General features: G+C 51.7%; 10 protein-coding genes and 3 long non-coding RNA genes across 24 annotated transcripts; 7 read left to right on the plus strand and 6 right to left on the minus strand.

The window, feature by feature from the left end:
- Window positions 1-2,247: 2,247 nt before the first annotated feature.
- On the plus strand, window positions 2,248-15,692 carry LRRC59 (leucine rich repeat containing 59). Its single transcript, XM_019730942.2, has 7 exons — window positions 2,248-2,591; window positions 4,326-4,385; window positions 6,047-6,205; window positions 6,434-6,538; window positions 9,932-10,004; window positions 12,105-12,278; window positions 13,706-15,692. Exons 1-7 carry the CDS (start codon window positions 2,487-2,489, stop codon window positions 13,948-13,950), a joined length of 921 nt encoding a protein of 306 aa, XP_019586501.1. The 5' UTR covers window positions 2,248-2,486; the 3' UTR covers window positions 13,951-15,692.
- EME1 (essential meiotic structure-specific endonuclease 1) lies at window positions 15,446-20,995 on the minus strand. The gene is made up of 9 exons (XM_019730940.2): window positions 20,886-20,995; window positions 18,825-19,618; window positions 18,617-18,744; window positions 18,247-18,336; window positions 18,033-18,154; window positions 17,710-17,836; window positions 17,373-17,488; window positions 16,408-16,597; window positions 15,446-16,147 (listed from the first exon to the last, which is right to left on the minus strand). Exons 2-9 carry the CDS (start codon window positions 19,591-19,593, stop codon window positions 15,971-15,973), a joined length of 1,719 nt encoding a protein of 572 aa, XP_019586499.2. The 5' UTR covers window positions 19,594-19,618; window positions 20,886-20,995; the 3' UTR covers window positions 15,446-15,970.
- On the plus strand, window positions 20,949-25,875 carry MRPL27 (mitochondrial ribosomal protein L27). Its single transcript, XM_019730943.2, has 4 exons — window positions 20,949-21,032; window positions 23,179-23,310; window positions 23,734-23,801; window positions 25,464-25,875. The coding sequence occupies exons 1-4, from the start codon at window positions 20,993-20,995 to the stop codon at window positions 25,668-25,670; spliced, it is 447 nt and encodes a 148-aa protein (XP_019586502.1). The 5' UTR covers window positions 20,949-20,992; the 3' UTR covers window positions 25,671-25,875.
- Window positions 25,876-31,733: 5,858 nt separating this feature from the next.
- XYLT2 (xylosyltransferase 2) lies at window positions 31,734-45,462 on the minus strand. Of its 2 annotated transcripts, none has more exons than XM_074320282.1 (11): window positions 45,244-45,462; window positions 38,492-38,984; window positions 38,040-38,215; window positions 37,563-37,765; window positions 37,052-37,132; window positions 36,644-36,878; window positions 36,382-36,558; window positions 35,868-36,127; window positions 35,390-35,585; window positions 34,401-34,734; window positions 31,734-32,900 (listed from the first exon to the last, which is right to left on the minus strand). In XM_074320282.1, exons 1-11 carry the CDS (start codon window positions 45,376-45,378, stop codon window positions 32,578-32,580), a joined length of 2,613 nt encoding a protein of 870 aa, XP_074176383.1. In that variant the 5' UTR covers window positions 45,379-45,462; the 3' UTR covers window positions 31,734-32,577. The 2 variants fall into 2 exon arrangements, with proteins under 2 accessions (XP_074176383.1, XP_019586498.1); XM_019730939.2 differs by having other exon boundaries at window positions 36,644-36,860; window positions 45,244-45,461.
- Window positions 45,463-52,960: 7,498 nt separating this feature from the next.
- LOC141568939 (uncharacterized) lies at window positions 52,961-78,445 on the plus strand. Of its 3 annotated transcripts, none has more exons than XR_012492278.1 (6): window positions 52,961-53,161; window positions 53,990-54,204; window positions 54,431-54,575; window positions 57,783-57,921; window positions 69,044-69,126; window positions 77,481-78,445. It is a non-coding gene; the product is annotated as an uncharacterized LOC141568939 (long non-coding RNA). The 3 variants fall into 3 exon arrangements; XR_012492279.1 differs by having other exon boundaries at window positions 69,054-69,126; XR_012492280.1 differs by lacking the exon at window positions 77,481-78,445 and adding an exon at window positions 70,437-70,779 and having other exon boundaries at window positions 69,054-69,126.
- On the minus strand, window positions 60,916-71,527 carry LOC141568938 (uncharacterized). Its single transcript, XR_012492277.1, has 3 exons — window positions 70,931-71,527; window positions 66,778-66,973; window positions 60,916-62,009 (listed from the first exon to the last, which is right to left on the minus strand). It is a non-coding gene; the product is annotated as an uncharacterized LOC141568938 (long non-coding RNA).
- A 10,522-nt stretch (window positions 78,446-88,967) lies between the features above and the next one.
- TMEM92 (transmembrane protein 92) lies at window positions 88,968-108,224 on the minus strand. 3 transcript variants are annotated; one of them, XM_074319718.1, is made up of 7 exons: window positions 108,065-108,224; window positions 107,192-107,521; window positions 96,700-98,001; window positions 93,215-93,240; window positions 92,293-92,367; window positions 91,961-92,156; window positions 88,968-91,754 (listed from the first exon to the last, which is right to left on the minus strand). In XM_074319718.1, exons 3-7 carry the CDS (start codon window positions 96,766-96,768, stop codon window positions 91,641-91,643), a joined length of 480 nt encoding a protein of 159 aa, XP_074175819.1. In that variant the 5' UTR covers window positions 96,769-98,001; window positions 107,192-107,521; window positions 108,065-108,224; the 3' UTR covers window positions 88,968-91,640. The 3 variants fall into 3 exon arrangements, with proteins under 3 accessions (XP_074175819.1, XP_074175818.1, XP_074175817.1); XM_074319717.1 differs by adding an exon at window positions 102,091-102,200 and having other exon boundaries at window positions 107,192-108,224; XM_074319716.1 differs by having other exon boundaries at window positions 107,192-108,224.
- Window positions 108,225-116,650: 8,426 nt separating this feature from the next.
- Window positions 116,651-130,752, plus strand: LOC141568842 (uncharacterized). Its single transcript, XR_012492066.1, has 3 exons — window positions 116,651-116,733; window positions 123,215-123,309; window positions 130,593-130,752. It is a non-coding gene; the product is annotated as an uncharacterized LOC141568842 (long non-coding RNA).
- Window positions 130,753-142,754: 12,002 nt separating this feature from the next.
- On the plus strand, window positions 142,755-159,107 carry COL1A1 (collagen type I alpha 1 chain). The gene is made up of 51 exons (XM_019730938.2): window positions 142,755-142,979; window positions 144,496-144,690; window positions 144,816-144,850; window positions 144,960-144,995; window positions 145,084-145,185; window positions 145,971-146,042; window positions 146,298-146,342; window positions 146,499-146,552; window positions 146,722-146,775; window positions 147,294-147,347; window positions 147,477-147,530; window positions 147,863-147,916; window positions 148,006-148,050; window positions 148,168-148,221; window positions 148,337-148,381; window positions 148,566-148,619; window positions 148,875-148,973; window positions 149,060-149,104; window positions 149,202-149,300; window positions 149,429-149,482; window positions 149,648-149,755; window positions 149,834-149,887; window positions 150,162-150,260; window positions 150,457-150,510; window positions 150,599-150,697; window positions 151,284-151,337; window positions 151,497-151,550; window positions 151,667-151,720; window positions 151,825-151,878; window positions 152,361-152,405; window positions 152,501-152,599; window positions 152,873-152,980; window positions 153,425-153,532; window positions 153,738-153,791; window positions 154,006-154,059; window positions 154,280-154,387; window positions 154,476-154,529; window positions 154,652-154,705; window positions 154,834-154,995; window positions 155,081-155,188; window positions 155,337-155,444; window positions 155,552-155,605; window positions 155,725-155,832; window positions 156,250-156,303; window positions 156,418-156,525; window positions 156,864-156,917; window positions 157,244-157,351; window positions 157,444-157,726; window positions 157,861-158,051; window positions 158,349-158,591; window positions 158,711-159,107. Exons 1-51 carry the CDS (start codon window positions 142,889-142,891, stop codon window positions 158,855-158,857), a joined length of 4,383 nt encoding a protein of 1,460 aa, XP_019586497.1. The 5' UTR covers window positions 142,755-142,888; the 3' UTR covers window positions 158,858-159,107.
- Window positions 159,108-168,682: 9,575 nt separating this feature from the next.
- On the minus strand, window positions 168,683-179,065 carry SGCA (sarcoglycan alpha). Of its 4 annotated transcripts, none has more exons than XM_019730934.2 (10): window positions 178,908-179,065; window positions 177,859-177,978; window positions 177,602-177,756; window positions 177,351-177,423; window positions 176,835-177,033; window positions 175,437-175,599; window positions 174,239-174,447; window positions 173,985-174,011; window positions 169,141-169,333; window positions 168,683-168,815 (listed from the first exon to the last, which is right to left on the minus strand). In XM_019730934.2, exons 1-9 carry the CDS (start codon window positions 178,942-178,944, stop codon window positions 169,153-169,155), a joined length of 1,164 nt encoding a protein of 387 aa, XP_019586493.1. In that variant the 5' UTR covers window positions 178,945-179,065; the 3' UTR covers window positions 168,683-168,815; window positions 169,141-169,152. The 4 variants fall into 4 exon arrangements, with proteins under 4 accessions (XP_019586493.1, XP_019586492.1, XP_074176030.1 ...); XM_019730933.2 differs by having other exon boundaries at window positions 168,683-168,857; XM_074319929.1 differs by lacking the exon at window positions 178,908-179,065 and adding an exon at window positions 178,466-178,603.
- A 13,245-nt stretch (window positions 179,066-192,310) lies between these two features.
- Window positions 192,311-208,803, plus strand: PPP1R9B (protein phosphatase 1 regulatory subunit 9B). 2 transcript variants are annotated; one of them, XM_019730932.2, is made up of 10 exons: window positions 192,311-193,990; window positions 198,180-198,312; window positions 199,607-199,727; window positions 201,481-201,585; window positions 202,590-202,725; window positions 203,329-203,481; window positions 203,592-203,645; window positions 206,312-206,541; window positions 206,870-206,966; window positions 207,174-208,803. In XM_019730932.2, the coding sequence occupies exons 1-10, from the start codon at window positions 192,617-192,619 to the stop codon at window positions 207,225-207,227; spliced, it is 2,457 nt and encodes an 818-aa protein (XP_019586491.1). In that variant the 5' UTR covers window positions 192,311-192,616; the 3' UTR covers window positions 207,228-208,803. The 2 variants fall into 2 exon arrangements, with proteins under 2 accessions (XP_019586491.1, XP_074176194.1); XM_074320093.1 differs by lacking the exon at window positions 206,870-206,966 and having other exon boundaries at window positions 192,483-193,990; window positions 207,174-207,343.
- Window positions 208,804-212,286: 3,483 nt separating this feature from the next.
- SAMD14 (sterile alpha motif domain containing 14) lies at window positions 212,287-226,719 on the plus strand. 2 transcript variants are annotated; one of them, XM_019740618.2, is made up of 10 exons: window positions 212,287-212,614; window positions 215,987-216,044; window positions 221,161-221,327; window positions 221,770-222,058; window positions 222,833-222,920; window positions 223,019-223,093; window positions 223,199-223,358; window positions 223,873-223,992; window positions 224,079-224,234; window positions 225,056-226,719. In XM_019740618.2, exons 2-10 carry the CDS (start codon window positions 216,002-216,004, stop codon window positions 225,209-225,211), a joined length of 1,254 nt encoding a protein of 417 aa, XP_019596177.1. In that variant the 5' UTR covers window positions 212,287-212,614; window positions 215,987-216,001; the 3' UTR covers window positions 225,212-226,719. The 2 variants fall into 2 exon arrangements, with proteins under 2 accessions (XP_019596177.1, XP_019596178.2); XM_019740619.2 differs by having other exon boundaries at window positions 212,478-212,614; window positions 221,161-221,322; window positions 225,056-225,402.
- Window positions 226,720-226,989: 270 nt separating this feature from the next.
- On the minus strand, window positions 226,990-242,981 carry PDK2 (pyruvate dehydrogenase kinase 2). Of its 2 annotated transcripts, none has more exons than XM_019740621.2 (11): window positions 242,727-242,981; window positions 240,805-240,946; window positions 233,846-233,917; window positions 233,267-233,451; window positions 232,923-233,012; window positions 232,660-232,737; window positions 229,861-229,937; window positions 229,670-229,768; window positions 229,405-229,512; window positions 228,657-228,770; window positions 226,990-228,092 (listed from the first exon to the last, which is right to left on the minus strand). In XM_019740621.2, exons 1-11 carry the CDS (start codon window positions 242,842-242,844, stop codon window positions 227,952-227,954), a joined length of 1,224 nt encoding a protein of 407 aa, XP_019596180.1. In that variant the 5' UTR covers window positions 242,845-242,981; the 3' UTR covers window positions 226,990-227,951. The 2 variants fall into 2 exon arrangements, with proteins under 2 accessions (XP_019596180.1, XP_019596179.1); XM_019740620.2 differs by having other exon boundaries at window positions 229,861-229,940.
- Window positions 242,982-246,518: the final 3,537 nt, after the last annotated feature.

Genomic DNA, 246,518 nt, shown 5'->3' on the forward strand with positions numbered 1-246,518 from the left:
CCCAGCACAGTGTCTCACGGGGGGCTGGAGGGATGTGCACAAGGATTTGTTTCACAAGTAGGCCATTGCACTGACTTCATTTGGCCTTCACATTCCCCTCTGAGATAAGCCTTAATATCCCCATTTCAAAGATGAGCAAACTGAGGTTTGGAATGGGTTAAGTGCTTCACTCATTCATTCAACAGACATCTGAATGAGCAACTACCATGCATCAGACACTCAGACACCGGGCATACAAGATGAAATCCCTGTCCCGTCCCCCAGTCCAGAGCAGAGGGCAGACACATAAATATAACACAAGTCAGATTATGAATTATAGGTAATATTTATTGGGTATTTACTAAGTGCTATTCACTGTGGCAAGCTTTTCCTGTGTTTTACTCATTCAGTCCTTGTCGTGTGGGGTGTCATTTGGGGTCTCTGGTCCCACTTCCCACATAAGAACACAGGACATGGTAAGGCCAAACAGGAACACCCATGGAGCCATAGATAGGAGAGTCATACCACTATATTCTCTCTGGTGGCTGGGTTGGAGACACAGGAGGCAGGAGCCACACTATCCACAACTACTTCTCTCTGCCAACCAACCTCACTTAGTTGCTGCAATCCACCGTACTAACTGCAATCCGCTCTTGCTAGCTCAGCCACCATCTTCTTGCTAGCCCCCATTTTCTGCTAGTGTAGCCACAGCAGTTATACTAGTGGCCAATGGCTCACTGGTTACAGCTGATGGCCAACTAGCCACAGCTGATGGCCATCCAATCACAGTTGATGGCTATTTACTACCTGAGCCAGCACCTTTCTATGTGAGGCCAAGAGCCTAGAAACTGCTTTCTGGGGCTCTCTCCCCACAGTCCTCCCCAAACTCTTATCAGCTAGGTACCATTATTATGCCTATTTCTCATGTATCCATAAATATGGCATGGTGATTACTTAAGGTTTCATAAATAGCAAGAGGCAGAGGCAGGCTTAATACTCAATTGGTCCAGTACCAGAGGCCCCACCTTAGCCACCAAATTCTACCACCTCTGATAATAAGGTAGCACACAGGGCATATCAGATCCCCTGAGGGAGGAACCCCTACCTCAGTCTGGGGTTCACCATTGTCAGGGGAAATTTTATGAAGGACCAAGAATTAGCTAAGCAGAGGTGCTGGGAGAAGGCAGGGCCATTCCAGAGAGGGAAAGGTGAGGAGGCCACCTACTGAAGACCTACACAGCATCCCAGGCAGGTACTGGGGCTTGTGAGGAGGCTGCAGAAGCCGGCAGGGCTTGGTACAGAAAGGAGAGTGATCTACATCCTAGAGGTAGCTGGAGGTTTGAAGGGTTTTAAGTGGAGGAGAGAGTTGGCTAGATTTTTAGAAACATCACCTGGGCACCTGGGTAGAGGTGGATAGGAGGAAGAGAGACTCAGAATAATTCCAAGCACGAGTTGATGGCAGCCTGGGGCAGGGGAGAGGGGTGTGAGGAGAAGATAAGAGAGATTCAGAGGTTAAGTTTTCTGGATGAAGATTTGGGGATTGTTAACTAGAGGACAGGAAGCAATTTTGAAGGACATGCAGTTTCGGCTCAGAACCCAGGGGAATGAGGGTGATCTCATGAGGTCAGTTTTGGATGCTGTGGAGACAGAGTCCCAGAGAGCAGTTTCCAGGCTTTCGGCCTCACGTGGAAAGGTGCTGGCTTGGGTAGTGGATGGCCACCAGCTGTCACCAGTTAGCCATTGACCACTGATATAACAAACGTGGCTGAGCTAGCAAGCGCAGATTGCAGTTAGCAAGGGGTTGGTTGGCCGAGAAGTGGACGGCGGATTGCGGCTAGCACGAGCAGTTAGCAAGCTGACTGTGGATTGCAGATAGTATGGAGCCTGCTTACTGTATCCCCCACTCTGCCACCAGCGAGACTATAGGGGTATGAACCCCCTATCCATGGCTCCCTTGGCTTTCCTTTTTGGCCTCACCATATCCTGCGTTCTTGTGCGGGGAGTGGGACCAGAGATCCTGCATGACAGATGCAACTCAGGTCTTCTGGCCCCCAATTCCGTGCCCGTTAGCCTCTTCGCACTGCAGTGACGATGCCTGTGGGAGTGCCCCTTATGTCACTAGGGAACGCAGCTGCCCCGCTCGCAGCTGAACTTGGAGCTTTGAACTCCACCCGTCTGGTGTTGGCAACGACTGCAGTGCGCAATCCTCGGCGCCAGAGGGCGCTCCGACACCTGCTCGGGCCGCTCTGGCCCAGCCCGTCTCAGTGACCGCGGAAGGTGACGTGGACACGGAAGTGGTCGTCGTCGCGGCGGCACCGGTGGGAGCTGGGCGCGGGGATCCGAGTGCGGCCGGCGGGCGGACGGGCGGTGACGGTCTCGCACCTGCGGCGGCGGAGGACGAAGGTGTTGTCGGTTGGGTGCGAGTCCGCTGAGCCCACGAGCGGTTTCTCAGGCCTTCTCCTGCCCGTCGGAGCCCCGGAGCTGGGACCTGCTTAGCCGGCGTCACCATGACCAAGGCCGGTAGCAAGGGCGGGAACCTCCGCGACAAGCTGGACGGCAACGAGCTAGACCTGAGCCTCAGCGACCTGAATGAGGTCCCGGTCAAGGAGCTGGTCAGTACAGTCCCGCGAGGCCCAGGCGCCCACTGGCGACTGGCGCTAGCCCTTGCGTGGACCACCTTCTTTCCCCATACCTCAGTTTCCACGTCTTAAAAGAAGGCGGGGAGAATGGGACTGAGTCCCTGGGGAGGCCTTGTCCGGCCCCAGTGTTCTTCCTGGGATGTACACGTGTCATTTTGGCACAGTTCCAGAAGATGGGGGGAACTGCTTGACCGGCCATGGGATTTTTACGGGTCAAGAGTGAATCGCCCCACCTTGCATTTGGGGGGCTTTCACAGCGCTCAGCTGCATGCCCGATCCCAAGTAGGTACCCACGGAGCGGTTGCTGGATGCTTCGGAGAATGAATGAACAAATGAATGAATGACTAGGTCTGAGAAGTAGGCCTCCAGGTAGACCAGGGTGTGGCCCGGAACAGGGGTTTTCTAGGAAGCTGGCAAACCTAGGTGACCGCTCCATCCCTGAGGCGTCATTCTTGAAGAAGGTGAAGTCTTACTGGTTGGGTGGCAAGGTCTCTTGCCTACTGCTCTGAAACTGGCAGGAATCCCACGCCACTGAGGCCCACCTTTCTAACCCCCTACTCCCACACTCCCACCCAAGAAACTGAGGCCCGAGGCCCCTGGGAGATTACACAGCTAGTTGTTGCCAAAGTGGAGTAAGGTCGTACATCCTTGCTTTTCCCACCTGGTTCCCCACCCAGGCCTTCACCCTCCCTGCTGGCCTTACTTTGGATGACGTGCCCTTTCCTCATTTCTTTTGGCACTTGGCCCAGTCTTCCCTCCTCCTTGGTTGTGTAGTGTGGAGGTTAGCGAGGGACTCCCAGTTCATATCTCAGCTCTGTTGCTTAATAGCTGAGTGCCCTTGGCAAGCTAGTTAACCTTTATGCCTATATTTCCTCGTTGATGAAATAGTGGATGATAATAGTTCCCATCTTATAGGGTTGTGAGGATTCAATAAGATTGTAATGTAAAGTACTTGGCAGGTAGCAAATGCTGGTGCGTGTAGCTATTATCATGGCGTTCTTCCCACTGTAATATCTAAAACGTTTTTAGGTGGACAAAGTTCATTCTTGGGAATGTCTGACAATTGGCAAGTGTAGGTTGGCCCTGGGTCCTTAAATGAATATTTGGCTTCTTCTCCACCCCAGGAAGATGGCCAGCCTTGTTTCCTCCCAGCCTTAGGACTGCTGTGTGACGCCGTTTGCTCCAGGCATCTGGTCAGCACAATATTGCCCCTGTGGAAAAAGAAGGGGCAGTTTGGCTGAGCCTCTCCAGTCCTGAACCTCAGGGGGAAATGGAGATGGGCAGTGAGGGCCTTGTTTTCACTCTGATATTCACTCATTTACTCATTCATGAATGAATGAATCTGCAAACACATGTGTATAAAGTGCCTGGAAAGCCTGAACTGGGGCATATGGAAATTGCAGAGCTATGTTAAAAACAGTCCCTGCCCTAAAATCTAAAACAGAGGGGTACTGGAGAAAACATTAGAAGGCAGAATTTCTAAGAAATTCTTGGATGTTCTGTAGCCAAACCCCTACTCTGCATTCTTCCCTAGGTTGGGTTGACTGGCTCATTTTGTCTTCTATCCCTAGGAACATTATACTTGAGTGCTTTTTTTTTTTTCAAAGTCTTTTCCTAATAATGGGAGCTAGAAAATGCTTCCTTAGCAGATGCCACTGAATCGTTCCATGTGTTGGTTTGACATTTTGTTCTCATTCTCTTTCCTAGGCTGCCCTCCCAAAAGCCACCATATTGGATCTGTCCTGCAATAAACTGAATACTCTACCGGTAAGATTGGCAAGCAAGCACAATTCCTTCTAGAGCCCTGATGCTTCTCCTTCCTGTTTGGGGGAGTTGTGTTATAAGGCATAATTTCAGAATAGGTCTGCAAGCGAGCTTCAGCTAAGTCTGAGTGTGTTGGGAGTGGAGTGGGGTAGAGTTGGGTGGTCTCAGTGGGATGGAAAGCAAGGTAGGGGCCTCTTGCTTTCCTAGAACAGTGAGAAAGTCAGGCCACAGAAAACTCAAGTCAGCAGGATGCTGGCTGAGTCACTAACTAGGCTCATCTTTTTTTCTCCCTTATTTTATTACTTTGAAAAATAGTACTTCTCTATTGTATAGAGGAGACTGGAAACCTTCGGAAATTGCTCTCATTTCAGGGATAAGCTGTTTATAAACCTCCTTGTACATAGTTTGCTGGGGAACAGGAAAAAGTGTGGTTTTATAGGACTACTGTATCATAATCCTCCTAATATTTAATTACTTGAGATACTTTTTTTGTTCAGCACATCCAATCTATGGTCAAATCCTCTTGCACAACTTCTCCCAATCCCCCTGTTGCTTCACCTGTGTTGGTGCTGGTGTCGTTCAGCCCCCTCATAGTCTCCTGGGTAATGGCTACTCTCTCCTCCATAGCATAGCAGTGCTCCTTCATTGTCAGGCCTAAGTTTGTTGTCATTGTTGCCTTTCCCATCCGTTACCCAGGCCAGGTCACTCCTTGCCATTCTCTACTGGACTGTGGCTTAAGGATTGAGTCTCAGAAGTTGGCAGTTTCTTCGCTGGATCGTTAGTCCATTCCCCTCTCAGTATTCTCCTGGACCTCATTCATTGTAGTATCTTGCTGCAGCTCATCAAGAACCATTTCTAACGCTGAAAAAAGCATTTGAGATCCCACTTTTTCTAGGAAGTATTTTGTGTCTAATTAAAGAAGGGCAGCAATTTCTTGCAGCCTGACACCTGCTTTGACACCTGACACTTAGACAGTCACTCAGCGCCCCCAAGTGCACTTTTCAGTCTGTTTGTTCAGTTGTCTTGACTTCATCTGCAGTGCCGGTCCACTGGCATTTACAAGTCCCCGAGAACACAGACAGTGCTTCATTAGCGGAGGTTGAAGCATCACTTCAGATGGGTGCTGAGCAAAGACTTAATAACAAGAGGGATGTTTTGAACTGTACTGAAGAAGAGCCAAGATATGAGTAGGATGGACCCCAGCCCATTCAGGCATTCAGAGAACACTCATGGAGTACCTGTGCTAAGTACTGTGTTAAGTGCTGCAAAGAACAAAAGAGAATTACACTGGGGATTCAAGGGACACTTGATATTAGGGAAATGGATGGTCTCACTATGTTTTGACAGCACCTGTGAAAGGTGAATGTAGGTTGCTGTGGGAGGACAGAATGGGTAGCAATGTGGAGAGTGGGTTGGAGGGAGAACTGAGGGTGAAGGAACCCACACTTACTTTGTGCCTACTTTGTGCTCAGCCTTTTGCATACACATCGCACTACTTAACCACCCGGCGTGATGCTTGTTATATCCATTTTCATTCGAGGTAGAATAGCTCGTAAGAAGTAGAGTCAGGATTTCCACATAGGAGCCTCTGCCTTGAGGGCTCCTGGACTGTTCCATCAAAGTGTGTGAGCCTAAGACGTAACTGTTCTCTCTTTGGGTCCTAGTCGGAGTTCTGTGGCCTCACACACCTGGTGAAGCTGGACCTGAGTAAGAACAAACTGCAGCAGTTGCCGGCTGACTTTGGCCGTCTGGTCAACCTCCAGCACCTAGATCTTCTCAACAACAGGCTAGTCACCCTGCCTGTCAGCTTCGCTCAGCTCAAGGTAATAATTCATGAACCAATGTGTCATAGCCAGGTGTAGCAAAGGGCTCAGGGACCAAGGGACCGTCGCTTTGAGAAAGGCTGACCGAAATATGACCTTGTTGGTGTTGCTAAATGGCTTTCCCTGCAGCTGGGACACAGGGGCTCTCTTCCTGCTCATTTTGTTCCACTTTGAGGGACTCTGTGTGTGAACTCAGGCTTGGTCAATTTTTCTGCCGCATCTCTTTAGAGCCTGAAGTGGCTGGACCTGAAGGATAACCCCCTGGATCCTGTCCTGGCCAAAGTGGCAGGGGATTGCTTGGATGAGAAGCAGTGTAAGCAGTGTGCCAACAAGGTAAGCATGAAGCTCCCCGAGGTCGCCTTTACATACTCCCCTGGGACTTACCTCTGCCTCTTGTTTTCCTTCGCAGTACCCATAGATGTGTGTTGATTAAAGCACTAAGATCTCAGTGACATAGGTCTACCATGAGCCTGGCAAGCATAGGGACCTTTGTTTCTGTGTTTACAAGTAGTGGAATAATACTGTCTACTCTACTGCAGGACTTCTTATGAAACCAGGACCTTTCACAATCCAAAATTTCATTGTCAACTGTTGTTTGAATGGGACAAGAGGATTAGGGGCTGTGGCCTTTCTGACTCTCAGTTATTGTAAGAATTTTGATATTAAAGGTGTTGTTGATTTTTGTGAGTTTATAGCTATAAACAGACACATCCTTTGCAGATCTGGCATTTGACTTGTCAAGTCATCTAATATAGTGAGGAAATAAAGTCTGCATGGAAGGCAAACATTGCCAATAACCTTGAAGACGCCTTACATTGCTCTTAAGAACAGCATGTACCCATCTCTCAAAAACTCCAACTATAGTTATCCCCCGCCCCGCCCCAGCTTTAGAACAGATTGCTGCTGCTTCAGCTGAACACCAGATGCCTTACGTGGCTATGTTTAGGGGGCATGGTGGACAAAAAGGACTTAACTGTAAATGCTAGAATTAATGTTAGTGAAATGTGTGTATAATGGGTCTCTATATAGAATCGCAAGAGTACTGGCCTTATTGGTAGCTGAGGGCTTCTTAGATAGTCTCACCATCTGTCACCCATTGTTATAAGAATCCAAGAACAAAGTCAAGGCAACCGTGTAACCAAGGCAACAGTTTGCCCTTAAGTGAGAACAGTACAGGTGATCAATGAAATCCTGTTTTGAAAACTTGGTGCTTTAGGAGTGATGTCAGTTCCGGAAGACCAACAGTAGCTACCACTTACTACTCTCCCTTTGTCCTACATGCTTTACGTGTTTCATCTCATAATCCTCATAACCCTGGGAAGTACGAATTACTTCATATCTGACATGAGAAACCCTCCTTGTGCACACGCCTGTCATTTATCCATTTATTCATTCAACAAATAATATGTTGAACCATATGGAATTGCTGATGTTCTATTTTTTACCTATAAAAGTAATTTTTATTGCATCTAAAGGCCTTTAGTACTCACATATACCTTCTAGAGAGAGCACTGTGGATGTGGTAACGAAAGTCGTGCTCCCCGGCACCGCTGCCCCAGAGCTGTCTCCTGCAGTGCACCTTTAGGCATTATAGGGGAGTGCCGTGGAACAGTCGGAATGAGGTCACTTGTCTTCAGGAGTTATTTTAGGTCTCACCAGCTCTGACCTTGTGGAAGCATGGGTTAGTCCTAGTAACTGATCAGCCTGGTACATAGTAAAGCACCTTTTAAAAATAATTTGTTAGGGGCGGCCTGTTAGCTCAGTTGGTTAGAGTGCAGTGCTCATAATACCCAGGTCGCCGGTTCGATTCCCACATGGGCCAGTGAACTGCGCCCTCCACAACTAGATTGAAAACAACAACTTGACTTGGAGCTGATGGGTCCTGGAAAAACACACTGTTCCCCAATTAAAAACTAATAATAATTAAAAAAAATAATTTGTTCAGTAGTATTCATCAAGTGCTTACTATATGTTGTGGGCTGGGATTAGGTACACAAAAATCCACTCTCCAGGGGTTCACAGTCTAAGGGGTCTCCCATTTCTGAACTTGCTGTGTTTTCAGATAACTAACTCCTGCTGTATTGTGGCCAAGGTAAAAAGGGACGTCTCTTAAACCTCCCAGCTTTTTATTTAGCCAGCTGTATACCCCCTAAAATCAACTGCATGGTTGGTGCTTATTTAAAATTCAGAGTTCAGAGTCACACAGGGACTTTGAACTTGGGCTGCCTGTCTCCATCATGCTTGACCTTCCGCCAGATCCTGCAACTCCTTGTTGAGCAGCCATTTTTTTAGGAAGCTTGACTCCCTCTAGGGAGGTGCCAGCAGGTTCAACTCCTGGGTTACTCAGGACAGGGTTCCTTGTGGCTTCAAACCAAGCTCTTAGAGGGAGCTGCTGTTGTAGGCCTTCTGCTGAGCTCCTCCTGTCATGAGTGTGTGCATGTCTGAAGTTTCCACAGAGTGAAATAATTACATTTGAATATACGTCTGTCCCAAAGGGTGTCTAGTGTGGTAATGAAACAGACAATTTGCTGTTGTAGTTTAGAATAGTTTAGGTTTTCCTGCCTTGTTAATGCAGTAAAGAAGATGGAGTAAAAGAGCAGCAGTATTTATGAAGCACATATAGTGCCAGGAACGACATTAGGCAGCCAGTACAAGTCATGTAATTCGATCTTTGCAACAAGCCAGAGAAGTCTTACCTCCGTTTTCCAGATGAGAAAATCGGCTCTGAAATTCAGGTTAAGTCACTTGCTGAAGTGACACTGTTAGCAAGTAAGTGGTAGAGTCAGGATTGTTGGGCTCCAAGCTTACACTCTTGTCTCCTACATCCAAGGAGTACCAGCTTGTGAAAAATACAAACCTAAAAAAAGTCTTTACCTGCTCCCTAACCATGCCCACAGTGAGAGTCTCTGTGGCTGTTTTTGTCAGAGGTCAACCATTACTGAGCTGACGAGGATTCGAGGGGCTCATGGCGCCAGTGCGTCATGTGGCGTTTGGGCAGAATGGCTCCTTCCCTTTCTCCTGGAGCTCTCCCCCTCTGCACAAGGAGTAAGTGGAATCAGCTGTGGTCTGGGAACTCAGAAGACCTGTACTCCTAGCTGTGCTGCTTTCTAGCCCTGTAACTGGACAAATCACCTGATCAGAGTCTCAATTTTCTTCCTTTTGAAATGCGAATCCAGTCAGTTGTTCATCAAACGTGTATTGAGTGCCTGTGATTAGCTAAGCTCTGTGCGCACCTACAGACAGGACAGTAGTCCCTATCTTTAGGAACGCACAGTCTTATAATTGAGCTACATAAGGAAACTCCCCAGGACTGGGAGGAGGAGAACCTGAGGTAGCCAGAGGAGGTGAGGTCAGGGAACCGTCTTGGAGGAAGTGCTATCCCTGCTCATCACAGACTTGCTGGGAGGAGTGTATGAAATCGTGCACGTGGAGCCACTGTAAATGGCAGGATTTTTACACACACTAGTTGGCATTGTGTTCACAAACCTTTTCCCTGATAGCTTTAGTGAACTGGGCTCGTATGCCTCTTCTGTAACTGAGCTTCAGCAGTGAGTTAGGATACAAAGAGAATTAACTCGTTAACCTCTGCACTGCTTCCGGGGCCGGGGGTGATCTGGGCTCCTGAGAAGAGCAGTCTCTTGAGACTCCCCTGAGCTTCCCCGAGCGACACAGCTGTAAAGCCTGCTTACTGCGTGCAGTCGTCCAGCGCCCTCCTCTGCCTTGCAGGTGTTACAGCACATGAAGGCTATGCAGGCGGATCAGGAGCGAGAGAAGCAGCGGCGGCTGGAGGTAGAACGAGGTAGGCGGCCATCCCTCATCATCTTCCCGCCCTTCCTTATCCCGCAGCTGGTGCTCATGCTTCAGGAGCTGGAATCCCGTGGAGGAGTTGTGAAGAGCAGTGGGCAGCAGAGTGGTAGACGGTATCCCCTTTGTCTGATGGATCTCTCCAGTCCGGGCTTCTCCACCGAGCTCCAGAGTCGAGTTTAACTGCTTGTCTTGTCTCGTTGGAGGGTTAATAGGCATCTCAAATTAAGCATGGCTGAGACAGATTCCTCAGCCCCCCGCAGTCACTCAGGCTAGGGAATCACCGTCTGTGCAGTCATTCACGCCCCGAGTGGGAAGCTGCCATGATTCCTTTCTTCTGTTAGTCTCTGTCCAGTCTGCCAGCACGTCCTGTATGGGACTTTCTCCACCACCAGTGCCACCAATGTATTCACGCCTCCATTCTGTGGACTGCCACAGCACCTCCTGACACAATGCCCTGTCTCCATACATGTGCCCTCTGCAGTCATTCTCTACACAGCAGCGTAGACGGGAGGTCTTTTTAAAACATAAGTCAAGTATGCTGCTATTTGCTTACAACCCTCTAATGCTTCCAATTGAACTTAGAAATTCACACTCAGTGACATGGTTGACAAAGCCTGCCATAGCCCAGGCCTGTACGCATCTCTGGCCTTGTTCCACACACAGGCAGAGGATGAACTTCCCTTCAGCCACATGAGCCTCTGCCGTGGCTTGAACACACCCAGCACAGTCTCACTTCGGGGCTTTGCTTGGTTTCCTTTCCTCTCAGATTTTTCTGTGGCTGCCTTCATGTAATCCCTCGTGTCTTCGTTCAAATGATGCCTTAGGTTAACCATAACCCTTTCAGAACCAGCCAAACCAGAATAGCCATCCCACCTATCATTCCCATCACATGCTCTGTTATTTCTTTTATGGCACACATCACTGTCTTTTTTACTCTTTGTTCACTTTATTGTGTGTCTCCTTCTCTAGAAAGTAGATGACTTGGGTACTAGAACTGGCTTGTCTTCACTGCTGTATCTTGAGCACTTAGAACAAGGCCTGGCACCCATAGGCACTCTGTCGCCTGGCTGGCTGACTCCTGAGCCCCTTATTGGAGGACTCCTGTGGTTGGAGGAGGGACGTATGTGATACTCATTACAGGCAGTCCTGGAGATCAGGACTGTCGAGTTACGACCGTCCCTTAGATATGTGCACGGCTGCTGTGATGCCCACGTTTACTCTGACCACTGCTGCTGTCACCGCTTGACGACACATGTTCTCTTGGGGCTGAGTGTAGTGTGTTCTTGGCATTCTCAGTGCCCAGCTGGAACTTGGAGCTTGTTTGTTCATCGAGAAACAGTGGAAAGCTACAGTAATTATAGCTACTATTCAGCTACATATGGTTCAAATAGGCTTTTAAGCCCTAAAAGGACATTTAACCACCATTTGTGTCATTCTGGCTTTGGAAAAATGTACTTCAGATTTCCAAATAACTAATTTGGAAATGCATTTTTAGAACCCAATAATTTGTAAGTTGGGTACCACATGTAAACATCCTTGAGCTGTGAAGTAAATTGGAATGTGTTGCAGAGATTCCTGAGTTAAGTCTACATATTACAAACGATTAGTCTTGCTTTTTCAGGAAAACATTTCCATCATCTCTAACCATAAACCTTAGTGCTCACTTTCTCCTTACTTGCCCTCCGCATGCCACATTCCTTTCCTTCGCTTGGGGAGATGGGAATCTCATAGTCTCAGCACGTCCATTGTTTCTTTGACTGAGCTGTATGAGGCTGTCAGTGGCTCTGCCTCTGAATCATACCTACTTAGAGAAGAGCTCATCACCACCCGTGCCTTTCTTATGCCCCTCTAGTTACCGCATCCTCCTCTCTGCTGCTTGTGGCTAGGAGCCCATTAATAAGAATCCATTCAGCAAACCTTGAGAGCAGCTTATTGTATTTTAGGGAGGGCAGAAAGACAGCTGTTTCCTTGTATGTATCCTACGAGTATGTGGCATAGGAAAAAGGAGGCTGACTCCATACTTTTAATTACTTGGGAAAGCACCTGGAAGGTGTGTGGGAGAGAAGCCATTTTGGGGTCTGTTTTCTTGTAGAGGCTGAGAAGAAGCGGGAGGCCAAGCAACGAGCTAAGGAGGCTCAGGAGCGGGAACTGCGGAAGCGGGAGAAGGCAGAAGAGAAGGAGCGCCGGAGAAAGGAGTACGATGCCCTCAAAGCATCCAAGCGGGAGCAGGAGAAGAAACCTAAGAAGGAAACAAATCAGGCCCCGAGTAAGTTTTCCCTCAGCTGTAAGGTTCCGGCAGTGGGGAGACTCAGTGTTCAGGCATGGGAGAGCGAGCGAGCTTGCACACCTCGTCAGATGCAGTGAACCCTAAGGCCTGGAGTACCTTGGAGGGGTTGCTCACAGGAAACGTGGGGCTCTGCTGGGAGCAAGTGCCCAGTTGGCTTATTTCCTCAGAGCCGCATGCTTATGTGCAGGTGTTTTGGTCAGACGCGGCTGAGAGCATTCCCAGAACAGCAAGGTGCACTTTTTCTAAGACTTAAGATTCTGAAATCACTGAGAAAGGCCAAGGCTGCATATGGGCCAATGACTCTTAAATGTCCTTCACATTATTAGTGAAGAACACTGGCCGTGTTTTGAGTGCACGGTGCCGTCTCAGTAAAGCCAGCGCTGCCTGTGGTTTTCTTTCCAATTTGGAACCGATCACTCTTTCTGCCTGAACACCAGGGGAATCATTTGGCCTGTGTTCAGGGAGGCCTATTACATAAAAAACACGTTAGTGTTTTGCCTGAGTATGTCCAGTGAAATTGTGTAGTGATGTGGCTCCATGTATGTGGGAAGTTCGTATACTCTCTGGGCCAAAAACGTGCCCCTGAGGAAGAGGCACCTGAGAGGGAAGGGACTCTGGAGGGAGGTGGAGGCCTGTGGCCCATCTGCTCACCTTCGCTGGCCTTGAGCCAGTCGCCTGACCGCACCATCATACCTCCTTACAGGGTAGTGATAGGATTGAGAAAACCTGTGTGTCAGGACCATGTAGTTCTTGGCATGTGGGTGCTCAGTCAAGCTTTTTAAAATTTTGCCTAAAAATCTCAAAACCAAGTTTTTTTTTTATAAATGTAATATATGTGCTCATTGCAGAGAATTTAAAAGTTCTCTCTCTTCTCTACACACACACACACACACACACACACACACACACACACACACCAAAAATTGGTAGTCACCTCTAAAATCTCCCATTCTCAGCAGTAATCAGTTAACAATATGGTGTATTACCTTCCAGGCTTTCTATGTATCTTATATAATGATGGTAACAATATTCATAAATCTCAAAGCCATTTCCCCAAACGGGCAGCACACTACCCATGCTTGATGCCCCCTGATAAGCCCCACCCCCGATCCCAAAGGGCCTGGATCATTGTCGTTACTGAGGAGAACTTAGGACCCTGGGGACTGTGTGGGCCACGTGAGATGTCCAGAATGAGTTCCAGTTTCGAGTGTCCTCCTTTGAGATCCAAGGAGAAGGCATTTATATTGCAGTCTCCGCATAGCAAAGTTTTAAAGAGCTCAAATATGCTTAACACAGTTTTGTCTCCAGGGCCCGGGGAGTTTTCACTAGAGGAGAGGAGTGTAAGTGGGGAGAGTGTGGGTCTCCTCACACTGACTGAACTTTGTCTACTGTGACTGTCCCTCCAGAATCTAAGTCTGGCTCTCGGCCCCGTAAGCCGCCGCCCCGGAAACACACCCGGTCCTGGGCTGTGCTGAAGCTGCTGCTGCTGCTGCTGCTGTGTGTGGCTGGCGGGCTGGTGGTTTGCCGGGTGACAGAGCTGCAGCAGCAGCCCCTCTGCACCAGTGTGAACACCATCTACGACAATGCGGTCCGGGGTCTGCGCAGCCACCACATCCTCCAATGGGTCCTGCAGACCGATTCCCAGCAGTGAGCTTGTCCTCAACACCTGCTGCCTCCCAGCCTTGGAGCTTGGATTCCTATGGAATTGGGTTCTGCTGGACACAACCTCTTTAGGGTCAGACCTACCTGCCATCATCAAATGGCTGCTGATTGGTACTTGAGACCTCGTTTGTAGGACTTCTTTGTTCCTTAGTCAGGGTTCCCTGGTGGAATGAGAAGTAGGAGGTGGGGAGAGGAACAAACCTGCATGCCTAACGGAATAGGCTTGGGGGTGGGGAGAGGAACAAGCATAGCCTTTTCTAGTTGTTATACAAAGCTGTGTAAAGGCAAGGCTCATTTCTACTAAATGGTCAGCTGTTGACATTTATACTTTTGTATGTCACAAACCCTTTCTTTCATTCCTTCCTGGGGAGCCAGGGCACATCAGGAGGCAGTGTGTTATTGGGGACTAGGGGAGCACCATACTCAGCAAATCTAGCCTGAATTGGGGGGAGGGGCATACCTATTTTCTTAAAGACCTCAGACATTCATTTTAATGACCATACAAAATCTCAGGCTCTGAAAGGGACTTCAGGACCATCCAGTCCAATAGGACACTCGCAGATGAGGAAATTGAGGCCTTCCATGACTTGCTTATGGTCGGTCTCCCAGCTAGTTTGAGGCAGAGCTGGACTCCCACTCTGGTATCTTCTTTCCTTCCCATCATTTTGCCTTATGTCCTGAGAGAACAGAACACACAACAGAATTGAGTCTCTCTCAGCTGGAGTATGAAATCTTGCATGTAGACAGATCCATGGCCCACGAACAGAAATCTCATAGCCACGAGGGTCTCGGGCAGCTCCTGAGGAGTCCTGCCCCAGCTTGTGTGGCTTCCGTAAAACTGGGATGGCCCAGGCTCCTTGCCTCGATTTTAGAGCATTAACTTCCCAACTGCCAATAAACAAGGCAGACCCTTGCAAAGCCACACTGTGACAGCTCTGTTAGTAGTTGGTGTGACTACCTCAAAGGCATCCTGAAAACTCGAGTATCATAGACTGAGGTTTAGAATTATTTGATTCTAGACCTAGGATTACACCCTATGCAGTGAAGGGAAATAAGTAGCATCATGGCGTTTAAAAACTGCAGGAACTGTAGTGACTGGGGCAACTAAGGGCAGGACTGCCATTCTGTCTGCCAGAGTAAGCATTTTCTTGCTCAAGTGGCCTCCTCTGCCTCATCTTTTCACAACAGCTGAATGAAGGGATTAGAAACGGCCATGTCATGGTGCTTACTCACTGAAATCGCCCGATTGCAAGCTCCTTGCCTCTCCCCCAGAAGAGCAAGAACCTGTCATGGTTCAGAGATAAAGAGGATGGGGTCCAACTTTTTTAGCTATAGTGGCTCAATTGGGTAGGTAGGACTGCCATGCGTAACTGTCCTGATACTGGAAGAAACGACTTCTCCCCCAAGGATAGCTCTGCTGCAGAGGCCCACACCTCACTCAGAATCACTACATATTCCTTTAGTCTTCCTCTAAGCTCCAGAGCCATTGGTACAAATGCTTTATTGAAATTAAACACATAATATATAAAATGAGATTAGAATGCAGAAATCGGCATAGTGACCAGACCCCGTTCCCTGGCTGGCTGAGGCAGCCTCAGTGGGCAGAGGGGAGCTGGAGCATATCTAGCCTTGTAAAGCCAACCCACCGAGGGCAGTTCATTCATGATCTCAAGATTTGATGCTGAGGTTCTTTTGGATTTCTACAATGATTAAATACGTGTCTGAGTGGTCTGTCTGTGCTCCTTTTGTGTTTTGAGGGCTGGCTGGGGCAGGGGTAGGGGTAGATTGTGCATGGCAGTTGCTTTCTGCCAGGAGAGGAACACTGAATGCTGGTGAAGATAAATGCAAGTATCTCAGCCAACTGACAGGGAGACTTCGCAAATAACACCCAGGAAAGAGTCTGTTGTGGGCCTGACCCAGGCTTGTGCTCCAGGAGGCGCTTCCAATCTCTCCACTGTAATCACGTTCCCAGGTGGGTGAGGTGGGATCCTGCCCGTGAAGGCTAGCCATCAGTCTGCACTGTCTAAAGAGAGATCTGGCTGCAGAGTAGTCATCTGAAGGTAGATACGCCGGGACAGCTCTGGTCCAACACGGCGGGAGGTGGATGTCACACCTTCCCCACGGCGCACCTGTATGTCTGCAAGCAAATTCTGGCGTTCTTGCTCCGAGGAACAGCGCCGGTAAGCCTGAAAGTGGTAAACGTTCTCTTAATACTGTACCATCCACAGTCATCCCTCATCCATGAACAAGGAGGTGGTAAACTGGGGTTGGGGGATTAAAAACCTATCCTCCCAACCTGGGTCAGTGTTAACAACTCGGATTTAGCAGAACTGCTCTGTTGACCTCTAAGGCATTCTTGGGCTCTCACCAGTGGTGTCTGTGAAAACCATCTGGGAGACCCACCAAAGCCACAGGGCACTGGGCGATGGTCCCTGGATTAGCATACCTGGACCAGGAGCTGCGGGGAGGGATAGGTGGCCACAACAGCACTGGCCATTTCCAGGCTGACTCGGTTCAGCTGCTGAATCTGTCTCCTCCAGACCTGAGCAAGTCCTCTGCCAGCACGGTCCACCTTCATCCCTCTGGCCCAGTCACTCTCGAGGCAGAAGGAGAAGCTAGTTTGATCTCGGAGCTTCCTGCAAACAGCACAGACGAAGAGCTGAGTCACTGGTTACTCTCCTGCACCTGTCCTCTTAACTGGGAACTTAAAAGCCCTTCTTCCAGTGACCTCAAAAGGTGGGCACAGTGTTATAATCTGGCCTATTTGAGTGCTTGCTTTGACCCCAAGCAGTACTAGTTGCTGATTCCCTTAAAAATGACATTAGTCCTTTTCACTAAAAGAGAAGGTACCAGAAAAATACCAGAATATTTTATGTTGAATTGGGCTGTATTGACCAGAGAGGTAGTGCACAGGGCCAGACACCCCGGATTGGCTATCAGGCTGTGGAGTCTAATTCTGTTTCTTCTAACTTGCTAGGAGCTTGGATAGGTCAGTCTATTCAGGCCGCAGTTCCCTCAGGTATAAAACGAGGCACTGAGACCGGATTGTCTCTGAGGTCTTATTAATTTTAAATTCTGACTGAATACTCCTTAAGCTAAGTAAGCTAAAGGTTTTATTTTATGAGAACTTATCACATTGTGACCTGACCTGTAATGAAATGAATCCTAGTAATTTGGCCTACTGGTGACCCAGCCTGGGAAACACAAACACATAAGCTAAAGCAGAACATCGGAAAGGGATTGGGCTTGAGGGCTCGTCCCAAGAATCCCCAGCGTGAGGTCTGCTCCTGCTTCAAGCTTGAAGACAATGGACTGACAGCAGAGTTCAGGGGAAAGGGACATCTTTGGGTACCAGAACCACCGTAAAGGACAAGACCCAGCAGTGGAGCTGGGACTCGCCAGGGCACTCACTTGAAGGGTGCCTCAGCCACAGCCTTTGTGAACGTGCACGTGAAGTCGGCCAGCTCTTTCCAGCTCTGCACAATCCGGGCCTGGGCATGCGTGTGTAGCTGCAGATCCACCAATGCCTAAAACCCAAAGGCAGATGGACTGGAAGGGTGGCGAGCCTGCTCTGAAGCTCTCCCCTCACTGCTCACCGAGGCTGTACCCCAGCTCCCTTGGCTCCTGCTCTCTACTCAGTACCAAGGCAGTCAGTTCTGGCCGGCAGCCATTTTACTCTTTCTCAGTAGCAAATCGGGTTAAATGAGAGTGGGTACCAAACCTACTTCAGGCAACAGCATGTTTTTACCTCCTCCATGTCAACCCTGGACACCACAGGTCCTGTGTTGGCCTCTGGCGGTCTCTGCTTCTTTTTCTCCTTGGCCTGTTCTCTGTTTGCCAGTCCCTGTTTCCTTCTCCCTGGAGTTTTCGGAGCACTGGAGCAGGGGAGGAAATCAAAGGGGGCAGCTCCAGCTGAGCTGAGGCAGAAGAGATGCAAGAAGACTGAGAGCCTCCCACAGGGGTTGGCAGGGACGCTCTGGCAGAGGGACTCATATCCAGGATGAATAACTTCACCCCTATTGGCCCAAGCACTGCCCCTTTTGATGCTAAGTCTCAAGGACAAATCCAAACCTGAAGCATTTCTCTTGATCCATAATCGCCAGTGACAGAGCCTTCCCTGCTGTCCTTGCTGTGATGTCAGTTACAAAGCTCCGAAGTGTTTCCTTCCCTTTCTCACTGCTGCCCAGACTTCCCTGCATGAAGGGGCAGAAGCTACATTAATACTTGCTCTCCAGAGCCAGCCCCTGACCCATGCCTCAGCACCCACCCCTTTGGCTCTGCCTACCTGCTTGAAGTTGTAGATCATGGACACAAACGCCTCTGTCAGGAGCAGCACCAAGACCTGCGGCTCCTCCACCCAGCTCTCCTCTCCATCCTGTCCCAGGACCCGGAACCCAGCAGAGGGAGGCAGCTCAGCAGGTGCTTAGCACCTGCGAGAGAGACCCAGGCCTTCTGGGTGAAGACACTCACCCCGTCAGGCTAGTCCATTTTGCATTATTCTTTTTCTTCTGGAATGAAGTCATGGTGGCAAGAAATAATAACCCATGATCTTGTCCCTGCCCAGTCCTCAACTGTTCAGCTGCTTTCCTGCTGGGGCCCGCACATACATATTAGGGGGAGGTGGGGGCGTAGAGACATAGCCAGAAAACCCCTACCTCAGCCATCCCGGCCCTTCTCCTCCAGGTGATGCTGCACGGCACGGCCTGCGCCTCAATGACACAGCAGCACTCCATGGCCTGCAGTGCTCCCAGGAGCTGGCCCCCACCTTCCATCTGTAAAAGCACTGCAACAGATGGGAAAGGGGCGGTCAGTGGGCGGCCCAGAAAACAGACCGCCGCACAGGGTGAAGGCAGATGCAAGGACCTGGATCCAGCAACACGACGATGTGTTTTAAGCACTCCTCCAGCCTCTGGGCTTTCGGCCTGTTAACCAGCGCTGTGGCCTTCTTCCTTTCCTGTTGTCGCGGGGCGCCTTCCTTCTGGCTTGCTCGTCCCCACAGCTGGCATCCCTGAGAGCCTCTCCTCTGGACCTTCTGATTATGCTTGGTTCTCTTCTGAGGCAGGGGCATGTCAGCATTTGTTTTGGTTCCTGTCGAGCTGTTGCTCTGGACAGGGCAGGGAGCTTGGTAGCCTGGAAGCTGATGGCATCGATTGTCTGCCACAGGGTCCTTGTTATTTGATGCACACCTCTCTGTGATGTCATGGAGGGGAACATCAGGAATCTTTGGAAAGGGCTGCGTTTTCCAATCACATGATGCTCCTTCATTATTCTGATGATTCCAAACTCTTTTAACTGGGAAGCTAGAGGCCTCAGGGCTCAGCTGCTTGTGTGTCAAAAACTTACATGTGAGCCTCTCAGCCAGGGGAATAAGTTCCTCCTCATCTTCACTTGCACTGCTTAGCACTCTGACTGGCTGTGTTTCTGTAACAGTTTCAGCTGTGTCTGGGACACGTGGTGGATCTTTCAACGTTGGAGATGGAGGACAAGAGGCTTCAGAATCTGAGGTGTCAACCACTACAATCTTCTCTCTCTTTGTTGAAGATGGTTCCTTCTTGAGAAAGGCAAATACTGGCAGCAACTCAGAATCACTCTCACCGGATTCCAGTGAGAGGGAGGACTTCTTTAGAGCCATCAACACGTACCATCAAATTAATTCCCTAAAACAGAAAGAAAGATGAGACACAGACTGTAGCATTCAATTCAGTCCACTAGATGTGTTCTGTGGCCAGGTCTTATGGAGATAAACATGGCACAGAGAAAGAGAAATAGGACATGGCCCCAACACATTCAGTATGGAACTCAGAACAGCTATACCTGTGGTCTAACAGGAACACTCCTCAAATACTTTCCAGGTCAAGATGAGATAGAAGCGAAGTGGGGGTTACTAATACAAAATATTAATAGGGTAGTAACAAGACTCCCCTCTCCCCCCCATTGATCTTTGCTTTTGAAATGGAGATGACAAAAGTCACCCTTTTTGAAAAAATTGAGCTATTCACATACCATAAAATTCATCCTCTTAAAGTGTACAGTTCATTGTATATTCACAAGGTTGTGAGACCATCACTACTAATTCCAGAATATTTTCATTACCCCAAAAAGAAATCCCAAAGCCATTAAGCAATCCGTCCATTTTCCCCTCCCCCCAGCCCTTGGCAACCACAAACCTACTTGTCTCTATAGATTTGCCTATTCCAGATATTTAATATAAATGGAATCATACAATATGTGGTCTTTTGTGACTGGCTTCTTTCACTTAGCATAATGTTTTCAAGGTACATTTATGTTATAACATCTTTCAATACTTCATTGTTTTTTATGGCTAAATGATATTCCGCTGTATAGATATGCTATTTTGTTTACCCTTTTATCGCTTGATGGACATTTGGTTTGTTTCCTTTTGACTATTCTGAATAATGCTGCCATTGAACATTCATGTACAAGTTTTTGTGTGGACATGTTTTCAATTCTCTTGCCTATATCCTAGGAGTGCAACTGCTGGGTAAGGTGCAAGAGTCATTTTTTGAGCAAATATTTACTATCACTGGGTGTGACCCAGGATGTGCCATGTAACCTTTCTAGGCCTCGCTTTCTTCTTTAGTAAAACAGAGATAACAACACCTACTTTATAGGGTTGTGAGAAGTAAAAGAAATGCATCTACAGCCCTTAGTATAGTATCTGGCACCAGGTAAGAGCTCTGCAAACTAAGCTGAATGACTAGGGAGGGATCGCATCTGTGCCCTCGCTGGACCTCGGTAGACTCCTGCCAAATGAGGGAGTGGGACAGGCACGTCCGTCAGTTCGTCCTCACCCCGCAGCAAAGGCACCGGACACCCAGGCCACCGAGCCCCTGAGGAGCGGTGCTCAGGAGAAAAGCCCTGCCCACACCCGCGCCCACACCCGCACCGGGGTCGCTCGCTCACCTGCAACTTTTCCCGCTACTCTTTCAACTGCCACGCATGACCTGGAAGTAGATCGCCCGGCAGCGGAAGCAGAAGCTTTCTCAGACCGGAAGTGAGTTACGGCAAATATGGCGTTGGGGGCGCTGGTGCTGAGGTCGCGGGCAGCTGGTAACGGGACGCTGTGGCGTTGTGGGGGAGGGGTGGAGGAGGAGTGGAGACGTTGCGGGGAGCGTGGGGGTGGAGTGGAGGCCGCTCCCTGTGGAGGACCCTGGGTGCGGGACGTGGGGGACAGTGTGCAGGGCGCACGAGGTTTGACGGATGGCTGTCGCTGATCACGTGACACATGTAGGGCGCCGATCCCTGGATGGTTGGTCGAGGAACACGTGTCCCCGTGCTTGGCGTGCAAGTATAGCTTCCCTAGCGGTTGATGAAGTAGGCTCGCCGCTTCCCCTGCCTGGGTTTGTTCGGATGATTCTTTCATCTATAAGGATGGGTTGCTAACATTGGCACACTGGAGCTGAAAAGTTGGTCTGTTCCTTCAGCAGATTGAGATTTTACTTTGTGCAAGACCCTTTGACGATCTCAGCAGAGAAGACGATCTCTAGACCCTGAACGGCTCTCTCTAGTGGATAAGCCAATAAATGAGCACATAAATAAAATGGGTTATACATTGTGACAGGTGCTGTGAAAGAAAGCGTGTGTGTGTGTGTGTGTGTGTGTGTGTGTGTGTGTGTGTGTGTCTTTTTAGGTTCGATGGTCAGGGAAGCCTGGGGTGAGATGGGGGGGGGGGGTAACATCTAAATTAAGACCTGGAGGATAACAGGAAGCTTAGCCCTGTAAAAGCGAGGGGCAAGACAGTGACTTCACTCAATTTTAAATTTCGAGAAGCAAACTGTTGCTCTTATATGAATTTAAAGGGTGGGGGTGGGGGGTAGTAGTGGAAATGAGGAAACCAGATGGGAAGCTGGAGTAGTAGCCCTCATGAGATGATTTAGCCAAGATGTTAGTAGTGCCCGTGAACTTGGAGACAAATGCATGGATTTGAGATCTGTTTTGGAAATAGAATCCACAGAGCTTGCTGGTGAACTGGATATATGAAGTGAGCACAGGGAAGGGATCTGCAGTGACTCCTTGATTTCTGCCTGAGCAACTGCATGTGTGGTAGCATCACTTACTTTGAGGAGAAGGCTGGGGAGTAGGGTGAAGGGCAAAGATTTGTGAAAGAGATAATGTAAGTAAGGCAAAAGCCTGGTTCTTGAGTTTAATAAAGGTGAGTGAATGAACGAATGAATAGATGTTTAAAGGTTGCTAGACCCTTGTGCTGGGCATTTAACATGTTGTGTCTCTAAGTCCTTATCTCTGGCCCTTTACCCCAGCTAGTCTGTTATTAAAACGTCAGAAACCTAGGCTTTAGGACTCTGAACTTACAGGCTCCAGAGACCCACACGGCTTCTCTGAAGACCCTGGCATGGCCCTGATTACCCATGGCTGTGTCTGGAGACCTGAAGGCAAGGACTGCCATCCCTGGGCTTGTCATATAGCAAGGGGCTTCCATCTTAGTATGAATAGTAGGTCACTTTCCTTTTTAAAATAAATGCCCTTGAACACTTTGGAATGAGTATAAAGAGGTTAGATTAACAAGGGCAGGGTTTCAGTCTTCTTGGTCGGACCTGTGCTCGGTGGGCTTGCTAAAGAAAGGGGCCAGCCTTCTAAAATGGCCAGGAGCCTGTGGGAGAGGAGAAGTTGCCCTTTTGTTTACAAGTCTCTGGTGTGCCGTGGGTGGGTGGATGGCTAAAAAAGTGGTGGGTGAGGCCAAAGCGGGAGCCTCTCTCTGGGTGTCCTGTTCCTGGGCTCTGTGGTCTGGCCCCTCCACAGTGCAAGGAGCCTGAGGGCATGCATGATGGTGAGTGAGGTTGAAATAGGCAGCTCTGTGGTGTCCTCTTGCTGGCTTCTGTTTCTGTGGTGTTTGTTTCTCCTCAACAGGACTGAATGTGTCAGGACCTAGGGCACATGGTGTTCTTTTTTATTTTCCATTAATATTTCACTGCCCCCTTTCCCATCCCCTGGCCACACACACCTCATGCAGTGCCAACACCCTGGACAATACAAGGAATGACTTGTCCCCTGTCGTGGAAGAAGGCCAAGGACTTCCATACACTCCCTGAAAACCAACACAGTCAAATAGCATTTCTGCTCACATACCTTCCTCACCTCCCCTGCCACTGCCCCCTGCCACCTTGCAGCTTAGCAGATGGCCCATTGGGGTCTGATTGGGAGGCTCTGTGTTTGGACAACATTTCTGTTCTCTCTGCAGTGACGGCCCTGCTGAGCCCCCCTCAGGCTGCAGCTCTTGCCGTCAGATATGCATCCAAGAAGACAGGTGGCAGCTCCAAAAACCTTGGTGGAAAGTCACCAGGCAAACGCTTTGGCCTCAGGAAAATGGAGGGTACGGATGTGCTTTGGCTTTCATTTCCTAACTGTACCCTACCCTCTGCCCTTGGCATTTCTTTGAAGGGCAGGAAAACCATTTAAGTGCCTGTGCTCTGTGCTTAGCTTACCAGAGCATTTAGCTCCAGGTTAAAGAGGCAGATAAGACCTGAGGCAGAGTGGGCGCCTGAGGTGGGGTGGGGGACCTGAGGAAGCGCAAATAGTGTGAACCTTGGGCATGCAACTGGAGAGAGAAGGCTGCTGGGTGGGGGACAGGGGACTGCTTGTGTCAGACTATCTGGGAGTTGATTTTATCCAGGGGCAGGCTTAGAGGTGGGTGTGCCGCATTTGGACCGGGACAGCGAGGGTCATCGTGTTTTCTTAGCAGTTTCCTGTGCTACCCCATGACTGGGGCCTGTGCACTTGTGGACTTCTCTTCTAGGTCACTATGTTCATGCTGGCAACATCATTGCGACTCAGCGCCACTTCCGCTGGCACCCAGGTGCCCATGTGAGTTGTTCTGTGCCCCCTCACCCATTTCTAGGACCACCTCTCCATGCTTCTAAGCACAGTAATAATAATAAAAGTTACATTTATTGGGTGCTAACCAAATGCCAAGCATTAGCCTGGCTCTTTTGAGTCTCTTTCTAACCCCCAGTTTTTTGGGGAAAAGATGCCTAGTGATTTAAGATATCTTTTGAATCTTGGGAAACTAATTGCAATTTACTCATTTTGCTTTATTTCTAAGAATTCCTCCTTTACATAAAGTTATTCTTAGGTGGCTGAGAAGTAGCTTGAATTTAATACAATAGACTTGAGTGTGTACATCAGAAATTAGTTCCATCCCAGGCAGGAATTTCAGCTCAGCGAGTTGGAATTACTTTCTGAAGTAGGAAAGTTCTTTGTTAACTCAGGTCTATGCTGTACTCTTCACATCATTTTAAATATTAGTTTCCTTTGTAATCAATCTCCCAACACCCTACCCCTTTTTGGGCAATTGTAGTAGGAACAGAAAGACTGATCGTAACCTATGATAATTTCAGAAACGCTACCCTGTATGTGAATTGATTGTGTTAGAGTAGCTTCATCTTTTAGAACTTGAGACATTGGCTATGTGGCTATGTTAACTCTTGGGACTTGCTAAAATTATAATGACAACAATAATAAAAGCTAACACGTTTTGAGCTCGGCAGTATTTTTGGTAGTCTAAACTCTTTATGGTTGTTAACTCATTTAATCCTTGAGGTGACCCTCCCTTTATAGTAGTTCACATTCTACCCATTTTGCAGCTGAAAAAACGGAGACAGTGATGTAAAGTAGCTTGTCCAGATCACACAATAGTTAAGGAGTAATGCTGGGATTTGAGCCAGGCATCCTGGCTCCAGAGTCCATTGTTTTAATCAGAGAAATATTGACTAATGCTGGACTGCCTGCGTAAAAATCGCCACACATTCAATCTCAGGTTTTAAAAGAAAAAAAGCTAAAATATATACAGTTAAAAAACCCGTATATACAACACACAGTTTATTTGATCTCCTTGCTCGTCTGAAAAACAGAGTTAGAAATAGTACCTACTAAACAGGGTGAGAATTAAATGAGTTGGTGGATGTAAAAGGGCTTTGTTATTATATATTTGTGTTATAAAAGGGCTTCGAGCTGACGCACGGTGAGCACTAAGTATTATGCAATATCGTTGTTTTATTAGCATACACATTAGCTGTATAGCTTTAGTCTGTACTTTCCTTAGAGCCTAATCTTGATAGATCACTATATAAATGAAAATGTATGTCAAACTTGTGTTTAATATGACACCCCAGTGTTTTTAAAATCGAAATGAAGCAAGCTTCCAGGGGCAGTGAGTAGGGGCATTTTCTTAGGCCTGGTTTGGGGAACTGTCTGGTGTGGCTTCTGGCCAGACACGGGTTCAGGTGACAGCCCTTGGGGACTGAGCAACCAACCGGATTGGTGGTGGTTTTCTTTTCCTCCTCTGCCATGGAGTCAGTAAAGTAGCAGGCAAGGCAGTACCGAGCATTGGGAAAGGGAATCCGAGATGGGCTCTCTGACTCCTCCCCTTTGGTCCCAGGACCTGACTTCTTGTGAGAAGTCTGTCCTGCAGCCACAGGATGGACCACCTGGGCTTTCCCTGCCGCTGAGCAGGTCTGTGTGTTGCAGGTGGGGCTGGGGAAGAAGAAGTATCTGTACGCTCTGGAGGAGGGGGTCGTCCGCTTCACTAAAGAGGTCTACGTGCCCAACCCCAGCGACTCGGAGGCTGTGGATCTGGTCACCAGGCTGCCCAAGGGTGCTGTGCTCTACAAGACTTTTGTCCACGTGGTTCCTGCCAAGCCTGAGGGCTCCTTCAAGCTGGTAGCTATGCTTTGAGCTCCTGGTGGAGGCCACTGGACAGAGACTGGAGCCGAGGTAACAGGAGCAGGTGGTACCAGAAGTCAGGGGTCGGGGTGATGACAAGGCCTCCTGAGGAAGAAGCCTGCTTCCTGACAACTGCAGGAGGCTCTGAAGTGACTGGCTGGGAAACCCTCTGGGAGATCTGACCTGGGGCCAAAAATAAAGTGAGCTGGAGTCGTGAGTCTGTGCTGTTTGGGGACAAACCTGGAAGGAGCCGCTTACTGATTTGTTGGTCTTTCTGCGTGTTCTCTAGTGCACACCAAGAAGGAAAGAGGCCTGTCAGAGTGACGAAATGACAAGAGGAGACTCAGAGGAGGGGATTGCTTTAGCACCATCCCCCAGAGGGGACGGAAGGGGAGAGCTGGTGTTTAAGGGCATCGCTGCTGTTTCCCCTCCTGGATCCTACAGAACTTGGGCTGGGCCCTGGGAGGAGTAGGTGGGAAGGGCCAACAGAGAAAGCAATGGGTCATATTCCTTTCCTGGAGCCATATTTGGAGGGAGCTGGGGCAGCAGCCCCAGAAATGACCACATGGCGGACCCCTCCCTGCCTCTGCAGGTCCCGAGCAGAGAGGTCCCATCTGCCCTGGAACACTGAGCTCCTTCCAGTGATGGGCAGAGTGGGTGACAAATGGGCTTCTTCCCGCTCGCCTGGAGAGACACAAGCTCACGTTCTTTTGTGGTTCTTGGTTTTTCTCAAACCATAAGCAGCAGCAAAAAGTCTGGCTTCAGGAATACTCAGTCTGGGTCTAGAGTGGGCTGGGGCAGGCCTTCATTGTCATCTGACCCATGACCTTTAGAGGCTTGGCTTCCGGTGAAGGGGCCAGGAAAGAAGTCTCAGTTGGCACTCATGATTGTCCTGACCGTTGGAGGCAAGTGGTGTTGGCTGTAGCCCCAGAGGGGCCTGTAGAGTCCAGTGGCTTCCTGCCAAGACTGTCCTCTGCCTTGAACTTGTCACCTTGTTCTCTCAGGACCACACGTTCCCCCCTTCCAGCAGGTCCTTGGCTAAGGTGACCCTGGGTTTGTTGAGGTTCACTTTGGCTTCCTTCTCATGAGGTCTCATGTACCAAGGCCCAGCTGGGGGAGACTGTGGGGGCATCACCACAGGCTCAGCAGTGTCCCTGCCAGTCCCCTGGAGAAGTGGGAAGGGACAGGATAGAGGAGGTTGTTTCCTCCTACACCGTGGTGTTTCCCTGGGAAGGACAGGTGGCTGCTTTCTGGGTGGGCGAACAGAGCCATGATTTGGTGGTGCAGGCAGTGACCTTAGGGCATCCTCATAGCTCAGTGACATCTGGAGAGGTGGGAGAGCAAAGGCATTAGATACGCACACACACACCTATACACACATGCCCTTTCTTTGGACTGCAGCTTTCTGTGTCTCCTCTCCCCCAGTGACAGTCCTTCCTGGGAACAAGTTGAGTCCTAGAGCTGCTGGCTCCATGGAAACCCTTTTGTGGGAGCCTGTCCTGCGCCCTAAGGGCAGGCCTCCCTGGGCTGGGTCTGCCGTCTTTCCCTGTACTCGAAAGGGTAGTGTAGGGTCTCCAGCCAAATTCTGGGGCTCTCCATCAGTGGCCCTTTTCCTTGTCCTGGCCCAGTGCTCTAATTGGGCATTGTGTGGAAAAGACTAACAAGAAGAAAAGTTCTCCAGGGCGCCCAGGGCTGGAGGAGCTGAGCACTCACCTCTGCAGGCCCAGAGCCTGAAGCGCTGTGCAGTCAGCGGGTGAATCTGCTTTTGCTGCTGCTGCGCGTCCTTTTATTCCTGAACACTGGTAGCTGGGCAGGCAAGAGAGTTGCTCCAGGGGCAGCTGGTACCTGCTGGGCAGCCCCACATAAGACCTCGCCCGCCCCGCCCCACAGGCAGCCCTGTAACCAAGACAAGACAAGGGAGCCAGGCAGTCCCGCATAGCCTTCTCCAGCTTCCAGCTGGAGCCTCTTCCCCAAAGGGAGCCTAAGGTTGGGGTGCTATATGGCCCTCCTCTCCAAAAGTCTCTTCACCCCATCCTTCCTCTTGCCCACTAGGCCCCTGGTCTGGATTCTGACCCTTGGCACACGTCTCCCATTCCCAGGTGGCAACCCCAAGGGTCCTTCACCTGCATCCCCCAGGACTCTCAGCACCTGTCCACTGTCTAGACCTCAGTGGGGTGTCCCATGGTGCTGACGGAGAGAGGGGGGCAATCATGGGGATTGTGAGGGATGTCTCGAAGTGAAACTCAGGATTTAGGGTCAGCCAGCAAGAGAGCAGAGCCCAAACTTCTGTCCTCATGCCCCTCTCCTCATCCCTTTAGTTCTCTCCGCTGAGCCCGAGGACCAAAGCTCAGATCCCCAGCATCTGAAATGCACTCAAGTGGTAAGAGCTTCCGCTCCTTTCTGGCCACTAGCTCATCCTCTCACAATCTGGCAGCCAGCTCTGATGACGTGTGGAGGGAGAGTCCGAGAAAACCTGCCCCACTCCATCCCCTTGTCTGGTGCCGAGGTGGGAGGTCAGAGCCCAAGGAGGCTGCAGGTCAGAAGGTTTACTTTGCTTTCTGTACCCAGGATGCCATATGGTGCCCCATCCCTGGGGAGAGGACTGACAGTACTGGAGTCGCCCCCTCCCTCCCCACCGAAGCCAGGACTCTGAGGGCTGGACGGGGGGCCTCCAGTTCCTCTGAGCTGGGAAAAGACCCTTGTCTTCAGCAGCAGCTCCCAGCACTGGGGCCTGCCTAACAGTGGCCAGTGAGGAGGCTTTCTACACTGCTGTCCTGCCCGGCCTGGAGGGTGCCGTCCAGAGAGATTCCAAAGGCCCCTCCACCTGAATGGAAGGCAGGTGCCCTTTTGTTGGCATTGGGGAGGGGGTGTGGAGAGAAGGGGTTGCTTACATATTGGCTGGGTTTCCGGAAGAAGTGGCAGGAGCAGAGGACCTGGCAGCATTGGGACTCACAATGGTACAGCAGCAGCAGGGAGGAAACTACCCTCCCCCCGCCAGAAGCAGAGGCAGAGGCAGAGGCAGGGCTTCAGCCTGGACCCGGCCAACATGGGCCCATCTCACCTCCCAGATCGGGATTCAGCCCCAGAAGTTGGGTAGGAAGGACCTGGCTGTGTCTAGAACCAGCTTGACCTGCTGGGGAAACTGAGGTGCAGGCGGCTCCCTTTCTGGCTGCTGCATCCACTCCCTGTGACAGATTTGTGACGGAGAGCAGAGTAGCTTTACCCTGTCTCTTCAGCCCAGGGAAGGAGTGATATGTGCAAGTGAGTTTACAGAGGGACAGACTTAGGAAGGGGAGGACCTCGTGGCAGGGGCAGACACCCTTAGAAACAGGACCTGAGGAGGCAGGGGAGAGCTCAAGAATCTGAACTGGACTCCTGGTGCCAGCCCCTCTTCCACTGTCTTAGACTGTGCCATCAGAACCGGTGCCAACAGAACAGGGATCTCAGCACAAACCAACACCACGCAGCGTTCTTCCCAGTGGCTGGCTCTAGGTGACCCTGTGGATGAAGAGGCTGGGCTTCTGGCCTATGGTGACAGGGTATCTGCCCCAACCGCAGGACATGGAACAGCGGTAGCTACTCACCAGCGACTACAACTATGGCTAGGAGGCTGCTGTCCACGGTGACCTCTGCACATGGAGCAGCAGTGGCCGGGGCGCCAAGAAAGGCTGGCCTTTAGCGACCTTGAGGACAGCCAGCAGGGTCACAGAACTGGTTCTCTTCCCCACACTCCCAACCCCCTATCCAAGGCCACCTCCCAACTCAGGAACCCAGGCCCAGAGGAGCAACTTAATTCAAAGTCGGGGCATCTGTGAGCAGCTCTCCAGCTTCTCGACTTCTGCCCATTTGTCCTGGTCCATAGCATACCATGACCTGGTGGCCCATAGATGGCATTCCCCTCTGCAGGCCTGGCAGCCATGAGGGTCCCTCTGCAACCTTCAGGAGAAGGGGTTGGTGGGAACAGGCTTGGCTCCTGAACCAGCCAGCCAGCCGGGGAGGAGCTCCAACTCACCCAGTTCTCTTCCCTTCTCAGTCACAGGTCCCCTCCAGCCCGACTCTGCGCCCTCCACTTCCCATTGGCCCAGGTGATTGGGCTCTGGGTGCCAACTGGCTGTCCTCTGGTCTTGGCTGCCACCTCTCATGGAACCAAGCTGTCCATGGTTACCCTGGAAACCAGGCAGAAGGGCCACGAAATACAAAAGCCTTACTGCCCTAGCTGTCCCTCTCCTTCCAAAGGAACTGTGCAGCTCTGGGGCCCCAACCTGCCCCAACCAGCTCCCCACGCCCAGCCTGGCCAGAATCCTGATCTTGACCCCAGAGGCCCAGCCAGGGGAGAATTTCAAAGAAGGCTCAAAAAACCCAAGCCTCTAGGCTGAGCTAACCCTAAAGAAGGATGGGGACACAGTTGGCAAAGCAGCTGCACTCAACACCTGCCTCAGTGACCTGGGCAGGGAAGAGGACAGGAGCAGAGGGCCTCCCTGCCAAGCTTGCCCTCTGACCCCATCAGGAGTCCTGGAGCCTGGTCCCTGGTCTGCAGTGCTTCTCACTCATGGGGCCAAGACGTGCAGCCCGAGCAGTAGGTGTGGGGCTGGACTTGGCGTTGTCGAGGGCCTGCAAATTCGAAGTGGCCTGGGGCAGCTTTGAACCCGTACCATTGTTGGGTTTCTACCTGAGACCCATGAACTCAGAACCCTCAGTCAGGATCGGGATCCAGTGGCTAAAAGTGCAAATGCAAAGTATTCTCAGCAGGTGACGAGAGTGAGGAAGAGCTGGTGTGCCGTGGTGGGCATGGTAGGGGCTGAGCCAGAGTGCATGTGCCCCTGAGTTCAAAAAAACTGAAAAGTGTTGTGCTAGCCTAACAATAGCATAGCCACAGCCCACACGGAGACTGCAGGCTGGTCTGTCAGTGCTTAGCCAGCAGTCTAAATGTTCTGCTTACTGCCTGGGTCTAATGTGCTGAACCTGGTTATTAATTTTTCTTTTATTTGCCTAAGCGTTGATGAAAAAAAAATTCCAGAGAACCAGAGTAGAGTTTCCGACATTCACTAAAATAGGAGCCCCAAAAAACAGTCATCTTAGCCTGTGAACCCAGTTTTCTTGGAGTTCTTGTTAGCGCTTTCCTGGGTCCCTGACCTTACGAGAGCAGAATGGAGTGCCAGGGTCGCGGAGGCCTGCTCCTTCTGAAGCCTGCTGCCACCACCTAACAGCTAGGACTCTGGGCTCACCGTTTCAGTTTGCTGATGTGCTGAGTGAAGAGAAGTGTCTGTCTCAAAGGGTTGTGAGGATTAAATGAGATGCTGCGTGCAGGGTCAGCTCAGCAGCTAAACAGAAAACCCCAATGCTGTTATTGGTGGTCAAGGGTGCCCTCTCCTGGCAACTAGGAAAACTTGACATGTCGCAGCCTGAACAGGAACTGGGCCCTTTGTTCTGCAAGCTGAATTGACCAGGCCAACGTGACTGGCTGATTAAGGTTTGAGAACCCTTCACCCTCACTCCCACGTGAAGTAAGGTGTGAAGGACTGACACGGAGCCTTAGCTGACAATGGCAGGAGAGTCAGAGGGGAAAGAGAGTGGCCAGGGAGCCAAGCCACTGCTGCTCCTGCCCCTAAAGGGACAAGCTCCAAAGGTAACCAGCAGGCTGTGGCTGGGATCACCTCCGTTCTTGAGAGTGCTCCACAACTCAGGGATGGGCGGCAAGCACAGTGAGGAGGGTTTCTGGGATGGGCCCTGGGGACTCCAAAGGCAGAGCAGCTACCATCTGCCTTAGCCTGGCAGCAGGGGAGGAAGTGCTGGGTCAGGACTTGCAAGAACTGAGCTGGTTCTCCTGCTGGCCTACTGGGTAGCAATGGAGAAGTCTCTAAGCCTCTCTGGGCCTCTCTGCCCCTTAGAAAAAGACAGAGCTGGATTAGATCCGTTCTACCATCCCTTCTGGTTCTTGGATGGATTCTAAACTGATGCCACTCTTGGGAATGAGACCCCCACCTCGTGGCTGCCAAAGTCCTAGGCAAGACTTTCAGGAGAAGGCCCAACAGTCATGGCTCCCAATACCCAGGAGGAAAAACACAGAGGCTGAGCTTAGAGAGATAGACATATATTTCTTCTGTTGCATATTTCAGACTTCACACTGAGCTTCAGGCACAATGCTGCTCCAAGTTCTTCTGAGAGCCCTGACAGAATCTTCTTCCCACACTGCTCAGGAGGCCTCGCCCCTGCTGCAGTTCTGGGTACCTGGGAGACTCTGCATTGGTCTCAGTAGGCCCTGGTGCCCTGCCTTTCCCATCAAGGGACAGAGTATGCTGGAAAGCCCTAGAGCCAGCCCCACCCCCTCTTCTTCGGTCCCCTGGCTACAAGAGGAGAGGCTGTCCCACTAGAGTCCTGCTCTACAGTGCTCCCCCAAATCACGTGTTCTTGGCCTCAGAGCCTGGCATGGCACTTAGAGACTCAGCCATGAGCACCACAGGCCCAGGCTGGGGAACGAGGCCCTAGAGAGTGAGGCAGCCCCAGCCTCCTCCAGGGCAACGGCAGATGGGCTCGTCAAGGCCCTGCTCCCCGGAGCCATGGCCCACTTCCTGGGGCTGCTCTGAGCCCTATTGCACATCTTTTGTTTCCAGTTCCTCTCCCCACCACCCATTTTCCTTTTAAAAAAAAAGAAAACAAAACTAGAGGGGAAGGTTTGGAAGAGCGGGGTGAGGAAGCTGGAGCCCTTCTCCCCACGTTGCTGCCACCCTCTGGTCCTCAGCGGAGCCAGTAGCAGTAGTAAACACTATGTCCACCTTCCCTGCCGTCTTGCGGGTTCTCGATGGCTGACGCGGGTGTGCTGCCTCGGCCGCTGGTGCTTGCCTGTGGGTGGGGGAACACCCCTCCGTTGTCTGTAAGGTGCGATTCCCCGGGTCCTCCGGAGGTGCTGGCTGGGGCCCTGCTACCTGAGTCGCCCGTCTGTTTTGACAGGCCCCAGCTCCGATTTGGGGTCGGGGAACAGAGAGCTCCAGCTGGTCAGTCTGCAGAGCTCCAGGGAGGGGCAGGTGGAGGAGCCCATGGCACACAGTCCAGCCACGGACCAGAAGCTGCTCAGTTCCCTGTCTGTCCAGGCCTCGAGTTCAGGGCCTGTGAGCTCTGCGTGCAGCCTGGCGGCCTCCTCTGCAGGCTCTGGCTGAGGCAGGTTCAGGATGCCGCTTAGGCCCTGGAAACTCTGTTCCATATACTCGTTGTGGGGGGGCCCGGCATGCAGCCAGCTGGCATCATCTGGGGGTGCAGAGCAGGCAGTCAGCATACCCTGCCCAACTGATCCCATGAAGGCCAGAGCCTAGGAGTCAGGTGTGGGCACCCCAGTGCCTGTCCCAACTCGACCACTGAGTCACATCTTTCTGAGTGACCTACCTGTGACCTCGGGCTAACCGACAGAATTTTCTCTGCCTATAAAACAATTAGTTTTATAAAATCAAGACACTAATCCCATAATTCCCCATTTGAGGATTAAGGAAAACAGTGGGTTCAAGGCACATTAGAAAATAAGGTAACTTTCCCGCAATGGTCTGGTTTGTGTCACCCACGCCCACCTCCAGTGATTCCCAGAGCCCTCCAGTTATGGGGTCCTGTTTGCTTCGCCCAGCCTTCCTCCCAGCCTTCTGCATTTTATTCCCCTCCACCCTCTGTTCACCTCACACACCAGACACCTGCCAACTTGTTTCCTCCGCTTAGGATACCCTTCTCTGTCTATAAAAATCCAGCTCATTCAAGGCTCTGCTCCAATACCCGCCTGCTGTAAAGCAGGCCGCCATTCTTCCCGTCTCCTCCATCAGGCTGAGTCCTGGGAGAGCAGGGGTGCAGCTACCTGCTCTGGATTTGCCACAGCCCTCTCAGTACCCCAGCCTCCTCTGGGTTACCCCATCTGACCAACCTTCTCTGTGATAGGATGTGGCCAGAAAAAGGCAACATCTAGCTACCTACTGAGCACCCACTGCATACCAGCCTCTTTTACCCACATATTCGGCCTGAATGTCTCCCAAGGGCTAGTTACTTACATTAGGCCCCCTTTCGGGACCCTGCAGCCTACGCCTGTGCTCAGAGTCTGCTCCCTTGGCCTCAGCCAGGTGGGTGGAGGGCCATGTGACCTTGCCCACCCAGCCACACAATGGACTAGGATGGCCAATCAGATTTGCTGTCCCAGGAATGTGGGACTTAGAGACCCAGAGGCCCTCGTCAGTCTCTGTTGCACTGAGGGGACATGTATCATGTATCGAGAAGCCAGAGCCTGAGACTGACAGAGAGGACAGGATGAGGGACAACATGGCCCCAGAGGGTGAAAAAGCACCTCTGGTTCCCAGCGAGACCTTAGACATTTCCTAGGTTCTATGGGACAGAGCCCTTTCATTCTTCCACTAACTTCCTGAGCTAGTTTAAGTGGATTTGTGTTCCACGCACCCAGAAGGCATCCAATAGTTGTACTCCTACTTTACATGTAATAAAACTGAGGCTCAGGAAGGTCAAGTAACTTGCCAAGGATGAAAGCCCAATGAAAGCATCAGAGCTACGTTCCAAAGCCAAGTGTGCCTTGCTTCCCTTTCTATCACACCACAGTGCGGGGCCCTGGGACGCTAAGGGTTAAACAATCAAGTTCCCAACCTGCCCTTCTCCTACTCTAGGGATGGGGATCAGCTCTGATGGTCAGCTTCTTGGGGTCACCTGCCTGCCAAATCCCATTCTGTCTGGCTTCTGGGCATCATTTGGGAACGAGATCCTTACCTTTCCTGAGAGGTAGTTTGCGGTTGAAGGTCAAGGGCAGCACGAGGAAGCGGGTCTCACCCAGGGGTTCCCAGAACTGAAGCAATCGAACAGTCCAGGCCCCTGGTCGCAGGGGCCGGCTCAGTGGGGGCTTGTACTGCGTGACCTCAGTTTCCGCGTCTACCACGATGTCATAAGAGGTGGCCACCACATAGGTGGGATCAATCCACACCACGGTGGCTGTGAGGTTGGGGCCCCGGGCCCAGCGCTGCATGGCCACAGGCTCATCCAGTGGCCCCAGCAGCCCCCCAAAGTTCCGGAAAAGACGCTCTTTGGGGTCCCACTCGGTGCCAACCTGTAGGAAGGGAGGTAGCTGGGCAGGAGCCTGGGGGACAGTCCTCTCTACCCTGATGCTGCCTCCAACTCACTGTGTGACCTTGAGCTAGTCAGTCTTCTTCTGGGTCTCAGTTTCCCCATGTGCAAAATGAAGGGCTCAGACTAGGATCTCTTTAATATTTGTCCCAGCCCTGAGAGTCATTCTAGTCTTCCGTTTGACCTGCTCTGTAGTGGTGGGGGCAGGAAGGCAGAGATGAGGTTCAAAGTCCTGCCCAGAGACCATCCCCAAACGAAGTCAAGGCCTCTGAGAAAGAGACTGAGGAGAAACTCAAAATCCTAACCTATGTCCTGAATGGAATGTCCAAGTCCCTCTAGACTATCCCTGTAGTTTAGAAGCCGGGGTTGCTTTGTAGTGGAACTACAGTCCCTTCCCTGCTCACTGCATGTCGTGTGTGTACCCCAAGTGAGAGGTGCTCCTCCATGTGTGCATGTGGGGGTGACGCAGGCATGTACACGGGGCATCGCCAAGGCTGCCGTCACTGGGAAAGAAGAGCCCATGAATCCAGTCCTTAAAGGCCTAACCCAGTCCTTACCCCTCCCTTAGTGACCCTTTCTTCCCACTACCCTGAGTCTTGCTGGGGATCAGGAGAAAGCAAGGGGAGGGCCTGTCCCACCTCCAAACTCTGGAGCCGGCTGGCCTGGTCACTGCGCCCCAACAGCTTCAGGGACCCCTGGGGCATCAGCCACATCTCAAGCATCTCTGTCGGCCCCTGGGCTGAGGGCTGCACCGCCTGCGTCACCAGGTAGCCCTGGAAATGGTCGTCATAGAAATACAGGTGCACGCTGGACGGCAAGCCCCTGGGCTCAAACCTAAGGTTCCAGCAGGGAGAAAGGGAGATGCCATCAGCACACCCAACTTGGGCTGGAATCCCAGGGAGGGGGCTCTGGGGAGTCCCATCCCCAAGTACTTCCTTTGCCCCAAATCTCACACCCACAGCACCTACGTGCCTGGCTCTTACTGTCTCTGTTTTATTTGCATTCCCCCCTGCCTCCCACTGGGGGCTCCCTGGGGGCAGGGGCGGTCTCTTTCTGATGGCCCCCCACCAACACCACACCCTGGAGGGCCTACAATATGTCAGAAGGAGGTCTCACCTGCAGAGTGGGGTGGCCGGCGGAGATGCAGTAGAGGCATGGCGCAGGCTGAGGCGGGCAAAGGCGGTGTAAGCAGTGAGCATGACATCACTGAGCCCACTGGGGCCATCGGCCACGTCGTAGGTGTTCTCCCAGTAGGCCTTGAGGGCTGGCGTGCTAGGAGGGTAGCTGCCATAAAGGTGGAAGTCCAGGATTTCCAGAACCTCCTGGTTCACAGTTGACTCAAACTTCCGGGCGAAGAAGGTGGGTCTGGAGACTTGCTGGAGAGGGAGAGGGCAGGAGAATGAAGGGATCTGGAGGTCCCAGAGAGCACGGCAGGGAGAGGCCCCTCCCAGCACTGCCCACAGAGCAGTCTCCAGGGCTTTTCTTGGTGCCACTGCAGCCCGAGAGTCCTGAGGGTTGCTCCAGGTGAAGGCCCCAGATTCTCTGACCCACCCTGAATCCTTTACTGACTCATGAAATGCCAGGGCGAGACCCTAGCAAGGGGCAGCGCCTGGGGGTCACGAGGAAGTACCTGCAAGCGTAGGAAGTCCTGCGGCTTGAAGTCGTTGGGGGAGCAGCCGCACCAGTCCACGATGTGCTTGTACTGGCACTTGCAGCCCAGCTTGCGGTTCCAGTTGGTGACTCGAAGGTTGTTGTCCACGAGGCTCTCGCAGGCCGGGCTGTTCTCCAGCACCGTATGGAAGAAGGACTGCAGGGGGCAGGGCAGGGTGGAGGGTGAGCCATGGGCACCCCAGCATGCCCTTGCCCGGCCCGGTGAGGGCCTGCTCACCCACCTCGGCCGGGAGCAGCGTGTAGGTGTAGAACTGGCGCAGCTGAGCCACGAGCGGGTCATCTGTGTAGACAACATACTCCACGAAGCTGCGCGTCAGCACAAACCAGTCGGAGCCGCCGTCCACCACGATGCCTGCCGGGATCTGCCGCTCGCCGAGGCGCCACATGTGCGAGTCACACTCATGGAAGAGCCGGTCCAGGCCCTGTTTCTTGATGAACCTGTGAGGAGCAGACCAGCTACGGCTGAGGGTCATGCAGGGTGGGGTCCCGGCTCTCCCATCTGCATAGGAACCAGCACTCCTCTATCTGTGACTGGTTTGGACGCTTCATAACCCAGGGCCTGGAGCCCCCTGTGTGGGAGGGGCTGTGATGAGACCCCAGGGTCTGGGCCTCAGACCCCACCCCCTCACCTGGAGTTGTCCCTGCCATGCGACTTGAGGAAATTTTTGTCCCGGTTCTTGGACAGGAAAGCCACCAGCTCTTCATTGGTCCTGGAGAGGGAATGGGGTGTGGGCAGCGTGTGTGAGGGGTTGCTCAGTCACTGGCCCAGAGTGGACTCCCTCTAGCACACTTCGCCTCACCCTTTGGCCTCCTGGCTTCCTGGTTTGTGCTCTGGGGGGGTGGACACCTGAGGCCCCTGAGGAAGACCAGCCCCTCCTCCTCCACCTCTTGCTGTCCGACCCAGCGTCCCCATACACACCTCTGGCTCCTCCTCCTCCCTGGGTCCTTCACTCTCAATCCTCACATCATCTTTCACCAACTCCTCCCCTAAAACATGGCTGGGGCCAAGGGACCACGTCTGGGCTGTGTGGATCCCAGAATGAGGCCTTCGGGAGAGGAAGGAGTCTATGAGGACCCTACAAACCCGAGTGCCTACATGGGCCCCCTGCCATCTGGAGGGCTCGGAGCACCACCCCACACCTGGTTGGGTAGTCGGTGGCACTGAGGTTGATGAAGAAGTCCCAGGCCCAGCCAGGCACCTCCAGCAGGTCCTGCATGCTCCGAAGATACATCCTCAGCAGGCTGGCCCCGCCCCAGATGGTGACCATGCGCCAGGGTGTCACCCGCACATTGTCATACTGCCGGGCTAGCTCCACTACCTCCCGGTGCAGGTAGTTGGAGCGCTGGGGGGAGGGGGCAGAGGAGGAGATACTCAGTAGCCGAAGGTGGACCCTCAGCATTACAACCTCCTCACCCCACCCCAAACATGGGACAAACTACAAGTGACACGGAATGGAGAGAGCACAGGGCAGGGCCATGTCACCTGTGCTGGCTGCTCCCCCATTCTAGGCCTGTTTCCCTAACTCTGGGCGATCTGAGCAGGTCAGAAACCCTGCCTGTCTGTGGCCTTCTGGGCTTCTGCTCACTCAGACCCCCCTGGTCTCCCGGTGACAGTACCTTGTCCACATGGATATAAAAGAAATGCCGCTCATGGTAGACAGCCTTGATGAGCCGCTTCAGCTGGCGGATGGCACGGCCATGAACCACCAGCATGTAGGCGATTCGTACTGGGGGGCCGTCCACGGGCTGCCGCGCCCGGACCTCGTCCCACTGGATGCCGGGGCTCATCTTCCCTGAGAGTGGAAAATGGGCATCAGGGAGGTCCCTCCCCAGGTCAAAGGGTGAAGATCAGATGCGAAGAGGGGGCTGCCTGCCTTCCAAAGGAAGAATCCTAGACTTGGAGCCCAACACTCCGGCTCCCAGCTCTGCCTCTGCCACTTAGTGCACTTATCATCAACGAGGCAAGGGAGGTGGGCCCCTCTGAGTTTTCTTCCTCTGAGAAACAGGGGTGGGATCCCTGCATGTCACCTCCTGGGACTGCCACCTCTCCACCCAGGCCTGTCTCTTACCAGTCAGCTGGCAGTGCCTGGGCACAGCCTTGGGCATGAGGCTCCCGGCCTGGTGCAGGCATACCACGTTGGCGATCTCCTGCTGGCACTGCTTGGAGCTGGCCCGGGCCAGTGCAGATAGCGCGTCCTTGCCCACAATCTCACACTTGGGGGTGAAGCCATTGTCCGTGGGCTGGGGGGCGCCCTCCACACTCCCTGTGTCACCATGTGGGGGGAAGCCAGCCGCCCCAACCAGTGCCTCCCCGGCTGCTGCCCCACTCAGGTTCTGGCGGCCGGGGGCGTCTGGGGGTGGGGCGGGTGGGACCCGCCTGCTGGCTCTGTGCCGGCTGGTCACTGCCCGCACCACCTTGGCCACGGGCACGCCCGGGCTCTCAGCACGGCCCCGCCAGCGCCCATGCCTTCTGCTGGCGCTGCCCCGCCGTCCAGCTGAACTATCTGTGTCCTTGGAGCCCTCGCCCGGGTCCAGCGGCCGTGGCTTCCTCTGCCTTCCTTTCTGTAAAAGAGAGGCAGACACAGGTCACTGGGACAGTCACTTTCCTCCTGCTCTTGAGCCCCTGCCACGCTTTACCTAGGGAAGTTCTGTTCACCTGAGGACTCTGCACAAATAGTATATCTGCTGGGAGTTCTCCCTGACCAGCGGGCTGAGAAGCACTGTCCTCCCTCCATGGCACCATCACACCCACATCCCCCTATTCATTATACAGATCGCGGGGCACTGTGTCTCCTTTGTGCTTTGGACTCAGCACCAAATTGTTTTCAGCAGATGTGAAAAATGAATGTCCACATGTCACAAGAAAAGGGTACGGAGACCCTGCAGAGGACACAAGAGTGTCCATCCAGCATTCCCACCCCACCCTGGTTGGGAAGAGACAGAAGGAAAGCATTCTGCCACCCACAGCAATTCCATGTGGCAGCACCACTGAAGCCACAAAGGAGAGAAGGGGAAAGTCTGGTGGGGAGGATAGAGGTGAAACCTGAGAACCCAATATTGGTGGGTGCTCTGGGGAGCCAAGAGCAAGACAGAGTCAGAGTGCAAGATTTTCATTGGGGTAACACCTGTCGATGATGGGGTACAGGAGTCAGCAGGCAGCTTTCAGACTGCCAAGCAGGGCTGTGCAAGGAGAGGAGGGAGGAAGAGCTTCAGATACAGTACAACTCGGGGAGAGCCTCAACCAACTAACGGAGACTCCAGTGCACAGATGGCCTGTAGACGTGAGCCCTGGTACCACTGCCACACAAGCAATGGCTGGGCTGTCCGGGAAGCGCCCAGCCAGGCCTAGAAGACCGAGGCAGAGCCTGAAGGCACCAGCAGCTGAAGGTTGGCAACTGACCACTTATCGAAGCAGGTTCTGTCGAAGGGAAATGTGGGCCTTCACCGCTGCCATACCCTGCGTCCTGGTTCCTGCTGCCTCTTGTCAAACACTGGCCCTTCCCTAGGTGGCCAGGTCACACTTCCCTAGGTGGCCAGGTCACACTTGGAGCCCAACACTCCTGGCTCCCAGCTCTACCTCTTGAAAGGCATATACACCCACACTCTTCCCCAGCTCTCTGTCCTCCTCCCTTGAACCCCTTCCCTGCCTGACCAAATCCCATCCAACCTTCAAGATCTAGCTTCAAGTCCCCTCATGGGAAGCCACTCCATTTGCCCCAGAGTGGGAAGGTCCTTTAGCAGACTGAGCTCCTGGGGGAGAGACTGTCACGTCAGCCCTATCTGCCCAGTGCCCACTGGAGTAGATGGCACACGGGATGTCTGATTGGTGTCTGGTGCATGAGCTGTGGAAGGGACAGAGGAGCACCAGGCCCTTATGTGACTACTCTGGAGTCCCCAGGGCTCCACGCCTAGCACGGCCGCTCCCCTGCAGTCACCTGCCTTCTTTGAGCATGTTCCCTCAGCTGTAAAATACAGGAGGGAAGTGTGTCACACCAGGAAATGCAGGTAGAAAGAGCTGTCACTGTCAGCACTTCCCGTTCCTTTCTCGCCATTCTCGTCAACCCACTCCACAAGGGCCACAAGTTCTTTCTGGCCTGGCCTTTCAGCAGCAGGACGGCCCGGACCTCAGCCTCTTCTTGAAGCACCCTCCTCACCTAGTTTCCGGGATTCCCTCCCGGGGTCTCCACTGCCTGTGGCCACTCATCAGCATTTTTGGTTCAGCCTTCCTTATCTCGTAAGGCTACCCCGGGCCTTGCCGTGTCCTAGCTCTCCAGGTGATCTGCTTCAGTCTCTAACTCCATCCACTCGCAGGTTTCTCCATCTGGCCAGGATTGCTCCCTTGAGCCTTCAAGTGTTTAACTGCCTGACCCCTTGACAGCTCCCTTGCTCGCCCTCTCAAGCCCACAAGTCCAAAAGTGAACTCCTGGCTTTCCTCCCTAACCTGCTCCTACGTCAGTCCTCACCATCGCAGCTAACGGCAACTCGATCCTTCAAGTTGCTCAGACCAAAACCTTTGGGGAGTCATCTTTTGACTCATTCCCTCACATCCCACATTCAATCCATCATCAGTAAATCCTGTTGGAGTTCCCTTCACACTACAACCAGAATTGGATGACTTCTCACCGCCTCCATCACGGTCACCCCTGCCTGTCCCCTGCACCTGGAATGCTCTTCCCCAGATGTCCCTACAGCTCATTCTTGACCCCTTCAATTCGGTGCTCAGATGGCATCTTCTCAATAAGGCTCACTGTGACACTGCATTTAAAACTCCAGGCCTCCCTCATCCGCTGCTTTAATTTCCCCATAGCACTTAATGCCTTCTCTCATCCCACAATGTATTTATATTGTGTTATTCTGTGTCTCTCCCCTTACAAGAATGTAAGCTCCATGAGGACAGGGCTTTTTGGTTTTTCAGGGTTTTTTTGTTTTGTTTTTTTTAAGTTTTGATAAGAGTTTATTTGAGCCAAAACTGAAGACAATTGCTGAGAAGCAAGACCTCAAATGCTCCAGATTTTTGTTGTTTTGTTCACTGATATATTCCAAGAGCCCAGAAGAATGTCTGACAATGGTAGACATTCAATAAGTACTTGTTGAATGAATGAATGAATGAATATAAAGCTCTTGGCATAGGTTCAGCATTCAATAAATGCTGCCAGCCCTATTCTTATTACTGGAAAGGGAGTAGGAACCAGTCAAATGTGAAATCAGGAGAGGGCCCTCAAACACTTTGGACTCTGTTGGGTTGAGTTTTCTCTGTCCCTCACCTCCCTAGGAACTTCCTTCACTTTCTCTCCCATCAGAACGCGGCAGGTACCTCACATCAGGCTGTCAGCCACCGTAGGGCTATAGCCCCACCCCTCCACCCTAGCACCCATGCCCTCTGTGCCTGGCACCCAGCCACCCCTCTGATCTCTTGAGAGACATCCAAGGAAGCTGGGTGTGTCTATCCCCATTTGAGAAGAGACACCTGCAATAGGGAGGGCAGGGTGGGGAGGAGGCAGCAGACTCCATTCTGTGCCCATGTTGGAGAGGGCACTCTGGACTGGGCAGCTCCCAGGAAAGGTGAATGTCGCTCCACTGGTGATGTCTGATCTGGCCACACAGCCAGCAGAGAAAGACATTCCCAAGCTTCGGTGGGGAGAGATGGCAGAGGAGCTGTGGGCTTTCAGGTGGAAGCCAGTATAAGTGAGTCAGGAAGCTGGTCAGGAGGGCAGGGTCCGGGGCACAGGGCCAGGCTGGCTGCGGTGGGGGACAGGATGTGGGAGGAGACGGGCCTATTGGTGCCCTGCACTGCAGCAGGGAGCTGGCTGACCCTGAGAAGGACAATCCCAGAGGAGGCTGGGGAACCAGGAGGCAGCAGTGAGGAATGGGTGATGGGGGAGGGTCCTTGGTGGGCAGCCAGCCCTCAGCCCTGCCCCCTCCCAGGTATGTTCATATGGGCAAAGCAGAGCCCCATGTTCGTGCCCCTGGAGGAGCTGCCCTCAGTAGTCCCTGAGGTCAGAATCCCCTCTGATTACGGAGGGTGAGGACTGGCCCTCTGACCTCTGGTCTGGATGTGTTCTGGCCTCCAAGGTCCCCTCCTCCCCACTGAGGAGGCCTTTGAAGGCCTATGTCACTTCTGGCCCTGCAGCAACTCCGAGGAGCCCTCTGAGCCGAGGAGACAGAACACAGCACCACACCCCACCTCCTCCGGACTTCTCAGACTGCCTTTAAAGTAAACGGTGAGACGGTGTTTGTGAAAGCTTTGAAAATGATAGAGTGGCTCTGGGGCTGTTAATAATCGTCCCTGGTCTCCACTCCAGCCCCTCCACAGATGGGTGGAGTGCCTCTTAGATGTATCTCTGGTCCCATCACTACATAACCCCCTTAGGTAATCTCCCACTGCACTTAGAATAAAACCCTCGCCCCTCACTGTGGATCTAGGATGTGCCTTGGGCTAACTCATGAACCTTTTTCCAGGGAACACACAACACCCTCTGTTCCGTTTCTCAAAGGAATCCAGCTGAGCCCATTCTCCTCAGGGCCTTCTGCCGAAATTCTGCCCACCTCTTCCCCAGGCGGGCTGGCTCCTTCAGCTCACACACTACTTCCTGCAGAAGCCTTCACCGACCACCTGACCTAAACCAGACCCCTTGTAACTCTACTGAGTTTCCTTTACGCTGTCTCTCCCTGCAGACTGTCTGCCTGTGAGGGTTGAGACCCTATTTTATTTCCTTCTGTATCCCCAGTATTAGCACGGTGCCTGGTACCAAGTAGGACTTAATAAATATTTGTTTGACTGAATGAATGAATCTCTATTCCCAATGTGTAGTGCTGAGACGATAATACGAGTTATTTACTGACGGCTTAGCATGTGCCAGGAGTTCCTGCAAATACTTCCCGGTCATCATTTTCGTTTAATCTTTACAATCACCCAACAAGAGAGGTGCTATTATTGTCCCCGCCATGAGGGGGGATACGGAAGAGGACACAGAAAGTGGTCAGGTGATTTGCCAGTGGTCACACTGCTACTTAGGAGCAGTGCCGGAATAGGACATGAAGGTGAAGTGGGGCGGTCCAACTTCAGCGCCCACCTTCCTAAGCACTGTTTGCTGCCTAGCAACCCTGAGGTCTGGTGAGGTGGCTGCTGAGGTGGTCTAAGCACTGATGGCTGCTTGGATCACACAATCTTTAGGTCATCAGGGATTATTTTCCATTCCAGTCCAGGGATTCCCCTATCAGCTTCTGTTAGGAGGAAATGGGAAGATGGGATTCCAACCACTCTACTGCCCCAGGTCTCCATGCCGGGCTGTGGGCAGGGACCTTGAAGCCTGGACAATCTCTCTGCCCATACACAGTCTAGGGCCATTTGTTTCTCAGAAGTCTCAAATGTTTTGCCATGCCCCTCCCCAGAGGTCACTAGCCTCTGCTCACATACTCCAGGGTCGTACTCCCTAACTGCCTCGGCAGCCCATGACATCTTAGACTGTCTCATCTGCCCAAAGAGTCTTCTTACACTGAACCTGAAGCACTCTCTTCCTCCTACTTATTGGTCCACGCAGACCAAGCTCACTCCCTTCAGATGTCACAGAGCCATCCTCTCACACACACCCCTCTCAGCTCCTTTAGGAGTTATAGTCTCACGTGACTATGTTCCAGCTCCCCTCACCACCCTAGCCTCTTGGTTCTCCCAAAAAAGGCAAGGGCAGCTCTCCCAGTCTCCACACCAGGCCTTCCAGGCTGCCTAGACGCAGGAAGGGGAAGTGGGCATTAGGGTTCCCTTGGCCTTCACCCTGCCAGGTGGAGAGCCATGAGAGGATATGACAAGCAAAGCATCTGACTCAGAACCCTAGAGGCACCAGAACCCAGGGGGTGGGGTGGGTGCAGGGAAGCCCTGCCTCTGGCCCACAGCTTAGGGCCAGGGTTTGGCCTATCCTTCCCCACTTTCCAGGATGGCCTCAGACCCCATTGGACCCTTCCTGACCACACTGGGGAGGACATATCTGGGCCTCCAGCTGAATCCTCGATCAGCCAAGAGTGACTAAGACCCTCAGGGGCAGGGACCTGGGGACTGAGCAGGACGGGTCCGCCCCAGCTCCAGGGCCTCAGGCTCTGCTAAACCAGCTGCTGCTGTCCCCATTCCCTTAGAGTCAGAGGGGAACCCTCTCCCCAATTTCCTAATGTTCTGAGGCCAACTCACCAGCTTACTTCCCCTTACCATCTCCTCTTGAAGACCCATACAGGGTCTTCAGACACCTGGAGTGGCTTGGCTGAGGAAGCCACGCCTCAGGGACACTCCAGGTTTTTCCTTCGGGGTCACTCCCTGTTCCCTCAGTTGGCGGACTGTGTTCCACCCCGAGGCTCCACTTCCCCACCGGCCGCTGCCGGTCAGGAGCAGCTGGACGCAGACGCCCGGGGTCCCTCCACCCATAGAGCGCACACCCCCGCCCCCTCCCAACTTCAGAAAGTTTGGCCTGAGGCTCCCCTCCCCAAAGCAGGTTCAGGCCCAGCCCCACCTCCTGGCCCCGCTCTCCGCGCCTGACCTTCATTGCTCCCCGAGCCCGAGACCACCCCACCAAGAGCAGCTTCTGCTGCTCCGGTCCCCTGCCTGCCCGCGGCCCGGGCCTCCGGGTCACGCACCGACCCGCGCGCAGTCCCCGACACTCGTCTGGGAAGAAGGGGCGCCAGGGGTCGGACGCCCAGCTCCAAGAGGCTGCCCGCGCGCCCCGAAAGCACGCGGCCCACGCCCCACTTCCCCAGCTTGGGCCGCCCGCAGCCCCGCCAGGACCCCGCGCGCCCCCGTGACCGGCCTGCCCGCCTGCTCGCCCAGCCGTCAGAGCACCTCGCCCGGCTCTTCCTCCTCCAGGCCGCTGAAGCTCCACACTACCAGGCCCTGCAGCAGCAGGATGGCCAGCGCTGTGGCGATCGCCAGTTTGTAGCGCCGCACCAGCTTCTGCACCCGCGCGCTCGCCACCATCTTCCTGCCCTGGACGCGGGGCGCGCGCCCAGCCCTGCAACCCGGCCGCGGGCGCGCGCAGGGGCGCGGGCCGAGTCGGCTCCCCCTACGGGAGGCGGGCCGGGCGCGCGCGGGGCCGGGGGCGGGGCCGGGGCGGGGCCTATCGGCCTGAATCGCCGCGCCCCGCAGGCCAAGGGGCGGGGCCTAGGTCCTCTGAGCCTCCCGCGGGGAGGCGGTGGGCGTGGGGCGAGGCGTCGGCCTCCAGTGCCCAGACCGTTCGGTGCAGCGCCTATCCTGTCTCGGCCGGTACCCGAGCTTCTGCGTGTGCTCACCTCCTCCTGGACGGCAAACCCATGGCTCCACTGTGCGGTGAGGTCTGCGGCCTGACCTCTCTCCTGCCCACCGCCTGGTGTTTGGGGTAGGGGGAGGAACTCAGCCCCTCGCGGATAAGCCCTCGGCCCCAAGGGTGCACAGAGAATGCCAGAGCTCCCAGAAACGCCGATTTGGGAGAGACTGTATAAGTGCCACAGCCCCTGCTTTTGTGGCGACTCTGGAGACAACACCCATGGGGCAAAGTCTAACTCTCTTGACTGGCCGCAGAGGTCCTCACAAAGCCTCATTTCCTTTCTCCTAGTTCCTGTCATGTAACGATCCTCTCAGGTCCCTATTAGAGCAGTGGTTATCAAATTCTAGGATGCGTCAGAATCACCTGGATGACTTTATAAAACATTGCTGGGTTCCACCCCCAGAGTTTTTGCTTTGGTAGGTTGGGAGTGGGGCCTGAGAATTAGAATTTTCAGCAAGTACCCAGGTATATATATATATATTTAAAGATTTATTGGGGAACAATTTGTATCTCCAGGGCTCATCAAGGTATTGTTGATGTTGCTTTTCTAGGACCACACTTGGAGAACCACTCAACCTTTGCATATGCTATTCCCTTTGCCAAGTCCTAGCAGGTGTTCCCACCCCTACCCATCCACTCCCCCATGCCCTCCAACCCCCATCCCCCTGCCTTCCCTACTAATGGCATTCTCCTTAAGTGCTTCCCCAGTGTTCAGTAGAGCACTGATCGCGTATCTCGTGATTTCCCCAGGATCATGCCTTATTCACTGTTGAATCCTTAGACTGGCATTGGGCACCCAGCAATGCTCAATAAATGTTCTGAAAGAAAGAGCAGGTGAAGTCCAACTTCCTGTGTAATCTGCTGACCCCAACAATTTTTGAGAGTCATGTTCAAATTCAGCATAGACAAGATCTGAACACCTGCAGCCCTCCCCTGAACCTGGCAGGTGCATGGAGAGAGGCAGGAGGAGAAGAAGGAAAGCAGTGCCCACCAAAAGCAAGGTGCACAGACAGCCAGGGGAATCCAAGCTGCGTGAGAAGGAAGTAATAAAAAGCAACACCAAGATTGAAGATTTAAAATGAAGACTTTAAGAACCACTACAGAGAGGTCGGGGTGGGGGTTGGGAGAATGGTTTTTTTAAAAAAAGGTTTGAAAGCAATGATAAAGGGGCTTGGAAGTTGACAGGAGAAGGAATCCTAAACTGTGATGAGTACAGGAGATCCAGTTATTTGATGGCACTTAAATAAAACCTCCTTTAATGTCTCCTGCCCCTTTGGTATTTGTAATCATTCCATTCTTCAGTTTTTGTTAAATGGGAGGATTGTAAACAATGTTTCAGACGACAGTTTGGCTACTTAAGAGAACCTAGCTTCAAGGATTTTGGAAAACATCAGTTGACATGCCAGCAATTGATATGTTAATTAAATATCGATCTTCTGTGCTCATTAAATCAAGTCTCCTAGGGACCTCTACCTGCCAATACCCCTGCCCCCATGAAAATAGCTTTGTTTCCCACCGATTATATAAATAATATATACTCATTATATAACATTTAAGACATAGAAAAAAATATAAAAAAGTAAGTCACCTGTAATCCCACCCCATGAGATAATCATCATTAATATTCTGGTGACCATCCTTTTCCCCATCTCTATATGTTCGCACCAATGAGGTCACATTACACACATGGTTTTTAAATATTTCCCATTCCCCTTCATGTTAACAGCCTGGCTAGCTTGCTGTTTCCTTCCTTTCTAACTTCTTTCCACCTTTCTCTGTAACAATTAACACACACACACAGGTTTTTTTGGGGGGGAGGATGAGTATCATTATACTTAAAAAGAATCATATTACATACACTACCTTGCATCTTGCTTTTCTTCCTTAACCATGAATACATAGCAAATATTCTCCCAAGTTGGATGGTGCACATCTAACTCATTTTTAATGGCTGCATAATATTCTACTCCCTTGTTGAATGGGCATTCACTTGGTTTTCAGTTTTGCCACTACCACAAGGCCATAGTAAACGTGGTTCTACCCACATTGCTATGAACCGATGCCTTTATTTCTATGGTAGAGTTTCCCAGTAATGGGATTACTGGGGAGAAGAGAATGTTTTAATAGTTTATTGCCAGGTTGCTTTCCCAAAATGCTGTGACAATTCACATTTCCAAGAGCAACGTTTGAAAGTATTGTTTTCCTACATCCCTTCCATCAGCAGGTGTTATCGCTGTTTTTAATTTTTGCTCATCTGATAGGTGAGAAGTGACCTCCTTGGTTTTTTAATTTGCAGTTTCTCTGCTGGGGAGTGTCTGTTAATGGGTTTCTCGACTGAATTGGCTCCTACCAGAACTGCCTCTTCACAATCTTCCCGAGTTTATCTACTGCTATTGCATTATTTGTTTCTTTCTTATCAATTTTGAAAGTTTTTCATCCTTTTAAACTTTGTCTCAACTTAATCACTGTGCTTTGACTTAAGACTTTACTCAATTTTTTAACATTTTTTGGAATAAATATTTTCCTCTTGTTTTATGGTTTCTCATTCGTTCAGTAGATCTCTGGATCTTGGATGAGGTACATAGTCTCATATATTTTCTCCTACAATTTTTGTTTTACAATTTTACATTTAAGTCTGTAATCTATCTGGAATTTATTTTTGTATACGGTATGAAGTAGAGTTGTGGAAGTCTTTATATAGCGTTCATTCCCAGTTACTCTATCAGTATCCATTTAGATTTAATGGTTTAAAACAAATTTGTTCTTGAGGTATAACGTGAATAGATTGATTTAGATTTGACCACATAAAATCCAAGTTTCATTGCTCTTCGCTGTCTCCTATTCAGTTTCCCCTGTAATTTTTACTGTGGTTTCCCCCCTTTCATTGTAGTAAGTATTGAAAATACAAAATGGCTCCTCAGAAAATCAGAACAGAAAGCATTTTTATTTTCAGTTTTAAGTGGGCAGCTTTGTATGATATATCCTTTCTCTAAGGTATTGTCTTTAGAGTCTTAGCTTTAAGAGCTACTTTATGAGGCATGGATGCTAAATGTTTTCAAATGCATTTTCAGCAGCTAGAGTTCAAACTTGGCTCTGGACCAGAGGACATGGAGGCCTCCTGCAGTAAAGCCCCAAGTCTGTGCCTCCAAGCATCTCCCGGGCTCTGCCTTCTTGCCTTTATCTGGTTTCTGCTTCTTGCCCAGTTTCTTGGAGTAACACTTCACTGGGCTGTCACCTAGGCCTGGTGCTGACTTCACCCCTAGATGCTACCTTTGGGACACCCTCTGCCAGCCTACACCCAACCCGGCTCTGGATCCCAGGGCCTCTGCTTGTCAGGAAGTAAGTTCCAACATCTACTGAAATGATCAGATGGGTTTTTCTAATGGGACCTATTGAGATGATAGATTATTTAAAAAATAATTTTCCTATATTAAAACATGTGTGCCACCCTTAGAGTAACTGTATCTGGTCATAGATTTTTTTAAATGTAGTGTAGGTTGAATTGGACTTGCTAGTATTTTACTTAGAATTTTTACATCTATGTTTATAAAGAGATCGAACTATACCACAGGCTGCACACTGGTGACTCATAGGACTTGTTTATTTGACCAGCCCAGAGGTTTAAAGTGATTTTGAATTCCTAGTGAAGGGGTACACACTCTCCAGTTCCTGAAGCTCCCACTATTCCCTGTCATTTCTCACCCAGTCAACTTCATACCTTTATATTACTTTCTGGCTCTGATAGACACCTGTGTTTACAAAATCTGGTCTATAGTTTTCTTTGCTCATTTTTTTTTTTTTTTTTTTTTGGTACATTTGAGAATTAGAGTTATAACAGTTTACGATCCAAATTGAGGGCATTCTTTCTTAATGCTGTGTTTTGAAATATCAACAATAGACACTGCTGCTCCTTCAACATTAGAAAAAGCTTTGCCAGCAAAAGCATCTAACCCTGGAGTTAATTTTTTGGAAACTTCTTTTCTTTCCCCCCTCTTGGTTATTGGTCTGTTCAGAATTGTGTGCTTCTTTTTTGGGTCAATATTGAAATTTATGAATCTTTTTCTGGAGAAGAATTTAAACACTTGTCTACATCGCTCTTATTTTTCTTTCTCAGTTATTTTGTTTATATTGTGTGTCAACACTATGAATTGTTCCAAAACCAAAAGGGTCATATCTTGTTTATTTTTCTATTTAGCCAGCTAAGAGCCCTTATGCAGTATTAGCTTTCTCTTTGGTCCTCTGAGTTGTCTAAAAAGCCTGAGGTTGGCTGGTGAAGCTAGCTCATAAAGGGGGTCAGTTGGGCTTCCAAGTGGACTGCAGAGAGCTCTGCGGGTGGAACATTCTGCTCCTGCAAATCATCTTACTACCACATGGGGTCAGTATAGGAAGCTTGTGCATAATTAGAAGTTGCCCAGATGGGCTTTTACTGGTCTGGTTCACATCCCTGCCCAACCCACTAAGTTCAGACAAAATGCCCAATACTTGAACTCCCAGTGTTTCAGTCTCAGTGCTCAGCTCTTTCACCCCCAAATTCTATTTGCTAGTGTATTTCCACTGTGAGAAGTTGAAACTCCATCCCCAAGTGACTTAAATGCTAAGGAAAGGAAGGTTGCTACACCCTCTATGCTCCAAACACATAACAGTGAGAGAAAAAGTTTTGGAAGGCATTAATAAGACCTAAACAAGCTTAAAAAAAAAACACACAAACAGGATAAACTTCTCAGTGGACTAGAAAGAGAACTGAGAAGCAAAGTGGTGAGTAGGGCCAAAGCCAAGGGCCCATGGGGGTAGTGGGAGCTAAAATGTTGCACATGGAATAGAGGTTAGAGCCAGACTCTCTGGCTGAATCCAGGGACTGGAGTGAAGCTCCCTCATTTGTGAAAGAAGGCTGAAAAAATGGCAACTGACCAGCTCTCAGGAGCTATGGCCAAAACTGGGACTGAAGGAAGCAACAGAGCAAAGACAGCCTCACAATCAAGAACTGGGTCAAGGCATTTTCTAACCTTGTGACTAGGTCTGCAAGACCCCCAAATCAGTGAAGAGCACAAGTTCACAGCTGCCATCACAAGACCAGTTCTGGACTAGGGCACGGTGGATGCAACCACAAAACTTAATCCACCAGCCAAGAAAGGGGAAAGAGAAAAACAGAGCACAATGCAAAAGCAAAAACTCTCAGCCATAATGAGCCTGTAATCCAAAATTCTAAAGCACATGAAGAAATCAAGTGCTAAAAAAGATGACCAACCAACTCAACAACTGAGATACAAACTCACATTTGAAATTAGTTTTTTTGGTCTACTCTGATAAACACTTGAAAGTAAGGAAGCTCAAAGAGATAAAGGAAGACATCGTTTGACAAACAAGAAATTCTGAAACAATGGAGAGCATATAGCTATGAAATATAAACACTATATGTATTGGTGCAAGAAGCATCCTAGTTCATGTATCTTTAGACACTGGTGTCTTTATTTTTGTACGATAGATTCCTAAGAGTGAGATGCATATGTACATTTCAATTTTTAAAACATATTGCCAAACGATTGCAAAAAAGATCCTAGCAATTCACATTTTTTTGAGAATATATGAAAGCGTTCCTTTCTCTAAACCTCTAAGTAGGTGCTTCAAGCTGGATTGTTTTTCTCATTCTTGAGTTTTTGTATCTTACTTTTCCTATGTCCTAACAGACATTTTTAAGTGATTTGTTCAAGAGTACTTGAGAGGGATTATTTTGTTAAACATCATCCACACCTGACAAGGCCTTTTTGTTGCCTTCATCCATGAATGACAACATGGCTTTTCCTTTAAGTTTTTCTAGATCAGTGCATTGCAGAATGCAAGTTACAACCCACTTAATTTAATTAAAGATTGTGCGTGCATTAAAAAAAATTAGTGATATAGACAAGAATAGAAAATATTAAAGTGCATTGAATGTAATAACGAAAATGATTACATCATGCCCGAAGATCTAAGTAAGAGGGAGATTTAAATTTTTGTAACCTTTGTCCTGTTTAAATATATATAAATGGGTTACAAAGTAAACTATAATTATTTCTAACAATGAGTTGAAGTGAAAAAAAAAAATGGACATTTACGTCTCTAGATGTTGTAAGAAGTCTGAAATCATTTTATTTTAGGTTGTTCTTTTTCCTATTGCCTGTAAAATCCTTATTTATCACCTCTCCCTCCCTCCAATTTAAGCTTGTTTTAAAAATTACAAAGAAATAAATGTGCATGGTGTTTTTAAAAAAACAACAGAACAAAGGATATAAAGAAAGGTAAAATCTCTTTCCCCTTTCAGTTCCCTGTTTCGTGTGTGTGTGTGTGTGTGTGTGTGTGTGTGTGTTCCAGACATTTTAACTCCTTTTACTTTGAGAATTCCACTATAGTGTGTCTAAATATGGTCCTCTTTTCATGAACTTTGCTTGGTACTCAGAAGAATACACATGTACTCTCAGTTTCCAATCAGGTTCCTTCTGTGTACCAGACAAGCTTTCTCCTTCCATGTGCTTGATTACTGCTTTTGCTGTATCTATTCTTTTCTCTTCGGAATTCCTATTATTCCCAGGTTATAACCCTGTGCCTGACCACCTGCCTTTTTCCTTTGCATCTTTTTATCATTTTTTACCCTTGACCATGCTAATTTTACTTTCTCCCGTGTCTTGTCTGCTATTTACAGCCAGCGTCATGGGTTTTAACCCAGCTATTGTGGTTTTTGTCTCCGTTACACTTTCTGCTCTCAGACTTCTGCCTCTTTATTATGATCTTTTCTAGTTTTTAGATCTTTTTCAGAGCCCACTATAATCTTATTGTGAATTCGAATCAGATATTCAGATGAAAAAAAAACAAAAAACTTGTGTTGCAGTAAATCTACCCCCTTGCCCCCCACAGAGGCAGCTTCCTCAGAAGATTCAGGGGACGTTTAGCTTTTGAACTGCAGCATCTTTCCAGAGGAAAGCCTAAGTCAGCCCCGGGTGGCTGTTGGGGTAGAATCTTTATTTCCCTGATTACATTTTTCTATGTGGGGGTGAGATTGAGGGTGGTGCCGACTTAGGCCACAGAAATATTAATACTCATGGCCTCTCTGTCGCCCACTTCTCAGAGGAATGTCTTGTCTGATTTATGAACGTGGCTCAGCTCCTGCTCAGAGTGTTTTCTGGGCTGCTTTTTGCCTGGCCAGGCAAATAATTGGCACTATAGGGGGCAGTATATCAGGGGCTGATGGCAAACTCTGTAGTTCAAGAACCACTAGGGAGGCTATTTGTCTAAGGAACTAAAGCCACATTCTCTAGTTCCCTTTGTCAGTGATAAACCTGACATGTTCATCTCCAGTTGCCCAATTCCTGTGACCTATTTCTCAAATGACCCTGCACATAGTGGGGGAAGAAAAGGAAACCATGTTTTACTGATCCAACAACGACTCAAGTCAAGAAGGAAGGGAGCCACGTACAGTGAGAGGTGGTAAGCATTCCTGCCCGAATCTATTTCAGTCATTCAGATTCAGACCAAAGGACTCGAAGAAAATTGACAGAGAACACAGCAGGGAACAATCACTCAGGCATCATCCACAGCCCAGGAGGAGTGGGAGAAAGCAGGAGCTGAGCAACCACTGCTGGGAGATTTAGTGCCTCCTCCATGGATGAAATTTAGAAGAAAAAAAAAAATGGAGTTGTATGATTTTTAAATTCTCAAGAAGACATGATCATCGCAAATAAGTTACTAAAAGGTTTGGGGGAATTCCTGGCAGGATGGTGGCTGCGTGTCTGCTTCATGGAGGTGACAGCTGCGTCTCAGGGCTTCTTGGTGGCTGTGTACAGTTGTAACTAGCCAGGCACCCAGAGTGCACTTGGGGTGATATGAAAGCTGCAGGTATGCAGAGGTGGGAGGGAAGCTTACGGGTGCACTCCCACCCCATCCTGCCCTTGCCTGCTGAGTGAAGGGCGCTCTCCTTGGGTGGGCTGAAATCCTGGCCAGCGCCTTCTGGTGTAATCTGAAACGGGCCCCTTGGTAGGTGGAGGGCAGAGAGAGACCTAAGAAAGAGGCAGCCCACTCCAGATTGGTAGGTGGCGGGTTTAATAAGCAACAGACCTTACTTATGAGGCTTATCACCACATTATTATCTCACGGGTGTGACTCTGGCACCTTCTGGCAGTGGGGAAGGCAAGGAAAGCAGACATTCCAAAGACAGGGAGGGGGTGGGGAGCCTCTGATTGCCTGGGGCCAGCTTGCAGATCAAACCAGCAGTTGTGTCTTTTATTTTTTTATCACATCTTTTTTTTTTTTTTAAAGTTACAGTGTTAAATGTTTATCAAGCTAAATTTCTGCAGCTTTTGTCTCATCTTCTTGATGACCATCTCCATCACCTGGGTAGCCAGTGTGTCCTACTTTGTCCGGAACATGCGACCCCTATCTGCCTTCTCTCATGGATGTCTTCTCTTTGGTCCTACGGGATGCAGTCTGGCAAAAGGTCCTCCAGTTTCCTTGCTGTGGATGGCTAGTTTCTGGTACGCATGCAAGTGTTCCCTGTTTCTGATGGCCATTTTGGGGGTGTTTTATTGGGACAGGAGGGAAGGTAGGCCGAGCACAAGATCCAGAGAGTAGGGTCTATGCCATGGTCCTGCCAGGAATTCCCAGCTAAGATTTGCTCATTTAGTCACAATTCTTATGACTGCTTGAACATATGAAAACAAGAAAACTCATGTTTTTCCTACTCAACATTCTACATTCCAGACTTTTAGGATCATTTCTTTCCCCCAAGTACCACGATACGGTTTTCTGATGATTAAAGGCTAAAGACAGGCTTCTGCCTGAAAATAGTGTCAGATGGGAGACACAGGCCTGGATAACCTCTGACCCGCTCACCAGCTATTGCCTGGTGAGTACTACCTCGTCTTTAAATGCAGCTGAAAGTACCCTCTCAGTCCCCCTCCTCCTGGGTGGGCCCCCCCTTCTCTCCAGGCAGAAATAACCACGTGAGTCCCCCACACTCCCCCTGCACTTACCCACCTCCCACCAGTGTGCTTTCAGGCATTGCTCGCGCACGTGTTCTACTCTGGCTCTATTGAGGTTTTAAAAGGTTTCCTCCTCCCCTTTGATTTCTGATTGTGAAAACACTTAAAGAAATCATCTTCCATGCTTTTAACATTTAAAAATGATCATAGAGAGGCTGAAACAGCTGGAGCCATTCCCAGTTAATCAAGCCTCCCTGGGTGTTTGTGCAGCAGAGGAGATAACGCAGGTGAAAAGCACTTGGCAGACAGGAAGGCTCAGGCAGTGCTGCCATGGGGTGTCATGGGGGGCCTGGAGGCCTTTTGAAACCCCCCGTATGTCTGTGTGTTGTTCAACACTCAAGGATCAGGAGCGCGGAGGCTCTGAAAAAGCTCGCACAGGCCTGACCCTGTCTTCACTCTGACTGACTAAAAAGAAATGGCCTGAAACTGATAAAAAGAAACTGTCTAAAAAGAAATTTGGCAGGGCTGAATTTCGACCAGGCCACTGATGCCGTTGCAGAGTGGTCTTCCCTAAATGCTCATCACTGGGAAAAGTCCTGATGTTGGGGAATTCTGTCAGGGTTGGTTGTGGCTGAGGACTAGACTGTACCCTTGTGTGTGTGTGTGTGGGGGGGGGAGGTTCCTGATGGGGGCTGACAGTTCCACCAGCAGACAGGCTGGAAGAGCTGGGTCGCTATAGAATACCAGAGCCTCAGAGGTGGACCTAACGCTGGGAGGAGGGAACCCTCTCCCCTCTCTGGGACTCCAAGTAGGGAGGATATTCAACATTCAACAGCCAGTGGATTTTAATTGAGCACCTACCATGTGCCAGGCACATTCTAAGCATTGGGATACAGTGGTAAGCAGAACAAAGTCCTTGCTCGCATGGGGCTTGCAGTCTACTGAAGAGAGATGATAAATAAGAGAGCAAATATAAATGAATAAGAGTGATTCAGATAGTGATAGAGGATGCTATGAGGACCGTAAAACAGGCTGAGGTGACAGCGAGGGGCTGGGTGGCTATTGTAGAACCGGAACGAGGCCAGGGCATGCTGACAACATGACTATGACAACAGAGTCCTCACATAGCTGGGTGTCCTGGCTGAGCCTAGCTGAGCTATAGAATTGGTGGACTGGGGACCCTGAGGGTTCTCTTTGTCTGAAACAATACACACAGCAGCATGGGGTTTTGTGCCAAAGAAGGAAGCAGTAGTATTTCTTGGATTCGTTAAATTTTTTCCATTCATTCTACAAAATTTCTTGAACACCTACAATGTGCTAGGCATGTTCTGGGCACTAAACATACAACGGTGAATAAAATGGACAAAAAATCCCTGCCATCAGGAAGCTTACATTCGTGTATATATGTGTACATGCATACACACACACATGCGCACACACCCACACAATAGCACAGAGGAAAATTCAGGAGGGGAGGAAGTGAGAAGAGAGGGAATGCAGTGGCCCATGCCTCCCAGCCCCGCCTGAGGAACTGGTTTAGAACCTTGATGAAGACGGGTGCAGGGCCAGAGGCTGAAGGGTGGGGGAGATTAAACACCCCTCTGCCCCTTTGAAGTCCAGGCGACAGGAGGACGCTGTATGGAGCTGCGGAGGGGCCATTCTCCCTCTGTTCCTCCACCTCCGGGTCTCCACAGAACTCGGCAGCTTTCACAGCCTAAGGGCCCTGAGTGCCACCAGCAAAAACCCAGTGGCCCAGTAGCATCAGGAGAAGCCTTGGTCACTGCACAGCGCCAGAAGCAGTGGTCCTGCTGGGCCTGTCTTTGAGGAGGCATGTGGGCAGTGGCTGACGGGGGAGAAGGCTCAGACAGGGAAGCTTGTCCTTGGGAGCAGAGAGGCACCCTTTGCAGAGAGGCTGGGGAAGGTGTGGCCTGAGGTCCTGCAGGCCAGAGCAAAGAGCTTTTGTGATTTGGGCATTAATGACAATGTAGCCTCATTTGTACCCATAGGCTTAGGCCAGAGGCCTGGTGGACTGAGAGATGTGGGTGCCCCTTTAAGCCAACTTTCTCTAAACACTTGTTAATAGTAGATGGAGGAACAGATAATAAAATCTGTACATACATTCCTTTATACTAAACATGAGGGATTTGTTGCATGTCTTTGTTGCATGTTCTTTTCTGAGCCCTTCAGACGATTTATTGGGAGGCATATTAAGCTGTTTAAATATTAGACAATAAAATAAATCTCTCCTTCTGGGTCAGCAGTCTTCCCCTTGTGTGACTTCGTTTCATAATTTCAGCTGACTGCAGCTGCCGTCTTCAGGGAAGCATATCAGAGCTGCTGGCTGGTTTTAGAGTTGGTGCCGTGCCCACGGCTACACCTCCTGATTTTCATGTTGGTGGAAATACTCAACAGAAATTGTTTGGGGCTGATGAGCAGTCTTATGAAATTTGCACCCAAAGGCATTGCCCACTCTGGCAACAGTGGGGGTAATTCACATCTTGCTCCTTATATAAGAAGTCACTTGTGAAAACCTGAGTTAAACCTGCACCACCTTTCTGATTAACGCCAAGGATGGTCTCCAGGCAACTGCCATGCTGGTCTTCCTCTTAATCTGGCTCTACCAAAACACATTTGGGTTCTAATCAGAAAGAATTCGTGCTGGTTTAAGCTAGAGGAAAGTATAACCTTTCAGATTTGAAAGGATGAGAAGGTAAAACCTTATTATTAGACAACCTACAGTACAGCCAGAGCCTCCAGAATGGTATAGAAAAGTTGACTCCTTTTTCAAATGGACTCAACCCGGTGGGCATCCAAAAGCTCCCTCTCTGGTTTCTCCTCGTTCTCTTCCTCTCCCCAAGCCCCTGCCTCCAACCAGTCTCTGGGTCATTTTATCCCTTTGCTTCCCTGTCCTAGGCTCCCAGACAAATAGTTCTGGTTTTTTTTTTCAATGAAAGTTGAGGTGGTTTGTATATGAGGGAGGTTTTAGTTCCCTCTCAGTGAAACATTCACCAGTCAAACAATTGTTTCTCTTACTAAAATGGGTCATTTCCTGCAGCATCACTTCACTGGATTAGTCTGCTAACAAAGTATCTATCCCTTCTCTTACCAAAGTATTTTCTTCTATATTCTAGCTTGACCGGGAGCCTAAAGATGGAGGAGGCGCAAGGGCACTTTCCTTGGAGGGTAGGAAGAGAAAATCTGCACCTGCTACATAAGGAAACACAGCTGAATGAGTGCAACTGTCCTAACGAAAAACAAGTTGCCTGAGAGGTAATGAACATCTTGTTTGAAAATGTTCAAATGGAGGATGGCTAATTACCTTTTCAGTGAGAACCGGCCTGAAATGATCTCTCAACTCCATCTTAGAAGTAAGAATCTAGGGAAATTTTTCTTGGCTACTTGTCCTCAAAGTAAACTTGTCACTGTCGTTTGGCATCTGCTGTTTCTGCCTCCCAGCACCCTTTATCCCTTCTCTCTGGCCTGGATGGTTCTCATGGATCACATTAACATGTAATACAAAAGTTTCACACTTCGTGCCCATTCCCATGGGCCCATCCACATGCCTTTTCTGCAGATGTCCTTTTTCTTAATCTTGAAATGTTTCTTCTTCTGGGTCCCTGACCAACCAGCCAAGCCATTGCCACTACCCCCGAGTCCATGAACATTTTTACTTCAGATTACTTCTCTGTACACAAAGCAAATGACCAGATGTGCCATCTGGGAGAGGATTCTCCTGCCTGTTCTTTCCCCATCCCAATAGAGCTATGGTTGAGCAGTCCTCTGTTTGTGGTCACCCACATACCAAGCCAACTCAGCCATGAACAAAACTTTCATAAGTTTGTTCTCAGTCCCCCACCCTCCACCCCAAGGTGGTTATAAATGGGGAACTAAATGGGAGACAGTGCGGAGACTATCCTTTAGGTCTTTGAGGATGGTACTAATCGCTGCCATTCCCTCAGGATGAGATGTGGCTTTTGGTTGGCTGGGGTGGGAGGCATTTCAGAGGCTTCCATTTCTCCTGCCTCACTATGATGGCCCTTACCCCACAGACCAAGGAACCAATGCGAGGATTCTGTCAACTCTCAGCTATGTCTATTCTAGTTATGTATTACGAGACCAGAAAAATGACGACCAGGTGGGTCCGTGGACCTAGAGGATCCACTGTCAAGCTGGCCATGGGCTAGGACTACATTTATTACCTGACCCCATATGTCCCTCTAACAAAGGGCCATGATGATGCTTCAGATCCCTGGGGTATCAGTGTCAGCTTGAACTTTGTGTCCAACAGCTCTCAAAATGTCTGCGTAGTCCTTTCTCCAGTGTATGATTACTCAAGTAATCGACCAAGTTCTCCCTTCGGAAGGGCTCGGGAACCTTACCCTATGCATTCGCCAGGGGATACAGGGTCCTTCTTTATTCAGTAGGTTCTAGGTCTTCTTACCTTAGGTTGGAAATTGGTCAAGAGATTATGGGGGTGGCTGATTTTTTTAAATTTTATTTTATTGGGGAACAGGGTGTACTTCTAGGATTTTCTTCCAAGTCAAGTTGTTGTCCTTTCAGTCTTAGTTGTGGAGGGCGCAGCTCAGCTCCAGGTCCAGTTGCCGTTGCTAGTTGCAGGGGGCGCTGCCCACCATCCCTTGCCGGACTCGAGAAGTTGAACTGGCAGCCTTGTGGTTGAGAGCCCACTGGCCCATGTGGGAATCGAACCGGCAGCCTTCGGAGTTAGGAGCATGGAGCTCTAACCGCCTGAGCCACCGGGCCGGCCCCTGATTTGTTTTTTAAAGGTAAGCAATGCTCTTTCTGGCTGCCCATCTATCTTGCCTCTAGGAATACTATGTCCTATTAACCATTTCCATGGCTCTCTCAGAGTCAGGCCCTCTGGCTGCTCGCTTCTCTGACCTCACTGCTCATTATGAGAATCGTGGCCAGTTTCTGAGTTAGGTGTACCACCTGGCCTCTATTATGCAAGGCTCCTCTTATCCCCATGACCATGTTTCCCTGAAAAGAAGACCTACCCGGAAAATAAGCCCTAGCATGATTTTGCAGGATGCCCGTAATATAAAACAAGCCCTAATGTGTCTTTTGGAGCAAAAATTAATATAAGATCCAGTCTTATTTTTGGGGAAATACGGTAGGGCTTATTTTATATTACGAGCATCCTGAAAAATCATGCTAGGGCTTATTTTCCGGTTAGGTCTTCTTTTCAGGGAAACAGGGTACTATCATCATCTCCCACCCTCGGCCCTGGCTTATATCCTCATATAACCAACAATGAACTCGCACTGCTGCAGGGGATCCCTCCTTCTACTACCTGCCACAGCCCTTTGGGTTTTTCTACTTCATTAAGTTTGGGTCATTGCTCTTTCCAAGCTTCTGAGAGCCATCCTAGCACCATCTCCTTGTCAGGGAGTGAAATCCTGTGTCACAGGAGACTGCTCCCATATTAATAAATTCTCTCTTATCACACTTTATGTTCTGCCCCCTTGGTCTTCAGCCTTAGGATCCAGTCTCAGATCTACTTCCCTGACTCCTGCCAGACACGTTGGCAAGTTCTTGAGCTCCATCAGGGGATAGTACAGGCTTATTCCTTCCTTAGCAGCAGGCCCAGCACTTCCCTGGCTTGGTTTAGTTGTGACTTTACTCTAGGTCTTTGTCGGCTGGTCAGGAGAAGGGTGCATACCATCTTGCAAAGTACAGGACTCTGCATCATCCTCCAGGAAAAGGGAGCTTTAAACCTTACCAAGGAGGAGGGGGCACTTCTGCAGGGGCAGAGGGCTCAGTGGAGCCATGAGACTCAAGCCTTTCCAATGCATTGACCCGATGCTCCCATCCTGTCTCTGAGTCCTGACCCTTCTCTATCATGGCATGATCTTGACAGAGCAGACTTGGTTGAGAATTTGACTTTCTCTGGAACTCTATTACTCCTTTTCTTTTCCTGGTGTCAGTTTTCACATTTTTACAGGGGGCCACAGAGAGGGCCTCCTCCCAGCTCACGGTTTCTTCAGCCACTCCAAGCTTGGGCCCTGGGGTTCCTTGGGGTAGCTGGGCAGGTCGGGCATGTTCCCATCATCTTGGAGGGGCACTGGGTAGTGGAGGGTGTGGCCTGGATGGTTGCGATGGCCCACTTGGTGTAGGGGCTAAGTGGGGTCAGAATTATAGTGAGGGCCCCAGTGCCGAAGGATAAGACCAGCACTGGCTCCGTGGCCCAGGCACTCTTGAGGAAGGCGGGCCGTCCTGGAGGGGTGGGCGAGGAGAACATCTTGTTTCGCTGCCATCTTGTCTCTGCTGCAACTGCTCTGTTCCTCTTATAGTTCAGTCCCAGACCTGATCCTCAGCGTTTTCTGCTCTCCAGCTGCAGACAATGAAACTCTCCCTTTACATGCTGCTCAGGAGACTTCACATTTTGCCTTAAATTGATGATGAAGGACCCTCAAATGTTCATTGTCTGTCTTTAAACATTGATAGCCTCCACCTATGTGATTCTGCGGTCCTTCCAGTCCTGCTTCCCTCAAATCTCTCAAATGCCTGAGAATTGGCCTCCACCAGTGCCTTCCCGTCCATCAGTCTCTCATCCCAGTACCTCCCTGAGCAAGTTCTAACAGTTGCACCACTTCAGCTTGCCAGCAGTTTTTGGTGCTCCACCCGCCAGCTCCCAACTCCTGTTTTTAGAGTTTGCTCCCTAAAATCACTCCGAGCCCCAACTGTCACAGGTCTGGGCCTCTGGAAACAGATTCTGTGGTGGAGATTTCCAATCCAGAAATGTATTGGGGAGTGATCTTGGAAATGGTAGTAGTGATGTTGGCAGACGGTAAGAGGGTAAATGAAGCAGGACGAGCAGAGGGAAAAGATGAACAGTGAGGCAGTTGTACCAGAGGCCTCAGCTGGCTCTACGGGGAGCTCTGCAGTGAGGTGGCCCTTTAGAGTTGTCCCAGATATAGGCAAGAGAACCCCGACTTTGTACCCGTGCACTGACAAGTTGTTAGGAGGCCACATAACCTTGGGCGAGGCAGAGGATAGTGTTTGGGTGGGAATAAATAAAGCCTGAGCATTTACTAATATGAAACAATGCCTGGAGGAATCAGCTGTGAGCCCTCAACAACCAATCCTCGCTACAGCTGGGGGAATGAAAGCTGTGGTCCTAAAGGGGATAGAGAGGTGGTGCTCGCAGTATGCACGACCCTGAGGAAGAGTCTGACCCAACAGAGGTCAGAGAGGAGCAGCAGAAAGACACCATGTTCTTGGTGGTATCCTTTCAGCTGCTGGATGAAACCTTGCCTGAAGCCACATTTCCTTTGTACTTTTCATTTAAGCCTGCAAGCAAATTCTCCTCTCGCCAGGTGAGTTGGGCTTTCTATCACCTGCAACATAAAGATTACCCGTGATCTATGAATCCAAGTGCAAACATTAATGGTCTATTGCCTTTTTAAAAATCAGAAGCTAACGTTAAATTTGTGAATTGGAAAATTTATTAGTGAAAAGGATTTCTGTATAAATTAATGATTTTTTGTTTTTTTGGACTGCAATGCTACCTGACTTTGGAGTGGGAATTGCTTACAGAAATATTTACAAGCTTATACTGCAGTATAATTGGTGCTTGTTTGAGCACTTCATTAATATTTAATTTTACTTCATTTCTTGAACTAATTTATTGGCACATTTTCAGCATTCCACTGAGAGACTTAACATACATCACATTAATAATAAATGGCAGCTTTTTATATTTCTCTTCTGAGCTATCATTTAAAGATAATTTTCTATGACAGGGCCTTCTAAATGTACTACTGAAGATAAGGCTTGCTTAACACCTGCTTCAGCGACCAACAGGAAATACAATGTGATTTTAATTATATTCATGTGTTGGATTTTGACACAGTGCTTTCTGTTATTAACTCTTGTGAAGCGTACCTCTTCATAAAGTGTTTTCAGCCACCCATGACAAAACAGGCGTGCTCAGACAAGTACTTGAAACTTAAATGAAACTATAGAAGCAAGGTCACCCGGTGAAGCAAGAAATTTCCTTGTGGGAACTGGGGCAGGACAAGTTTGTCGGAGTAGCAAGGACCTAACTTCAGGTGGTCAATATTTCTGTTGTCAGGCTATCATGCCCCATCCATCTCCTGAAAAACCATGAAATTAACTCTTTCAACAAGTCACATTTGCCAATAAATAATTCAAAAGTTTTATGTGGAAGAGAGAAAATATGATAAACCACTGAAGCATATCTTTAAATGCATGTCAAATTAAGAATTAACCCACAGAATTTCAAAACAAATAAACCTTAAAATAGTTTAAAATTTAAAACAAAACGTTTTTAGCAAAGCACATGGCTATTAAAAATAAATGCAAAAATGAGCCCCTTACCCTGCAATGCTTCTATAACAGTCAAGATTCTTTTGATTGAAAATGACAGAAATCCAGCATAGAGGGCAATGTGGATTAAAATAACTAGAAATGTTTGTTTTGTTACAAAGTAAGACGGGGAATTTTTCCTCCCTTCCCCTGTATCTTATTCCCACTCCCAAGGGGACCCTCAAGGGCTGGGGTAACTATTGGAGTGTGAGCCCATCAGCCTTCTCCTGGTAATAGCACTCTTTTCTAATGGCAGATGCACCCAACTCCCTGTGGTCCTGGTGGGGGTGCTGTCAATCATACTGCCCATCCCACTCCTGCCACTAGGGTGGGCGTGGGACTCAGACCAGACCTAACTGAGCAGCACATCCTCCCGAACCCAGTGATTGTTCTAAGAGGTGGACATGTGAAAAAGATGGGCCAATCAGAGGCCTTCCCTCAAAAGGCCTAAAGGCTGGTCCTGGGAAGTGGGGTTTCCTGAGCAATGTGATGGGAAGTGGAGTGTGCAGGGTTGTGATTAGAGCCCAGAGAGAAGCCAGACCATTCCACAAAAGGAAGGAAGCAACGGAGGGAGGTCCAGGGGAGAGTCAGGACCAAGGAAGCAGAACTGGTGGCCTGAACACTACCAGGGCCTGCCTGCGGAGGGTCAGAGGAGAATCCTGGAGACCCCCCAACACGGGACTGGGAAGAAGGTGGAAGAAGATCTGAAGAGTTTGCTCTGGAGCAAGTGAGTGATGTAAACACCTCCTGTTCCGTTTTCTCCACAAAATATTCAGTAAAATCCACATTGCTCACTAATGCCAGAGAAGGCAAGATTGTCACGGGGCAGCAACAGAGACGACATCCAGGGACAGCTAGCATTGACGCAGTAACCTCCAACACTCACACAATAAGAACAGAAGGCTCCTTCTTTCACATTCGAAATCTCATTCACTTGAAAACTATTGCCAAGACCATATTTAAAAGGGATATTTTCACTGTTATGATTTAACATGGCTCTGGAAGTTCTATCCTTTGCCCTTAAGGAGGGTGACACAGTTGGCAGAGTTGGGAAGCCTCAAGCCCCAGCCCCTTCTGGGGAGGGTCTGCCTTTCGTCTCCATGCTTGTACCCACCAGGGAGACTAGTGGGAAGGGCACTGGCTGCCAAGTTAATCTGAACCTTATTGGGAAAAATTTTCGCCACTGGTTCCATCATTTTGACTTATTCTACTTTTCTCCTTCCCTTGGGGGCCTAGAGAAGAGTATTTCAGTGGGAATAAAGCCTGAGCATTTACTCATATGAAACATTAGATAGAACAGTCTGGTTTTAATCTAGAGGGGGCTAGATTAGAAGGGTCTGGCCACTAAGCTCTGCCCCTGAACGGGGACCAGGAGGAAGGTGCACTTGTGAGCCTTCCCCTCTGAGACTTGGGCGAGAGGCAGGAGGCCACGGCATGTGGCCATCGTGGTAGGGCTGACCCCTGAAGCAATCTGTGCTAACTGGGTCTCCAGAGGAGTGGCTTGGGCCACATCCATTCTGTGGTGTCCCAGCACCTGGCTCAGGACTAATGCAGAGTGATGCCTAGTAAATTAAAATCCACTGTACGAGGCGTGACCTAAAAATTCAGGGACTTTAAATTTAAAAAACATATTGCAATAAAAGACACATTGCCATTAATCCCCCTCACGACACTCCCCGCTCACTTTGAACACACTTATCCCATCGTTCTTGCCACTTTCTGAAGTAGTTCTGGAAGTCCTCTTTCGTGAGTGTCTTTACTTCATCCTCCATCATGACAACACTTGTGTCACACATCGCTTCTGGTACGGCAATTGCTATCAAATAAAGACGTTACAGTGTGTCCTCATCCACCTTATTCACCAGATCTGGCACTGTGTGACTTCTGGCTCTTCCCCAAAGTCAAAATGACCACGAAAGGTAAATATTTTGAATCGATTCAGGACATCGAGGCAGCCACGACAGTCCAACTAAAGATACTCATGAAAGAGGACTTCCAGAATTGCTTCAGAAAGTGGCAAGAATGATGGGATAAGTGTGTTCAAAGTGAGGGAGGAGTATTTTGAGGGGGATTAATGACAATGTGTCTTTTACTGTAATAATTTTTTTTAAATTTAAACATTCACCATATTTTGTTATCACAGCTCATATCTATCATGTGTCTCCTAGAAGGACACAAAGCCCCAGTGGCAGCCAGCCATGCATAAGAAAATAGCCATGTGCGTCAACAAAACCAGTTCACCCTGGATGAGCTAATAGTGGCTGAGCCCAAAACTACCCAATCGGCAGCCTCTGTATTGGATGCTGATGTACTCACCAAGTGAAACCCTCTCTCCTTGGGAAGGTTGAAGGTGAGAAGCAGAGAGACAAGAAGAGGGTGCTTGGGAAGGCTGTGAGAGACCTGGGAAGGAGTCTAGACCCCTGCCTCTGCTTTCCTATTCTGACAATGGCTGCTACCCAGTGCCCACCATATTTCTTACGTTTGTGGAGTCACAACTGCTCCTGCAGCCAGAAAGAGTGGAACCCACACATCCCGTGGTCTCTCAGCCCCTCTCAGAAGAAGGCAGCAGCTTAGCTTGGCAGGGCTCGTCTTAGGAGCCTCTCGAGCTCCAAGGGCTCACTGGGCTTGCTTCTAAATGTGCACCCACCATCTGTTGGATGATTCACGCCTGGCTGGATGCAAAGCTGGGGCTCCATTTGGGTCTTTGGACTTGAATTCATTCCAAAATCAAAGGTGTCAAGTTTAGTGGCCTTAAAATTCTAGAATCCTTTTGGGAAATAGGAACCTTATACAATCTCTTGACATGTCTTACTGTTTTCATAAAAATGGGAAGAAGATTCTGAGAAGCCCCTGAGATGACTCCTTTCCCCTACCGACAGAGGCCCCTCTGGACTAGAGACTGGGCACTAATGGTCAGGTCGTGCTCACACTCTCATCCTCTCCTGGACCAGCTTTCTTCCCTCCTTCCTCCCTCTTTTCATTCCCTCCCATCCTGGTTTTCAACTTCTGGTGCATAAATTTGCATTAATCATAATATGCTGTAGTTCATGGCACTCCAGCATCTGTAGTCCACACAGGGCCCCTCTTGTTTGTAATATTCTCTTTTATCCACACCCCCCTTTGCTGTTCTCCACCCCTTCCCCACCATAGGCAAAGATTCTAGTAAGTGAATCTTTTGTTTGTAGGTATTCTTATAAAAAGAGAAGTGCTGTTTTGTATTTCGTTTTCTATTTATGCATACATTTTAAATGTTCACCAATGGGTTTGGGTTGTATTTCTCATCCTGATTCTCATTTGTCTCGCTTGGTATTATGTTTTTGAGATCTGGCCATGTGGCTCTGTATGCATCTAACCCATTGCTTCTAACCCTGCAAAGTTCTCTAGGCACTCTCCACTTGCCCCTCAGACCTGCTTTCCACCATGGTCTGTGCTCTGGGAAGCTGAACTCTATGGACTGTATCTACCTGCTTCCTTTTCCCTTCCACCTTCCAGTTAGTTTTGGCCTTTGGAAGGTGCCCTCAGGAGATCACAGGGTGAGGTCACATGTTTATCTGGCCTGTTGGGCTGGGGAAGCAGTGGCTGCATTCCTCTACCAACGCCCAAAGGCCACAGCTCAAGTCCAGAGGCCTCCCTGCCCTCGTCCCTTCAGGCACACAGGCTTCTCTGTCCCTTGTCAGTATCTCGAGTGCTGCCCACGCCTTGCACATGATTCCAGCATTGAACTCGCCTCAGCCGCCCTGTTGAACCAGCACCCTGCTTGATTCTGCAGGTACTCACCACATTTGTTCCTCTTTGCTCGCCCAGCGGTGGACTCCTGCATCGCCTCCAATTCCTTGCCACCACAAATGTCTCTGGAATAGACCTCCTCACTCTTTCTTTTCGCCTCTGGTCCTTTGCTTTCCAATTTCAGTGCATTCCCCTAGCTCCTGAAGCTGGAACAGCGAGGATAGTAGTTCTTCCTTGTCTTTCTGACCTGTTAACACAGCCGTTCTTAACCTGGGGTGATTTCACCCCCAGAGGACATTTGGCAATGTCTGGAGACATTTTTGGTGGTCACGATTAGAGGTGAGGTGCTAGGGATATTGTAAGTAAATGTCCTTCCATGCACAGGACACCCCCACACACACACACAACAAAGAACTGTCTGGTCTGGGAAGATCCAGGATGACACAATGGTCATGGCAATGTAATAGACAGCGCAGGGAATAGTCAATACTATTGTGATAGCGTGGTACGGTGTCAGAGGGTTGCTGGACTTATCATGGTGATCGCTTCTTTAGGTATATAAGTGTTGAATAACTATGGTATACTCCTGGAACTAATATAATATTGTATGTTAGCTATATTTTAATAAAAATATTAAAAAACAAGAAAAAGAATTATCTGTTCTGGAATGTCAGTAGTGCAGAGGTTAAGAAAATCTGAGTTAACATAACCCCACTTTAGATAGTGACTTACTCTTTTCTTGGGGTATTATTTGTTCTGGGGGCCGTAGTGGGAAAGCTCCTCCCATCTTGGCACTTCCTTGTGAAAGGAGCTTTGATGGATTGACCTCCTGGCCTCCATCCTCTCCCTCACTCTCCTCAAGGGAGGAGGCGGCACCCAGGGGAAATGCACCATTGGTTTAGTTCCTCCAGACCCTACACTAAGGTGGCTGGCTCTGCCCCTCGCTGGGGAGGACCATGTCCAGCACTGCCTATGATGGGGTGGGGGGGGGGGAAGTTGGCCTGATTCTGGGGTGCAGTATTAGGAAATTGTTGCCGTTGCTTACCTCAGCATGTGCTCCTCCAGCTGCCACAGTAATAAAACTAATGTGTTCGGGACCATCTGCCTAACCTCTGTGCCAATCTCTCATTTGGTTCATTCAGAACTGGGGGAGGGAGGGTGGTGGAGTGTAATTTAGTGGGACCCTTCAAATCCCAACCATCGCTTTCATGTGACTGGAGCTCCCGTCTCTGCTTCAGGCCAGTCCAGGCAAACCCCCGGTAGGCTGATGGGATTGTGGACACCGGCCCTCTCTTAGGACCTCAGGATTCTTCCTGTGTACGTGGTAGTGGAAAACGTCACTCAGTTGGGTTTAGATGGAGAGGAAGGGTATGGGCTCGTTATCTGGTGAGTGTAGGTGGAGCTGAGCACCGGGGCGCGGGGGCTGTGGTGGGAGACCAGTGGAGGGGACCAATGGCTGTCCTCCCATAGCTAGACTTCTCTCTTCTGTGTGGACCAGACTCTCCGGCAAGCCCTTCCAGTGGCCACCGGCAGCAACCAGACTCTGCATTGCAAGTTCAAACCCTTCTGAAAATAGCGGTTTTGTCCAGCATCCCCAGTAGTGTCTGATTCTGTGACCTTGGACACCTCTGTTGCCTGAACCAATGATTGACGTCTCTGGGGAGTGCACTTTTCTGGTCACATGCCCCTCCCCTAGTAGAGTATTAGGGGCCATCATAGTGACATCTTTTACATTCCTACGGGGTCCACCCCATTGCCACTTGGAATTAAGGTGCCAAACATTTCCTGGCCTCTTTCGAGGTTGTCAGTGAAGAAAGATTTTGACTGGCTTCCTGGAATGGGGGGTGGACATGGGGAGGGGACACAATACAGCTTCTACTTTCCAGAAGAAAGTGGAGGGGAAAAAATCACTTAAACCTAAAATCTTCCTTTAAAAAAACTATTCATAATAGGTGGGTCACAGGGGATTTTTAGAGCAGTGAAACTATTCTGTATGATACCGTAATGGTAGACCCATGTCATTACATATTTGTCCAAAGCCATAGAATGTACAACACAAATAGTGAACCCTAATGTAAACTATGGATTTTAGTTAATAATAATGCATCAATATTAGCTCAATTGTAACAAATACGCCACCCCAATGCAAGATATTAATAATAGGGAAGCTGTGGGTGTGGGGGTGATGGGGGTGGGGGGATGGGAACTTCCTGTACTTTGCAGTCAATGTTTCTGTAAAACTAAAACTGCTCTAAAAAGTAGTCTATTAACTAAAGCAAAACAAAACAAATCTATTAATACAAGTTCATATTTCTAGTCTCTTCCAGTTAAAAATCAGAGTGCATGACTACATCCGTATTTTCTGCAAAGAAAACCATTCAACACACAGAAAAAAATGAGGTAAGCCCCAACTCTATCACGATTAAAATCAGTTATATATACACGAGCTGTAAGTGACAGAGACCTTCCCAGATTTACACGCTAAGGTTCTTCCAAAGTTTGCACAAGTGCTTGTTTTCACAATTTCAACAACTATTTATCTTAGAAAAATACCAGAGCCTTGGACAAACAAGCCATATCAAGAGCTCGGAGAAATGAATTCACCTACATGTTCCTGTCTCAGTCTCCTTCCACAAGACACCATTCTTTGCCAAATAAGTCCTGATTCCAACTTGGCAGTGGGGAAGTTTATAAACACACATAGACAGGCAGACACACAAACGCTTCCTGCAACCATACAGTTCACCAGTTAATAAGTCTGGGGTGCTTCCTACCATTCCCAGATCTCTACCCGAGTTGCTTCACCCCACTCTTTTCCCCATTTGTCTCCAGTCCACATTCCAGGGCCCCCTCCTCCAGGCAGGCAGCTGGGGTCCTGTTGCAAGAAGTGGCAGCCTATTCTTTTGTCAGCGTGCCTGTGCCTCTCATAGCGTGGATTGGTGACTTATCCTGTGTCCTCCTGGGGGAGTCTCCTGCTCCCAGCCATCACACAGCCCAAACCCCATCATCCTTTCTTTCATGTAACATTTTGTTCTAACAGCCACTGTTTCAGCTCTGTCCATACTTGGCTAGCTGGCTCTCTGCCATTCATTTGGGGCCCTCAGAATTCTGCTGCTGCTAAAATAGCCCTCTTCCAGCTCTGCAAAGGGGCAGAGGGGGGTACTTGGCTTATAAGAAAGGTCTGAACAGCTGCATCACCACTTCCCCAAGAAGTTCTTCCTTTTTAGAACCTCTACTGTTAGGCCCCTGCCCCAGGTATCACATATTGAGGTCCCAGTGCTGCCTCACGTGTGCCCGCGCCTAACCCACAGATACCTTCCGTCCACCAAGGTCCAGGAGACCATAGGGCATCTTGGTTCCCCTCATGGGCTCTAGGGCCAGGCAACCTGGGTCCTGATCCTGGATGTTTCCAGGTATAGCTGAGTGATTTGGGCAAATCACAGAACCTCTCTGAGCCTCGCGTTCTGATCTCTAAGGTAAGGGAAAAGAGCCACACCCACCACCTACGCTTAAGGAACGGGCTTGCTCAGCACAAGGCCTGGCTCCTGCCAATAACTGGCAGTGACAGTAATGCCATTAGAATCTGACTTGACGGTGAGAGGCTCCCCTCCCTATGTCACCTTGCTGGGCTGAGGGCTGCCCCTTCATTGACATTCCCTCCCCGTTAGCTTAAACACTGTATGCTGCCCTGCAATTTCTGTGCTTTACAGGTGTCTTTCTGAGCACCAAAAGGCTGCCTCTTCTCACCGTCAAGATGGGCCGCCCAGCCAGTGAGCCAAGGGTGCCTGTAGATGGGCTTCATCTGGGATAACTGCTGTGTTGTACCCATGTTTTGCCCTTGTTCTCATGGCAGGGGTGTGGGGAGGCATGGTAGGACCACAGCTGTCTGGTCCTGTGCTCTGTGGACACTGAGGCTGAGCTCAGACCCTCAAGAACATGGCCACACATCTCCATTGGTAACACCCTCTCCTTGCCCCACCAGTGCGTTTTGAAGACAGAACAGGTGGTTGCAGCCTCTTTTGGAACTTAATAAAGACCACCTGAACACATCCCACCTTGGGCTCTTCACAGCTATGGCTCCTCTGTCTCAGACACATTTAGGCATGTGTGTGTGTGTGTGTGTGCACGCGCACACACACACACACACACACACACACACACACAGCCTGGACTTAATAAAATGACTCCATCCTTCAATTCTTACCTAAAAAGCCAGTGTCTGGCAAGTAGTTGGCTCTGACCTGCTTTCCCTTGACATGTCCTGGGGTGTTAATATCTTCCTGACCTGTTAGGAAGGTGGTGAGTATCATGAGGAAAACGTAGGCTAAGAATACCACGCCCGCACTGCCGCTGTACCTGGTCTTGCCCACTTACGTAACTCCCTCAGTTTCCATCAAGGTCTTCAACTTCCTGTTCCCTCTACTCTGAATTCCTGACACTTGGGTCCTTGCCAAGCACCTGCTCTCCTTCTAAAACCTCTGGAATTTTCTGTACATAAGGCAACAGAAAACTCCCCAAAGAAAGACAGACTGATATGGCTACATCAACATGTAAAACTTCTGAAGTTTAAAGAAACAATGAACAAAGGTGAAAGCAAACTACAATCCAGGGAAAATATTTGCTCTAACATGAGGGATGAAAGATAGTATGTTCAACAAATATTTATTCAGGGCCTCCCCTTCCCTGGGCACTGGGAAAGGGAAATGAAGGCTGGAGTAGTTTATTTAGTGTCATGTGTTCACATGCACACTCGTGTACATGCGTGAGATGAAAGTGTCTGGGTGGAGTTCCGTCAGAGGGAACCGTACTTGTGAAGAACTCCACGTAGGATAGAGTTTGGCACACAGGAGGGGCTGAGAGAAGGATGGCGTGTTTGAACCACAGAGAACAAGGTGGAGAGGGACCATCAGCAGGGGCCGGGCCTGTAGTCCTTTTCTTGTTCTATACTTTATTCTAAGAGCCATGGGAAACCACAGGTAGATTTTAATCAGGGGCCACAGGGTTGAATTTGCCTTTTTCTATGCTCATGCTGGCTGGTAAATGGGTGCGTGGTTGAGAGGAGGGTAAGGATAGATGAGGGGGAGGCCTGATAGGACAAATAGCTCTTGTGAGGTCAAGCGAGAGATGGTGATGGCTTAGTGTAGGAGGTGACACAGATGACCACACCTAGTCAATAGCTTGACTGTGATGTCGAGAAAGACTCTGAGCCAGAAGCACCTGTCTAAGCCACTCCCAGTTTCTGACCCTCAGCAACAGTGTGAGATAATAAATATTTGGTGTGTTTTTTTAATTGCTAAGTTTCAGGATAATTTGTGACGCAGTGATAAGTAACTAATATGCCCAGGACCATTATTTTACTCAGGTTTTTTATTTAGCAAATGTTCATGGAGCAACTATTTCAAAAGAGAAATTATCCATAAGAATCTTAAAAAGCAAAGGCTACAAGATAATGTGAAGAACACAATCTGATTTTTGTGAAAATGTGTGTGCACACATAGGAAATGTTTAGAAAGATATTTAGACATCACAAAGTTGATTGTTTTCAGCTCTAAATTTTCCCATATTGTCTGAATTTCTTTACAGTGAGAATTTGTAGAACCTTTCTAAGCAGGAAAAAACAACGTTGTGATTTTTCACTTGGGGAAATACTGTAAAAGCATCTTAATGAGCCTTCCTGGGGAAAGTTGAAAGGCAGTGTGTACAAAATCAGTGCTTCACAAGCTCTGACACACCTACCAATTTCCCGGGGATCTGTTAAAATGCTGGGCCTGATTCAGGAGGTTTCCAGGAGGCCTGAGATCCTGCATTTTTCTAACGCGCTCCCAGGTGACATGGAGGCCATTGGTCCAAGGACTACACTATGAGTAGCCAGGCTGTAAAGCAACCCTGCATTTAGAGCTCAAGGCTCCGGGTTCAAATCCTGACTCTGTCCCTAAGGTGTAGTTCAGCCTTGGGAAAAACACACAACTACCGTGGTCTTGGTTTCCTCTTTTGTTGAAGGAGGTGAGACTAGATGTGTCATGGTCAGAACTCCCTCTTTTGATACTGGGCCTACTCAGGGTGCTGAAATTGGCCTGGAAAGCAGCTTTGCACATCATACCACCTGCCTCTTCAGGGGAGGTGCACTGCTGTCCTCTCAGCAGCTAAGCCCATGTCTCCTACTCAACGGGAAGGGGTCTGAGTGAGTCCTTGCTGCTCCGCCTTCCATGGGTCTCTGCTCCTTCGTGTCCCCGCACTCCCTCTTCTCTCCAGGAGATGGCAGCAGAGGAAAAGGAATCTCTGAGGGGTGGCCTCCTGCCAACTAGGGTGACAAGTGGGCATTTGAAATGTTTTTTCATGTCCTTTCAAATGGTTACAAGATGAACCGAGCCAGTTCAAATTCATATTTTTATTTGTTTAGGATTTAGGCTCCAGTCCCACCCCCACCCCCCCAAGAAGGTTTGAAGCATTACATAAAATGGGAGAATTCCAAATTAAAATTAGAACAGAACCCATGCAGAGCTTTTACTGGCACCTGAGCTGAACCTCAAGTTCGAAAGTTAGTCTTGAGTTTCAAGGCGAGTGAGGTCCAAGGAGAAGGGCGTGGACATTCAGGGTCAGGAAAAGAGGGGCGACCGTGTAATGAGCTGGCCTGGGCGCCAGGCTCGCTGTGGGCTGGAGGTTTATTCTTGCTTTCTAGCTGCACCATCCTGGGGGTTATTACCCCATTTTACAAAGTGGAAACAATTCAGTGAGGCCAGCACGGTGGCCACTGTCTGTCAGCTTAAGTGGCAGAGCTGGGACCTGTTCCCTACATCTCTCTGTCTCCCTTGGGTGACACGATTTTCATTTTCTGGCCCAGCTGCCATCCCCCTCCTTGCAGAGAGGCTTTTCTTTCTTTCCTTGAGATTAAACCCATCAGAGTGTAAAGTGACCTGGGACCACAATGGGCAATGGTTTCCAGGACCGTTGTTCAGGCCCAGACTCTGTGTCACAGATTGGTATGCACTAAACCACATTGAAGGCAGAGGAAAACAGGAAACATTGAATCCATGGCGACTGAGAGAAACTAGTTCAGTTCTATTGTTTTGCCACAATTTCCTCCACTGCAGCCACACTGGCCTTCTTGGCATTCCTCCAGCACACCAGACACGCTCCTATCTTTGAGCTTTGCACCTGGTCTTCCCTAGAAGGTATTTCCTTGACATCATCAAAGCTCATTTAATTGCCTCCTTAAGGCTTTGCTCAAATGACTTTTCAAGGGGCCTACCCAGACCTCCTTATTTACAGTTGAATTGAATCTGCTCCACAGCCCTCATCCGCCTTACTTTTCCCTAATTCTTCCATAGCGCTCATCGTCACTTTCTAGCATACTATGTAATTTATTTATGTATTAGGCTTATTGATTTATATGCTTACTATTTATTATTACATTGAATAATAACAGTCAATTGAATATTAAATTATTATTATTGTGTGTATTGTCTTGCCACCGCGAAGGCAGGGCTTTTTGTTTGTTCACTGTTGTATCCACAGAGCCTAAAATAGTGACTGCCACAATGTAAGCACTCGAGAATGAATGAATGAATGAATGAATGAATACATGGGTTACCCTGATGATTACATGTCAAACACGTACTGGACCTATGAGGGAAATATTACTCAACAGACAAGTGACTTACATGTGAAATGACATGTGGACATCCAGCGGACATGTGGAGGGCATGTGACCCCACATGGCACACACTGAACCAGAACGTGACAGAGCCTTGAAAGGAATGTGCATTGCATGTATAGACACATGTAAACCAAGTGACAGGATGTAACAGACATGAGATGGGAATGCGACAGCACGGACTGATTGCACTGAGGGACAAGACGGATCAGGCAGTACAGGTGGCAAGCACATGGAAAGGGAGGCTTGTCACAACCCTGTAGGAATGCTATTGCCTGGACCGCCTAGGTCTTCTTCATTACAATGCAGAGGTCTCTTTGCATAAACGGAAACCCCTCTCAAACAAACAACTTTTGCTTTTCCAAAACAACAACAACAAAAAAAACACAGAATTTTCCCCAGAAATACCCTTATGCCTTTCCCCAGAGTTCAGAAATACTTAATTTTCAATATTATTAGTTTTCTGAAATCTGCAGGGACTTTCTCAGAATAATGCATCAATGTACTTTAAATATATAAACTAAAAGACATTGGAGCAAAGGAAACAAACTATTTTAAAATGCAATCCTCAAAATATTTGGGAAAATTGTGATAAAATAATGCACATGCTTCCTTAGAAAAATACTAAATAATGAGGTCTAGAAGTGACTCTAATAACTGAATTTTAATATAGTTATAAGTGATACTTCAAGATACTTGCAATGACTGTAGGGTGATAAACAATACCTGTGGTTTCTATGTGACAAATCCAGAGGTACTGCTATACTAACATTGCCGTGGCTTGTTGCCCACATTCATACTAAAAGAAATGTCAAACTTCAGTTAGAGGATTGTGAACATCAAAATGGAATGCCTTTCCCATTTCAGTTCACAGACTCCCTGAATTCTGTCCAGGAATTCTGTCCATTGGAGGTTCATGGACCTCCAGCCACACCACAGAACTGCAGGCAGCTTTAAAAAATGGTCTCTCCTGGTTGCAGAAATTCAGCCTTAAGACTCTTTTCTATCAAGGAGGTAGATGTCTAAATCTTAGTGAAAAGGAACAGCGGATTGGCAAGGCTCGATTTGGGTTGGATTGGGAAGGAGAAAGAAACAGACGGTCTTCTCCTGTCAGGCATTTTGTCACCTGCTCATGGGCTGTCTGGACACTGCTCATTGCAGGAGGATAGAGCCAGCCTGGGGTGTCCTACCCATCGTGGCCAGGACTGGAAAGGGCCCCCAAGTGGAGACTGAGCTGGCGTCCTCCTGAGCCTTGTAGGTCTAGCCCAGAGGGCCTGGTGGACCTGACGCCAAATAGGAGCTAAAGAGGAAGGAAGCCCCAAAGAGGAGCGTGGGCTGCCACACAGGTTGTGTCTCTGAGGAACCTGGTTGGGACAGATCGTTGTCATTGAAGAGTGCTGAAAGCCTGCTAAAAACTCTTGAAACTAAACTCATCTGATTCTCAAGGCTTATTCTTAGGATGCTAAAGGGTCCTTCTCCTACAACTGAGACACGAAGAAGCTACCCTGGGGAGTCCTGATGTTTCCCAGGTAAAGGAGAGCCAAGGAATAGATCCAATTCAGGTGTGAGTGGCGGATATATGGAAATTAGACTTGATGTCAGTACATCCTGGATTCTCTAGGATAGTTCTGATCTCAAAGGTTCTGTGCCATTATAGGAATATATGTCCCAATTTTGAGTCTGGGTCATAGAGTAACCATACACATGGGGCAGGTTAATGTTTTGGAGATGGGGGGACATTTTTTGCTATTTGAAAACTTCTGCTAGGATTTCTGAATTGCACGCGTTGTTCCAGAATCAGGCAGAATTGTTATTAGAGAGACTATTACTATTCAGATTAGAAAAAGAATCTTGAGGAACATGTCTGTTCATGGAAGGCAAGACCACAGAGGAATGGAAAGTCTTCGATAAAAAGAGTTAAAATGCTCTTCAGAGTGGGCTGCAGGCTGGAGTTTGGGGTTCTTCTGGGAACACAAGCAGAGGAAGAGAAACTGAGCTATAGGCTGAGGAGGGAGGGCTGCAATCTTGCGGTCAGGGATGACTATTACACATCATGTATGTGTTTGTGATGTAACCCTCTGGGCAGGTTGTGCAGAGGGTGGGGCTTGGGGCTACTCAGGAGTTGCCCTCTGCCCTGAGAACCTACCAAAGTATTGTTTAACTGGGGGAGGATCTGAGGGTACCAGACGAGAGTGAGCTGGGAGATGGCAGTGTTGTGGCTTCTTGGGTCCCGCCGGGCTCCTGGATGGTGGCCCAGGGGTTCTGCCTGTCCTGGGTAAAGTTCTTCCATGTCCTAGGGTTCACCAAGCTATTTGTTCCCCCGCCACTTCTTCCTGAAACTTTGTCGTCATTGCCTCCCAGGGTTGTAAAAAGCTGCTTTTCATGAGGCAGGTCACTGGGATCCATCTAATGCTGTGGTTCTGGAGACAAGTTCTTGCTTGGCACTTCCAGTCCAGGCTCTTGAGTCATCTATTTAGAAGTGACCACTCTGTTACCCGCATATGTCACGTGGCCCAGGAAGAACCCAAACTCCTGCAGACCTGCCAGGGCCCATCACCCCTCTCTGTTACCCCAAACCTTCAAGGAAAGTCAGAAACATACAACTTTGTCAGCAGTGCCTGGGAGGGGGGAGTCAGGGAGGAGGGGTGTATGTAAGGTGGGGTGAGGGAACAGGAGGAGATTGTCAGCTGCAGGACACTTAACTGCACAACTATGCAGAGGGCATCTGGACCCCCCTTTGAGCCATCTTATTTCATAATAAAGGTAAAGGTGACCTCAGTAGGCTTGGGGATCCCTGGGCAGCTGACACTTGAGTGGGTCTCTAATCTCCCTTTAGCCCTGGTTAGGAGGATATTTATTGGCTCAGTTTAATCCTGAATCCTGCCTAAGAGTTTTGCAAAGGGATGAAGATCTCCTTTGATCCTGTCTTCCTCGTGTGAGAGCTCAGCCACAAATAGTATGGTGTCCTTTTGGTTTTTACCTCTAACAAGTCTGACTTTGTTCTTCCTATTCTCAATTTCCTGTGCCAACCCCCCATGTCCCAGGTCTCCAGTTACGTTTTGATGGTCTTCTGTTTTTATCCTTCCTCTTTGTTTTGTAGATAGGAGGACGTATGGATGCACTCCCTCCAGCTAAGGACTCTGGGAATTTCCGACAGGCTTTGGACATGTCACTTGGCATTGCAGGAACACCTGGGGCCTACAATCAGGAAACTTGAGATTTAATTCTAGCCAAGCCACTCACCATCCTCACAGCCTTAGGGAGGACATAGCCTTTCTCAGAATCTGTTTCTGCATCTGTAAAGTGAGGGAGTTTGTCTAGTATGCTGTTCTGGGCTCTTTTGTTGCAAGTGACAATAAACCAACTCACACTGTCTTGAGTAAAATAGGGGATGTATTAGCTTTTGGTTGCCAAAAAAGGGTGGCATAGCCAGGCTATGGGAAAGGCAGCTGGGCCTCAGGAACAAATGGAGTCAGGCATTTGATGGTCATCAGTACTTTCTCTCTGTCTCCTGTCTTCACTTTCCTCTGAATATTGGCTTCTTTCCTTCTCATTCACCCAGGTGTCTTCATGTAGTGGCTAGCATGGGCCCCAGTGGCTCCAGGCTCTCCATCTAACAGCCTTGCTACCTGAGTAATGTAGAGAATAGATAGAGTCACTGAGTTCCTAATCCAGAATTCTCATGGAAGGACTCTGATTGGCCCATATTTGATCAGTGCCCACGGCTGAACCAGTCAACTGTGGCCAGAGAGGCAGAGCTACTTTGTGAAAAATGGCTGCATCCCACTCCCACAGCCATTATGTGGATGGGAGGTGGGAAGCAGGTAGAGACAATTCCAAGAAAACTCAGGGGGCTGGGCATATGGGAAAATGTGCAGTATAACAAATTTGGAGTTGAATTGTTGGTGCAAGTTCTGCTATTGCTATGTCAAATCGTGAAATTGTCTTCTTGCACTTCCGATCAAAGTTCTTAACATCCTTTGTTCTGAGAAAATGTTGGCAGGGAGCTAAAGCAAGTTTTTGAATAAATTATTGGTCAAATCTCAGCTAGTATAACTGAATTTTCTCAAACAAATATAATTAAAATATAACCCTGCTGAGAGGATTCTGGGGAGATGATGGAATAAGAAGCACCAGGAATCTGTCTCCCCACCTAGACAACAATTGCACTGGCAGAATCTGTCTGATATAACTGTTTTGGAACTCTGGAGTCTATTAAAGGCTTGCAACTTCCAGGGAAAGGTTTGGACAGTAAATTGCAGTTAATTTCAGCTCTTACCCATTCCCCACCCACAGCCAGGTGGCAAGCAGCTGTGCACATGTTCCTGGAGCAGCTTGCACACAGCTTACGGGGACCAGAATGGACAAAAAGGATGTTGTCCTCCAAATATCAGGGATCTGTGCTCTGATTGCTGCTTCTGTTCTCAGAGGTGCAGACAAAGAGGAAGGGAGCCATTATTGTTACCTTCTCCCCTGCCCCTTGAAGTGACTTTCAGGGGATTTAAAGGGCTAGTACCCCTTTCCCACCTTGTCATTTTTCTTTTTTTCCCCTTTTGAGAGCCAGAAATTAAAGACTAGGACATTCAAAAGCAATTGCATATACAGGGGAAATAAGAAGAGACCACACATACCCAAGGAAAGACACAGACTCAGGAAAGACCTGAGAAGACCTTAAGTTTACACCTCAGTCTGATGCTTGGCACATAAACAGCCTATACTAATCAAAAAACCAAAATAATAACAAAAAATAGCAAACTTTGGGGAGGGGAAGAATCTGATTTCCAGAGTTAACACATTATTAGATTCAAATATGCAATTTTCAACAAAATAATCACAAGGAATACAAAAAAACAGGAAAGTATGGTCCATTCAAAGGGGAAAAAAATAAACAGAAACTGTTCATGAAAAAGACCTACTAGACAGATCTGGGCAGATCTGCTAGACAAAGACTTTAAGACAATTGTCTTAAAGATGCTCAAAGAACTAAAGGAAAATGTGGAGAAAATCAAGAAAATTAGATGTAAACACAATGGAAATAACAATAAATAGACAAAACCTAAAAAGAAACCAAAATGAAATTCTAGAACTGAAAACTACAATAGTTGAAATGAAAATTTCACTAAAGGGATTCAAAGACAGATTTGAGCAGGCAGAAGAAAGAATCAGTGAGCTTAAAGACAGGACAGTGGAAATTATCAAGTCTGAAGAACAGAAAGAAAAAGATTGAATAAAAGTGAACAGAGCACACACATTATGCTGTTGCTGTTGGGTAGAGTGTTCCCTACATTTCTGTTAGATCTAGTTGGTTTATTGTGTTGTTTAAGTCCTGTTTCCTTATTTATCAATAGCATACACATTATTCTCAAGTGTACATGGGAAATCATTCAAGATAGACCATTTGTTATTAATGAATTACAAATTAAGTCTCAATAGATTTCAAAAGACAGATATACAAAGCATCTTTTCCAACTACAATGAAATAAAGTTAGAAATCAATAACAGAAACAAGCTGGATAACTCACAAATTTGTGGGAATTAAACAACAGATTCTTAAACAACCAATGGATCAAAGAAGAAATCACAAGAGAAATTAGAAAATACTTAGAGATGAATGAAAATGAAAACACAACATATAAAAACTTATGGCATGCAGCAAAAGCAGCGGTAAGGGAGAAATTTATGGCTAAAAACACATTAAAAAGCAAGAAAGATCTCAAATTAACAGCCTAACTTTACAACTTAAGGAACTAGAAAAATAAGAATAAACTTAGCTCAAAGCTAGCAGAAGGAAGGAAATAATAAAGATTAGAGCAGAGGTAAATTAAATAGAGAACAGAAAAACAATTGAAAAATATCAATGAAATAAAAATTTGGCTCTTTGAAAAGATAAACAAAATTGACAAATATTTAACTAGATGGACTAAGAAAATAAGAGAGAAGACTCAAATTACTAAAATTGGAAATGGAAGTGGGAACATTATTACCAGTTCCACAGAAATAAAAGGATTATAAGAGAGTGCTGTGAACAATTGTATGCCGACAAATTGGATAACCTCGAGGAAATGAACAAATTCCCCAAAACACAAAACTTACCAAGACTAAATCATGAAGAAATAGAAATTTTGAATAGACTTATGACTAATAAGGAAATTGAATCAGTAATTAAAAATCTACTGACAAAGAAAAGCCCTGGGCTTGATGGTTTCATTGGTGAATTCCATGAAATATTTCAATAAGAACAATACCAAGCCTCAAAATTTTTTAAAAAACTGAAGAGGAGGGAACACTTCCTAAGTCATTCTAAGAAACCAGCATTACCCTGATATCAACACAGAGAGACACTACAAGAAAACTTCAAACAAGTATCTCTTATGAACATTGATGCAAAAATCCTCAATACTAGCCAACCAAAATAGAGCAGCATATCAGAAGGATTATGCATAACGACCATGTGGGATTTATTCCAGGAAAACAAGGATGCTTCAACATACAAACATCAATTAATGTAATACATCACATTAAAAGAATGAAGAGAAAAAAATACATGATTATCTTTATTGATGCTGAAAAAGAATTTGACAACATTCAAAACACTTTCATGATAAAAACACTCAACAAACTAGGAAAGAAGGAAACTACCTCAATACAATAAAAGCTATGTATTAAAAGCCCCCAGGGAAACATTAGATTCTATGGTAAAAGACTGAAACTTTTCCTCTAAGATCAGGAATAACACAAGGATGCCTGCTTTTGCCACTTTCATTCAATGTAGTACTGTAAGTTCTAGCCAGAGCAAGTAGGCAAGAAACAGAAATAAAAGACACAGAAACTGGAAAAAAAGAAGTAAAATTATTTGTTTGCAGGTGATATAATCTCACATATAGAAAACCCTAAAGATTCCACACACACAAAAACAACTGTTAGGATCAATAAATGAATTCAGTAACATAGCAAGACACAAGTCAACCTACTAAAATTAATTGCATTCCTTCCTACACAATGAATAGTCTGAAAAGGAAACTATGAAAATAATTTCATTTACAATAGTATCAAAAAGAATAGTTAGGAATTTACCAAGGAGGTAAAAGGCTGGTACAATGCAAACTACAAAACATTGTGGAGAGAAATTAAAGAAGACAAAATAAATGCAAACACATCCCATGTTCATGTTCATGTTCATGGATTGGAAGCCTCGATATTGTTAAGATGTTACTACTAGTGAACGTGATCTACAGATTCAATGCAAACCCTATTGAAATGCCAATGTTTTTTGCAGAAATAGAAAAACTCATCTTAAAATTCATATGGAATCTCAAGGTACTCCAAATAGCCAAAACAATCTTGAAAAAGATCAAAACTGGAGGACTCACTCTTCCTGATTTCAAAACTTATTGCAAAGCCATAATAATCAAAAGAGTATGATATTGACATAAAGACAGACACATAGACCAATGGAATAGAAGAGAGAGCCCGGAAATAAACCCTTGCTTATATGGTCAAATGATTTTTGACAAGGGAGCCAAGACCATTCAATGGGTGGAAAGGACAGTCTTTCAACAGATGATGCTAGGAAAACTGGATGTCCACATGCAAAAGAATGAAGCAGACCCTTACTTAACATTATGTACAAAAATTAACTTTAAATGGATCGAAGATCTAAAAGTAAGACTTAAAACTATAAAACTCTTAGAAGTAAACATAGTAGGGCAAAAGCTTCACGACATTGGATTTGACAATGATTTCTTGGATATGACACCAAAGGTATAAGTAACAACAAAAAATAAACAAAATAAACTTCATGAAAATTTTAAAATTTTGTGCATAAAAAGACAATATCAATGAAGTCAAAAGGCAACACACTGAATGGGAGAAAATATTTGCAAATTCTATATCTGACAAAGGATTAATATACAGAATATATAGAAAGCTCCTAAAAGTCAACAAAAAAGCAAGCAACATGATTGAAAAATGGGCAAAGGACCTAAACTGACATTTCTCCAAAGAAGATATACAAATGGCCAATAAGCACATGAAAACAAGCTCAACATCACTAATCATTAGAGAATTGCAAATCAAAACCACAATGAGATACCACCTCACACTCATTAGCATGGCTACCATCAAACAACCACAGAAACAAGTGTTGGTGAGGAGGTGGAGAAATTGAAGCCCTTGTGTACTGTTGGTGGGAATGTACAATGGTGCAGCTGCTGTGGAATACAGTATGGTGGTTCCTTCAAAACTAAAAATAGAATTACCTGAAGATCCAGCAATTCCACTTGTGGGTATATACCTAAAAGTACTGAAAGCAGGGTCTTAAAGAGCTATGTGTATACCTATGTTCATAGCAGCATTATTTATAATAGCTAAAATGTGGAATCAACCCAAGTATACAGATGAATGGATAAGCAATATGTGATATACACATACAATGGAATATTATTATTATTCAGCTTTGAAAAGGAAGGAAATTCTGACAAATACTGTAACATGGATGAACCTTGAGGACATTATGCTAATTAAAATAAGCCAGACCTAAAAAACAATACTGTTATGTTTCTGCTTATGTGAGGTACTTAGAGTAGTCAAAATCATAGAGACAGAAAGCAGAACGGTGATTTCCAGTAGCTGGGGGAAAGGGAGAGAGAATGGAGAATTGTTATTTAATAGGTACAGTTTTACAAGGCTCAAAGGGTTATGGAAATGGATGGTGGTGATGGTTGCAAAAATCATGAATGTATTTGATACCACTGAACTGCACACTTAAAAATGGTTAAGATGGTAAATTTTATGTTATGCGTATTTGACCACAATAAATAATTGGGGGGAAAAAAGGGAAAACAAAACAGAAACCAACTGCACAAGCAAGCTGGGTAGGCAATAAATAAGATTTATTTATATGTTTTAGTTCAGAAGTCGACAAACTAAGGCTCCTGAGCCAAATTCAGCCAGTTGCCTGTTTTTGTAAATAAAGTTTACATTTTTTCAAATATATAAATATATAATCCTGCACCACGGAGGTACATCTAGAGAACTAAGACACTCTCATCTCAGAAGCCGAGGTCCTCGTCTTGTCTGTATGTCTGTATGAGAGCAGGACCACACACTTAGCTGCAAAACAGTCATGGTCAGGTGTGAAGGAGGGAGAAGATCCATCCAACTTTGCATTCACCACTGCAACAGAACGTGTGCAAATTACAGCCCTCGACACCCAAATTACTGCAGTTTAAATAATGTGCAAATTATAAAAAGCAATAAACTGTTTTGTACTGGGCCCTGGGCACATAAATGGAACCTATATTTGATCTAATGAATTTTAACTATGAAAAGAACCTCTTCAACCTGGAGGCAGGAAACTGATTTTTTTTTAATCTTTTTGTTTTGAAGTCATTATAGATTGAAGTACAAAGAGGTCCCAAGTTCCCTTTGTCCACTTCCTCCCAATGGTGGCATCTCCTGTAATGTAACTATTGGGCATTACATAAGATGCCACCATTGGGAGAAACAGTATCAAAATCAGAAAACTGACGTTGGTACAATGTGGGTGTAGAGTTCTATGTCGTTTTACCACCTGTGTGGATCCCTCTAACCACTCTTGCAATCAAGATACAGAACTGCTCCATCACCACAAAGTTCTCCCTCCTGCTACGTTACAGTCACCCGCTCCCTCCCCCACATCATCCCTAACCCTTGGCACTCACTAATTTGTTCGTCATTATCATCTTGAAGAGACTGAGTTTTAAATCTAACTTCTGACCCTGCCAGCTGTGTGACCTTGGATGAGTCACTTCTCTTTTCTGGACTTTTATCATCTCATTTATAATAAGATAAAGTGGGACTACAGCAGCATTTCTCTCAAATTTCCACAGAATGATAGGCTCTCAAAATTCCACAGCGATTATGAGAAGGAAAGCGGGTTTTATGGCGAAATAAACTAGGGAAATGCTGCTGTTAAGGAATAAGGTGGTTTCTTTTCTGTCAGTTTTGAGCCCTCTAATATGCTAAGCAGGGGTGTCCAAACTGCGGCCCGCGGGCCAACTGCGGTCTGTGGGCCATTTTTTATTGGCCTGCAACAAATTCCAAAACTATATTTAGTTTACTTAAATAAACCAGGTGAGGCAATACGTACTTCACCTCGAGTGAGTGGCCCGGCTGTTTGTGTATTTTACCGCATATGGCCCCTTGGTGAAAACGTTGAAAAAAGTTTGGACACCCCTGTGCTAAAGGGAGTTGTGAATCTTCCAGTGTGAGATGTATATGTAGCAGTTTCCAAATTTATTTGAACACAGAATGCCACTCTCCCCCTTTCAAATGTATGTTCTAGAACTAGTTGTTTAGGAATTATACTTTGAGATCTGCTGTTTCAGAGGCTCTCTGAGGTGCCGTGTGGATGAGAGTATCTAGGGCTGTATCCTCTGTAGTGGGTTGAGTTGTGTCTTCCAAAAGATACGTCCACCCAGAACCTGAGAATGGGACCTTATTTGGTGTAAGGGCCTTTGCAGATGTAATTAAGGGTCAGGATCTTGAGGTGAGATCATCCAGCATTAGGGTGAGAGCTAAATCCAATGAGTGTCCTTAGAACACACATAGACAGGGAGAAAACGCCCTGTGTGCAGATGGAGGCAGAGGTTGGAGGACAGCCAGGAGCCAAGGAACACCAGGGGTCGCTGGCAGCCCCCAGAAGCAATAAGAAGGCAGGGAACGGATTCTCCCTGGGAGCCTCCAGAAGGAACTCAACCTGCCAACACCTTGATTTCAGACTTCTGGCCTCCAAAACTGTGTGAAAAGAAATTTCTGTTGTTTTAAGCCACCCAGCTTGTGGTTATTTGTTATGACAGCCCTAGGAAATGAATACAACCTTGTGAAGAAACTTGGGGATTTTGAAGCACTAAACTCCTGCGCCACTAAGCTCCTTCCCTATTCAGGCCCTTTGCACATGCCGGCCCCTCTGCCATGAACCCTCTTCTCCATGCTCTTTCACATCTGTCTACTTCTCTTCCTTCTGGAATTAGTGCAATGTCACCTCCTTAGAGAGATCATATATGACCACCCGATCTGAAGCAGTCCTCTGCCCACCATGGTTCTCCAATATGACATGTGTACTTTTTCTCCCTTCTTAGCCCATGGTGTAACCACAGATTCACTTGCTCGATCATTTAATTGGTGTCTGTTTTCCATGAGGGCAGGAATGGTGTCTGTTTTGTGGGCCTCCCTTCCCAGGCCCTGGAATAGCGCCTGACACATAAAAGGTGCTCACTAAGTATTCAGTGAAAAAAAGAAAGGAAGGGAGGGAGGAAAAGAAGGAGAGAGGGAGGGAGGGAGGGACGGAGGGAGGAAGGTAGGAAGGAAAAGAATGAACACAATAACTCCTTTTGGATGGAGGGCCTAACATCAACAGAAGGCACTGAGGGGTGTTTGCAGGGCTGGAGAAACTCCTTTCCTGGGCGTTTCTCTTACAGGAATTTTCGGGCTTTGCTTTCGAGGTGGTCATGACCACTGTGGCTGCTGGGAATGAGTCAACAAAGAGTGACACCTCCCATGTGCTAGGCATTGTTCTTGATTCTGGACAGGACAGTGAACATGGAAAATCCCTGTCCCTAAGGAGCGTGGGTCCAGAGAAGGAAAACAGACTATGAATACATAAGCCCTGGGACGTGCTGTGGAGAAAATAAAATTGTGAAATAGAGTGGGACTGGAGGGGCTGCTTTATGCAGGGTGGTCAGGGTAGGCTTCTTTGAGGAGGTGACAGCTGCAACCAGAATGATGGAAAGATGGCAGCCATGTGAAGACAGGGAGAGAAGTTGGGCGTGGGGGTGGGATTCCAAGCAGAAAAGCCCCCAAAGGCCCTGAGCCAGACTGCTCTGGGACAGTTACAGCTCAGAGAAGGCCACTGGGACTGAGATGCAGTGAGGGAGGGGACAGGAAGCGTACACCTTGCAAGTCCTGCAGGCCAGTTCGCGCGTTGGAGTTCAATTGAAGTGCAATGGGCAACCATTAGAAGTCTCCAAGCCGGGGAGTGACACGTCTTATTCATGCTTTAGGAAGACCTGCCTGGCCACAGTGTGTAGGATGAACTGCAGGGGGCAAGATGAGACAAGAGTAGACGCAGAAAACCAGTCAGGATGTCATTAGGATGCCCTTGGCTAGACAATGGTGACTTGGTCTAGAGTTATAGCAGTGAAATGGTGAAAAGCGGACATTGGGTCTATTTTGGAGGCAGGATAAGGGAGTGAGGGGAAGAGAGAAATGAGAATCACTGAGTTTTTTGGCTTGAACAACTGGCTGGCTGGTGGTGTCATATATTTATGATGTGACAACTTGGGAAGGACTGGATTTGGGGTAAGGTGGGGTGACATTGGAGGCTAGTTTGGGCTGTGAAATGCTCATTAGGCATCCAGGTGGAGGTGATCGGTAGTTTAATATGTAAGTGTGGAGATCAAGGGACAAGTCTTGGCCAGAGATTAAGATTTGAGAATCAAACAACAGATGGTCTGTCTGAAGCCACACAATTGGATGAGACCCACTATGGGAGTGAATGAAGGTAAAGACGGGGTCCAAAGACGAAACCTGTGGGTCAACTATCATTTACGGATGCTGGAGGAGGAGGGAAAACAGAAAGAGGCTGAGAAGGAGCAGCCCACGAGTAGGAGGAAAACCAGGGAAGGTGGCCTCAGAGAAGTCCATAAAAGAAAGTTTTTCACGAAGGAGGCAGCGGCCAAGTATGTCAGATGCCATGACAGACTGAGTCAATGAGTCTAGAGAGTTGAACTTTGGCTTCAGAAAGATGTAGGTCACTGGTGATGTGGCCTGAGCCAATTGACAAGAGCCAATTTATGTAATGATGGGGACAAAGGGCTGATTGGAGCCAGATGGAATGAGAGTGGGGAGGAGGAAAGAAACAGCAGCCACAAGAGGAACTGAGTGCCAAGGGAGCGTTTTCTCTAAGATGGGTGATGAGGCATATTTGTGCCCAGGTGATAGGATAAAGGTCCAATAATGAGGGAGAAATTGCTGAAGCAGGAAGAGCTGCAGGAACAAGGTCCTCAGAAACCCCACAGGGGTGGACTCGAGTTAGAAGTGTGGGATGCGGCTTCCACTGTAACCAAAGGTGGGGATGGGGGTTGGTGGTTCTCATGATGGCATCTGTTTTTTTCCTCTAAAGTATGTGGTGCCATCACCAGTTGAAATTGAGGTGGGGAGTGTGGGAGACTCAAAGAGAGGGGGAAGTTATGTGTTAGTCATCTCGAGTGAAGAAGTGAAGCTTCTAAGGCATGGTGGAGGAGTTGGGGGCCTGCTTGAGATTTAGTTTTGATTTTGAATTGAGTCCAACTGCACAGGTTGTGCTGGTTCTTGAGCAAAAGCTGGTTCCGACCAGAGTCTGGGGTTTTGCCCGGTGAGTATGATGGATGGAGAAAGGGTAAACCAGTTACATGCAGAACAGTGATTCTCAGGGTGGGTCAAGGATCCCAAGCTGGACAAGGAGGGCAGAGAGGACCTGACTGAGGGCGCTGCAGAAGGGCTGAGGCCAATGGGTTGGACGTGTCCGTGGGCTCAGGGAATTGCTGGCACGCGGTGAATACAGTACCTGAGCGGGAAGAATAGGAGGTGATATTCAGGGTGTGGGAAGTTGGAGGTTACCGGGGTGACAATATCAGGTATATCCATGTGAATGTGTGGCTGAGGTGGGGTGGAGAAAAGGCCGTAGGAGTCAAGGTTCTCTGAACGCTCTTACCTCCTTAGTCCCGCCCAACCTGGGAGACAGAGCGCGACATCCTACCAGAGCTGGAAGGGGCAAACCTCTTCATTGTACAAACGGAGAAACTGAGACCTGGAGATGTCGGGGGCAGACACTGCAGTGTTGGAAGCTGGAGTTCTCAATCGCAGTCCCCGGGGCTGAGGTTCTTGTTGCTGTCACCCTGCTCCCCACTTCCCACTGCAGCAGAGCTGTCTCCTCCTCCTCACTCGGTCCCTGGACCATGAGGTTCCCCCCCCCCCGGCCCAGCATGCCCCCTGCCTCACGGTGTTTCCTGCATTCTCCAGCCGTCTGGGGAGTCCTCTGCAGATAGAAGTTCATGTCCACAGGCACAAGGAGTGCCTTCTTGTTAACAAAGTTGTATCTTTACACATGTCTGGCGGCAGGCCTTCACATTTGTTCATTCATTCACTCTCACTCACTCACTCATTCATTCATTCACTCATTCGAGTCCATCTTTCATTATTCATTCTTTGGGTTTGAGCTGCTACACCAAGCAAAAGGGATGAATTCTCAGTCACTTTGAAAGTATTTATCCACCCACCCAACCAGCCAGCCATCTTATATACACCATCAGTCAGTCGTGCATGGGTTTGACATACAGGCATTACATGTCCTCACATGTCTGGCGGGCGTCTAGGCTTTCCCATGTCCATCAAGTAGCCATTCCCTGGGTCGCATACACATCATGTGTATATACCACAAGTCTTGAGTCATCTAGCCTGGTCCGCATAGCAGGGCCGATAACACATGAACTGTCATCGATCAAAGTTCCCAAGATGAGTCTTCTAAAGCTTCTAAAGCGGCTGTATTTTCCATTAAATAAATCTTTTTTATTTTTTATTTTATTTTTATTTTGTAAAGAAACCTTTTTTACATTTGCCAAAGCCATGCTAGCTTGTGGTAAAACAAAAAAAATACAAACAATGACAAACCATACAAAATAAAAAACTTCCTTACAACTGGCTACTGCCATCCCTCCACCCCACAGTGCCAACCACTGTTGAAAGTATAGTGTTAAAAAAAAAAAAAGTGGTTTGTGTGGTTTGGGTCATATCCTTCTAGATCTTGTCTATACACTTGCAAAGGGAAAAATATACACACATACATACATATACATATTTATATACATTATGTATGATGTGGTCTATATTTATAAACTGAGATCATAGGCTATTGTTCTGCCACTTGCCTTTTCTCTATAATAATAAATGATGGACACTGTGCCAGGTCGGTGTTTCAGATCCAACTCCATTCTTTCTAGAGGCTGCGCAGTGTTCACAATATGGATGGACCTGGTATAGTTAACAGGTTCCTGTCAATGGACATTTAGGGTGTTTTCATTTACCCTCAGCTAGAAGGCTGCAATGGATGTCTCTTTGAGCTCTTTTGCATGAGCATTTATGAAGAATATTCCTAAAAGTGGAATGGCTGCGTCACGTGCATTTTAAATTTTAATGGCTGCCCAGTGCCAGGCATGGTGCCAGAAACATAGTAGGATCTTTGTAAATACCTGCGGCATGAATGGCTACTGCACGTGTGCCCTCGAGGAAGCTTACACTATGTCCACTCCCTCCAACAGTGAACACAGAGCCACAGAACTAGCCATTTCTGCCACCAGGTCCCAGCAACACTTGGCTTTGCAATGATCCCTTTCCTCCAGGCCACTCTGCTGCTGCTGGGAAGATTTAAAGGCCCCATGTCCTCTTTGATGAAAGGCAGGCAGCGTCCAGGCTGAGGGTGGCCTCCTCCTCCAGGTCTGCAAAGCTCACTGCTTAACATGCTCCCTGGGGTGGGCGTATACCCAAGGGCGATACCAGCTCTGGGGCTTCTCTCATTGGAGTAGCCAGGTTTACACAAAGCACCCACACATCTTCCTTCTGCTCCTTCCCTTATCAATCCCTGAGATAGAAGGGAAACTTCCTATGGCAGGGCTCATTCTACTGCCAACTCTGGCACTATGTGGTCGGTAACCAATGTTTTCCCTCTGGGGTCCTGTCTGCAGCAGGAACTCTCAGCCAGACAGCCAGGTTCCTGAAATCTTTGGGGCTGGCTGTGCCATCCCCTGCACCCCTGGCCCTGACACCTGCCTGGGTCTTGATACCCCAAGGCTAGGTGTTACTGAGAGGCTTGGAGGTGCCATCCTGGCCAGCATACCAGGGCCAGTGTTATCTCTAATCCTCCCAGGAGCTTTGGCCAGCGTTGCTGCTGTGCCCTCTATCTGGGGAGGAAGGCCAGCATTCATGGCTGCAGGGGAACAGTGCAAAGGCAGGGAGGGGGTCAGAGCACAAAGGAGCCCAGCTCTGCCTGACCCCCGAGACACTGGCTTGGGGGGGTCTCTCTCACCCTGCATGCCCCATGCCAGGCTCTCAGCTCCATGCTCTGCTGCAGGCTCCCATGGGACTGATTCCCTGGGAAGACGCTATGCTGCAATGGTGAATGCTTCTTTCCTCTTAGGGGTTAGCAGATGGGGCTGAGGTGGTGGTGCCCCAGAATCACACAAGACGGGAAGAAAAGCTTGGACCTGTCCTCACCTCTCCTCCCTCCAGGAGAATCCAAGGTGGGGCTGATCAAGGTCTCCAGAGGCCCTGCCCGACAGATGGCTATGTTCCCCACTCCCCTCCCCCATGGTGAGAGTAAGAGAGCTGAGCGCTGTCTATCCCCGACAGCAATGGGAGGATGGGGTGGGGAAAACGCAACAGTCACTCCTACCCCATGCCATCTCTCTGTCCAGGCTCTTTACCACCCAGAGATCTCAAGGGACTGGAGGTGAAAGCATCTGTAAAGATCCTCTCCCAGAGGGTGGTCCAGGGATGTACTGTCCCCTTATGCTCATTGTCAACACACTGTCAGCCCAAAGGACTCACCAATGGTGGGCACAGTGACGACCCCCCCCTCCCTTCTAGTCCCCCATGGGCTCACCTCCCCACACAGCCAGAGGCAGACTTTCAGCAACAATCAGCTAAAATTTGGTGAGTGTCGGAGGGCAGAAGAAGGTAGGTGAAGGTCAAATGGGGTCTTCTCTATTTGGGCAAAAGCAAAGGGGGCTCAGAGCTCAGGGAAATCACAGGCTATTGCTCTGCCACGTGCCTTTTCTCTGTAATAATAAATGATGGACTTGTAGTCCGATCTTCCGTGGTATAGCAGTACCCTTCATCTCAGAATTGGCTGTTCAGTGAAGCTTTGCATGCCTCCATAAACGGTCCTCAGAGTACCCCATTCTACTCTCCAGCACCTCCAACTGTTGACATTTTCCTATTGTCAGCCTCAGACTTGGACTGCGGGTGGCGAGGGAATGGATGGACACTGCTGCTCCAGCCCAGCCCTTGGGGCAAGAGAGACGGCGGGGGTGGAACGGGGGCAGGAAAAGCAATAAGTTAAAGCCAAGAATGGCCAGAGATGTGACAGGATAGGTAGGGGCATGCTAGAGACCCCAGGTGTCTCTGGCTTGATCCAGGAGGTGTTGAGGAGGTGGTGGCTGAGGCAGGATTCCACGCAGGAGGGGGCTTAGAAGGCTGGGTTGTCTACGGCCCTGTGGACTCCAGAATATTCTTCAGGCCTGAAGCTGTAGGGAGGGGGTGGCTCGGTGGGAGGCAGACTCAGGACGGGCTTCAGAATAATCTGCAGGGAAAGGAGGGGACACAGAGGTTTCTTAGGACCTAGCACTGGCCATCACCAGCACCAGGGACAGAAGTGACGTAATGCTGGCTGCAGAGCCCTCCCTGAGGTAAGGAGGCCCTCCACTGTCCCTGTGGCTCTAAAAATTGGGACAATAGGGAGGTACAGACAGAAGGCCAAGTAGAGCAGGAATTGGAATTGATACCCACCTCGCTGTAGGAGGGTGGGGGTTCAGGGGTGGGTCCCGTGACTCTCTCTGCGGGGGCAATGGAGGGCCATTCCGGGGGCCCTTCATGATCCATCGGGGGGTCCTGTTCCTGCTCTCTGCACTTGCGACAGAAGCGCTTAGTCAGGCCGCAGATGCACAAGATGGGCATGACGATCAGGAAGACGATGAGAAAGATCCTGGGGTGAGAACCACGTCAGGCTGACAGGCCAGGCCATTCCCACAGCATCTCTCTCCCTCCCATGACCTACACCAACCCCCAGGGCAGGAAGTCCAGTCCCGGCCTGTGTGGACCAGGCCCCTTGGGGGGCTCACCTCAAGAGGCCAGAGAAGAGCTCGTACTCCTGGCAGCACCTGTCACCGCAGCATTTGAATCCTTTGGGGCAGTTACTGGGGATGGAGGCAGAGAGGCTGTTGGTACCACAGTGGGGAGGCAGAAGGATGCCAGCCTCCCCAAAACGCACCCATATATTCAGGGCATAAGCCATAGCCCTAGCGAGTTGAGGATAGGGGACACCTCTGGGCTCAGTGGGATGAACCTGGGACCGGGATCAGAACCTGAGTTCCAGGCCCACCTCACTAGTGGCTTGTGCACTTGTACCAAGTTATGTTCCTACTGGGCTTCACTTTTCTCATCTATAAAATGGGTATGACGAATGTCATGTCAGCCTCACTGGACAGGTGTGGGGATTGAGTGTTGTAGTGGCTACATCACCCTATGGGGCACTGGAGAGTATCCAGGAGCTAACACGAGGAGGAGCGAGTCCTTGCTGGTACCCACAGCACAGAGTAGGACGGGGGAAGGAGAGGGTGTTCCCAGCACATCCAATGCTGACTTGGCAGAAATACTCTTCTTCCCAGAGAAGCATGCCCCTGAGCCCCCCACCCCATATTGTGCTCAGGCTTTCTGGCATTGATATATTAACGTCGTACACTGTTCCCCACCTCCCAGGGGTCTCCTCAGAGGGGAGATGGCCTGACTACATATAGTAAGAAGGAGGGGGGTTTAGGCTTCACATGGCCCAGAAGTATAAAACTGCCCTTGGGGTGGCTGGTGGGGAGAGGAAGCAGCAGAGTCTCCTTCTCTGGGTGGGGGAGTGGGGGGGATGGTTTCTGGCTAGAAGGAGAGTGGGTAAGGATGATGGATGAGGTGCCCCCTTTCCATGAAGGCAGGCAGGGAAGGATTTGGGGTGTCTCCTCCCCAGATTGCAAATTATAGCCCAAACCCCAGACTTACAGGAAGAGGCCACATCTGGCTGCAGTCTGTGGAAGAACAGAGGCAGAGGTTAGGGGTCATAAGTTGGGGGTGGTCTCCACCCAGATGCTGCCTAGATGCCGACAGGTCCCCAGTAGATCAGCATCTTCCCCAAGCCTGCTCTCCACCTCACTCCACCATGTTCCCCAGGTCAGTACTAGGAGCCCCAGCTGCCACCTGGAGGCCCCCAGCCCTCCTGCTTCTCCTTACCACACCCCTCCGTACACCACAGTCTGTCCTCCCCAGGTCTGTAAACCTTCTGTCAACTACATTCCAGGATGCCAGCAAATCCCGTCCTGCCCTCCCAGGTCACCCCCTGCACTGCAGGCAAGTTCCTACTCCATGTGTCTGGTCACTGGCAACCTTGCTGGGAACCCCCTTCAGGCCCCCTGGATCCCAGACCCCCAGCAACCAGCCTTAGCACCTCTCCCGTCGCCCTCTTGCACACACACCCACTGGGAGTTCCCTGAACACACCTGGCTGTTACACCTGCGTGCAGGGGCAGGCCCTCTTCCCCATGTTTCATGGTCTGCTGAACCCCATTTCATCCTTCAGATCCCTCCCTGGGGGGATCCTCGCTCTGTGAAGCTGCCTGGATCCTCCTCTCTGGAACTTGCTCCTCCCTCCCCACCTCTTCTGCACTAGTTCTGAGGGGCACCTGTCAAGAATTTAATCAAATCAACAGGTAGCAGTTCCGTGTATAAGCCCTGCTCAGAACATGCTTCCCCCAGGTATCTGCAAGGCTAGCTCCAGCACCTCCCTCTCTGACCATCATATTTAAAAATTACATCTACTGCCTCAAAGCACTCCCCTTCCCCTCACTGTGCTTAATTTTTCTGCCTAGCTTTTATCAACATCTAACCCATGACATAGTTCCCATTATCTTGTTAATCATCTGTCTCCAAGAATGTAAACTCCACAGGGGAGGGATTCTGGTCTGTTTCATCACTGTTGAGAACCAAACAGTCACAGTATTGGCAGACTGAATGAAAGAGCATTCATTGGTTACTTAGTTTCATTTCTTCCGGACCTCTCCCAGACTGTGTGTGTGGGGGTGGGGGGTGGGGGAGGAGAAATGCGGGGGTGGGAACACAGTGGGGAATGGGAGGGTATCTGTCATCCAGCCTCCTGGGGGCAAACAACCAGGACTCGAGTAAGAAGCCAATTTTGGTGAGACTACCCACTCTTTATACCTTTTCTGGAAATAATGCAGTAACATTTCAATTGCTAATGACAACAACAAACAGTAAAGCTAGGAATACCAATGACAGGCAATAGCAGTTACACTGATTTCCCCTTTCCGTGTTCAGCCCCATATGAGTACCTGCTTCTCACAAGCCGTGCCCCGTGGGGACTGGAGCAGCAAGTTGGGGACTGGAGTTGGCCCTCTCTGGACCAACCTTCGGGGCAGGTTGGCTCAGAGAATGTGAGGGCCACACAGCATAGAGGGGCCACTGCAGAGTTGGGGACAGACCAAGGGGTCCAGGCACTCAGCGGCCACCCCTTTTCCCTCAGATCCCAGACCCTGTCCCTCCTCCCTCTCCTCACCCCCAGCTAAGCAGGACAGATATGAACAAGTTGAATAAGTTAGTATTGAGTTCCTGTTTGGAAGGGTTAGCAGATCTTCTCCTAGATTCTCTTTCCCCATCACGCCAAGGGGGCAGTCTTGTCTGAGCTGGTCCAGAGCCTGAGTGTTTCCAACTGTCAGGATGATCTTGGGGAACCTCAGCTTACAGGCACGTGCTGCATAACCACATTTTGCTCAACAATAGACAGCATATGCAGCGCCATAAGATTATAATGGAGCTGAACTATCCCTATCATCTAGTGAGGTTATAGCCATCACAACGCTATGTTGCAAAGCAGTACTCACGCGTTTGTGGTGATGCTACACTGCCAGCCGTATGAAAGTACAGCACATATTATTTACAGTATGTAATAATTGATAATAATAAATGACTATGTTACTGGTATTTATTATACTATACTTTTTATCATTATTTTAGAGCGACTCTTTCTACTTATAATAAAAAGTTTGCTGTAAAACAGTAGCCGTATTATGCCAGAGCAGTCTCATACATCTCATGTTTACCGTGTCTCTTGACTGCATTTTCTCTTGTGCTTGATTTAATCTTTTGTTGTTTTATAAATCGAGTGTCGCCTAAGTGTACAGTGTTTATAAAAGTCTAAAATAGTGGACAGTTAAGGCCTTCACATTCACTCATCACTCACTCACGCTGAGTAATTTCCCATCCTGCAAGCTCCATTCACGGTAAGTGCCCCATACAGGTATACCCTTTTTTTAAATCTTTTATACCATATTTACACTGCACCTTTTCTATGTTTAGATACACAAACACTTACCATTGTGTTATAGTTGCCTACAGGGTTTAGTACAGTACCCCTCTAGTAACCCTGCTGTCCAGCCTTGTAGCCTAGGAGCAACAGACGACACCATCCGGCCTAGGTGTGCAGTAGGCAACACCATTTAGGTTTGTGTAAGTGCTCTCCACGTTCGCACACGAAATCACCTAATGAGGCATTTCTCAGAAAGCACCCCCATTGTTAAGTGGTGCATGACTGTACTTCGGGTGAATTGGGGATATCGGCAGCGCCTGCCCCCTGGACTTGTGGGGAGGAATTAACAAGAGGACGCTCAGCCTAGTGCTGCCACAAACTGACGGGCAAGTGATTGAGAAGAACTAGGGCTTCAGGAGCAGAGCCACGCTGACCGTCAGCACAGTCGTGTGAACATGGGGAGCCAGCCTGGGACCTCCCCTAGATCTTAAACAGAAGTTTAAAACTCTGTGTTCAAGACTCACGTCCGGTTCCAGGATAATCTTCCACTTTGGGACTGGATAGAACTGCCCCATCACTGGGGGAGGGAGAAAAGAGGGCATGCCTGCCCACTGTCAGAATCACCAATTTCAGAGGTCACCCCAGCCAGATCAAATCCTACCCCTCCTGCTAGAAAGGGACTAAGGAGCCTCCTCTCCCCTAGGGCACAAGTAAATAAACACAGTCCAGAGAGGGCCAGGCCTTCCCCAAGGTCACCAGCACTGGAGGAACAGAGCTGGGAAGACAAGCTGGCCAGGCGTCCAGACCTCAGTCTCAGATAGTCCCCACTTTCTGACGCAGCGGGAAGGAGTGGGAAGGACTAGTCAAAGCTAACGTGAGGGTCGAAGTCCCCACTCACAGAGAGACACTAGGTGTCAGATGGTGGTGGGCGAGAGCCAGTGTCATTACACAGTCCCCCCAGGCTAAAGGAACTTTGGCCTTTTCAGGGCCTCCCTCCGCTGCCCACCCCCCTCCATCTCCCCAGCAAAATGAGAAAGGAAGTTGCTAATAGCGTGTGGTCACGAGGAAATCCTAACAATGGAAGGTGGCGACCCGGCTCCAGAAGCAGGCCCCTGACCCACACGGGGAGGGCTCTGAAAGTTCTACAGCTTTACCTCCCGAGCGCTCACCTGTTGGAGACCGGCCAGAAGGCCGAGCAGCAAGGTGGTTACCAGGCGGAGGACCCAGGCATCGGACATCCTTGCTTGGGGGCCACTGAGCTTCCGTGTGTAAGGAGAGGAGGGGAGAGGCGGGGCCGCAACCTTTCCCACAGCTCTCCACCTATGGGGCCCGCCTCAGGATGGGGGCGGAGCTTATGCACCGGGATGGGCCGGACTTGGAGTAGCGAGGAGGAGGGAAAAGGACGGTAAGAGGTCGGGGTTGGGTTTTGGGAATTGGGAAGTAGCATAGATTAATTGATAAAAATTGTGGGGTCAGTTCTAGACTGCTAAGCTACCCCTTCCCAACCCCCAACTACTACTCCACCCCTAAGTGGTCCCAGGTTTAAGGGAGGGAGTGCTGTGCCGGGCGGAGGGAGAGAGGATGCAGGCAGAGGGAGCCGGACCACTGGAACTAGCTTCCCCCTTAATCTTCTTGGGGGCAGAGGTTGAGGGAGAGGGGAAGCGAAGGTCTTGAGATGGACTGAGGAGTTTGCATGGGGGGAGGTGTCACACACACCCACAATTTTTGTTTGTTTTTTGTTTTTTGGCCAAGAAGAGAGGGAGGGGAGGCCTGGCTGATTTCTTGATAAGGAGAACCAGGACCACAGCACGGGTACATTCGTGTACCTCCGCACCCCACCCCCCACCGCCTCCCTTGAAATGCTGGGAAGAGGTGTTGGTACACTTCCTCTTTTTGACTACAGTGGCAATTAAGGCCCCAGGGTTCAGAGACTTGCCCCGGTGTCCGAAGTGGGGCACGGCGGCAGCCAGGCGAGTTTCCGCGCGGTCGAGGAGGCCCCTCCGGATTCCTGGAAAGACCCCGCGGAGGCGATTCCAGCCGGGAGGGGCTGGATTCCGACCTTCAGCGGCCGCGCCCCTGCCCTCGAGGCGCGCTGTACTTCCAGAGTTCCGCCGGCAGGTGGCAGCATCGCCCAACGCGGGATTCCTCTGGAGCGAGGGGCGCAGGGCTGGGACCTTGGGCTGGGTCTCCCCAAGCTTTCTCTTGGGGAAGCTGCCTGGTGGGCGGGGTGGGAGGCCCTCTCGGAGGGTGATAGGCTCAGCATGAGAGCCAGACGCCCAAACACGGATGAGACATGTGGAAGCCGTGCCGGAGTTGGAGAGATGGAGCCGGGATGCCTGGGGAGGGGGCGCAATGGAGATTGGTGGGTGGGGTGCTACTTCCTGGCCTGAGGAAAGAGGGAGGGCTCCCGGAGATGCTCAGTTCTTAGGTTGTCCGACGTCTCCTGCTGTGTCTCAAATCTGACTTTGCCACTGAAAAACATCCACAAGTTAGCATGACAGGACAGCGGTCTCCTCTGGCTCCTTTTCCTCGTTCTCACCGCTTTCTCTTTATTCCCGTTTCTCATCTCCCCCAGTACTGTTATCTCTGTCTTACGTTTAGCCTCTCCTTATCTTCGCATTTCTCTCAGTCTGTCTTCCTGTTTCAGTTTCTCCCCATGTCTTCCTCCACGCGGTTTATCTCCATGTTTCTGTGTGCCCCTCTGTTTCTCGTTTCTTCCTTAATCTGTTTGTCTCAGTCGAGGAGTCTGGTTTTCTCTCTGTTTCCATTTCCCTGCCTCTGGTTTGGTCCTGTGTCTTCCTGCCTCTATGTGTTTTAGTCACTGACTTCTTGATCTCTCTCTCCTGGTATATCTCTCCCTGGTCTCTCTCCCCCCCTTCCTTTCCCTCCCTCTGTTTCTCATTATCTCTTGGCCCTTTTCAGCCCCTAAGGACAGAATCTTCCAGTCTCCTGATCCAAGTGGAATTGGGGTCTGGCCCTAGAGAATGCCCTCTCTGTTCGCATTTCCTGGTGAAATGTGAATGTGCGTGGGGTAGGGACACCTTTTCCCTCCTCTCCTGCTTGTTGGCTGTGAACTCAGCCTGCCCCTCTGCTAAGGGGGACCTAACCCAGACAGTGCTGGAGCCTTCTCCCAGCAGTGCCCATTCTGCTGACTCCTTAGTGAAGTGATTGCTAACTTGGGCTTCTAGGGCCCTCCTGCCCCTGCCCTGGCCTCACTGCCTGGGGAATCTCTACTGTACCCCCTGCTACTCTGCCCAGGCCTGGAGCCCTACAGAGGTGTGATCTTTAGGGGAGAGGAAGATGGGTGAGCTTAGAGGAGGAGGGTATCCTGGGGAGTGAAATGGGGGTGCTGAGGAGGGCATGGAGAGGCTTAAGGGGTAGGAACTAGAGACTGGGAGGGCTGAGGAAAAGGGACCAGGCAGGCACCAGTGCTTTGAGGATGGGCAGGAGGAGGCAGGAGGCCGGCATCAGTCCCCTCTGGCTCTCTGGCACCCACCTGACACTTATCTAGGTTTGCCAGGTAAAATACACGACACCCAGTTATATTTGAATTTCACATAAACAATGGATAATATTTTTAGCATGAATATGTCCCATGCAATATTTGGGGCATACTTATACTAAAATTTATTTGTTGTTTATCTGAAATTCAAATTTAACTAGGTGTCCTGTATTTTTATTTGTTAAATCTGACAACGCTATCCACATCCCTAAAACGTCATAGGAACAGACATTTGAGAACAGCTACTCCACCCACTGGCCCACATCTGCCCAATGGGAAAGTAAGGCTCATGGGGCAGAGTCCAGAGAGCCTCTGGGACCCCAGTTTTTTTCATGACACCAAACTGCCCTTCTATGTTCCTTCCTGCAGATGGGGATGGGGTGAGAGGCCTGGAGGTGGGGGGTCCCTGCCCAGGCCAAGAACTCTAAACCCTGTTAGCATCCATCATGGTTCCCAGGTCCCCAGCATCTTTGGTGGGTGAGGATGGGTGGGTGGGTGGATGGGGAGCAAAATGGGGTGCTAGACTGAGCAGACAGGGGACTATCCTTGTGTAGAGGCAGGACTTCAACCGTCCACGTAAGGGAAGTGTGTGCATGTATGCGCATGTGTGTGCTCAGGCATGCAGGGGGCAGGGAGGCCCTGAGACCTCAGGCAGTTAGTGGGTCCTTCTAGATTCCACACCAAATTCCATCTGGGGTTTCCCAAGAGCAGCAAAGTCCAAATGTCTTCATACTCACTCGCCACCTCCCGGCCCTTTCACTAAAGAACAAACTGATTGTCTGTGCATCCCACAGGGGCCCAGCTGGAAGGTTCCTGGGAGGTCAGCTGGTCTACCCGCCCCTTCATAGAGGAGCCAACTGGAGCTCAGAGGGGTGGGAAGGCCAAGTCACACGAGACATTGGAACTGAGTCAGGACAAGAACCATGCAGGTCTCCAGACCCCACACCCAGAGGCAGCCTCAGAGGAGGGAGCGACTGCTCTGGGTGGAGGAATCCTCACAGGGCTGGGGTGGGAGTCCTCGTGCAGCCTGGCTTAGTCCAGCCCAAGGGGCCAGGCCCTGGGTGAGGGGGAAGAGCCAGGCTAAGTCCTATTCCTCTCAGCCCTCCCCCTCTACCCCTACCGTACTGTGGTGGACCCTGATACCCATAATGGCTTATGGCTCTGGGCTGAGAGCTTTCTTTTCAAAGCCAACAGAATGTTCTGCGTTAGCCCAGCTCTGCCTGAAGGGACAGTATTGTGTCATGTGGGTAAGTGTGCCGCTAACTGTGGAGTGCTGTGTGGCCAGTCAAGAAACGAAACTTCTCTGTGCCTCTCTAAACTCATCTGTGAAGGGTGGGGTGGAAGCTTCTTTATCACATAGGGTCATTATGAGGATGAAATAAGCCACTCGGGATTTGGAATAAAGTGATGGTAAATAAATGTTAGTTTAATTGATAATAATATGCAATAAATGTTTCATTCCTGCCAGAAGAAAGGGGCCCAGAGCTGCTCTCCATTTCACATAGAGGCGGAGTGAGATGACAAGGAATTAAGGGTCTTGCTTCCCTCTGAGAACTGCTGTCCCCCTCTGGATGGGCAGTGAAGTCCAGCTCCAGTTCCCCTAGAACCCCAGCTCACTAGCTCCCTCTACTGTCCATTAAGGGCTCCAGGCTCCACCCAAGATCTAGGTCAGAGAGGGCTGGTTTGGTGACCTACCTCAGGGTGACCTGGTATTGACCATTCCTCCTACAGGGCCACAGGGGACTGATGTGACAGTGGTGCTGGGACCGGACATTTGAGCAATTCCGTCTATTCCTGGTTTGTACCCTCCTTCAGGCCCCGTGCTGTTCGCTGAGCACTCCCTATGTCGGCCTCATGGTGGGTGCCCACCTCTCCCTCAGGCTGAATGCCCAGGGAGACTGGGGACTGTGCTTATCACAGGTGTCCCCACTGCCACTGCCTCCACAACCATCTTTGTAAGGCCTCCAGCCTAGTCTACCCATTGCCCATGGTGGGGCATGTCACTCTCTTGCTCCCTAACTTCCAGAGACTCCCCACATCTGCCTGAGTAAAGTCCCGTCTCAGGAAGACCTATGGGGCCCTTCCTGACCTGGATTTGCAATGTGCTTTCCCTGTACCGCCCACACATTCTCCAGCCACACACCGACCCTTTCTGTTGCCCTCCTTTCCTCAGCTCGGCAAGCTCTCTCCACTTAGAACATCTGTCTCCAGACCCCTCCCTGAAACCTAACAAATTCTCACTCATCCTTCAAGGTTCAGCTCAAATACCACCCTCCTCCACAAAGGCTTCCAGGGCTTGGATCTTCCTGCAAGAAGTGACTGTCCCTTCCTGCTCACCCTCACCCAGGCTTTCTCTCTGGGCTTCAATCCCTAGATGTGTGTACATGTCCTAATGTTCCCACCAGGCTGCGGGGGCTGGCCCAGTTCTGATTCAGCTTTCATTTCCCCATGGTGCTTTGTTCCAAGTAAACACTGGCTCTGTTGTCACTGAATTGAAGCTGGTTGGAGGCCTCCTGGGGTCAGAGACCAGATTTCTCCACGAGGATTGGGAATGAATTCCCAAAGTCCTTGGTGGGGGGCTCTCATTGTGGGGGGGGTTCCTGACTGACCTGTCTCCCCATCTCCACTGGCTGTGTGGTTTGGGGAATCCACCTCTTCTATTTCCTGCCCCTCCTGAGTGTACAATATCCCCTAAGTGAGTTAGATGGCTCCCTAGAGATCAAGCAACTCCTAGGGGGCATGCTGCAAGGAATGCTTAGCTCACTGTCCACCTTCTAGGAGGAGGGATGCATGTTGGGTTGCCAATAGGAATTCTCGGTCGTGGTACCGGGGTCTGAGTTTCCTAAACATTTCTTTGGAAATTGAAGTCCACCAGCCTCTCACTCATTCTCAGGGTGAGGGGCATGAGGATGGGGAGATGACTTCTGGAGGTGACTCCAGGTCTAAGCCACCAAACTGTGGGCCAGGAGGGTGGAGGGAGGTGGTCCACCTGCCAATTAACGGTGCAGGGAGCTTATTATCCTAATGAGTGGGTTGGAGGAACTCAACTAATGCTCACCTTCCCCGAGGCTTAGCAGAGACAAAAACGGCATTTGGGAGCCATTATCCTTCCAAAGTGTAGGTTTCCGGGGCATGGCCAGTGGTAGAAAGGGAAACACCTCCAAGAAGCTGTGGGTAGAGTCAGGGGGCAGGTTGGGCTAGTGCTTATGGCTGTCTGGGGCAGCAGATGGAGCAGAGCCACTAAGACTCAGGAGGGAGGGGCTAGCCAAGGCCAGCTTAAGGGTCTTGAGAGGCCCCCAGCCCTGGACCCCTCCCTCTAGGGCTCCTCTCCAAGGCTGCCCCTCTCCCTCTCTGCAGCCCCATTCCCACCCTCACTGTGACTCTTCTAGATAGGACCCTGTAGCCAGAGAGAAGAAGTGGGTTGGGGATCCCCTAGGACTCCCACTTTCCAGCTCTGCTCTTGTTGGCCCCTTAAGAGGGGGCTCAACTATACACTGCTGTGAATTCCTGTCTCAGATCCAAATGTTACAGGCAACTGTGGTTAGACTTCAGAAGAACTTCCCAGTCCCAAATAAGCTGGGAGTTCAGGGCAGCCAGTGGAAAGAGTGGCCCCCCTGGGGGCAGGGCATACTGAGAGGAGAGCCTCTAAAGGGTCTGAGGGACTCAGACTAAAGTGACAAAGGTACACTTTGGGACATCCCTGACGCTGATCACTTAGGGACCTGGGAGTCAGGCAAAGAATGAGTGTGAGGAGAGGGGCGGGAGAAGTGAGGTAGGCAGAGATCACATTATTCCACAAATCATAGCTCCCCTAAGCAGCCACATCATCTGGCCCCCAGCCGAGGACAGACTTGGCTTCAGTTGTGTGCACGCATACATGTGTGGGTGTGTGCAATGTGTCTGCATGTGTGTACATACATGTGCACGTGTGTATGCACACAACTCAGCCTCTTGTGCTGATGTGGCAGCCCACACTCACCGCCCCCACCCCCAGCTTCCTTATCGCCAGGCCAGCTTTTACCAGGCTGGATCCAGGATCCCCCTCACCCCAGTGGCCCTGTTAGCACCTCCTCCTTCCCTTGTTAGCGCTTCACAGCCCCTCTTCCTCCTCCGGCCCCTGCTGTCCCCAGAGAGAGGCCCCGTGGCTTGCAGCCCAGTTCTCCTCTTCCGACTCCACTTCAGCTTCTATTAGTTTCTAAAGTTTCGTTCCCCCCACCCCAAAGCCCCTTATCCTCTTCACCCCTCCCTCGTCCACATGGGGAGGTCCTTTGCTGAACAAGGGAGCCTGGGGAATGAAGTTGGTGCCTCTACAATTTAGCGTACACTCCCCTTCCAGGCTGGGGCACAAAGTGACACCCCCCCCCAGCCTCTGCTGCCTACAAGGTGGGAGGTGGCAAGTTTGGGAGCCCTGGATTGGGGGCCACAGGTAAGTCCTGGTGCCAGCTGTGCCACTCTAATCGGGGCAAATGGCCACCTTCTCTGCAGCACTGGAGGGGTGGGGGACAGGGATGGGTAGGAGATTCCTCTTTTGCCCACCCCCTCCAGGACTGCTGTGCCCAACCTGAGCCTCTGTTGCCGAGTGGGACAGGGTGGTCCTCTGCCGGAGCCAGGCTGTCAGGCTGCCAGGACTGCAGGTTTCCTCTACTGAAGGGCCCCTTCCCTGCCGCTTTGATGTGTCTGCAAGGTTAGAGGAGGATGTTTGGCTTCAGGGCCAGGTGCCAGGATAAACTCGCTCTGCCTGCTGGGCCAAACCACTGCCTCCTCAGCGCCTGGCTTGCCTGCCTCCAGTCCGGGGCCTGGCCTCCCCCAAGGCCAGCACTGCCATGCCCACCCAGTGGGGTGGGCACTGAGGGGCCGCAGTTACTGCTACTGGGGAGAGGGTCCTGTGGCCAATGGATGTCCTGTCACAGAGTCTGTCACTGGGACGCCTGCCTGCCTACTAGCTGACTAAGGGTCTGGCCTAGGTGGGAGTTGAGGTACCAGATCTCAGCTGCTAATGAGGGTGGGGGTGACATGCGCTATGGGGGAGGGGTGTCCACGTGGAGCTGTCTGCACAGGCCTCAGCTCTTCCAGATGTGCAGAGGCTCCAGATGTGGGGATGACTCAGCCTGGAATGGGGAGGGGTGGGAGGTCCAGGTCCATGGTAGGGATAGTGAGCAGTGGGAAGTAAAGTCCTGAGCAACTGCCAGCTGCTGTTCCCCTTCCTCTGGGCCCCCCAGTGCCTTCAAACCTGTGAGCCAGTGGAGTGGTAGCTGCCAGGAGCTGCCCAGATGTGCAGCCCTCAAGGTTCCTACCATGTGCAGATGTGGAGAGGAGAGAATGAGACATCAGGGCAAGGGACCCAGCTAAGAGGTCGCCCAGAGACTGGAGAAAGGGGCAGAAGGTGGGGGGCAGCCAATGAGGAGAGGGGCAGGCAGAGGAGATAGGAGGTAGGACGGAGACAGAACGGCAGGTAGAAGCTCAGGACTGAAATGTTAGACCCCCTGTCGGGCTCCCTTTGAGGGTGTGATGCTGGGAGGAGGGTGCATGGGTGCAGAAGACTCCGTGTGCCCATGGGTGTGGCATTGTGCGTCTGACACGTCTAAGATTATGTGCATGTTGGGTGTGGCGACGGGGGGGGGTATGATCTCTATGGTCTGTTGGTAGAGAAAGAATATGGAGACAGCAACTGTACAGTGATTGGTTCTGGGTGGGGGCCTGTGATTGGCTCACGTGTGACTTTGGGTGCTGAACGCAGGTCCCTTGGACATGGGGAGGCATTCGGGCACACAGGCCTGGACTCCAGAGTTCTGGAGTTTCCTCCATCTCCAACCTCCCTGCTTCCTGGAAGGGGGTCTGAGGGGGTGCTTCTGGAACACTTAGAGCTGCCTCAGGCCCATGTGATTTCCTCTTGCAGGGCAGCCGAGGGGCTGCTGAGCTTTGGGAGATCGTGCCCTGTGGGCTGCAGTGTGAGGGCCAGGTGTGCAGCTGGCTCCATGCCCCTCCGTGCACCTCTCCCCCAGCTCAGCACAGCCTCTGTCCTGGCCTCCTCTTTGGCCTCCAGGTGGGTCTGCTGGCCAGGCCTCAGGCCGCTCCCTGGAGAGCCCCACCTGTGCCAGCCGCCCATGCCAGGGTAAACAGGGCACTAAGTATCTGGGCTGGTGCCTGCCAAGAGCTGGGCACTGCTTCTCCATAGAGGCTTGGCTCCGGCCTGTGGCTTGGGTTGCCTCCTCTAGTTAAATGACAGGTTTTATGCCCCAGGCCCCATAAACAGTGTTTTCTGGGCAGGTGGGGGTCCCGGGGACCCAGTAAGCAGGCAGATAATCAAGTTTAATCAGGAGACAATATGTCACCAACTCTAAGGGGAGGATGTTGTGACTTGACACCCCCCCCCCCCATGCTGCAGAGGTCCTTGCCTCTCTCAGGCAGCACCAGTGGAATCCTCTATCCCCACCCCCCACACAGCAACCTCTCCTCCAGGTTTCCAACACAGTTCTTGGCACCTAGAACTGTGAGTACAAATATGTCTCCTCAGTGGTGGCTCAGCTCATCTCTTGCTGTCCTAGTTCCTCTTTTCAGTCTGTGGGTGGAGCCCCGAGGGGCTGAGCCCTATCCCCTAAATCAGCTGCATGAGATATGAGCTTGGATGTGTCCATGGTCCTCCAGACAAAGCAATACCACCACCCACCTGCCACCCCATCCCTGGCCATCTTCGTCCCTCCTTCTGGGACGCAGGCCTGAAGACCTGCCCCTTCTCAGGCTCTCCCAGCCTCTCTACCCCTTCCACTCCCTCCCCTGCCCCTTTTAGCTCCTCTCTCCAACCCTCCCCTGGGCTGAGTCCAAGTGAGAGGAGGGCAACTATTTATCTGTCCCTTTGGATTCGCAGCTGACCCCCATAGGGCAGCCAAGCTAGAGGAGGACCCTCGGCCCCCGTGAAGCTTCCCTGAGGGGCAGGTGGTGGCCAGGCCTCTGGGGGAGTAGAGCAGGCTCCCAGGGGCAGGGGGAGGAGCACTGAGCGGGGCAGAGCACCGGGGAGCAGGGGCCTCTTTCTTACTCCAGGGGAGGGCTGGAGGCCCTTCACCCACACTCCCAGAGGACAGGGAGAGGGGCCGAGGAGCCAGTGGGTAGTAGGCAGGCATCCAGGCCCACAGGTGCCACACGGTAGAGACAGAGTAACACCAGGCCTGGGGCTCTGGAAGCACCTCCTCGTCCTTTCCTCCCCCCACCCCACTCCGTCATTGTCCATCGCTGGGTGTCTCTTTCCATATTTCTGCTTCTCTGTGGGTGCATGTCTCCTCTTTTTTTCTCTCTTGCCGTTGCCCTCCCCTCCCCTCTAATCCCTGAGGAGAGCAGCCGCAGTGTTAGAGCCAGGTTTCCAGAATGGACAGTGGCTTTGTCCAGGGAGGTCCTTGGCTTAAGTCCATGGTCTGAAAATAGCCATGTCCAGCTCCCCGCCTGTGCCTGGGGTTCTCCCACTCACTCTGCTCAGGTGGCATGGGAGGGGTGCCCCGGATTCAGAACTGCTCCCCTCAGCAACCAGGGGCGAAAACAGGTCTCTCCTCTCTCTCTCTCTCTCTCTCTCTCTCTCTCTCTCTCTCTCTCTCTCCCCCCCCCCCCGGGCAGGCAGCACTCTGGAAGGCTGGAGACCGGGTCCATCCCTGGGTGCCCAGATGCCCAGTGTGCCCAGGACAATCCAATCTATGCGGTTTACTGATTGTAATTGTTCACATGGCCCCAAAGCATCCTGATTTGATCTATAAATTCTGAGAGACTCTCACAGCCTCCCCATCTGTTTCCAACTCCCAGGAGAGCTGTGTAGCCTGCCTGGGCCTTGCTCAAGGACACCAAGGCCAGACAGCAAAGAGGGGAGCTATATAAATAGCCCATTGGGAGGCCCCCCAGCATTGCGTATAGGGTGGGTCTGCTTGCTGGAGAGGGAGGAAGGAGAGTTGTGGTTGCCCCCAAGCAGCATGTAATTTAGGATTTATTTTTGGGGCACTCTCTACTGCTCTGGGTGGGGCTGAGGTTAATTTAAGGGTTTAATGGGGTGGAGGATTGGATGGGGAGGGGGAGAGGGAAGCCCTCCCACTTGGACCTGGCTGGGAAGGTGGATCCTTTCCAAGATCCTGGCTGCCCTCTCCCCCTGGGGCCCCCCTCAGAGGCCCTCCTGGACTCCGTACCTGCCTCCTCAAGCAGCAGACCAGTTTCCAATCTCCTCCAAGGCCTGGGTGCAGGTCATGGGCCCCAGCTCTCCTCACACCACCAGGCACTAGGAGCAACTAGGGGTTGAGAGAAGTAATGATGGCTGGAGAGGAAAGGTGATGGTCAGCATGAGGGCAGAGAAGATCCTGCTGGAGAGTCTTTGGGCTGGGGAAGCAGCCGTTCCTGGGAGCTTTCTGAGACACCTCAGCTCTTGCTCCCAGATGCTCCAGGCTCTGTCCTTCGCCGGAGGTGCAGGGCACCCAATCTGATGGAGGAGAGTCAGGCTCTGTCCTTAGGAAGCCTTCAGTCTGACGGGGAGACAGGACACAGGCTCTACTTCCAAATGACCAGTCATTATTTTCTTCACAACCCCTATCATGACCTTAATTTTCAGTCTTCATTTGTTTACGACTTTATAATTTGTGTCTCGTCCAGGAGCTTAGCTCTATAATAGCAGGGACTTTATTCTGTCCCTTGCTGTATCTTCAGCACTTGCTGAGCACAGAGTAGGAGCTCAATCGATATTTCCCAAGTGAATGAATGAATGAGTGAGGAAACAGCACCAGATCCCAAAGCCCCTGGTCAAAAGGCAGCCGTGCACAAAGTCTAAAGCTTTCTCTGTTGGAGTTCCAGGCCCACATGATCTGACCCCTTCACCTTGCAGCCGCCTGCCCACTCTGGCCTCACTCTTTGAGGCCACCAGCCATCCTATTGGCTGCTGCCCCGATGTTGGGTCCCCTTTACTACCTCCATGCTCTTTCTCACCACCTTCCCTCCTCCTGCAATTCCTTTTGCTCCCTTCGCCTCTTGACCAAATCTTACTAATCATTCAAGACCCCATGCAGAGTCACCTCTTCCATGAAGCCTGCTTGGATCTCTCTGCGAGATCTAAATGCCCATAGCTTTTTCTCTGGACCTCTCTTCTCACTCTACATGCGTCGGCTAGAGTCACTGTTTTGCTCTCCTTTAAGCCATAAGCCCTGGGGGGGCCAGGCTTGCCTGGAGCTGGCCTGGAGCCAGGCAACCCATGGCTGCTCAATCAGAGAAAGCTGTGAGTCACCCAAGGGCCAGATGGTGGGAAGTGCTCCTTTCTGCCCCAGGTTCTGGGAATTCTGGGTGATTCTATGATGAGAGGTGTATGTGATGGGTGGTAGTGGAGGGGGCTGATTTCAGGAGCCAGGGAGAGCAACCAGGACTCAAATGGGGTGGGGATGGCATGAAGTTTCCCTTAGAAAGATGATGAGCCTTCATGTTGGAGAGAAGAGGAGGGTGCAAAGACTGGGGAAGAGTGAGGGGCATTGGGGTGGGGAGCCTGGGGGACATACAGTGGGTAAGACAAGACAGAGAGTGGGCAAAGCTGGGGGTCAGAGAAAAAGGAAGACTGTGGGTCAGAGGAGGCAAAGGCCGGTGGTCCTGAGACCCCATGTCCCTTCTCAGGCCACAACCTGCTTCACCTCCATAGCCGTTGAGGCTGTCAGCCATGCTTTCTTTAAGACCTCCTGCCTTGGGGGCTTCAAGGGCCCTGTGCTTTGCTAGTGTCTCTGTTACCTCTCTGGCCACTTTCTCCAGTTCCTTTGCAGGCTCTTCTTCTCCATCTTCCCTCAGGTTTGGATCTGGCCTCTTTCCTCTAAGCTTTCTCCCCACAGGGACCCTCCACATATCTGGCCACCTGGTGGACATCTTCACTTGGCTGCCTTACAGGTGTGTCAGAGTCACTATGTCCAACAGGAAACCAGCCAGCCAGAAGTTCAAACAAAAACCTGGAGCCAGCCCTTATCCCTCTGCTGATCGATCACCAAATCCCGTGACTTCTACCTCCTAAATCTCTGTCAATCTAGCCCCCTCTGTCCACCCTGCTGCCAGTGGCCTGGGCCAGGCCATAGCCTCTTCCCACCTGAACCTCTGTGGCAGTTTCCTAGCGGCCACCCCACCTCTGTGCTTATTACTTTCCAACCCAACCTCCACATTTCACCCAGAAATCTTCCCAAAACACAAATTTGATCATGTCCTCCCATCCGTGTCCACTGAGAGGGCTCCCACGGCCCCCCTTGCCGTGGCTACCCCCTTGCAGCATCCACTCTCCTGTGGGTTCTGTACTAGGCTCTTTCTCACCGCTGGGCCTTTGCAGGTGTTGTTCCCATGGCCTGCAATGCCCTTCCTCGGGACTCCTCCTAGTTGTCACTTACTCTAGAAAGTCTTCCCTGATGCTCTTCTCACCAAGCTTGAATCAGGAGTTCCCTTCCAGGAGTTCCCGTCGCTTTAATTCCCCCATAACAGCACTCATGTTGAACAGCACTTTTCTGTTTACTTTTGGCAACTCCACTGGATCTGAGACTGTAAGTACCCATAACAAGACCTGGCACCAACAAGGTAGGTGCCCAGGAATAATCTGTTGATGGAACATTCATTCAGGGCAGACTTACAGGGCAAGAAGGAAGAAGACACATGGCTTCTACCCTCAGGGCTGAGCCTCTGGAGCAATGGGTTGGGGAGATTTTAGGGCCTGGGGGTGGAGCAGGAGGCCTTGGTTGGGGTTTGCTGGGGTGCTGGCCCTTGGATCAGAGTTGAGGCTGTCCCATCTGCCCTGCTTACCCTGTGGAAGTTGATGTCCCAGGAGACACACAGCATCAGCAGAGAGCTTCAGCCCCAGCCCTAGGGTTGAGAGAAGGCCTCTGCATCGCAGGATGGGCCAAGGCTGCCCACCGGTACCCACCAGCATCTTCAGTGGCAGCCTAGAGTCTAGATGAACTGTCCACAGACAGAGATGGCCAGCATCCCACCCCGGTTCCCAGGAGGGTGATGCAGCCCCCTGGCATCTATGGACAGCCCCAAGTGGCTATCTTCTGAAAAATGCATAGACATTTTCTTCGACCCCTTGCTATGTCCTTGTATGTTTTAATAATCAAACTTACGTTTTAAATCACTTACCATTGGGGGGGAAATGAACACTCTGGGAGAGGAGGCAAATGATCAGCCCTGAGCCGTTCTTGCCTTCTTCTTGGGTTTGGAAAGAGTGTAGGACCAGGAACTGCAGGCTCCGGCCCCAGGCTTTGCTCTGCCCACGCTAAACATGGCTGCTTGTCCACAAAATGGGCGGTGAGCCGGTGATGCTTTGGCTTAAGACAGTGGCCACCATAAAATGGAGCAGTGGGTGTGCAGACTTAATGATTCACACATGGAAGCTGAGGTGCCAGGCTGGATGCCTGGAAGCCTGGCCCTCTCCAGGCCCCTTCAGGGTCTGTGGGAGCAGGAGGGAGCCGCGAGGCCAGCGCCCCCCGTCTGGCCTTCACCCAGCTTCCCTGGAGCAAGCTGAGAGCTGGGGGTCCAGGCAGCAGCTGCCCCCTCCCAGGCTAGAGGAAAGGGTGAGCTCACCCTCTGGCCCAGAGAGAGCAAGCGGGTAGGAGAATAATTAAAATGCCAGAGGTTAGGAGGTGAAGTTACAATGGAAAGAATGAAGCCCCAGCGCTGCCACCGCCGCTCGCTGCCGGCTGCATCTCCCACCCCATTCCCTCTGCCAAGCCCACATTTGATTTTTATTTCGGGAGCCGCCAGCGTAGCACTTGGGAGGGAGCTGAGAAACCTCACTGCTGCTCCCCTGCCACGTCTGGAGCTGGGGCCCTGTGAGGGGGAGGGGACTCCTGGGACCCAGAGGAAGAGCCTAGAGGCCCCACCCCAGGACCCAGCTATCCTCAGGGATCGGGCCCAAGGGAAGGGTGGCATATGGGACAGGAGTGGGATTGAGAGGCAAGGAAAGGAGACCCAAAAAGAATGAACGCTATTCCTTCCTGTTTTTATTGGCTTTTGCCCATTTGCTTCACTTGTTAGAATCTCAGGGAGGAAAAACTCTTCCAGCTTCTGTCCTGCCCCTTTGCTCCAGCTTTTGCCCCATACCCAGAATCTGGGGACTTGCAGCATCCATTGGTATGTTGCGTATATGTGGAAGGGTTCTGACTCTGATCTTGTTCCTCATCTTGCTGTGTGACCCCAGGGAAGACACTATCCCTTTCTGGACCTCAGTTTCATCTGTGAAATGGGTAAGATAAATATTTTCAAACTGGGCTCTGCAGAGGTGTCTGGAGGCCTGAGCCCTGCCTTCCCCAGGACACCCTTTCCTGGGCGTATACCTCCTCTGCCCTCTCCAGGAACTGGGTAGGTGGGAACAGCTGCTGGCCCATCCCCTGAAGAGCACTGAGCCCCCTCTTCTGCAGACAGGAGCCGCTGGGGCCAACTCACATTTTCCTGCTCTCAGCTTTCTCCATTGCCCATAATACACTCCAGATGGTTTCTCCATTGAAAGCAGAGGCGGCAGATTCCAGAGGGAAAGTGGTTGGGCTCCTCTCTAGGCTCCTCTTTCCACCATGCCTGAGAGGGGGCTAGGGCCAGGGACTGGGGTGCTGGAAAGATGGAGTGGGAGTGATGTGAGCCCCACAGGAGGAGGGTGGGTGGAGGGGAGATCTCAGGCATCTCTGGGGACAGTGGGAGAGACCAGGGAAACGTCCCAAAGCCCCTTGTGGATTCCTGCAAGGCTGTCTGCCTAACTGGGCAGCACCCCCAGGAGCTGCTCTGGGGGCTCCTGGCCCTGGGGGACAGGCTTTCCAGCATTTCCAGTGCTGGGGAAAGAGCACGATCCAATGAGCCAGACACAACTGGGAGCATGTCCTGGCTCTTCCAGGCTCTGACACATCGACTGCTTGCAGCCCTGGGGCCCTCACCTGTATAATGGGGGTGCCTAACGCTGCTTGGGGTGATTGTGAGCGGGACACAGATAATGGACAGAAGGACTTTGCGTATCCTCAGGTGTTCAGGAAATGCCCAGCGGCTGCCTGAAATCCCTCTGAACACACAGCTTGAATCCTCCTTCGGTAAAAGCCCTGTTCCAATCTGACTCAGACCCCTCCTGCTGCAGCTTCCCTGTAGTTCCTTCTAGGAGCCCAAGGGGACTTCAAATCACCCTTTGGAGACCGTTTTGGAGACAAGCCTGGAGAGAGGGTGTTATGGGCCTGAGGCTGAAATCAAGCCAGCATTTGCCTCCTCCCAAGACCCAGCACCCCCACCCTACCTCAGCCTCAGGACTTAGCCCTGGGCCCAGAGAGCCACGTAGAAGCAGAGGGGGCTGAGAAGGGGGGCCGGCTCTCCCAGCCAGGCCCCGCCTGCCCCTCAGCCTCCCTGCCAGGACAGCCTCCCAGCCACGCTCACCCTCTTCGCCTCAGCCGTACCAAGGGGAGCGCTTCGATTTTTCCACCAGAAGAGCCAAGAGCAAAATGAGAAACAAATTCAGCCTGGGGCTGCTGGTTCCCCTGTCTGCCCTCTTGATGAATGGAGGAAGGGGGAGAGTGAGCCCCCAGCCCTTCCCTGTCCACACTCCCACCCTCCACCCAGGACGCAGGCCTCCTCCAGGATCCTGAGGGCAAAACACTTAGCTGTGGAGGGGAGGAGAGGAATCTCACTTCCTTACACCCACCATGAGGCTCCCCACTCCCAGCCTTGAAATGAATGAGCAAAGAGGCTGTTTCCTCACTTCCCCGTTCTGAGATTGTGGGCCCATTATCAGAGGAGAAGGGACAATCACTGCTCCCAGGTGCTCCCTTCTAGACAAGGAAATGGGACCTCTGAGCCCCCTCCCACTTAATAAGCCCCCTCTCCCTAGCCAGTTCCCTTCCTCTCATTGAGCTGCCTCCCTCCACCAAGCCCCCTCCCCTCCCCCAGCTGTAGTCACCCCACTGCATCCCACTCCTCCACCCCCTGTTCCCACTGTGGATTGCCCTCTCTGCAGTGACCTCATCTCCAGCCACTCCAGGAAACAGCAGCCCCACAGACAGGCAGGCAGTGTCACACCGCAGTCCTGTACCCCTGGTGGCCCTAGTGTTTCTTCTCCTCACCCTGTGAGGTGGTGCCCCCTCCTGTTCAAAGCCCTCCCGGCCCCTCCCCGCCAGGCTTAGGGACCCTCTCCTGCCCCTGGCCTCTACCTAGTTCTCCTGGTGCTGGCCACACCTCCCTTTTGACAGCCTCCTTCCCAACCACCCACAAACACACACTAGTATCTCTCAGCACCCTATACCCCTGAACCCCCAAATCACCTTCCTGGCTCTCTCCTCTCCTTCCCAGCCACACTTCTCATAAGGGCTGTTGTCTTAGTTGCCATTCACTCCTCAACCTGCTCCAGTCTGGCTTACAGTTGAGACCCTGGAAGGAGATGCCCCCAAGAATAAGAGCAAACTGGCACTAGACCAGCTTCATTGCTTCAAGACGATTTGCCTGTGCTCTATCTGGCTGAGGAAGGCAACAGCATTCTCTGTGGGAAAGACAAATCGCCAGAGCCTCTACATCCTGTCACACACCATGTCCACCTTCAAAAACAATTTCCAGGCAGCTCGCTTCTTTCTCCTCCTCCTCCTCTTTTGTTCTCTGTGCCTTCTATTCCTTTCAAGAACAATTCAGTCTAGAAGCCTCTAGATGGGCCAAGCAAAGTCCGTGTCCCTGGGGTGGGGGGAGGAGGTAGGGGAAATGCAGTGGTCCAGCGCATGGTTTGGGGGTTCAAGTGAAGTAGGAAGGACACCTCCCACAGGCAGCAGTCAGAACAGGGAGAGAGTGGAGGGAGGGAGGGAGGGAAGAAGGGAGGGAGGGGAGTTAGAGGAGGGAGGGAGGGGGAGAGTCAGGGGAGGGAGGGAGAGTCAGAGGAGGGAGGGAGAATTAGGGGAGGGAGGGAGGGGGGAGAGTCAGAGGAGGGAGGGGGAGGGAGAGTCAGAGGAGGGAGGGAAGGAGGGAGAGTAAAAGGAGGGAGGGAGGGAGGGAGGGAGAGTTGAGGAGGGAGGAGGGAGAATCAGAGGAGGAGGGAGGAGGGAGGGAAGGAGGGAGGGAGGGAGGGAGAGGCAGAGGAGGGAGGGAGGGGGGAGGGAGAGCCAGAGGAGGGAGGGAAGGAGGGAGGGAGGGAGGGAGAGTCAGAGGAGGGAGGGAGGGAGAGAAAGAAAGACAGAGCTGAATCATTCAGGTCTTGGCCAGAATGTCGGAGCTTGAGTAGAGAAAGGAGTGCATCCAAGCAGAAGGGCAGCCTGGTGTGGGGTGTTGAAGCCCAGGAAAGATAAGAAGGATATGTCCGTGAGGGCCAGCTCAGCAAGGGAGATTGGACTCTGAGGGGATAAAGGGGACATCTGACCAGGGAGCTGACCAAGCACAGGAAAGTGGAGTCCATGGGGGATGAAAAGAGCATCTCTGATGGGTAGGGCAGGGCGTCCAGAGGGTGTGGGTGGTCAGAGCCTGTTGAGGTGATGAGCACATCTGTGTGGGGGAAGGGGTGGTGGGGACAGCTGGAGGCAGGGTAGAAACTTTCTGTTTCTAAGGATACAACTACTCTAGATACCTCGTACAAGTGGAATCAATTGCCTTTTGTCACTGGTTTATTTCACTTAGCATAATGTCCTCAAGGTTCATCCATATTGTAGCATGTGTCAAAATTTTCTTCCTTTACAAGGCTGAATAATATTCCTTGTATGTGTATCCCACATTTTGTTTATCCATTCATCCATCAATAGACACTTGGGAGATTGTCTTAGTTTTTACCAAATGTCCTTTTTCTGTTCCAGGGTCCAATCCGGGATATCGCATTACATTTCATCATGTTTCCTCAGGCTCCTCCGAACTATGACAGCTTCTCAGACTTAGGGCTCATTCTAATTTTCTCCCTTTCCATATTTATAACACTCTCTGCCAACAGTGAGAAACCTAGTCCATTCCCTCAACAAATTAACTTATTGGATCAGTCCCACTGTGAGTATCCAGTGTCCCATTGCCACTGCTCCTATCTTGACCCTTGCCCTAAAGCAACCACTAAAAATATTTAAAAGAAGTATAGATATTGGACATTAATAGATATAAAAGGAATATTTTGAAACAGCCAGTTAATTCAAAAGAAGGCAGGCAAAAGAAATAAAGAATACATGGGACTAATAGAAAACAAATAGAAAGATAGTAGATTTAAATCCAACCATGCTGATAATTACATCAAATGCAAATGATCTAAATACTCCAAAAACAGAGATTATCAGACTCGACTTTTTAAAAAGGCAAACCCCAGCTCTGTGCTATCATAAGACATAAGACTGACATCTAATATTTCCACAAAGGTGATGGAAACCACAAGACAATGCAATAGCATATTTGAAGTACTGCAAAATAACTGGTAAACTGGCAAATAAGTTAAAATATCCTTTAAAAAAAAATGGAGATGTTTCCAGTCTGGCATATAAAGAGTTTGGAAGTTGTAACTTGATCCTAACAACTGAAAAGCTGAACAAACGGAAAAATCAACAACTCTTGGATCCATCACAGGGCAAACTGCTGCCCCCAAAATTGGAGAGACAGACAGGCAGACACAGAGAACCACAATTTACCTGAACAGAAACCTCTGCAGGAACCAGTGCTGGGGAAGGAACACCTAAACTATAACTGATGAATTACTGAAGGCTCAGTGGGGACAAGTCTGAAGGTTAAAAATCTCAGGGGGACCCCACACTTTTGTGAGTTTGACTTTCAGGAGCTCTATAAGGTTCTCACAGTAAATATCCGAGAAAAATCCCCTCATGTTTCCGTTAGGGGGAGGAGAAAAGTAACCATTTTGAAATAACCAGAGCTTTCTCTACTTAGCAAGGCCTGTCCTCAAGAGAAACTATTTTACCAGAGCTTAAACCCGCTTGGAGGAAAGGAAATACCTCATTTCAGCCCACTCTAGCCATCCTGTCCCACCTAAGGGGTGGGGAGAGACTGCAAAGTGCTTGTGGAGTTCACAGTCCAGAGGCCTCGTCTCGCTAAAAGACTGAGACCTAATCACAGGACAATAGGATGCTTCCCCTCCCCCCACCTTACCACAATATTATTAAAGTCCTATTTATATCAGTCCCTTCTACCAAATACATCTTGTCTGGCTATCAAGAAAAGAAATCCTGAGACTTACTAAAAGGCAGAAAACGCAGTTTGACAGAGAATCAGAAGCAGAATGAGACATGGCAGGGATGTTGAAATGATCAGACCTGGAAGTTAAAACAACTCTGATTAATATGCTGTGATGTTTAATTTTATGCATCAACTCGGCTGGGCTAGCTGATAAAACATAATTTGGAGGTGTGTCTGAGGATGTTTCTGGAAGAGACTGGCATTTGATCCAGTAGACTGAGTAAAGACGATTTGCCCTCACCAATGTAGGCAGGCACTGTCCAATCTGTTAAGGGCCAGAACAGAACAAAAAGGGAAAGGAAGGGCAAATTTTGTCTCTCTCTTCTTGACCTGGGATGTCCATCTTCTCCTGCTCTTGGATGTTGGAGCTCCTGGTTCTAGGGAATTCAGACTGCAGGACTTACACCAGTCCCTTCCCCCCCACCCCCCCTAGTTTCCAGGACTTTGGCCTCGGACTGGGAGTTACACAATTGGCTCCCTGGTTATTGGACTTCAGACTCAGACTGAATTATACCACCGGTTTTCTTGGTTCTCCAGCTCGCAGACAGAGATCATAGGACTTCTAGGCCTCCATGTAAGCCAATTCCTTTAATCTGTCATCTATCTATCTATCTATCTATCTATCTATCTATCTATCTATCTGTCATCTTATGTCTATACTATTGGTTCTGTTTCTCTGGAGAACCTTGACTAAACATTGACTAATACATATGCTAAGGTTCTAATGGATAAAGTAGACTGTATACAGTAGAAGATGGACAAAAGCAGAGAGATGGCAGTTCTAAGAAAGAATAAAAAAATGCTAGAGATGAAAAACACTGTAACAGAAATAAATTATGCCTTTGTTAAGCTTATTAGTAGTCTAGATATGGCTGAGTAAAGAATCTCTAAGCTTAAGGGTATCAATAAAAACTTCCAAAATGAAAAAGCAAAAAGAAAAAGAAAAGACTGAAGAGAAAAAAAAACAGCCCTAGAACACAATATACAAGAATTGTAGGACAATTACAAAGAGTATAACATATATGTAATGAAAAAACCAGAGGGTAAGAAAGAAAGAAACAGAAGAAATATTTGAAGCAATAATGACAAGATTTTCCTAAATTAATGTCAGACCCCAAGCTATAGATCCAGGAAATTTAAAACACCAAGCACAATAAATTACAGAAAAAAATACACCTAGGCATATCATATTCAAAGTACAGAAAATCAAAGATAAAGAGAAAATCTTAAAATAAGTCAGTTGTTTAAGAATTATTTGCCTACTTCTAAAATAATGAATTTATTTATTTTTATTATTCTTCATTGTTTTCTTCTAGGAGCTCTCTTTTTCTTTCACTGTTCACAGTTAGTTTTTTTAGTTGTAGTTTTAAGTTGTACCAAAAATATATATGTACATGGTTTAAGAGACAAAGAATTTACAGGGCAGCTGATTTCTTTCTTTTGGTTTTTTTTTTAGAGAGAGAAATTTCACATATCTCTAAATAACAAGGATTTGTTGCCAGTTTTTGATTTTTCAGTTTTTGAAATTCTCTTTTGACTTCCCAATATGGAAGATGAGGATTTAATTCTTTTTAACTCCTCCCCTCCACCACACTCAGTCACACTTCCAGTCTCACCAACCTCCCAATATTGTTACATGGTGATTTTGGTTAGGCCAATATTTAATGTTTACCCTATCATGACTATCTCATTGTTATTTGTGTCTGAGCTGTGTAGGGTACTATGATCACTTTTGCTTTTTTTTCTCCTGGAAGTAATAATTATCTTGTTATCTATGTTGTTGCTGATGTTCATTTAGTTTTCTGTGTAATGACCACTATTTCAACCCCAGTTGTCAGAATCTTGTCAAGATGTTCTGACATATTAGGTACTCTGTCAGTTTCCTCTTCTTGAAGCAATCTTTTCTGCAGACTTTTGATCGATCTATCCCAATCCCTTTGCTCTCTAGCCTCCACGAACAGCTCTCATGCTGGAATCTCCTTTCACCATTCTCCTCAGAATTCCCTTTGCCTCTTTCTTACATCTGATTCCCTCATTTCCTGAAATCCTCTTTCTTGTATAATTCTATTGTTTTTTAGGGATGCATCTTCCAACAGGTTCTTGAGAAGGTGTGTAAAGGGGGATATAATTCCTGAAACTTTGAACACCTGAAAAGGTCTTTAATTTATCCTCACACTTGATTGATAGTTTTACTGGGTATAAAATTCTAGGTGACAAATAATTTTTCTTCAGCGTTTTGAAGGCACATTTCTATTGTTCTCCATGGATTAATGATCCATCTAGGACTAATTTTTCTGTATAGTGTGAGGTAGGAGTCAGAGAGTCTCTTCCTCTTTTTATAAGTCTTTTTGGATCAGGGTTCCACTCTTATGACCTCATTTAAGCTTAATTAAATCTTTAAAGGCCCTATCTCCAAATATATTGGGGGTTAGGGCTTTAACATGAAATTCAAAAGGGCATAATTCAGTCCAAAGCAAAGACAAATAAAAAAGACAGAGATGCGAGCTTGAAGAGTCTCCAACTGGCAGAATCTGAAAAATCTGAGCATCAAAATAAATAATAATCTTAATAGTGATATAAATAAATGAAGAAATAGGTGAAGAAAAGATAAAGCTTTTCCATTGAGTAGAATAACAGAAGGAATGATGGAATTAGATAATCACTATTTGGCAACAATCATAATAAAAATATTTCAGTCAAGAGACATCAGTGGATGCTACAATGGGTCCAGCTTGGATAAGGAATGGGACTTTACACAGTACTTTACAAAGTATCTTCCCACATACAAAAAAATGTATTAATTATAATGGGAAAAGGAGTAACTTCACAGCAGATAAACCTAGTAGACAGACACCATCTTAATCAAAATATCAAAGTTAACATTATCAGTAATGGAACAAATTGAAATCATACTTCACCTGATAAGATGTACTGTGAACACAACATCACTTCTGTGATATTCCTGCCCAAAATGCATAGCAATTAAATGCAATGCATGATATTTTATTGTGTCTTTTTGCTACAAAGAACATTATTGGGACAAATGTGAAAGAATGAATAAATTATAATAATATATCTATAATTTTTATAGTTGATTTGCAGTTATTTAGGAGAATGTCATTGTAGGATTTACATACTAAAGTATTCAGGGGTGATGGAACATCATGTTGGCAATTTACTCTCAAATGCTTCAGAAACTTTTCTGTAAATTTGAAATTATTTCCAAATAAGAAGAAAAAAATAGTGACAAAAAAGCTTATAAATATTATGTGTAGGAAAAAAGTAGGTGTGTGTATATATGCTAGCAGCCAAGAGGTAGAATGTTTTGGACATCTATTACTCCTGCCTTCCCCAGCATTCATTCCTCCTTCTTCCAGAAACAGCAACCAAGTTTTATTTTGAGGAACTGCCCCTCCCCCACTCTTGGTTCATGAGTCACTAGTGGGCATATGGGCATGAGCCCAGGTCAACCAACATATTTCATCCGCCATTGGTTTAGGGAAGGGCTCAAGTCAGCCCAATATAGGTCAACATTGGGACTTTTTTTCTGAAACTATTGTGAGAGAGGCTCTGTTTTTCTCCAGGGGTTTCTTAGCTTTTAGAAAATAAACCTGGAACTGCCTAAGACCATCACATGAAGCCAGACTGTTCAGGGGCAAAAGGGCATTTCACAGAAAAGCAAAAATAAGAGAGAAACTGACTCTTCTTGATATCATTTTAGCCCATAGATCCAGCTGTACTTGGGCTTTTTGGTTAAATAAGCCAAATATATTTAATTTTCTACTTAAGCCACTTTGGATTAAGCTGTTGGCACTGGCAACTGAAGGAATCATGACTAATGTTAGGAAATTCCTAATTCAGCTGGGCTGGAGTTCAGGGCAGGGGTGGGTGAGGGGGGAGGAAAGGAAAGAGTTGTAGCTGGCAGCCAGACATGGCAGGGCCTCTGAGCATCAGGATTCAGTAGGAGTCTTGGGGCCCTCAGGTGCACTTGAAGGTACTTTGGGAAAAGTAGTGAGAGCAGGTGGCAGGGAGACAATGACCAACAGAAGTCCTTGAGTGATTTTGGACAAAGCTTGGGCTTAGGTTTATCCCCAATCCACCCAACCTCATAACAGCTTGCTGCCCAGCCCAGAGCCCAATGGCCACACTCTTGGCACAGCCCCGACCAGAGATGCTGCAGGCCTGGTCCTGATCCCCACTTCCAACTTCGTGGTGACTGTGCCTTGCATTTCTCCACACTGTCTCTGTTTACAGAGTACCCTCTCTTTGGTTTGTGCAATCGAACATCAAGACAACCCTATGAGGAGGCAGGGCTAGGATTACTCCCATTTTACAGATGTGGACAGTAAGTCTGAGAGAGGTGAAGAGGCCTACCCAAAGTCACACAGCTGTTTAGTGGCAGAGCCAGGATTAGGGGAAGGGGCTCTACACTCCAAGTCCATAGCTCTTTCTAGAGCTCTCTGTGCTTTGGATTTTCTGAGAAAGGGCTGAGGGATGGCATATCTACCCTGGTATGGGAGGTATGATGGGAGAAAGACTCTCTCCCTTTGGATTTTGGGACTGCTCTTAAGTGAGTGGTCAGGGGGCCAGGTTTCTGGGGGCACATGAGCCCTCAGGAGAGGGGAGTGGGTGGGAACTCTATTAGGAGTCAGATGCTAATTGGAGGAGGGGAGCTTCACAGAAGAATACTCAGTTCCTGGGGCAGGACCCAAGGGACAGCCCGATGTCATGCATTGGGCAGGACTCTAGGGAGTCAGGAATTGAAGGACTAAGTTGGACCCCACATCCAAGAAGCCTGCTATTTAGTGGGAGATATGTAGAGGAAATAGTAAACTAACATCACAAATAAGATTAATAATTATTATATATTACTCAATATATAGTGCATGCTTACTGATGCCTGGCACTGTTCTATGTGTTTTAAGTTCTCATAACAACCCTGTGAAAAAGACCTACTGTTATCTAAAATTGTCTAAAGTCACACAACTGAGTAAAGGAGGGGCTGGGATTTGAAGTGGAAGTCTAAGACCTAAGACGGAGGGAAGATCTCAAGAGCTCTACTCTACTGCCCCCACCAGATTCAATGACTATCTACTACATGCCAAGCACTGTGCTAGGATCCCGGATGAGCATGACAGAGGAGATCCGTCCTCCCAGAGCTACTGCATTGGAGGGTGGGGTGGGAGAGGGCAAGCAGCCAAGCAGAGCATGGCCTCCGGGAGGGGAGGTGCAGGTACTGTGGGAGAACCATGATGGGGTGGGTCAGGGACGGCTCCCTGCAGAGGTGGTACCCAAGGTGAGCCCCTGAAAGGTTAGTCAGAGACATGTAGGGACGGTAGGCTGGAGAGCAGCCTGATACAGTAGGTGGAGGAGGATATTCTAGGCAGAGGAGGGGCCCCTGGCACAAAGGCTTCACAGCGGGTTAGACCCTGGGCCCCAGAAGGCCTGGGAGCCCCTGCGCAGCCGGGGGAGGGCTGTGACCGCCTGTACAGGCCAGGCACAGGGGGCTAGGGTCAGATAGGAAAAGACTGCTTTTAGAGACACTGAGGAAAACGAGTCTACAGAAGTGCCTGGGGACAGTGACTGGCAGTGGAAGTGGAAGTTGTGGAAATGAGCGGCGGGAATTCTCTAGGGGGAGGATTCAAACCCGGGAGAAGCCCGGCCCTACTCCGGCAGGGAGCTCACAGGGAGGGAGCTGGCCTCTTAACTGGGCTCAAGAAAGGAGCGCGTGAGAGACCCAGGCGGGCGAGACCCAGGTGGGGGAGACCCAGGCGGGGGAGACCCAGGCGGAACAAGTTCAGAACCCGGAGCAGAGGCACGGGAGCCGGGGAGGCAGGGCCTGGGGGCGGCCGGGGGTTCGAGTCCTCCCAGGCGAGGAGGCCACTGCATAAGGGGCAGAGAGGGGAGGAAGGAGCAGGCACATGTTTTTAGGACCACCTGGCCTTTGGGAGAACTGGTTTCACTGGAGCGAGGTGGGGCAGGGAGAGAAGTAGGGAGGCTGATGAGGAATTCCCAGGGGTGGTAGGACAGGGCCAAGGAAAGAGCAGCTCGGATCCTAGCTCTGGATCAAGAGATTGTAGAGGGGGAGACTCCAAGCCCAAAGCAAAGGCCCTTTGTGGAGATTAAAGCCCTTGACTGTCAGGCTTCAGTTTTAGGTTGTTGTTGCCACTCCCTAGCAATGGGACAGAGGGCAAGTTACTTAATCTCTCTGAACCTCAGTTTCCTCATCTGTAAAATGGAGCCAACTAATGATTGATATAGTTTGTGGGGCTGTTGTGAAGATGGAGACAATGAAAGCATAGGGGCCTGGGACTCAGTAAGTCCTGAGTAAACCGTAACTGTTATTCTGTGGTTTAGGCTGGTCTGCAGACCTTTAAGTGTGGAAGAAAGAGCCTTTCTGGGGGGCATAAAAAGTCTTGGGTTCTTGTCCTAGTCCCTCCCCCTCCCAAGTTAGGGGTCTTTGGGGAGAAGCTCCCTGGACTTCTGGGTCCTATCTGTATGATGGGAACATTAATACCTCCCACATTGGACTTGGAATGGAGCAGATGGGCCATTGTGAGCAGGAGCTTGTGACCCACTGGGAGAGGCTGTGATGGAAGGTCAGTCCAGCTGGCACACAGGCCTGCGGCAGACAAGCAGAGCTGCAAGGTCTTAGGGGCCTCTCTGGATTCTGTTTAGGGATTTCTTTATCTGCTGTGGAATGCGGCCATCTTAGGCAGTAGGAAAGAATGTTCCACACTCTTCACATCAGAAATCCCTTTATGAGCATGGAGCTCACGCACCAATGCTCGTTTAAGCAAATTTAAAAAGAACGTTATAATTCTAAAATAATGAAAATGCATCTTTGTTAAAGTAATATGAAGGATAATTGCTTCATATTAGGAAGAGAGATGTCCACCAGTGTATCTATGCCCTGTGTGGCAAGAAGGAGACATAAGGAGTTTTCACATCCTGTCAGATTCTTTTCTTACTCCTTATTTGTTCTAAATTAGAAAATCCTAAACCACAATTATAGGTCATTAGAAATGACAGCAAATGTTTGGTGGCTCTTTCAGATGGTTGTGGATTTAGACCAAAGAAGAATCCAGAAATCACAGAGCTGTTTCTCCCTGAAGACTATTTTCTACTCTCCTGGACACTAGGTCAACAGGTACAAAGCTTCCAAAAGTTAGAAGACTGAGTATTTCACCAGGAAAGAGAGTGACAAACAGAGCCGTAATCCTCTCTTTGGTTGAATTTGACCTCAGAAAGAATTCTTTAAGTTCTGATGTAATATTTGGATGTGGTTTCCAAATAATCTTAATAATATGTCACGGATTCCTTTCTCCTGCTCCGAAACAAAAATCACTAAGTGTTGAGAAAGAATGAAACTCTCATAATGGAGCAGTCACACCATAGTTTGGTTTTAAGAAATTCTGCTAACTTGATACTTAACAGTCAACATGGTAATAGTTTGGTGATGTCTGAGCAATACAGATATTGAACATATTGCCATCTGAGCAGACCACTTAAGATTTTAGAAGTGCTCTTGAGTGGCTTTATCAATGACATGAAAAAAGTTTTTTTTTTATCTCAACATTCTTTTCAAAACTCCTGTGGGACACTTTCCCCTCCATAGCTAGAATATCTCATGGTGGAAAAGTGGGCTTTTGAACTTCCTGCCTTCGTCTTTGCATAGGATGCTAAAAAGTATACTCAGTGAATGAAATGGACTCAGAGTCACAGTTTTCACTATTTCTTTCAGCTCTATATTGGTAGGACCTAGGTTTGGCTATTCATTACAGAGAACCAGAATAACAGTGGCTTAAAGAAGACCACAATTTATTTCTTTTTCATCTAAATAATCCAGAGACAGGTGGTCCAGGGCTGGAAAGGTGGTTCTTCTTTATTAGTTTGTCCAGAGACCTAGGCTCCTTCTATTTTATTGTTCTGCTACCTTTAGGTCTTACCCACGTCAGCATGATCCAGGGTGGCTCACCACCACATGAGGTTTCAAGAAGTAGTTGGAGGAAAGTGGAGTCGAAAGGCGTGCCCACTCCTTATAAGGACCTGAGTCATACTTCAGCTCACATCCCATTGGCCAGAACATTGTCACATGATGATACCTAGCTGAAAGGGAGGAGGGGAAATGTAGTTTTTATTCTGAGTGGTCATGTATCCAGCTGAAAATTGGGAATACTATTATATTACTACGAGAGAAGAAGAGAAGGAGCCCTGGGGGGCAGGAGCTGACATTGCCAAAATGCTGGGGAAATAGCAGGAAAAAGATAGGAATTGGATTTTAGGCACAACTTCCTTCATCCTTGGAGCGGTGCCCTTTCTGGTGCTCCCTCCGCAGTGATGGCCAAGCCAGCTTTTCAGTTCCTACCATGATTCACAAAATAATCACTTAAGCCAAGAATCTTTTTTTCCTGAAGTATTTGTTCTCAGTGATAAAAACTAAAAGTTATTAAGTGCTTTTTTCCTGATATGTGAACCACACATATGTTAAGTATGTCTGGACTCTACACATCATTGATTCTAACCAACTTCACATACATGGGCCCACATGAATTTTTGAAAAAAGAGATGAGAAAGAACCCTTTCTTTAAGTCATTGATCATGCCCTCGAGAGCACTTCTAAGATCTTCAACAGGTTGCTCAGATGGCAACGTATCCAATATCTGTGAGAGTCCAAACCTAACCTCAGAGGAGCACAATTTTATTGTTTTTAATGAGAAGTATAAGATAGCGGGATTTATTAAAACCAAACTATTTTTTCGTAAGGTATGCCACTGATACTGTGTGATGCCCAACGCTGTCATTTGATAAAGGAAATTTGCCAAAAACTGATTCTGTATTCTCTCTGAGGAAAATGTGCATCATTCATAGGCTGTTTTACAAGCTTCTCAGATAGGGTTACTTGTACCTGTGTTTTACTAAAAGGAGTGCAATTTTAAAACCTACTCGAGTAGCTTTGTTTTACTTCCTGCCTTTAAAAACAGGAGGAGGTGGGGGAATCTCTGAATTTTGTCCTGGAAAGCTTATTTTACTCTCGTTCTGGAAAAAAAGAAAAAGGAAAAAAAAAAACTCTAATGGTTACCAGAAAGGTCACTGTGCTGTGTTTGAAAATGATGTGAAACTCTTGATGGCTTTATGCCACTATTTGACAGTTTCATAATACACACACATGCTGGGGATTAGGAGGGGATGGAGAGTCAGTCCAATGACCTCCAGTGCTGGATAGTCAATATCATACTCATAGTTACACTTTTCTATCTCGGCTGCTTGTGCGAAATCATCATTCATGTCCCAGTTCTTAGAGATTTACATATTTTTGAATTAGATTCTTGTTCGCTATTTACTTTTATAACACTGTTCCCAGTTGTATTTGGGTTACTAGTTTCATTACTTTTCTTAAGCTTTAATGAGACACTCCTTGTTTGAGTTGAGGATATTACATATCACAAAAGTAATAACCAAAACTCATAAATGACTTGAAAATATATCACCCGAGACAAACTGCCAAGACAGACCAACCAAATTCAAACCTTGTAGCCAATGCAAATGTTGAAGAATGTGACCGTGATTAGAAACATAATGGGATTGCTGTGAACATCTTAATTTTGCATTTCAAATTTATGAATAAAATAATTCCATCCTTTTTATCCTCGGAAACCTCCAGCACCTGTGGACCACTCATAGACCTTCATGGACTACCAGTGGTCAATGGACCACATTTCAGGAAAAATGTTACAGCCATTAAGTCTGTTGTTTGAGTCATAAGATGGAGGGGCCTGCTACTCTGGTCTGTGGCCACCTCCAATTGGAAGCACATGTTTTTGGCTAACATGTGAAGTAAGAGGAACATTGATAGACACACACGGGGACATTCAAGAGCTATCTAGGCAATGTAATCACCAGAAGGCTGGGCAGCTCAGTTAGAAGGAGACTCATGGAAACGTGTTGGGTCTGTCAGAACCCAGCTCGTGATAGACTGCTCCAGCCACATTGTCCCTGATGTCCCTGTTTAGGTCCTCTGCCTCTACCAGGGCCCTGGAGCATATAAGAAGCTGTTTTTCAAATAGAATATAATCCTCCAATGCAGATGGCCTTTCTCCAGAATTCTAGGGGTCTAGGTTGTGATTCTCCTATCGAAATGTCAGTCTTTTTTGATGTCACAAATATGTCAAATACAATAGGGTCTACGGGACCTATGGTGCAAGTGGTCACACCTGGAACTGTTGTAGAGTTCTTTCCTGCTCTGGGTCTCACTCAAATGTGGCAGCCTTTTATGTCACCTGTAAATGTATCAGAGCAGTTTTCCTAAGTGTAAGTATGTTTTCTCCAGAGTTGAAAGAGGCCTACCAGATGTCCTTTCTTATTTGTAGTGAAAAATATGAGATGCAATAATTTCTTTTTTTCTGGAGAGCTGTCCGGGCATGCTCCAGACACTAAACCCGTAAAGACTTCACGGGTGTTATGAGCCTCTAAATCTTTGTGGGATTTTTTCTTCCCACCCCCTGAAATGCGTGTGTCTTACCAAGGTTCCCTCCACTTCTTGCTTTTCGGGTCCAATTAACATGATGATAACTGCAGATCATCAAAGTAGTAGATCAGGGCCGGCCCGATGGCTCAGGCGGTTAGAGCTCCATGCTCCTAACTCCGAAGGCTGCCGGTTCGATTCCCACATGGGCCAATGGGCTCTCAACCACAAGGCTGCCAGTTCAACTCCTCAAGTCCCACAAAGGATGGTGGGTAGCACCCCCTGCAACTAAGATTGAACACGGCACCTTGAGCTGAGCTGCCGCTGAGCTCCTGGATGGCTCAGTTGGTTGGAGCACATCCTCTCAACCACAAGGTTGCTGGTTTGACTCCCACAAGGGATGGTGGGCTGTGCCCCCTGCAACTGGAAAACGGGAACTGGACCTGGAGCTGAGCTGCACCCTCCGCAACTAAGACTGAAAGGACAACAACTTGAAGCTGAACGGCACCCTCCACAACTAAGATTGAAAGGACAACAATTGAAAGGACAACGACTTGACTTGGAAAAAAGGCCTGGAAGTACACACTGTTCCTCAATAAAACTCCTGTTCCCCTTCCCCAATAAAATCTTAAAAAAAAAAAAAAAAAATAGTAGATCAGTCTGATATTCCGCTGAATGTCCAGATGATCTAGGTCCCTTCGGACTATATTATGACAGAGTGGGAGAGTAATATACTCTGGGACAAAACCTTAAATGTATACACTACTATCAATCCCAAGTGCATGTAAATTGTTTCTGCTCCTCCCTCCTGATAGGAATGGACCAGTAGCCATATACTATGCACCTCAGGTGTGTGAATCTGCCTTAGTAAAGATACCACGCCTGGCCAATCAGCTGCAATCGAGGCTGGAACTTGGTTGCGTTTCAATAGTTCTATCATCCTCTAGGAGCTATCTGGTGAATTTTCGGTTTTACATAATATATCCACTCTAGTATGCCCGTTTCTCTGAGGTTCTATTGTCTGCTCTGACAGTTCTAGCATTTGTACTTTACCTAATGTAAAGCTGGCCAGTGGATGATTCAGGTCCAAAATCCTACTGTAGAGTCCTCTTCCTTAGGCTATTCCTGACACTACATGTCTTAGGACAGGTTCCCAGAATACAGACTCTGAAATGGGGATTTGTTGTTGAGTGAATGAAGTAGGACGGAGCAGAGGGAGGTCTCTAACTGCAACATTCACAACGAAGGCCTCAGCTGATCCACAAGGAGCTCCGGAGCTGAGATAGCCCTTTAAAGTTGTCCCCCCTTGAGACAAGGGTTAGGGCTTTTGTACTCTCACATCAACCAGTCATAGAATGACCACCTCTGAAGAGGTAGCACGATCTCTGGCAAAATTACTCCGTATGGCTGACAGCAATTCTTGGAGAGGGATAGGGAGCCAGTAGCCACCCACATTCCTATCAGTTGGAGAAATGGGTATCTCAATCCTGCAGTGGGTACCTGGGCAGCACCCCCCAGGTGTGCCTACAACAGAGGCTGGAGAAGGGCAGATTTCGAAGGACTTTCCAGCCATCAAAGCTTCCTCAAAAAAATAGTGATGGGGGGCCGGCCCGGTGGCTCAGGCGGTTAGAGCTCCGTGCTCCTAACTCCGAAGGCTGCTGGTTCGATTCCCACATGGGCCAGGGGCTCAACCACAAGGTTGCCAGTTCAATTCCTCGAGTCCCGCAAGGGATGGTGGGCAGCGCCCCCTGCAACTAAGATTGAACATGGCACCTTGAGCTGAGCTGCCGCTAAGCTCCCGGATGGCTCAGTTGGTTGGAGCGTGTCCTCTCAACCACAAGGTTGCCCGTTCGACTCCTCGACTCCCGCAAGGGATGGTGGGCTGCACCCCCTGCAACTAGAAAACGGCAACTGGACCTGGAGCTGAGCTGCGCCCTCCACAACTAAGACTGAAACGACAACAACTTGAAGCTGAACAGAACCTTCTACAACTAAGATTGAAAGGACAACAACTTGACTTGGAAAAAAGTCCTGTTCCCCTAAAAAAAAAAATAGTGATGGAAGTATGTGAGCCTGAGTCTATCGTGACCTGTCCAGGGTATATAGGAAAAAAACCATGCCGTGGGCAGAGCTTGGCCTCAATGAATGGTTTTCAAGCTGGGTTCCATGACACCACAGGGGTTTCATAGAGTTCTCAGGGGAACCCAGGGAGATTCATATTTAGGCTCCCCCTCACCCCATTGCTGCTGTGACCAGAGCAGCTCCACGTTTATCTGCTCACATACCAGGACTCTGCACAGGGTTTCATTTGAGGAAAAGCTTTTATTACTGAAAAATGACACTAAGAAATTCTACAGAATACCTGACGAGGATCCCTCAAAACTACTAAGGTTGTGAAAAACAAGGAAATACTGAGAAACTGTCATGAACCAGAGGAGACCAAGGAGACATAATGACCCAAATGCAACCTGATATCCCGGATGGGATCCTGGAACAGAAAAGGAACATTAGTATAAAAACTAGTGAAATCTGAATAAGGTCTGGAGTTTAGTTAATACTAATGTACCAATGTTGGCTTCTTAGTTTTGGCAAATGTACCACGGTGATGTAGAATGTTAACATTAGGGGAATTGAGTGAGGGGTACATGGGAACTTTCTATACTCTCTTTGCAACTTTTCTGTAAACCTAAAATCACTTGAAAATAAAAAGTTATTTAAAAAAAAAATAACACTAGAAAATCATCAGACAGATGAACTGTAAATATTTCCAAAAATGAGAAGAAATACAGGTGGGCTTTGCTAGTCCAGGAAGGCTTCCGGGAGGAGGCCAAGCTTGGATTCCCTAGGACTGGTTATTGGGCAGGATCCCTGCCCACTGCCGATTTCTCTGTGGAATGTTGGTTACTTGTATTGCTGTCTTTCCTTATCTCCAGCTGCCCCAGCTGGAAGTAAGGACCCATCTGGAACGGAGGGAGTGGAAGTGTGGTGAACATTAAAGCATTAAAATTTCAATAGGATTTGGAGGGAGATATGGAGAGTGGGGAATTCTTCAGTCCCTTCATCCCTGCTAAATACCTCCCAAGCTAGAGACCAGGAAAATCCAGAGGAAAGAAGAGACAGGCCCTGCCAGCAGTCTGGTGGAAGAAATCCAGGTTATACCTTCAAGGAACCTTAATCTAGTGGAGGAGAAACAGTCCCTGCCCTCAGGGAGCTCTCAGTCTGAATGAAGAGACATTATCCCTACTCTCGACTCTCGAGAGCTCCCTGCCTGATGGTAGGGCTACAGCTTCTTCCCCGGATCTGTAGGGGGAGGCACGAGGCATCCTACACATACAATTAAGTTCGTGAACTTGTTGCAACAATGTTGCTAACCTTTTTTTTTTTTTTTTTAATTGGGGAAGGGGAACAGTACTTTATTGGGGAAGAGTGTGTACTTCCAGGACTTTTTTCCAAGTCAAGTTGTTGTCCTTTCAGTCTTAGTTGTGGAGGGTGCAGCTCAGCTCTAGGTCCAGTTGCCCTTGCTAGTTGCAGGGGGCGCTGCCCACCATCCCTTGCAGGACTCAAGGAATTGAACTGGCAGCCTTGTGGTTGAGAGCCCACTGGCCCCTGTGGGAATCGAACCGGCAGCCTTCGGAGTTAGGAGCATGGAGCGCTAACTGCCTGAGCCACCGGGCCGGCCCCGTTGCTAACCATTTTTGATATCAGAGAGATGATTCATTATGGATTTGTACCAACTGGACAAACAGTTAACCAAGTTTACTATTTGGAAGTGCTGAAAAGGCTGCATGAAAAAGTTAAACGACCTGAACTTTTCGCCAACAATTCACAGCTCTTGCATCATGACAATGCACCAATTCACATGGCACTGTCTGTGAGGGAGTTTTTAGCCAGGAAACAAATAACTGTCTTGGAACACCATCCCTACTCATCTGATCTGCCCCCCCAATGACTTCTTTCTTTACCCAAAGATAAAGGAAATATTGAAAGGAGGACATTTTGATGACATTTGGGACATCAAGCGTAATACGACAACAGCTCTGATGGCCATTCCAGAAAAAGAGTTCCCAAATTGCTTTGAAGGGTGGACTAGGCGCTGGCATGGGTGCATGGCTTCCCACGAGGAGTACTTCGAAGGTGTCCATAGTGATATTCAGCAATGAGGTATGTAGCACTTTTTATAGGATGAGTTCACAAACTTAATTGTCAGACCTCATATAACCTGGAGATATCTAGGCTGACCTGCAGAGATTAGTCTTCAGGGACAGAGAAAGCCTGGGAGAAAGCATTGAGGAGGAGAGAACTGTGGTCCTTTATAGACAGGAGGCCAGTAGGGAGGATCCTGTGACAGACCTGATGTCCACTCTGCTGGTGGGTGACTAAGCCTCTGACCCATCATTCCCACAGGGGCTGATAGCATCTGAAGGGACAGGGAAAGTCAGGAGACAGATGGATACAAACACAGAGAAACACATACGGACAGAATCAGCCAGAGATGCCAGGAGAAGATCCGCGATACAGAGATACAGAATAGATGTGAGCCTAAGACCAGAACAGAGGCAGAAGTACAGAGATGTCCCCGCCCAGGCCCCTGCCCCAGCCCTAGCCCCCAGCTGTCCTACCCCATTTGCATCTCCCTGTCTCTGTGTTTCCATTCATGCTTTGGCACCACCTCAATATTTTCCCTCACTAGGTGTCAAATGCTAACCAGAGCCAAGATCCACATGTCCTAGCTGGCTAGGGAGGAGGCTCTCTGGGAAGGAAGGAGTGTGAGTGCAGGCACAGCCCCCATCTACTGTGTGGTGCTGGGCACAGCAGGGTGGTCAGTAGTGGTTGCTGACGGACTGATTGAATAGTGCCCAGTCAGTGTTAGAGAAAGGGCTATAGCATAGTGGTGAGATCCTGTGTTCAAATCTCAGCTCTGCAACTTCTTAGCTGTGTGACCTTGAGCAAATTACTTAACCTCTCTGAACCTCAGTTTCCTCATTTGTCAAATGAGAGCAAGGACATTACAGAACTTACATCATAAGATTTTTGTAGCCACTCAGTGAACTAACACATGTGCAGCCCTTAGGACAGTGCCTGGCACACAGAAAACACCAAGAAACTTTTAGCCTGTATCATGCAGGTGCATCATTGGTATAATTTCCCTGTGTCAGTTACATGCACGTGTGCTCAGTGGGGATGGGGTTTGTGCAGGGGTGCTTCTGAGCTGGATGACAGTGAGGGTGGCAAGTAGCAGAGCACCATAAGAAGAGTGCTGGCTCGGTGGCTACTCCAGGCAGGCACAGGACCAAATCAGTGGCACTACTTCCTATCTGGGGATCTCCAGCACCGACAGAATGGGTGTAAGACCTTTCTTGGGGAATTGTCAGTGAGGGGGAGCAAAGTACCACTTGAAACACGACTGAGGGCTGTAATTCTTCCCAGTTGCCCGTGGTCTGTTGTACATGGCTATGTGTGTCTAGTGGTTGTGTGGATTTGTAAATAGGGGACGCATAGGGCAATGAGAAGAAGCATGATCTGGCTGTTGGGGTACCTGGGTTCTCTCTCAGCTCTAGGAAGGGGTTCTGAGGCAACGCCTTGATCCTTCTGACTCTCAGGTTTTCTGTCTGTAAAACAGAGGTATTTAGACTCACCTCCCAGAGATGTTGTATTAGATGAGATGACACGCGGTGCTGTCAGCTCACAAAAGTTCCTTGGCAAATGGGAGGAGATGGCCCTGAGAGAGCCTTCCAGCTACAATGGTGCCTGCGACCAATTTCCAGCCATGTGACTGCAATCCTCCCCATACAGGCACACAGATGAAGCAGCATGTTTGTGCGAACAGCCACTTCTTCAGATTAGGCAGGAAGGCATTCCTTGGCATCCACCCTGGGTCTCTTGGACCTGTCAAGAGTAGCGATTAAGCCTGTGGGCTCTAGAGCCAGGCTGCCTGGGTTTGAATCCTAGCTCAGTCACTTCCTAGCTTTGTGACTTCAGGCAACTGACTTAACCTCTCTGTGCCTCTCTCTCTCTTCTTCTGAAACTGGAGACAATGACAATGTCCCCCTCAGAGGGCTTTGTGAGGAGTACATTAGTTCAACCATGTGAAGTGCTTATGGCACAGCCTGGTACAGATGTTTGTGGTTATTCCTGAGTCAGTCTGGGTCTGAGGGGTGCGCTCTGCTGCCCAGTTCCCACGCCTTTCCTGGCCAACAGATAGCTCATCCCTGGAACAGTCCTTTCTGAGCTCTGACCAGATTCCCTTAGGCGGAAGTTCCTAGAAGGGTGCCGCCTGGGGCAATGCAGCCAGCACAAGCTGCTAAAATCATCATGCTTACACGCAGGCCCCAGGATGTCTGTGGGACAGAGATTTTGAAAGTGAATGTTAACGAAGTTCAGAAAGAGAAGTGAGGGGCATGGCCTGCAGGCCCCCAGCTGAGTGGAGAAGAGCAAGCCTTTCTCTGCTCTAGTCCTGCTCCCCCTCTCACATCCTTCGCACCCAGAACCTCAGCAAGAGCCAAGGGACCTGAGGGGGTGGTGAGAGTGGTCTTGGGCAGGGTCAGATGTCTGATACTCTAACGTTCAAATCTCACATCCCACTCTTTCTTCCTTTCCCCTGCCAATGACCTCAGGAGAAAGAGAACCAGAAGGAGGAAATTGTAAAGGGGTGGGGAAGCAGGAGAGGTGTGACAGGAACGAGAAAAGAAGTGGAGGGCTGTTAGAAAGAGGAAAATAGAAAATGTGGGGGGGTTGCTACACCCAAAGCAAGCAGAGGGCCATGTGCACGTGCAAATGTATGTGTGGAAGGGTGTACTTGAATGTGTAAAGGGATGTGTGTGAGAGTATGTGAGTCACTGGATATGAGGGTGTGTGTGTGTGTGTGTGTGTGTGTGTGTGTGTGTGTGTGTGGAGTGTCTGTCTGTCTGACTGAGAAGTCACAATTATAGACCAACCCCACCGGTGGGGACTTTTTCTGTCCAGACACCTATTTTACAGGTGAGGAAACTGCGATGGAATATGAAATGCCCAGTTACTAGGCAAGTTGGGTACTAGACCCTTGGTCTCTAGACAATGAATCCAGGGCTGTGGGGAAGGAAGATGGAGGAAAAAGGGGGACAGGAGGGCAATTGGGGAGGAGGGCATTGGGAACTTTCCCCAACTCCTGCCCTTCCCCTCAGTCTCCCCTGTACCCCCAGCTGTTTCTTCAGGCTGGAGGAGGAGGAAGCAGGACAGGGCTGCCCAGGAGGAGAGACAGGAGAGGAGGAGGGGATGGGGGACAGCCGCACAAGGTGCAGGGGCCCCGTGGGAAGGGTCCAAGCTCCGGGCCTTCCGCTTTCCTACACACGTGGACTTCCTACCCCAGCCAGGACGCGTCATCTTTGGAGTCTGTGGTAGTAGCAGCAGCCTCTCTCCAGCTTTCCTGCCAGAATGTGGGGAGGGCCCTTTAGAAAGAGGCTTGGGCGGCTTCCCAGTTTGGTGATGCTGAGCCCTAAAACAGAGTGGGGAGGAGCCTGAGCCTAGCAAAGTTTCTCACCCTCTCCCACCTGCCCCTCCTCAGTTTCCCCACCTAGGAAATGGGGAAAAGGACAGGAAATTCTATATGTGAGGGACAGGGGGAGTCCTCTAAACCCTTCCCTCACTGTATTGGGAGAACAGTGCCTCACTGGTCTTGACATGGCTTTCCTCCCCCTCCTCCAGAGCCCCTGCCTGGGAGGGGCACCCTTGCCCTTAGCTAGGGGGAGGAGGGGAAAAAGGGTCCACAGCCACTGGAGGGAAGCAGCAGCCAGAGCAGACATTCCCGATGACTCACAGGCCTGGAACGCCCTGAGAGGCGGCCTGGGACAGCCCCCTGTTCAGCTGGGGCAGCTGGAGAGAGGACCCAGGATCTGGGGGGGGAGGGGAGGGAGGCAGAGGGAGGCAGAAGGTCAAGAGGCAGAGCTCAGGAGAGGCTCTGGCCTGGAGGCCGCAGTGAAGGAGAGGTGCCTGGCGGAGGGGAGATGAAGGGCTTCCCACTTCCATCCTAGCTAAGCATGGTAGTTCCCAAGCAGCAGGGCAGTGAAGCCTAGATCAGACAGAGGACACACACGCCTTCAGGGAGCTCCCTTTACTGAGAATGGTTTGAGAACAGGAAGAGGTCCTGCCTCTACCTTTTCCTGGGCCTGCAAGTAACAGCCATCCTGCCCTGAGGAGGCAGAGGGACAGGACAGCTGACATGACTTCCAAAGAGCCCACCCCCCGCCCGGTTTTGCCCACTCCAACTCACTTCACGCCCCTCCTCCCAGATCCCAGTCCACTCCATTTATTGGGCTCAATTTTGGGGAGGGGAAACTGAGGCCCAGCGTAGTCTGGGGGCTCAGGAGACACAACTGTTCCCTCAGGTCCACCTGACCTGGGAGGGCTCTGGGCTCAGGGCACCCATGTCAGTCTGCTCTTCCTCCCCAAGCAATGGATGCAGCTAACGCGTTCAGACTACGTGGCAGGCAGAGGGGGGCCCGCAAGGGAGGGGAGCTGGGAATGAGGTCAGCGGGTTGGATGGGCCAGGCCACGGCTGTGAAGGCGTCTGGGCTGCAGTAGTCTGGAAGGTAGGGGCCTCCAGGCGGGCCACTCCCAGCCCTCACCCGCCATCTACCGCCCACCATGGCCTCTTTCCCGGCTCCTGCTCCTCCTTTCCCTGCAGCCCACACTCCGCCCTGGCCAGATGGTTCGCATCAAGCCTCTTCCATGTGGCAGTTCCACCCTGCCCACCAGGCTCCCTTCCCCCTCTGGCCACATGGCTCAGCTGAGCGTTGGGGAGCAGCTCTCTCACCCTGTCCCCACAGGTCTGGACTGGTGTTCTGTGGGATCCCTGTGTCGTGTCGACTCCCTTCCCCCCCCCCCCCAGTTGCTTTCCTGGCTCCTCCAGCTCCCCAGCCACTCAGGATTTTGAAATGAGGCAAGGATCCTACCTCAGACCCCTCAATCTCAACTGTGTGCCTTGCTCAGGTCATGTCCCTTCTCTGGGCTTTATTTAGTTTTCTCCTCTGTGCAAATTGGGGAGGGCAGGGCTGAATGAGCTCAAAGTTTCCTTCCAACGGAACACCTATTGTTCTATGATATTCCCACCTTAAAACTGTAAAGTTCTGGAATCTATAGAAGTTGAAACCCAACTTCGGAGGGGTCACCTGGCCTATCTCTTTGCCTGCTCCCAAGCCACGTTTTCTTGTTCATCTGAGATCTCAAATCCCACCCACTTTCCTTGCATCTCCCACTCCCCACAAGGGCCAAAGCTTTCTAACTTGGGTTCTTCTGCTGTCACCAAGATATAGGTTCTCTGGGCAAGTCCTTGGCAAAAGGCTCACAGCCACACCTGGCTCAAAAGCAGCCACTGGCGCTCTATAGCCCCAGGTTGATTATAAATTCCTCTCCTAGAACTCGAAGCTTCTAAGGAGGTGGCCCCATTCTACATGTCCAGCCTTTTCTTCCATGTTTGCTCTGCTCAAGACCTTCTCTCTTTCTCTCCCACCTCCACCCCTGGAGAATGAGTGTGTGTGTGTCTTCATTCAAACCCTGTCACCTGCAATCCCTGGCCCAGCTCCAAAGCAGCCTCCTCCATAAAACCTGCCTTATCTCTCGTTGGCTTTCTCATCACTTTTTGCATCTCTCTGGAGGCTTCCATGTAGTAAGCATAACACCGGCCAGCAAGGTGGTCTTACTACTACCCCATTTCACAGATTGGGGAAATGAGGTTCGGAGAGATGAAGCAACTTACTCAAAGTCACACAGCCAGTGCTGACTTGGGCAAGAGACATTTTTGTGTTTATTTTACTCCCCTCCCTGACTCCCCACTCTCTGAGGTCAAGAGCTGTCTTCAGCACAGGGCTGGCCCCAGGAAGTCTGTAGGAATCATCCATTGAATAGAGTCAACTAGAATGTCTGCAGTGGGCACCAAACTCAGGATCTTCTTCCCCAAACAGGTCCTCACTCAGCCTCCTCTCTTCCAGGGTACCACAGCTCTGGTCTCTCAGATCAAAAGACCAGGAGTCACCTGTACTCCCTACCACCACCACACTGCAAGTCCAATCCAACTCCAGTGCCTGTCAATTCTGCCTCCTAAAAGGCTCTTGAATCCATCCTCTTCTTTCTGTTTCCCTTTCTTTCACCTTAGTCCAAGTTTTCATCACCTCTCACCTGAATGCGTACAGCAGCGCCCTTCCACCATGGCTTTCCTCCAGTACCTGATGATCTTGTACAAATGCAGACGTGATTGTGACCCTCCCTGCTTCAGATGCTCTGGGCCCAAAGCTCTAAGGACAAAGACTAACATCCCTCGTGTGGCTTCTTTGGCCTGCCTGGACTTTGCTTCCTGTGTTCCAACTACACTGGCTTTCTCTGGATTCCGTGGGCATCTAGAACTTGCCATACTCCGTCTTGCCCCAGGGCCTTTGCCTATGTGGTACCATTATACCCACCTCAACCCGCCTCCCTGCCACCTACCCCTTACCTATGTCTACTCATCCGTCAACCTATTCAGGGATGCCTTACTGGGCCCCCAGATCTAAGGTGGACTCCCTGGAAAGCCTGCCACTCAGCAGTGTGTTCCTTTCCTGCGTAAACTTTACAGTTGCAATTACACATTTATACCTGTGATTTCATTTATGTCTATCGCTGCCACACATAAGCTCCATGAAGGCAGACACTGAATGTCCAGTGCCCAACAAAATGCCTGGCGTATAAATATTGTCTCATGAATAATTCTGGATCTTTTCTACATCCAGACCAGCCTCTATCCAAAAGGGTGCTCTGTGCAGGGCTGGTGCAAGCAAGCAGGATGGGATCCTCCTTCACCCTCCCACCCAATCCACCCCACCCCAGAAAGTCTAGAATCCTAGGTTTGCCAGGAGGAAGAACTGGTAGCTGATGTAGAAGTGGAAAACACCAGACATCTGTGGCTGAGGTTTGTCTGTGGGGGAAACGGGAGTGGGGGTGAAGGAAGGAGATCAGGGTCTGGACAGGTGCCTCTGCATCAAAGAGGCTGCCATCCCTCACTCTTTTACTTTTTTAATCCAAGCTTCAGAGGAACTTTTGAGTCTATCTCCTGAACCCTTCCACCAGACATCTGGTTGTGATGCAAGCCTTGGCCCGCCCCTCTCAGCTGCTGCTGCTCTCCTGTGGCGGAGCACAGGCATCAGGAGCGAGGATGGATGGAGCACCAGAGAAGTGGGAAGAGAATATGAGAGAAACCGAGGTGGGGGGGGGTGAAGAAGCAGTGTGTGGGTGGAGGGGAGGGACAGCGGGCCAGAGGCAGAGGAGAGAGGGAAAGGGAAAGAAAAGAACCAAGAAAAGGAAGAAAAATACATGAAAAAGGAAAAGGGTAAGGGTGGGGGGAGATAAAAGAATTGGAAAAAGAAAATAAGTGGGGAATGGGATAAAACCAGCATAGTACTGAACCAAACCAGAGAAGGGTAAATGACACTCACTCACTCAACCTTGGATGAGAAGCTGCCCTGCCTCCAGACACAGGGAGGGAGCTATAGATGGAGACCGTGACACGTCCCTGCCCAGTAGCTCACGCTCCAGCAGGAAAAACGGGTGTTGACCCTACACTTGTGATCAGCACGGAGCAGAGCGGCAGACTTGGACCCCCAAGTCTGACAATATCCCCATCTAGCCCACTGTTCTCAGCTGGGACCTGGCTGGGACCTGGTGAGGTGGCTGGACTTGGGCCTGAGGGAACAGCGTTAACATGACAGTCCCAGTGTCACCTATGAACCACATCCCAGGCCTTTTCTCCCAGCTCATCCCAATACTTTCCCTGGTTCCTCTGCCCCCAAGCTTCCCCTTCTTGAATGGAGGTGGGGGTGCCCAGAAATGGGGCAGGATCTACCAAGGCTACAAAGCAAGACTTCTGTTCAAGATCCTGGACTGAGGGCTTGATCTAGAAGAGGGTAAGGTCGAGGCGGGGCCTGGATGTGGCTCTTTAAGGGCTTAGATCACCTGGGAAGAAAAGAAAAGAGGGAGGAAGAGCAAAAACAGGCAATGAGAACCCGAAAAACGTTCCAGAGAGGGGAAGGATGGAGAAAGAAGCAGAGTCTCACTGAGAGAAAGAGGAGGGAGGCAGGGGACAGAAAGAGGAAAAGGAGCAGGGGTGGAGGCAGTGAAGGAAAGAACTAGAGGAGGAAGGGACGAAGAGTGAGGTGTCTGTCTGCTTCCTCTCCGCCCCTTCACAGCTAAACTCCACCTCCAAGTCGCCTGCACTCTGACCCCGCTTCCTAACCTCTCACTCACGCTTCAGCCTGCTCCAGTCTGGCTTCCTTGCCAGTCACCACCTAAACAGCTCACATACAGCTGCCGGGTGGCTAAATCCAGCGAACATTTTCCTTCTTATCATATGAATTATTTCTGCAGCATATAACTCTCCCTCCTTCTAACAGCATAGAACTGTCCGTCTAGAACATTCTTCTTTCTGCATATATGACACCCCACCATCTCTCTCCTCCTTGCCCTTCTATTTCTCTCACTCTTGTCCTGTCTCCTGTGCAGGTTCCTCCTCCCCTGCCAAACCCTTAAACCGTTAAATGCTCAGGGCCCTGTCCTAGCCCTTCATCTCTTCTCCCTCCGTGCTTTCTCTGCAACCAGTTCCGTCCACACCATCACGCTGGGGGTCCATTTGTCTCCTCTGAACTCCACACAAAGACACCAAAAGGTTTCCTCCACGGTTCTGATTGGATGTCTTATAGGCACCTAACATTCAACGTGGACAAACTTAACTCATCATCTTCCCTTTAAACCTAGAAAGGATGAAAGTTGGAGGGAGATCTCAGAAGGCAGAGGGACTTGGGATGAGCTGAGGCATAGAAAGAATAAACTGTGTCTGGAAGCTAAGGAACTTGACTAAGGACCAAGGGGCCTAGAAGGGGTACTGCTGAGGCCAGGGAGAGAGAGAGGACCCCACACACCATGGGGTCTGTCCCCAGACTCTGCCCCCAGGGTCTCTCAACAGGAACCGTGCAGGACTTCATTATGAGGACACTTGAAAACCAAGGTCTTCACTGCAATCTCACTCTTAGACTCTTCTCTTCTCTCCTCAGCCCCTCTCTTAGAGAACCTTACTGCCTCACCAGTCTGGGGCCAGGGTGGGGAGAGAGGAGCATTCTGGAAGGTCAAATCAGGGGAAGGAAGGCAATGGAACCTCGGGAACCAGAGCAGCTGGAAAGGGCTGACCCACCTGCTCACCAGATGTACCCACACCTGGGCTGCCTCTGCTCCCTTCTCCTACACCATCAAGTCCAGGCTGGGGGCTTGAGGGACTCCAGAGGGAGGGGGAGCTGGGGAGCATAGGCCTGCTCCCCCCGTCATGGAAGGAGGGCACTTGGGGAAATTTGGAGACGGAGAGAACTCAGAGCTCAGCACTTTCTTCTTTCTGTTTTTCTTCTTGAGGAATTTTTTTCCCTAAGTGCTGATGACTTTACCATTTCTTGGGGGTAAGAGGAAGGAGATGTTGGCTTTTGCTCCCCCCGTCCAAATGCCGGACAAAGTCTTGCATTCCACAAGAAGCCAGAGCTTCAGAGTTTCCTAAAGATGAGGTGGCGTCTCCTCCCCTCTCCAGCCCAGCTCCTTCCCCCAACCCTCCCCCCATTCTCAAGCCCTCAGTCCTGGCCAAGGAGGCCCAGTCAGGCTGGGAGGAGACCCCAAACACATTCTTCCTCTCACTGTCATGCTGCAGAAATTAAAGACACATCTTCGGGCTGGGTGCCCGCCAAGCGTTTCAAGTCAAAAAGTGGCAGAGGAGGCCCTGGGCCTCAGTTCTGTGCCACGTGTAAAGAATGCCTGGCAACCCTCTGCCTGCAGTCCCGGGGCTGGAGGTCTGAAACTGGACATTGGGGTGGCGTCTGTCACAGACCACACCCACAAAGCCCACCCCCACCCCAGGGCTCCCTGAACATCCCTCAGGACCCCAGGCCCATGATGTAGCAACTCCCAATCCACATCTCTGAGGCTTAAGCTCTTCTCTAAGGCAAAGATGGGACAGCCTAGACAGGGCGCACACGGGAAGGGGGCTGTAGGCAGGAGACCTTCTGGCTGCCAAAACTCAGTCAGCAGGGAGGTGGCCAGGTCTTACCAACCCTCACCCCAAGCTTGTGACACCCTGCCCCAGACAACCAGTCCAAAGGGTTGACCACTACCTGAGCAACAAGTCTCTCATCCCCTGTTGCAGGGGGGGTGCCCTTTGTCCCAGACCCACACTGGAGGTGGAAGAAACTGCCATCTCAGCACCTCAGCACCCCTTGCCCCCCCCAAGCCCTGCAGTGGCTGGCACTAGGCCGGGCAGATCCTGGGCCACAAGTTGCTGCCACATGGTGGGGATAATTGATGAAGGCCCGGCCCTCCATTGCCGTCTCCAGCCTGCCTCTCTGGAAACTCTATATTTTCCCTTTAATTATAGCCCCTGCAGTCCCCTCCACAGCCCCACCCGCACCGCTCATCCTGGCTGCCCACGGCCGACGTGGCTCCCTCCCCTTCTCTTCCCTTGGTCTTTTTTTCCCCTCTGCCTTCGTTGCACAAAATCAGCTGGGGGAGGGTGTAGAGAGGGGGGGAGGCAATGGAATCTTGGATGGTTTGGGGAAGGAGGGACTCCCCGCTTCCACGTTTGCAGCTCTAGAGTGATGGGGGTGGGGGAGCTGTGCAGGAGAGACTGGAGTTGACAGGGCACTGCAAAGGGACCCCTATTTCCTTCTCTCGGTCCCACAGATTTTGGCAGGACCAGGACCCGGATAGCCTGGCATTGGGATAGAGCCCTGATGGGAGGTTGGGACATGGAAAAGGGAGAACGCTGGCTTCTAGAGGCAACTCCCCCAAACATAGCCTGTTGTTCTTGGGATCCCCACATCCTTTAACAGTACAGATGATGCTCTCCTGGTTCCAGAGGCAGAGAGCAATAGCCTGGTCTTTCAGGAAACAGATGGGGTAGTGAGAAACATCATTTAAAACAAGGTCACTCATCCTGCCCTGCAATTCCATCCCAACCCCCCAAATACAAGTCTCCCCCAGACAGCTAAATTCTCCCATATGCTCCCAACCCTGGGTCCAGGTACAACGGGAGACAGGGCTTTATGCAGTTCCTAGAAGGAGCACTGTCTCTCTGGTCAAGTGCCCTCCACCTGAGTTCTCTCTGGTTTGACTAAGTTGGATAGGAGGGTCTCTAACCAGGCCCTCGTGACACGCACCGCAGACCCTAACCCAAGACCCTTTTCTAAGCCACCAGTGATCACGGCCTTCCCCATGCAGATTCACTTCTGCTGGGGAGGAAGGGTCCTTCCGAGCCATTTCCCACCACCACTGCACTGTCTCATCACTCATCACCAAAGCTTCCTTCTGGAGAGACCACGTAGTCAAATTTCTTACCCAGTGCCTCAGGCTCCCCACCCCGTGTCTCTCTCAATCATGCCTGGGGTTTGGGAAAGAGCAATTTGAGTCCGTGTTGGAGACTCAGGTGTGGCAGAAGAATTGATATCCTCCAAATAAAATCCCTCTTGCCAGCATCCTCCTCCAGTATCTGATTCTTAATGTCTACAAGGGCATCTCTAACCTGCTCCCCAAACATTCCTAAACTCCATAGCACAACCACACCAGAAGACACCTGTAAACATGCACAGCTTTTGAATTCTCTGGCTCTTCTGTTTTAGAGTGGTCCCCAGCTGGCCTCTTCATACCCATCCTATAGCTCTTGCCAAGGCTGTCAGGAGGATGAATGAGGCACGGCCAGGAGGACCCTCTTCCAATCACCCACCAATCCTTCCACCTTTGGAAGGCTCCCCACTCAGCTCTCCAATTCCTGTTCCTTCAGATTGGGGGGAGTCACTGGAAGAAAGACGAAAGGGCGCCCCTACCCACTCTTTCGCCCACACTGTGTTGAGGCCCTAGTGTCACCCCTGTGGCAGCATCTCTGGCCCAGGAAGGGCTGGGGGCTGGGGAAGCAGAGCGGCGAAGGGGGGAGATGTACAGTGGACTCCCTTCGCTTCCCTACCCTCCTCCTCCCCCTCTCCGTTCCAACTCCCAAATTGGGGGCCGGGCCAGGCAGCTCTGATTGGCTGGGGGACGGGCGACCGGCTCCCCCTCTCGCAGGGGCCGGGTTCCTCCCCGCTCTCCTTCGGGATGGTATAAAAGGGGCCCGGGCCTCTGGTCGGAGCAGACGGGAGTTTCTCCTCCGGGTCGGAGCAGGAGGCACGCGGAGTGTGAGGCCACGCATGAGCGGACGCTAACCCCCACCCCAGCCGCAAAGAGTCTACATGTCTAGGATCTAGACATGTTCAGCTTTGTGGACCTCCGGCTCCTGCTCCTCTTAGCGGCCACCGCCCTCCTGACGCACGGCCAAGAGGAGGGCCAAGAAGAAGACAGTAAGTCCCAAACTTTGGGAAGTCCAGGGCTACTTGGTGTCGCACCCTGCGCTGGGTCTTGGGAGTCTACGGCTTCAACTGAGACTCGGGATGCTCCGGAGACTCGGGGATGGAAGGGAGATGACGAGGGCGCTTCCTCCGCACCCTGGGAGAGAAGGGCACGCACCCTGGGTGGGGGGATGGAGGTGAACGCCCCCAGGAGTAGGAAGGGAGGATGGAGCGCGACGTGGTTAGCACAGGATGGAGTCCTGAGCGCGCATGGTGCAGTACCACTGGGGAAAAGGGGGTCTGAGCGCGAGGTGGGGGAAAGTACGTCGAAGATGGGCTGGGGGCGCCGAGCTGGGAATTTGGAGCCCAAGATGTAAAAGCAATCAGGAAGGCTGTGGGATGATTCATAAGGAAAGATTGTTTGCCCTCTCTGCAGGCTAGACAGTGTTGCTGGGGCCGCGGGGGTGCCGGGCTGAGGGGGAGGGGGCGCGGAGAGTGGGCGGGTTGGAGCTTGAGAAACTTTGGCGCGGACTGGGCAGGGCGGGGTCCTTGCGCCCTCTGCTGATCAATAGTGAGCACTGCGCACCCCTGTCCAGCGCTTCTCCGCGCAAGAGCTGGAGCAGGAAAACGCGGGTTATTGCCGAAAGTGGACCCCCATCTCTAGACATGGAAAATAAATGTGGGGATGGAGTAACCCCTGCTAAAAGAAGTGACCAGTCCAGGGAAATTGCTTAGTGCTTTCCGCCACCTATTGGTCATCTAGGTAGACGCTCACCTAGATGGGTGAGCGATGGGACTGGTTAACAACTAAACTGTATTACTGCTGTTTGTGGACTTTTTGGTTCTTTGGCCAAGGAGTGACCCAGAGGCACTGATTGGCCTTGGGGAACGGGGTTTATCCCTCAGAGAGGGCTTTTGAGATGTCTGGGTACTGGAGGTCATGGCATATACAACTTTGGGGGTACATTTCGAGTCTCTGGGCGGGACCCCACGCCAATCAGCCCCTCCGCATACTACTAGCCCCTCCCACGCCATCCCACCTGCCGGGGATCCGGGCGGGATGGGGGCTGGACCTCCCCTCTCTCCTCCCACCCCCTCCTGTCGCCACCCAGACCACTCCCCAGAAGCCAGCCCTCTTGATGGGGCCCCTCCTGTTCTCTCTCCTCTCCGCCACCCCCCCCACACACACCCACCCAATGGCTTTTTATTTCACTTGGCCTCAGCACCAATAGGCTGAGGTTGGAGTTGGAAGCAACCCCCGCCTAAAGCTTTGTTTAAATTCCTGAGAACTGGAAAGAGTTATAGCCGCCCTGGCCAGGAGCCTCGGCGTTGTCACTGGCGCTGATGAGGAGCAGATGAACTTTTAAGGATGTGGGGAAAGGAAGGGGGAGGAGGAGGAGGCGGGAAATGGAAAATCTAAATGTGTCTCTAAGACAGAGAGGACGGGCGGTAGGGCTGGGGTCTCTGGAGCCCCGAGGTGGGAGGCTCAGGCGTCGCTGACAGCGCCGCTCTTCCCCTCTTGCCTCAGTCCCACCAGTCACCTGCGTACAGAACGGCCTCAGGTACCATGACCGAGAAGTATGGAAACCCGAGGTCTGCCGGATCTGTGTCTGCGATAATGGCAACGTGTTGTGCGATGACGTGATCTGCGAGGACACCAAGAACTGCCCAGGCGCTGTAGCGCCCCCCGGCGAGTGCTGCCCGGTCTGCCCCGACGGCGAGGGTAGGGCTCCGGGCCTAGGGCTGGGGCCGAGGCTGGGGCTGGGGAAGGCGGGGCCTGTCGCTCGGCCCTTGCCTGTGCGTCAGAGCAAACCCTGCCCCTAACCAGCGTCTCTCTTCTCCCCCTAGTGTCACCTACGGACCTAGAAACCGCAGGAGTCGAGGTAATCCTCTGCCCTCGACTTTTGCCACCACTCCCGTGGGGACTCCCCATGGTCCTCCCTTCTCTAATACGGCTTCTTTTGTTTTGTTTCTTCTCCCCCAACCCCAAAGGGACCCAAAGGAGACACCGGCCCCCGAGGCCCAAGGGTAAGCGTTGCGCTCTTGGATGCTGGGGGCTGGAGGTGGGCGTGGCTCCTGGCCTAAGCTCACCCTCGCCTGCCCTCTCCCGCTTCAGGGACCTTCTGGCCCCCCTGGCCGAGATGGCATCCCCGGACAGCCTGGACTTCCCGGACCCCCCGGACCTCCCGGACCTCCCGGACCCCCTGGCCTCGGAGGAGTAAGTAGAGAGTCCAGACATTCGTGGAGGGCCTTGTGTGGCTCCTTTCTTGCCCCCACCCGTTTTGTTTTGGTTTGGTTTGATTTTTTTGATAGATGGCATACTTTATATTTTGAAATAATTTAAAACTTACAGAAAAGTTGCAAGAATGGTGCAAAGAACTCTCATATGCCCTTCACAGTTTGTCACATTTGCTTTATCTGTCTCTGTATACATATAATTACCGTTATTTTTCTTTGTGAACCATTTGTTTGAGAGTAAGTTGCTAATATTATGTCCCTTTGCTCCTAAATACTTTACTGTGTATTTCCTGAGAACAACAATGTTCTCTTACATGACCATTGCACAGTGATTACCTTTTTGAAATTTAACATTGATACAATATACAAGTCCATATTAAATTTCACCAATGATCCAATAATGTCCTTGATAGCATTTTTTTTCCTGATCCAGGATCCAATCCAGGATTGTACACTGCATTTAAGTGTCATGTCTCTTTTGTTTCCTTTCATCTGGAACATTGTTCAGACTTTCTTTGTCTTTCATGACACTGACATTTTTTGGAGAGGCCGGTGGTCTTGTAGACTGTCCCTCATTTTGGGTTTGTTGGATGTGTCTTCATGATTAGATTCGGGTGATGCGTTTTGGCAGGACTATCAGACATGTGATGTTGTTGTCCTGCTGAATGCATCCCATCCAGAGGCACATGATGTCAGTTTGTCTCATTATCGGTGATAGCTCCTGACCCCACTTTCTCATGTACTCTCTCTTGTTTTGTTTTCTAGAACTTTGCTCCCCAAATGTCTTATGGCTATGATGAGAAATCAACTGGAGGCGTTTCCGTGCCTGGCCCCATGGTGAGCCACCAGGGGGAGCAGAGATGACAGAAGAAGAGGCCACGGGGATCCAGACAAGACGGGCCAGTGATGGCCTATGAGGGTGGCAGAGATAGCTTAGAAGGTCAAGACAACCTTTGGGACCTCAGAGTCCTGCAAGGATGCAAGACAACTGAGTGGTCCCAACAGGAACCAGTAGGAGATAGTAAGACTACACCCATGTTGCCCTTTCCCATAGAGGTATCACTGTGACCTCCCTTTCTTTTTCTTCTGTAGGGTCCTTCTGGTCCTCGTGGTCTCCCTGGCCCCCCTGGCGCACCTGTGAGTATCCAAGATGTCATCATACACCTGGGCTTTGGTCTTTTGGAGGGAGGATTGAGATGAGGGCAGGAAATGTGTTCCAAGGTTTCTTGGTGAGAAGGAAAGGTTGGCAGGGCCCTGTTCTTCTAACCCCACACCTCTCTCCTTGTCCTCCAGGGTCCCCAAGGTTTCCAAGGCCCCGCTGGTGAGCCTGGCGAGCCTGGAGCCTCTGTAAGTGTCCCCCTTGTACTCTCTACACAAATATCCACTCCCTCTGCAAATACACGGATTCTCCATCCCCATCTGGAGTCTTCCTTACCTCCTTCTTCTAATCCCAGCCTTCCCCTTCTTTTTTCCTTATCCTGGTGATTCTAACGTCCTCTCTTCCTATCTCTTCCAGGGTCCCATGGGTCCCCGTGGTCCCCCTGGCCCCCCTGGCAAGAACGGAGATGATGTAAGTAGCCCCCGTAAGAAGATACCATCTCATCCCCACTGCGTCCATGTGCTAAACCCCTATAATCTCCACCCCAGTGCCCCATCAGCTTTGGAGGTGATACCCAGACCCAGGAGGGCAAGTTCTCCCTTGAACAATGATCTTCACCCTTTGTGGGATTTTCCCTGTCTCCCCAATAGGAGTGATTGTTCCTCCCCTCACCTCGGCCACCTTAAACAATTCCCATCCCCATTGCTCAGGGTGAATGACTTCCTTAAGTTTAACTGCGCTGGGCACCTCAGATTTGTTCTCCACATGGTGAGATTAAAATACTGGTGACAGAAATAAACAGAAATTCCTTTGGAAGGTATTAAAATTCACCAAACAAAGGTTTCATGGTAGATTTAAATATCCTCTAAATCCACAGCTACGATTCTGGGCCCCTAAGCCTGACTTTCAATAATTCCAAAAAGATTCAGAACTTCCACACTTTTTTAGCCCAGTGGCATGGGCATGAAGGCCTTGTCTCTCCCTCTCAGGGTGAAGCTGGAAAGCCTGGTCGTCCTGGTGAGCGAGGGCCTCCTGGACCTCAGGTGAGCAGGATAGTATGGCCGGCCCTCAGCTTTGCTGTATTTGGGCTCCATTTGGGACTTGTGTCCATAGTGTGTCTTCTAATAACCCTGCTCTTTTCTTTTCTCTTTTCTTTTCTTCTTTCTCACCAGGGTGCTCGGGGATTGCCTGGAACAGCTGGTCTCCCTGGAATGAAGGGACACAGAGTGAGTCCCCTTTGAGTCTTCTAAGTTCCCAAAGTCCCATCATCCCACTATTCCAGCCCCTTCCCCAAAGGATCCTGGTGTGTGTCATGGTGGGTGTCAGCTACAGAAGCCCCAAGGGATAGAGAGTAGACATCCAAAAGAACTTCCCTCCATTGGGAAAGGAATCCCGATAAAGGGATTGGGTGAGATTTGGGCCACTTGGGGTTTCATCTAGCTCAGAGACAGGGGAATGGCTATGGTGACCTCCTGAGGCTCCTTCTCAGGTCTGGATGGGTGTCAAGGTGGTCCAACGCCTCCATAGGGTCTCACCTTGGCTCTCGTTCCTATCTTAGGGTTTCAGTGGTTTGGATGGTGCCAAGGGAGATGCTGGTCCTGCTGGTCCCAAGGTAAGAGGCTGTCTGAATGTCGTGGTCCTCCGTTTCCCCCACCCCGTCCCACCATGAACAAATTCCTAATTCTGTTCTCTGCTCTATAGGGTGAGCCTGGTAGCCCTGGTGAAAATGGAGCTCCTGGTCAGATGGTGAGTGTGTCCAGTTCTAGAAGGAAGAGAGGGGGCAGGGTATAGGCGCAAGATGGGGGCTTGAAGGAAAGGAGTGTGTCTCCCATCTTACTTGGCATCCCTTGGTTTTGCTGTCAGGGCCCCCGTGGTCTGCCTGGTGAGAGAGGTCGCCCTGGAGCCCCTGGCCCTGCTGTAAGTACTCCTGACCCCTTGGGGGATCCCTGGGCTCTGAAAGGGGTTCCCCAGGGGCTACAAGGACTGGCCAGTGCTCAGTGAATGTAACCGGGGCTTCGCCTCTCTCCTGCAGGGCGCTCGTGGAAATGATGGTGCCACTGGTGCCGCCGGCCCCCCGGTACGTATGAACCCTGGACTTCAGTGCCTAGGAGTGGGCAGGGGGTCTCAGTGTCGATCAGCTCTTGGGGGTGACACCGGGGGTGTGCCATGTTGGTCTGAACCCCAAGACCTTTTCTGTCCCAGGGTGTGACTTGCAGCAGCCACCTTCCTTTTTGGTAACAACATTTCCCTTTCATTTGCAGGGTCCCACTGGTCCCGCTGGTCCTCCTGGCTTCCCTGGTGCTGTTGGTGCTAAGGTGAGACACCTGCCCTCCTCTGAGCGTAGCTCCCACAGGCCAAGTCGTCCTTGTTCCCCAAACCAGAGAGACCCAGAGTGGCAAGAGAGAAGCCCATTCCCCAACTCCTTGTCCCCCACACCCTTTCTCTGATTTTGGAGGCCTGATTCTTTGTCTCCTGTCCCTGCCCTTCACCCACCCCACCCCCACCCCCATATCCAAAGGTGAAGTTGGTCTCCTAGGGTGACTCCTGACATGTCCTTTCTTCCAATCCAGGGCGAAGCTGGTCCCCAAGGATCCCGAGGCTCTGAAGGTCCCCAGGGTGTGCGTGGTGAGCCCGGCCCCCCTGGCCCTGCTGGTGCTGCTGGCCCTGCTGTAAGTATTGCCTCCTCCATGCCCCTGTGCCCCTCCCCAACTCAGCGTCCTCGCCTGTCACTCACCAGCCTCTTTCTGTGCCACAGGGAAACCCTGGTGCTGATGGACAACCTGGTGCTAAAGGTGCCAATGTAAGTGTCCTGCAGGCTTCAGAGCTGCCCCTGGTGCCCACATCTCACCTGCCCTGTGCTCCCTACTCCTGGGCTCAACCTGTTCTGCCTCCTACAGGGTGCTCCTGGTATTGCTGGTGCTCCTGGCTTCCCTGGTGCCCGAGGCCCCTCTGGACCCCAGGGCCCCAGTGGCCCCCCTGGTCCCAAGGGTAACAGCGTAAGTACCACTCTGTTACTTCTGCCCCGCTCTGCACGGGCTCCAGGGTGGTTCTTGTCTGGGGAGTATGAAGATCAAGGCCAACTGAGCTCCCTCAACTCTGCTCATACCTGTCTCCCCTCACGCAGGGTGAACCTGGTGCTCCCGGCAACAAAGGAGACACTGGTGCCAAAGGAGAGCCTGTAAGTCCCCCTGCAGCTCAACCCAGCTGCCTGGGAGCCCCTTGAGGGAGATCCTGGGAGGAACGGAAGCTCCTGCTGCTGGAGGCCCAGCCTCAAGCCAGCTTTGAAGCTGGCACCAGGACAGACCCTCACTACAGGCTGTCCCCTCCTCTCTGCCCTCTCCAGGGCCCCACTGGTATTCAAGGACCCCCTGGCCCTGCTGGGGAAGAAGGAAAGCGAGGAGCCCGAGGTGAACCTGGACCTGCTGGCCTGCCCGGACCCCCTGGCGAGCGTGTACGTGCCCCCTTCTCCACCCCCAGTGCGGGCCCCATGCCTCATGTCTGAGCTCACTGACCTCCTCTCCTCCTGCAGGGTGGACCTGGTAGCCGTGGTTTCCCTGGCGCAGATGGTGTTTCTGGTCCCAAGGTAACCTCTCTTCATGACTGGAGGCTGAGCCAGCTGTTCCCTGCCCGTTCCCTCCATTTTCCAGATGTAGTCAGCCCTCTCCCACCCCACTGCCCAGGGCTCCGTGCTGGGGCTGCAGACCTCTCTCTTCACACTCAGCCTCACTTTGACCTTCCCACATCCAACAATGCCCCTCAAAGCCCCCAACATTCCTGGGAGGAAGAAGATGCTGGCCCCTGGTAAAGACGCTCAGACTTGAGACTAATCGTTCCTGTGACTTCCCCCTGCCAACCAGGGTCCCGCTGGTGAACGTGGTTCTCCTGGCCCTGCTGGCCCCAAAGGTTCTCCTGGTGAAGCTGGTCGCCCCGGTGAAGCTGGCCTGCCTGGTGCCAAGGTGAGACCCCAGCCCTCTGCCCAGCTTGGCCCAGGACCCTGCCTGCCTGTCCCTTCTGGGGTCTGGGATGAGGTACTCTGGAGCAGGACCACAGATCTGCCTTCTGGAGTGTCCCCTACCCCAGCTTCCACTCTTCTCCCCTCTCCTCCATCACCTTTCTCCTCCACTTCACCCACACCTCTCTGCTTCCCCTTAGGGTCTGACTGGAAGCCCTGGCAGCCCTGGTCCTGATGGCAAAACTGGCCCCCCTGTAAGTATCGCTGCTCCTGGGCTCCCTCCCGCTCTTCTGACTGCCCACCCTCTGTTCTCACCTCCGCTTTTGTACGTTCCATCCTCAGGGTCCTGCTGGTCAAGATGGTCGCCCTGGACCTCCAGGCCCCCCTGGTGCCCGTGGTCAGGCTGGCGTGATGGGATTCCCTGGACCTAAAGGTGCTGCTGTGAGTATTCAGAGAGGAGCATTGCAGAGCCAGAGACAGACAGACACACTGGAAGGCGAGAGTCCTGGGTTCTGGGCCCAGCTCTGCCATTGACTTGCTGTGTGGCCTCAGGCCACTCATTGTCCATTTCTGGACCTCAGCCTCTCTATTTATAAAATGAGAGACTTCTCCTGACACCACCACCACTGCTCTATCCCTGGAAATAAATATTGTTGGTACCCCCCTCCCCCCAAACACTCACACCGGGATAGGATGGGCCTTTTATATGATAGTCACCCACAAATCTTAGGGGTTCTTTGAGGTTCAAAAGGAGATATCAGAGGAGATGAAAGTCCTTTGCAGCTCAGGTCACCGCAGGCATATGACAGGGAGAAGGAAGGGGGAAGGGTGGAGAGAGGAGCCTGAAGGGGCACTTCTGGGTGGAGAAACTAAGGGACCACAGTAGAAGCCAGCAAAGGCATTTCCACAGGGCCCAAGCTGGGAGATAAGAAAATCCCTTTAAAAATTCCACTTGAAGTAAACAGGAGGGACCCAGGAGGCCCTGGTTTCCCACTTCAGTCTCCTCAACCCTGACCCTTTCCCCCAGGGAGAGCCTGGCAAAGCTGGAGAAAGAGGTGTTCCAGGACCCCCCGGTGCTGTGGTAAGTATCTTACAAGTCTGCCACCCTGCAGGAGGGGGTGGGGGTAGCTGCCGCCCACCAGCAGGGCACCAGGAGCCTCCAGCCCCAGGCCTTGCCCACCTGCCTTCTCTTCCTCCAGCTGCCTCACGGTCCTGAGTTCTTTGCTCTCTCTTCTCATAGGGTGCTCCTGGCAAAGATGGAGAAGCTGGAGCTCAGGGACCCCCCGGCCCTTCTGTAAGTACCCTTGATAGGGAGGCCTGAGGAGGGGCACAGTAGAGGAGGAAAGGGGAGACACCCCATGCCCTCCCTCTCCTGAGCCTTCCCATGACCACCACGTTTTCACCTGACAGGGCCCTGCTGGTGAGAGAGGCGAACAAGGCCCTGCTGGCTCTCCCGGATTCCAGGTGAGGCCTCAAGCTGTCAGGGGCTTGGGGGAGGGGTGTGGGTTCCCGTTTGTTCTCTTCTGGATTCTAATACCTTCCTCTTCCCTCCCCATTCCCACCTCCAGGGTCTCCCTGGCCCAGCTGGTCCTCCTGGTGAAGCAGGCAAACCCGGTGAACAGGTAAGAGGTAGCAGTGGCCAGAGAGGCAGGTATGCAGGGAGTGCATGCAGGGAGGAAAAGCCAGCCCTCCTTAGACACCCATCAGCTAGAGGGATCATGGTTGAACACCAGGAAGGACTTCTCATCATGAAGGGAGTGACACAGAGGGAAGCAGAGAGCTGCACCTGTGCATGATATGATCTGGAAAAGAGCTGCATGGTTGCTAGTCTGGATGACTTCCTTTTAGAGATGCTGGATTACTCTGTGACTTTCCCTCAACCTAAAGTTGTGTGTGTGTGGGTTGGGGGGGGGGTGTTGCAGGGGAAGGTGTCTCAAGGAGGAGTGGAGAGTTGAGGGATGACCCTCGTTCAGTGCTGCAAAGGCACTAGTCTCTAATCAGACACACACACCCCCAGGCCAGCCCCCAGCAGGAGGGCAGGGGTGCTTTCTAGGGCCCAGGTGGTCTTTGCTCACTGTCTGTCCCTCCCTCCCTCCCCCTCAAGGGTGTTCCTGGAGACCTTGGTGCCCCCGGCCCCTCTGGAGCAAGAGTAAGTAGAACCTCTGCTGCTCCCATCTAGATGCCCCATGCTTGGCCCTGTCTCTGGAGCCGCCATCATGTGCCCTGTCATTTCTTCCCTCCTAGGGCGAGAGAGGTTTCCCTGGCGAGCGTGGTGTGCAAGGTCCCCCCGGTCCTGCAGGTCCCCGTGGTGCCAATGGTGCCCCTGGCAATGATGGTGCTAAGGTGAGGACAGCACTCGGATCAGGTCTTGGTTCTCCTGTGGCAGGGGATACTTGTCTGTGACCAAAGCCACCTAGATGTTGGGGAGGGGTGGGGGGACAAGGCTGTGGTGAGGTCCAGGTGCAGCCTAAAGTTCTAGGCTGTGAGGCTTTCCTCTTAGCTGGTGCTGGTCTGTGGCCTCAGAACCAAGCCTGGGAGACATTAAGAGGGGACTCAGGGCTGTGATCCACTCCTGGGACCGCAGGTCTCACTCCAGTCCTCTTGGTTGTCACATAGGGTGATGCTGGTGCCCCTGGAGCTCCTGGTAGCCAGGGTGCTCCTGGCCTTCAGGGAATGCCTGGCGAACGAGGTGCAGCTGGTCTTCCAGGCCCTAAGGGTGACAGAGTAAGTTCAACCATCCTCCCCTGAGCCCTGTGTGGTTCCCGTTCTCTGTCTACTTTGGATCTCTCAGTCTCTCTTTCCCCTCCTTGTGATCTTTCCCTCTTTTCCTTAGTCATTTCTTCTTCCTCTCTGGCCTCTTTGCTGATGAATCCTATACCTGTGGTCCAGGCCCTTCTCTCCCCATGAGTTACCATGGCAACAAGAGATGGGGCTTCCTCCTTGATGGGGGATCCCTTATTCATCCCTCTACACAAAGCAGAGCCTTTTCACCTATGTTCCAGAGAATCCTCAGGCAGGCAGGCAGGCACCTTTTCCCCTGAAATGTCTTGACTCCTTGGCATGGGTGGGGGCAGGGCAGAGCTGTGGAGGGGTCCTGGACACCAGCAAGACACGAGAGGTCACCTCCTTGCTCCACACTGGAAGTCTCAGACTTTCCCATGTCTTTAGGGTGATGCTGGTCCCAAAGGTGCTGATGGTGCTCCTGGCAAAGATGGCGTCCGAGGTCTGACTGGTCCCATCGGTCCTCCTGGCCCTGCTGGTGCCCCTGGTGACAAGGTGAGGTGGCCGCCTCCCCACCTTCTTCCCTAACACAGCTTTTCCAGCAAGCCTGGGCATGGCTCTGCAGGGAAGGCAGGTCCTATAATTCTGAGTGGCGACCTGAAGATGGGGGCCCTGAAGGGAGAGGGGGCTTTCCTGGGGTCATCTGCTGGGAATATTCAGGGTGGGCCCTGACCCTGAACCTATTGTCCCTCCTTCTCAGGGTGAAACTGGTCCTAGTGGTCCTGCTGGTCCCACTGGAGCTCGTGGTGCCCCCGTAAGTACACAAGACCCTGTTAAGGCTTCATTCTTGGCCCTTCTTTCCCTCCATACTGTCTCCCCACCCTCTTTCTGTCCCCCCTCCACCTTCAATACCCCTCAGCCCTGGGGAGTGCTCCTGAGGACCCCTTCTCCTCGCCTGTCCCTCCAGCCTACCCCACTCACCTTTCTCATGTCAGGGCATCTCTCCAATCTGCCTCCTTTTCTTCTAGGGAGACCGTGGTGAGCCTGGTCCCCCCGGCCCTGCTGGCTTCGCTGGCCCCCCTGTGAGTACCAAGACCCCTTCAGTTTTCATCACCAAATGGGACCCGGGACTTTCAGTGACTAGATGAGGAGAGAGGTGTCAGCCTGAGTTAGGGAAAGGGGGCAGGGAGGGGGTTGTCTCCCCTTCAGGCATCTTCCTGCCTGCAGTCACTGTCCTAGTTCAGCCCTGAGGAACCACCCGACTCACTATGCTGGCATCTCCCTCTCCTCCGCCCACCACAGGGTGCTGATGGCCAACCTGGTGCTAAAGGTGAACCTGGTGATGCTGGTGCTAAAGGCGATGCTGGTCCCGCTGGCCCTGCTGGCCCTGCTGGCCCCCCTGGCCCCATTGTGAGTATCTTACCCTCTGGACCCTGAGCTGCCAACAGGCCTGGACCCAGGACTGGCTCGGCCTTGACGCCTCTGTGCTCTCCTACAGGGTAACGTTGGTGCTCCTGGACCCAAAGGTGCTCGTGGCAGCGCTGGTCCCCCTGTGAGTATCTCACTCTGTGTCTCTGTTGAGACTCTCCCCAACCCGCATTCAGAAGGAGGGGCGGCTGGGCCAGGTGAGGGGACTGGTCTCCTCCTGACTACTTCTTTGTCCTCTTCTGCCAGGGTGCTACTGGTTTCCCTGGTGCTGCTGGCCGAGTTGGTCCCCCCGGCCCCTCTGTGAGTATCTATGGTGGAGATGCCACCACTGGAAGGGAATGGGTAGGGGCACAGGCTGTCACCAACGGAGGCCTCGGTGATGCTCCAGAATACTATGGAATCTGACAGCCCCTCTTCTACCTGTCCAGGGAAATGCTGGACCCCCTGGCCCTCCTGGTCCTGTTGGAAAAGAAGGCGGCAAAGGCCCCCGTGGTGAGACTGGCCCCGCTGGACGTCCTGGTGAAGTCGGTCCCCCTGGTCCCCCTGGCCCCGCTGGCGAGAAAGGATCCCCTGGTGCTGATGGACCTGCTGTAAGTGCCAGTTCTGGAGGAGTCCAGGGCAGGGGTGTGGTCCCTGGCCTTTGCAAGGCATCTCACTGCCATCTGCCTCCCGCAGGGCGCTCCCGGCACTCCCGGACCTCAGGGCATTGCTGGACAGCGTGGTGTGGTCGGCCTGCCCGGTCAACGAGGAGAACGAGGCTTCCCTGGTCTTCCTGGCCCCTCTGTGAGTGCCTCCTCACCTAGGGGGGACTGCTGAGAAGAACTGTCTCAGGACTTGGAGGGCACAGGCTAGGGGTGGTACATGCCCTGGTGGGCTCTCCGGCCCCCCCTCTTCCACCCCATCTCTTGCCTGACTCTTTCTTCTCCCTCAGGGTGAACCTGGCAAACAAGGTCCTTCTGGAGCAAGTGGCGAACGTGGCCCCCCTGGTCCCATGGGCCCCCCTGGATTGGCTGGACCCCCTGGAGAGTCTGGACGTGAGGTAAGCAGACACCAGCCCCATATCAGTGTCCTCAGTGTGGCCGTTTTGGCCTCTGTCCATGCCTCCCTCCCCCTGGCTGATGCTTACCTCTCTGCCTCTCTCTGCAGGGATCTCCTGGTGCTGAAGGCTCTCCTGGACGAGATGGTTCTCCTGGCCCCAAGGTAAGATGGTTGCAACCCCAGGGCCACCGCCCTGCTTGCTGGTCACCTGCCTCGGCCTGGCCAAGATTGACCTGCTCTGCCGCTGGCGTTGACCCGAACTTCCCTCCTCACCCTCCCAGGGTGACCGTGGTGAGACTGGCCCTGCTGGCCCCCCTGGTGCTCCTGGTGCTCCTGGTGCCCCTGGTCCTGTCGGCCCCGCTGGCAAGAGTGGCGACCGTGGTGAGACTGTAAGTAGCTGGGCTCCAGCTTTCTGCTTCAAGTCAGGCCAGGGACATCTAGGGTCCTGCAGATGGACCTGGGCAAGATAGACCTAGGTGAGGGCAGGAGAGGAGTTCTTGCAAGGTGTCGGGCCCTTGGCCTCCCTGAAAGTGCTGAGCCATAGCTCAGCCTTCAGGCCCCTCTCCCAACAGTACCCCACCTCCCCTGAGGAATGGGGTTGTCCCCAGGTACTTGCCCCAGCTCCCAAGGAGCCTGAATTCGCATGAAATTTCACCTGGGTCTTAGGAAAGATGGGCATAGTGGGAAAGGCTGTGAGGACAGAGGGATGTGGCTGAGGGGTGGTCTCATCCTGCAGCTCAGGCTGTGCCAGCGCTCAGCTGGAGCCTCCCCGGCCAGGACCTAACACTGTCTCTGCTGTCCCCCAGGGTCCTTCTGGTCCTGCTGGTCCCATCGGCCCCGCTGGCGCTCGTGGTCCCGCTGTAAGTGCCCTGCTCTGGCCCTCGTGTCCTCAGAACCTTATCCAGATGAAGACTACACCCTACTCAGGGCTAATGGACCTTTCACCTAGCAACCTGTCCCCTCCTCTTTTCTAGGGACCCCAAGGCCCCCGTGGTGACAAGGGTGAGGCAGGCGAACAGGGCGACAGAGGCATTAAGGGTCACCGTGGTTTCTCCGGTCTCCAGGGTCCCCCTGGCCCTCCTGTGAGTATGCTCAGTGCTTCCCCAGCCCCAGCTGCCATTGAATCTTCTCTCGTGTCTTCCCATGCCCTGCTATATGATGGTGGGGGGGTGCTTTGCGTCAGTGGTCCCCTCTCGATAGTCATCCTCACTCCTCCCTGGTGAGAACTGGGATCTGAAGATTCATGGACATTTCCAAGGATCTTCTGGAAGATGAAGGCCGCAGAAAGAAGGGTTGTGGGAAGGGTCTCAGCCTATGGGCACCCTGGGACTAGATTTCCAGAAAAACGAGGGGGGAAGCCAGGCTGCTGGCCAAGTTTGATCCACACTGGGCCTGAGTTGTCTTTGCATCTGTCCTTCAGGGCTCTCCTGGTGAACAAGGTCCCTCTGGATCTTCTGGTCCCGCTGGTCCCCGCGTAAGTCACCCCCTCTATCTATCTCCTCTTCATGGGTCCCAAGCCCAGGCTCTCTTCAGGGCCTTTTGCCTGGGACACAGGTATCCCTGACCTCTCTGGAGAAGGGTCGAGGGGCAGGGGTTGAAGGAAAGAAGAGGAGTCCTGAACAATCCTACCCAGGCTTTGACCGCCCCTGCCTGATTATTCCTCCACAAAATGTTTCCTGGCCTGGCTATGGGACGAGCCATGATCAGGCCATGGAGGGGAGGGCGGTGGGCATCTCCACCAGAGTTGGGGTGGTCCTGTGATTTCTAACAGGCTTTCTCCAACCATCTTCCCCCCTGTAGGGTCCTCCTGGCTCTGCTGGTGCTCCTGGCAAAGATGGAATCAACGGTCTCCCAGGCCCCATCGGCCCCCCTGGTCCTCGTGGTCGCACTGGTGATGCTGGTCCTGTTGTACGTAGCTCCCCACCCTGTCTGCCCTTGGTCCTCGAGCCCTGAGAACGCTTGGACCCTGGTAATCCCCACTCTCCTCCTTCTCCTTATAGGGTCCCCCCGGCCCTCCCGGACCTCCTGGTCCCCCTGGTCCTCCCAGCGGTGGTTTCGACTTCAGCTTCCTGCCCCAGCCACCTCAAGAGAAGGCTCACGATGGCGGCCGCTACTACCGGGCTGACGATGCCAATGTGGTCCGCGACCGTGACCTCGAGGTGGACACCACCCTCAAGAGCCTGAGCCAGCAGATTGAGAACATCCGGAGCCCTGAAGGAAGCCGCAAGAACCCCGCCCGCACCTGCCGTGACCTCAAGATGTGCCACTCTGACTGGAAGAGTGGTGAGGGCCTGCCCCCTGTGTGTCCATCCTCCTCCTTCTGCCATGACAGGGCTGAGTCCCAAGGGACTCCGATGCCCACCTGTGCCCCACCTCCCAGACCTCCCCCGACTCCATCTCACCTTGTCCCATCACAGGAGAATATTGGATTGACCCCAACCAAGGCTGCAACCTGGATGCCATCAAGGTCTTCTGCAACATGGAGACAGGTGAGACCTGCGTGTACCCCACTCAGCCCAGCGTGGCCCAGAAGAACTGGTACATCAGCAAGAACCCCAAGGACAAGAAGCACGTCTGGTACGGCGAGAGCATGACCGGCGGATTCCAGGTGCGTGAGCTGGACCCGGGAGCCACTCTCTTGAGATGGGCTGTCTGAGGGCTCAGAAGGGCCATGAGGGAAGGTCCTGGGTACGCTAGTCATCTGCTGGGTATGACAGACAGAGCCGGGCTGGCACACACAGGCTCCTGGGTCCTTGACACTGGCTCAGACATAGGGTGCCTGTGGGCAAGTGAGGCCACCTCCGGATGTGGAGGTTCACTGGGATGCTCTCAGAGGTTCCAGGGAGGGAGGCCAGGACCAGAGGCTCCAGCAAGGTCCCTCACACTGCTCTCCCATCCCTTGCAGTTCGAGTACGGCGGCCAGGGCTCCGACCCTGCGGACGTGGCCATCCAGCTGACCTTCCTGCGCCTGATGTCCACCGAGGCTGCCCAGAACCTCACCTACCACTGCAAGAACAGCGTGGCCTACATGGACCAGCAGACGGGCAACCTCAAGAAATCCCTGCTCCTCCAGGGCTCCAACGAGATCGAGCTCCGGGCCGAGGGCAACAGCCGCTTCACCTACACTGTCACCTACGATGGCTGCACGGTGAGTCTTCGGCAGGGCCCCCTCTCTGGGCTTTGGTTTTCCAGGCCGGCCATTGTCCTCCTCACCTCATCGCTCTCATGTGGTGACACCCCTCTCCCGTTGTGTCCCCTTCACCCCAGAGTCACACCGGAGCCTGGGGCAAGACAGTGATCGAATACAAAACCACCAAGACCTCCCGCCTGCCCATCATCGATGTGGCCCCCTTGGACATTGGCGCCCCAGACCAGGAATTCGGCATCGACATTGGCCCTGTCTGCTTCCTGTAAACTCCCTCCGCCCCAACCTGGCTCCCTCCCACCCAACCCACTTGCCCCTGACCCTGGAAACAGACAAACAACCCAAACTGAACCCCCCAAAAAGCCAAAAAATGGGAGACAATTTCACATGGACTTTGGAAAATTTTTTTTTCCTTTGCATTCATCTCTCAAACTTAGTTTTTATCTTTGACCAACTGAACACGACCAAAAACCAAAATCGCATTCAACCTTACCAAAAACAAAAAAAAGAATAAATAAATAACTTTTTAAAAAAGGAAGCTTGGTCCACTTGCTTGAAGACCCATGTGGGGGTAAGTCCTTTTCTGCCCGTTGGGCTTATAATACCCCAACACTGCCCTTTCTGCTCCTTTCTCCATGCCTTCTAGGGGCCTCCCCTCTACTGCTCCCTAAATCTAAGTCTCCCCAAAAGACACAGGAAACCATGCATTGTCTGCCCAGCAACCAAAGGCAATGCTAAAACACCCAAGTGGCCCCCACACTCCCAGCCTACTCCCCTCACCCAGCACCCCCAAACCCTGGGGGAACCTGGGGTTCTCAGACTGCCAAAGAAGACTTATACCACCTGGCATCCTCTGGCCGCTGCAACGTACCCTTTTTGGTTTTTATTTTTTGAGAGGGGCATGCCAGGGGACCACTGGCCCCTCCCTGCCGGGTTTGGAGGCAAGTCAGGAGGGGCCATGACAGAGTGGAAACATGTCAATCCCCGTGCAACAGGGTGGGCTGGGAGAGACTGCTCTGTTCCTTGTGTAATTGTGTTGCTGAAAGACTACCTCTATATGTGTCACCGGTGCAACTGCGTGGGGGCGGGATGCGGGCAGGGTGGAAGGGGCTCCCCATTTTATATCAAAGGTGCTACATCTCTGTGATGGGGTGGGGGTGGGGTGGCGTGGGGATCACTGGTGCTATAGAAGTTGAGACGCCCCCTCCCTCCCCCAGGCCAGCAAATGTTCCTTTTTGTTCAAAGTCTTTTTAATTCTTTGGTTTTTTTTTTTTATTCTTGTGGATGGGGACTCATGTGAATTTTCTAAAGGTGCTATTTAACATGGGGGAGAGAGTGCCATGGCTCCAGACGGCGCCACTCTCTCTCCATCCTCTTTGCTGCCTCTGGCCTGCTCAGGCCTCTCTCTCCAGACCTCTCTCTTCTCTGAAACCCGCTCCTCAGCTGCCTCTCTCTTAGTCTGTCCTGCGTCCTCTCTCCTGGGTTTCAGAGCACAAACTTCCCAAAGCACAAAGCAGTTTTCCCCCTGGGGTGGGAGGAAGCAAGAGACTCTGTACCTATTTTGTATGTGTATAATAATTTGAGATGTTTTTAATTATTTTGATTGCTGGAATAAAGCATGTGGAAATGACCCAAACATATCTGCAGTGGCCTCCTAATTTCCTTCCTTGGCGTAGGGGTGGGGGGTCGGGGTGGGGAGGGGAGATCTGGGTATGGAGCTTGGGTTTGGAGGGTGGGCTCTCCTTTCTTTTCTTGCCCCTTCAGTCCTCCTCCTTCCCATCTAGCACCCTCCATGGTCCCACCCCCTTCCTCTTGCCTGTCTTGTGCTTTAACCCATTTTCTTTCCCCTCTCATGCAATCTTCCTTGCATGTCTCCCAAACCCTCTTCTCCCTTACAGTGCATACAGGCAACTCACATGTGCAGCAACACACACACACACACACACACACACACACACACACACACACAACCTCTCCCTTCAGATCCTGGCTGCCCAAACCTCATGCCCCTTCTTCTATCAGTGCCATCACCTCTTGATGCCCTCTCCACTGCTGTGGGGACCTTGCAGGGTCGGCGGACGTAGGAAGGCACTGCCCATGAGGCACTCGGAGGCCCATGGCCTGGTGAGGGAGGTAGGACTGACTAATGAGGATACGTGGGGCCTCAGCAAGGTCTCACCCCGAGCAAACATGAAGAGTCATCTGGCCTCTTCCCTCCTTGCCCTCTCGGAGCTCCGCCAAAGGAGCAACAAGCAGTACAGCACAAGAAGGGTCCCTGAGCCTTCTTTGAGGGCCTTTGAGGAGACCTGGAGGAAGAAATGCCTCCTGCTCAGTCTCCTGGGCTCCCAGGGGAAGGAGGAAGGGAGTCTGCCCAGCCCTCAGGGGAGTCTCCCCAGGGCCATTGGGGAGATGTATTCAAGGCACTTACAGGACGCTATCGGGAAGGCCCCACCCCTGCTGAGCATGTACTGGTCCCTCTTGGCCTTCTAAGGCATCAAAACATGAGGCCCCCTGAGCGTGGGGTGGCCTGGAGAGGTCATTTTGTCCCGCCCCTGCCCCCTGCCTATTTAGCCTTTAAAAAATCCTTGCTTCCCCTTCCTCCTTCTTTTCCCTCCCCTCCTTTTTCCCTCCCCCTCTGCCAAACCCCTCGCTGCCTGCCTGAGACCCTGAGGCCCCCAGGGGGAAGGTGACTGGTTGGCTTCCCAATCTCAGAAAAGGGGGACAGCAGTGTGAAGTCTGAGGGGACATAGAGGATCCAGAGAGTCAGAAGTCTGGAGCAGACCAGGTGCCCAGAGACCTGGAGATGGAGAAGTTGACAGCAGTCCCTGCCTCCCACCCAAGGAAACCTCAAAGGCAGGAAAGGCCCATGTACCTCCGTCAGGTCTACAGAGAGATGAAGTCTGCAGAGGCCAGACGGTATGCGTATCTGTAATACTCATATTCTGGCTGTCATTAAATAGTCATGGCGATTCATTATGACCTTTAATAATTCATCATTAACACTTATGCCACAATCGGGAAAGTACAGAAAGGGAATTAGTCTACAGAGGGTAAAAAATTGTGACAAGTTAAAGGAAGGCTTATTCATATATAAATTACCTGGTGATATGATCAATTGACCAAGCCGTTGATTGATTGGTAATCCTGCCTGACACCTGCCATGGTAACCCCCATTTATCTGGCCCTCTGGGGCCCTTAGCTGTCTCACCTGCCCCTATGGGGGTCCAGAAGCATCCTGGCATCTAAGGCTCTACCTGGCCACTACCCACCTGCTCATTCTCCCTGTCCCCTCTCCTGCCCACACCTGCACACCAGCCAAAAAGGGTGGCTGTAATTCCCAAATATGCACCACACTTCCCCCATCCAAGCCTTTCTTTTTTTTTTTTTTTTGCTTCTCCCTCTGCCAGAAGTGACATCCTTTCTCTCTGCTTCCTCACCCCCCATCTTCCAGGCCACACCCAAATGTCTCATGTCCCCTTGTTCCCCTGCCCAACCCAGGCCAAGTTTGCCCCCTCTGACTTTCCAAAGCCCTCCATGTCTACAGAATTCTTGACTTAATACTAGACATTGTTGTCATTGTATGCTGTCATGCTTTCACCCTGTTATCCTCTCCAGGCTGAGCTGACTGAGGCCAGAGGCGGGGGACTGCAAAGCAGGGCTGGGCACAAGGTGCCGTGCATAGATACTGGACACCTAGAGAGATAGAACAGTATGCCTTCTCGGTGAGAATGTTGAGCTGTTTGTGCCATTGTGAACAGGAGCGAGCAAGTGCGGGAGGAAGAGCCCTTGCAAACCAGTGCACAGGGAGCAAACAACAGTGGAAGGCTCCAGGCCCGTGCTTTTCACAATGACAGAATTGTACTCTGTCTGTGCTGTCCCTATGGTAGCCACAAGCCACATGTGGCTATGGAGCACTTGACATGTGGATAGTGTGACTGAGGAACTCAATTTTACATTTTATTTACCTGGAATTAATTTTAATAGCTACCTGTGGCTGTTGGCTACACTACTGAGCATCGCAGTTTTAGGCAAAGGAGTGAATACGCCCCTAAGGACATACGTGCAAATCCACCCGTGGGTGCATGAGCGTGTGTGGGCATGAATGCGCATATGCACGTACGAGGGCACATGAGGTGACACAGCATGTCAGGGCTGTGCTGGTGGCAGTGCCCTGCTATGCAGCTCCGTGGTGTATCACGTGATATGAAGCCAGAATGTGATTCCAGTGTGTGCGCAGGGCTGCAGGATGGGAGAGGAGGGGGACAAAGGGGCCATTGTACCACATTCCTAACTCCAGCCTTCCTTTCTGCTGACATCACAGCTGCCCTAAATACAGCCGCCCAGACCCGCTCCCCCAGACCCTGCTGCCCCCTGCGAGGTGGCAGAGCGCCGGCCATTCCCCATGCTTCTCTGAGGGACACAGCTTTGCTTCTCTGTGAGGAGATGAGCCACCTTCCTAGCGATGATTTTTCAGTCAGATCAAGATGGAAAATTCTAAAAAGGAATGAGGCTTCGTTTGGATTTTTCATTTTTGCTGTTCTCTCAGAATCCTCGGTCCCTTTGGATTTTTCATTTCTGCTGCTCTCTCAGAATCCTCGGTCCCATTTGTGGGGTAATCCCATCTCCTGGCAGGATTTTCTAGGACCAGAATACGGTGGACTTTTCCCTCCTTTTTTTTTTTTTTTTTTCCCCCAGCGCCTTAACCCTCAGCCTCCCAGATGCCTCCAAGGGTTACCTGGGCGGAGCTGGGTGAGGTTAAGGAAGGGAGAGATTGAGAGGGAACTTCCTGGTTGGGGTGTAAGAGCCTCAGGTGACGGGCATGCAGAGTGTGTGGGGCTGCTCTCAAAGCCAGGAGCCAAAGGAGGAGGCTGCACGGTGGCCGTGAGCGTGGGCGGCTGTGTGATTGAGTGAGGTGGTTCCAACCCAGCCGTCTCTGTGTGGATGAGAATGTCTCACTGTTTGGGGGTCCGCCCACCTGTGAGTAAATGTGTCTGTGTTCACAGGGGCCCTAAACATGTATGGGTGTTTTGAGGATGGTTCGGGGGTCTGTAAATGTGGGGACAGCTTCCCCACACACATGGCAGCAGAAAAGATGCTGCGTGAACTGAGAATGTATGGGTCTAGCATTCAGGATGTGAGTGCATAGGCATGAGAGAGGACAGAAGGTCTGTCAGTGTGGTGAGGATGAACGAGGGTGGGGTGCGTGGAACAGGGAGGAGTGTGGGAAGTGTTAGGAGAGGCTGCATGGCAGGGGGACAACCGTCCTGAAGTTCTAGAGCCAGTGGGGTCCTCGTGCTGGTGAGCGACGGTGCCTCTGTGTCCCCTTCCTGGTGTGTGCTCCGGAGGGTACCAAGTAGAGCTGAGCGATGTCCATGGACCAGGAAGCAAGACCCTGGAAGAAGGCTGGCCCTTGTCTAGGAGGGTAAACGAACCCTGACACACAAGGAGATTCCAATGCTCGGGAGAGGATGCACATGGCAAGGCCCAGAGGGAGGTGAGTTTGGTGCACGCAGGTGCTTAAGAAAGTGGGGTTTTCTCTGCATGAGACAGTGGGAGGAAGAGAAAGATGGGGTGAATGGAGATCAAAGCACGTTTTAGAACACGGAGACCACATAATCAAGTTTTAGGTGACTTCTCTGCTGTAGGGCCAATCCCTCCCACTCCCCAAGGCTTCAGAAAACTCTGATACACAACACAAAAGCCTGGTATGAGCAGGTGTTCTGGAGGAAGTAAGGAAAGGGGTTTGGGTCAATCTGGAGTGGACCTAAAGGAGAAGCCATGAAACCAGTGCTGCCCAATAAAAATATAACATGAGCCACGTATGTCATTTTCATTTTCGAGCAGCCATACTAAAAATATAAAATAAAACAGGTGAAGTTAATTTTAATAGTATACTTGATTTAACCCAATATATGCCCCAACATGATCATTTTCCTTACATTTGCAGCCCATCTCGATTTGGGCTAGCCACTTTTCAAGTGCTCAGTGGCCTCAGGTGGCCAGCAGCTGCCTTACCGGACAGCACAGCGCTAGGCAGACCAGTGCCCAGGAGCATGAGAATTTCAGCCCCCATCCCGAACTCAGAGGGAGAGCTTAAACTCTTCACAAGTCTCACCATGGAAACTAAGCAAACTTAAACCTGGATCTTAGGAGACAGGGAGACCCCACGGACCTCTGGTTTGGGGACGATCACGCAAGAGCTTGTATGTAATCATGTCTCTATGTTTGGGAGCTGCCAGGTACCTGACACTCCCCAGGTCCTGCAATTTGAGCCCTGCTCAACATGACCCCAAAGCCCAACAAATGCACCAAAGGCGCTTTCTGTGAAATGGGCTGTGTGTGTTTCAAGAATAAGGAAGGAGCGTGCATGTGGGGGCTGCGGCCAGCTGTAGGTGGTGTCTCGTGTCCCCATGTCTGGCAGAGATCCTCCTCACCGATTGAGAGGTGGAAAGGAAATGTCTAGAGTCAGACCACGTGTGGATGCTCTGCTTAGGGTGAAGGTGGAGGCCACTTACTGGGCCTTGTGGACAGTGTTGACTGTGGGACCACAGGAACGAAGGGTGGAGTGGAGTGTGAGGTGGAATCTCAGGGTGGAGGTAGGGGAACATTTTGGCTTTTTGTCTCCTTGGCTGGGAGTGGGGGCGGGGGGAATGACGGCCCAGTGGAATCTTACCCTTCAGTGAGTAGGGTGGGGCTGAGTGTTTCCATGCCCTCCCCTGTGCTGCCAGGGATGGCTGGGTATGCGCGCATGTGTGCCCAGGCACGGCTCGGTGTCCTCTACAGTCACGCCATCCTCCCAGCTACTTGTCTGGGCCACTTCCTCCCAGGCCGGGCGCCAGCCTCCCGTGTGCTCCTTGGAGTTGATCTGGGAGGAAGTCACTGCCAAGATCCCAAGGCAACGCTGGGAAGCAGAGGGAAGAGAGGGACTGGCCTTGAACTCTCCCAACCTTTGCCAGCTCAATAAGAGCAGGAGGCCTGAGACGAGAGCACAGAGACGTGCAGCAGGCAGACCCCTCCTCAAGGGGGCAGGGATGAAGGAGGAGCCACTGCAGACTGCAGGCTGGCTGAGCAGACTCTGTGCAGCTCCTGGTTTCGGCCAGATGAGGAGCCCCCAGGGAAAGGAGGCAATTACAAATGAGAAGTCAGAGGCACCCGCTTGCCAGAGAACCCATGTGGTTGCAGGGTGTGGGTACCCAAAGAACCACTCCGTCAACAACTGTCTGTTGAGCACATACACCGTGCCAACACTGAGGCCCTGCTGGCCTCCACAGATGCTTATTGGATTAACTAACTAACTAATGGGTATAGGACACCCAGCAGGAAGGGACCAGAACATACTGGTTAGTAATGGCCTTGCTTGTCCTCTTTGCCCAGAGAGGAGCAATCTCCTTAAGAGCTCTAAGCAACCCAGACTGACGGCCTCCCTTCACACATTCCTTCAGAACGTCTTTCCAGAGTGCCTACTGTGTGTAGGCTCCGCACCCCCTGGGGGCACACAGAATCCTACCCTCCTGGAACTTAAATCTAGGGCAGGAAGCATATGAGGTTTGACAATTAAGTTCGTGAACTTGTTGCACCGATGTCGCTAACCTTTTTTGATATCAGAGGGATTATTCATTATGGATTTGTACCAACTGGACAAACAGTTCACCAAGTTGACCATTTGGAATTGCTGAAAATGCTGCGTGAAAAAGTTAGACGATCTGAACTTTTCGCCAACAATTCATGGCTCTTGCATCACGACAATGCACCAGCTCACACGGCACCGTCTGTGAGGGAGTTTTTAGCCAGTAAACAAATAACTCTATCAGAACACCCTCCCTACTCACCTGATCTGGCCCCCAATGACTTCTTTCTTTACCCAAAGATAAAAGAAATATTGAAAGGAAGTAATTTTGATGACATTCAGGACATCAAGGGTAATACAACGACAGCTCTGATGGCCATTCCAGAAAGAGTTCCAAAATTGCTTTGAAGGGTGGACTATGCACTGGCGTCGGTGTATAGCTTCCCAAGGGGAGTACTTCAAAGGTGACCATAGTGATATTCAGCAATGAGGTATGTAGCACTTTTTCTAGGATGAGTTCGCAAACTTAATTGTCAGACCTCATATCTTCTCAGAGAGAGGCGTGGTCTGCAGGGTGCCCCAGGCCCTTCAGAGGGGGCTCTCTGAGGAGGGGGATGGCATTTCTGAGGAACTGCCATTTGGGCAGAGACCAAAATGATCACAGTGAGGAGGGAGTTGTGTGGATTTGGGGGGGCTGGGGTTCCTGGCAGAGGGAAGAGCCAAGGCCAAGGCCTGAAACAGGGGAGTGTTAGGAGGCAGTGTGGCTGGAGCAGGCGAGTGAGGGAGAGCAGGGTACTGAGGTCAGAGTGGTGGGTGCAGTCAGTGCACCTGGTCAGAGTTGAGAGCAGGGGGGTGAGACCCCCTGATTTTCCCTCTTAAAGAATGGGCCCAGCTGCTGTTGGAGAGGAGACTGGAGGGGCAGGGAAGAGGCAGGGAGGCATGGGGACGCTGTTGCAGGGTCCAGCAGCAAGATCTCTTTTTTTACCCCTTCTTCAGCCTCTCACCCCTTCCCTGAACCCCCCCCCCCCAAACCACTCCAGTTCAAGCCGTTGTTTCTCAGTCTAGTTGTGTAGGACACAGGTCCCTGGCCCATGCTGGTGTTATGAGCCTTGCGCTACCCCCCGCCCAGGCAGTCGGTTGCCCGTCATTGGTTGGCCGCTCACAGAAGCCCCTGGCAGCTCTCGCCAGCTGCTGGCCACTCACGCTGGCCACCAGCGCTCCTGGCAGCACACGGCAGCACACAGCAGCCCACGCTGACCCAGGAATGAGATCTTGGTACAGGACTGGGAAGGTGAGAGTGGAGGCTGTGAGAAGGGGAAGACTTCAAGACATATTGTGAAGGTGGGGATTCTGGGGAGTGAGAGAAAAGGGAAAGGGGTCTAAGGATAATTTGGGGCTTCGTGACCCCCTTGCCTATCCATTTCTGAACACAGGGAAACAGTATTCAGAGACTCAGTCTTCCTCAGGGATCCTTAGCCCAGGAGCGACCTCCATGAGACAGGGGGCTACCCCACTTGGTCCATCCAACCCATTATCCCCAAGCCTGGCCCCTGTCTCAGATGAGGGAGAACTCCCTGCACATCGCCCCCATCTCCCAGCCCCCCAGCCCCAGGTGGAGAGTGGGGGCGTTGGGGAAGGATGATTGAGAGTCAGCTCTAGGACAGTGGAGGGTCCCAAGCATGGTTTGTAGAACTCAAAAAGGGATTTAGAGGCCCAGGGACATCTGGCTGATGGCCTGCTCTAGTTTGGGTTCTCTTGGAATTGCCACCTGGAGCCAGGGCGTGGGGCCTGGGCCGTAAGTCCTTGCTCTTCCACTCCCTCCTTTCTCTGTGTCCCTTCTCCAGCTTGTCCTTCCAAGGGAGCAGTCAGACATGAAACTGAGTGTGGCTCAGCCTGCTTTGGTTGTAGCCACGTGGGAAAAACAAACTCAGGCCTCTTCCTGGCCAGCTCAGCTGTCCAGGGCTCACATGGGGACCAAGCCAAGCTGGTGACACTTCTGTCCTGCCCCTGGAGGAGCCCACCAGGAAGGGGGCATTGAGACTGGGCAGTCAGGGTCCTGGAACCCAACCCCTCTCTCCCTGTCTAGATTGGATTCTCTCCCTACACAACTATCAAAGGAGCTCTCCTTCCAGGGCATCTGGGCAGGTAACCTGGATCTCCTGCTTCCAGAACCTCTCAACCCTCCAGAAGGCAGTGTGGAGGCAGACACGCCAGGTTTGAATCCAAGCTCTGTCACTTGCTTGCTCTGTGACCTTGTCACTTATTCTTCCTAGGCCTCAGTATTCTTATAAAATGATCCAGTAATCCCCCGCTGTCAGGTTCACGTGAGGATTTAGATCAGGGCCACATACTACAGGTGCCTCTTTCTTCCAGAGAATTTGAGAAAACAGCCAAACACCAAGAGTCCAAAGGGCAGGCTGGCAGTCACTGGCTGCCTCTAAGGGCTCCTCAGGAGGCAGAAGGGGAAATAGAGGCAATGAGCGCTGGGGGGAGGCTGCTGAGACAAAGGCACTAGATGCACAATAGATGAACAAAACGGCAGGTATTTATTCTGGGGGTACTTACCCCAGATACCCTCACCCTGCCCCCTTCCATCTCGGCTTCTTCCAATCCTGGGGTCCATCAGGCCCGGAGCCAGAATCAGGAGGAAGGATGTGGTCCTGGTGATGGGGGGAGAGGGGAGGATGAGGCCAGGGCTGGAGCTGGAACAGCAGGGAAAAAAGAGGGTTGGGGGCTGTAGGTCCAGGCCCTGGTTCCTCTTCCTTCCCCACCCTGACCAGACATCTGACCCTGAGTGCCTGACATTGGGGGATATAGCCCTGGCACTGCTGAGCACACCCCCACCCCACACTGCTTCCTTAGTAGGGTGGGCAGGTCTGTGTGCCCTTCCCTTGACTTTCCCCAACCCCCACCACCTTCTCCAGCCTTGAGACAGAGGCCACCTTGTTCCCCAAAATGCGGCTGACACTGCCCAGCTGGACCCACCTGGGCAGGCCCTCAGTGCTGGTCCAGGATGAGGGGCACCTGGGCACTGTCCACTTGGGGAGGCAGCCGTTCGCCTGTGCGTACGTTGAACATGGGCAGGGTGGAGAGTGGCCTGGGCACCTCTCGGCTGGCTGCCATCTGTCGCAGCTCCTCTGTGTTCCCACGAATGGTGTCATGGTGGACCATCTGGATGCTGAGGGCACATGGCCAGCAGAGTCATCAGCTCTGGGAGTCAGCCCCCACTGCTTTGGGGTGCAGCCTGGCACTGCCTCTGAGCCACCCTACAGTCTTCCCCACCTGTTATGTGGGAGGAGACTCACATACCTGATGGGTGAAGGGAGGACAAACAGTGCCAGCTCAATGCCCAGTGACTGAGGCATGGGCTCTGGGTGCAAATAGCCTGGATTCAAAGCTATGTGTCCTTTACAAGTTGCTTAACTATGCCTCAGTTTCCTGTAAAATGGGGCTAAAAATCCTACCTCATAGGATTGTTGTGGGGATTAAATGGGTGTTTAGAAAAGTGCCTGGTACATGGTAAGAGCTCTTGAGATACTAAGACATGAATAGATACCCATAGTGGATATGTATTTCCAGAGGCCAGCATTTACTGGGCTTTATTTTCTGTTTTTATACCCTGAAGATCCTCTAGGTCCTTTCTAACACTCAGCTCCCTCCCCTAATACTCTCTTCCACTACTGATCATCCAATTCTCTTCCTCGCCCCCAACCCTGTCTTAGTCTGGCAAACCTACACCCTCCACCTTTTCCCACCTCCTAGCTCTTGCCCAAGCTGTTTGCCCATGTCCTGCCAGGTCTTGACCATCTCATCCTTTGGCTCTCAGACCTTTCCTTTGCTCCTTTTGTACCTTGAGCCCTTCCACCCCACCCTCGTCAGCCCCTGGCATAGATTAACTCCAGACAATGAGTCTTGTTTCCCTGTCTTTGTTTCAGACCAAGGTTTCTTTTTTAAAAAAAATTTTTTTAACTTTTTAAATTTATTTTAAGTGTGTTTTTCCAGGACCCATAAGCTCCAAGTCAAGTAGTTGTTTCGATCTAGTTGTGGAGGGCACAGCTCACACTGGTCCATGCGGGGATCGAACTGGCAACCCTGGTGTTATAAGCATCGTGCTGTAACCAACTGAGGTAACTGGCTGCCCCCAGAGACCAAGGCTTCTTGAGGCCTGCACCAGGCTCCACCCTCAACTGGCCTAAAATCCCAGCAGCTGAGCGAACTAACAGCCCACTCCTTGGGAAGTCCTTTCTGAACTCTAGCTCTAGTTTTTCCTCAGAAGGCTCAGACTCATTCTCATTTGCTATTCTCATGGGCTTGCTTTCTGCTATCCAGAGGCAAGTTTTAGTTCATTCTGAGGAGTAGGGTAGCACAGTGGTTGCTTTGGGTTTGAATGTGAGTTCCACTGCTTACGGGCTGTGTGACTTTGTGCAAGTTACTTAACCTCTCTGTTGTGCTGGTTCCTCAACTACAATGCAGTTGTTGTATGAATGAAATGAGTTAATAGAGGAAAAACTTGGAATGTGTCTCCTGGTCAGCATGTGGCAAATAGTAGCTATTAGTATAGGGAGCCTTTAATTGCTATTATTAGCACTGGTGTTATTTTTTATGGCCTCCAGTGGAAGCATAATTCCAAGTCCTTTTACATGAACCCACCCACATTTGTAGGGCCCAGCCTGGAGACATCTTTCCAGACTACCTGGTTGCCAGGTCTGACACAGCCCAGACTTTTCATTACAAATAAGAATTGGTTTTCTTCAAGGAATGGGGCCTCAGGTAGGCTAGAAGCAACCCACCTGCATCTAGGTTATGAGATCAACTGGCGAGGACAAGTGATTCTCATCCATGCCCAACCCTCAGTTAGTGGACACAGACTCCAGCTGGAGCCTGAGAGATTAGCCTACAGGAAGCACTTGCCAGCTTCCTGCTGAATGGGCCACACTCCTCCTGGGGGGTGTAGCACCCCGTCCTGTCTGGCAGGCAGGAGGAGGTAGAGTCACCCTCTAAGGCTAGGGGAGGGTCAAAATGAGCTTTTGAGCCTGGAATTTGGCAAGCAGTTTGTCCAAAACACAATTTTCCATTCCCAGGAAAAGAGAAACTGAGGGGGAAAGGAAGCAAGAAATGTGTGAATGCTGAAGGCTGGGTGCAGCCAGGCAGGTAATGCCCCTGTGCATGAAGGGCCTTAGTTAATGGGCCCTCTCCCCACCCCCAGCCCCACATCTGGATCTCATTACTCTGGCAACACACACAGGTGGAGAAATGTTCTGGGATGTTTTTCCAGAGCAGGAGCAGAAGCCAGAACCAAGGTGCCTTCCTTCACAGTCCTTCCACATCAGCACTTGGGCAAATGAAGGAATGGGCAGGCGTGCGCGCGTGCACACACACACACACACACACACACACACACACACACACACACTCCGCCATCAGCACACAGCCCCTGGAGTCCTGCTCTGGCACACAGACCACAGGAGAGGGCTGCTGAGCCTGCGGGACTTTCCAGACAGTAAAATCTGACGTAAGTGAAAAGAGGGCAGCAGAATCACAAGTTGTGGATAATTTAAAACATGGTAGGTATTGAAGCAAAAAAAAAAAAAAAAAAGGAATTTGTAGAAATAACACAAAATCTAAACCAACAAGAGCTAATGGCACACGTGGTAAAATTGGTTATTGATTCAAAATTGAGAGAGGAAGCAGATTTCCCTGACTCCATCAGAACTAGAAAACTGACCCAGGAAAGCTAGATGTGGTGGAAATAACAGAAAAGAATATCCACAATCTCAATGGCAGAAAATATAATTGATCAAATTTAGCAGAGGCCAAAAAAATGGAGGAAAAAAATTCTCCTTATAAAATTTACATAGAAAAATCACTGATCTTCTATGGGAAAAAATTCTATCAAAAAAAAAAAAAATGAAAACAGAAAAAAAAAGCTTGTTCATTGCTTTGTATAGAAAGTTGATTGAGGAATTAAATCAACTTAGGTAGATCAAGGAATTATATTTTATTCACTCTGGAAATTTATCCCCCCTAAAAATTCATAAATGTTGGCATAATTCTGATTCTAAAAATGTTTGTATTCCTCAACACAGTAGGTTGAGATGGTGAGGTGGAAATTGTGGGTTTAATTAAAACTGGGGTCTCAGAACAACCTGAAACGTGGCGCTCATGCATCTACGTGAACACATGTGCATGCACACACCTGTGGGACCACCCATCTGGCCCACACAGCCACAGCTCTTCTTCCCAGCATACCTGGCATGTCAGATGCCCACACTATCTGGCGTCTCCCCAGAAACAATGGGGCCACTGTGACTCTCACAGGATTCTGGTGGCCTCACAATGTCCCCCTGAGGTCACCACAGAGCTAACCTGCCCACCCTCTGCACCTGAGTCACAAGTCTGCGGAGGCCTGCTGTGGGGGATCATCCTTGCTCCTCCTCCTGGCCACCCAGGGGAAGGCTTGGGCCAGAGCCCTACTAGGAAGCCTCTGAGGAAAACCAGGAACTGAGACCCACCTCACCCACCGAGGAGCAACCCAGTGGAGACTTCCAGCCGCCATCCTGGAGGTCCTTGCATCCAGTTCCCTTCACCCACCCCAGGGAGAGATGCAGGAAGACACTGCACTGCCACCCCCAACGGTGCCCTCAGCCTCAAACAGCGCCCTGGGTGCACGTCTGCAGACCAGTGTGTTGGAAGCCCCTAGCAAGAGTGAGACTGGGTGCCATGCCTGCCCCAAAGCCCCCCGGAAGCCCAGCATATCCAAGGTGATCCTGGGGGTTATGGCAGACAAGGGGGTGCACAGCCGTGTGTCCCTGACCTTCCTGAGGAATGCTCTCACCACCGCAGGCTACAATATGACCCGCAACAAGAGGCGCTTCAAGCGAGTGCTCAAAGGGCTGGTGGACAAGGGCCTACTCAAACAGGTGACGGGCAGGGGGATATGGGGCTCCTTCCGCATGTGCAAGAAGCACGCCTCTAAGTTCAAGTTCAAGCTCAAGACCAAGAGACAGCAGCAGAAGCAGCATCGGTCTGGACAGCACTGGTCTGGGCAGTGCCGGCCTAGGCAGCGCAGGTTGACACTGAGCCCCAAACAGGGACACAAGTGGCTAATCAAGGAGGCTCGCAGGGTGGCCAAATGCCACCGCAATTAATGAGGCAGGCTCGGCAAGCAGGCAGCGGGGCCAGGCCCACCACAGGCTCTGCGCAGTGGGAATTAAAGGAGCCTAACTTATTTAACACCTGCCTCCTGGAATCGCTGGGGTTCAAGGGAGTGGGAAAGAAAAAGGGCTGGAGCACGGAGAAGGGGTAAAGCCATGAGTGGGGGAAACCTAGGCAAAATAAGGGTGAGATGGATTTGGGAAGCGATGGGGGGAATTGAAACCATCCACGTGCATTAGCTAGTCCAACCACATCACGGGTGGACAAACCAAGGCCAGAAAAGGTCATAATAACTGTGTGACAGAACCTGGCCTGGAACCCAAGTGCCTGACTCACAGCAAAGTGTGTGTGGGGATGTGTGTATGCTGAAAGGCTCTTAAGTTGCTTCCCAAATTCTTTCCCCCACAAGGGCAGCAGACCTATGAAGCCTGGGTAGGTCCCCTCCCCGTCCCATCCCACATTAGGCTCTTCCATGGAGACCAAAAAATGAGAAGGCCAGGCCAGGATAGGTGAGGCATCCAGCATCCAGCCATCCCAGGGCTGGAGTTCAGAGGCCGAGGATGGCCCCAGAATAATCATCCCAGAATAATCTGGTTTGTCTATGCTACTCATGGAGGGTCCAGCTTGACAGTGTACGGGGGCTCCCACCCAGCCCCCAGTTTTCCCCTACTCACTCAGAGGTGGCCAGGTCTCTCTTCAGCCTGTGGAAAAGCAATGGAAGGGATTAACTGTTATCCACAATCCCCTCCCGGTGCCATGCAGGACCCGAGCCCTGACCCACCAAGAAAGGGGCCCTTCACTCCTTTCCTGGCTGAGTGCCCCACTCCCTGAAGGATCTGGGTCCCCACATAGCACAAGTGCCACAAAGAATCCCACAGATTGAACACCAGCCACACTGCCTTCCCAGCCCTCTGCCCCTCACACTCACCGTCCCTCCCGCCGGCAGCACATGATGTAGGCCAGGAGCAGGGTGAGCAGCAGGGCTACCAGGAGAGGCACCAGGAGGGTGACCAATGCGTCAGTCAGGAAGTCTCTGGCTGGGGCCTCGGTGGGTGGGCAGAAGAACGGGTCATGCTCCAGGATCCCATCACCTGGGGTGGGCACCTCATCTGCAGGCTCCGGCACTGACTTATCCACCTGCTCAGAGAGCCCACGGCTGACCCACGAGCAACTGGCTGGACACAGAGACCCCGGGGAAACAGGGCAGGGGTTCTGGAGAGCCGCTACCTACTGCCCCATGCAACCACAGGGTTTCCTCCTGCCTGCCTCTCCCAGCTTGGGCGACCCAGCAGGACAAGCACTGGACTAGGAGCCAGGAGGGAAATTCTCAGAGAGGCAGGACTGAACAATGGTTAGAGCACAGCTCTACGGTCTGACTGCCTGGGTTTGAATCTTGACTCAGACAAGTGCTTTGCTGGGATGACTTACCTGTAGGTGCCTCAGTTTCCTCACCTATAAAGTCGGAATGCTAATAGTGGAACCTGTCTCCCGAGGTAGTCATAAGGATAAAACAGGTTGAGTGCCGAGCATATAGCAACTGCTCACGAATGTTGATTCCCAGTCCCTGTCTGTGCAGTTTGTCAATTCACAGGAACAGAGTATACTCGGGACCCTAGAAAGCTCGGCTCAATAACCAAAGAGCAGTGGTAAGCATCTCTGGTTTATAACACGGGAGTGACAGCTAGCTGTTCCTTACTGCACACAGATTAGCTAGGTGACGCTTTAGAAGGGAGCCGACAGAGCTGTGACACAGAGGCCCTTGGTGGGGAAAGAGTTTTGGAACTGCTCTGTGGGAGTGATTTTTCTAGCTGTTAGGTTGGGTACTTCTGGGACTTCAGGAGCGAATGCTTGTCTGGGTTATGGACTCTCTCGCCCTCTTGTGGGAGAAGGTGGAGGTGGAGGGAGAGAGAGAGAGAGAGAGAGAGAGAGAGAGAGAGGAGAGAAAGAAAGAGAGACAGGGAGAGAGGGAGGGAGGGAGGAAGACAGAGACAGAATGCAGATAATCATAATCAGAGAAAGAACTAGAACTAGAGGGACTGGATTGAGAAGGGAGAGGGAGGAGACTATGATAGGGCCCGTGTCCCCCCTTCCCCCCCTTACCCCCCCCAGCCAGGGTCCCTCCTTACCAGGGACACATTACACCAGTCAACACGGAAGTGAGGTGCCAAGGTGTCATAGCAGGACAGAAGTGGAGGCTGGCCCTGGGCACAGCGAGCATGGCTGTCAGGTGATGACACCATCTTCAGGCAGGTGGAGAAGGGGTAGGCAGAGCCCACCTTGATGTACACCCTGGGCCCAGATAGAAACCACCAGTAGCAAATTGGGAGGGTGTCATTGGGCACTGGAGATTTGAGGGTTACAAGGCTACCCTGAGAGCTGGGGTTATGGTGAGAGCACACAGAACAGTCTAGTCTTCTGGGGGGCCTTATGCCCCCAGGAATGTCCTTTGAAGGATGGACCTTTTATGTCCTCGTGGGGCACAGGAAGTGTGGTGCTGAGGAAAAGGTTTTGGGTGCAGGAAAGGCAAGAAAGAGAGGAAGGGGTGGCTGGAAGGAAGTGGAAGGGAGAGTGAAGCTTGGAGGTGTGGCTGGGTGTGGTGGGGCGTGTCCGCAAGTTTCCTAGTAAACATCTTTGCTGAAAGCATTTTCACTGCATAACTAATTGACCTGAAGGCAATTTAACTGGATGACAGTTTGGTTTACATCTGGGAGACTTAATGAATTTTGTTAGTTTGGTTTCTTTTCTCCATTGACAAAGTCCTCGCAGAACTCCCATTTTTATGTTGAATAACTCTTAAACCTCATAATGGTCCATACCGTGTCAGGTAGACGTGGTGGTCTGAAAATCGTGGATGATAACAACTACGTGGAGAGCTGGATTGCAAAGGTACGTGTAAAGCCAGAGTGCTTACTCTACTAGAAAATGACCACATCTCAGTTTGCAAATCCTTCGGTGAGCAGTCATCCTTCCCACCCGTCAAAACCAAAAGTTTACCAAGCTATGCAAATATAAAAGAGGCAGAATACAACATTCACAAGTCTTCGAGAGCATTAATTATCAATTCTTTAGTTGGAAACTGATACTTCTCTTAAATGAAGAAATTTTAGCAGATAAGGAAAAAGTGTGGTGTCAAATAAGATGAAACAACAAACAAAACATACATATATAATATTAAGAACAAAGACTTCGAAAACAATGTATTTTCATTTTTCACAATCAAGTCTTTTCTTGTTATTAATTTTTCATGTTTCATTATGTCCTTTTTAATGTCCCTCTTTTTTGTTCTTTTATCTTTTAAGGGAAAATTGCCTTATGGCCAATTAGTTATGTGGTGACAATGTTTGCAGCAAAAATACTTGCAGCAGAGATGTCTTCTGCAAAACTACCTAGAACTGTGGGGAGGAGATGTAAAGGCAGGTAAAGCCCCACCTGGAAATTAAGGAGACCCGTGTTCTGTGCCCACCACCCAGATAGAATGCAGGGTGCCTCCTCCTTCAGGAAGCCCTCCTGGGTTGCATGCTTACCCTTCCTTGCGGCCCTCGATGGGAAGGGGAACACGGCCCCCACGGTCCAAGGCAGAGGTGATGTTAAGCAGCTGGAGCTCCCCCGGTTCCCAGAGACCCCCCAAGGCTGTGAGGAAGCGACTGGCAAGTGTTGAGGGCAGCACCTCCTCCACATCATGGCTGCGCACCAGGAATTCAGCCTGGTATGGTATCAGGGGGCCTAGAAGGACCAGGTTGGTACCTCAGGCTGCACCCAGCCCTGCACGGATCCTTCCCAAGCTTCCACTGACCGAAGCTCCTCTCAAATCCTCTCAGACACCTTCCTTCCTCCCTAATACCCCATACATCACAGGCCCCAAATGCCCTTCCGCAACACTCAGACTGTCAGCAGAGCAGCCAAGAATACAACTCCAGAGGCTTTCGAGGATTCTCTGCACCCCACTACTTTCCAAGCCTTCCCTTCCACACACACCCTTCCAGGGGAGATCCCCCAAGACTGGCACTAGTAGGGTGGGGGTGGGTTGGGATAGGTGATACCTTCTGGGTCCCCAATCAACAGCACCAGCCTCTGCCGGGTGGTGTCGAAGTTGTCCCGGTTGTAGGCTATGACCTGGAGGGGATGGGGAATTGGACCAGGAGGTGGGATTAGGGGAGAAAAGTGGTCCAGCTGGGGCCTGGCAGAAGGGGACTGAGATACTACCAAATTAGAGGCATGTAAATGAATGTGAATGAAGACCCACACATGAACACCCACAGATGACACAGCCCACTGGGGTCCGTGCTGGTACCTCTATGACCTGCCGTCCACGATCTCCTGGGGTGGGGGTACCATAAAGGAAGCCAGGATGGTGGGGGCTTCGCTGGGTGTAGCGGAGCCACCGAGGCAGGTCTGGGTGTCCCTGGAGGTGAGCCTGGTAGGTGACAGGGATGGTGGGTGGGACAGCTGGTGGAAGGGAGGAGAAGGGATTGAAGACACAATAGGAGCCTTTACCAGCCCCGGCCGGGCACCCCCAGCCCATCCCAGGGTCCATCAGGCCCCGCTCACCGACATGCTCAGGAAGGCGCAGGAAGGTTTCGTGGTCCAAGGTGTGCACAAATACGCGGCCCACAAGTGGGTGCAGGGTGGTCTGCTGGGCCTTGGTGACCCCCAGCTCTGTCAGGAGACCTAAGAGGACCCCCCAAACACAGACTAGCCTCAGTCCTGGGCACGGGATACACTCTCTTTCCCCACCACGTCCTTTGTGCCCTTGAGAGGCCAAGAGAATAGTGTGAGAGGAAGGGGTTCCTTTGCTCGCTCCCAGGAATAAACAGGGTGGGGCCCTGGTGGTGCCACACACTTTAATCAGTGACGAGACCCAGAGCTGAGTTTGGTTTGGATACATAGGAGCCCCCCACTCCTCATTTTAGGCCCCAGTTGGGGGTCACAGCGAGCAGGAACTGATGTGTGACTGGGAGGGGTGGTGGTGGTGGTGGTGGTGGTGTGTGTGTGTGTGTGAGAGAGAGAGAGAAAGTGAGAGAGAAAGAGAGAGAGAAAGCGAGAGATAAGGGCACTTGGAAAAGAACTCCCATGCTGAGTGTCTGGAAGCCTGGAGGGGTGAGGGAGAGGGAAGGAACCTTTGGAGGAGGAGGGTAGCCGTTCTGGGACCACTCACCCATCTCGCCTAATATACAGAGGGAACAGGGCCCGCGCCAGAGGCCAACAGGAGCTGAGCAAAAGGGATCCTGAGGCCCAGGGAGAGGGCCTGCCCCAGCCAGCCCTGCACCCTTCCAGGGCCAAATTTAGCCTGGGCCTAGAAAGAGGCCGACCCAGTCAGCCCATTAAAGGCCCATGATGCTCCAGGCCTGTGCTGTCAGGCCCACCCTGGACTAGAACACCTCATCCCTCAGGGCTCCCAGCCCCACAACCCAGCGCCCAGCTCCTAGCCCCAGTTCTCTGCACCTCCCCACCAGTTGCAGCATTAACACCCCAAAGTTCTTCTGACCCCTGCCTCACCCCAGACCTGTCCCCTGAGGAACTTCCTTTACTTCTATGTCATCACGGCTAAATCCCACCCCCTCATCCTGGGCCTCTCCCCGAAGAAAGCCCCAACTTGCCCGAAAGGAGAGGAATCCAGATCAGTGCTGCTGCCATGGCTGCCTCAGCCTGGCTGGCCCTGTGAATGACAGAGACAGAAGCAGGGGGGAGGGTGGGGAGAGGAATGGGGAGGTGCCCCAGAGCTGCCCAGCTTCAGCCAGCGGGGCCTTCCCTCCCCCCAACCCCACCCAGAGCAGACACTGAATCTCGGGTGGACACCCTCCTCACATGACAAGGGCCTTCCAATCCTGGCGGCCAGAGTGTGTTTTCTAAACCACCAACCTGACAACCTCCGGCCCCCTTAAAACCTTAATGGCTCCCATTGCCCTGAGTACCCTAGCTGCTGGTGGCTTTCAGGCACTTCCTGTACATGGCCATCCTGCCTAGAATCCCCTCCTCTACCCCCCACTAAACACACACACACACACACACACACACACACACACACACACACTACCCCAGGCTTGAGCCCAGCCTCACTGCCCTCCAACCTGATACACATTCTTTAGTCTACACAGCTTTGCCCAAGGTCTGGGTGTCCCTGGAGGTGAGCCTGGTAGGTTCCCCTCTTGAATTCTGCCTGGAATTCCCCTCTTGCCCTTGTCCATCAGGCAAACTTTCACTCACCTTTCAAGACTCAGTATAGGCATCCTCTCTTCCCTGAAGCCTTTCTGTTCTCCTCTAGGCCAAGCTGGGGGGCCCCTAGCCCCTGTGACCCCAACCAACCAGCTTTTTGGGGTGGACTAGGATCTTATTATCTTTGGATCCCTAAACTTTGCCCAGGGCCTGGCAATTAGTAGGTACAGGGGGCTAGGTGACAGCTTCCTCAACAGCACTTGAGGGTGCCCATTCACCCAGCCCTCATCCACAGACCAAGCACCCCCAGCGTGTACCTCAGGTATTAGAAGAGAGAGAGGCCTGGACAGGGCCAGCCAGGAAGAGACAGAGGAGTTGGGGGCATAGGTTTGGAGGCCTGCAGTCCTGGACATGACTCCACCTTGACCACTTACTGGAGATGTGGCCTTGAAAAAGTCAATTGCCTGGCTGGCCCGGTGGCTCAGGCGGTTGGAGCTCCGTGCCCCTAATGCCAAAGGCTGCTGGTTTGATTCCCACATGGGCCAGTGCCAGATGGCTCAGTTGGTTGGAGCGCGGGCTCTCAACCACAAGGTTGCCCGTTCGACTCCTCGACTCCCGCAAGGGAGGGTGGGCTGCGCCCCCTGCAATTAACAACGCAACTGGACCTGGAGCTGAGCTGCGCCCTCCACAACTAAGATTGAAGGAACAACAACTTGACTTGGAAAAGTCCTGGAAGCACACACTGTTCCCCAATAAAGTCCTGTTCCCCTTCCCCAATAAAATCTTTTTAAAAAAAGAAAAAGAAAAAGTCAATTGCCCTCTCTAAATTCTGTTTCCACAACTATAAACTGGCAAGCATAGTCCTCACCTCTTGGTGTTCTTGTGTGTGAAATGCACAAAATCATGAAGTCAGTACATGTTAACGGTGCACCTACTATGTAACAGGCCCTGATGATACAGAGGTGAACAGACCCCTGATACTGTGGGGCTTGCATGCTGGCGGGTAATGACAGCTAGTTCCTGCCTGCTATGTGCCGAAGGTTTGACATATACCAGGGGTGACAAAAAAAGATATACACATTTTAAGAGATGTTATCTATGTATTACTTTTTGAAGTTGAATGAATTATGGTGGCAATGTGTAATATGATAGTCGCTCAAAAGATGGTGTTAATCAAATAAATGCTAGCATCATTCATTGTATTACAATTTTAATACAGTTTTTTCCTTCATTAAAATGTGTATACATTCTTTTGGCATACTCTGTATTTACATAGAGTAACTCATTCCATCCCACAGCAGTTCCATGAAGCAAGTATTATTATTGTCCCCATTTCAAAGACAAGAAAACTGAGGCACAAGGGATGTATAACTTCCCCAAGGCCACACTACTGACCAGCTGAATGCATGTAAAGCACTCAGCCCAGTCCTGACTCAATCCACAGCACCATTTCCCCTTCTTTCCCGCATCTGCCAAAGGGTCTTAGCTCAGTTATGAAGTGGGAGAGGTGCCCTTCTCTCTGGGGACTTCCCACTCAGAGCCGGCTCAGGAGCACACTCCCAAGATGCTCTGAGAAGGAGGCAGGAGCCCATGGGTGCAGGGTTCCAAACTTCCTGGTGCCTGTGTGAGCATCCCTCCTGGCCTTGAGACAAAGGGCGTTGCCACTTCACCCCCCCTAAACAGCCCCAGGCAAGGACATCTGGGACCTGCCCTTGGTCGGGCCTCAAGGGGCGGGTGTTGGCCTATAGATTGGGGTGCCTGAGGAGCAGGTTACTTAGTCCCTGTCCCTTCCTCTCTCGCCCCCACCTGACAGCCCCACCTATCCCTGGAGAGCCAACAAATCCCAGAGTCAGCGTCCACTCAGGCTCTTAGGCAGGGTGGTGTTTGTACCAGAGTCACCTTGGCACCTCTCTGCCTTCTCAGAGATGGAAGATGAGAGGGAGAAAGGTTCTGGAGGCAGAGGGAGAGTCAGTGGGCTCTGGGGGAGTAGGCAGAGGTGCCATAGCCTGGCCAGCTGCCCAGGCCTCAGCCCCTCAGCAGCTCCCTGTGACTCCCTCCCTCCCCCCTGCTGCTTCCCATGCTATTTTTAGAGCCACCCACTCATACCCTCAGCTGTCTTAAGGTGGCAGTGCCCAAACCCAGTGCCACCAGGCGCACAGAAGCCAGCTTTCCTTACTGATCCTTCTCCCCCTCCCCCAAAGCAGGGGAACCAGAGACTGTGCCAGAAGCCAAGCTGCAAGTCCCCTGAAAGTCTCCTCTGGCCCACCAGGGGACCTCCCCACCTCAGGGCTGTCTGGATCACAACCTGCTGCGGTAACACTCAGCACCTTCTATTCATAGGGGCCTGGAGGTAGGGAGGAGGGTCACAACGTCTTTAAATGGATTTTATAAAATTTTAAATAAAACAAAAGTATACGGAATAATATAACAAGGCCCCATATATCCATCACCCAGCTTCAACAATCATCAACTCATGACCAATCTCCTTTCATCTATACCTCTCTCAATTTTCCCCTCCTATTTCATTGTCTCTGTCAATATTTCAGTGTGCATCTTTGAAAGAGAATAATTATTTTTTTAAACATAACCACAATTATTATACCTAATTACATGATAGACCTTAAAGTTAATAATTCCTTAATGTCAGATCTGTAGTGTTCAAATTTCCAATTTCTCATAAATTTTTTGTTTTGTTTTTGCAATTTGAATCAGGATTCAAATCAGGTGCGCATGTGGCAACTGATTGACAGGCCCCTTTTAAATCTCTTTAAATCTATAGATTCCTGCTCCAATTCTTCTCTCTCTCTCTCTCTCTCTCTCTCTCTCTCTCTCTCTCTCTCTCTCGCCTTGAGAGAACCAGGTTATTTGTTGTGTAGTTTTCCACAGTCTGGGTTTTGCTGATTGCCTCTCTATGGTGTTCTTTCACGTGTTCCTCTGACCTCTATACGTCTTGTAAATTGTTATTTCCTATAAACTGCTGTTGGATCAAGGGTCCTGATCAGGTATAGTTTCCATTTTCTTCTGCAAGACCACTTCATAGGTGGTGGTGTTGCTTCTTCCATCCAGAAGCATAGCAGCCATTGATGCTCAGTGCCTCGTTGTTTTTTTTAAATGGTGACATTCAAATTCAATCACTCCCTCCTTTATTAGCTGGAATAATTCTAGACAGAAAAACTGCCCCTCACTTACTATTTGGTTGCTGAGTGGCATACAGCTCATGTGGGAAAGATAGGACAAATGCTTGACTCTGTTCCTGTATTTACCAATTTCCAAATAATGAATTGGTTCCCTAGCATCCAATTGGTTCCCTAGTGACCAATTAACTTTTTAAAATTAGTAGTATAATTATGAATTTATGGCTTTACATATATTTGACTTCTTCAATCTATTGCAACTAATATCCCTGCTGGTGCTAAGCTGTCCCATCTTCAGGTCCCGATTTGGTCCCCACCAGTTGGAGCATCCGTGTGGGGTACTGGAGGGTCAGGTCTCTGCATCTTGGCCTCTCTCAGCCTTGTCCCCACTAACCCAGCCTGGGTTTCCGTGCTTCTGCTTTATTTCTATTACCCCAGCTTTGCCCTCAGCTAGCTGGGTCTCTGTCCCTGCTACTTTGCCATCCACTCCTGTCTCCCCAGGTTTCTGTCGGATCTCAGCCCGTCAGTGTCTCAGGTTAATTCCTCTGGTCCTTTGTCCCTGTCTCTCCCCATCTCAATGAATGTTTGCTGAATGAATATGAGCGAGTAATTGAATAAATACATCTTTCCCCCTCTCTCTTCCCACTTCGGTCTGTTTAGACCTGTCTCTTGATCTCTGAGGACCATATTTTTGTCTTCTGCATCTAAATCAGGGGATTATATGTTGTCATCAGGGACAAAGGAAAGGGATTCTCGACATGGTGATCTGCTTGCTGCATCTGCTTCCCAGACTCCACCCACATCATTCTCCGTCCCCCTCCCGCGCAACAACAAAGGGTGCGATCTGTCAATCGGCCACGAGAGGGCGCGTTCGCTGGTCCCCAGCTAGGACCTGCGCCTGCGCAATATTGGGGCGGAGCGGGGGAGTGGAGAGGCTGGGTGGCCGCGGAGCGCCCCGCCCAGAGTTGGGGATTCGCGTCAGAGATGCGTGCTGAAGAGGCGACTCGAGGGGGCGACGGAGGAGGGGACCCGCAGACTCTAGCTGTTCCTCGTCCTCCTCTTCCGGGTCCAGAGGATGTTCTTCCAAACGGGAAGGAGAACTCGCATGGAGACAGGAGGCTGCACACAATGCCCTCTTCCCCACCCTCCCCGTCATCTAGCTCAACCCTCCGATTTCCAGGGACATTTCTGTATTTCCCCACCTTCCCCCACGACATTTGGGAGCACCAGCCTGAAGACCTAAGTGTACCCAGACTCCTCCTCCTCCTTATTGGTGGACTTCAGCCCTCAAAGGGGTTCCTTGAGCCTGGTGGCCGCCCAAAGCCATCAGTCATGAGTCATAATACCAGATCATCCCTGGCCAAACTTTTTAGCTTACAGGAGACAACGAGAACATGAGGGCCTGTCCGAGGTCCCACAGAACAATATTCTGCACATCTAGGTCTCTGGACGTGGGGCCCAGAGCCCTTTCCACTGGGACGCCTCTCTGTAAAGAGGGGGTGATAAGGATGGATGAGATTCCGACGCCAAAGTGCTTTGTAGACTATAAAGCTCTGGAGAAAGTAAGGGGTCTTTTATTTATTTATAATTGACAGTGCAAGGCAGTAGTTGCCGAGGGCCTGCCCACTGGTACAGCCTGAGTGCTGGGAGAAGTCAGATTGAGAAGCCACCACTCAGTAATGGAAGGATTAGGAAAATAAAAGAAGCACAATTCTGACATTTTTTGCAGACAGTATGATTATTTACATAGAAAATCCAATAGATTCTTAGGCATGTTATTATTAAGAGAGATCAGCAAAGTTTCTGGACAGAGATTAACATTCCAGTACAGATAAAATTCAGCAGTGTTTCTATACACGAGCAATAATTGATTAGAAACTAATATCTTTTTAAAAAGAAATCATTCACAGTAAAATTAAAATTGTACAGAACCCAGAAAAAAAACATAGAAAAGACATTTGAAGATATTTGGGAAGAAGGCTATAAAAGGAATAAATTGAGCAATGGAAAGATGTATTAATTTTAGGGATAAGAAGCCTCCATATCATGAAGACAATTTCTCCATGTTAATCTATCTATTCAGTGCAAGTCCACTAAGTATTCTAACAGGATTTTTCAGAGAGCTAGTAAAACTGATTCTAAAATTCATATGGCAGAGCAAAGGACCAAGAAGAAACTAGACAATTCCAAAAAAGAATAAGTCCCTAAGACTTATTTGAAAGCGATAGTAATTAAAACCATGTGGTATTGGTGCAGGGGTAGACAAAGAGATCAATAGAATAGAGTACCCAGAAACAGTTCCAAGTGTATGTGGGAATTTGATTTATGATGGCAGTGGCATTGCAATTCAGTGAGAGAGAATAAACTATTCAACAAAAAGTGTTGTGACATTTGGCTTTTCATATGAAAAATCTTCACACCATCCATAAATATTAATTCCAGATGGATTAAAGACCTAAAAGTGAAAGACCTTAAAATAATTAGAAAAAAATGTAGGAGATCTCAGGGTAGGAAAAGACTTCTTAGATAAGAAACACAATTCACAAAAGATTGAACAATTTTACTACATTACCAAAAAAAAAAAAAAAGCTTTCTGCTATGACAATGACATTATAAACAAAGTTAAAAGACAAGCGACAGCCTGGGTGACAATGTTAGCAGCACGTAAAACAGATAAAGATTAGTATCCAGGACATAAAGACCTCCTACAGATCAATAATGAAAGCACAGACCTTTTGAGTGCCACCCCAATGGTATGATTCAAGAATTAAGGGTCTAGGCTTTGGGGAAGGCTAGGCCTTCCCTAGTCCTATGGGGTTGATGGTGACTGGTCTAAATATAGCATGATAGTTCAGTTCCTCTGGTCAATGATTGGTTGAGGTGTGGACATGTACACAATTCTGTCTCCCAAGACTGGAAAGGAGATCTCCTGAGGGCCCTCTGGGAAAGAGACACTAAGAAGAAAGCATTCACTTTCCTCTGACTCTGGATGTTGTTGTCTGCAGGAGACACCTGGAGCTGAGGCAGCTGTATTGGACCATGACGGGGCCAGTATAAGAGACAAGCCCACATGCTGAGGAGGGTATGGTAGAAAAATGGAAAGAACCTGGTCTTTGAGGTCACAGTTGGGCCTCTGAATTAACCAACCCTAGGACTTCTTGTGTGAAATAGTGAAATTCTTTTTTGGCTTAAACAACGTCTAGTTGGGCTTTCTGTAACTTGTATCAAAAGCTGCAAGAGATAGCCAAGGATACGGACATAAGCAATTTGCCTGGAGGAAACCCAGATGGCCAATGAGCATAAGACACTTGACCTCATAGACAGGGAATGCAGATTCAAATGAGATACTACCTCACACCCATCAGATTGGCAAAAATATAGTCTGACAAGAGCAGATGTTGGCAAGGATGTGGTCAGACAAGACGTCTTGTACAAATGCTGGTGGCGAGAACATAAATTGGTTCAGTCACTGTAGAGAGCAGTTTGTCAGTCACGTTGAAAGTGTATCTGCCCTATAATCCCAGCTTTCTGCTCCTATGTGTGCACTCTAAAGATGGTTCAGAAAAGTACAAGGGTGTTCATTGCAGTCCTACTTATAATAGCAAAATATAGAAACAACTCAAATGCCCTTCAGTAAAAGAAGTGACAAATAAATGGTGGTGTATTCACATGATGAAATAATAAACAGAAGTTGAAATGAAGGAACCAAAGCCGTATGTATCAATGTGGCTCCACTGTGAAAAGTATGTCAATTGGGAAGAAAAAGACACAAATGATACGTACAGTATAATGGCTGTTATATACATTTTAATAATACAGAAAACATTACTATGTGCTGCTTTATGAATACTTAAATGTGTAGGGAAAATATTAAATTATGGCTAGACTTAAGGAAGCAAATTATGATGTATGATACAACATGGATGAACCTTGAAGAAATTATCCTAAGTAAAATAAGCCAGATACAAAAGGACAAATGCTGATGATTCCCCGTATATGAGGCACATAGCATAGTCAAATTCATTGAGACAGGAAAGAGAATGGTGCTTGCCAGGGGTTATAGGGAGAGGGACATAGAGAGTTAGTGTTTAATGGGTATAGGGTTTCAGTATTGGAAGATGGAAAAAGTTCCGGAGATGGATAATAGTGATAGTTACATGATAATGTGAACATACTTAATGCCAATGAATTGTGCACTTAAAATGGTAAAAATAGTAAATATTATATATATTTTACAATTAAAAATAATAATTTTGAAATTATGGGCTCTAAAGGATGCATTCCAAATTTGTGAGAGTGGGTAGGGTGGGCAACGGGACTAGGGAGCATGGGGCTTCAGTTCAAACTCTCATGTCCTGTTTCTTTTACGTGAAAGAAACTGAAGCAAAAATGACACAATGCTAACTAGCTGGCATTTGTAAATTCTGTTTGTTATGTGAGTCTCTGAACTTTTCTTATGTTCAAAGAAACTTTTCCAACTAAAAGTAAAAATATAATAATATAAAAATTAATAATATAATAAAGTAAAAAATAAATATTTTTTTAGAAGGAGGAGTTCTCTGAAGTAGAACTGCCCTGAAGTGGCAGGATTTGTTCCCCGATCCCTCACGCCCAAAACCATGTGAAGTACAAGAGGTTGAATGTGGGAGATTGGATATCTGGCCTTACAGAGGCTGCACCTGTGCCAGGTGCCATGCCAGCCTCGCTGAGCCTGGTAGAGCAAGTCAGGAGGGGAGCTGGCAGGGACAGGATGCTTTTACCCTTGACCCAGGGCAGGTGTGGCAAAGGCTGGTGGAGGAAGGTGACTCTGAGAGTCAATCTCCTCCTCCAGCACCCACTGCACAAGATCCAGAAAGCAGAGGAAAAACAGAAACTACCATCAAAACTCAGGAATGTGTATTATTAGCAGTTGGAGCAAGCAATAGAAAGAGTTCTTCGAATCTGCTGATGACAAAATATATTGCCCAATCTTTCCGGTTATTTCTTTTTTTTCTTTGACCTCTCTGCATATCTCTGGAGCTCCCCCAGCTATGGCTGTCTGCATTGCAAAATACATATTTACAGGCCCTCTAAGACTGGCTAAATATAGGCTTTCTTTTAAAGCAACTGATGATTTGGAGAAATCTTTTCTCTGTCCCACCCCTTCCCCACCCCCAACACACACACTCACAGCCTGATTCCTCCTTGGTCTCCCTCCTGGATCTCCAATATGCATAGGAACTTTCCCAGTGGCACTAGAGTGACGTGTGGAGGGTAAATGAAGGAAAGCAGGCAGAGCAGAAGGACACAGGCAGTAAGGCAGTCTCCCAACTGTAGGGTGACCTCAAAGAACCCCTCTCCCTGGAGGTGCAATGGGGGACTGAGAAACCAAGAATCAGGAATGAAACACCCTTTGGGAGGTAGAGACGGGAGGTCACCTTCACTCCAGGGATGATTGCAAAGATTTGGAGGAGCTGCACGCAGGGGGGGCTTATATTGCAGAATTTCCTATAATAGACCTTAGAAAGAAACAAGAGGCCCAGGTCTGCCTATGAAGACACACAGAGAGACGCAAACACTGATGCCCATCTTCAGCCACGCCTCCCACACAGGTGCACATGTACACACGCACGCACACATGTTCAGATACGTATGCAATCAATAATAGCCAACACCAAGCTCCTACTTGGTGCCAGGAGCTGTTCTAAATGCTTTATGCATTTCAAACTCATTTAATCCTCACAGCACTAGGAGGTCAATATATTATTTCTGTTTGACAGATGCAGAATTTGTTGAAGTCCCCTAACTGGGAAGTGGCAGGTTGGGGATTCTAGCAAAGATGATCTAGCTTCAAAGCTTATGTTTGCTCTACTCCACACAGAGTGGGGGAGGTCCAGGATTGCCCATGCTCAGGAAACACTCTCAAACACCCAAACTGAGCATTTTGAGGAATTTGAGGTTAGGGCGTAGAAAGAACTAGTCCAAAGTCACCTAGCAAATAGGTGGAGCTAGGACTCACTTCAGACCTTGTGAACCCTAGCCTGGTTTCTCTTTCCTCCAAAACTGGGTAATTTACTTCCTTCTCCACATCTCAGCCTTCCTCATTCCCCCAGGGAAGGTGTTAGCCAAAAGCTACTAAAGGCCCTCCAATACGGACATCTTGGATTTGAGTTTGGTACGTAAAGCATGTACACACACACACACACACACACACACACACACACACACACCCTTTCCAGCCTCCTTGTATCAGCCCAAGTCCCTGGCAGACGAAGGCAGATAAAGAAGAGTGATTGGGGCAGGAACCACTGGCTCAACACAGAATGGCTGAAGGCCAGCCTCTGCTCAGATGACCGTGGCCAGGGAAACACCACTTTCAGAGGCTGAGTCTCAAGGCCCCAGGACTAGGAAGAGAAGCCAGCCTTGGCACCCAGCCGGGGCCTAAGCCCAGGGTGCTGAGGGTTTGGGACTTATCACAAATCAGGTCTCTCCCTGACTTCCTCACCCATCTTTACAGTTACACTTGGTGTTTGAAACTAGCAAGACTCAAGGAATAGTAACTGAGGGCCCTCATCGGATTTGGGGGTAGGTGATAATACAGGGAGAGGCTTTTTCTGGAAGAGGGTTAGGGGAGGATTATCTCTTCCTATTGAAGCCTCTAGCCTTTTCAGCAAGGGCTGGGAAAAGCATCTCCTTCCTCACATACCCTATCTTCTGTGTTCCAGCCACTTTCACTTCAGTTTATCCTCTCAGAGCACAGAGAGGCAAAATGATTTGTCCAAGGTCATACAGCTAGTAAGTGGTGGAGCCAAGATTTGAGCTCTGACAGCCTACCTCCTGGCTCGACTTTGGGAACCACTCCCAAACCACTGCCCTTTATTTCCAGGGCAAAGGTAAGGAAGGAACTTGCAGTCAGAGACTACCAGGTAACTTGGGCATGAAGGCCTCCTCCACAAAGGACAATGGGAAGAGAAAGAATAGTTTAATTACTCTGGGATACTGAACCGGAGGAGATAGGTAAGGATCACAGCCTGCGAATGAAAACTAGGTTTAAACCCTGCAGTTTGGATGGTAATCCTCCCCAAAGTAACCTCCCTCCTTACCCTCACAGATGTGGTGAGGTGTGGCCAAAAATTTACTGCTGCAGGGAGGCAGGGAAGGAATGGAGGAGATAACACCATTCCCCACCCATTTCCCAGGCCAGCCAGCTTGGGAAGGAGCAAAACACTTACTGCTCCATAAAAGCTTCTTTGGGAATTCTGGCTAGGGGTGTCACTGAGCTCATCAGGAGCCCATGAAAAAATAATCCCACTCATTAGACTCAGTTATCCAAATCCTGGGCTGGCTCCACCACCCTGCATCCCAGAGCCATTAAACAGGTTTCACTCTTGGAAGTCTCAGGATAAGGGAGACCCAAGCATCCCAAGAATTCTAGTTCATTCCAAAGAGCTGCTGGAGATGTTATTGGGGGTCCCAAGGTCCCTGGGCCTGAAGGCTGGTTCTCAGCTCCTCCTCCCACCTTTAGGAGCTGGCTTTCCCACCTGGCCAGAAGCGTGGGCACAGACCCCTTGGGCTGGGACCAGTTAAGATGACTCACCAAAGGGTGTGGGAGATTCTGGGCAGAACACCCAGGGGCCTGCGCCTTCCTCCAATCCACACGGAGCTTCTGAGGACTCTCTGCCCAAACCCCCAACCCCCAGCTAGGTGAGATTTCTGTTTCACCCACTTCCATAGTGCGGTTGTAAGGCCTGGGGGTGGGTAGGGGTGGTGGTGGTGAAGCCCCAGACTGTAGCTTGAAAATCCAAGTCCTAACTCTTATTCCTGAAAGCAGTCATCTAAGAAGGGTTAGGTGGGAGGGGAGATTGAGGTTGGCTTCTTCACTCCTGTCCTATCCCAAAGCAAAAAATTGGGGAGGGGTAAGTTTCTTGGGCAGCTGGGCAAAGAAGAGGCAGGTGGCCTTGGAAAGCCTAAGGGCTGGGTTCATTTCCGGCTCCAGCTCAGAACCCAAATCTTCCCTCTCTCTTAGCCTCAGGCAGGCCAGCTTCTGGATCCAGTCCTGTGGTTCCTGGCCCCTCCCTGTCCCAATATTCACGGTTCCCAGGCGGCTTCCCACACACCATCCCCCATACTCTGTTGCACGTGCTAACTGGTTTATATTCCACAAAACCCACACACATCCCTACAGTGGAGGGGTGGGAGGATTCCCTCCGACCACCCTTCTGGGGGGTGGGGTAGAGAGTGGAAGATTGGGAAAAAGAGGAAGAGGATGGAAGGGAAGAGGGCGGGGGAGGAGGCTGAGGCTGCAGGAAGGCCTGAGATGCAGGAAGCAGCTGGGAGTGGGGGGAGGCTTTGTGCCTGAGTTGTTCTCTGGGTCCTAGGGTCCACATTGTTCACCATTTTCTGGGATCTGTGGAGTGAAGCAGGGCATCTGGACCTGTCATGTTCTAGAGTGTGGACCTCTACTTCCAGGCCCTGGCAGCTGAGGAGGGGTAGAGGGCAGCCCCAGGCCCCTGTGTACGTGGGGGTGGGGGGAGCATCAAAACAGCTTTCTGAGTTGCCAAGACAGAGGATGTGTAGGTCACTGCCGCCTTCGCCCTTCTTTCCTGTACACATTTGCATACAGTAGCCAGGATCCTTTAGATCAGAGACCCAAGCTACTGAAATTTTGGCCCCAGGCATCCAGAATTCCTCCTCCAAAACTCCTTCTTCTGTTTGACAAGCAGGAATGCCTACTGTGGCATGAAGACAATTTCTGTCCCCTCCCATCCAGCCTGGGTGCAGAGCATGCGGGTGGCAGGACACCCTCTTCAGACCTCCAAAGGGCAAAGGCCAGCTTGAGTGATGAGGACCTTCTCCTTTTTCCGGTCTGCTTCCTCCTCCACCACAAGGCCAGCAACACTGGGCCAAGGTTTCACATCTTAGAGGACAGGTGCAAAAGTTTCCCTGTGGGAAATTGTTAAAATGCAGATTCCTGGGCCTAGCCCCTGAGATTCTGCTCCACAAAGTTTGGGGAGGGCCCAGAAATCTGAATTTAAAAAATTTTTAAAGCGCAGAGCGATTTTGTTGCTGATGGCCTTGAACCATACTAGGGAGCTCAAAAGACCTTCAAGGAAATGATCCTTTGCCCCTCCCAGCTAATCTTCCTTTACATTTGGGGTGGAGAGGGGTCTCACTGAGACCACTGTGGCTGGATTGCCTCCTCCCAGCATTTAGTGGGGATGCCGTTATGTGGGCTGTGATAAACTGCAGTCAGAGGTTAGGAAGGAAGCATTGAAGAGGACTGGCCAGGGTCTGGGGTCAGCGGAAGGCTGTAGGCGAGGGACCGGGAGGGGATACATTCGATGGAGGGGAAGGGGAGGGCTCACAGACGCCGGCCCCGGAAATCCGATTCCTCTAGGACCCAGAGGTGCCAGTTCCCCAGCGGCGGCGGCGAGAAGGGCAGCCGCTTGGTCTCCGGCAGCGGTCGCTCGGGCAGAGCCAGAGAAAGACCGGAGCTCGGGGCGCGGGGGGGAGGGAGGGAGGGAGGGTGGCGCGGCGGCGGAACGGCCCGGGCCGGCCGAGCAGCCATGGGCGCCGGGGTGCCGGGCCCCCCGAGAGCCAAGGTCCCCGGCCGGGGTTGGGGGCGTCCGGGTTGCCAGCCCCACTGACACCGCCTCGGACGATGTGAGCCGGCGCCTCCGCCTCTGCTTCGCGGGCAGGGCGCGCGGTCCAACCCGCCCCGCCGCCGCTTTTCTAATTTGGGTGGGGGCGACCGGACCAAGTCACTCGGGCTTTGGAAGAGGGGCTGGCTGTCTTTGGCAGCTTGACTGGGGGAGGCGACCCACACAGGGCGCTCGGAGATTTTTTTTTTTTTTTTCTTTTCTTTTTTTTTTTTTAAGAGGGGTTAACTGTCTTTGGCAGCTTGGTTTTGCTAGGAGCCTATAAAAGGCCTTTCGGGGTTTCTTTTTTCGGGGGGAGGGGGCGGTGGTCCCGACTTGGCCAGCCGCCTGTTGGAGGGGGGGAGCGGGAAGCGGGGGTATGCGAACCCGGCTCCCCCCACCATGATGAAGACGGAGCCGCGGGGGCCCGGGGGTCCCCTCCGGAGCGCTTCCCCACACCGCAGCGCCTACGAGGCAGGCATCCAGGCACTGAAGCCGCCCGACGCGCCCGGGCCCGACGAGGCACCCAAGGCGGCCCACCACAAGAAATATGGCTCCAACGTCCACCGCATCAAAAGTATGTTTCTGCAGATGGGCACCACGGCGGGGCCGCCGGGCGAGGCGGGCGGCGGCGCGGGCCCTACTGAGGCCCCGCGGGCGCCCGAGCGCGGCGTGCGTTTGTCGCTGCCAAGGGCTAGTAGCCTGAACGAGAACGTGGACCACAGCGCCTTGCTCAAGCTGGGCACCAGCGTGTCCGAGCGCGTGAGCCGCTTCGACTCCAAGCCCGCGCCCTCCGCGCAGCCCGCGCCGCCGCCGCACCCGCCGTCCCGGCTACAGGAGACGCGGAAGCTGTTCGAACGGAGCGTCCCGGCGGCCGCGGGCGGCGACAAGGAGGCGGCGACGCGGCGGCTGCTAAGGCAGGAGCGCGCGGGCCTGCAGGACCGGAAGCTGGACGTCGTGGTGCGCTTCAACGGCAGCACCGAGGCGCTGGACAAGCTGGACGCCGACGCCGTGTCCCCCACCGTCAGCCAGCTCAGCGCGGTCTTTGAGAAGGCGGATTCGAGGACCGGCCTTCACCGCGGGCCGGGGCTCCCCAGGGCCGCGGCCGCCGGGGCTCCCCAGGTCAACTCGAAACTGGTCAGTAAGCGGTCCCGGGTGTTCCAGCCGCCGCCGCCACCGCCTGCCCCGTCGGGGGATGCCCCAGCGGAGAAAGAGCGCGGCCCCGGAGGGCAGCAGACCCCGCAGCACCGAGTGGCCCCCGCCCGGCCGCCCCCCAAGCCCCGGGAGGTGCGCAAGATTAAGCCGGTGGAGGTGGAGGAGAGCGGGGAGTCAGAGGCCGAGGCGGCACCAGGGGAAGTGATCCAGGCGGAGGTGACAGTCCACGCAGCCCTGGAGAATGGCAGCACCTTGGCAACCACAGCCAGCCCCGCATTGGAGGAGCAGAAGGCCCAAGTGGCCCCCGAAGAGGAGGCGGCGACCGTGGCGGCGCCGGAGAGAGGGGTGGGCAATGGCCGGGCCCCAGACGTGGCTCCGGAGGAGGCTGATGAGTCCAAGAAGGAGGACTTCTCGGAGGCAGACTTGGTGGACGTGAGCGCCTACAGTGGGCTGGGGGAGGACTCTGGGGGCAGTGCCCTGGAGGAGGACGACGAAGACGACGAGGAGGATGGGGAGCCCCCCTACGAGCCGGAGTCGGGGTGCGTAGAGATTCCCGGGCTCTCGGAGGAAGAGGACCCGGCCCCGAGCCGGAAGATCCATTTCAGTACGGCACCCATCCAAGTAAGTGAGCCCCCCTCCCCGCCCCCGCGCCGCCCCTGCCACGTGCACGCTGTCGCCCCCGCCTCGCCAGCCTAGTTTGGCAGGCTGAGTCAGCCCCTGCCACCAGCCCCCTTCGCAGAAGTTACCACCCTGAGGGGGACGTGGGGGAGTTCCAGCTGTTTGTCAGAGGGAGACGACTTTCAGTCCTGAGACGTGGGTGGCCTGCCCGGACCTGCCCTCAGGTTCCTCTGCCTGCTGCCCCGCCCAGAGCTCGGCCCCACCCGACCCACGGGTCCTGGGACACCTGCTTTCCCTTCCTTTCCCATACATTCTTCCTCCAGAGGTGTCAGAAGCGAGGGCTGGGGTGATGGGAAGGGTGTGTGTGTGTGTGTGTGTGTGTGTGTGTGTGTGTGTCTTCAGGAGAGCACCCCCACGTTGGTCCTCGTCCCACTCTGGGCAGGAGGGGTCAGGGGAGCTCAGAAACATCCCCTGCTTTCCCCCTGTATAGGAGCTGCATAGAGTGTGGGAGGGAGGAGCCAGGAACTTCCCAAAACGAAGGTGTAGGGGACTGTAGCCCTTCCTTCATCCTGTCTGTAGCCCCCACACCAACTTTGCAGAAGTGAAAGAGGGAAGCAGTTCTGTGAGGGTGAGCAAGGCTGGGGGCATGTGACTGGGCATTGTGGGAAGGAAGGTGCTGGGACTCTGTTCCCTGGGGTCTGTGTGGGCCAGGTGGAGGTGTTGGGTTCCACATGGAGCAGGCACTCTGTGTGGCTCTTAAGAGTGTTAGGCCTTCAGCAGGGCTGGGAGGACACAGGGTGGGGCTGGGAAAACCTCCTCCCCACCCTCCCACAGGGCCTGGCAGCAGCCTGCATGCCTTTGCTCTTGGCTGCTCAATAGGACAGAATTTCATGGCCTTGGCAGGCCCCAAGTGTTCTTGCCACATTCTCTGGGTGCCCTGAAAGAGGGATGGGGGCTGCCCCCTTTGTGGATCTAAGTTTGCCCCCCTCCCATCCCCACCACTACTCTGGGTGATTGGTTTGTGGATTGTGCCAGTGCCCAGAGATCCTCAGAACAGTGCTGGTGTGTGTGGTAGGGAAGGGATATGCCCTGGGGAGAGGAAAGAACCCCAGGCCACCCCCGCACACACACACACCTCCTTCCACCCTCCGCTCTTGGCTAGCACATTCAGCCTAGATGGCCTTTTCTCACCACTCCAGACTCAGTGGTGCCCAGCGCCAGGTCCACTGCAGGGGGTGCCAGGCTCCTGGACTTTCCTTGGCCTGGACCCTGCTTTTACCCCTCCCTGGCCAACTCATCTGTTTGCATGCAGTTTCCATAACTACTCCTGGACACTGAAGCTGCCCAGTCTTCCTCTCACCCACCCCTGAGTATCTTAACCTCTGGCCCTCGCCCACCTCTCACCCCGCAAGAGGCCTGCAAGGTGCTACTGCTGCCAGGCCAGCCCCTTTCCCAGCTACAACCTTACAAGTCCTCACCCAACCCTTCTCCCCTCCTGAAGCAATGACATCCTGAAGGGAACTGAGGATTATGGTGTTTCTTGGGATGCTGAGGAAGAGGATGGGCTCCACTGAGGGAGTCAGGACCCCTACCCACACCACCACCAGTTTTTTGAACCACCTGATCCCCTCAGTGATGCAGTTTGGTCATTTATTCCTGAGTCTCTGACTGTCTATATTTGACACCTTACCCTGATTTTTAGGTAAAAAATAGCGCATGATTTGGAGCAGTGCTCCCTGACTCCCTGGTGACTGTCGCTTGCTCAAGTGTGGGAGCCAGTGGCCTGTGGTGCCACCTTGTTGTGTCTGACTTTTGACCTTGCTAGGGATTTCCTCTTCCCTGCCCTGGATAGTAGGTCCCCATCTTTTCCCTCTCCCTGCCCCCACCCTGCATTGATACTACCGTGTTTCCTTGAAAATAAGACCTGGTCTTATATTAATTTTTGCTCCAAAAGACGCATCAGGGCTTATGTTCAGGGGATGTCATCCTGAAAAATCATGCTACAGCTCATTTTCCAGTTAGGTCTTATTTTCAGGGAAACACGGGAAGTCCAGAGCCTTGCGTCCTCCTGATGACCCAATTGTTGCCTTTATGGAGGTTTCTACTAAGGATAGAGAACCCAATTCCAGATTGTCACCTGGGGTAGGGGGACTGGTCCCTCTGACAGGCTGGGCTCATAGTGATGGGCAATGCGAAGGGTCGTCTGGGGCCTCTGAGCCTGAGGCCTGGGTGTCCTGCAGGGGGCAGGATTTAATAGGCCGAGAAGAGAGGGGAGGGCAAAACCCAGGACAGTCTGTGAGGGTGTTTTGGAGGTCAGTGTGTGTGTGTGTGTGTGTGTGTGTGTGTGTGCGTGCACGCATGCTCACACGTGGATGGGGGAGGGGTTTGGTGACTCAGGCCACCACAAAGACTGAGGGATGAAGGAACCCTATCTTCTGGAGGATCAGGGGACTCAGATGCAGAAAGTGGGCCAAAGCCAATTTGTCATGTCCAGGCTCATGCCAACTCCTGACCTAGGGTCTGGGGTATGTATAAAATGGGGATAAAGTCACAGGTGACCCGCCCACCAGAGCCCAGCTGGGCGCAGTCTCCTCCTGGCCTGACACTGGTTAACACAGGGCAGTGGACCTGATATCTTGCACCATGTGCAGACTGGGCGACCCATCCCTCCAGGGGGCGTGGAGGCTGCTGGCCAGATGTCAGGAGAGCAGTCCAACCGCTGCACAATTGACAATGAGCTTTAAGAGCCTGAGCTCGAGTTTCTCTGATACTGTGAAACTGAGGGTAATGAGTTAAGTGGTCACATAGCCCCCTTCCCCACAGCCGTGCTTCTAATCCTATGAACCTCACCCTGGAGTAAGCCTGGGGGGCAAGGGAGGGGGGAGGAACAGAGGAGCCCAAACAAAGCCTGGGACCCCAGAGTGCTGCTTTGCTTGCTAGGTGCCCATGGGCCCCCCTGCTGGAGGAGAGGGGCCCTACTCCAGCTCCTCAGGCCTCAGGCCTAGCCATCTGACAGAGCTGCTCCCACCTTTCCTCGCCCCCACTTGGCTCCAAGTGGTGCCAACCTGTCGCTGCAGGCATTGAAGCACGAACACGTCATGGTACCCCAAATGGTGCTAATTAACCTCCCACTGGGGGGGGCACCTCTGCCTGGGCCCAGAATTAGGCACTCCCACAGAGTCCCTGCCCTATCTTCTCTGTTCTTTGGAGGAGGATTGGGCTGGAGAATCCCGCTTTTTGCTGAAAGACACAGGAAGAGGGAGACAGCGGAGGGGAATGGGACAACAAGGCAAGACTGGCTTTGGGGCCCCCACAGAGGCTGAGTTGGCTGTGGACAGTGTCAGAGAGACTGTCAGGTCCCCACAGCCTCGTCCCACCAGGGCCCAGTGCACTGAAGGTAGGGGCCAACCTCAGAGAGCTGCGGTGCTAGAAGGAGACTGAGGCCTGGCTGGGCAGGCAAGGCCACAGAGGTCTGCTGTTCTCCCCTGCTCCTGCCACCTGAGGGGCACCTCAGGTGGAGGGCCTGCCCTTCCTCCATGGGGGTGGAGGTGGTACTTCCTGCCTCTCTCCTCCACCCTGGCCTCAACTTCAAGTTCAGGTCAGCTGTGCCCCTCTGCCTCTCTATCCCTGTCTCTCCTGCTCCCCTCCCCCTCCCTGTGTCTCACACCCGATCCCTCCTCTCTCCCCATCTGGCATCCTCCAGCATCTCCGTTCTTTCTCCCCCACTCCTCTTCTCTTCTCCTCCTGCTCAGCCTGTTCTTTTCGCTGTCCTGCTGTCTGGGTCCGGGTCCACCCTTGCTTCTGTCTGGCTCTCTGGGTCCTCATCTTTCATGAAAGTTTCTCCGTCCGTCTGTTGGTCTCTCTCTGACCGGGGTTCCTGAATCTGACAATTTCTCCAGCATGGCCTTTCCTTTCCTTCTCCAGCAGGCATGCGTGTGCCGTCAGGGCTGCAGGAGAGAATAACGGTGTGGATGTGGCAAAGCTCTTGCGGCCCTTTCTCTCTTGCCCCACGATCAAGGGCCTTCACTCTAAGCTGGGATCATTGCAGGCCTTGAGGGAGGCCTTATCTCAACCTCTCTGGGGGGCGGAGGAGGCCTGTGGTCGGTAGGGAGCATTGCTGGGTGGCACAACCTGCCCTCAGCCTCCTCACACCAGTTGTGCCAGGCCCTCTGACAAGTGCTCCCTTCCCCAGGTGTTTAGCACCTACTCCAACGAGGACTACGATCGTCGCAATGAGGACGTGGATCCCATGGCGGCCTCTGCCGAGTACGAGCTGGAGAAGCGGGTAGAGAGATTGGAGCTGTTCCCCGTGGAGCTGGAGAAGGGTGAGAGGCCAGGGCCAGGCCGCATAGGTCTCCTCTCTGGTGCCAGCTTCAGCCCTGGGCCCGTCAGCACCCCACAGCCACAGGGACTCCCGTCCAGCCCCAAGCTCCCACCACCATTCCTGTGTGCTTCAGTTGCCAGGTTCCCAAAAGCACTGCAGGCTGCATCCTGGGCTGTGTGTTGGCCCCCTGATGATGGGAAATGGATGGGGATGGCAGACATTGATGGAACAGTCGCATCTAACTACCTCCTTATGTGCTGTAATAGGTGCTAGGGAGGGACGGGAGGGGCCGCTATAACAGCATTTTACGGGAGACCTGACCAGACTTGGGTGAGGGGGTTCCCCAAGGAAGTGATGCTTGAGTGGAGGTCTGAAGAGGAGGAGTTCCGGGGAGGGAAAGAGAGAAGACAGGCTTGACTGGATTTGGACAGTGCAAGGGAGAAGGGTGTGTAAGCAAGCCCTTCGAGACAACATGAAGGACACTGTCTTTTTTCTAAGAGGGGCTGGAAGCCATCACAAGGTGTGGGAAAGGTATTCTAGAAAGATCACACCAGGCTGTGATGTGGGGAGAAGCGTCCTAAGTGTATGGGAAGAGACCCCTGTGGTATGACAAGAGGGTGGCCATGTGGGAAGTGGGTGGACTTGAGAGATCCTGGGAGGTGGAATTGACAAGGTCTGTTGGTTATCCGGCTTGGGCCAAGGCTCGGACGGGGAGGAAGGAATCCAGGTGACTCCTGGGTCCCTCGAGGGGCTGGCGGACAGGAAGAGCCTGTGTGTGGGAGAAGATGAGTTTGGGTGTCAGAGGCCCATGGGACCAGCAGGGACAGCTATTGAGAGTGGAGTGGACCTTGGGTTGAGAAGAGCAGGAGGTGTTTGGTCATTGAGGCTGTGAATATGGATGAGAATGCTTAGAGAAGGAAGAGACTGAGCGCATTGCTGCCACCCCCACCCGCCCCATCCCTGCACACACCCTCATCTGCATACACACATCTCTGGCCCACCTGTCCGGGCCACCCTCCGCAGTTCCTCCCGCCTGTCAGTCCTTTGGGTGCGCAAAGGGCGGGGAGTGACCCAGGAGCATCCTAATTGGCTCAGCAAAGAGGAGGGGGACAGAACTTCATTCCTTGCCCAGTTGTGGGACACCCCAAGCATGGGGACTGTTCCTGAGGTGAGGATTAGGGATAAGGTGGGTCTCACTCTGTCCCTCGCAAGCCCCAGGCTAGAGCTCCTTGCCCCCGCCCCCCTTCACCACCACCACCCCTGCCACCAGCCTCTTACCAGCCTCTGTTCCACAGACTCCGAGGGCCTGGGCATCAGCATCATCGGCATGGGGGCCGGGGCAGACATGGGCCTAGAGAAGCTGGGCATCTTCGTCAAGACTGTGACTGAGGGCGGCGCAGCCCATCGGGATGGCAGGTACCTCCTCCCCCTTCCCCACCAGCTGTCATCGCAGGGGTGGGCCACCACCTGCGTGGGGTGTTCACGACCTGTCCACAACAGGTGTTCGTGGAGCACTCCTGTGCGGGTGCTGGCCAGGCCTGAGGTGACAGCAGTGAACAAGACAGATGGAACCTCCAGCCTCCTGGCACTTTCATTCTAGGGAGGCCGAGGGCAGGGGCTGGTTTGGGGTATGTCTGGGGCTGGGGTAGGCAGAGCATGGGTGTGGAAGTCCGTATGCCTGGTGGAGTACAGATGAGCATTCTTTCCTTCATTCAGCAAATATCCAGTCCCGGATTCCGTCACAGGGCTGCTGCCAGGTCCTGGGCAGTCAGTGCTGGGGCCTTGCCCTTGGGAAGCATGTGGTGTGCTAGGGCAGACGGACATTCAAATGGACACACAGAAAATGATGAAATGGAGGAAAAGTCTAGAGTGCCGTGAAGGCATAAAAAGGCATCAGGGAAGTCCTCCTGGATGAAGGGACCTTGGAGCTGAGCCCTGAAGGAGAACTGGAAGTTCGCTAGGCCAAGGGGTTTTTATATGCAGGAGGTTCCAGGCAGGGGACCAATAATGGGCAGGTAGGGCTGGAGCCTAGCAAGCAAAGGAGATCCAGTGTGTGGTGTGGCTAGAAAGAGGTTGGGGTGTGCCTAGAGTGGAAGCTGCTGCGTGTGTGTGCGCGCGGCACGTGCCTGTGTTTGGCATCTGTGGCTAGAGGAGGCATGTGTAGGTCAAAAGGTTCTGGGAGGGCCTCCTGTACTCCTGGGCAGCCAGTGGCACTTCTGTGGGCTGCTCCACTGTGTATGTGTATTGCAGGGGAGAAGTGGGACAGGCTTTAGGGCGCCTCAGGGTTGTAAGTTGGAGGTTGACATCAGGGATCCCTGTGGTGGTACCTCCAAACCCAGACCCCTTTCATGTGCCAGAGGTGAGTGGGTGTCCCTGTGAGAGCTGGGTGACTTTGGGGTCATGTTGCTAGAGGTGGGGTTGCCTCATTCAGGGGGCGTCTGCCTGCTGCAGCACTTACCTCCCTCATTTGTACTTTGCAGAGCCTTTCCCATAGTCCCATGGTGGTGATTTGGGGAGTGTGTGTGCACGTGGAGAGTGTCCACGAGCTGGTGCCCACATGTGGGGCATGTAGGGGTCAGCTGCTTACAAAAAGGCCCTTTCCACATGGGAGCCCTGAGAGGAGGCCTGGAGCTCCCAGGGAGGTAGGAGTGGAGGAAGGAGGTGACCAAAGGTCCCCCAACTACTTCACCCCCCTCGGCAGGCCAGGCTGGACCACCCCCATCTCTCTGGTGGAGAACAAGGGCGTCCAGGGCCACAGCTGGGGCGTGTTGGGGGCTATGCGCCTGTATCAGGGTGAAGGGAACTTGTGGGACAGTGTGAACACGAGAGAGTGTGTTATGTGGCCTCAGGCATTGGGAGGAAATCTTCAGACTCAGGTCTGTACAGATGTGTACAGGTAAGAAGGCTGTGGGCCCGTGCCCAGCTGCATGGCGGTGACAAGCTCTGTGGACGTCACACTGCTATGTGTGCTTTGCTCGCCTGGGTCTCACTGCCCACAGGTGGGTCTGGCTGATATCTGATCCTCATGCCTCGTGTATTTTATGTAGGGAGACAAAGGACCAGGTCCCTGTGGGGACTGAGCCTCGAGGTTCTGACAGGAAGGGAGCCACCTCTACCCCAGCTCCACAGTTCCCCTCATGAACCCCCTAACCAGTGTCACCTCCCCTAGGATCCAGGTGAACGATCTCCTGGTGGAGGTGGATGGAACCAGTCTGGTGGGAGTGACCCAGAGCTTTGCAGCCTCCGTGCTCCGGAACACGAAGGGCCGAGTGCGGTGAGGGCCAGGAGGGTAGGGCTGGTGGCGAGTGGGAGCAGGCGGGAGGCTCGGCCCCCATCCAGACACTGCCCAGTGCCTACATGCAGTTAAGGTTCTGGATGGCCCAACTTATAAAGGATGTCCCACTGCCTCTCTGCCCGCAGGAGTTGCTGTGCCAATATCCTTTGCCCCAGGCCTGCCTTCCCATCCTACGCCCCTGACCACTGCTGGTCACTATTACTCGGGCTGCAAGGCCCACTGTCCACAGCACCTCCAAACTGGCCTCTGGGGTTCATTCTCCTTCCCCCTGCCTGTCCTGACTCATTCATTGAGGGCATTTCATCCCTTCGTCCTCACCTGTACTGTGTAATCCTGGGAGCACTCTCTTCCCTGGGCCTGTCATTAAGGGGGTTGTGTTAGAAGCTCCCTGTGTCTCTCTCTGGCATAACATTCAGGGACCACTCCCTGCCTCCTCCAAGAGGGGCACTGCCCCCAGGAAAGGGTGGTGGAGAGAAACAGGATGTGGGTGGCCACGGAGAGGAGGGGCTGGTGCCTGGAAGTTCCACTATTTCCTCTCCATCCTAATCTCCAGTCACCATCATCCCGCCCCTTCCTGAAGCTCAGGACCTTGGAGCACACACGAGACACCCCTCCACAGCCCCGGCCTTGCCGGGTTGGGTCAGCTTTGCCATCCCCTGCCTCATTTTCTCCCACACGGTGGGGTCAGAGCCTCTACACTGGCAGCTCCTGAACTCACGTCCCTAACCCTAGCCCTAACATCACCCCCTCCTCCAAAACTGGCCAGGAGGGCTAGTGGGCCTCTGCCTCTCCTGGGAAGGAAACCCAATAAGGGCCCCAGCTCCCCCATTCATTATTAACCTTCTGCAGCCTCTGGACTCAGCCCTCTCATTTCACCTCCCCTGGGAGGGCCTGGGTGTGGAGGGAGGAGCACCAGCGGGGAGGATGGTGGCATTACCCAGCTGAGGACAGAGGCAAAAAGGATGACACTGGTGCCCTTACAGGTTTATGATTGGCCGGGAGCGACCAGGTGAGCAGAGCGAGGTGGCCCAGCTAATTCAGCAGACCCTGGAACAGGAGCGATGGCAGCGCGAGATGATGGAACAGAGATATGCCCAGTACGGGGAGGATGACGAGGAGGTAGGGACACCTGGCCTGGCTGCCAGCATCATCGCCCCCTGGTGGCTGGATGGAGCTTTACATCCATCCACTATCCGCCACTTTCCCAGGCCTTGTAAAGAAGCCCAGAGCACCTTTCCCAGTCCTAGCGGAGCTCCCAGTCTGAGGGAGGTGATGCAGACCCCTCTCTCCAGGAACCTTGAGTCTGATGGAGGAGTCACACTCTCTGTGTTCAGAGAAGCTTCCTAGTCCTACAAGGAAAACACAGTTTCTCAAAGAGCCCCCTAGGAGTGGAAGGCGTAGCCCCTAAACTCAGGGGACATAATCTGAGGAAGTAGACAGCTCCGGACCTCAGGGGACCCACAGTGTGTGTGTGTTGCGGGGGAAGCACAGGCTGTTTCTTCAGGGGTCTCAGTCTTATAGGGGAACTAGCCACACCTTCAGGGGAAGACACAAACCATGAGTCTGGTATGGCCCCCCGTCTGATGGGGAAGCATGAACCACAGCCCTGCGTAGCTTGCTCCCAGTCTGACACGAGCAGACTGCTGCCAGTCTAAGCCCTGACCATCAGGCCTGAGGGAGGCTGAGATGGGTACAGAGCACAGCCTCCTGTCTCCTTCACAGACAGGAGAGTATGCGACCGACGAGGATGAGGAGCTGAGCCCTACGTTTCCGGGTAGCGAGATGGCCATCGAGGTGTTCGAGCTGGCAGAGAATGAGGATGCTTTGTCCCCCGTGGACATGGAGCCCGAGAAGCTGGTGCACAAGTTCAAGGAGGTGGGAGGAGGGAGTCTCTGGGGTGGTAGAGGGCAAAGGCAGGCCAGCATCCTGCCCTGTAGCACTGCCTGCCCCAGCCGGAACTGAGCCCCCGCCTCTCTTCCTCACAGCTCCAGATCAAGCATGCTGTGACTGAGGCAGAGATCCAGCAGCTGAAAAGAAAGGTGAGGGGGTGTATGGGGGGGAGGGACGGGGTCTGAGGGCTGGGGGACAATCCGCCACTCTCAAACCTGCACATGCTGACACTTGCCCACCATCCACCACCCACAGGCACATACAGAACAAGCTACTCTGAGGGTAGTGTTAGGAGCTCAAGCTCCGGACCCATCTGCTCCACCATTCAGGTGCTATTCTGTGCCTCAGTCTCCTCACCTAAAAAATGGGGTAATAATAGTGCCAATGCCATAGGATCGTTGTAAGGATTAAGTGAGGTAATACATGGCAAGTTCTTAGCACGGGGTCTGACACATCATAGGTGTGCAATGCAAAGTTGAGTTATTAGCTGTTATACTAAAGCACACTAAGTTACACTCTAGATGTCTTCACTTTCATATTGTTCCACATGTGTCCTCTACATGCAAGCCCAGCAGTAAATGCAAACTGTCCAGAGATACACACACAGGCACACACCAGCTTGGGCCTCAGGCACATAGTACTCACAGAGCCACTCAGCCACACACCCAGACACCCACTCTACACAGAACACAGAGACGCTGGACCCATGCATCACGTGGCATTACACCCACTGCATCATCCTGTAATGTAGACCCCCCTCTGATGGCTCTGTTGTGAGATGCACAGACATGGCCATCACACAGGATGAGTGTCATAGGACATGTGCCTTCTCACAGTGCTGCTGGTGTTGACGCTACCAGATGGTGACACAAACGTGACATACATAATCACGTATATGTACCATGCACAGACACCCAGACAAGCACATTGGGTGCCAACACTTTCGCGGGCATGGAGATGCACAGATTTCACATTAAAAGTCTGTATTGGGCCCCTGCTGGGCCTGGACATTAGGAGGCCCACCTTTTGTGGGGCTTCCAGTATGGTGGGGAAAGGCAGGTGTACACCGGGGCCATGCAGACACGGTACACTCAGGTACATGTGTGTGTGCACGCCCACATGTGGGTTTACACCCAGCATGCGTGGAGAGAGGAAATTGTGAAGCTGAGCCGCGGGAAGGCAGAATTTCGATGACTGAGGCAGAGGAAAGGTATTGCTGGCAGGGAGACAAGCTCGAGCTTGGAGGCTGGCTTTGGAAGAAGGCCCGTGTGCTGTGGCAGCTGTTCCTGTGGGGGAGAAGTGTGAGCAGGGCTGGACTGCTGGGGGGGCTGTAGCTGCAGTGTCCTGACTCTCCCCTAAGGACTCTAGCCTTGGACCTGTGGCCACGTGGGGGCCATTAGGGGGAAAGTCACACTGTCTGTGAAGTGGGAGGCACAAGTGTGGGTGGGCAGGACCTGGAGGCCAGCTAACTTAGAGGCCCAGGTGGTATCGTGGCAGGGCCGGGCCAGGGCTGCCCAGAGTATGGCAGAGGGTATGGAAGGGAAGAGCAGGTTGGAGCTGCATTTCTGAGGTCTTGATGACAAGCCATGCTCCTGGGTGGATGCAGAACATGAAGGGAAGGGGCAAGTGAAAGGTCGTTCATGCTTCCAATCTATAAACATACATCTCAGGTGCCGCCTGGGTGACGCACTCTTCCAGTCTCTGCAATGGGCCGTTCCACACTGACACAGGGCTCTGTGGGCGAGGACAGGGTTACTGAGCTCCTAGAGCAGCAGGACGTGATCCAGGTTGTGGGGTGGGGGTGCTGTGCTGTTGGAGGGACTCACAGGAGACTTCTGTGGAAAGGGACATTCTGAGCAGAGAGCCACAGGGTGAGCTAGTGGGAAATGATGAGGCAAGGGGTGGGAAGATGGGAGCATTCTGGGCAGAGGGAACAGCACAGGCAAATGCCCTGTGCCAGGAGGGCACCTGGCAAGTCTGAGCATCTGCAGGAAGGCCTGTGTAGGTGGGGCACAGAGAACAAGCGGTATTTGCATCCAACAAGGTTGAAGGGGCGGGCAGGGGCTGAGCGTTGGGGGGCAGTGAGACGATGGTAGCTTTGGACAGAGGTAGGCTAGACAGGAAAGGAGGGAGAGGTTTGTGTGGGTGAGGGTCGGGTTTGGGGCATGGTGCCTATGAGAAGGTGGGAGCAAGGCTGGGCTAGAGCTTGGGACTCGGGGCTTTGAGTGCACAGAGGGGGTGTGAGAAGTGAGTAGAGAGAACAGAGGCTCTAGAACTGAGCTGTTGGGGCTTGGAGGTCTGCACTGGGGTGGTCTGGGAGCTGGGAGAAGAGCCAGGAGTGTTCAGGAAGCCACAGAAGCAGGGACTGGTCAGTAAAGCCAGAGCTGCAGAGAGGGAACAGAGGGCAGTGGTGGCCCTCACCTGCCCAGCTCTTTAACCTCTGTCATCTCACTGTAGCCCTTGTTAGTTTGGCAAAGCAGGAATCACTCCCATTTTACAGATCAGAGGATTGAAGCTTAGGTAGAAGTTGCCTTGCCTCATGTCACAGAACTAGTCAGTAAATAACTAACCCAGGCCTTCTGCCTTCTAGGAGTGTGGTACAGTGTCAGGGACTCTGGCCCCCAGGGAGCTTTGAGGCTGAGGTCCCGCTCCAGTTTCAGGTCTCAGGCTCAGCCAAGGAGTTAGTAGTGGGGGTGAGGGGCAGTGGGCCCTTTATCTGCAGGAATCATTCAGAGACTGCTCCCAGTACAGGATGGGGGTGTTCCTGGGCTCCCTCTGGCCCCCACCAACCCAGGGTTGCTCCTTCCTCTCTCAGCTGCAGAGCTTGGAGCAGGAGAAGGGGCGATGGCGGGTGGAGAAGGCCCAGCTGGAGCAGAGTGTGGAGGAGAACAAGGAGCGCATGGAGAAGCTGGAAGGCTACTGGGGTGAGGCCCAGAGCCTGTGCCAGGCTGTGGACGAGCACTTACGGGAGACCCAGGCCCAGTACCAGGCCCTGGAGCGCAAGTACAGCAAGGCCAAGCGCCTCATCAAGGACTACCAGCAGAAGTATGTAGCCAGAGGGCTGGGGGCTGGGGGTCCTGGGCCCAGGGAGGATTGAGAGGCCTTTTGTGGTAGTCCCTCTCCACCCCCAGCTGAGTAGGGAGGTGAGGAACACAGGGGGGCCCCATGGTGTTGGGGGCACCTGGGCACCAGAGCCAGCACAGCCAGACCCCCGAGGCTTTGGGAGTACCTGAGACCCCCTGACCTGAGAACAAGGAGAGGGCAGAGCTGCCCAGGGGGAGCTGAGGACGAGGCTGAGGACCCTGACACTCCCTGGATGGGAGCCAGGCCACACACCAGTACCCACTCACTGTCTTTCCCCTGCTGATCCCAGGGAGATTGAGTTCCTGAAAAAGGAGACTGCACAGCGCCGGGTTCTAGAGGAGTCGGAGCTGGCTAGGAAGGAGGAGATGGACAAGCTCTTGGACAAGGTAGGCCCAGGGGTGCCCTGGGGGTAGGACCCGATAGGAGCAGCAGGTAAGCCCCCATCTAGCACCTACTCTGTGGATCCTGGTGGGAGAGAGGGGGAGTCATGCTGCTGGCTGAGAGCTCAGGGTCATATTCCCACCAGTGGGACAGAAGGGGCAGGGCCCATGCCTGTTACCCAGGCCTCACCCCCTCTCCCCTTTGTTTTCCAGATCTCAGAACTGGAAGGAAACCTGCAAACACTGAGGAATTCCAATTCTACTTAACAGGAATCATTCCTTGACCAGACAATAATTAATCCCCTCCCATTGTCCTCTCTCCCCTGTCCTCCACCCCGCCCCCTACCAGCCTGGGGACAGGTGCCCCACTCCCCCACCCCTCCGCCCCACTTTTCCCAGCTTCAGGGACCAGAGGGCCCATATCACAGGCCCCCTTATGGTGGCTTGGGCAGACAGAGGTGGCTGGAAAGATGGCCTCCGTTTTGCACCATGGGGCTGAGGCACAGAGGCCGAGGGATGCCAAGGGCTGGCTTGGGTGATGGATGGACACAAGGACCTGCAGACCAAACTGCCAGACTTTACAACCTCCAGCCTTTGTCTCTGGACTGGAATGGGGCTGGGGGCTCTCCCAACATCTCACCACCTGGAGGCTGCTCCCTGCCCACCTGGCTCCTGGGTGACCCTGGGGCCTCTTGAGATTCTACCTTCTTGGCCCTTCTCCCTCCCTCATCTTGTGCTGTCTCTGTTGCATTCTGACCCTCCTTCTGGGAGGAGTTGCCTCCACACCTCCTCTCATTGCTGTTCCCCCTCCCTGGAGGGAGAGAGTCCACCCTAGAACCTGGAAACTGGGTCTGGCCCTGCACTGATTTCTCATGTATCCTTCGGGAAAAGGGGAGTGAGAGTAGGAAAAGGGGGGCAGCAGCCCTCAATTTCTCCTTGTGCCTCCCCCCCGACCCCGCCTTTCCCTGGTGCCAAATAGCCATAACCTCCCCAGGAACTGTTCTGTGGCCTCTTGGGGTCCAGTTTCCTGGCTAAGCCTGGGAATGCCGGGGAGGAGAGGATGTCAGCTTAGCGGGCCTGGCTGCAGAGACCCTGGACTTAGGCAAGGGGAACGTTTCTGAGAGCCAGGCCCTGCCCTGGGCCACACCTGGAAGCCTTGTACTAACACCACAGAGATTCAGCTTCACCCCACCCACACCCACGCTGTTTTCCAATGTTTTGACTGGAGGGCAAAATTTTACTATTCATCTTTCTGGAGACCAGGGCTGCCCTGCTGACAGCCTGCTTTCTAAGTGAAGTCAACTCCATTTCCCCACTTTAACCCCAAATTGGGGCTTTGACCAAGGGAGGTGAGACCCGACCCCGACCCCGCCACACACACCCCCACCTTCAGATCTCCTCCCCTTTCAGACTCCATTTCTCATTTTGCCCTTTCCTCTTACCCCTCTCTAACCTGGGTTTTTGTTTGTTTTTTTTAAACACACAACCCCGGTCCCATCTGTTTTGGCTTCTCCTCGTCCCCTGTAAATAGACCATGCCATCAATCAGTATTTCTCCACCCTCCTCCTGTCCCCAGACATGTCCCTACCCCTTTGAAAGAGCTGGCTATTTCAGCGCCCCAGCCCAGACACTTCACCTCCTCCACCCCGGCAGATGGAGGGGGTGGAGCCAGGTGGGCGGGACTGCGGGGCGCTTCCGGTTTGTCGGGCCAGTGGCTGCCCCTGCCCCGCCCTCCGCAGGACTGCGTCTCTGTATATAATATATATATATATGTATGTATTGTTCCCGGTTTTGTACGGACCATGCCCTCTGTCAGGTCGTCCCCATAAAAGCAGCCCCCAGAGCCTCGCTGCCTGGTTTCTTGATTCGCAGGAGAGGGTTGGGGGAGGGACAGGGATGCCAGTCTGTGTGCCCAGTGATCCCCTGGCACTAGTGCTGCTCTGTTCCTGAGGATCTTTATAAGAAATCCCCTCTTCCGGTTCCACCACACTCCCTCTCGGCTCCCATTGCCCCCATCAGCACCCATGCTTTTTCTCCATTCTAACGGGGGTTTCTAGATAGTTCCCTAGGTGTATTGCATTCCTTTTTTTTACAAGGCCTCTGATGGAATTCGAGGATGGGTTAGATATGGTAAGGTGAATCCCAAGTCCCTCCCCAGAGAAATCCTCTAACCTGGGGATATCCAGCCCTACTCTCACAAGGCATCCTGTAGGAGGTACATGAAGGATCTAAGGTTTCCCTGAGGTGGCAGTTGGGGTGGGAGATGACATGTCAGAGCAGTTTTGTTCCCAGGGTCCTGGAGAATCCCTCTGGGGGCCACCAGAGAGGCCTTAAATAGTTCGAGCCCCCTGCTCTGTGCCAACAGGTCTGGTTGCTAACTCACTGGCTCTAATACAAATTGGTCTGGGAACCTAGATGCCAGGGTTCCAAATATAAGCCTTGGTAAAGTCCCAGAGAGGTGAAAGCAGGGGGGAGTGCGGGCCAAGGCTTGTGGCCATTTCCAGCACCAGCCTCTCCTTGCTCAGAGTGCTGGTATGTAGGTGTGAGAACAGACACGAGCCACTTGTGTTCAGTGGCCTGGCACCCACGGAGATTCTCATATTCTCCTTTGCCCTAAGGAATGGAAGTTCCAACATCAGGGACTTTCAAGGTTACCTTGGTGGGTCCCTGACAACACCTGAGATGAGTGGCCTCTACCAGACCCCCCAGTGGCAGTCAGCTCCTGAGGCAGCCATTCCCGTGTGGATTGCTCCTTCACAGTCTGACATCAAGCCAAATTCTGGCTTCCTAGCTTACTCTTAAACACCCTAGTTCTACATCTCAGGGCCATATAGGACCCGTCCAAGTCCTGCTACCCACCTGAGGGTCAACCTGGAAACCTGGGGATGGTGACCGTGCTTCTCAAGGTGTCTTCTCCAAGTGGCTCTTCCTTGGAATGCTTCTGGGAAGACATATCCTGGTGGTTGAATCCCAAGATCAGAGACCACCAATCCACAAAGTCACACAGCTCATGGCTCCAGAGTTAAAGGTCACTGAGGCCTGCTTGGGAAACCTAGCCAAGTCCCAAGAAGTGAAGTGGCTGGGCCTCCCTGAGTAGGGAGGCAGATGTGGGGGTTGTTGTGACAGATTCTGCTGGTCTGGCTGAGCATCCAGGGTAGTGTCCTGCTGCCCCCTGTCCTGTGTATTAGGGGAGGGGTCTGCACATTGTATGTTTCAAAAGGTGGGCCAAGTAGCCCCCCACCCCCCCACATCTAAGCTTAAGTGTAGTGTGAGGCTGAGGGTATTGTGTGTGGCTTTGCTGGGAGTTTCTCAGACCTGAGATGTGACTCACCCATGAGCTATGTCCATGTTTGAGGCTGTGTCAAGTGGCTATGGGAAGGCCTCTATGAGGTTTGTTCCCTCAACCAGCACTGTCACCTGCCTAGTTCTTAGGAGCTTGGGCAGATTTGCCACAACCCCAATGCTTGCCATAAGGGAGGGAAATCAGATGAGGGTTTTCTCAATTCCCAGAAGGTTAGGCATCGCTAGGAACAGGGGGTCCTCCCAGGTCCTGTGGCCTAGCAGACACCCTCACAGAGAACTTGCCCCCCACCAGCACTGACATTACATACCCATCATTTCCTTACTCCCTACAGGGACTTACATAATCAATCACCCCACTCCAGCCTACCACCCAGATCTCACTAGATGCTTGCAAACCATGTCCTCTATAAAGGCCCCAGATACTGCCCCAGAGTCAACACCCCCTCCCCAGCTCTCCACAATTTAGCAAGTACCCCATGGCTGCCAGCAGAATCGAAAGATACTCAGAGACCCCCAAACTCCCACAGATCTCCTTGGATACTATTAGCCCCTAAAGTTTGTTAATTCTACCCTCACATTCCCAAGACTTTCCTGGCTTAACATGCCATCTCCCACATCCCCTTCGAGAGCTGGGACTGTGGAGACTGGTGGGCCATTGGGGAACTCTGTTTCTAGAGACTGCACCACTCTCCCCTGAGCTCCAGACCCCTAACCAACCTCACCCACTTGCTCTTAAACAAACCCCTTTCATTCTTCTAAGTCTGTTTTCCCCTCTTCAAATAGGGGTAATAGGAACACCTACCTGTTTTTAATGTGAAGGTGAGAATCATCTGAGAAAACGGCTTTAGTACAGTGCCTGGCACCTCCTAAGCCATTGCAGTAGGGAGCTAGTTGTTGATTTTTACGTTATCTCCCCTGGCTGGCCTGCCTCCACCTCCAGCTGACCAGGTCCAAGTCTGATCTCATCGCTCTCACCCCCCCCCCCCCATTCCACCTCCAGGGCTCCAGGATCAAGCAGTCATCCTAGACTGCTCCTTCTCCCTCAGTGGCCCGCCAGTCCCCAAATCCTGTCAATCTTTCTTTCCAATTCTACATCCTGAATAGTTCTCAACTTGTTCTCTCATCTTCCTGGCCACTGCCGTCATCTCTCAACAGCCTCACGGGGGTGTCCTTGGCTTCAGGCTGCCCTCTCCAGTCCTTTCTACACAGAGGAGCCAAGGGTTCTTAACTAAAATGCAAGTCTAAGCCCTTCCCTCCTCTGTTACTTTTAACCCCCTGGCTGAGGATAAAGGGCAAGCCCTCGGTCCACCCCACCCCACCCCCAGCACTTATACGCTGCCCCGCGCAGGAGTAGCCATCACATCTCCTCCAGGAATCCTCCCGGTGTCCCCCCCACCCCTCACCCCGCCCCTCCGCGGTGCGCTCTCCCGGCCCTGAGGTATCCTCGGTGCACCAGGCCTTGCAGCACCGGGCTTGTGAGGGCCTCTCCACCGGTCTATCCCCCTACTACCCCGCGAGCCCCGACGGCCGGGACCGGGTGGGTTCTGTTCCCCGGGGTCCCCTCGGGCATCGTCACACACGATCACTCGGTGGACGTCTGTCGAGTGGATGAATCAGGAGCCCTTACGGACCTTGCAGAGGAGGCGGTAGACCCGTGGGTCCTAAGGCAGGGCTGCTCCCCGGCCGCTCCCCACCCACCCCCACCCACCCCGCTCCCCCCTACTCCCGCGGGCCGAGAAGTAGACAACTCAGAATCCCCTCGCCCGGTATCCTCCTCCCCTCCGCGCGCGCTGCCTCCTCCCCTCGCTCCCCCTCCTCCCGCTCTTTGTCTCCCGGGCGCCCAGCCTCCCCGCCACGCGCCCCCCGCATTGCCCCTTACAGGGGGACCCCCGCCGACGCGACACGACGCGACGCTCGTAGGCCTGCCAGGCGGGGGGCCGCGTCCGGCAGGGCCTGGCAGGCGGGCGGGGCGGGGAGGTCTCTCTCTCTCTCTCTCTCTCTCTCTCTCTCTCTCTCTCTCCCCCACACACACACACACACACACTCACACACACACTCTCACACACGCACGGAACACGGAGCATCCTCCCGTCAGGTCTCCTGGTCCAGCCCCGCCCGAGCTTCCAGCTTTCTGCAAACCTCTCCCACACTACCCCCCATTCCCTCCGGTTTCCGGACCCTCCTTGTCGACCCCCCACTCCACTCCCGGGATGGAGCGGATCGAGCCAGCCCGGAGCCCCCCGCGGCCGGGGTGACGGCCCCCGCCCCCCTCCTGCCCGGTCCCCGCCCGGAGCACCATGGGCCCGAAGGGTTCCCGACGCGCCGGACGCTGAAGATGACTGATGCTGGAGGTGAGGGGCCGGGATCCCAAGGGCCCCGAGGTGGACGGGGAAGCGGAGCCAGGGGGCTACTCCAGCTCGCGGTGGGACCCCCAGTGGTTAGATGGGATGAAGCGACATGGGCCTTTCTTCCCGTATCCCTAAGGGGGCCGAGCGGAGCTAGGGTGCTGGGCTGTCAGGGGAGGGGGCGGAGATAGGATTTGTGTCCCTAATCCTCTCCCGCCCGCCGCCCGGAGAAATTAATTTAAAAAAACTGGTGTGGGGGGAGGGGGAGAGGGCTTAACTCTTTCTTGCCCGGCGCGGAGTTGGACTGATGGATTGGAAAGAAACTAGCCGCCAGGCTCTCATTGGAGGATAGGGGCCCTTGGAATGCAGTAGGGGCCCTGCCCTCCACCCCCACCCCATCTGCAGTGGCGCTTGGAGGGGCCTCTGACGCTAGCCCCACACCCCAAGCCTGGGCCCTTAGGAGGGGGACTCGGCTTTCTCTAGCTGCACAGCTGATTCCCTCTACCCCAGCCTCCTCTTCCGGCCATTCCTTCCCCGCCTTTCCCAGTTGCACTTCTCTCTTGGTCCCTTTCTGCTCTTTCAGGGCTTCTCTCCTCTAGTCTGCTCCGCTGGGGCCACCCCTCTCCTGGCAGCGGATTCTCCTTCTCTCTTCACAACCATCCCTTGGGTCTCACTCAGGGCTGCTGGTGTTCCTTCTCCACTTGGGCTTTCCCTGGCTCCCCTCCCTCATCTCTTTCCTGCACTTTCTTCCTTCTCTCTGCGCATCGGTGGACTGACATCCCCACCAACCTGTAGGTCTGTCTCTGTTCCTACTCCCCATTCCCTCTCCAGGGCTGAGCCCCTTTCTTTCTCTTTCTCCTTACTGTGCCCCCCCCAAGCTTTGATCTCACCTGCCTCCCTTTCTCCCAGAGGAGGGTCAAAGGTCATTGGTGCTCCTCCTCCAGGGATTAAAAGGAGTGGCCTAATAGAGTCAGAGCCCAAGACTGTGTCTGGAGGAACAGGTTCATTTCCACCTGGTCGAGTGTGAGTGTGTGTGTGTGTGTGTGTGTAGGAGTGTGAATGGGGGTCAGTGTCTAATTTTCCAAGACTCAGTTTTGGACTGAGGGTTTGGTGGGAGGGGCCTGGTGACCTCTGTTATATCCTGCTTCCCAGAGTTCTCCATGGAACAGTGTAGGGACGGTTCCCCATACACACTTCAGGGAGTTAGTTGTTGAAGGAGGGAGGGAAAGAAAGCAGTTTGTGCTGAATCAGGATGGACTGGGCCGGGTATGAGCTGGAAGACTCAGCCCAGCCCGGAAGTCACCTGAAAGAGGACTCCATCCACAAGAGGGTCTCCACCCTGGACTGGGACCTTGAATAAGAACACATGGTAAAACTAATATAACAGTGAATGTCAACTGTAATTGAAAAATAAAAATTACCAAAAAAAAAAAGAACACATGGGATCTCCATCTCAGGTAGTCTAAGAGAGCAGGCACCACTACTGTCCTCAGGGAACCTCCATTCTTGTCTTCAGAGAGTCCCTAGTTTGGTGGGGAATACTGGCCCCTCTCCTCAGGGAGCTCCCATCAGATGTGGGGGAGAGATGACCGAGTTAGGGAATCGATGAAGTATGAAAAATTCATTTCCCAGTGGTTGGGGAAGAGAGGATTTAGAAATTAATGTAGACAAATGGGAGGAGGGAAGGCTATCTAGGACAGCTTTCTGGAGGAGGTGGCAGCTGGGTCCTGGTCAAACGAAGCCTTTTGATTGAATGAGGGAATTCCGTTTATTCTTACAGGCAGCTTCCCTTCCCATCTCACTCTTCAGGACAGGTAGAGAGGTTCTAGGACTTGCACCCAGAGTTCAAGAATGACAGGAGGGTTCTTGGAGGGCCAGTGTCCCTGGCCCCTTCTCATACCTCATTTCCTGCTTTCAACCCTAAGCATCCATGGAGCCTGGGGTGGAGGTGGTTTTGAAGCTTCTCCCAGTCCTAACCAATACGGATCAGCTCCCCTCCCTCTACCTTTCTCCTCACAGTGTCCTTTCCTTATGAGTACCCTCCAAAACTACAGATCGTCATCCAGGATAGGGCAGAGGGGCAGGAAACGGGGTCAAGGTTGTTCTGCTTCTTATCTCTGGCATCTCAGTTTTCCCATCTGTAAAGTGGGGAGACTAAGAATCCTAAGCCTGGCCAGCTCACAGTGAGATGATCTCTATATAATAACAGAAGAGGAGAGTTGGGAAAGACCCCAGCAGGCATGTGGCCTAGCTTACCTACACTTCCCAAACGTATGATCTAGACCAGAGCTTGGCCCTTCTCATGGGGACCTGAGTGTGAGAAGTAATTGGAGACCACGTCCTAGGCGAGCAGTATGCCCCTGTCCTCGGGCTTCCTTGCTCTCCCCTCATCTGGTATTCCCCTGCTCCTTAACATCCAGGCCTTGGTTTAAGCCGCTATAATCCTATCTACTAGGAAGCACGTCCAAATTGTTTCAGCTGCATATATCCTGCTTCCCCACCTGCCCTCCGTGCTTTCCTCCAAAAGCACAACAAAACCAACCCCTACCCATCCACACTTCCCAGAACATACTCAGTGGGTCAGAGATGTTACTGTCCACTGTTGTGTTGTGAGTCCTCCTTATATCCTCTGGCATCTGTGAGTCTGTCTAGAACTGTGAGTTTGTCAAAAACAGTGGCCCTGCTGCTGATGGCACCAGCTTCCTGAACAGTTCATGTTGAGGAAAGCAGGTGGTGAATGTACCAGTGATGGGGGGTGGGGGAGGCAGGACTGAGTGATGGATGAAAAGATGGATGGTGGATGGTATGAACTGATGGATGCAAAGATGGGTGAATGTGTGGATGGGGTGGATGTCGGATGGGTGGATGGATGGATGATGGATGAGTGAATGAAGTAGATGGGTAGATAAGTAGGGAGATAGAGGTAGATGGATAGATGAAAGAACCTGAGTTCTGGTCCTGATGGTGCCACTAACTTATTATGTGATCTTAGGCCAGTCATTCTCCCGTTTCTTTATTTGTAAAATGAGAGCATTGGATTTAATAATCTCTGAGATTTCTCTTAGATTTAGTGTTGGACAACTTACAATGATTAAAAGTTTTTAGGGAAGGCAAATGATGAAAAGGCCCAAGAGAGTGAGGGGAAAATTTCTGTGACTTGGGTAGAGGTACACAGCAAATCAGCTGGGACCACCACCACAGGACACCCTGGACTTGCTTCTGCGTCCTGATCCAACCCCGACAATCTGGGCTCTGTTTCAGATGATTTTTCTTCCAGGGGCTGGAGGAAGAGTTCTGAGGGAAGGCAGCTCCTTGGCCTCCACCAGCCTGAACCTCTTATCAGTGGTCTTTTTCTCTCTTCCCCACTGTCCTCCCTAGTTCTCTTCTTGAGTCATGGCGTCTTCAAAGCTCCGAGAACCCGTGGATGAGGTTTTTGGTAAGTTCTGTTTGGCCCTATCTCTATCCAAGGCCACCTAGCACTGGAGGGGTGGGGGGTAGAGTCCCTTGGGGACTAAAATGTGTGTGTTTATGTATAGTGGCCTTACAGTCTGATTCTTTGTCACCACTATCTGAGTGGACATGCCAATTACAACAACAGCAATATTAACAAGTATCCCCATTTATTAAGTGCTTGTCCCATGCCAGGTACTAGACTAGCACTCCCATCTCACACACAGTGTATCATTGAATCCTCACAATAATGCTCAGAAGTGTGCCCATTTTACAGACAGGGAGCCTAGGGCACAGGGTGTTGAAGTGACTTGCTTTAAAAATCACAGTGGCAGAACTGGGACTGCAGACTTCCTAACTCCCTGTGCTGAACACCTGTATCTCCCAGCACAGGTGACACATATTACCTCCAAGTCGCATAAATAAGGGACCACACTCTGCTTGGATGTGCATGGAAATTAAATGTATAAAACACACTCAGCCTCAATACACACTGGGGTGCATGCACACACCTTCCGACACCATCATTTACCCTCTGCAGTCTTTCTATGGGGCTCGGAGAAAGACCACCTGGCAGGGCAGAGTTCCCAGCATGCACTGGGGTGGAAAGACCATTTTCTAGCTAGATTTGGTGGAGGAGTCAGTGAGCAAAGGATCGTGGAGGAACATGGAGGGAGAGGTGGAGACAGAAAGAAGCCACCTGAAGCCTCTAATGAGTGCAGGCTTCAGGACTCCCATTTGTGTGTGTGGCCTTGAGAGCCTCCTGGGTATGGAATGCTACAGGGCCTCCCAGTTTCCCCTCCCCTGCCTTTTTCTTATCTCTGCTGTCCTTCCTCTCTTTTCCTCCCCCTCTCCTGCTCACCTCATTCTCCCCTGCCACCTCCACATGCCCTGGCAATGCCAGGAACTGCTGCCTCCTAGCTCCTGGGGAACGTTGCTTCCAGCTCACCCTTCCTGGGGCCTGTGGAGTGGAGGGTTTGCCTCCAGGACTCCCACAGCCTTGAACTGCCGCTGGGCTTCAGACTCTGAGCCGCCCCATCTCCACCCAGGCCTGGCCAGACCTCTGGCCCGACAGAGATGAGCTCCCTCTTTCTGGGCCTTTTCGGCCTCTACTCCCCCTCCTCTCATCCCAACCCTTCCTGTTTTCCTTCTCCCTGACCTGCTGAGGTTGCAGCCGCCCTGCCCGCTTCCTGATGCGAAAGGCAATTAAATATTCATGACTTCCCACTGCCCACGGCCTGAGTAACTCCCAGCCAGGGAGGAGACAGCGAGGGGATGTGGAGGAAGGGATAAAAGGAGGTGAGGGTTGCCTGGTAAAGCAAGGGACTGGTGGAGAAGCTGGCCCCATCTTGCTCCCTAGATCTTCCAAAGATGACCATGGTCCTGATACGGCCCGTAGTCAGGAGCAAAGGGCCCTTCTCCCTGGCCCAGGGTGGCTGGGCAGCCTCTGAGTGCTGGAGGGGTAGAGGCTGCTCATCAACTCCTCTGCACCTCTGCCCCTCCCCACCTCCCCACACACACCTCCCGTGCAGACAGAGCACTGGCCTGGGAGCCAGGAGACCTGAATACTGCTCCCTCTGCACCATGAGCCAAACCTTTCCTCTCCCAGTCTCAGTTTCCTCACCTGTAATATGAGGGGTTGGACTCACAAGTCACTCCCATTTAGGCCTCGGAGGAGGTATAGCCGGCTTGGTAGTTACAAACGGAGCCTCCAGAGCCAGGCTACCTATAACCCTGGCCTGCTCTTCACCAGCCATAAGCCCTCAAGCAAATTAAGGCTGCCTGGGGATTCCTGGGAGTCCCTCCCTCCTGGAGTTGTGAGTGGGTTTAAATGAGCTAGTACTTGTGAAGCACTTAGAATGGAACCCAGCACAGTGAGAGCTCGGTGAGAGCTCAGTAAGTATTAGCTCTTATTATTCTGTGGTCAGTCCTCAATCCTTGCTGCCTCCAGGCAATGCCTGGAGATTCTGTGTCTGGGAGAAGAGGACAGAGGGCTTCCTCTCCCAGCTCAGCCCCAGGGCCTGGAAACACCAGAAGTGAAGCAGGGGCAGCTGAAGGATCAGAGTGGTGGTGTCAAGCCTGGGGTCCAAGATACTCCTTTGACAGAACCTTTCCCCTCTCTAAGCCACACCAGCTGCCTCTGGACAACTGCAAGAGCCGCTCTGGTCCACCCTCCTCCTTCAGTCAGGCCAACTTCGTGTTGTTGGCTTTGGGACAACCACTGCCATCCCTCATCCCCCAGCCCCACCAGGTTTCAAAAGCGGGAGAGTAAGGGACACAGTCAGAAACATGCTTTAGGAAGTTTCTTCCAGCTTGTGGAAAGTGGGCGTGGAGACAGACCAGAGATGGGGAGCAAAGGATGGACAAATGCCACGCCCTGGGATGAAGTATGGAGGGGGGTGGGGGGCAGCTGATGATGGCCTGAGCTAAGGCAATTCAGTCCAGTTGGAAAGAAGAGGCCAGGTTCTAGGGGTGTGAGGAGGCGAATCTGTGTTTAACAAATAGAGCAATTAACAAAATAGAGAAACATCTGCCCTCATGGAGCTGACATTCTAATGGGTGGAGAGAGGCAATAAATAAAATGAGAATATATACTATGCCAAGGAATGATACATAATATAGGGAAAAATAGGGATGGCGGCCCTGGGGCAGTTATGAATTGAGTGGTCGGGGAAGTCCTCAATGAGAGAAAGTATTTAAGCCAACACCTGAAGGAGGTGAGGGAAGAATCATGCAAAATCTGTGGCAAGAGCCTTGCAGGAAAGGGAAGAGGACATGTAAAGGTGCAGAGGTGCAGGTTACGCTTTCAAGGAAGAGCCAGGAGGCCAGGGGAGCTGGAGTGGAGGGCGGGGATAGAGAGAAGCAGAAGCTCAGAGAGGTAGGGGCCTCACAGCCTCAGTCTGGAAGGCCACTGGGGCACTTTGGCTCTTAGTCTGTGCGATGGAAGGCACTGGAGGGTACTGAGCAGAGTGACACGGCTGACATGTTTTATCAGGATCACTCTGGTGGCTGTGTTGAAAATAGACTGTAAATGGGAAAAGGAGGAGGAGGGAAGACCAGCTGGGAGGCTAAAGGCCATGATGACTTAGACAGGGAAACTGAGGAATTCTTCCTCTCCTCTCCCCTCCCTCCCCACCTCTCCCCTGCTCTCCTCTCTTCTCTTCTCCTGTGCTTTTTCCTCTTTCTCCGAACATGTATACATGTATATGAGTGTGTGGAACAGACACATACAAACAATATTTTATTGTGGGAAATCAGAAGTTGTGAGAATAGCATGACGTATGCCCTCATACACTCACTTACTCGTCACTCAACTACAACAATCGTCAACTCATAGTGTTGTTTCATCAATTTCCCCTTGCACGTTCCACTCCTCTTCCCCTGGATTATTTTGAACCTAATCCAAAACATCTTGTCATTTCAACATAAATATTTCAGTACGTCTAGATATATTTCAGAAGTAGAGCTAATAGGAACTGTGGATAGATCCGTTTGTAGCGTGGGAGGGAAAGAAAAGAGTCAGGGATGACTCCAGGGGTTTGGCCTAAGCAGCTGGAAGGACGGAGCTGCCGTTTGCTGAGCTGGGCAGACTGGAAGCAGCCGCTTGGGGGGTGGGGAGTCCACTTTTGACATGTTTGTTAAAGACGCCCACTGAACAGCCAGCCAAGTGGAAGTATCAAGTAGGCAGCTGGACAGGCGAATGACCAACCTGGACTGGGGTTGAGGGGGCAGGGCAGCTTGGAGCTGTCTGAACGGGGTGGATGACGGGAACTTTCCCTGAGCCAAGGGAACAGAGGAGAAGCCAGTGTGAGGCAAGGTGGTGGGTTCATTTTGATGGGCTGAGTTTGAGGTGCCTGGTGCCTTGATGTGGCAAGTTCCCTGGCAGGTGCTAAGGTGCCCAGCTTGGTGGGGCCGGAGCTAGAGTAGACATAGGTGTTATTTAAGCCCGTGGAGCCACTAGGGTGGCTTAGGGGGTGTCTGCAGACAAGAGAAAGAGAGGCAGGCAACCTAGAAGGGTGATGAGTGATGGGATAGGGTCCCTGAAATCACTGGGGGTGGAGTGGGGAGGAAAGGTCTTAACCCATTCTGAAGTCTGGGAAGAAGCTTTTCTGCCTGGAGACCCCAGTGCCAAGCTCGGGGACTGAGAGACTGCAGAGTGAAGGCTTCATTCTTGGGTGAAGCAAATGAAAAATGAAATTAGGAGCAACAGCGTTTATGCATGATCCACTGGGTTTGCCTACGCTCCCTCCACGTCCTCGTTCAGGACCTACCCTGAGCCACGGACCCAGGATCGGAGTCAGGCTTCACAGAACTGTGGACTTTCCTCCCTGCTGCTGCCACTGGTTTGGGAGGGGGCAATGTCCCTCTGCTCCAACTCAACCGTGAGCCCTCTAGAGGTTCAGGAGTGTGACTGTGAGCATGGCACACCAAGCCAGGGTCCCCAGCAGGGCCAGTCTCTGGAGCCAGACTAGCCAGGCTCAAATCCCAGACCACTGCTAGCTGGTGGCTTCAGCCAAGATAACTTCTCTGAGCCTCCGTTTGCTCAGCTCTAAAATGTGCTTAATAGCTGTTCCTAGTCTGCGGGGTTGTTGTGACTAGGCGAGATGATGTATATACGTTGTCTGACGCATAGTAGGTCTTCTTCTGTGGTAGCCATTGTTACCATGATCTCTCCAGCTTCATCCCCCAGCCCTTCCCTCCACAAACCTACTCTCCAGGTGCCTGGAGGTGCCCCCTTTCCCCTGCTTCCCTACTTCCCAGCATTGCACATACCAGTCTTGCCAACGTCCTCTCTCACAGACTCCCACCCAGACCTTAAGACCCAGCTTTGGGTCTCCAACCCTCCTCCGACCCATCCAAACAGGGCGGTCCTGCCCTCTGTGCCTGTGAGAGGTTCCTCCACTGCTATATCTACGTGCTGACATATCTGGCTCTCCTGGAGACTGAGAGACTGTTTCCCATCTCATCTGCATTCCCAGTGCCTGGCATTCAGAAACATTTGTTGAATGTCTGGGCTGTATGTGCAGGTGGCCCCTTGAGGTGGGCCTCTGGACTTGCTGTCCTCATGTGTCTGCTCTCTACCTCCTGCACCCGGTTTGCAGACCTGGACTTGGCTGTGCCAGAGACCGTCAGACTGGACAGCAGTTTACACAAAGCCCGGGCCCAACTGCTGGCCAAGGGACGGAGACACCGGCCCTCTCGCTCGAGGCTTCGGGACAGTGCCAGCTCTGCAGAGGACGGTGAAGGCTCCGATGGGCCTGGAGGCAAGGTTGGGGCAGCCCACCCAATCACACATACCCCACCCACCCTTTTTGCCCCTCCAAACCGCTCTTCCAAGGAAACCACACCCCAGGCTTCTGACATAATAATGCTCACAAACATTAGCTGCGTTCTTTTCTGGCTCATTTCATCCTTTCAAGCAAGGGATTATCATCCCCATCCTCCAAATGAGGAAATGGCGGTTCTGAAAGGTTCCGTAACAAAGTCACACAGTAAGTGAAAGAGGCCGGATTCAAGCCCAGCCTATGTGACTGAAAGCCCCAGTCTCCTACCTCTCACTGTCCAGCCACCCCTCTGCCCGGGGTTTGAAGGACCCAGGAGTCCGGACACCCTCTCGGAGGCTCCTGCCCATTTACAGGGTGAAACCGGCTCCCAGCCCCTCCGGGGAGCAAGGAGAAGGGTTGGCGGTGAGCGGTTGCCCCCTCCCGCAGGTGACCGACGGCTGCGGGAGCCCCCTGCACCGGCTGCGCTCGCCTTTGCACTCGGGCCCGGGGTCCCCGGCCGCGGGGTCGTTCTGCCTGGATCCTCCCGGGTTGCGGCGCAGCCTGGACGAGGACGAGCCGCCGCCCTCGCCGCTCACCCGCTACCGGCCCCTGCACAACGCCGCCTCTCACGAAGGTTTGGCCGCCGCCTCCTGCTCGCCGCCGCGCTCCGCGCCCTCCTCGGACAGCTCGCCCAGTTTCGTGCGCCGCCACCCGCGCGCAGAACCGCACAGCGAAGGTGAGCGCGCCTGGCGGCGCCCCCTGGTGGTGCGCGCGGGAACCGCAGCGGCCCCTCCGCTCTGGTGGCACCGAAGCACACGGCTGGACAAAGTGGGACAGGATGGCTTAGGGTGGGGGTCGGGGGAGTTAACATTGAGCTTCTTTCATTCATCTACTGAGGGCCTATGATGCGCCAGAAACTGGTGGGCACTGGAACACACGTACGAGCAAACAGTTGCCGTTCTCGTCCTCCTGGGGCTTGTAGTTTTGGGGAGAGAATGAAATAATTTCTTATAGTGCAGGGGGGAAGCAATCAAATCATCCCTTAATTAAGTATATAGTTACAAGGTGTAACAAGTGCTAGGTGAGAAACTTGCACGGTGGTGGGAGAGCATATATCGGGATGAAAGGACCCGGTTGGAAGCATTCTGGAAGTTTTCTCTGAGGATGTGACAGGTGAGGCAAGATGGGAAGCTGGTTAGAAATTGGCCAAGATAAAATTAACAGTAAATAGTAGGGGTCCCTACATTTTCACAGTGGTTTACGGTTTGTATAAGGTTTTCATAAACATCCCATTAGGTTCCATGAAATAGGCAGGTGTTATTATTCCCGTATTTGAAACGAAGGAAGGTCAGAGAGCTCCAGTGACTTTCCCGGGTCACACAGCGAGTGACGGGCACCAGAGCCAGGCTGCATGATTCTAAGGCAAGAGAATTTCTACGACTTCACACTGGCAGCTGAAGAAGGCAGGCAGGCTGCCGCACAGGCTATTTCCTTCCCTCTTCCCCAAAAGATGACAGCCGTGATGCCAGCCCACCCGAGCCAGCCAGCCCGACCATCGGCCTGGATAAGAAGACGCGCCGAAAGTTCTTGGACCTGGGGTGAGTGGAGGAGGGGCCAGAAGCAAAGGCTTGACTCTGTCTAGTACAGGGTAGCACAGTGGGCAGCACTGCCCCACTCCGCCCTGCCCTCCCCACAGGGTCACCTTACGTCGAGCATCCACTAGCAAGAGCCGGAAGGAGAAGGGCAGCAACCGCCTGTCCATGGGCAGCAGGTAAGAGGTACCCATGGCACCTCAGCCACAGCTTCCACCCGTAGCTCCCCGTGGGCCCAGCACTCCCCTCCATGCCCACACCCATGCAGGGTGCTCTCTCCACAGGGAGTCGGTGGAGGGATCCGGCAGGTCAGGGGGCTCCCCGTTCCTGCCCTTTTCCTGGTTCACAGACAGCGGCAAGGGCTCAGCGTCTTCCGGCAGCACCACCTCCCCTGCCTGTTCCCCTAAACATGAGAGCTTCAGCCCTAAGAAGTCAGCTTCTCAGGTGAGTCCATGGCCTTTTTGCCCCCACACTGTCTCTGGGGCTCAAGTGACATGTGGACATACTTCACCCCGGCTCAGGCTAGGATCCAGGCATTCCTAGAGTCCATTTGTCCATCCGTGGAGCCATTCAGTGATTTCATTCACTCATCCATCTCTGAGTCAGGCATTCATGCGCTCACTCATTCATATTCTGAGTAGTTCATTTGTTGACTCATTCATTGCTTCATCCAGTCAATACACATCAGCAAACACCATGATTCCCCTTGCATATACCCAGCCAGAGGTCTCCTCCATCTCTGCTAACTCTTCTGCCTGGCTCAGTTCTAGCCCTATGTCCTCCCCGAGGCCTCAGATGCTGATGCCTCACACAAGTCACCATGTCATATGTGCATGTTCCTGGCTCATGCAGAGGTGCACTGAGCAATCTCCTTCCAGATGGGGGCGGGTGGGTTGTGGGGACTCCCTTGGGCTGGGGGCAACTTTCTCCTTAGTGGCATGCAACCCTTCCTGTCTAGGAATCCACCCTGAGTGATGACTCCACACCCCCCAGCAGCAGCCCCAAGATCCCAAGTGGTCCCCGGCAGGAGGCCAAGTGCTCCTATCCCTACCACACGCTGTCCCAGTCTTCGGATGAGGTGAGCAAGCCCTGGCCCCTGACTCTGCCAGGTTGCAGGTCACAGGCCATGTCTTCCCCCCTCACTCTCCTTGGTCTCCATCCCAGTTCCTGGATGAACCTCTCCCCACCGTCCACCACTGGACCAGTCAGCAGGTGGGCCAGTGGCTGCACAGCCTCAACCTGGAGCAATATGTCGCTGAGTTTGCTGCGCGGCAGGTTGACGGGCCGCAGCTATTGCAGCTGGATGGCAGCAAACTGAAGGTGGGTCAGAGTGGAAGGTCCTTATCCAGCTGGAGCCTGAGGCAAACTTCAAGATGGGGATCCCCTCGTTCTGACTTGTCACTCCCTCTGGGGCCACTGCCCTGACCTCTGACCTCTAGGCACGCACTTTGGCCTAATGTTTGCACTCTAGCATGGGTCCTCCATCTGACTTGAAACTCATGCCCAATTCTTCAGTTTGACCTTCAAGCTCCAGGTTGACCTTAACCTCTAGGGCTATCATATCATCTGACTCTTGACTCATGAGTCTCCCAGTATAGCGGGAAGCAAGTCTCTGCCTTGATCACGTTGTCTGATTCTCAGTCTTGGAGGCCAGTGGTCATAGGAAATGGGGGGGGGGGGAAGTGGCAGGATTGGGAGGCTCTGATCTCTGTGCTGGGGAGTTTCTGGCCTGTTCCCACCCTCTGCTGAGTTGCTTAGAGAAGGAGTGGAGAGGAAGTCTGCAATGAGGAGGGGTCTTGCGAACTGACCAGCTATGTGATCTTGGGCAAGTTGCTCTCCATCTCTGGACCTCAGGGCAAGGGCAGGGGCGTGCCAAGGCTGAAATCCTGAGTAGAGGAATGGGAGCCAAGGATTATGGGAAGGGGGACAGGCAAAGGGCCAGGGACCCTCCACCCTCCTCTCTCCCAACCCACTCCCATTCGAAATGCTTGCCCTGAGAGTTCTGATCCCTCTGCAATCGTGGGAGGTGGAGGTTTCACTTCAGAGAGGGCTGGCGGAGCTCCAGAGAGGGTACCCCTGGAGCACAAAGAACCTGGGGTGGTTCTGGGGCGCTTTCCCTCACCCTCGGATTCTTCCCCCAGAGCCTGGGGCTCAGCAGCTCGCATGACCGGGCACTGGTGAAGCGGAAGGTGAAGGAGCTGGCGGCGGCGGCGGAGAAGGAGCGCAAGGCTCAGGAGAAGGCTGCACGGCAGCGTGAGAAGCTCCGCCGCAGGGAGCAGGAGGCCAAGAAGAGCTAGGGGAGGGTGAGGCAGGCATGGGGGGCAGAGGCCTCTCCAGGGAGGGGGGCCTGGGAGCCACGCTCGGGCTGGCCTGGCCCCACGCTCTCTGGGGTACATACCCTCTCTCACCCCGTCAGTCTGTCTGGACCCAGATCCCCCAGAAAGGGAGATCCCAGGGACAGGGCCCAGTAATAAATCGATTTCAAGGACTCACTTGGCACAGTTCCTGGGGGCGGTGGCAGATTACGGGAAGAGGGCAGAGAGACTAGGGCTGATCCAGTCTAGGAGCCCAGAGGTACCCGGGTCAGTCTGACCCTCTGCCCTCAGGCCCTACTGGTGCTGGGGCCGGCAGTGAGCTAGGATGTCTGCCTGCCTGCCTTCCAGAGGCCCTGAGATGGGGCCAGCGTCCCAGGGCTCAGAGAGGTGGCTGAGCATCTCGGCAGGAGTAGGTGGATGGAGCTGTTCCTCTCCAGCTCTCCAAGGTGGCTGTGTGTGGGGAGAGCTGTTCTGTTCCCAGGGAGGCTGGGGGGCACTGCAGCAAGCTGCACTCAGGGTAGACTCCCAGTCTGCCTCAACAGGAGAGCAGAGGAAGCAGCATGGTTATCCCACGTGGTCTCTCAAGGACTTCAGGAGAAGGGAGGATGAAATTCCTTTTCCCCTTCTCTGTCCTGTGATTCCAATGGAGAGATGACATCCCCACAGGTCTATCCTTCCTGGGGCGTGCTCTCCAAGCTGGGCCCACTTCTCCTGCTGCTCTCTCTCAGAGTACCTGAGCCCTCCCTGGAAACAGAGCAAACTTGGGAGCTGGTGGGGACAAAGGACACCACCCACAAATGCCTAGGAGGGACTGAACCGGTGAATCCTCACCCTAGCCAAGCAGAGGCAAATCTAGGAGGGCCCCTGGAAACTGCTAGATTGGAGGGGTTTGCCATCCCTTCTCCGTCTGTCCTGGTGCCCAGTGGGGCCTCAGTGGGCTCCAGAACTGGAAAACTGCAGGCTCTGGTTCACAGACTGCAAGGAGGGGTGGAGCCAGCCCCTGCCCTCTGGGGGTGGAGTGTATCCTATCAGCTTACGGATAGCATCTGTTCTTGGAGGAAGGGAGCTTTCAGGTCTGGTGCTGGCCAGCAGCTCACCCGGCTGCTGGAACGCTGGCCAGAGTTACCAATGGAGTCAGGGGGCCTCTGATTAGAAGCCCCCTCCACTTCCTCCCATCTGCCTGGAGCAGTGGACAGGACCCAGTGCATGCTGACTCCTCATTCCTGCCCAGAACTGTGGTTTGAGGGCCATCTGTCCCTGGGACCCAGCCCGTTCCTCCCCTCTCCTGTCTGTGCTGGGAGAGGGGCTTCAGAGGGAAACTGAGATATGGGGGCACCAGCACCATCTGGGCCCGGTGGAGGGGCCGGTGGGGAGGTTGGAAGGCACCTAGGTCCTTGAAACTATCGGGAGCTATATGGGTGCCCACCTGCATGTGAAGGGGGGAGGCAGTACTCAATTTATTTCAATAAACACTTATGATGTGCCAGTGACCTTTGTGTCTGTCCCAGTTGGGGGTTGGCTTGGGTCAGGGGGCCCGAGTGGTGCTGTGACACATCTATCACTGGGTACTGTGCTGTCAAGTGTTCTGAATAGATGGCTACGCCTACTGTTGTACTCGTGGTACAGAGTTATGCCCTTAGCTGGGCTTGGTGTCCGGAGCACGGCATATGCTGGCCACAGGCACTGCGGCCTGCCTGCATCTGTCTGTATGTGTCATGTCCATCTCCCTCCCTTCCCCGCAGGAAAGCAGCCACGCTGAATTCTCATTGGATCTCCTCTTTACTGTGGATGTCACTGTCACCATCACAGCCACAGGGAGAAGCACACAACTTTAACCCCCTGTGTGCTAAGGGGGAGAGGGGGCATTCAGGGCTATAAAACTAGCTATGTACACAGCGTTCTAGGGGGAAAGGCAGCCCCGGCACAGTGTGTCCGGGCACAGGGCAAGTTGGGGTCTGGAGCTCAGGCAGGTGGTGTAGGTGTGAGGCTGGCAGGTGGGGCTGTGCATGTTAGGACATGCGGGAAAGGGCTTGGGAGGCAGCCAAAACATTGCTGGGGCCACCTGCGGGGTTTCAAGCAACCTGGCTGGGCACTGACCTCAGTCCTCCCAGGTTCCTCCGCTTTAGGGGTGAGCTCCAGGAAAAAACTCCCCTTTTCCCAACCTTGACCTGAAGCTCAGAGTGGTGGGAGAGGCTGCAGGACCAGGTCCCCAATCAGGGGTCCAAGGGTACAACCCCTTTCCCTACCCACCACCCAGATCTGGGGGGCACCCAGTCCCTTTCTAACACTGACATGGGACCAGGGCTGGGGGCCTGGGTGGGCTAAGGGACTAAGGCAAGCAGGGATGTCACTTGGAAGGCCAAGCTGTACAGGGCAGTGAGGGGGACCCAGGACCCCTGGCCGAAAAGCGGCAGCTCTGGTCTCAAAGAGGACTGCCATGGAATCGTACCTCTGGGACACTCCAACAGGGTGGAGACATCCCCCAATACTCAGAGATCGCCCCCAGAGATTGGACAGGGGACAGACCACCTAACGGTCTCCAAGGAAACAGAGATGGGCACTTAGGGGCCACCGCAAACTGGTTACTGCAGTGATTTCCAGAGACAGAAGCTGGTCATCAGGGAGAGCCTCCCCCGCCTGGGGTAGATGGGGAGGGTCACCATGGTGGCCGGTCCCAGGGACAGCAGTCCATCCTCCCTGGTGCAGATGAGTGTGGTGGCCCCTAGCTGACACGGTACGTGGACGTGTTCTTGGGCTCCGTGCTGGGCACACACCAGTCGCCGGCCTCCTGGATGGTCTGGTAGTGGCGCCAGGCTGACTTGTTGTAGACGGGCAGGCGCTCCACCGAGTCCGTGGACAGGGCCTGCAGAGTATCGGGCTCAGCCTCTCCCACTGCCCTGCGCCTTGCCCACTCCTCAGCGACCACCCTGGCTCCAAGGTCGCCACTGACTGTGGCCCACGTCAGCCCAGCCAGGTGCCAGATAGTGGCTGAGACAATCACCCCAGCCCAGGAAGCCCCTCAAAAGGGTCTGTCCCTCTGTGTCTTGCTCCTGCCTACTCAAGGAGCCTGCGCATTCAAAGGGTCAGGGAGGGAGAGCCAGGAGGTTGGGCCCTGTGACCTTGAACAAGGTCACCAACTCTGGGCCTCCATCTTCCCCCGAGATGAATGACAAATTCTCTATGGTACCCCCTTCCTTCTGCGTCTAACAGGTCAAGGGTCCCCAGAACAGGAGTCTCAGTCACGGACTTCCTCAAGTTGCCTGCCAAGTAGGGAGCATCTGGGGGTTAGGGAACTGGAGCTTTGCTCTGATTCTCAGTCTGGAATTGGGAAAGGATTGCAGGGATGAAAAAGAAACCTAACAGCAGGCCGATCCTGCCTGACCTGTCAGCAAACCCCCGGCAGGACTTTGCAGGCAGGGGCCCTCACCTTGAGATAGATGACAGCATCGGTCCCAAAGCCTTCCATGGAGAAGAGCTGTAGGTCCCCCTGGAAGTACTTGGCATAGAGGCGGGAAATGGGAAGCCCGTACCCGAAGCCAGCCTGTAAGTGGGCAGGAAGGGAGAGTGATGAGAAGGCTGGTGTTGCAGTGACCAATGTGCTACGTGAGGAGGCTGAGCTGGGGCCATGCGGGGGATTCCCAGAACGGGGGTGGGTGGGGACACAAGAAAGGGAAGGCTCTGAGGCACGATGGGGGCTGTGGGATGAGGGCGATCAGTCTGGGAGAGGGAGGGAAGCTGAGGAGGAAAGGCAAGGTGGGGGCAGGACAAGTTAGCAGGGCTGGGAGAGGAGCTAGGCCTTGGTAGCCAGGGGGTCTGGGCAGCTCCGGGGGCTCCTCGGAGTCTCCATTTCCCAAACCCAGGACTGCCTACTCCCTGGGAAAGGACAGGGAAGTGATGAGTTGAACCATGCCGAGAGAGGCAGTAACTTTGTGGGGATCCAGAGGGGAGAGGGAGAACTGAGGAAAGGTGACAGGGAGGTGCTGGCCGGAGAGAGACTAGAGGAGCAGGGAGGCCCAGCCTCAGGAGAGGTGACTGACATCACACACAGCCATACAAGGATGGAGAGACCACGGGAGATAAGGGCGCAAGAGATAGGGACGAGTGACAATTGGATAAGGAAAGAGCACAGGCGTCCTTTAGGAGGCCGGAGGGGGGCTGGAATGAAGCCATCTCACCAGCGGGGTGCCCCCGGTGCCAGGCTGTGGGGTAGGTGCTGTGGAGTACATGTAGCTGAACAGTCGCTCAATCTTCCTCAAGGGGACACCCCCGCCTCGGTCACTCATCTGGGGAAAATGGGACATGTCAGGGGCTCTGCAGACCTGTTTTCCACCCCCCACACCCCTTGACATCCTTGACCTGGTCTTCTTCACCTCCAGGGTCCTGGGAGAAGGGAAGCCCCCACCCCCTGCTCTCTGGCTCCCAAAGTCTAAGGCCACATACTTTGATGGACAGATCTTCCTCGCCCAAGGCCACCATGACCTTGATAGGGGGGAGAGTGAGGCTGGATTCATGGCTCTCCACAGTTGCTCGCATGGCATTCTGTGGAGGGAAGGAGGGAAGAGAGGAGTGAGAGAGGCCTAGCCCTAACTGGCCCTCACGCCCCACAAAGGACCATCCCCCAGCCTCCTCACCTTGAAGAGTTCAAAAAGCATGTGGTAGAGGTGAGAGGGGACATAAACCATGTGAATTGGCTGTGTGGAGTTGGACGCTGCTGGGGAAGCCAAAACCAATGATCAGGACATTGTCAGGACGTAGCCATTCGGCATTCATTCACGCAGCATCTAACACTCAGCACTCAGCCACCATCCACTGTCCATCCATCTGCTCATCCCTTCACCCAGCATTCACTCATTCCATCCATTCAGTGTCCATCCAACCATCTACCTATCCATATAGTAGTCATCGATTATACAATGTCCGTCTGTCTGTCTGGCCTTCCATGCTTCCATCCAGTACCCACCCACTCATTAGTCATGTCCATTCAACATCTATTAATTCCTCTGTCCAGTCTTCATTCCAACATCCAATTGTCCTTCAATCTATGCATCTGTTCAAACATATAGCCTTACCATCTGTTCATTCAGAGTACAGATCCATCCTTCCATTAATCTACCATTTATCTATCCATCATTCATCCATTCAAATACCGTATTTTGCCGTGTATAATGCATTCCTGTGTATAGTGCACACCCAGGTCTTTGGCCTAAACTTTCAGGGAAAAATCTTTCCTTTTAATTTTTTAATTCAAATTTTTATTTGTGTACATTTAGGTACTTGTTTTTTGTATTATAAAGGAATTTTAACATTTATTTTTTAACATATTATGGTACAAGAAATTTTATGTAACAAATAATGACAAAACACAAGAACAGAGCTACAAGGTACAAGACATTTATGTACCGGTAACAAATATACGACATTTACGCATCATAGAAGGCCAAGAACTCTTCGTCATTGCAAGTTTGTCGTAAGTTCAACAACACCAATTATCGTATTCCAGGGTGTTATTTTGCATACGGATATTGTTATTGATTTCTAGAGTTACACTTTTAACTCATAAGCATAAATAAAAGAATTAAAAACATTTATATAGATACAGAATTAGTACTACCCAGGTATAATGCGCACCCTTATTTTTCCCTCAGAAATTTGGGCAAAAACTACGCATCATACACAGCAAAATACAGTACCATCTATCCTATATCCAGCCTGCTACATTCACCTGGATACCAGAATCCCCTGCAAAGCTTTTTCATCCAGTGGGGAGAGGGGTACTGCCCAGGTGATTCTGACAGCACACTGCATCCCAAGAGTCACTCTGGCCTGGAGAGTCTCTTGGCGTTAGGGGCTAAGTGTTTTCGCCTGGGACCTGGCACAGAGCTTTGTAGGCAGGGGCTCAATACGTGTGCAATGGATCAATGCATGAAGGAACCTCAGGCTCCGTGCTGAGCAGCGGGGACATAAAGATGAATAAAATACAGCCCTACCCTCTTGGAAATTCAAGTCTAGACAGAGAAACCTACAACTGACTGTCGCGTTAGGTGTTGTACCCAGAGCTGTGTGCCAAGCCCTGGGTTTGACCCTGGGGATACTGAAGTAAAGTAGCCTGTCTCTGCCCTTTGGTCTCTGTCCCCAAGTAATTCGAACAGTGCAATACAGAGGTATACCTGGGGCAGGTGGGTGCCTGTCTTGTCTGGGAGGTCTGGGAAGGCTTTTTGGAGGAGCTGCACTTGAATTGGGCCTTAATGGAATATTGGGATGTGGACAGCGTGACTTCCAGGTACAAGGCATGGAACCTCAGGTTCATGGAACACAGGCAGGGCATGGCTGAGGAGCAGGTGGGGGCTGGGGAGAGTAGAATAACTTCCAGTTCCCTCATCCTCCTCTTTCCTGTACCCTCTGGCTCATCAGCAAGCCCTGACATCTCTATCTCCAAGATATTTATCAAATCCACCCCCTTCGTTTCATCTCTGATGCCTTCTCCTCCCCTTGCCTGGCTTCCTGCAGTGACCTCCTAGCTGGTCTTCCTGTGTCCTCTCCTGCCTTTCTCTAACCTCTAAATATCATTAGAATGTAAGTCATTAGATCCTGTCACCACCGGAGCTTCAAACCCTCCAATGACTCCTGCTGCACTCCAAATCCCAGCTCCTGTCCATGGCCCATGGGCCTTGCGTGCCCCCCTGCCTCGCTCCAGCCCATCAGCCCTGCACTCTCCCAGCCCCGCCACACTGCTCCTTCTGGTCCTTGACCATCCTATCCCAAGTAGGACCCCTGTCACCGTCCTCTTGGATCCGTTCTGCCCTTCTTTCAGGGATACCCCCTCCCTCAACGTTTTACCTGGCACATGGCTGTCCAGCTGGAGACTAAATTCTCAGCCTTCCTTGCAGCTGGGCTAGCCAGGTGACTTAGGGAAGAGATGTGCTCAGTCAACTCCTGGGCCCTGCCTTCCACATCCTCTTTCCCCTTCTCCAGGCTGCAGAGAGGGAACCTCTCTCGTGACTAAGCCACTATTATTTGGATTCTGGGAAGGCAGCCAGACGGATACCCCATCTCATCCTCTGCTCTTCTCCATCATGTCATGTGACCCCATTGTATTTCCTTCCCGTCACTTCTCACGATCTGAAAGGATCTTGTTTATGATTTGCTCACTGGTCGAAGGCCCCATTCTCAACGCCCCTAGCACCAAGAATGTAAGCTCCATGAGGACAGGGACATTTCCTGCTGTATCTACTGCTCAATAAATATTTATCAAATAGAGAAATGAATAATAATCATAATACAATAAAAGCTCTGCTTCTCCCTTATCCAGATTATAGCTCATTTCCTAACTCCCCAACTCACCTTGCTCTCCCATGTCCCCAGCCTTGGGACACACACACACACACACACACACACACACACACACACACACACGCGGCCTGTTCACTCACCACTGATTTCCTGGATCTCCAGGTCGGGTGAGGCCATGTAATACTTGTCACACAGGAGCTTGGCCATGTCATAGGCATCTGAGAGAACAGAGGCGCCATTCAGGGAATGAGGTGGCCCAGCCAGCAGGCAGTCCTCTTGGCACTGACACTGGGCATGACCAACACTAAACCCATGGGGTCGTGGCCCCCATGCACCGGGGAATGGCTCCCCCTCGGGCCAGGTAAGCTTGGAGGGGTCACCAGGTGCAGTGAGGACGGCTTACCTTTCACCACCTCGGAGACACTGCAGTTCGGGTCAATGCTGCCAATATGTTTGGGGTGGGCCGGGTTGGTGCTGCCGTCAAAGATCAGGGCTGTGGGTAGCAAGGAGGGTGCTGCTGGCAGGGCCGCAGAGCCTGCCCTGCTCTCCCCTCTCCCCAGAGCTCCCCACTCTGCACCTCTCATTGCTAATGCCTCTGACCCCGCTACCCTCTTCTCTAACCTCAACCCCTCCAATGAGTTACGAATACTACACTGAACACTTGTGAAAGAGGGGACACCATTTTGCATTCGGTTAGGAGGTAACGTGATGAATTTCCCGCTGCCATCGCGAGCGCGCCCGGCTCACTGTGCTGGTTGATGAGCATGCGGATGGAGATGCGGCTGAGGTAGAAGCGGTCCAGGAAGTACTGGATGTTCTGGTTGGACACGGGGTCGTCGCCATAGGCGTCCTTGTACTCGAGCACGCCCTGCGCCATGGTGGGCACCACATCATTGTGGCGGTTCCGAATGGTGACCAGGGCCTCAGTGAACCTGCGAGGGAGGGCTGATGTTGGCCCCCGCCCGGGCCCTGGAGACACTCTCTGACCTTCCCCTGCTCTGACCTCCTCTCCACGGTGTCCTCACCCACTCAGCGCTTCCGGACCCTACAATGGGCACATAGCACGCTCCCCGCCCCTCCCAAAGCCCGCCCGGACTCTCCCACTGCCCGCCTGACAGGCCTAGGCGCTCCCCAGGGGCAGGGCCTGGATCCCCCAACAGACTCAGGGTGCAGTGAGCACAGGGGCTGTCTCCCATTCAGACTGGGTATCCCTGAGGGCAGGGGTCATCTCTTCCACGCCGCTGGCACTTCTGCCCCTGGGTCTGTGACCGGAGCTGCCGCTCACCTATACCTGCCCTCCTGCCCCCAACCAGGGCCCTCACTCACTGGCTCAGGGTACGTTGGTCTTCGGGGTCCTTGTCCAGGAACACCATGATGTCTAGGAGACTCTGGACATACCTGTGCACCGGGGGAAGGGGGCGACCTTGCCTCAGCTCCGGCCTGGGTCCCCTTCCCCCCGACTCAGCTCCTGGGGGCCGACGCCTGTGGGCACCACACAGAGCTTGCCGGCTGACAAGCTGCATCATGAATTCTCACTCCGTGTTATCTGCATGTGAGTCTCTCTGACAATGCAGTGAGTTATGCAAGCAAACCTCTAATGTGTTGGTCCCCCTTAAAGCACCTTTGCTTTGGAATCCTGAAACAGGAGTCTTAGAAGGGCCTTGGAGACCATCCCATCCACAGCGTCTCAAGGATTAGGAGAGTACTATAGGGCCCAGATGGGGCCGGGGAGACCTGACCAAGTGCTGGCAGTGAGAGGAAGCTGGGGCAAGTCACTCAACCTCCCTGAGCCCCATCATGCAAACAGATCTTACTATCTGTCCCGCAGGCTGCTGCATGCCATGGGCACAGCTGACAGGTGGCCAGCCCAGGGCTCCCATAAATGGGGGGGCTCAGTGAGGAGGATGACAGCCTCATACCCCCGACTCTGGCCTGGGCAGGTCTGAGCTGGGCACCAAGAGCTGTGCAATCTGCCTAGGGAACTGGATTCCATGGTGGGTGGGAAGGACCTGGGGGTGGGGTGGGCAGACCCAGCTCTGACAAGCCCAAGAGCTCACTCTGCCCCAAAAGGCCCCGCAGGAAGGGCCAGCATCCTGCTGCCCCTCCATCTGCAGGCCTAGTCAGGAGGCCAGTTTCCCCAGGACCTAAGAAACAGTTAGGTAACCAAAGGGAGCACTAGGAAACCCTGAACTCAAGGACAGCAGGGGGCTACCTTCTGCAAGGGAGTCAGGCCTACCTGTGGCAGCAGGTGGTACCAACTTGGAGCCACTGTCCCCTGCCCCCGAGGCAGAACACCCACTGTTTCCCTGTCTATATGCTCAGCTCACAGCTTTTTCTCCTGAGGAAGGCCAGAGAGCTGAGCCTCTCTGGCAGAAACACTTCCAGCCAGCAGGAAGGAGGGGCTGCAGAGAGCCCTGAGCGGGGAGGGCCCTGGGACCTAACAGTCTCTCTAGAAAAGGCCCTTCCTTCTCTTGCTTCAGACAGGAGAGAAGAGGTTAAGAGAGCTAGCTCTGGAGCTGGCTCTGCCAGGTCCCAGTCCCAGCTTTTCCATCTTGAGCTGTGTGGCCCTGGGTAAATCATGGAATCTCTCTGGGCCTGAGTTTCCACAACAGGAAAGGGGTGGGTTTTGTACCTACTGCTATCACTGCTTTTTGGTGAGGATTAAATGTGATAATTGGCACAAGCCTAGCACATAGTGAGCACTCTAAATGTCTGCTCTTGTCATGATGGTTCAAACACTGTCAACCGCTGAGTGCACCCTGAGTCCCCGGCAACACGTGACGTTCTCCTCCTGGTTGTGCTGGGCATAGGCTCTGAATCACACCGTGTTCCATCGTGCTCTGGTCAGCCACCAATGGCAGGAGTGAGGCTGTGCCCTGCCTGCCTCCCCACCCAGGGCCCAGCAGAGCACCCCCAGGAGGCAGTATAGTCACTGATGGTGGGGGGGGAAGCCCAGAGAACAAAAGAAATCAGCTTCCGCCCAGCACCTCCTCACCATCCCAGCAGCCCCAGCACGCAATCGGAGTGGCACTCCTAAGGCCTCCCCTGCTCTTCCTGGAGAACGACAGCCGACACTTACAGTGGCCGTTAGTGCCCACCTGTGCTCCGCGTCTACACGGGCTCTCTCATCTCCCTGCCTTTCTGAGCATGCAGTACAGTGAGTCCTCCCTTGTCACTGTCATAGGTTCTGTGACTGTAAGCAAAATGACTATAGCGAAACCAATTTTACCATAGACTAACTGGTGTAACCATGAGTTTATGTTCTCACAGCATCTCATCAGCATTATAATGAAATGATACTGAATGAAACAAGGGTTTTGAGGACCTGCAGTATTTCCCCCATTTCACAGACAAGGAAAGCAGCTCAGAGAGGGCAGGGGCCATGCCCCAGGTCTGTCTGATGCCAAGTCCACACCACATGGCCAACTGCTCACCATCTACACTGGTCCTAACAGTGATGCTGCTGATGCCAATGGTGATGGCAGCCAGCATTTACTGGGCACCGACCTTGTGCCAGGGCTCTGCCCTGTGCTTACCTGCTTGCCCACTTTAACCTCCACCATTGCCCTGTGAGGTGGGTGCTCCTGCTGGCCCCATTTTACAGATGAGGAAGTTAGCCTGCCGGGCGGTGATTCTCTCTCGTGGTGGGGGTGACGAGTCAGAGTCCTCGTGCCCAAGGGTAGGTGGTGCTCTGCCCACTAGCACTGCCCCTCCATGGCTGCCTAATGAACCCTACAGGGCAGAAACAGGGCCTGGTCGCATGGCCAATGAATCCAGCAAAGGGCAGCAGGATGAACTGGCTATGGGCACTCGGCTCACATCTGTCGGCACAGGTATGTGCAGAACGGCCAGCCTCAGGACTCAGTCTCCTGGACTGTGAAGCAGGGTGTAGAATTCTGGCCTGCCTCCCTCACAGGGGAGTGGTCCTGCCTACTCTTGGAAGGGAGAACAGAGGATGAGAAGGATTTTCCCAGGGGTCCCCAGCCTTGCCCTGAAGCCCCTCAGGGATCTGACACACCAGATCTCACCCTTGCGCCAGATCTTGATCCTAAAGGGAGAGACACTGGGGCTGGAGCCATGCTGGCCTCTGGGCTGCACATAGCTGAGGGCTGGAGAAAGAACTGGGCTTTGACACAGGGGGCCTGAAAGCACTGGTGCAAGGACAGATGCATCCCTTCCAGGTTTACGCGCCCTCAGCAGGCAGAGCAGGCGGGGGCCCGACATAACGCCGAGGCAAGGCTGGGCCTACCAACCTCAGCAGCAAACAAGGCCACCCAAAACCCCCTTGGTTAGATCTGGAGCTTCGTCCCCCTCCGAGGTAATGTGGAAGTCCCATACCCTGCCTTCTGGGGCTTTCTAGCCAGTCCAGTGCCCAGGATTTGGGAGACAGGAGGGTGGAATTCAGGAGGAGGAGGAGGGAGTGCGCGCGCGTGTGTGTGTGGAGGGGGGCGGTGAGAGAGAGTGTGTAGGAATAATGTTGGAATGACTATGCAGTGGCGGGCAGGTGCAGAGCGGCTTGTGTGGGAGCAGGAGGGAGCGCTGAGCGAGTGGGGGAGTGTGTATAAGTCTGTGTGCCTGTGTCTGTGCACCATGCACTAGTGTCACAACTGTTGGGGACAAGGAGTGTGAAGAAGGTGGTCACTGGGTGAGGAGGGGAGAGCTAACAGACGTGTTATATCTGGAAGCCCCTCTGCAGAGGGTTGGTGGGTGTGGGCCCTGAGCCAGGCAGACCTGGGTCCCGTTGCTGGCTGTGCCCTGAAGAGGGCACTGAGCCGCTCAGGTCTCCGTCTATAAAATAGGGTTCACAGCGGTTGGCATTCAGAGGAGATGATGCAGCTCACTGTTTCTACTCAGATTATATAAGCAACGGCTGAGGGAGGCAATGGGAGGATTTGGCTAAAGCCTCAGCTCCGTGCCTGGCAAAGCAGGCCCGGGTGGTGGTGGTGGTGATGCTTTTCAAAAACAAGGACTGGTTCCTGTGGGGTGGGGTTGGGGGGCCTTCTAGGGGGGGTTTGGAGTTCACACACCTTGCTGATAGGCAAGGGAGGCTCCTGAGGTGCTCCATATGGCCTCTCTACAACCCATGCAAAGACTCTTAGTGACAAGAGTGACTCACTCATTGGATTCCACTCTACAACTCTCCCTTAACTCCCCATTTTCTGGAAGCACATCAACACCGACTCCACACCCTCCCTCAAGGAGGTGACTTCTCCTGGGAGGAGTCAAGGTTACCCCATCCGTGCTCCAGCTACACTAGCCATCAGACAAAATTCTGTAACGCGAATCCCACTTTCCCACTGACTTGCAACGTGAAATCTCTCACTCCTGGTCACTGGCCCAGAACGTAGCACTTTGCCTTTCCCTTCAAGAATGTAGCCTCTAGGCCATACAGTCTGGGCTGGAATCCCAGCTCTACTACTCACTACCTGAGTAACGTCAGACAAGGTTCTTCACTCCTCTCTGAACCTCATTCTCATCTATAAAATGGGGACCATAACCAGGCCGACTTCCTAAGGTTGTTGTGAAGGTGAAACAGCTAATACGTGGATACACTGAGAACAGTTCCTGATGTACAGCACGCGTTCCACGTTTGCTTTTGTTATCGTCATCCATGTTATTACTATAGTGTCTAAGGGGACCTCTGTCATAACCACATCACCTTTGGCCTGGAGCTGCCATGGCCCAGCAGCTCAGGACATCCTGTGTTTACAGAGTTCCCACATTTTCACAGCTAGCAGAGACATTTAACCCTGAGACATAGCATGGATCCCCACTTTACAGACGAGGAAGCCGAGGCTCAGGGGACACGTGATTTGCCAAAGATTAGCAAAGCCCAGCTTCAAAATCGAGCTGATGCCCCAGCCAGGGCTTCCCACCACCTTCCAGTCACTTCCCAGACAGGGTCCCACCGCATCAAGTCTGTCCAGTTGAAATAATTTCTTAAGTTTATTGAGAACCAGGAATTCTCCATTTGCTCACTGTGATTCCTGCCTAGCACCTCTCCCCAGCAAAGGAGAAACTCCATTGCCACATATTAACTATTACCACCACCACTACTATAGCATTTGTGCAGGACTCTTCCATTTTCCAAAGGGGAGATTTTGTTCCTGACTCATCAGACTCAGAAGCTAGTGGCCCTCTTGCCAGGGTCCCTGGTAGGTTGTCCCCCTCCTCTCATGCAAACTCTGCCCACCTCAACTGCCTCCGTCACCCAAGCTGGCAGGGGGTTCTCCTGGAGAAGGAGGTCTGCACCCTCTCAAGAAAGCCACCTCACCCCTGTGAGGAAGTCCTTCCTTCCCTCAGAGCTCAATCTCTCTTGGGGCAGCTGATGCCCATTTTGGAAACAATCTCAGCAGGCTGTCTCTTCAGTGTGTCAGACACTCCAGCAACCCCTTCGCCTGCTCTCCTCTAAGTGGAATCATCCACTGGGAAGCGTTCTCTCTTGTCTAACTTCCCTCCCTCCTGCTGTTGGTTGACATTACTCAGAAGAAAGCAGTAAGGAAGGCTAAGCTCTGACATGTGTAACTGATTTTCAGGAAGGGGCTGTGAGAGGACTCAAGGGTGTCACGGGCAGTTCAGCAGCTCCCTGCCCCCCTTCCCTGTAATTCCCTGGCTCTCCTGAGAACACAGTGTCCAGGGAGGGGCCTGAGAAGCCATGTACTGGAGTCCGGGACCAGCTGGGGACGGAGCCAAGTCAATCAGCCAGACAGAGCCAGAGGAGGAGGAGGGAGAACAGAAGGCAGCTTCTGTCTCTGCCCCACAACTTCCACACTGCCCCATGGCAGGAAGTGCTGGTGAGCTCAGCATTTGGTCTTGGACCTCTGAGGAACAGGGTCAGCGAGGAGTGACCTGGTTGGGTTACATGAAAACCACCTCTGTCCTCCCATCCCACCTTCACAGCTTTCACTAATAGCACTATATCCACAAAGTAAGTTCTCGGATGCCCTAGCCAGGTGCTTTCCTGCCTCCCCTCCTTTGCAGGAGCAGTTGCTTTCGCCTGAAATGCCTTTCCCTTCTTTCAAAGTCTAGGCTCACCTCGGCCTCCTGAAAGGCCCAGTGACACCTCCTCTGAGTCCATTTCAACTTCCACACAACTTTCTGATTCAAGTAACATTCGCTGTACACTGACTGTGTGCCTGGCCTTGTACAAAACACTTTCCTTCCCATATCTCATTTCATTTGCATAAGTCACGCATATGCAGGCCCATGCATAGAAAAAATGCTGGGAGGGCATCAACAAAACCTTATCAGGACTTAGCAGTGTTTGGTTATGTGGAGGGCAGTAGCTGGCATTCTCTTCTACCTACTTTTCTGTCTTTTCCAAATGTCAAAGTGAACACATTACACTTCCGCAACGAGGACAACAGACCCCAATCCCTGTTATTTTTAAATAATATTTTGATTAATTTAAATAAAACTAACTCTTCAGCAGCTCACTGCTCCTACCACTATCTACACAGCGCTTAGTTCGCCGTCTTTTATCCGTCCCCCACACTCCCCACCCCTACCCGAGACTGAGGGATCCTGGCTCAAAGTCTCTGGTGCTCCTGAATCCAAAAGGAAACCACAGCCAGACCACACCCACCAAAGCCAGAACTAACAAAAGATTTCCACACAGGTGCCACTGAGGACCCACCATGATTGTCCACTTACACACCCAGTTAGAGTAAACTTTTTTATTCCACATGTAACTGGCTATAGGCTAATGTCATCTAGTTACTTAACCCTGGACAGAGTTGTTAAGTGAGCATGACTGGATTTTCCTCTGCTACTTCTGCTCTGTGCAATAAAATTTTGGTCTTTGCCCTCCGGAGCTCTTTGGGGGTAGGTCCTATGTCTATTTGAGTGTTTTCTGACATCCAGTTTAACTTGTAGCTCAGATTACATGAAAATTTGCTTCTTCCTGTTTCTGTATCTACAAAGTTGCCCCAGGTAAATATTATCCCTCAGGTGCTACGTTTTCAGGACCAGGGCTGGGAATGAATGCTGACATTAGCCTGATGTGGGGTTTTGGCTGGGAAAATGATTTCCTCGGTGGATCAGGGGTTTCCAGAGAAAGGAGGGTGTTAAGTATAGAGCTATTCCACAGACACAGAGGCTAAGAGCTTCGTCTTAGTCTCTGCTCTGGCCTAACATTCTGCTTGTCGTTGGGCCACTCCCCAGCCTCCCGGAGTCCCTGTGCCTCCCCTCTGTCCCCACCTCCCTCAAGGCTTCTGGGAGTGTGGAGACTCCATCTCTGAGCCCAGAGCATCTGGCGATGGAGTGGGAGGTGCGGGGGGTCTCACCAGCTCTGTACCAGCTGCACTGAGGGTGTGCCCAGCACCCGGTCAGGAAGCAGGTTGATCTCTTTCATGATGTTGGCCAGGCGCACAGGCAGCTCCTGCCTGAGGAAGGTGAACGAGGTTTTCTCACAGGCATTGCTGGACCCTGGTGGGACAGAGTGCTCAGGTGAGCCCGCAGAGCCATCGACCATCGGAGCCGGAGGACAGCTCAGGGGTCAGCTTGATTAAATCCTTCATTTCCTGAGGGTTCAGCGACGTGCCGGGGTCACAGAGCAGGCAGCTCTCTTCATACCCTGAGGTGCTCCAGCCTCTCCACCACCCTGCCTAACCCTGTGGGCGTTGCATCCTCTCCTCACCTCCAGCTGAACCCTGCTCTCCTTCAACCACAGCGGGGAGGGCCACTTCCAAGCCCTGCTGGAGCTGCCTCTGGCCTAAGTTACCTCACTTCTTCTCTTTCTTTCCCTCCTAGCAGACACTCCCTTTGGGAAGTTGATCCAGATGGACAGAGCAGCCTAGGAAAACCATCCCTTCCCAGGGCTGGGCCCTGGCTGAAGGAAGCTAAGCCTGGACCACCACACCTGCAGGCTCCCAGCCCATATTCACCAAGGCTGGTCTTGATGACAAATGTAGAGCTGCACCTGCATTAATACCCACCCACCTGTGAGGCAGACAGAGCCAAAGCATGGTAACCCAAATACTTTGGTCCTTGGCCTTGCTCCAAGATGCAGAGGGGGCAGAGGATTGAATGAGGCCACAGCTAGAGTCAGGAGACCTAGGTTCTAGTCCAAGTTCTGCTTCTGACTCTGTCATCCAGGAGATGTCGCCATCCTTCTGAAAGTCTCAGTTTCCCCCACTGCACTGTAAGTGGACCAGACTTTACTGTGAGCCCCTCCCAGCTGTGATATTTCTGTATTTGGGGTTCAGACAGCTGCTGGGGGCTGGAAGTGGGCACAGGAGGCTTTCCTACATGGGGGCAGCTCAAATAGGGCAGGGGGCAGGCAGCCAAGTCCAGGAGAACAGGTGCTCTGCATCCTGGCTGCCCCCTCCCTGTGCACTCCCATCAGTGACGCAGCTGTAACCAGATCCAGGCACTATCTCCTCAACTCTTAGGAGCCCTGGGCACCCTCTCCTAAGCCCCAGCTGGCACCATGGAAATACCAAGTGGACAGACAGGGCCCACATGATGTTTGTTTCAGTCACCACATTGGCACAGCCTTGTTCCTGCTCCAGAGCCACTCCAAAAACACTGGTGGTGGGTGATCCTGGCCTAGGAATCCAGGGGCAGCCAAGGCTGGGTACAAACAGCCTGATTCCATCAGGCTGCCCTGGACCCCTGCTCAATTGCTAGCAGGCAGCCAGGCTGGAGGGGATTTGATCTTCAAGTGTCCTTGCCCACTGGGACAGCTTGGGGCCAGCTCCTTCACTGGGTGTAGGTATCCTGGTCAGGGCCTCTCTCCTGTGGGCATCTGAAAGAGCTCCTTCCCCAACTGATCCCTTAGTGCCCAGCTGTACCTCCCAACACTGCCTTGTTACTTTCACCAGCAACACACACACCATCATTTCCTCTCTGTCTCCCACTCTTAAGAGTCACCTAACCCTTTATAGCAGGAAGACTCTCCAAGACCCTTCACAAAGCCCAGGAAGACATCTTGGACGCTTGCTTCTCAGTGCCCCAGCCCCCACGCTTCTCATTAATAGTCCAGTCAAGAGTCTCCTCGACCGGCCGGAGCACCCATAACCCTTTCAGGCCCGGCGGTCTCTGGCTCCCTGTTAACCCTTTCCTGCCAGTACCCCTCCAAGCAACCCTTCCCTGTCACTCAGGGCCTTTCTTCTCCGCGTTCATCCTTCCTGGCCGGGACCCCTGCACTCGCCCCACCTAGGCCCCCGCGGGTCCCCGTGGCCACCTGCCCTTGCCCTCTCCATACCGAAGTCTAGAAACTGCTTCATGGACAGCGGGGACGGGGAGAACTTGCTGAAGTGCTCGATGTACTTGGGCGCCCCTGCCAGGGACGCATTCTTCAGCAGCGCGCGGACCCAGCGCATGGCGGCGGTACCGTGGCTCGGGTTCGGACTCCGGTTCCGGCGCGGGTAGTTCGCGAGCTCGGCTCCGCCCAGCCAGGCCCAGTGTCGCGGTTCCGCCGCCTCCTCCCCTCCCTAGCCCTGGCCGTCCTCCAAGCCCCGGCCAATCGGCTGGAGGCGGCGCCCCGACGTGGCCAATAGCCGCTGACAAACAACTCCGGGACAACCAATAGCCTCCAGCTCCGGCACGTGGCTTTCCCCGCCCCCCCGCCCTCCCCTTTAACCCCCGTTCTCTTGGGGCGGCGTGTTGTTTTCGCCCAGCGGCGCGGAGAGCTCCCTCTTCCTGCCCCCGACTCGGCTCACTCCGTCCGGTTCCTCTTCGGGCCCAATCCGGGTTAATCCGTCCTTCCCAAAGGCCCGTTAATCCTCCTCCTTTTCCACTTCTTCCTTTCCCCGCTCCCTTCCCGAAACTGTCACTTGCCTTCCCTGAAATTGTCCAAGTAGCTCTCAACGAATTCCTGTCTTCCCAGAGGGGCCTGTGCCACTTGTCCTGATCCCTACCTGCTCTCCCACAGGGGGTTCCCAGTCCGGATGACAGTGACTGAATATTTGCAAACTTCGGGATCAGGATGTAAACCCGCATAATCCCTCATATAGACGTGCAGCCCTCCCACTTCCACAGGGATTCAAGTAGCTCAGGCTTTTCCAGTTGAAAAACACCCATCGTCAAAACCATAACGATTAGCAGTGGTGAAGGCAGACCCTACTATCAGGGCTACGAGTGCAGTTTTCAAAACACTTTTATTTTATTCTCTAGCTCGCTTGACCTGAGAAAGCAACCTTCTCCGCACTGGGCTTCCCTAGAGAAAGGTCCTAGGAGATGATTCGTGCTGGGGGCCTGGAAGCCCTCTGTTCCCCAGCAGCCCGGGCTCTCTGGTAGAAACGTAGCGCTCCCTCTTGCGGACGTCGTAAGTCCTGCCCCCCCCCCGCCCTCCCCCCCCACACCGGCCCCTTTGATGTTTTTGCTTTTTCATTGTTCAGTCCTTGGCCTATACTTGCCAAGTGCCTAATATGTGCTAGGCTTTGGGCTGGGAACAGAAAACAGACAGGATTAAGACATGGTCTTTTCCCTCGATTATTTCATTTCTCAGTTTCGGAGATCGCTTCATAAGTAACTAATTAAATAGTTGTAACAGAATATGATTATAGCCAAGAGGGAGCTGTGTGTAAGGCTTCAGCATAGAAGGGACTCTTAGCTGAATGAATAATAACCTATGGGCCAGGCACTGTTTGCATTCATTTTCTCATTCAATTCTCTAGACAGCTCTGTTGCGCTATTATTATGCCCGTTTTATAGATGAGGAAACTGAAGCTCAGGGACCATTCTCCACTACAAATCTGAACTTGTTACTTCCCTTGCTCACAGTCTTTAAATAGCTCTGCACTTCTTACTGGAACCTTTTGAGTGCTCGCGTGATCTGCTTTGGCTTAACTCTCCAGCCTCATCTTTCCACATTCCCCTGCTCAACTCTCAGCCATATTTCTACTGCCTTGAGCCAGCCCCCAATCTCCAAGCCACTGCAAATGTTGTCTTTCTGCCTGGGTCATTCTTTCTTCTCATCTTCACCTTCCCATTCTTCAGGTCACTGAGCCTGCTGGTCTGGGTTATGGGCTCACCCCAAGGGCTCCTTAGACCTCCTGATCTTAGCACCATTTTAGCTCTCGACACACGGAGTGGTAATTGTCTGCTGACTCATCTATCTGCCCCACTAGACTTTAAGCTCCATGTGGGTAGGGCTGTGTCTGCCTTATTCACTGCTCTGTCTCCAGCCCCAGGCACAGCACCTGACACATAGAAGGGCAAAGAGAGTGAAAAAGTAAGTTGGGGTCACCAGGGAGACACAGAGGTATCAGGGAGGATCACCAAACATCCACCCAGCTGGCAATTAGGTCGTTGATGATGTTGGTGAATGCAGTTTTCAAGTTGCCTGGAAGAGTATCTGGGCTACTATATGTAAAAAGCCTGGCCCTGTGCCTGGCACATATATAATCAATAAATGGCAGCTATTACTATTATTGTCAAAATTAAAGTAACAAGGAAAAGGCCATAACCTCTGAGGCTAGGTGTAGGAGACGGAAGATTTCCCATGATCCTCTTCTTAGAGCTAGATTTCCACAATGTGGGCTCCATTCTTGGATTACAATTCCTTCTGCAGAGATTGGTGGTAATGGGAGTGGCATGGGACGGTGGATCCGTCAGCTAGGTTAGGTAATGCTGAGGTAGCAAAACCCCTCAAGTCCCCAAATTTCTTACTACATATACAACACGAGTTGCTGGGGACTCAGGGACTCAGACTGACAGCTTTACCTCAACACAGGCTTCCACAGCAGCAGAGGCAGGGAATGCAGAACTGGGAGAGTCTCATGCAGCAACTCACTGTCTCAGTGAATTGATGCACTTCCCTCCCGCTCAAAACTCATTGGCTAGAAGTAGTCACATGGCCTCATGCTACCAGAAGGGCCCTGGAAGTGTAAGCCTGCCATGTGCCCAGAAGGGGGAGAATCTCCTTATGGGTCCTTTCAGTGAAACAAGAGACAAGACCCTCTTCTGGGAGAGCTGGGAGGTTCTGCAGCTCCAAGGAGCTCAAGCTTGGCGTTACAGAGGGTCTTTTTGTAGAAAGTGGACATTGTTGCATCTCTGCCATTATGTTTCTTTCATAAAGGTGTAGCTGCACCAGTCCTGAAAATTGATTCTCATGAGTGTGTGTGTCTGAGACAGACTGTGTGTTCTCATCTAAGCCGCTGTTCACAGGAGACTGAAGGCTGGGTCTGTGAAGCTGGCTAGAGGGATGTGTAGATCCCACCTTGTTCTTAAGCAGGAGGTGGCTGCACAGGACTGGACCAAGCTGGACTGAGCTTGCTCAGCCTGAGCTGGACTTTGATGTGGTTATTGCTGACCGAGTGAAGAACCCAGATTCGGGAAAACAAACTGAGGCTTCTGATGACTGGTCCTGAGTGCTGGGGTTTTTCTAGAGGAATTGGACATTCCACTGTCAATCAACCTGGGTACAGACAAATTCCAGCACAGAAAAGGGGTGGGGCTGGGCCCAGGACTCTGTGTGAGGTCGGCTCTGGTGGAGGGCAGGCAGCTGCCACAGTAGGGCAGGCAGCCTGGGACATACCCAGGCGGACATCAGGAGCAGCTCCCGGGAGAAAGGCCTGGGTCTGTGGGCTCGCACAGGAACGGAATTGAGGACCTGCCTCTAGGCTTCTCTGGGTAGTAAAATCTAGCCTTCAGTGAAGTCTTGCCAAAGGTCACAGCCTTGGGGACAATTAACAGAAGGACCTGTGCCACAATTTAGGACTAAGAAGTCATGGGGAAAGCAGCCTTGCTCCATTCCCTAGGCCTGTGTGGAGGGAACAACCTTAGCATAGGGGAAGGAGGGCTTAACCCAGTGCTGTGGACTATGCCAGCTCAGTACTAAAACACCTTTGGGGGAGCTACCATGAGACTAGGGCTCCAGGCACCCCTGTCTGGATACTGGGGAATGGATGCTATGACTGTTCAGTCTTTCCAGCTTTGGGTCACTGGTTCACCCTCTGACTATCTACTCATCATGGTGCCTACGGGTGTTGGGAGTGGAAATTGAGGCAGAAAAGCAGGTTCTTATCTGAATGTAGCCACTAGATAAGGGCTC

Source organism: Rhinolophus sinicus, linkage group LG15, assembly GCF_036562045.2.
Source record: "Rhinolophus sinicus isolate RSC01 linkage group LG15, ASM3656204v1, whole genome shotgun sequence".
Taxonomy (NCBI): Eukaryota; Metazoa; Chordata; class Mammalia; order Chiroptera; family Rhinolophidae; genus Rhinolophus; species Rhinolophus sinicus.

Coding starts and splice junctions, on each gene's coding strand:
- LRRC59 (XM_019730942.2), top strand. CDS start 2,487: ATGACCAAGGCCGGTAGCAAGGGCGGGAACCTCCGCGACAAGCTGGAC. Junction 2,592..4,325: donor AGGTCCCGGTCAAGGAGCTG/GTCAGTACAGTC, acceptor TCTCTTTCCTAG/GCTGCCCTCCCAAAAGCCAC. Junction 10,005..12,104: donor GCGGCTGGAGGTAGAACGAG/GTAGGCGGCCAT, acceptor GTTTTCTTGTAG/AGGCTGAGAAGAAGCGGGAG.
- EME1 (XM_019730940.2), bottom strand. CDS start 19,593: ATGGCTCTAAAGAAGTCCTCCCTCTCACTGGAATCCGGTGAGAGTGAT. Junction 18,155..18,246: donor TGATCTACAACTTCAAGCAG/GTAGGCAGAGCC, acceptor CCCTTCATGCAG/GGAAGTCTGGGCAGCAGTGA. Junction 16,598..17,372: donor GTGGCTGAGGCACCCTTCAA/GTGAGTGCCCTG, acceptor TGCTGTTTGCAG/GAAGCTCCGAGATCAAACTA.
- MRPL27 (XM_019730943.2), top strand. CDS start 20,993: ATGGCGTTGGGGGCGCTGGTGCTGAGGTCGCGGGCAGCTG. Junction 21,033..23,178: donor GCTGAGGTCGCGGGCAGCTG/GTAACGGGACGC, acceptor TTCTCTCTGCAG/TGACGGCCCTGCTGAGCCCC. Junction 23,311..23,733: donor TGGCCTCAGGAAAATGGAGG/GTACGGATGTGC, acceptor CTTCTCTTCTAG/GTCACTATGTTCATGCTGGC.
- XYLT2 (XM_074320282.1), bottom strand. CDS start 45,378: ATGGTGGCGAGCGCGCGGGTGCAGAAGCTGGTGCGGCGCTACAAACTG. Junction 38,216..38,491: donor CAGGCACTGCCAGCTGACTG/GTAAGAGACAGG, acceptor TTCCACTCTCAG/GGAAGATGAGCCCCGGCATC. Junction 36,879..37,051: donor CATGGCAGGGACAACTCCAG/GTGAGGGGGTGG, acceptor CCTCAGCCGTAG/CTGGTCTGCTCCTCACAGGT.
- TMEM92 (XM_074319718.1), bottom strand. CDS start 96,768: ATGTCCGATGCCTGGGTCCTCCGCCTGGTAACCACCTTGCTGCTCGGC. Junction 92,368..93,214: donor GCCAGATGTGGCCTCTTCCT/GTAAGTCTGGGG, acceptor CTCCATCCCCAG/TAACTGCCCCAAAGGATTCA. Junction 92,157..92,292: donor CTCTTCTCTGGCCTCTTGAG/GTGAGCCCCCCA, acceptor TTCTCACCCCAG/GATCTTTCTCATCGTCTTCC.
- COL1A1 (XM_019730938.2), top strand. CDS start 142,889: ATGTTCAGCTTTGTGGACCTCCGGCTCCTGCTCCTCTTAGCGGCCACC. Junction 149,756..149,833: donor CCGGACCCCCTGGCGAGCGT/GTACGTGCCCCC, acceptor CTCCTCCTGCAG/GGTGGACCTGGTAGCCGTGG. Junction 154,388..154,475: donor CTGGCCCCCCTGGCCCCATT/GTGAGTATCTTA, acceptor GCTCTCCTACAG/GGTAACGTTGGTGCTCCTGG.
- SGCA (XM_019730934.2), bottom strand. CDS start 178,944: ATGGCAGCAGCACTGATCTGGATTCCTCTCCTTTCGG. Junction 177,979..178,907: donor CTGGATTCCTCTCCTTTCGG/GCAAGTTGGGGC, acceptor GGGTCCTCTTAG/GTCTCCTGACAGAGCTGGGG. Junction 174,448..175,436: donor ACTGGTGTAATGTGTCCCTG/GTAAGGAGGGAC, acceptor CTCTCTGAGCAG/GTGGATAAGTCAGTGCCGGA.
- PPP1R9B (XM_019730932.2), top strand. CDS start 192,617: ATGATGAAGACGGAGCCGCGGGGGCCCGGGGGTCCCCTCCGGAGCGCT. Junction 193,991..198,179: donor TCAGTACGGCACCCATCCAA/GTAAGTGAGCCC, acceptor TCCCTTCCCCAG/GTGTTTAGCACCTACTCCAA. Junction 206,967..207,173: donor TGGACAAGCTCTTGGACAAG/GTAGGCCCAGGG, acceptor TTTGTTTTCCAG/ATCTCAGAACTGGAAGGAAA.
- SAMD14 (XM_019740618.2), top strand. CDS start 216,002: ATGGCGTCTTCAAAGCTCCGAGAACCCGTGGATGAGGTTTTTG. Junction 221,328..221,769: donor CCGATGGGCCTGGAGGCAAG/GTTGGGGCAGCC, acceptor CCCCTCCCGCAG/GTGACCGACGGCTGCGGGAG. Junction 223,094..223,198: donor CGCCTGTCCATGGGCAGCAG/GTAAGAGGTACC, acceptor CTCTCTCCACAG/GGAGTCGGTGGAGGGATCCG.
- PDK2 (XM_019740620.2), bottom strand. CDS start 242,844: ATGCGCTGGGTCCGCGCGCTGCTGAAGAATGCGTCCCTGGCAGGGGCG. Junction 232,738..232,922: donor TGTCTCCGAGGTGGTGAAAG/GTAAGCCGTCCT, acceptor CTGTTCTCTCAG/ATGCCTATGACATGGCCAAG. Junction 229,769..229,860: donor TGCTTTTTGAACTCTTCAAG/GTGAGGAGGCTG, acceptor TTCCCTCCACAG/AATGCCATGCGAGCAACTGT.